This window comes from Sebastes fasciatus, chromosome 11, assembly GCF_043250625.1.
Source record: "Sebastes fasciatus isolate fSebFas1 chromosome 11, fSebFas1.pri, whole genome shotgun sequence".
Classification (NCBI taxonomy): domain Eukaryota; kingdom Metazoa; phylum Chordata; class Actinopteri; order Perciformes; family Sebastidae; genus Sebastes; species Sebastes fasciatus.
In genome coordinates, this window is record NC_133805.1 from 19824383 (window position 1) to 20040752 (window position 216370).

The 216370-nt window shown below is 40.6% G+C and overlaps 7 protein-coding genes and 1 long non-coding RNA gene across 12 annotated transcripts in view; 4 read left to right on the plus strand and 4 right to left on the minus strand.

The window, feature by feature from the left end:
* LOC141777282 (tubulin beta-2A chain) overlaps positions 1-3728 on the minus strand; it is a 6239-nt gene extending 2511 nt beyond the window's left edge. The window contains exons 1-3 of the mRNA XM_074651406.1: positions 3507-3728; positions 2967-3075; positions 983-1093 (exon numbers count right to left, since the gene is read on the minus strand). Of these exons, the coding sequence (XP_074507507.1) occupies positions 983-1093; positions 2967-3075; positions 3507-3563 (277 nt within the window). The 5' untranslated portion in view covers positions 3564-3728. The remainder of the gene's footprint in view (positions 1-982; positions 1094-2966; positions 3076-3506) is intronic.
* Positions 3729-10212: 6484 nt separating this feature from the next.
* On the minus strand, positions 10213-51772 carry LOC141777290 (solute carrier family 22 member 23-like). The gene is made up of 10 exons (XM_074651419.1): positions 50984-51772; positions 42416-42519; positions 41481-41635; positions 26018-26186; positions 23236-23363; positions 20547-20649; positions 19597-19832; positions 17446-17478; positions 15573-15696; positions 10213-14821 (listed from the first exon to the last, which is right to left on the minus strand). Exons 1-10 carry the CDS (start codon positions 51443-51445, stop codon positions 13288-13290), a joined length of 3048 nt encoding a protein of 1015 aa, XP_074507520.1. The 5' UTR covers positions 51446-51772; the 3' UTR covers positions 10213-13287.
* On the plus strand, positions 51681-56690 carry LOC141777295 (uncharacterized). Its single transcript, XR_012595884.1, has 3 exons — positions 51681-51817; positions 54264-54348; positions 55695-56690. It is a non-coding gene; the product is annotated as an uncharacterized LOC141777295 (long non-coding RNA).
* A 5233-nt stretch (positions 56691-61923) lies between these two features.
* Positions 61924-83850, plus strand: dspa (desmoplakin a). 2 transcript variants are annotated; one of them, XM_074651415.1, is made up of 24 exons: positions 61924-62359; positions 64103-64187; positions 64329-64447; positions 64734-64866; positions 68212-68337; positions 68487-68546; positions 68635-68802; positions 68936-69040; positions 69125-69220; positions 69306-69431; positions 69882-70034; positions 70788-70942; positions 71282-71408; positions 71563-71737; positions 71828-72072; positions 72309-72490; positions 72675-72813; positions 74083-74276; positions 74415-74577; positions 75726-75809; positions 75929-76036; positions 76290-76388; positions 77078-78892; positions 80113-83850. In XM_074651415.1, exons 1-24 carry the CDS (start codon positions 62097-62099, stop codon positions 83308-83310), a joined length of 8118 nt encoding a protein of 2705 aa, XP_074507516.1. In that variant the 5' UTR covers positions 61924-62096; the 3' UTR covers positions 83311-83850. The 2 variants fall into 2 exon arrangements, with proteins under 2 accessions (XP_074507516.1, XP_074507517.1); XM_074651416.1 differs by having other exon boundaries at positions 77078-77575.
* Positions 83851-86891: 3041 nt separating this feature from the next.
* Positions 86892-126563, plus strand: LOC141777284 (tensin-3-like). 2 transcript variants are annotated; one of them, XM_074651409.1, is made up of 27 exons: positions 86893-87208; positions 95310-95477; positions 95702-95752; positions 95968-96090; positions 97707-97771; positions 98799-98882; positions 100173-100285; positions 100754-100814; positions 100996-101071; positions 101158-101287; positions 101547-101612; positions 102749-102850; positions 107902-109116; positions 113949-114109; positions 114200-114332; positions 114468-114551; positions 117678-117810; positions 118793-119352; positions 119454-119540; positions 119643-119774; positions 121633-121728; positions 123216-123293; positions 123469-123546; positions 123714-123882; positions 124195-124263; positions 124470-124499; positions 124631-126563. In XM_074651409.1, exons 2-27 carry the CDS (start codon positions 95328-95330, stop codon positions 124773-124775), a joined length of 4191 nt encoding a protein of 1396 aa, XP_074507510.1. In that variant the 5' UTR covers positions 86893-87208; positions 95310-95327; the 3' UTR covers positions 124776-126563. The 2 variants fall into 2 exon arrangements, with proteins under 2 accessions (XP_074507511.1, XP_074507510.1); XM_074651410.1 differs by lacking the exon at positions 95702-95752 and having other exon boundaries at positions 86892-87208.
* Positions 126564-138578: 12015 nt separating this feature from the next.
* Positions 138579-144457, plus strand: LOC141777292 (insulin-like growth factor-binding protein 3). 2 transcript variants are annotated; one of them, XM_074651426.1, is made up of 4 exons: positions 138579-139049; positions 140303-140556; positions 141285-141404; positions 143442-144457. In XM_074651426.1, the coding sequence occupies exons 1-4, from the start codon at positions 138671-138673 to the stop codon at positions 143565-143567; spliced, it is 879 nt and encodes a 292-aa protein (XP_074507527.1). In that variant the 5' UTR covers positions 138579-138670; the 3' UTR covers positions 143568-144457. The 2 variants fall into 2 exon arrangements, with proteins under 2 accessions (XP_074507527.1, XP_074507528.1); XM_074651427.1 differs by having other exon boundaries at positions 140306-140556.
* Positions 144458-144478: 21 nt separating this feature from the next.
* Positions 144479-146656, minus strand: LOC141777293 (insulin-like growth factor-binding protein 1). Its single transcript, XM_074651428.1, has 4 exons — positions 146232-146656; positions 145963-146099; positions 145631-145768; positions 144479-145487 (listed from the first exon to the last, which is right to left on the minus strand). Exons 1-4 carry the CDS (start codon positions 146575-146577, stop codon positions 145362-145364), a joined length of 747 nt encoding a protein of 248 aa, XP_074507529.1. The 5' UTR covers positions 146578-146656; the 3' UTR covers positions 144479-145361.
* A 6498-nt stretch (positions 146657-153154) lies between these two features.
* LOC141777289 (adenylate cyclase type 1-like) lies at positions 153155-205042 on the minus strand. Of its 2 annotated transcripts, none has more exons than XM_074651417.1 (20): positions 202165-205042; positions 194674-194823; positions 194259-194377; positions 183029-183140; positions 171255-171382; positions 167442-167600; positions 167013-167154; positions 165540-165695; positions 162020-162217; positions 161840-161937; positions 161615-161699; positions 160244-160333; positions 159826-160088; positions 159001-159127; positions 156789-156950; positions 156551-156697; positions 156365-156463; positions 156129-156243; positions 155896-156020; positions 153155-154809 (listed from the first exon to the last, which is right to left on the minus strand). In XM_074651417.1, exons 1-20 carry the CDS (start codon positions 202774-202776, stop codon positions 154381-154383), a joined length of 3516 nt encoding a protein of 1171 aa, XP_074507518.1. In that variant the 5' UTR covers positions 202777-205042; the 3' UTR covers positions 153155-154380. The 2 variants fall into 2 exon arrangements, with proteins under 2 accessions (XP_074507518.1, XP_074507519.1); XM_074651418.1 differs by having other exon boundaries at positions 156834-156950; positions 202165-205041.
* Positions 205043-216370: the final 11328 nt, after the last annotated feature.

Sequence of the window (216370 nt, forward strand, 5' to 3'; positions counted from 1 at the left end):
CTGGAGCCACCATGGAAAACAAGATTTTTTTTCTGAGACTAATGGTTCCTAAGTTAAAGAGCCAAAACATAAAGTACATTGTTATAGCACCACCATCTGGTCAAATTGCACCACATTCGACACTCCCTTGGGTCTTGAGCAATACATTCAATTGTGAAGTCGGTCGGATGAGCGGTTCTCGAGGTATTTGAATGACATACAGAAAGACAGACAGAGCGAGATTCCTGGCTTTAAAGTTAGATGTTGCCATGCTGGCATTAGGAACAGTTGTGCATTGAGCTAAATACTAAGTACAGCCTGACAAAGCTGCTATAGCACAGCTGTAGACTCTTACTGTTAACAAACTGGCAAACCCAATGTTGATGTTCTATATGTGCCTGAATATACTGATCTATAACGCATTAATAAATCATGTATTAGCCATTAATAAAGCCATTTGTTACAACACATTCATGAGAACCTTTGTAAAGTATTCCTTGTGAGAAACAGGCAAACATACCATAAGTTATTTATTATGAATGAGAAAATCTGAAAATGAAACGTGTAATCTTTAGTGAATGTGCATTAGTTCATTAGCTCTTTTAAAATCTAGAAATGGTAAATGATATTTCTGGCGAGCTATAATTCTATAATGGAGAGTCATCCTGTGGGCGAGTTTATTGGCCCGTGTATCCCCACTTATGAGCAGCACTGCAGCATCATCTCCTTGTAGATTTCTTTTTCGCTGAGTCACCACGAGAGCTGTCTCAGTCTGACTCAGCTGCACATTGACAATGCATCACACTACTGGCACATCGCTGAGAGGCTGCAGAAGCTTCGTACTGGAAATATACATTGCTGTACAGCGCTGTCAGGTGAAACCAAGCACAGCTTGACAGGATGTGACAGCATCATTCTGACACACACACACACACACACACACATATTGTACATGCAGTTGGTTCAGGGTGAGTGGTGACATTGGGATTTATTGTCCACTCACCAAACACAAAGTTGTCAGGCCTGAATAGCTGTCCAAATGGGCCGGAGCGAACCGAATCCATGGTTCCTGGCTCCAGGTCGACCAGAATGGCACGAGGGACGTATTTGCTGCCTTTGGACGAAAAAAGAGCAGAGGATAGAGGGACAGAGAGAGGTAATGGATGGGAGGGTGGAGTAAGATATCGACACAGTGTGCATGATTGTAGTGAACCATGGGGAAGATACTGATCTAAAGGGATATTAATAGAACAATGCTGTTTGCTAATGTAATCTTTTAGGTAAACAGCCTTTTGTTTAAAGATCAGCCTGTCGATCAAGCTGGATATTTAAAAACCGTATGGTGCCTCTTATTGTTTTTTTCCTTGCACTTTGTTCCTCCCTCTTCCTCTGTAACCCTTCTACAAGCAAACTGCTGCAGCATGCTGCACTGCCTATTCTAGACCACTGGGGCTCACAAAATGCTGAGCTCTGCAGAGTGCATTCAAACAACGATGCAGTCTTCCTACCCAGCCCTCTTTTTTCTCTCGTCTTGCCTGGGCACGTCTTAATGTTGCTTGCTTCTGTAAACATCTGGCAGTCTATTCTCTTAACTTTTAAGGGGAAATTAATTTTTTGGGATGCTCAGTCAATACATGCACTGTACTTCGCCAGTGACACCAACAGACTTAATAAACTGATTAAGAAGGCCGGCTCCGTAATTGGCTACAAACCGGATTACTTTTGACGTTGTGGTGGAGAGGAGGACACTGAACAAACTGTTATCCATCATGGATAACCCTGTTCACCGTCTCCACCATACTGGACAGACAGCAGAGCTCTTTCTCTAACAGACTGATTTAGCTTCTCTGTCGCAAGGACCGATACAGGAAATCTTTCCTGCCCAAAGCAATAAGTCTCTACAACACCTCACCTCTGTCTAATGGAGAACTCTCAGCTCTGTTTTAGTCCTGTAATAATCTTGCACATGTGGAATTTGCTCATTGGTTTACTACCTCATTTCATTTCATTTTAAACTTGCACACTTTGCTAATGTATATATAGTACGTTATTGTTATTCTATGTTCATATCTTATATTTTCTAAGCTAGTTGTAGTAGTCTGGTATATTTATAGTGTATTATAATATATTCTTTACATTGTGTATACTATAAATATTATCTCTAGTGTTGATATGTATATTTACTGTTCCTCTATCTATCTATCTATCTATCTATCTATCTATCTATCTATCTATCTATCTATCTATACACATTCAATACTGACCCGCTACAGTAGGTGACATTGATGCCAGCATGCAACATGGAAAGAAAAGATCAATAATGCTTGCCACTAGGAAATAGGTTAGTGGTAGACATGCAGTAAATAGTGAATATGCTGTTTAGGCCTATGCCACTCCTGCAGGCCTTTTTAATTTCTGCAAAGCAGATGTGTGAACTCAATCACATGGATTGTGATCTGCACTGACTTGTCCTTCTCTGACAGCATCGGTTCACAGACTGAATCACCAGACACAGCAAATGAGCTGCGTGTTTACTGAACCTCGTTGTTTGACTGTTCATTGCACAGCAGCTGTGCGGGAATGACACGCAATGCATGTGGAATGACCTTCAACATGCCACGCCAACAAAATCAGACAATGAGATGAGACCAAGGCACACAGTGGGCTCGGGGTCAGCTATACAGAGACTGCAGATACCTGTGCTCCCTATAGAGAGAGAGAGAAGGAGGGAGAGAGAGACAGAGAGGGAGAGAGAGAGATATTTTAGCAGATTCACTGTCCTAATTCTCCCCTGCACTCACAGTGGGACCTACTTTTTCCCTTGCAGCTAAATTAGTGACATTCAAATGAGGTGCTGCTGGTAGCATAAAGGCATGCACGAATAATAAGCAATGGAAAGCTCTATGTAAAGGTAAATTATTCAGATGCAAACGTGGTTTATTTAAAACAAACTTTCACACTTTTTTTTTTTTTTTCTTTTTTTTTACCTGATGCCTCATTGTAGTAGACATTTATCCTCTCCAGCTGCAGGTCACTGTCACCTTGGTAACTACCGGTGGGATCGATGCCATGCTCATCACTTATAACCTCCCAGAACTATGATGGGACAAACATAATCATATGAACTTCAGTTTTTTGGGGACATTTAGCAACATAACAACGTGTGCTGTCATGAATTATTTGAGTAATTGCACATCTGTTTGGTGACAAAACGCAGCAGAGGCTGAACCACACCCAGCACATATATAAACAGTTATCAATCTATCTTAAAGAAAAGAATATATATATATATATATTTTTTTTTAATATATATATATATATATTTTTATACATACACACATATATATATATATATATATATATATATACCCAAGAGATGCTAAACTAATTATTTGAATGACTCAACTCTATAAATGATTCAACAACAAAAGTCCCTATAATAAAACATGGCACGTTCCTTATTAAAATTAAAACAATTAGGCCTATATACGTTATTTGTTCTTCTTCCTAAATTAAATGATTCATACCTTCGCCCCAATCTGATTCCCACACTGTCCAGCCTGGAGGTGAACTATCTCCCTCATGATGCAGCTGCGGATGCGGTGTCCTGTCTCGACTTCACCTCAGCGTCCAGTCTTCAGTCTCTTGTGTCGCTGTGTTTCTCTACAAAATCTGCACTTGCCTCATTTCTAGGGCGAGTGTTGAGCCGGCGAGATAGATAAACGTGCTGCTGGTCAGATGACGTCACACCGCGGCGCAGCATCACAATGTGCCCGTCAGCCAATAGGAGCGCTCCAGTTTGATGCAGTGGGCTAGAAGAGGATCATGCCGCATCATCCTCCTGACATCACCCTGTCCTATGCAGGGGAAATGTTGGCCTTTTTTTCTTTTTTTTTTTCGCTGGACTTAGGTGGTTTTCTCTGCCAGGAAATGAATTAGTGTAATACTGAAGGCTGCAGTTCTACACCTGCTGATTAAATTATAGGACTGTGTGAATACAATGTTCAGGAGAAGCTATAAAAAAACATGTTGTTTCAAACTCCAGATGGAAAAAAATAATGTAATATTCTGATTAGGCATTTTAATCCAGATGAAATGACTCATGTTGTAGTTTGAATAATGCAGATGTTCCTATGAGTTCAGAAAATGCTACAGCCGCAGGGCCGCATTAACTCGCTTGGAGACCCTGCAGGGGGCAAAAATGAACTGAGCCCCCATGACTCAACCCATTCCAACAGCACAGAATTACATGATGTACGCATTTTTTTCCTGCTGTGTCACGTTCAACGTCACAGGTTAGTAAATAGTGAAAATGTTGTTCATGTGAAAAAAAGTAAGAATATCATAATAAAGTATGCCTTAAATTGTCATTAAAATGTCATTAAAATATAGTGTAGTGCCATAAAAAAATCACATTATGGAATGCCATGAAAAAAGTCTTAGTATTATATTAGTAGTAGCACTAGTACTAGTGCCATAAAAAATGCCTTAAAAATTTTATAAAACATCACAGTATATTATGCCATAAAAAGTCATAGTATAGTATGCCAGAAAAATGGCATAACAAGTCATAGTATAGTATGTCAACAAAAATATCATAGTATCATATGCAATAACATTGTCATTAAAAAATATAAAAAATGTCATTGTATATTATATCATAACAATGTCATAAAAATGTCATTAAAAAGTCATAGTATTGTATGTTATCAAGTCATAAAAAATGCCACAAAATATCATAGTATGCCATACAAATATCAGACAAATATCACAAAAATATAAAAGTATAGTCTGACATAACATTTTCATAAAAATATCAGTATAGTATGTCATAAAGTCATTAAAAATATAATGAAAGTATCATAAAAAGAAAACCACAAATATAATAGTATAGAATATCATTGATAAGTCAGAAAAATGATCCTAGGATAGTATGCCCTACAAATGTTGTAACAAATATCATAAAAAATATAGTATGCCATAAACATGCAGTATAGTATGTCACAAAAAATGTCATAAAAAATGTCATGAAAATATTATAGTACCGTTTGCCATAACATTGTAATAAAAATATCACAGGATATTATGCCATAACAAATGTCATAAAATAGTCATAGTATAGTATGTCATGAAAGCCATAAAAATATCATAGTACAGTATGCCATAAAAATCTCATTAAAAACCTCATACTATATTATGCCATAAAATCTTCATAAAAAGTCATAGTATATTATGTCATAAAAATTATGTGACAAATGTAGTATACTATGCCATACAAATAACAAATTATCCGTTTTTCATAAAAAGTAAATAGTATAGTATGTCATATAAAATGTATAAATATAGTATAAAAAATATAGCATAGTATGTCATAACAAGTCTTAAGAAAATCATAGTATAATATGGCATACAAAAAAGTCATAAAAAGTCATTAAAAATGTAAAAAAGATATCATGTATAATATGTCATAAAAGTCATAGCATATGCCAGCATATGAAGGTCGCACAGGAAAGTATACTGTATGACTTATCTTTTTTTAGACATACTATGGCTTTTTTTTATCATATACTATGTTTTTTTGACATACCATACTGACTTTTTTCAACATACTATACTATGTGTTTTTTATGATTTTTTTTTACATAATATACCATTACTTTTTTGAACATAGCCCACTGTACTATGACGTTTTTCGACATACTATGACTTTTTTTTACTTTTAAGACATACTACACTGACTTTTTTTCGGTATACTATGGCTTTTACTTTACATACTATACTGACTATTTTCCACACACTGTATTGTGACTTTTTTGACATACTATGACTGTTTTAAATTTCTTTCGACATGCTATATTATGACTTTTTAATTTTTTCGACAAACTATAATATGACCTTTAGTTTTTGTTTTTTTTCCGACATGCTATGACTTTTTGATTTCTTCAACATACTATACTATTTAAAAAAAAAAATTCGACATGCTATACAATTACTTTTTCAACAAACTATAGGATTTTTTTATTTTTTCGATATACTATACTATGACTTTTTTTCACATACTATACTATGACTTTTTTAGATTTTTTCGACATGCTTTTCTATGACTGAAAAAAAAAATTCAACATACTATACATTAATCTTTTTAATTTTTTTGACATACAATACTGTGAGTTTTTTCGACATACTATGCTTCAACTTTTTTTTTTTTCTCGACATACTATACTATGACTTTTTTGCATTTTTTCAACATACTATAGTTTGACTTTTTTTGCATTTTTTCGATATAGTATACTATGATTTTTTTCAACATACTATTATACTATGACTTTTCTTCGACATACTATACTACTACATTTTCATTTTTTCGACCTACTATGCTATGACTTTTTATATTTTCAAGTGTAGTGCCACCAAAATCACTTCACACATAAATGGTCTCTTCCTGGTTGTACTACAGCACATAGGTTGGAAAAATGTGTTTTTGTAAAATTTGGGCGATTTTCATTGGGAAAAATAATCAACTATTTCAGTCTCATGCAGTATAGTACCATCAGATTCAGTTCAACCACCAGGGGTCTCTTATTGTTTACGGTTGTACTACAATACTCATTTTGGAAAAATGTGATTTTGTATCATTTTGGTGAATTTTTAATGGGAAAAATATGAATATTAACCAGGAAGTGACCACTGATGTGTGAAGTGATATCGGTATCATTACACTGTATAACGTCTCTTTTCGGCGTTGCACTTTGTAGACGGCCCCTGTGCACTAGTCTCACAGCCGGCCGCACATAGAGAACAATGTTATGTTTTTAGTTCGGAGGATGGCTCATTTTGATGAAAATTAGGTTGATGTCTACCTTAGTACGGTTAGAAAGGGCCGATGTTTGTGTTTTAACAACATTTCACTTATAAGTTATTGATCCATGAAGTTCAAATCTGAATTACATTTAGTGGCTGCTGGTGGAAATTCTTCTAAGTAGGGCTGTGCCACATCCAATCAATTTCAGCAAACATCCCGGTATGATTTAATGCAAAAAAGTGAAGGTATCAAAAACACATTACTACTTTGCAGTTAAATAGTCAATAATTATTTAATTCCAACAGGAGCAGTAAAGAATGCTTAGAAAAACACAACAGTATAACATGTACTCAGTGGTGGAAAGTAACTAAGTACATTTACTCAAGTACTGTACCTAAGTACAATTTTGAGGTACTTGTACTTTACTTGAGTATTTCCATGTTCTGATACTTTCTACTTCTACTCCATTACATCTCAGAGGGAAATATTGTACTTTTTACTCCACTACATTGATTTAATAGCTTAAGTTACTTTACAGATTCAGATTATTAATAAAAAATATAATCAACGAATAAATTATGTATTATTATAGATTAAACTACCCAGCAGTATATAAAGTCTTTAAAATGAGCTCCACCTTTACCAGCTGCAACATTAAAGTGATGAACACATTAATGCATTAATAAGTATAATCCAATAATGTACATTATCCTGCATAATATGTACTTTTATGTTTGGTACTTTAAGTATATTCATATGCTAATATTCCTGCACTTTTACTTTTACGGATTTTGAATGCAGGACCCTTACTTGTAACAGAATATTTCTACATGTTAGTATTGCTACTTTTACTGTAGTACAAGATCTGAGTACTTCCACCACTGCATGCACTACAATACAATAATAAACATGTAATACAATACTAATGTAATATAACAATATAACATGTAATAGAATTTTTTACATAATGTGATGCTATTGACCTTGCTTTGTTTGGTAAACCAATAGTGAGGTAAAGATCATGGAAAGTAAACATGAAGTGTAATTAGGAAAACTGCTGTTAAGTCCTGAAGCTATTCACCTGAATGTACAGAAACATGGATTCAAGTGCTCTGAGGTGTAGAGATAGTAAACTCCAGCAACACTTCTGCTTCAAAACTCTCTCACCTTACTCAAAAGGCACAACCACAACACACCCACAGATATAAGATATCACACATACAGAATATCCAACATACAGAATACAGATATAACAAATTCAAGTTCGGTAAAGTTGGAAATTCTCGGAGAATATCTTTCCAACTTTACCGGACTTGAATTTGTTGCTGAGTTTTATCTGCACAGCATCCACACTGTGGCAGCTGTCACATGTTTTGGCGTAGAGATGGGCTTTAATGTGTTGTTATGTGAGTTCACTTATTTGGCAAATGTGTACAGCTTTAGCTAGTGTGAAGTCAGTTGCTTTAGGCAGTGCACGTCTGACACTGTCAATACCAAATCTACAAACCAGTCTGTCTGGAATGAGCTCATCTTGTAATCTCCCGGTGGCTGACAGAGTAAATGCACATTAGATAACACAAAGGATCCTGTTTTCTTGCAGTGGCCTTTCTAAAACGAGCAAAGTTATTATAGTCTCTTATGATCAAGGAGTTGATAAACTAGTGTGCTAACTTAGTTGAAAAGCTGTCTACCTCCACTTTAATGATTGAACCACAGCGGGTACTGTACGTATATGGGGTCACACCTGCATAAGACTTGCAGTTTGTATACACATATTTGTTTTTCCTCCTTTTAGGAGCACACTTGTGGTTTGTAAAATAAAAATTTGACATGCTTGTGCAGCACCTGTATGGAGCTCCCAGCGTCCAGTATTGTGACTGAAAACCCGCTATTTTTTTTCTTTTCCTGCTTCGGTGTTACCTTTTTTTTTTTTTACCGTTCCTACCGGCTCCGACGAGGTGTCCGAGGAGAGTGTCACACCAGGAGATGTCCCACTTCTGACACCATGTTGTTTCATTGACTGGGACTCATGATAAATGTTCAATTCACGTTTATTTAAATGAACGTCAGGAGTCAACCAGGAGGACAATTTGAGAACATGGTTGACTAACAACTTAATGCGAGATCACGTTTTACAAATATCACGAGACTCACGCCGGGTACGGCAACTCTCTTGGGTCAAAACAGTATAACAGTACCTCTGTCGACAACTACGATAAAGTTAGTTTCCGACTGTTAAAAGTGGAGGGATCCAACACTGCCTTCTGAAAAAGCTGGGGGGGGGGGAATGTCCCCTGTGTCCCTCACGTAAATTACGTCATAGTGAACGTGGTTAACATTAACGTTATACCTGCTAAACATGCATGTTACAGTAGCATAGTCATGAGCAGGGAATGAAATTAGCACCTGCCATCTGCCAAATACAGGCTAAATGTTGGTTGTGGCAGGTAAAACTTTCAGGTCACCTGCCACCATGGCAGATAAGTTTTCCTTATCTTAAGAAATAATTAGGTTTAAAAAGCAATTCCTAAATTAAAAAGAGTCAGTGATTAAGGTTACATGATCCATATTTCTACTGTCTGTTACCACTGACTCAGTGTTTACTAGGGGTGGACGAAAATATTGAGTATTGCAATGTTGTGTTTTGTGATACTGTATTCATTCTCAAAAACCCTGTATTGAATTCTAATTAATAGTTTACATGCAAAGATTAACTCAGGAAATAATTTCCTTTATTTTTAAAGATATGCAAATGCAAATCCTACTATTCCGATTGTATAAAAAAAGTATAAAAAAAGTTTTCCTAAAATTAGATTTTTTAAAAATCGCAATATATCACCTTACTAAAAGTTTCGCAATATATCGCAATACATTGAATCGTAACCCCTGTATACGTATCTTATCGCCAGATTCTGGCCAATACATAGCCCTAGTGTTTACGATTCTAAAACGTTCTACATAGATTTCAGAAGTGGCAGACAAATCAATTGTGTGGCTAGTAGAAATGTTCAGTGACCTGCCACAGTGGCACGTGAGGGAAAAACTTAATTTTAGACCCCGATTATGAGCATTTTAGCAAGCTGGCGTTAGCATTTAGTTCATTCCTGTGCCTAAATATTCAGCATGTCAATGGACTCTCTTAGCCTTGTTAATTAATCATATCACCACAAAGTATGGCACACAGAGGATGCCCCTGGGGGTTCTGGGGCATTTGCTCGCTCTGCTCGGTTAATCCATACTTTGAAACCATGCTGGATGACTAAGTGTAATAGAAAACAGTCATGCGCTCCCTGTTTTTTGTTCTTTAAAAGTGATTTATTTGTTTATAGATACAAGCCAACAGAAAAAAAGATAACTGTTGTTTTGCCTGGGATCTACTTTTAATAAAAATCCAGGAAATGTTATAAATCAAGCACTCACTGATATCCATGGTTGATCAATAAATAGTGGTTTATTTTAACAACAGGTATGGCTTATATACAAGTGCATTTTATGTCTGTTAAAACAAAACAAAATGAAACCAAACAATCAGAAATTATAAATGGTACAATCCATGGTTTTTACATTCATTCATATCTTCCATCAGGAGATTCTGAGTCGCACAGTTGAGAGAAGCAAAACCTGAAATGTGTACACTGGGGACTTCATGTCTCTGAGAGTTTAATCTAAGTTCAAAACTATTAATCAGTCCATGATACGATCTATGATCCTTCATCTTAGCGACATTGGGCGTTTCCACACATTTACTATTTACAAAGGCATAACCCATTCTTCTTTTTTTTGCTTTTCCGATTACTGTCTCCTATAGTCCACCCTATCGCTGGTGCTAACATTGCTTTGGATTGACTGATTTTAACTTTAATTTTACTCCCAATAAATCACTCCCATCGGCACCGTGAAATAGCTGCATGGGAGTTGTGAAAATGGAAGCAACAGATCTTAGAGAAGGTTGTACACTGGTTGTATTGTGCTGTGTCACTGTCGTTAAACTGGTGTTGCATGAGGTTTTGGCAATAGACAGTTCAATTTCTGCAATACGCACACTGAGACAGAGAGACCAACAATCACAGACAACGACGACTCAGAGTAATGTGAAGCCACTGACCACTGCAGTCAACTCACTTTTTACTGCAGATGCCAAGAATTCCTTAGTAAATCCAGTGTCAACACCCTCTTCCACACGGTAATTACATTTGGGTCTATTGCAAAAGTGAATGTGTTACTAGTGATTTCAAAACCCCACTCCATTTTCCCTTTTTTTTTTTTTTTTTTCCTATCAAGACGCCAAGCTCCACCGAATTTGACATCACATGATTGCAGGGCATTGTGCTTTGAGGCTTAGCAGCATGGCATGTTAGACATTACATGTTCATATGAATCTTGGAAGTTTGCTGACTTGGTGATCTATTAAAAGATCAATGAATCAATCAGAAAAAAAGGAGCTTTCATACTTTGATTCAAGCTGCATCTGAGGAGAAAAAAAACCCACAAGCTGGTTTGCTCAATCATTCAGATACCTAAAGATATGTAGCGCCTTTGTCAGTGCACATTAGACTTAGATGAGTAAAGTACCTGTAAGGTTCTTCATACGTGTACCACAAGATGAATAACACAAGTCTGGTGTTGTCTTTGACACCTGAATGACACCTTAATAGATCACCAATACTCCCTGGATCAATGTAATATGACATATCGTGAGAGAGTTTTATCACATTTGAAATGACAAGACATCATTCAGTTGGCTCTTAAGTTTTACAATAAAGTGTAATTATTATTATTATTTATCATTATTATTGTTGTAAACAGTAGTCTATCCGTAATCATACATCTTTCTCCAACAAATATTACAACCTCCAAAGCATGAAGTGTGTAACTACAAACTGTCAAGTTACACACAAGTCAAGTAGAACGCTGTCCACAGATGGACACAGACTTTGGAAGAGAAAGTGCCTCCTTAAGCAAGAGTTTGTCAATTTAAGAAGATTATGAATAGGTTAATCTACCTGTAAATAAGGATTTGACCTGTGTTTTTAAAATGTCTTTTTGAATTGCATTGAATCCTATTGCGTTTTTTTTTTTTTTTTTTTAAAAGGTAAACTTAGTTGTGCATGTGAATGTATGAACACATTGACACACATGAACTATGTTAATGCCGGAACATGATTTGGAAAACACACTGAAGGTTAGGGATGCTGTGACAGTCGGAAATCACGTTGAACATTTTTGTCATCCATTGGTTCATTTCAAAAATAGCTTTTGTGTCTTTTTAAGGTTTGCTTTTAAGGTTTTGTTTCGCTGACACGTTCACAATTATTTTCATGCTTTGTCCCAACTGCAAAGAATAAGGTGGCGCCACACTGAGGTGCCACAAATACTGTAATAATGTAGTATAGCTTTGTACAATAAGGGCACGCCATTGGAGATTATTCAAAATAATACTTTGAATTTTTTAAAAAAGAAGACTGAATCAAGCTCAACAACTAATTATGCATTTACTTACAATATCACATTTACAAATAAAAGCGTTTGCATACTATAAATTCCATTGACTGAAACGATTGGAAAAATAAAAGTTTCTTCAGACCGACAAAATATGGGTCATTCTTTTCTCCAATATCGCTGTTCACACAATGAACCACATGTTGATGAAAGCTGTTTTCGCAATCTCAATCTCATCTCTCAGTTCTAATTTATCAAATGGTGTTGTAGCTTTCAGTCTTTAATTAATTTGATGAACAATTTACTTCTTTTGTATATATGAACTTTGGAAAAGGGTTCATCCGATTCACTTTAATCCACATACAGTCTATGGCAGGGGGACTGCACTAAACAGTATTTCCCCCAAACAGGCAAATACTGTATTTATACTAATTTTTGGCACTATGTCTACATTTAATTTTGGTCAGAGTAGTTTTTGGCGTTTTATTTAGAAAAAAATCACTCCAATTTGGATTGTTTACCTCTGTAACGGCAAAAAAACGGTGTTGTAACATTCAGATTCTTCTTGTCCATACAGGTAAGGCGATATTTTTATACAAATATGTTAGACGGACATTTCATTTGAGCAAAAAGTACCAGTGATTTGATTTTTTTTGTTTGTTTTTAGCATCATAGTATTTCTCACCAGTCCTCTCAGTGATTGTGGGGTTTAGTTGCGAGTCTCTTTAAAATGACAGACAGTGATTTCCCATTCATTTACATCAAAGTAGTTTAAAGGCTGGTGATTTCCAGTGACATTCAAAAAGGAGCCTCTGGCACTGCCTCTGGCACTCTCTCACTTGCGTGGTCTCATTTATTGGCTAAATGCAGGAAGGGGTGGGGGACATCGAGAACCATACAGCATCTCTGTAAGACAACTCCAGGTGGGGACAATCTTCAGTCAGTGCCTGAAGACTGAGTTCGTACCCCCCCCCCCCTCCTCAACTCCCTTCTCGGTCATTCATGTGGCGTGGTGGGCTGCTTCCTCGTGCACCTGTAAAGCTTCTTCTCCTGGCTGCAACACTGGATCATAACGACGCCGCGCCGTTGACAGTGTTGTTTTCTGTGCTGGCGCTGTCCCTGATGGAGAGAACGCCAGAGTCTATGGGGGAGGAGACGGTGCAGTCCACTAGAGAGGAGGGTGTTGCTTCTGTAGAGCCTGAATCCGTGGTGGAAGTTGGCGCTGAATCTACGGCGAGGGAAGCAGCTGAATCCTGCGTGGGCTGAACAGTCAGAGTGGGAGATTCTGGAGTGGAGGTGTGCACAATGTCTGTGACGGGGAGAATGGTAGGAATCTGTGGGGTGTTGACAGTATCTGGGACGGGGGGAGTGGAGGAGGCCGCTGAGGGCGTATTGCCTGAGTCAATGGGTGGAGGGGAAACAACGACGGGGCTAGGGGGAATAGGGGAACGGGGAGGTATATCATTGACACAGGGAGTGGTAGGGTCTAACTGTGGCGGTTGGGGGTCTATGAACGGAGGTATAGGGGAGTCTCTAGGGGAAGGAGTAGATGTAGATTCGTCTACTATTTCTAACTTGATGGGAATGTCAGAGTGTGCGCTAATGGAGGGTGGAAGGTCAGTGGAAATGTTGCCATCGGTTATCGGAACAGGAGAGGGAGTAGGGGATGGAGGGAGGCTGTCATGCGCAGATGGAGTAGGGGAGTCTGCTAAAGGGTTCTGAACGGCCTCTAGCAAAGGCGGGTCGAATTTCGGAGTATTACATTCGGTCTCGTTTTCCAACGGGTTGGGGGATTCTAACGTGGAGCTAGGCGGGGGTTCGATGATGGGTGTGGTGCAGATCAATAAGGAGGCAGGCACGGTTTGAGGGACGGGGGGAGTGGAACGGTCAAATGAAGGGGAAGGGGTAGCGGCTGACTCTTTTGTGGGGGAAGGACCGACGTCATTCATTGCAGGAACGGCAGAACCCGTCAGTGGGTCGACAGAATCCAGGACTATTTCTTGAAGTTCTTGGGCGTCGGCTAAAAGTGGGTCGGTGATGCCTGGGAGTTTGTGTAAAGGAGTGGAAGACAGCAGGTGCTCTTTACTGGCGTGTATGGCGCCGTCTTTACCCAGGGTTGTGATGGGGGTTGTGGATAAAGAGTGACCTTTGGGGTCTTTAGGATCAGGCTTGCCGGGGTGCACCTCCATGAACGTGGGAGCGGACATATCTCCGACCGACGGAGCGGTCAAATCGACAGCCGAAGAGGCGGTGGAGTCCATGGCGGACATCGCGGTGGCGGCCGCTTCGTGGAGCGGCGTGTCGTGCACCCTGGTGTAGTCCCTGCTGCTCTCGGATTGAGCCAGCAAGAGGCGCTGCTCTCCGGGTTTCCTCGGGGGGAGGAGAGGTTGACGGGTGTAGCACTCGCCGTCGGCCAGGGTCTCGGGGAGGGGTTGGTAGCGCGTCTCTGGCAGCAGGAGAATGCAGATGATGCAGATGAGAGTGCAGCAGGCAAAGATAATGTGGTGGAGAAAGTAGCCCTTCTGATTGTGGAGCTCCATGATGGGCGCAGTCAGCATGCCGAAGCCGGCGCTGGCTAGGACCAGGCCCAGCCCCCCACCCCTAAGAGGAGATGGAAAATGTTATCACATGGTAGGATTTATGCTCACACATACATAAAAACCTCATAACCTTGTATAAGCCAGCCGAAGGGGATGACGGTTTACTACAATTAAAGTAAATCATGATCTACCTGTTCTATCTATCACCTAATTAATTTACATCAAAGGGATGGTCTTTATTTCCCTTCATTCTTCTGTTGATTTATTACTGCCATTTTAGCAAACAGCAGCAGAGAGTGCTGCGGCAACACCAAACGCCCTCCTCTACATGCAGTCCCATCCCTCTCCCGTAATTGCCTTAGCTCACCACCAGAGGTCGCCCCTGGAGCACTGTCAGCAGAACAACACCCCTTACATAACCCCAGATAATGAACATCCAGTGCTGTGTCATATATTCTCAAGGGGGCTGGCTAATTTTTTACAAGATGTGGATTACATTTGACACTGAACCGTGAGAGTCTGTTCAATGATTTCATACCCTCCTTTAACAGGAGGTGAAGCAGCGAATCCATCTGCAGGAACATGTGATGCTATATGGACATCAACCACTGTGTGAACTGAATCATAAACTAATCAGGACATTAAAACAGGTGTAGAAAGAACACTTCAAATTTCTACAACACAAAATAGAGCAAATATGAACAATGTCATTGAAAACACAGCTGTTTCACTCCTCAAGAGTAAAAGCACATTTTCCACATTACACTGTCCTCCCTCTGATGGTACAAGTGCCAGTGTTTCAGTGGGCTTACCTGATCACAGTGGGTGTGATCTCAGCACAGAAGAAGATGCTCAGGTTGCTGACTGCGTGGGAGGAGAACATGCCGATGATGGAGAAGGCCATGGAGAAGTTCTTATTCAGCTTACTTGTGTAATCTGTGGTGTTTAAAAGATGATATTGCAGCATTTCAGCATTATTTAACAACATACAGAGAAGAGACAGTGGGTTGCTGGGAAATCAAATGTTGAAAATTAGGGAAATATGGAGGCAAAGAAAGGTCATAATTTGAATTTTTAGAAGCAACTTTAAAACTAATTCTGAAATTCAACCACTACTGAATACTTAATGTTAAAATTGGAATACCACTGAATGTATATCATTCAAATATTTTCTAGTCCTATTTTATTTCTATGAGTAAAATATTTCAATGCTACAAATCCAATGATATTTAAATTTCAACATTAAGTATTCGGTAGTGGTTATATTTAAAAAATAGGTATTCAGTTGCATATCAAATTCTAATTATTGTGGCATTTCTTTGCTTCCGTAGAATACCACATACTGTATTGGTGCCTTCAAATGAAACTTGTGAGCTTGTGTTTACAACATGGGAAGCCTTGTACACATTATGCTTGGCGTTTAAGTGGTTGAGTCGTGAGAACACTGCTGCTAAGCAACGGCAGTATTAACGTTCCTGTCAGCATCTACAAGTTAGCAGGTGGGTAACATAATGCAGGAAAATGCAAAGGCATAATGACAGAGGAAAAAGATGAGGCCGTTGGGAATATCAACATTTTCCTCAGACATATTATAAAATTACGAAGAAAATAATATACGACTAAAATTACAATATATTAACTTATTATGCACCAAAAAATTAACTTCCAAGGCCTCCGCCATTTCTGACGTCAACAAACACGTCACAACTCGTGAACTCAGAACCTTTCCACTTACGAGGTCGTGAATACCACAAGACGGGGGCGTTCATATGGACTCTTCTCGTGAACACGGTAAACACGACCCCATTTGAAGGCACCGTATCACCTCAGTTAAAGAGGATATTCTAATATATATATATATATATATATATATATATATATATATATATATATAAAATCTGATTCAGCAAATGAATGTAGAATAAATGTGTCTATTATTCCTCAACCACAAGAGTTACTGAATCTGGATCACGGACGACTATAAGGCAGGTCTTTTATAGCATTTCAGTGTGTATCATTTCAGCTAATTTCAAACCGTGCATTTAGAAAACCTAGAGGAAAAGTGCCAATAAACTTGGGTCAAATAAAATGTTACAGCTTCCCAACGCTAATGTTTATTTTGATGAGTTATTGAGGACTTGGCTTGCTTACAAAAAGTCTATTTAGACCAAAGATGGTTTGAATACAGTGTTTTTTTTTTATGAATAAGACATGTTTGAAGATGGCATAAAGAGGATCAGAGGAGACTGCTCTGTGATCAGCTCTCGCTTCCCACAGGGGGATTAGTGAGGAGAGAATAAAGAGATTGATAAACAGAGGAGAGCAGTGAAGGAAGGCTGGTTGTGAGATTCACAGCTCTATAACAAAGAGGCTCACCCTCTTCAACACAAATAAGTGAAAAGCTAGCCATAATTACATCTAGGACTTCATTATGTGTCTCTGCAGGGCTTGTATACGCCTAATGAAATACTGCAGGATGTCTGTATGCAGCACATTTCCCTAAAACCTCATCAAGATAATGCAGCAACCTAAGTGATGAGTGGTGTGAGACAATTCAATTCACACTCTGAAAGAATGTGAAGCTGATAAAACATCTAGGCAAGATAGTGGAGCAGTCAATTATTGATCGGTTTATCTACCCAACGCGAATACAAGACTTCAGAAGAATGGAAATGAAGAGATTACCTATATGCAGATGGTCACTGTACTTCCCCAGCACTAGAGGAGAATGAGAGAGATTAACAGATATGTATCAGTGAGAGACATAAAAAGCAGAACAATCATCACGTGCGACACAGTCAATAAATTAAATCGGGAGTCAAGCATTAAAAACAAAAACATTGAGCAAAGCTTGTCAACACACACTGTTACAACATTCAAAAGGGGAACATGACACATGAGCTTAACCTTGATGTGTTGACTCAAGTTAAACATTACGGCTCGCTCGGTTGTAACTGAATAAACGGACTTGTGCCCGGTTTTGATCACCTGGAGCACTTTTTGGTACACATTGACTAAAATGTCAGTTTGTAATCATGTTTCGACTACTCCATGAGAAACACCTAAAGGACACCAAGCTCTTACAAAGTGCACCCACCACACTGAGTGTTCACAATATCAACATGCATCGTTGAATAGAAAATGTAATCAAAATAACATACTAAGGGGTCAAATTGGTATTTAATGCAACGAAATGTAAAACGGAAATTATTATAACTTATTCTACTACTTTTTAATTAGCAGGATTTTGTAAGATACTATGGATTATGATCATATCATCATAACATGATTGCACTGAATGTCAATAAACACTACAGGTGAATCATTGTCCAGCTCTAACAGGACATTGGCCGATCACCTCTGTTATGATAGAGGATCCTGTCTGACTGTGCGCAAAACCTTCCAACCAATCTTTATATTCCATGTATTCATTTAATTGTTTAACAGTCAATTAAAGTACTTTCAATACTGTCCGATATAAGCTTTAAAAATGTGCCCACAAATGTATTGTTTACCTTTTTAAAAAGAATAAACAATTCCCTAAAACAGTTGTTTTCAGCAAACATTTCACAGGAATGGCACCGTTTTCTGCCATGAATGTTTACATACTTAGGGAGTATTTCCAGCAGCAGGACGTGTATGTGGACTCAAAACATCAGTACCCATGTTCATTGTAATGAAGGAACATGTCACCCAGTGCAAAATTACTACTAAGGCAACTATGGCACAGAGGAATAAGAATAAGATACATGTGGTTTTTGCGTACACAGACAATTGGTGTTTCTCAAAGTCAAGGAAGGATCCTTCAAATGAATTTCAAGGATGCTACGTCATCGAATCCCGACGAAGAACTGCTCCAAGGATGGTTTTGGTGAGTTTTTATTTTGTTTGAATAAAGTGTGTTTTACAATCTGCGAGGTAAAATTACCGTGTTTTTCCAAATGGAGTCTGGTGGCTTTGAGGAGGAGTATATGATTTTTATGTTTTGTACGTTAATAAATTATGATTGTCCAAATCCGTGTTGATTTTATTTCTTTTTAATAGTCCTACATTGTTTGAATCTGTTTATATAGTTTTGAGGAATGCAATATTGTAATATACTGAATTGTTCTAAATAAAGTTTGGAAAAGAAAATACCACGTCCATTTCTTCCGCACACTGGCACACTTGCTAGACTGTTCCAATAGGTTTGTTCGAGATGGAAGCCTGGAAAGTAGACAAGATCAGGCGGCAGCAGCAGTGGGCGGTGACTAAAAGCTGTGGTCAAGTCGGACAGTTTCCAGCCGACACATCCATGGTTTCCGGCAGCCTTCAAAAAATGTACAGGATGTCACAGGAATAATTACATCCTGTTAGATTCGATCTATAGGCTACTTGTAGTTGTCAGAGCAAGTCGGGATCAAGTCAGACACAAATCTAACCGGCATGCATTGGCCGCGCTGGCCTGGCTCATCTCGAACGAGCCTAAAGTGTGCTCTCCGAATGCTAAGAAGGAGTCTTGCCTAGCCTCTGTAGGACCCAACTTGGAAGGATCCGTCCAACCAAAGAAGCATCCTTGACTTGAGAAACACCCAATATTCGGTAGCAGGATCAGTTCATTGTTGGTTTATTAATGGGATTTGTTGGCAATAAGAAACATATAGAATAGTACCAGCCTTATCATTTAATTCTTCTTTAAAAGGTTAATGTAACCAAGAACCCAAACATGTTATGTCCTATAATTTAAATCCAGAGTTTCTTTAAATTGAGTAGTACTGCCACAGATATTGAAAGCCAATAAACAACATCACTTTGGTATCATCCTAAGTGGACATTGGTTCCTCATAAAGCACTCACAATTGAGCAGGCCGAGCTGCAGCAGTGACGCCAGGGCAGTGATGATCATAAACATGAGAAGGCCGCCCCGCCGGCCCATCAGGCCCACCGCCGGGCACAGCGCCAAGCAGGAAGCCACCGCAATGCCTGCCATGGTGTAATAATCTGCATAGAAGTTGTGGAACATGGTCGTCTCCTGAGCTTCAGGGTCCATCATGCTGCGGGCAAAGCAGTGGTGGATCCCATAGCCTGTCAGCCTGGATAAAGAACATACACAGGGCTAGGTTAGGGGATACTAGTAGTAAAGTATGCACAACAGGAGAGAAGAACAAGAAGAAAAGAAACAAGAAGAAGGAAGGGACAAAATGGTAAACACAAGGGGAGAAGATAATATAGGTCCAAGCAAATCTAAAAGATGAGGGATAATTCAAGGTTTATTACATTTTCTTTCAGAGAAACTGCACACAGGTAAACACTGATTTATTGACACACACACACACACACACAAATACAAGAGCAAACACTCACACACCCTTTTTCTCCTGGTTGTCTAATGTTTCATAAGGACACAGCAGCTCATGTAAAATTTATGCCGACTTGGGGAGTTAGGGATACCGTGCACTGAAGCAGAGCTAAAGCTGGGTCAGCCCAGCTAGAAAAAGAGGTCTCAGATGGAGAGCAGAGGAGGGATCCCACCGGAGATGAAAAGAGAGAGCAGCACAAATATGGAAGGGCAAAAGCATTGAGGGCTGCTGATCAATGCCGTATCGAGCCTCCAGGTTAATAGTGCCATCTCGACTGCACAAAATGGCGCGTCTGACTGGCATTGCCTCGCCCCACACCAACATACAAGCACACGCACGCTTTCCCTTTTTTTCTCTCTCTGGTTTTTTCAGATCCTCCCACACACTCATAAGTACCTTGATAGATAAATGTTCAAACGGTTTCTAAGTACCAATACGAACACTTACGAGTTGACGCAGAGCACCACAATGTTCTTCCACAGGTTTCTCGTCCCGACCATTTTCACAATACACGTCTTCTTGGATTTCTTTTGAAGAGCTCTCTGCAGTTCTGGAAACAAGCAAAAACATGTTAATCTTAGAGCCCGACCAATATCTGACTTTTGATATAAGAGCATAGAGCAATATATGAGCATAAAAGTTATTTCAAAAGTTTGAGTCCAGCAATGCAAAGGGTGGTCATTTTGAATAGTGCAATGGTCTGTTTCTGCTTCAAATGCATTATTATTGTTCTCTATTCTTTATTATTCCTATGTTGTAGCATCACTATATATAATTATTTATGTATAACAAAATATAACTTGTGTTTTTTTATTGTGAGTATAGATTTTTCCCCACAATATATAGTTTATGTTGTGGTTTATGAATTAATACTGCTACGTTTTCTATCCAAGGCAGTAACAGTAAACATAAGATGACAACAAATCATGAGCAATAAACTTCATTGGAAATTATACATTTTTAAACAGTAATTTAAATAACATACATAATACCACAGAAATATCTTACACATGTATTTAGAAAAACAAGGGTTAAAAATTATGGAGGAGGAAACCTGCCAAAATGAAAAATGAATAAATAATATAAACAGACACGTGCGAGCATATAGCCGATCTAAGCATTCTGACCCTATGACACATGTTGAATGACAGCCCCCTCATTTGCATAATGAGGCAGAAATGCATAAAGAAATGTATGAAAAAAAGAATAAAGAAATAAATACATTTGGGGAGATAAATGGGGTGGGAAATGCAACGGGAAAATCATAGAGAAATAATTAATAAATAAATTTTGAATGAATAAGAAATAAATGCAAAAAATAATTAAATAAATTTAAGTGAATGAATATAAATAAATAAATAAATATATAAAAGGGAAAATTAAAAAGAGTCGATAGATACAGGAATTAATACAAAGGTAAATGAATAAAGAAGCAAAGTAAAACAGAAATATCAATTTATGTCACATTTTGTCAATTAATTAATGCCTACATTTATTTTTAATATTAATTTTGGAACATTTAATTGCATATTTATTTATTCATTTATCTAGTCATTTATTTATACATTTTTAATTTCAGCAGGTTCCGTCCTCCATAAAAAAAAAACTTAAAAATGCAGCCGATGAAATATTAATGTAGTCTGATTTCTGTTTGCATATCAGCCGGCATATACTGATTCCAATATATCGGTAATAAACCAATATTATCAGCCAACATGATCCGCCTGCTTATATATCCATCAGACTCTAGTTAATATCATCATGTCGAATTGAGTTCTCAGGTCGAAGGAAAGTTCGACAGCAGTCTGGCTTCTCTAAAGACACAAACAAAGACGCCCCTGATTCATTGCAACCACAGAAAATTCCACATGTATTTTTAATGAGCAGGTTTCATCCTACGTGACCAGCCTCCCGCTGCTGTGTGAGACAGGTATGACGATGTTCTCAGAAAACAGGAACGGGTCATAAGAAGGCAACACCTTCAAACCGCAGGTGAAGTGTGACAGGGCAAACGGTGGATGTTTTGGTATCAGGCTGCGGGTTGCCACAGAAACACACCTCTGCTTTGCGGTACTGTATGTTCATGTTGACTCAGGCATGTGACAGCATTCCACACCGCCGCCTCAAGGTTATCTCGAGCTGTACCACTCAGGCTTTCCAGTGATCCCATGGCCATGCTACAAACCTCTGAGTAAGACTTTCCCCTACTGAGATCTACGCAAAGATGACCTAATCAGTACTAGTTACACATGTATCTGTCATGTCTGAGTGCTTGACAAAGTTACTCAGCTGCTCTGATATAGAGGCAGTTAGTACATTCAGTGCCCAAACATTGTGTTTTTGTGCTGAGCAGTTAAAAGTGAGAAATATTACTGGAAGACTCGGGGACAGCCAGTTACTATAAAAACAAGAGTGGATAAATTAATGTCTATGGCAAGGTACTTTTCTCAATGCTGCGTCAGCACACAGTCTTTGAGTTTTAAAAAAGTGCAGTCAATTTCACACTGAGTGGTTCCTCTTTGAGCTTTTTCCCAGCAGTGGCACTGCTTCTTTTTCTAAATGGATTGATAAATACAGTACAGTGAGCAGTGCCAGAACAAAAATGGAAAAAGTATACTACAGTAAATGGTGTCCTTTTAGTTTAATACAAATGCAATCTGATATGACATTTAACGACAACACAATTCACTCTGCTCTTTGCCTCTGGCACGACAAGTACAGACGCAGTTTAACCCAGGGTCAAAGTTCATGACCTGCGTCCGTCTGTCGTCTCCGTACACCACCCACCCACCCACGCTATAACGACATGAATGTGCGTTCTAGAGTGTCTTAATGTAATGTTCAACACCGACTGCTACCTCCGGAGTGGTCTGTTACTATGGTAACCAGGCAGGAAGCAGATATAACCTTGTCAATCTGTCTTATTTAGGAAAGCACAGTTTAGGATAGTAGCACACACCCAGCGATTTGAAAAGGGATACAAAAAAAAACTTGGAAGATGACATTGCAGCAAATATATAAAAGACATAATAACTACTTTAGCATTAAAAAACATACAGTAAATCACATGATCAAAATGTAAAAATCACACTTTTAATGCAAATTTCTTCAAAATTAGTGTTGATGTATGCCTTACCTGTGAGGATGTTATCGGTGTCGAGCTCCATGTTCACTCGGTTTTTCTTTGCTATGTGTCCCATGATCCACTTGGAGCGGCTGTACTGCTGAGTGGCCAGCAGCCAACGCAGTGACTCAGGGAAGATCCTGTCAAAAAGACAGGGGATGTCCTCGTTAATAAGAGGCAAAAAAAAAAAAAGACAAGTCACGACAAAATGAATCCGCCTTTTAAAACGCTGACTGAAATCGATCTAAAAAGCGAGGAATGAATGTCTGTCTGTCTGTCTGTCTGTAAGTCTTTATGTCTGTCTTTCAGTGGGTCTTTGCGTCTGTCTTTCTTTCTTTCTGACAGTCTTTATGTCAGTCTTTATGCATGTCTGTCTTTCTGTCTGTCTTTCAGTATGTCTTTCCATGTCTTTATGTCTGTCTTTCTGCATGTCTTTCTGTCTGTCTTTCTGTATGTCTTTCTGTCTGTCTTTCAGTATGTCTTTCCATGTCTTTATGTCTGTCTTTCTGCATGTCTTTCTGTCTGTCTTTCTGTATGTCTTTCTGTCTGTCTTTCAGTATGTCTTTCCATGTCTTTATGTCTGTCTTTCTGCATGTCTTTCTGTCTGTCTTTCTGTATGTCTTTATGTCTGTCTTTCTGTATGTCTTTATGTATGTCTTTCTGTCGGTCTTTCTGTATGTCTTTATGTCTTTTTCTGTCTGTCAATCTGTATGTCTTTATGTCTGTCTTTCCGTCTCTTTATGTATTTCTTTTTGTATGTCTGTCTGTCTGTCTGTCTTTCGGTCTGTCTTTCGGTCTGTTCATCACATATCTCGTAACTTATGAACCGTAACTCTCAAAAACAAAATTATTTTTTTCCTGGATTTCATGGGTCCAGACGAATTTATCAACGAGCCACGTCCATTTGCGTCTAGAACTTTCCACCATTTTGAATGGTGTCCAAATCTGTTGTTTTGCTACTCCTCCCACAGATTTTGAGACAATCTATAAAGGAAACTATAAAAACTTTAAAGGAAGGAATCTCTGTCTGTCTGACTATGTTTGGACTGTATGTATGAATGACTGTCCTTCGCATGTCTCGAAAACGCTGCAAGCAGAACGTTTGGGGGCCAAGCCATCGGCCGGTCCCCGATGGGCAAACGCTCCGAACGGGCACTGCACTCATCTCTCTCAATCAGGGTTAAAAGTATCAAATCTTGTTTGTATCCTGAACAGGAAATCCAGCTTCACACGCAAACACTCACATACCAGTTACAGGTGGCAGGGCCTCAAATTAGCCCAACCAGATGTCATTACTGGGGGAACAACAAATAAACACACGGCTGCCAGCCATTGTTATCCCGTCCCTGCTTTCATTTGTTATGCTCTATTATCCGGTAGTTGTATTGAGTTATGTTGCGGTGCGCACATTCCTGTGAGCGGTCAGGTTTCCCCTCGCAGATGTGTTGAAGACAGTCAGCAAAAAACGATGCCACATTTGCCTCCGTTGTTGGTTGCACTTCTCTGGAGCAGATGTCTCTACCCAAGTAAAAGTGCAGGATTAATGATCTTACACTGGCATGGCTTTAAGTTGTTTTCCCAAATCAGCAAACTTGGATCACCTGCAGTGTTCAGCCAAATCAGCTGTATTTCTATTTTTGCAGAGTCAGCCACTTTGTCAGTGATGGGTCCAATTTGTGCCCATAAACGTTGTCTGGCTTAATCAAGAAAGTCAACACGGGTCCGTACTTTCCCAGAATCCTCTTGTGAAGCTTGACTCAAGCTTGCTGATGCATTTGTGTATCTCAGTAGTGTGTGCTATGTGGACAGCTCTATCGCATGTGTAGAAGGAGGCTACGGTGTTTGCCAATAAAAGCTTGCTCTGCACCTTGCAGATTGAGTTCACTGTCCAATGTCCAGTATTATCTGTGAGAAATATCAGTTTTACAACCTGCTCTACTGTATGTCCTTGACTTCTGTAAGTCTTTTTCAGCCAGCAAGGCCACGATCGCATAACAGCAGACCGTTACAAAAGCCCTTCCACAGCGTAGCCGCCCGTCTGCTGAGCTATTGCTTGTTTTCACTCATTCATCAGGATAACAGCGACTACCCTGGTGTATGCCTCAGGTTACTGACTCCTGCTCTGTATCATTGTGGAAACCCCCATCTATCTGCTCTGCTCTCTGTGTCCTACATTGATTCAATTGCATCATATCACCAGTATTGATGTTTGATCAGATTAGTGCTTTGGAGTCCTTTTGATGGTTTCTGAGTGGAAACACTCTTTATTCTTCAGGCACAACATTGAAGAAAGCCAAGGCCTTTGATACCCTGTGATAAAATCTATACTCTTGGATTTTCTTCTGCTGGCTTTCTACACATCAGCAGCGCTGTGGAGCGTTGGGCATCACAGTAGAATAAATGGAGGTGAACACACAAGTATTTATTACCTGGGCTTTAGCAAAAGAAGACTGCAGTAACTGTAGAGGTCACTGCAAATGGGTTAATGAAAAGACATTAAATTTAATTCAGCTGGGAACTCACTGGTGAAAAATGTCAATGGAGGGAAGACTTTCTCCTTCTTTGTTTGAACCATGTAAATCTGCCAAAGCATATACTGTATGGCTTAACCAGGTTTTTTTGACACTATTGAAACACCGCTGAATCTAGCACATGTAGAATATGCTTGCAGATGGCAACACATATTTCTATCTCATGTAGAAATTTAAACTGAAAACACATTTTAAACTTCAACAGAATAATAAAAGATGTGTCGGCGCCAAAGTGCAGCAGATGCTCGGGTTCATTTCCTTACCAGATGTAGGACAGCATCAGCAGGAGGGGGCAGATGATGACGGCTTGGAGAACCTGCCAGTCGCGACAGAGGTATGCCACGCCGGGCATCAGCAGCTGACCACCCAACACCACAAAACTGGCCACCATGGTCATGGAAAAACGCCATCCTGGCAGGCACAGCTCAATCCCTGGCAGAGAGAACAAAGAGGAGAGAAAAAGAAAGAGAGAGCACAAGTGTTATTGGGTTTTCTGCAACAGACAAAGACCAAAATGGGCATGTACCGCAACGAGGCAAATACCCCGTTTTAAGATTTCTTGACAATATGACACCAGCTTTACATCCATCTTAAGTTCAAACTTTACTTTAAGATTTACGTATCCCTAAATTAAAACAGATTGCTCCTTACAAAACAGTTCTTAGGTAGAAATTAGTTGTTATCAGTATTGTAATATACTAATGACATTTTTTTGACGTGTTTATATGGAATATGGTCGGCATATCTGACCCAATGATGTAAACTAGGAAGATTTAAAATTACATTTCACAAAAATAACACAACGTACAAATTACAAAATGTTATGCCAATGATATTAGCTAGGTCAGCACAATTGTATATTTCCCACTCATTCTACTACAAAATCTGAAACATCAATTTTTTTGGGGGGCTCTGGGAAGCCTTTTACAAAAAAAACTAATATTTTCACATTTAGAGCTACAGCGCGTGATTTAAATAAAGGCGATAAATCACCATGTACAGTTGTTGTTCAGAGACAGCAGACAGGCCGAGACAGTAGGGCTGCTGTGAGAGTGAACTAACTAGAAAGAGGTTCCTTGTACTCAATCCTCCTCTATCAGAATGGCACTGATTCATTCACCCAGCCATTAGCATGCACACCACACTGGCAGCCAGCAACCACAGACAGGCCAGCCCTTTAGTTACTGCAGTGGAGAGGATGGCTTCACATCAAACCGTAGAACAGCGAACAACGCTGTAATGCTGCTATTCTCGTAATGCCCTGATCTTTTGTCCTGCTTCATTCACCCCTTTTTGTTATACTTCGCTATTTTTTTTTCTAATGGGTCTTTTCTGCGGCCCAAGAATGTGAACAGTCCCCACATGGGCCTTTCAAGGTGACAGGGCCAGCATAATACAGTGGGTGTCGGCGGACCCGCTTCATTCCAGTGGAAAAGACCGGAATTTCAATTAGGACTTGCCCCCTTCTGAGGACATGAATAATGTTCTCTGTTCACAGACACTATCGCAGCTGGAATGACAAAGCCAATGAGCTGAGAGCAGGGCGATGGGTGCAAGACCTGCTGAGTTTGAACCAACTAACCTCGAGACCCCTTCTCTGCGCCCTGCCGGGAGAAAAAGTGACGGTTCACTGGTTTACGGACCGCATGGGATTTGAATTCTTCGGTTATGCATAAGGCGTCATGTGCACTGAACAGGCCACTGCATTGTGACCGGAAAAGTACATCCTATGGTGAGTTATGGAAAAGTGCTCGCACGCACAGACATATGACCCTTACCCTAACTCTATCATTAACATAAAAGATATTAAAATAAATGTGAATATATATAAAATATGGCACATGTTCTGTAGATGGTGCTGCAGAATGAGGACCAGAAAGGAAAGGAGTCCTGAGCGCCTTACTCCTGCTGACCCTAATCCTCCACAACCCACTAGATCAGCATTCCCACAATGCCCTGCTGCAGCCTGTATTCTACTGACATAAATCTACCACTAACTAATCTGATGACGCATACAAGAAACTCACCGAAGATGCTCGCTGAGGATCTCTGGGGTGACAAAACAAGTGGGACATACAAGCTTTTTAAAAATAGACCCATTTGAATGCATATGGGCACATGCTGTACAAAGTGGAAATGACATCATCAATGATCAAGCCAATTAATAATTATGATAATCCCCCAAAGAGGCTTTGGCTGCTTTGCTGACAAAACAAGAATATGAATCACACTCTGGTACACGCCACAGTAGCTCACTAGCCTTCTGTCAAGTACACAGCTCAGTCAAGGAGGCCCATTGTTTTACAAGTGAAAGAGATTGGTTGACCACTAAATGCACTCAGTGCAGCCACTCCCTGTATCCACAGGCTAATGTCATGACCTTCTACTGGTCACATGAGGTCCACATGGCCCAGTGCCATGATTTCACTGCCTAATCCTGGCAACTCGATCTGTTAAGTATATCATAATGATAAGGAGACTCTGAGGCATTTCTCCGCATTGAAAGATAACAGAGGTTTGTTTGCTGGGAATCATTTTTATGGCATAACTATGACTTATTCTCAAGTCTAGAGCTGCAAAGCCTTCAAGCAGGTGTCAAAGGTGGGAAGTAAAAATGCAGCTGTATTGCAGTTACCGTCCCGCAGCTGTGTTCCCTCTTCTCCATCAACTTATTTTACCTCTACTGCTGTGAGTTCTTGTGCCTCAGGGTGAACGGTACCAGATGGTTCCAGACCTCATGTCTCTGATTGGTTCAGCTATTGACATAAGTCTAGCTTTGTGCTCATTAACCGCTGTTTCCTCCAGTTGGACAAGGATATTGAATGAAGGCTGGGACACGGTCTTGAGCTATGGGGGTATGACAAATGCGCAGTGTAACTGGAGCTGGGATGTTGGAGGGTTACTGCAGACGGCGCTAGAAATAAACGGATGATGTCCGCTCAGGTGCTCTTTGGGTGCGCTCGGCCTGACAGAATCTTTTGGGTACGCTCGAATGGACAGCCGATATACAATAGAATGTTTTCAAACAGAAAGCATGTGTTTATGGTCTTTTATCAAAGATCTTTTCAATAATTGCAGAATTGTAATTCTCACCCTTGAAGTAGACTATCATTGACACCCTCCCTGCGGACACCTCAGTGAAACGAATCAATCATTCTCATGTTCTATGATCGTGTGCCAGGTAGTGAGCTTTTAGGCAAGTGCAGACCACATTTTACTGCGCTTGTGTTGTACCCCAATGATATCACAATATGGCGTCGTGACATCTCATCTTTTAAGCAGTGGGCTACCTCCGGGTCTGAGAAGTGAAGCCGATGCTGAAGTGCCTTAAACTTGCATTCTTTATAAAGGCCAGCAGGGGGCAACTCCTCTGGTTGCAAAAAGAAGTCTGATTTGAATAGAAGTTATACCTCAGTTAACATTATAAACGTGAGTTTATGGTCTCAATCGCTAGTTTCAAGTCTTCTTCACTACAGCATGATGTTCACTTAGTAAATTATGGTCCCATTAAGAGTCAAATAGGCTATAAAGAAGGGTATGCTTTAAGGCGTGGCTACCTCATGATTGACAGGTCGCTACCACGGAGTTGTCCGGACTTGATGTTGTCCGTCTTTTCATCGTCGAACTTTAACCCTTTCACAGTGTGTCTTCAGTTCATGAAAGTTAATTGTAACATTTTGGTCGCCTAACAATGTCTTATTCAGCGTTCGGTTGTACTTTGCTCCACCCTCTCATGTCACTTCTGGTTGCAAAAAAACAATACGGCGACGGCCAAAATGCCAAACTCGAGGCTTCAAAATGGCAGTCCACAAACCAATGGGTGACGTCGCGGTGACTACGTCCACTTCTTATATACGGTCTATGCTTTTAAGCCTCCTTGCAGTCGGAGAAACAATCGACTAATCAAAGCTTTGTCGGTGGAATTTAAAAAAGTGACGTCATCGTCCTACATAGCCAGCTACCTAGCCACACCCATTAAGAATAGTGACATAACATTGCAGCCTACCATCCACAATCTCCCATGGGTGTGCAATTGGGAGATCTGGTGATTGTAATGCCCAATGATTCACATTATTTTCATAATTTTCAGACTCATGAAACCCTGTACAGAAGCATTTGTTATCTTTCTCCACAAACATATTCAGGCATTTCATTTGTCACAGCTTTCCTGATACTGTAGATGCTAATGGTCTTTTCTTCCACATAATAATGTACTATAAGCTCAAAAGGCCTGGTTCACTTTCACACAGTATTCATGTGGGTGGTCTGCATGGGGCTCATCCAGACTTCACTGGGTAGGTCTGCAGCTTTATCAATATATTGTTAGAGCTCCACAGCTTCAAAGCTGTGGTCACAGATGGAAACGCTGGGCGAGACCAAACTCGATTCAGGCATGTGCAAAGCTGCTGATGAGTTTTTGGAGTGCTTCCTGAGAGTGACGGGCCAGTGCAGCATTGTCAGCAAACAGCACTTCCCTGATTAGGAGGACCCAATGAACCTTGGTGTGGAGTTACTGCAGATCGAAGAGGTTTTTTGTGTGAAGGCAAATTGCATCCTCAGTGGAACATAGTGACCACAGAGGAGAAGAAATCAAACAGTGTGGGGGCGAGTGCACAGCACTGTTTAACCCACAGTTAAATTCGAGATTAAATGAAAAACGCCTCTTTAACCCTTTTAAATCACCTCACGTAACCTAGTACCAACTAATTTCAACCAAAATATCATGACATCCATCCATCAATCAATCTGCAACTTTTAGCGACAAGGGCAGTCCTCGGTAGCTCTGTATCATGCTACATTTTAAGCCTGCCTAATTTTTAGCGGTCCAATCAAATGCGAAGGATTTGATTTAAATCCCTCTTGTGACCGTACACCGCTCAAATATTCCATTTCACTGGGAAATACTCACAGTAGAGAAGCTAAATACACTTCCATTCACTAGGACTTTAACTGGGACAGTCAAATAGGTACCCTTCACATTTTAATAGAACATAAACATCCAAAAAGCTATGGTAGAAAGCCAAGAAGGTAGATCATTGAGATTCTGTGTACATATGGGTAAGAACAAACTGCAGTTTATTTACATTTACTCTGGCAAATAACTTCCAAAGAACGCTCCAAAGGGAGATTCCACAGTATAGTTTTTCTCATTATATAGGGTGTTAGCACACAAATATCCTGAGGTCTCCTTTCTTCTGACCACTGAAAAGGGGCTATTGACTAAGAATAAGGCCATACTCATTGATTAGTCCCTTATCTGGAAGTGCAAAGAATGCAAACTAGCCACAGGCACTTTCCTCTGATCTGTGTGTGTGCTGAAATTCTCAGCAATCAACCCACCACCAGGAGAGTATTTTCCTTTGTTTGTGTGTGTGTGAGTGTCCTAACTATCCCACCATTTCACACAGAAAGATCAGCACAAAATCAAGCTATTGGCTCTTTGGGAGATACAGAACAGAGTGACTGATATACAGCTTGCACTCTGACACAAATATTAGACTGGAATTGCCCCAACACAACAGACTCATCAGCCTGACTAAAGAAGAACTGAAACGGCATGCGTTTTACACTCATCGATATAAAGTGCAAAGGTTGCACAAGCTGATTCTGACAACCACGATAGCGTGAGGTTATGTCATGCAACAAAAGGTTAGAAATTAGACCACTAGGTCATCTAGTGTGCCTTTAAACAAGGAAGCGGTCTCCTAAAATGAAGACATGGAAAGAAAAACAGATGTAAGATGTACATGTAGCCTAACGTGTTAGGGGAGGAAGTCTGTTGAACAACCAACAATGCAAACTCGGCACAAAAGGGAACTTTAACCCTGCTTAGAGGGGAAAACAGAGTCTGCACCTTGACCCATTTATCCGGACACAGCTGGAGCGGACTGTGTGGGAGGATGAGGACGGGTCAACCGGTGTATCCTGGAAAATACCTTTCTTTGGCTAAAAATGTCACACCCTGCCTCTCTGTATACCTGCATCATCCTTTTCCAGCATTTCTTAACATTCAGAATGAATAGAAAGTCGCCGTAGTAAGGTCCATCTGATGGCAGCACAGTATCTCTGCAGTGGTGTGAGGTAGACCTGCTGCTGCTGTCCTCAGGGAGCCAGAGCCGTGTGATGGGAAATGAAAAGCTTCTCTCTTCAGAGATTGAGCGATATCCATCGGTGGCATACGCACAAACGGTTTAAACACAGAGCGCAAGACAGGTGAGGTGAGGAGAGGAAGGCAAGCAAACAAAGCATGTCGTCTGTCAGTATGTACCAACAAACAGGAGTCCGACATTGCCACAAAGGGAGCCATTTACACAGATAAACACACATAGAGCTTCCATCTTTCTGTGCTTCCCTCTAGCGCAGAGAGATTAATGCCTGTGATACCAGGAGGGCACCACAGAGGAAAAAAGAAGCACCTCATTACAGGAAACTCAGGAACAGCGAAGAGGCCTGGCCTGGCTGACCTGACAAAACACAGCAAAGTACTGCAGCAGGAAGCATCACAGATCATCCTGTCTGGACAGAGGAGCATTACTCTACTGTCATAAGGATGGAAACATGCACACAGACAGCTGGGGAACTAGGGGTGGGAATCACCAGAGGCGCCCAACGACGCGATACTTTAGTCACGATACGATCTTATTGCGATTTTAAACATTTTGCGATATGCTTAGTATTGCGATAAGATATATTGCGATATTTTGCAATTTATTACCTTTTTTCAACTGGAAATTATGCAGTTTGTCAACATCTGTTTTCTCTAATAAGATCATCATCATCATCTATTGGGGACACACGTGACTATAAAATCTCATGGAGGACAGATCAGAAGAAAGGATATAAGGGTGTTGTCATATTACCAAACACTTGGTCTGGCATGCTGAATATGATTCCTAAAAAGAGGAAATGCTCAAATGCCCTTTCTGTGCTCTATTTCTGTAACATTTTCACTGACACACATTTTTAAAAACAGCTGAGTATGGCACAGAAGTTCTTTTATAGTTGCATGCTTTATATAATGTATCACATATGACCACAACCTCTCTCTACATGGTCCATACATTCACACACTGCTTCCTTGCCACTACACCACTACATCTCAGGCTGTGCCGGAGGGGTTGCAGGCTCAGGGACAGTCCGTGTCAAGCTCAATCGGATTTGTTCTGAAGTATCACATGAGCAGAGCAAAACCGACGGACTGAAATGCATATTATTGTTGCAATAAATGATTAAAACCTTGAAGAGAGTGTCGTTACTGAAGTAAGGTAATAATAACTAAAATACTTACACGAAGGGCAGTCAAATTATAACTTTAACACACTTCACAAAATCTTTAATAGTCTACAAACTGTGTTGGAAAAGATCAGCAGAGTGCTAGAATGCCATTCATCTTCATATCACATGTACTTCCCTGGGTTTCAAGTAAAATGTAGTCTTCTGTATGCATGTGCGATCACTACTCATACTAGCCCAGTTTGTGTACAAAAGGAGTGACAGCACCGCCTACACAATCAATACAGCCTGAGTGTCTGGGTGTGTCAGCAGCAATTTACCTTATTGACATGAATACAAGACTTTTTTTCCCCCCTTAGAAATTACACTTGCTATAATGAGATCATATAACATGGACTAGACGTAAATGTGATACATTTATCAATCATTCTTTGTCTGTCTCTCTCGTGCTTATTTCGTCCATTTCTCTCTCATTGACTTCCATCTTCTTTCCCAGACATGACAAGTTTCCATTAGCAGCGACCTGAATTATTAAAGAGCACCTATTACGCTTATTTTCAGGTGCATACTTGTTTTTGGGGTTTCTACTAGAACATGTTTACATGCTTTAATGTTCAAAAAACATTTTATTTTTCTCATACTGGCGGTGCTGCAGCACCTCTTTTCACCCTCAGTCTGAAACGCTGTGTTTGAGCTCCTGCCCCCTCACCCCTCCCGAAAAGCCCAGTCTGCTCTGATTGGTCAGCTGGCCCACTCTGTTGTGATTGGTCAACCGAACCAAACTCTTCGGGCGTGTTTGAGGGCGTGCCGCACTAGTCGCTAGGCAGGTATTATGCAAATGTGTTACTTTGTGACATCACCACTTTGCGGAAGGAAAGGCGGGACTTCAAGGACGGCATTATAACTTTGCAGACCTTTTACATACACACTAAATAAAAGGGAAAAAGCACAAATCATCTTTAATAAAATCCAACCCTCTTAGGACAACACTAATAATGTATGCAGTGTGCATTTTAGTCAGGGCTCAATACAAATCTACAGAACAAAATCAGCTTGGAAAACAAGGTCATTTTAGTGCAGAATGGCTCCATTATTGGCATTTTGTGGAGCATAGCGACAGGTGAGGTTTTTCAAATGAATTTTAAATTGACGTGGACACTTTATTTTTTAAATCTTGATGACTTGAGAAACCAAATCATAAGATATTGGAACTATCCATTGGCTAGTTTAAGTAACACCTCAGACATCATGAATGTGTAATATATGAAGAGAAAGGGAATCAAACCTAAAAAGAATACCCCGTCCCTTATCAAAATTAAGTGAGTGACAACAATTTGAGCTGGCCATTTCTCCAAACCATTAGCTTGAGTTTGTCCCAGGACATCCTCCATTAAAACTAACTTTTTCCTTGTAGATCATCACACAGAGAGCAGTCATGAGCATGTATGTCAAAGGTGACTAACAGGGAAGTTATAAACCTCTGTATGCTGCATGACCCACGACAATAACAGAATCATGTGGTCCGTCTGTCTACTTTCTGCATCTAGTCTACTGTATCTCACTCTACAAGGCCTCTCTCACTCACACACACACACGCCCATGACATGTATAGGCTTGCCTCTTCTACTTCAGACAAGAAAAGAGAGCAAGAACTCCACTTGAGATGAGTTTATAGACATTTGCTCTTTACTGCAAGGCCATTATACAGACTTCTCAAAGTAAACATCCTGCCTCTTATTGACATTTCATAGTTGCTTTCGGGAAATTAAAAGGTGTGAGATGAAAACCATTACGCTCAAGGACACACACACACACACACATTTAAGCTGGCATTTTGGTAGAGAAACGTCACATTAGTCCACAAGTCTTTCACCAAGTTATAGCTACAGTAGGCTATGTGTACATTTGTCGCTGTAATGGAAAACTGATATTTGGTGTGAATAAATACTTCTTGGAAAAAATGTATGTCTAAAAAAAGCATCTGATTTTAGCCCCACATAGCTGACGTGGATGCATGATATAGCTGCGCAAACAAAAAAAGCGAGCTCTGGCCCACTGCCCCAGAACACAATCACCTCGTCTCAAGCTGATCACAAAATCATCTCTTACTAACACCCGTGCAGTGCAGCCAGCTAGCATGACTCAGCTAACTGATGTGCAGCGTGTGTTTGCATGTGAGGGGTTACCAGGCGAGGGATGGGGCTGGGAGGGGGGTGGGTGGTGAGGTTGTTTACTGTGAAAACACATTAGTGAGCAGCACCATGATGCTGAACTATAGGCACTATGAGCCTGGTGCTGTGATGCTAAAAAGGCTAGCGCACACTGATGGAGCACTAGGGTATAAATAGCAGCGCTGCATCAGATGACTTTCTATAGCTATGGGCTTTGCTATTCTGCTGTTATACTTTGGAACCAACATACTATAGATGAATGTATGCACTGGCCTAGTTTATACATGAAAGGGCTTAACGTTAACGTACAGAAACACTTCACTCTCAAGTTGCGGTGGTGGTGTAATTGTATCTTGCCTCTTAAGCCGCCTTCACATGATAAGAGATTTGCTCTACAGTCAGCGCGAGGTAGGGCGCAGAGACTTAAAGAGGCAGCAGGTAAAATATCTCCCCAAAAAGAGCGCAAGGAACGCCATTTACTGTTTCTAGGCAACAACAACAGTTGCAGCTGTTCTCATTGGTTGGGCTTTGAAATGTCAGCGGCAGTCGAGGTCAAAGTTGAAATAATTTGAACTTTAAGCGCAGTGCTACGTCGCGATTATGTGTGTTGCGCCACGCCGAGGGTAGCTCTTCCGCTAAGTCAGGCGACACTGCTCTCCCCATAGGGAAACAATGGCAAAGCCAGCGCAGAGCGGTTTTACTGCTGATCGTGTGTAGACGGCTTGAACCTGCAGTAGGCAGAATGTATTTGGCATCATTGGGCAAAAATGCTTGGTATTTCATTAACTGATCTCAACATGACTCTTGGGTCATAAACTTTCTTATTTTACAGGTAAACAGTACACTACAAGATGTTTCTGACAACATTTGAGGCGAGAAATAGGCATTGCAGTTACAGAATATTTATTCATATTTGATCAGCGCTGCCTAGTTTGACCGTTTGATCAGAGTTTGCGAGTGAATGAAAGCTGCTCAGAGACGGCAGGCTCCAGCTCGGCTCTTATTGGTTGTTTTTCTCCGGTCTGTGAAATCTTGCATATGCCGTTAGGCGCACCGGAGGACACCAGAGGACACAGAGTTTATTTTTTTTCAGATTACCTGTCTCATATGCACTACTGTCAGGATATAGTGACCGTTTTATAAAATAACTTTTTTAAATCATAGTTGCTCCATTTCTACCCACTGCAGCTTTAAGTCTAGCACTCTTCAGAATCAGAGGTGAAAAATCTTGCGTTCTCCATCCTTTGTGCAGTCTCAACATTCCCCTCAGTCTTTACGTTACACTTCTTTTCTACTTGTGTTAGTCACTAGTCGCCATTCTCTCCCTTTGTCTGAAACCACCTGGCCACCAATTCCCCTTTTTTCTCTCTCTTTGAGGCAGTTAGCGTTTAAGTGTCACATCATATCAGCCATGTTGGGTCCTGCAGCGGGCTTTACTTCGACAGGTCATCCTGGCGGAACTGATTGCAGCCTCGTACAAATTGCTCTACACTCTTAAAAAGAAGCTTGCCCATATCCTGAAAACGCAATGTATTAACTCAATTGATACTTCAAGGTCACAATACGGTCATATACAGGGGGGCCAGGAAGATGTGTCTTCTAACTACTGCATTACCATATTCACAAGGATTGCAATCATTGGATTTGCTATTTTCTAGATTCAAATTGCAGCATAAGATGGCGCCCAGCCTTCAAGATCCATGAACTAAGACTTAATTGCACATGGATTGATGAGAAAGGGGGGATTAGTATAATGTCTCCAGTGCAAACACAGCCGAAGCTGGGATTTGGCTCCGACTTTCCTTTGTAAGCAGACTCAAACAAAGCAAGCCACAAAGGAGGGTCATGTGGTTTACAATGCTACATGCAAAAATGTCATATGACTGACGCAGTGTCAGGACTATAATGAATAATGGCTTAGCATGTGGCCAACTGTCATGAAACGTTCCCTAAACAGAACACCTTGAAATAAAAAAAAAATTTGATTTTCTCCAGTAATGTGTTATTGAACGACTGTACTCGTCCTCTCGGAGCAGCTCTCGTGGGGTTGTGTCAATACAGAGTGGATGCAGGGTAAATATCATGTGACAGAGGCCATGCATGATCAGAAATAAGGGCGGCGGTATAGCAACACAAAACCTATACAAATATGCAAAGCTCAAACTAACAACTGTCCAGCTAAGCTTTGCTCAAATTGAGGTCAGTATGTAGTACTTCAGCAAGCTATTCATAAACAGAAGTATAATTTCCAAATAATCATAAGGACATGGTTGATTAGTAAAAAATACTGAAACAGTATATGTGGGGAAAATAGTTTGATTATTACTGATGAATAAGTAGCCAACTGCAACGGGGAACCCCGCAACAACTGTAAGGAGGAATCATATTTGACTGATATGACATTTGACAGTTCACGACAAGATGTTTCTGAAAACATTTGAGGAGAAAAATAGGCATTACAGTGACAGAATATTAATTCATATTTGATCAGCACTCCCTAGTTTGACCGTTTGCGAGTGATTGACAGCTGCCTCCGTTGAATGAACAGCCAATAGGAATGCTCTCTCTCTCTCCGAAATGACCTGTGATTGGCCAAAGTCTTCCGTTTAAAGCCTGAAAACAGAGCCACGAGGAGATGCAGAAGTCTAGTTATCTCTCAGAGAACTTGAGTTACAATATGCTGAAAGGTTATTATAGGACTTTTGCACAATGATGCCAAAAACATTCTGCCTACTGCAGGTTTAAATGAGGAACTGGTAGCCTGAGTTATAATCATCTGTTTCAGCCTGAAGCAAGGAGCCATGGAGTACTTGTGTTTGCTGTTTATGCAAATGGATCAACATGGGTTATCTAACCAGACTCTATACAATCCTGGTCATGGTGGTAAATGCTGGGTTTGTCAGGGCGAACAAGGTTCGATAAATAAATACTAACTCTAGAGTTGCTTTCCTGTAAAATCAGAAACTTTAAACCTACTATTTTAGATATTCTTGGCAAATTCTAAGCCATTGTGCAACCGCACAGGTACCTGGATATGATTGCAGAGGGTAAGGTGTTGCATTAACCTGAATAAAAGAGAAGAATGCCTATAAAAAATTAAAGCGGTTTGTTCGTGACCACTTGACTTACATTGCAATCACTGTATTGTTTTGTAGATTGCAGACTGTTCAGTCGAATGGCAAATGCAAAGAATGTTAAAAAAATAGGATAGAGAATGGTAGAGCAAGAGGGAGGGAGGGAGGGAGGGAAAGTAGACGCTGAGAAAGGAAGAGGAATAACATAAGGGGAAAAAACATACATTTTGACTCTGACTCTCTAGACACAAATGTAGTTTATTTGCAATGCAGCCTTGCTAAACCATCAGATATATTCAAAGCAGGGCTGTCCTTGAACAAAGAAATTCTTCAAATATTCAAATATTGTTTCCTTTTATCAGTCAGAATGGTCAGATACTGCTCAGCTGCTCTGGCATTCAACCGTTAAAGAGGCACATGATTTAAGTTTCCAAATGGCTATTTAATTCTGCCTTTATATAACAGCAACTTGCATTGTTCACTGCACCACTATTCAGAACAGATGTCAGATGAATCTTATCTTTTACGATGGCCAACACATTAAACTGTCACATACAGCAAGATGGAACAATACAGAGTAGACATATAAACTAAGAAAGAACTGCAGTATCGAGTCTGAATTCTACCATTTTGCAGTGGACCTTTTAAAACGAGGACATACCCATTTACAACTTCAACCAATTAATGATTTTTCTCTTGTCCTATTCTTTCCTTTGATTAATGTCATCTCAGACTAAAGCTGAATACTAACAATACAAGAAATAGGCATACTGTATATAAGCTTGTAGAGTAGAGATGTAGAGAAATAATCAGCCCACCACCTCTCATTCGGTTCCAACCACCAGGTTTACTGAACCATAAACTGCGGGCTAATGTGAAGACAAAGGATGCAGATGTCAAGTTCATTTAAAATTGATAGGACACCATACTGTACAGCTTAACTCCACCCGTTTTCCCTCCCTCTGTCCCACCCTCTTCCCTTTGTCCCGCGAGCAGACCTAACGGTCCTATTTTGAGAGTGCGCCGAAGCTTTTCAAGGTATACAGTGTGGAGTAAATTAGAATGACAAGGACACTAAGGGCCCCTTCCTTCATCATCTCGCCCTTGCTCCCTCTCTCTCATCTTCCCCTTCCCTCCACGCTGGTCAATTACTGCGGCCAAAGAGGCTTTTAAGGATCCATCGCGGAGACCAGAGTGTGCATCAGCTGCTCGGCCAATTATCAGGACGCTATCGAAAAGTCTCTGTCTCCCAACGCTACGAACTGATTATTTAAAACCTTTACTATGCAGAGAGAAGGTCACATCAATGGAGAGAGAAAATTACAGTCTCTTCCTGCAGTGATGGGTGAAACTATATTGAAGACAAGTTACAACACCACCCCAAATCCCTTCTGCCATTATCAGATTATTGATTAGCAGTAACAAGGATTCAAATCTCTGGAAAAGACATATGCTAGGAAACCTAAATGGAAATTAAAAAGTTCACTTCAAGGGTAAGGAGGCTGGTATTGGCTGTTGTTCTGTAATGAGAATTTATCCCGACAACGACATTCAATTTAATAAATGTTAGGAGGTCACTGCAACACAATTACTCTTCTTTCAGCAGCATGCTACCCTCATCTAGAGAAGAGAATTAAAGTAGAATAGGCTTTTGATGAGGCGTATCTGGTGGGAAAGAGGACAGCATCAGTGGGAGGATACTAATGATAAAGAGTGGGCGATATCATTAATATTTCAAAAATGATCATAGCATTATCACAATACTAATATGTTACAGTACGTAAAGGACCAGTGCGTAACATTTAGGGAGATCTATTGGCAGAAATGGAATATAATATTAATAAGTATGTTTTCTTTATTCTATAATCACCTGATAATAAGAATTATTGTGTTTTTGTTACCTAAGAATGAGCCGTTTATATCTACATAGGGAGCGGGTCCTCTCCACAGAGTCAGCCATGTTGCACCACTATGTTTCTACAGTAGCCCAGAAGGGACAAACCATACTCTGTTATCGTATCCTGCTTGGGCCGGAATCGATAACGTTACTCGCTCTCGTCGCCGCCGCTCTCTCCCTCTTGCTTCACCACTCACTTTCCACGAACACATTGGCTCTGCTCCGATTGGCTCTAGAGAGGGCCATTCGCGTTTTTGCGTCGGCCACAGTAGCTCTTCAACGTGCTTGGCACGCGGGAGAGGCTTCAGTTGGTTGTAATCTCAACTCAGTGCTAGTTACCGCCAGATCCTACACACTGGACCTTTAAAGTAATAATCTTGAAGATTTTCATTTCAATAACTGTATGTTAAGTCACTATCTATTACTTAATGAGGTAACACAATGGTGATTGAGCCTATGGCACACTGATGAAAGTATTGCAATATTTAGACATTTTCAGTATTACAAATTGGTTGTCTGTGGCGACATTCGTGGAACAAATGCTGAATTAAGTTACTGCTAATACATACCGAACATTTTCTACTGCTGTAGCTTCACATTATAAGCATTTAACTGGCGAAACACAAGTTGGATTTTATTATGACGTAGGCACAGGACATGCAACATGTTTGTCAGTGAGCTTGACTTGATTAAAATAGAACATATTTTGACCTTTAGGAGGTATGATGTTTTGATATGAGATATTTTCAGTGATGATGATGAAATATTTACTCAGCCCTAACAAGGAAAACCGTTCCTCAACAACTTGCAGTGCAAGAAAAGCTGCTCCTACTTAGATATTAACATGGAGCCAAGTCCCAAACAAACCAGTTTGGCCTACGGGTAAATTATAAGTATTGCTGCTACTGCTGCATTCTGTTCAGTGCGTAAATGAAATGCAAGGATTGTCTACAAACTTGAACCAAAGCCGAAACTAAGGTTTCAAGTGCTACCTCAAGCAAAATGCGTCAGCACAAATATTCTATGTTCACAGTAAACACAGATAAGTACTCATATTTCAACGGGCAGTTTGCCAAACCCCTCCCAGGAACAGAGATTGTCCAATAATAGCTTACAACCATAACAGGTCGACGGTCACTGGCTAGAAATGTGAATCCATGCTTTCCTTTACTTCTGTGTTAAATCTAAGACCAATTGTTTCAAAAATTGCTCAAAATTTTGAGTTGTAAATTTGATAAACTGCATTTGTGCTGTGCTAGCTTGACAGGCGTAGCAGAAATAACAAAAACTGAACAGGGCTTAGTAACGGGTTAGTTAGCACAGAGCTTGTAGTAGAGAGATAAAGACTTACTGAGGACGTAAAGAGAAAGGGTTATCCCCGCCAGGCAGAAGCCCTCAAAGAAGCGCAGGGTGCTGAACATGGGGACGTTGACCGAGAAGGCCACAGTCAGACCAAACACCAGCATGAACAGCACCGATATGATCAGCACCGGGTGGCGGCCAAACCTGCGGAGCAAGGTAAAAATTATTAAAAGGACTAAGGACACCTTCAATGTGGAAAAAAGAGTTTCTGATATTACACCCCATACACTGTAGCTATATAAAGATGGACGACATGACAGCTCCCCATAAGTGAAGCCAAAACATCTTGATCGCCCCCCTGGTGGCTGGCTGCAGTATATGTCATAAGTCCCGCCCCCTCAATGTTAGTGGATGGGACATGGGCCAAACTAAAAAGTCAAAGTACACCTCTAATAAAGTTTTCCCAAATATGCTTTCTGTCATTTTAGGTAGTTCTTATCAGGCTGATGTATGTTGGTTTTAATTAGTTATTTGATGCTATGATTGGTGACGTCATGATTGACAGCTGTGATTGATAGCTGCTCTGAGTGGTAGTAGTCGCGGAGCCAGAGGCTCGGGTATTGTACGAGAGAGGAGATGTAACTTTAACTTTCCATAAACGTCACAAGTCTGTGTAATAGAACATGTGTCAATCTCATCATAAATGTATTTATAGAGATATTATGATTAGTTGTGTGTCTTTCTAATCAAACAGCTACCGTGGTGCTAATGTAGCAGCTAGGTGGCTCGCGCTAACAAGCTACGGCCGTGCTCGGCTCGTGATTGGCTCAGGAGGATGTGTGGGCGGGACCTCGATGCAGACTCTGGCTCCAAATGGCGTCAAAATATCAAGAGGGCAGCTCCCGTATCCGGGATATTATAGCTTCACTTTTGTACAGTGAGACGAAGTTTGTTGTGCAAAAAACGTTGTTTTGAAAATCTTACCAGTCAGCAAGGATCCCAAACGTCAGGTATCCAAAGATGGATCCCACCAACAGAGAAAACTTGGCGATGTGGACTTTCCATGCTGAGTCACACACCAGACTCCACTGTAGAAACAAATAAACGCAAGCATTAGTTACAAGAAATCTGTGCTGGGTTCAAAATGGAAGTGAAAGCAACAACTGTGTTTTTTGAGGATGAGACATTTTTATGGATTGACCCTGACCCTACACTGAGTCTGTCTGATTCATGGGGCATTATCACCACTCAAAACACACTGACATTTGAGAAGGGTACATTCTGTAACAGGGCTTCCTGGTGAACATTGACATGATATCCCTCCAACTACTACCTTTCTTTTGTTAATCATTCCACACATTATTTTACACAGACACAGTGCAAGCATGTATTTATTGCGTAAAGGTCCCATATCATGCTAATTTTCAGGTTTATACTTGTATTTTCCGATTTTACTAGAACATGTTTACATGCTGTAATGTTAAAAAAATCCTTTATTTTCCTCACACACTCTCTGAAACCTTAGTATGAAACCAATAGTACGTGAATTGCATACTATTTCTAGTGCAATATTACAGTCCTTTAAAACTATTAGTCTTTAGGCCCAATTGTACCCAAAAATAGCACATCTCTAAACAGACTTGATATTTTAGAATTTCTCTAATGTACTAACGACTCTCTTGGTTAATAGCTAATTTAGCAGAAAAAAATTAGTGGTCTTGAGAATCGTGACTCCACTAGTGAATGCATGTTTATGCAAAGCCCACACCGTGTATTTGCCTTACAGTGCCAAAACCAAAAAACGTTGGAGAAGCTCTTTTGTCCTCTGCAAATCAACATCAGGGATGAAATCATCTCTTATTTATGCCAATCATTTCCTCAGTCAGAAATCACTCGATGTACATAAGCGGATACTTCTTATTTTGCTGTTTATTCATGCCTCCTCTATATTGTGTCGAAATGATGCACATTATTACAGTCAACTCTGCGTGTCCTTCGCTGACTAGGGATTCCTAGAGCGCAAACAATGCAGTGTGTGCCTGTTTTTGCATGAATCACGCACGCCCTGATTTCTTTTCTCCCCACAATAATTGTGACCTTGTACACAAAGCAATGATCGCAGAGGTGTAGGAAGAAACTCAACACCTAAACAAATCTACCCGAACTTGCAACTTTGACTACCATTGACATTATTATTTAACGATCCTAGTAGAGTAATTGATCCTGAGAGGAACAGAAGATGAATTTCAGAGGGGAGGTGGATATTAGGGGTCTTTTTGGCAACATATGCTGCCCAGCTGTCTGTGTCGACAGAAGCAGGAAGGAGCGCACAGGGGCGTGGTGGCCATAGCAGTTGCAGTTCTGCCTCAATCCTGCTTAATCTATTCACCAAACCACTACAAAGAATATGGGAACATATATTGCCGTGTCATGAAAAATCATTTCATGTAGCAGCTCAACCTCGTCTTGAAATACAAAGTGTGGTTTGTTCTTACATTTTTCTCTGAGGGGCTCTAACCTCTCATAACCTCCACCATAGTGACCTGCTCAGAATGGAACGCTCCAGGATTACCCAGCCGGCCATCACATGATCCCGGCATGCCACTCATTCACAGTCTCAGTATCGATGTCAGCAGAGAAAAAGACAGAGGGAGGCAAACAAGTTCCTGTTGCACAATCACTGCACAATCAAGTATGTTTTAAAAAACTGAAGTTGCCCTTCAACGGGACTGTGACAAACCGGCACATGCTGTACAGTGGAATCAAAGTCTGTGATTAAACAGGCTGCACGGCCGGATGACAAGTTTGGTGACTGTGCAGAACAGATATCTGCGGGCGACCACAGACAGATGAGCAATGTTGAAAAACGCCAACACATCCCGAGTCACATACCGGAGACAAAGCAGCAAGTGTGAAGTGCTGTTGAAATGTGCAGCGAAATGGGCAGATTTTGATGGTATCATTAATGTGTTTTATTTCAGGATCTGCCAATTCACATGTAACCAAGATTCTCTCTCAAGGCCAACACTCTGACCGAGCTCACACAAAATCATTAATGGGCCTCCACACTGCAAGTAGCACAAGTGGTAAAAAAAGACTTTCAGCTATAGCAGAGCAAAGAAATCCCAGAAAATGTGCAATTCAGTCGAAGCAAAGAGTCCTTGCAGCTTGTCTGCTATGCCCCTATTATTTCTGTCAGTTGCTCCCCTGCTATTCGTCTTGCTCATTTGGGAGTAATAATGAGAAGCCAGTGTGTAGAGCTGGGTTATACGCATTATAAATCTAATAGCTGACAGAAAATGCAGAACAATGAAGGGCCAAAAGAGAATCAGTTGAAATCCCCAGGGTGTCTGTTGACCTCTCTCAAATGACCGGCCACCAATGATCGGTCTACACCAGCGAGTCTCATTAGCTCAGATGAAGACGCTCTCGACTACAGCTGCACAATTCTGCACTCGTTGAACTACAGAGCGGTGGGGGGGTGGAGGGAGGTTTCAAAGGAGGGGGAGCAGGCGAGGGTGGGAGGGAGATGGAGGAAAGCACAGGAGGAGGGAGGAATAAAGATGTAGAAACAGAACATACAAAGAGATGGAGAGAAAACGCAGAGAATAAAAGGAAAGTATGGGTAAGGATAACAGGCTAAAGAGAGAGGGATAGAGATGATTTAAAAAGCAGTTGTGAGGAGCAAACACATGGAGAGACTGCTGCATAGTTACTGCCTAGCAACAGACCATCGCCGTGGTTATCACTCTTTTCTGCTTCCAAGTGCAAGTTTTAGCACCACTGCCGCACAAAAGGGTGGAAATCCTGTAATGTCGTTGCGCCATGGGCGAAGGGTAAAACAGAATAACAGAAGAGAGAGCAAAAAGACTAATCCACGCTCTCTTTCCATGGCAGATTTGCGGTTAGAGGAAGTAAACTAGGAAACAATAGACATTGGTGATGTAGCCTGAGGGAGTCTGAGAGCAAGTTTACATTATGTAGGTGTAGCCAGGTTACAAATAACTGTCATACTACTGTAGCATCCGGACTGAAAAACACTAACATGTTTGGCAAGTTAGCTGATGGCAGTTGTGTTTTCGTGCGATCAACAGTGACAGATGGTGAAAGCACAAACCTTTTCCTGTCAATCTATTATTCATTGTCTCCTTTTGTTGAGAGTAAGAGCCATAAGAACACATATCTGTCGCCAAAGAGACCTGATATGTATCAACAACCCACCAACACTCCTACAAGCTGAATTCCATCACACAACCCTAAATTCGAGGGTCAGAGGCCCCATAATGTTCACCCCTCCCTGTTCAAAAGACTTATCAGAAACAAGCCCGCAACACACACACACACACACACACAGAGCCTCAACAGAGCTTTATCTTTGGGTCGCACAAGCGTCTTCCCTCCCAGCTGACGCTTTGAGTGGCTGTCATTGTGTGCTGACTGGGTATCTGCAGTGGGGTCATCGCCTTTCGACAGCTGAGACTGTTTCAAAAGTGTCCCACACTGATCCGGGGTCTGTGGAAGGAGCCAACCAGCTGGGTAAACAGTATGAAGGGACACAGAGCAGAGAGGCCTGCATGGGTGTTCGTACAGTATCATCTTTCAGATCTATGGGTGTGCAACCTCCAGCACAGTGATATGGGGTGTGGGTGTACCCACCAGTGTGTGCTTTTCCTTATCACTGTCATACAATTCTCTAACCTACAAGAAAAATAATACAAAACTGACACTGACATACTGAAGTACTGAAACAACCGCTTGATTAATCACTCAACTAGGGCTGCAACTATTGCTTTCATTATCGATTGCCCATTATTTTTTTTGATCATTCAATAACTTGTTGGGTCTATAAAATGTAACAAAATAATTGTTAAATAATTAATCAAATGTATATCCCTCTTTCTCAAAGCCCAGTGTAACATCTTCAAATGTCTTGATTTGTCCAACCAAATGGTCTAAAAACCAAAAGATATTCAGTTTACTGTCACATATGACAAAGAAAAGTCTTCACAATTTAGAAGCTGTAACTACAGAATATAGGCTTTTTACATTAAAGGAACAGCGTGTATTTTGGGGGGATCTACTAGCAGAAATGGAATATTATATTCAGAACTAAGTCTTCATTAGTGTGTAGTCACCTGAAACTAAGAATCGTGTTTTTGTTATCTTAGATTGCACCCTTCATATCTACATAGGGAGTGGGTCCTCTTCACGGAGTCCGCCATGTTTCTACAGTAGCCCAGAACGGACAAACCAAACACTGGCTCTAGAGAGAGCCTTTCACATTTGTTACATTACCTGAAGGCCACTGTAGTTCTCCAACACGCTTGTTAAACTGCGGTAACATAAGCCGCAGAGTGTAAAACCGTGGTACTGCCAGCCACAGTCTGACTTCCGTTGCTCTTAAAGTGGTGATATGGTAAGGATGGCCTCTGAGCGAGGCGAATGGCGTTACCACGGTTTTGCACTCTGTGGCTTTACTGTTGATCAACTAATTGATTAAATCAACTGATCGTTTCAACTCCAACAAGCAACAGATAATTAATTGGCAACAATTTTGATAATGGATTCAACCTTTTGGTCATTTATTAAGCAAAACTGACGGATACTGGCTGTTTCCAGCTTGTAAAATATGAGGATTTGCTGCTTTTCTCAGATTTATCATCTTGATTTAAAATGGAATATCTTATGGGTTTTAGACTGTTCATCAGACAAATTGCTGTGTTCAAGATGAAAAATAGCTTAAATGCGCGACCGTGTCGTAGTTTTGTACCAGCCAGATCACCATTCTACGGTGAAGTTTTACAAAAGAACTAGATTAGGGCTTCAACTAACAGTTATTTTCATTGTCGATTAATCTGTTGATTATTTTCTCAATTAAATCGATCAGTTGCTTAATGAATAAAATGTCAGAAAATGGTGAAAAAAAGTTTCCCAAAGCCTCAAATGTCTTGTTTTGTCCACAACTCAAAGATATTCAGTTTACTATCATAGAGGAGTAAAGAAACCAGAAAATATTCCCATTTAAGAAGCTGGAATCAGAGAATTTTGACTTTTATCTCCTAAAAAAATGACTCAAACCGATTAATCGATTATCAAAGTAGTTGGCAATTAATCTGGTAGATGGCAACTAATCAATTTAATTGTTGCAGCTCTAAAGTAGATGTTAAAATAGTCACCAATCCCTAGATGGCAAGTGTCTCTGATTGATAGCCTATACAAGAACCAAACTTTCACAGGGAATCAGCGTAGAGGTTAATCTTTGCTTCGAAGCGGTTCTCAGGCCACTATTTGTGCAGCTGAATGGGAGCTGAGTAGTATAGGCTGCAGAGAGACTCTATCTGTCTCTGAGTAATGATACATTCTCATTTCTAAGGCTCAGTCCAATTAAGACGGACCCCGAGGAGAGCTTTGACTCAATTAGTATGGGTCTCCACATTAACCACTCTGGATCCTTCATCACCACCTCAACCTCCTCCGCCTCCATCAAAGCCGTCTTTCTGTGACACGCTGAGAAGAAGTAGAAAAGTGCTACTGAAACCTTTGTGGCACAAATACATCTACATGTATTTGCATGTTTTCCTCATGCGATATGAAGGTATAACATGGGGTTAGAATGGGTTGGTACATGTTGACAGAGACACTAGCGCAGCCATTACGTCTGTGTTGGCACCCTGCTGCTCTTTCTTTTTGGGGATCGAGTGTCACAGATAGCTGAACCCAGTTATGTGCAGTTATGCCTATGCAATCCAAACACAGATAGAAATGCCAAGTTATCATTTCCTGCTCGCTGTAGTGTCACATCCTAGTTTCTGTGCTTCTACTGCTGGTGGTGGAGATAAAGGGGGCCTTGGAAGAGTGAGGGACAGGTTGTCGAAAGAGACGAAACCAAAGATTCGTCCTCATGCCGTCTGATTCAATTTCTCCTGACGATGACTTTGTCAGGACTGCACGGGTCAGGGAAGACGAGACACTTTCACCAACTGCTCCGGCCCGTCACTGATCTGCAGTGGTGGTAGTGTCAACATGACATTCTCCGTATGCGTGCAACGGCAACACAAATGTTCGTATCTACAGGTTAACACCAGCATGAGGGGAGAGCCGGTGGTGTTTTTTGTACAAAATCCTTCATATATCAGAAACTTCTTTTACCCATGGGAGTACTGACATTTTTTGATTGCTAGTAATATGGTTCCACCCAATCGATTCCCCTTACATATGACTTCATATTCAGCTGGTTGGGAGTATTTTCTATCCATAAAAACAGTTTATCATCCTGGCTTTAGCTCATGCAACCCCACCCCCCTAAATGACCCTGCGGACAGTAAATGAAATCAAGACTTAAACAGTCCTCCCCGGCTCCCTTATGGCTGAATTGAAATGCCACAGTTGAATTTTATTTGCTTTATTTAAACGGGGACATTATCAGTGATAAGCAGATGAGCTGTTGGCATCACAGTGGTGCCACAGCCCCCTCCTACAGCACAGAGACGCTTCAAAGCCCGGCTCCAGATCTAACTCTTCCTGATAAGCGTTTTGATTATGATATGCATGCCAAACTCTTCAGAGGTGCAGATTAAAATGCAATTTACTGTTCTCTACAAGGGCTTGCATCAACAGTTTAGACTTTTTCTCAACAAAAGCGAGTGTTAAACATTAATATCTATTTATTCCTTCTAGGGCTGTCAAAGTTAACGCGATAATAATGCAAATTAGCCAAGAACGGCACTAATTTCTTTAAGGTACTTTGCGATTTTTTGGTTGTAGCGAGCTCAGTTTTAAAGCTAGAGTGAAGATCCTGGCATCATATGATACTACAAAGCCTAAGGAATCCATTGGTACCCACCATGTCACACTACAGTGCTGCTTGTCGTGAAGGAGGCTAAATAACGTTCTAAAGTTACACTCAATTTTGGCGAGGAACAACTGGCATGGCCATTATCAAAGAGGTCCCTTGACCTCTGACCTCAAGATATGTGAATGAAAATGGGTTCTTTGGGTACCTACGAGTCTCCCCTTTACAGACATGCCCACGTTATGATAATCACATGCAGTTTGGGGCAAGTCATAGTCAAGTCGGCACACTGACCCACTAACAGCTAATGTTGCCTGATTTGAGCATATTTTTTATGCTAAATGTACCTGTGAGGTTTTCTGGACAATATTTGTCATCGTTTTGTGTTGTTAATTGATTTACAATAATAAATATATACATACATTTGCATAAAGCAGCATATTTGCCCACTCCCATGTTGATAAGAGTATCAAATACTTAACAAATCTCCCTTTAAGATACATATTGAACAGACAGAAAATGTGCGATTTATCGCGATTAACTATGGACAATCATGTGATTAATTGCAATTAAACATTTTAATCTATTGACAGCCCTAATTCTTTCTCTTTCTAAAGTCTTAATTATCTACTCCTCTGTGATAAGAGTCTTTTCTCTGCCGATTTAATCACATTATCCCGTCAATATTGATGTCAAGTTTACTCAGAGAGCCCTCTGGATCTAGTTTCATGCTTTTCAAAAAAAAAACTTGATATCTTGATATAAGCAGGACGCATCCACAATGTGAGAAGAGCTGATGTGCGTAATGAGAGAGAGAAAAACCCTTCCTCCTCAAGCTGGCAGACTAACTATGATGACTGCAGGCCTATGCTGTCTCCTCAGCCTGGGCCTGTGCAGATAGGAATATCTGCAACACAATGGTGATGTGTGATAGGAGGTAAAGACATCAGAGACACACTAAAAAGTGCCCAGAATGAACATATCACTGGTGTTTGGTTAAGGCAGCAGATTGGGAGCACGGGTGATGTTTGGCCAGGGATGGTTGCATTATTCTAGAGAGCGCACTAATGACCTTTGCTCCAAATCAAAAGGCTCCACGTCTATTATGTCCATTACGGCACACCGGCAAATTCCACCAGCAGTTGTGTGCCAATGTGCCAATGGTGGCATCTCTCTTGATAGGTCACACTTTGTGTCAGCTGTTAGGTATGACTCACTGACTGTCAGCAATAAGGTGCATGCCCTCACATATACAACACTTTTGAGGTGAGCCAAATCTGTGAATCTCTACAGAACAGACATGACTCAGTGCTAGACAGCCCACTGTGGAGAAATGCACTCCTTTTTTTTGGATGCACTAATGGAGGCGAGAAGCTGTCATACATAATTTTTCATTAACATGACATGCTGCTGATTTATTTATTCTATTTGTCTTATCTTTTATTTTTTTGTATTCTTTGTTAGATATGTGAAATGCATGGCGTCTCTCTTTCTTTGAAATTCTGACTAAACATTTCATTGTATAATAGAATTATTAATAGTGTTAGTCTGTCTGTATGTGTATATATATGTTTATATGTAAAATTCAATACAAAATATTGTTTAAAAAAAAAAAAAAACATGACTGCTGCTGCTTGGGTGTTGATAAGTGCCACAATTTCTCCCTCTTACTAAATCGATCCTATAATAGGATTAGGGCAGATAGGGTATCACACATGCATAATAATAACATGATGGAAATGATGTGCACCCTCTCTTACCTTGGTAACCACGTTCTGCACAAGTCCTGAGTGCAGCTCAAATGTCCACTCTTTGCACTGACACTGCATGTAGTTCCTGCTGGTGTCATTGTGGCTGTTGCCGGTGGAACTTCCATTGTAAGCTGATCGTGCGCCTCCGCTGCCGCTGCTGTTTGGGGGACCGTTTAACAGCGAGGAATGGCCCGCAGCAGGAGCAGTCTGATTAGTCAGGTTTGCCAGAGGCTGGATGCAGGTGTTGTTCGGCTGGGCGAGGAGGAAATTGTCCGAGTACTGGCTGAATCCGATGAATAACGCCGGGATCCATGTCAGCACGATCAGCTGTTTCTGGTACTTCCCGAATCCCCCGAGAAACGGCAGCACGGAGCCGTCGATGCGTGTCAGCAGGTTGGCCGACGTGGTTTCTGGGGACACGAAGCCGTTCTCCGGTTGATGGTCGTCCGTGTCGAGCTGCACCACGGCCATCGCGGTTCCTGTCGTGTAATGCAAAGCCGGTGTGGTTTTGCAGAGCTGCTGCTGCTACAAACCCCCCTTGTCGACTCCACAATGCGTCAATGCCCCCAGCTCCGCCGGTGAAAGCCGTGCGCAGTCAATCACTGGAATGGAAATAAGACGCACCTCTTTATTATCAGGAAGCACTTGCCCTCCGTCTGCCAACCTAAATCCCTTTGCGGGTTATGACTGACTGACACAAAAGGCAGTGAATTAAATGAAAAAACGACGAGGAATACTATTTCATGATCATTTCCTGTCGTCTCATTCATCATCGGTGTGTGTCTCTGTTGTCGGTCAGCTGTGGCAGCTATAGGAAGGAAGTGCTTCCTGAGGGAGCCACAGGTAACACACCTGCCCATAAAGGCTCATCACAGTGCTGTTGTTGACTCTACCCCAACATGGCCACTTGTTAACACTGGGAACCACTTTGGAAGGAAAATGTTCATTCTCTGTGCAGCTGTAGAGCTAGAAAATTAACAGTTCCTTATATAAAAAATAAAAAAAAATCAGTTAAAAAGACACCAGTAGTAGTAGTACTTTTGTTTGTATATTTGTATAAATGAACACACTGTTCTCATAGTATAGACTGTCCCCTTACCAAAAACAAGTTTATTCAAGTGTGTTATTTTCGTTTAACCTTAAAATAAGAGAGAATAGGCTACTTTCATATTACTTTTTATGTATCAGAGGTATACTCAACTAAAGTATACATAAGTGTACTTAGCTCATACTGACAAGTATACAGGAAAGTCTAAGTATACTTGGCTCATACTGATAAGTGTACAGAAAAGTCTAAGTATACTTGGCTCATACTGATAAGTGTGCAGAAAAGTCTAAGTATACTTGGCTTATACAAAAAAGTCTAGGTATACCTGGTTTATAGACCTACTTGTACTTAATCTTTTGATCGAAATGAAAAGTATAATTAAGTATTCTTGCCTTATAGGCCTACAGAAAAGAATACATGGCTGCTGGAAATTAAAAGTTCCTTATAACAATTAATTTTATTTTTTTTCAGTAAAAAGACACCAGTAGTATTAGTACCTTTGTTTGTATATTTGTATACATGAACACACTGTGTTCTCATAGTATAGGCTGTCCCTTACCAAAAAGAAGTTGATTCAAGTGTGTTATTTTCTTTTAACCTTAAGATAAGAGAGTATATAGGCTACTTTCAGTTTACTTTTTATATACTTATTAGAGGTATACTCAACTAAAGTATACATAAGTGTACTTAGCTCATACTGACAAGTATACAGAAAAGTATAAGTATACTTGGCTTATGCTGATAAGTATACAGAAACGTTTAAGTATACTTGGCTCATACTGACAAGTATACAGGAAAGTCCAAGTATACTTGGCTCATACTGACAAGTATACAGAAAAGTCTTAGTATACCTGGCTTATACTGACAAGTATACAGAAAAGTCTAAGTATACCTGGCCTATAGACCTACTTGTACTTAATCTTTTGATCGGTATAAGTATATTATACTTAAGAAAAGTATAATTAAGTATTCTTGCCTTAAAGGCCTGAAGAAAAGAATACTTGGCTTGTAGTTGTGCTTACTTTTTGATAGAGTAGCACATTAAAGTGTGTTTTGCAACCATGTTATGTGTTTATTATTTAATAACAGAATAAAATCAAAACCAGCCCATAGCAACCGTTGTTCTTACATATTTCTTTATTAGATAATAACAATTAGAAACATTTTGCAAAAAAAAGGTCACATTATTTTGGGTTGTCTTAAGTGACATTGCCCCAAATATTGTAGCTGGAAGATAGATAAGTAATGAATAAATATATATAGCCTATATAAATGCAAAGATTTTAAATGCACAGATGTCCTATCCACGGGGGGTAGGAGGAGGAGGAGGAGGAGAAGGAAGAGGAACTAGCTCTGTCCCCGCCCAGCTCTGTAGCAGACAATAAAAACATAACACTTCTACTTTAGCGGCTAGCAGAAGTGGATAATAAAAAAAGATTATTACTCTTCATATAACTTGTAATCACAGATGTGAGCAGAAGTCTCTAATACAGGAGACAATGACTTATGTCGGTTGTTTGGGGACAATAATGTATGTACAGTGTGGAAGCAGTATTTAAAGGGGTATGGTTTTGACAGAGTATCAACATTGTATTTTGGCTTTTCATCCATAGTTTGAGTGATTGAGAGAGATAAAAGCAAATCAATCATTTGTCTCGTCGTAGATTGCATGCTTTATTGTGTTCTAGGTTTTAGATTGTTTGGTGAAGGCGACTGATGAGAGTCAGAGTCAACAGTAGTCATTCCTACTTCCTTATGATTCTTTAGTCTGGTGACAGCGTTGTAATGTAACTAAGTGCATATACTCAAGTACAATTTTGAGGTACTTGTACTTGTGTATTTCCATTTTATGCTACTTTATATTTCTATTCCACTACCTTTTGGAGGCAAATGTTGCGCTTTGTACTTCACTACATTTATTTTAAAGCTTTACTTACTAGCTACTTTGCAGATTCAGATTATTAATACAAAATATAAATCAACTAATGAATTATGATATTATATTAAAGGTTAAGCTACCCAGCAATCATTAAAATTAGCTCCACCTTTACCAACTGCAACATTAAAGTGATGTACTAATGCATCAATAATTATAATACAGTAATATATATGTGATTCAGCATAATGAGTACTTTTACTTTTGTTTTTTAGTATATTTTCACTCTAATACTTTTTTACTTTTACTTTTGAATTCAGGACTTGTGGTACACTGTGGTAATACAGCCCTATTCTCATTCCCAGGACGTTAAATACAGAGGCTTTTGAGCAACAAACACAAGGCTTTCATCCAGGAGACAGCTGTTCATGTCTCGTGAATTCCTGCGCAGTAAGTTTCTCTTTCATTTTCCAATCAGCTGTTCGTTCATGTCTAGCGTTCACAACGTTCCGTGTCATTTTCACTCTACAAACGTAGTAGTATTAAGCCCAACCATGTATTTCTTTCCTAAACCTAACTATAGTGGTTTTGTTGCCTAATCCTAAAGTGACGCAAAGGGTTACTATAGCGGTTTTGATGTCAAAAATAAAGTGAACCCAAGGGGTGTGAAAAAGTGGCGGTGGGTGACAAGTTGGGATGAGAACGTGTTGGGTGTTACTACATTTACTTAAAGGTGCAGTGTGTAGGACCTGGTGGCATCTAGCGATGTGGCGCATAAAAGCGTGTAGGAGATCTACCTTGGCCGACACACAAAATTTGAAAATACAAAAGTCCCTATCATTCGTTCTGGGCTACTAAACATGGTGGCCGTGAAGAAGACCTGCTCCCTATGTAAAAATAAACGACTCTTATTTTCAAGTGATTATACACCAATGAAAACATACCTATTAATATTATATTATATTTCTGCCAATAGGTCGCCCTAAATGCTACACACTGTTCCTTTAAAGGGACATAATGTAAGAATCAGAAATTGCTTGTTAACAGCGATGACTGTGGCCGTTAAGTCAACGAAAGTCAACATCCTGTTGCTCGCGCTCACGCTTGTGCTCGCTCTACATAGACATGAACGAGCATCGGTCAAAACAGTGAGGTGACACACGTCAGCTAAAACCACAATATCACTATATATTTCACCTGCTTGGCAGTAATGTTAGCTGACCAGACGAAGGTCTCTCCATGAATCAATGCTGATACTGTGTTGTCCTGCTTCAGACTCCCGATTTCTGCAGTGTGTAGTGTGCGCGCATGCACGTGAGAGGTGGAGCGAGTGAGAACGAGCGCGTTGTGTGAGTGAAGGCAAGCAGGCAGGCAGAGGAGCAGAGCAGCATCGACTCCGGCTCTGGAGACCAAAGCTCCTCTGTGTCTTCTGGCCGCGGTCAGGGGTTGGACCAGGAAGAGTTAACACTGTTTTGCAAGACGGGCTTCACTAGATATAACTTTGCGGTTTTGGTGCTTCCGTGTAGTTTGTGTTGGAACAGCGTAGCCACACGCGAGCGCGCATGGGACACCAACCCAATTTATACATGTAAGAAGTTACAAACAGTCCCTTTAAGTAAAAGATCCTTCTTCAATCTCTGGTGGAAAATCTAATCAATTACTTAGTTTATAATGAGCCAACAGGTCTGATATAAAGGTTAGTAAGTCATTAATAATGAGGTTCTTCTACTATAATAATTTATCAAGTCTGGAGTTGTAAATAAGAATTGGTGGTTAATAAATGCATTTTGTTCCAGATGATCTCCAGCAGCTGAGTGGTTGAACTAAACATCGAGAGGTCTTGCTAATGAACTGAAGAACTAAAAAGACAAGTTATGCTTGAGATGGACAAACACCTGCCAACTGATTTTATCACAACCTGGCAACCCAAAGCTTTTCCTTATTAATCTATAAAGCATTAATAAATGATGTACTACCTATCAATAAAGCCATAACTTATAAATCCTTTATAAAGTGTGCCCTAATAGAAAGGGGGTCCAATATTGTTTATTTATTTATGGCAACACATCAGATGCTGTTTTGCACATTTCAATTAACAAATTCGATTTGATCAGTATTAAATACGATTATTAATTATCTTATTATTTAACAATATCTTGCCCTCATTTTACTGAAATTCCACCACTTTTTTTGCAAGAAATATAATTAAAATTAATATATTATTGTGAATACAATAAGACACTTGGTCGCAGAACTAAACTTTAAACTTAATTATCGTCACACATTAATTCTTTTTTTTTATGATTATCGCTGTAATTTGACCTGAACACAGATGTATTGAATTATGAATATGATTATTTTGTGTTGTAATACTCATTGTGAATGATTTAAGGAAGCCTCACAGGACAAACAGAACGATATTTAGTCAGGTTGGATTTACACCCACTAGCTTGATTGCCTATATTTATCTGACCATGTGATGAGCAGACGCCTACTTCATACACAAAACATGTGTTCAGCAATGCTTCACCCTCCTGGCCATGATGTGATATTACATACTTTTTTTTGTTCACACAAAGTGTTGAATCATGCACATCTAATTTATATCAGTTTCTCAAAGATCTGCAGTGAAGATGTTATTTTTTGGGGGGGTTTTTTAGTAGTTGAAACTGCAATTCTTCTTTTTTTTAATGATTATTTTATACCCCACAATTGTGACTCATTCATGTGACATTTGACATACATGTGAATTATTATTATTATTATTATTATTATTATTATTATTATTATTATTATTATTATTATTATTATATTATTATTATATTATTATTATTATTATTATTATTTGTATTATTATTATTATTATTATTATTATTATTATTATTATTATTATTATTATTATTGCTGCGTGCATAGCAAACATGTTAGGATGTGGGCCCCTGAAAGTCCTGCAGTGTCGTGCTGTGTCTTGTTACACACTGATGACCCCTGCAGGCAGATTGGAGCAACAGCACTGCTTTCTTGTCACTGCAGCATTTGCAGCCTTTTTCTTTTATCTGGTAACAATCATGCAACATAATCTGTTTTGTATTTTTTTTTCTCTAATTTGTGAAGTTTAATTTTCGTTTACTGTTGAAAGCATGTTTCATATTTTCACAAAATTAAGGATAGGATATATTATGTGTTAAATGAAGCTGTTAATTATATAAGAATTAATTTACCTTTCATTGTGCTGTGCAGCAGCTAATGAATTATAAATTACTTTTCTTCTTTTGCTCGCTGTTCTATTGTCTGAAAGGTAACAATTAAAAAAAAAAAACATTGATGACCGGACCTATTTATTCTGAATCCTTTACAAATCTGTCATTCAGATAATGCTTTCTGTTGCAGTGTGTGGAGTAAATATGGCATGGCTGCAGGCCAACAGAAACCAGTCGACCGTTGTACCGTCTCACTATCTCACTGTGTGTTTGTTATCATTCAAACCTGCTTGTCCCTCCCTAGCAACTAATTCAGGTGTGTCCAGGACTCGTCCCAGGCGTTGCTATGCGTGACCTCAAATGTGCATTTGTCTGTCTGACTGTGTCTCATAAACCGGCTGGTTACACATGAGTTATAAAACTGAACAAAAAAAATTCCAGAGGTGTGTCTGAGCTTTCACTCTGCAGTGAAATCTGATCTGCTGTGAAAAGGCAACTATACTTTTCCTTTTCAGATAACACTGTATTAATATAAGATTTATAGATTTAGACTGTATCATAACGTATTGTGATTTTAAAAAAGCGTATCCTCCCACAGACAATGTAAACATACATGAATATCCTTTTAATGCACTTTGGCTTCAAAGTCCAAGAGATAGACTAGTGAACTAGTTTGATTTATTACTTAGGGGTTAAGATCAATTTAGCAAAACAATAAATTCATGGGCAGTGTACACGTAGTGTGGACTGTGCACAACCACACAAAGATACACACACACTTCAGTTAATATATCAGCAGATAAGCAAATATTATAGAAGAAAAGGCGGTTAACACAAAGGTTTTTTAGCTCCAAATTATTGAGAAACAGCCTCTGATGTCGACTTGTTTCCCATAAGGCCATGGTCCTAATATTTGGGGGGATTTGGGAGGGTTTAATGGACTGAGAAAGAGTTTACATTCTACAATTACAAATGTATTCTTCCAAATTGTTGGGCAATTTAAGGCTGATTCTGGTATTTTCTTTTATATTGAGTCGCTTCATATACAGTATATAGATTAAAATAAAGTATTCTTCACCAGGATGACACACCTTTGAAACAGTATTTAGATAGTCATAATAAAAACATGAAAAAAAAAAAGATCAGAAAAGACTTTGTTGGTCAAGTCAAACATTTCTTAAAGGCTGGGGTTTCTGGACTCATGTCATGACCTCAGTATTTATAAATTCCCGGCTAATGCACCCTCTTTTTTTTTTTTTTTTTGCCAAATTCCTCTTTATTTAGTTAATGTGAGACCTTGGTCCTATCAGTGTTCCCGTAAAGCAGCACTGAGGACATGTCTCTTTTTCAGTATTGTTCTATGAATCTATGAGGCAGTGGAAAGTGCGTATGTTAACAAGCTTCCGGGGAAACTCAGATCACAGCGTTAATAAGCGAGACAATGTCAATTATCTACGTAATTTAATAAACCAGCTGTCAGGCTTGTTTACTCAGCGAATGATGTCAATGTCAGTGTCTGGAAATGATATCATATGTGTGTCTACGAGTGTCAGCAGGTCTCACAGTCAGTGTGAATCATAATGGGAGAGAGTAAACCTGGTGTTACCTTTGCATTCTTTGGATTAATCATGTTTTCCTTACGTCAGACGAGTATCTGTTTAGTTTTATATTCCAGATGTCTGTTTGGTGTGGTGTGGGGTGACACATATGAGTGACAAATTCCCCTTTGTAACAAATCTCCTCTTCACAACCAGGAAGTACGGCAGTGGCCCACACTGTTTTTCAGTGCGGAAAGCAAACATCGAGTTAAATATTTACTCCTGAGCTGAAGAGACAGTCAGCAAAGCTTTTACTTTCTCCTCAAAAGGCTCTGTGTACGTCAGAATGGACAATGCAGACAGAAAGTGTAGGTGAAATAGAGACATAAAGGCGGATATGCCAGAGGGAGGCTCCACCTCACTGTGACCGTTGTGACACTTAAATCTCCCAGGAAGATTCATATCTTGCCAAAGAAAACAAATGTGCAAATGCTGTGGAAATTGCACCACAAGAAGTTTTAATAAGGCCAAACCCTTTCTGTCGAAGTCATTATAGTTAATGGCATGCCTCCAATTATTCTTCACTATCTCATTATACCGAAAGGTTCACTGTCCTACTGTTCAGTCCGTCTCGCTTGGCACCACAGCGGTTATTTAGACTGAAGTTTGGAAAATTTTGCAGGCTCAGTCTTGCAGTGTGTTTTGTTTGTAGGACGTGTATTAAGAGTGGAAACACGTAAAGCAAACCCACCTGAGCTTAGTGGGAAAGAAATGCAGGGTGTGTCTCTTTAGGTGTGGTGTGTACATGGCGTTTGACGCTGGTCTTTCAAGCAATTGTCATTATAATAGATGAGGCAGTCATCATAGGTTTGAAAGTTAAAATAATTACTGTGTGAGGTATACTGTTAACTATCAAGCACGGACAAGTCATGATACGTTTTTCAAATACGTGCTGTTAAAACATTTCAATGTGAAAAAGACGCGGATAGTAATGCTTGAATGACAAATTCCAGGTTAGGGCGTTGGTTTCCTCCCTCTCCTCCTATCTCTCTCTCTGTTCTCACACTGCTACGTGATGTAGTGTAGTTGTGTGTGTTCAGTGACTAAAGCTCAGGGTTAAAACACCAGAGGGCACAATATGTCTGTCAGCATAGTCTCCCTCATAAAGACTTTATTATGACATAATTCATAAAGACATAAAACATTGTCATTTTTGTATCTGTATTTTTATGTCTTTTCCACTTTTCTCATATAACAGACAATCAGATAAAATCACACTCAAGTTAACCGTTCAGACTTAAACTGACTTTTTTTCTTCACCCACACACTTTTTTTAAAGACTGCCAGACACTGACACAAGATATGTGTATCCCGACTCTCTTTCACTTTTCAAAGCTCTGGCACGCCTTCCTGTAATGTGCTGTGTGTGCAGAGGAATGGAGAGATAATAGAGAAGTGAGGACAAAGTAACAGAAATTAAATGGAAATGTAACAATATATAAACTTGGTTGTCAGCTTCAAGCAGCTACGCAAAACACTAAACTCTCAAATTGACTCCTTTTGACCTCAAGAATGTTGAACCCAGGATGACACATTCTTTGCGCAACCACTATCTCAACTCGCTCTACTGGGGATTAACCATGTTGGCTGCTGTCTTCCTTAATTACTTTCAACTTTATATATATCATTATCACTTGCCAGAGTTTAAATGAGCCCACATTGATCCTGAAGCTGTAACAGAGGGAAATAGGAGCAAGCAAATGCATTGGGAACTCAAATCTAAGAAGAAATCACATCATGATTTTTAGAATAATTATTCAGAGGGTGTATAAGTGAGGTTCATGGAGTCCTTTGCAAAATTAAAAAAATTGATTTTTTTTATTATTATGACAGGGAAAAAGCACAGTGATCAATATCACAGTGAATGTGTTAGTGTTAGCCAAAAGACTAATTTCCAACTATTGTCCCTTTGCCAGATGTTAAATGATTCATTAAAACAAAAATGAAGCAAAAATCAGACCAGTCAAGTTAGATGTTATTCCAAACACTAAAAATCTATTTATTTCAATTGTAGATTTCACAAAATATGAGTTACACCATACAATATAACGAATCCAGCTGGTCTCAAATTGATCACAGAGATGATTAAATGTCTCTGACATTATACACCATCTGTATACATTTATTTTGAAGATGGCAGACAGTTGCCTTTGTTTGTAACAAGATAGTAACCACGAATAGTGGCAAAGTAGCCTATCCAACTTTAAGTCACGTTAAGTCAATAAAATAACAATAAAATACTTAAATACAATAAAATAAGTGATTAATAAAATAGCAATAAAATAGAATACAAGTTTACTACTTAAATACAATAAAATAAGTGATTAATAAAATAACAATAAAATAGAAAAAAAATATTCAACTGAAATAGAATAAAAATAAGGGACTAGTAAAATAACAATAAGATAGAATTTCATTTTCAACTTAAATACAATAAAATAGCAATAAAATACAATTCAATTTTACAACTTAAAAACAATAAAATAAGCTACTAATAAAATAACAATAAAATATGTGATTAATAAAATAACAATAAAATAGAATAAAAGTATTCAACTCAAATAGAATAAAATTAAAGGACTAGTAAAATAACAATAAAATAGAATATAATTTTCAACTTAAATACAATAAAATAAGTGACTAATAAAATAACAATAAAATAGAATACAATTTTACAACTTAAATACAATAAAATAAGTGATTAGTAAAACAACAATAAAATGGAATACAATTTTACAACTTAAATACAATAAAATAAGTCATTAATAAAACAACAACAATAAAATAGAATACAATTTTACAATTTAAATACAATAAAATAAGTGATTAGTAAAACAACAATAAAATGGAATACAATTTTACAACTTAAATACAATAAAATAAGTCATTAATAAAACAACAACAATAAAATAGAATACAATTTTTACAACTTAAATACAATACAAAAGGTGATTAATAAAACAACAATTAAATAGAATAAAATGTTAAATACAATACTATAAGTGAATAAAAATAATTCGTCAACTAGGACTTTGTCTATTAGGCTACATGAAGTTAAACACATGTTGTAATCCATAATAATTCTGTGGGGAAACAACGTTTGAAATGATTGCAACATAACTTTTTCAGCAGAATGAAAATGACAGCCCAGCAGTAATAACATTCCCACCCAGTGCTAGTGGGTGCAGGAGTGTTTCGTAAACACAGAAAGGTGTGGTTTCAGTCCAAAAGAAGCCAGCTTCCGTCTATTCACAGCAGACCATTATCTGCGCAACAGTCAGGAGAGACGGGGAGGGGAAAAGGAAAGGAGCAGATCTGTCCTCTGTCTGGTCTGGACAGCAGAGCAACAAAACAACTTCAAACTTTATATTAAAACATTAAAAACAACAACTCAGCCAACATGAGTATGTACGGCTCCAGCTCGAGACTGGCCACGCTGGGCCAGAGAAGTAATTCGCGACAGGATTTGGCGAGTCCAAGTTTTAGAAACGACGTGTTCGTCGGTGGAAACGGCTTCCAGGGAGATTACCAAGGTGGAGACGTCGGAGGCGGTGGTGGTGGTGGTGGAGGATACACCTACACCAACTCTTACTCCAGGAGCTCCATGCACGGCGGGGGGGCATCTAAAGGACAGATCAGCAAAGGTGGTGGAGGTACAATGAAGTAAGTGATCACCTGTTGCTTTGGAAATGAGTTATACGCACGAAGATGTGATTAAATAAGCCATTAAATGTACAAAAATACAAATTTATAAGAGTTCGGTTGTTCTTTAACTAACAAAATGCAAACTACAAACTACTAATTCATGCAGATTCTTGAGAACCATGTCCTCTGTGTCCATTCAAAGCCATGAAACCCATTTGGGAAAAGCAAACACTCACATCCAACCCCCCAGCATCAACACAGAAAACAGTTTTTAGAGCTAGTCACATGTCAAAGACAATTTTTGGAACAGTAATGCAGAACAGCACTTTAATATGGACATAAATGCACTTTTCTCTGCTACTAAACACGACTGCAAATTGGGTGTATGACTGCAAATGGTAGGAAATTGTGTCTGAAATGTTTACTTATTTTATTGTTATTTTTAGGTATGTTAATTTTAATACTTATTTATTCTATCCTTTTTAATGCACTGACGGGAGCTGCTGGGAGAGAAACAATATTTCGTTTTCTTCTTTGTATGCAAATACTCAGTGAAATGACAATAAAGTCAATCTTGAATCATTAGTCACCAAGCAGGTTCCCTCCAGGCCATTCACTGCTGCTGGCTCACCACAGACTGGTTATTAATGAATGCTGTAGGCCAAAGAGATAATTGTACCTAAAGGAACACAAAGTCTACTGGTTTTCTACCAGTCCAAACTCATCCCAGGGATTGACATCTTTGCTGCAAACATCATTTTCTAATGCGTTTACGTGTGTTTCATTATGCAATCCTATAGTTGAATCACTCCTGATTGGTTTTTCCAAAATATTCTGAGGAAATACGTGGACACACCCCTTACAATCATTCATGACGTCAGTGTCTAATGTTGTAACAGTGAAGTCAGAAGTGTAAAAACAGGATGTGTGTGTGGGGGAGTTGTTTAAGCTCTTTAAAGACAGAAAGTCAAGAATTGGTCAATTTTTTTTGTATTGGTGACCCTTTGGTGACCTACAAGCTATGGGCAGACTAAAAACAATTAATGAGTTTGTGTTGGATTAAAAAAGGATTATTCCCTCAGCAGAAACTGCTTTGTTCTTTCTTCAATTTTCACACATTATTGTTGTTGCCATGCCATGTTGTTCATTACGAATGTTGGATCTGATATTTTACGTTTTCATTTCCAAGTTCCGTGAAATTGAATGATCATTTACAAGCATTTATACCAATCTAGTAAGCTTTTAACTATAGTAACAGTATATGTCTTTGAAACAGTGCTTATTAAAAGATTAGAAACAAACAAAGCTAGCTCTACATACATATAAAGTAGAATTAAGTAAGGCTGGGTAATGTGATGATATATATCGTCAAAACAATATAAAAATGTCTATTGTATCTATTTTCTATATCGTTTCTATTGTTCCTTTTACACTCAAGTTCTTAAAATGAGAAAACACTCAATACTTTTCATTTGTCAAGTATTTATTTCACACAGGAGTATACAAAAATAGTCAAACAATATAGACTGTTATTTATTGAATTACCAGAAAACATGCTATATCGTTTTTGCTATATATTGTTAACGAGATATGTAATTACCTATATATTGTGATGGAGGATTTCTGTCATATCATCTAGCCCTAGATTTAAGTTCTTAAAACACATAGTACACTGTATTTTCTTTTTTTAATTATGCTTTTCACATTGATATCATTAATTACAAGCTCTGAAAATGTATTTTTTTCCCCCCTCATGTGTAGTGTGCAGGCCATCCATCAGGAAGCGATGTTCCTGACAGGCCAGTGCCAGGAATACCTGCAGAGAGCAAAGATGATTCTCCAGGGTGTAAGTGTAGCACGCAGATTACACCGAACACAGCTGATCTCAAGTGTTTGTCTTCACTCCTAGTGCTAATTAGAATAATGTCAACCTCAATATTATAGTGTTTTCTGCTCATGCATCAACACGATGATGATTTTTTTATAGGGGGGTTCAGCTGTGGAGGCAGAGCAGCTGTTGATCATGGCTGCAGGAACCATGGAGCAGATGACGTTGTGTGGCAGAGAGCTGCAGCAAATGCGTATCCCTAATGACGTGTTCAGAAGGTAAGACAGGATGCCGTGTGTGGGTGTTTGCTGTTTGTCTTTGCATGTTTGCATGTGTTCATTCACGACTGTGTATTCTGCCTAAAGGTTAATGAGTTGATATGGTAGTATTTAAGGTCGTAGAGAGTAGCATCTGAATTTAATTTTGTAGTTGAATCAAACCGTATAAAGACAAAGTAATCCTGAGGAGTTATATTTGCCCCTCAGCTGTATTTGCCCAGCTGAGCTCTTTGATGTGGAGCCATCAGTGTGGAAGATTCACAAAGTGTATACCTTTTTTGTACAGCTTAGAACAGTTCCACCACATGCATGGCATTCTCCAACAGCAGCTAGGCTTAGGCAGTGTGCCCCCGAGCGCGGGTTCCCTCGATGGGGGGAGGATCTATAATGACGCCATGGCCTGGATCGGCCAACAGAAGGTGAGCTCTTCATAAGTCAGAGACATTTAAGGACATGATACAAATAAACACATCAAATATGGGCAATATGGTTGAAATCAATTTCCTTTTTCCTTCATCAATAGTCAAGTTTATTTGCATAGCATGTTTAAAAACAATTGGTGTAGAGCAAAGTGAACACCGAGTAAAATATCACCAACAAAAGCAACAAAATAACAATAGGTTGCAATGGAAAAATACAAGGCAATATTATAATATGTGTCCAAATCTAAAACAGAATGAAACTTGTAAGAGCAATTTATAAAAAATTAAAGTTTATGAAATACTAAAACATTAAAACCACCAAGAGCAAAGGCCACTGAAATATAATCATAGTCCATAAAATAATCAAATGTATGTGTAATTCAATGATCTGTGTTCCACTGTTATGTACACATACATTTTCTTTTGAATGACAATGTATTTGTAATTTGTACAATCAATTAAATGACGATACAGAATCGTTGCCAGCATCAGTAAAGGCCGTGTCTAGAAGGTAACCTGCAAAATGCGAAATCTGATCTGAAATCTGCAAAAACCTGCAAATATATACATATATATATATATATATTATAATAGATAGATTTTGTGCAAGTTTCCCAACTTGCGGGTTACCTTCTAGACCCGACCCATCAGTACACTCGTCTGATGCATTCTGTGACTGCATCATCACCAAATGTCTTGCTAAAACTCAAATGCCCAACAGTTTTCTAACCTGTTTGAGCAGTGCGAATAGTTGCACCTGCATGTGTGTGCATGCCTGTGTTTCTGGGTGGATTAGTGTGCACTGTTTTTTTTTATGTGAAGGGTGGAGGAGGGAGGGAGGGAGGGGGATGCACTTACCCTATCACTTATTCTGACCTCCCGTAACTGAAACCATCTGGACACACTGCCAAAACCTGATCCGTGAGTCAAAGAGGCTGCGGGGGGGGGGGGGGGGGGGGGGGGCAGTGAAGAAGGATTGAAACAAAGAAGAGGAAAGAGCTCTGCCATTTGAGAAATAGACGGTGAGAGAGAGAGAGAGAGAGGAAGGCAGAAAGAAAGAAAGAAAGAGAGAGAGAGAGCGGGAGGCAGATAAAGAAGCTGTGGGAGCAAAAAAGAAAAGTAGAAGTAAAAGAGTGTGAAATCTGACACTCTCCACTGAGTCAGTTGTTGTGGGACAGGGCAGTTCAGCAGGACTGTAACATGCTCATGGGAAAACGCCCTTCTAGTCTCTACCTCACCAACCCTCCCACCCAACCAAAAACACACCCTGTCAATCTGTCACCACCACTTCAAGCCTCACCCTTTATATAATAGATCATCACCCATTTTCCCTCCGTCATCAGATGTAGAAACATTTCTTTTCTGTCTCAGTATTGAGTTATTACCTCTTTTTTTTTAAACTCCCAAACTGTGAACATATGATGACCTACTGCAGTGTCTCTATGTACGTATGTAGGTCATGCTTTTAGCCGTTGCACCTACAGTCCAACATATAACTTTGTTAACCATTCTATTCAGGCCATTAGCTTTACTGCTGATAGTCTCGTAACAGCCAAGCAGTGTGTAGCTTCATGAAGGAAAAGGGAGTGGTTAGAGAACAAAAGCCTTGAGAGAGAGAAAAAATGTGAGTAAAGGACCGGCTGAGGTCGGTTTGCTGGCAGAGCTCTTATCAAAGCTGAGGGCTGCTAACAAGAGAGGAATAGTTGGGATAGTTTCCTGCTTAGCAACGGGCTTAATGATTATATGCTGACACCTAGAGGACAAAGAGGGCAAAGACAGATTTATGGTCAAGGGAATTTATAGCAGGTATCTGTTGAGATTTAGAATAACGTTGCCTTAAAGAATAAAGAAGGCTCATTGTGTATTTTTCTTGCAGTTAAAGTAAAACCATGAAAAGACTAAAACAAGGAGCTGATTTTATTTACAACTATTGCCTGTATGGCTAAAGCAGATAAAGTTATTTCTCTGTGCTCCAGAGCTTCATTGTTGCCCAAAAACTATTAAAACACATCGATGAGCCAAACCGTTGCACTGGGTGGCATGTTCCTTCATTACAATGAACATGGCCACTGGTTTATTTTGAGTCAATTCCACACACACTGTCCTGCTGTTGTGAATACTCAATAGAGCACCAAATGTGTATTAATTCGCCTTTGAAAATAGTCCCCAACAAATGCACAATTTGTGTTTCATTTATTTTTTTCATTCAACTTTTATTTATACTCAAGATCACTGAGGGGTGACCCTCATTTACAATGACATTGAGTCAATAATAAAACAAAGAAAAGGAAAACAAAACAACAACAATGAGATATACAAATAGAGATGATACAATATCATTATAAAAATATATTAAAGCCATTAAATCTTTTTGATTAGGAAAAATAATTTGATAGAGGTGTAAAATAAAGTTAAGTATATAAAAAAGAAGAATCTTGTAATTACGATAGATAATTTGACAGATTAAAATGTAAATTAAAACACAGTTATGTAAAACAAGTAGAAGTTGGGAGATTTTAGAACAAATTTCTAAAATGTCCAAGGGGTATAAGTGAATTGATTTGAATGAGTTGCTGTATTTTCTTCCAGGAGTCAGTTGCACTTAAATTAAAACCAATTTTTCCAAGTTCCAGATTGAGTAGCATTTGCTGAAAACAGCAGGTGTTTTAGAAAATTACTGAGCTCTTCAAAAAAAATTAGATAATGTATTTATGACCTATTTTTAAAGATTTACGTCTTCAGTAGGAATGAATGGCCTCAGGGTAGAGCCACACAGACAGGTTAGGGAGGTCAGACAGCATTGAGAGACAGATTATGCTTTGTTGGTTTTTCATGAATTTGTTGATAATAAAACATAAGGAATAATGCCAGACTTATTCTTTAAAATGTGTATATACATTTGGCTGCAACTAAAGATTATTTCCATTATCAATTTGGTTTATAAAATCTTATAAAATATTGAAAAATGTCCATCCAGTTTCTCAAAGTCCAAGGTGATTTAAATGTTTTATTTTGTCAGTCCAAAAACCCAAAGGTATTCAGTTAAATATGATATAAAACAGAGAACAGCAGGAAATCTCCATATTGTAGAGGCTGAAAACAGCATTTGATGAAAAATTACTTTAACAATTAATCGTTTTTAAATATAGTTGGCAATTAATTTTCTGTCGATCGACTAATCGTTGCGGCTCTATATATACAGTATATATTAACCATTATACAGTAATGTTCCACAAAATGTTATTTATTTTGCTTCAATTGAGATTGATTTTGACATTGAAATTGTGTGCAGCAGTTATTGCATTTTTAAAAGGTAATAAACTGTGATTCTGTATCTTGTAGCGCATGATTGAGACGGCTCAGTGGGGAGACGACTCTGAAACCATAGAAAAGCAAATCATAAGCCACAGCAGAAGCCACAGCTCCATCCAGAGGAGCCAGGAAGTAGACCGCGCCCGAGATGAGCTGGTAAGTGGTTTCCCTGTTTTGAAGCTCTTCTTTAGATCCTTTAGATCTCTTGTCTGTTACGGAGGATGATCATCCATGCATCATGTGCACAAAGGTTTTGTAAATCTTATTTAAAACTGAGCAAAATAACATAATCTCTTTTTTTGTAGAACATGAGGGGCGACAAGTACAACCTGGCCATGCTGGAACAAGAATGGGAAAGCCTGCAGGTAGAACCAAACTCTTTCACAAATATGTCAAAATCAGCAGCACTTTTGTTTGTAGTATATTCATAAATTTACCTTGTGTCTGTCTCAGAAAATGTCCCACAGCCGCGTGCAGCAGCTGCGCGATCTTCAGGGCATCATCGATGAGATATCCCGAGCCATCATGTGGGTGAATGAGAGAGAAGAGGAAGAGCTGATGTTTGACTGGGGAGACAAGAACATCGACCAGTACATCCCCAGGAAGCAAGAGAGCTACTCTGTAAGGCTTCTTTTCTCCTGGTTGGATGTTTCTGACTGACTTAAACCTTTAATATTTGATATGTTTTTATTTCCTATACCATTATAATCTTAGTGAAGTATGTTGGCTCACTTACTTCCTGTTCTCCTGCCAGGGGCTGATGTGGGACCTGGAGGAGAAAGAGAAAGAGCTAAACAAGCTGAAAGTGAAAGCAGACGGACTTGTGAACAACAACCACCCTGCATCTGATAAGATTGAAGTACGTTTTTTTCTGGGTGTTTTCCTCTCCTTAACAGCTGATTATTTGTTGATGTTGTACTGATGACTCTGTGTGCGCCCACAGGCCTACATGGACACCTTACAGACCCAGTGGAGCTGGCTTCTCCAGATCACTAAGTGTATCCACATTCATCTGAAGGAGAACGCTGCCTACAGCCAAGTAAGTGCTCAGTCCTGTTGATGAAAATAGTGTCCTGTGTGTTTTCATGTGAACGCTGATCAAAGATTTTTGCTGCCACATTCAGTTTTTCAAGGAGGCCAACGAGACCTACGCAAAGCTGCAGAAGGAGCATGAGACTATCCGAAGCAAGTTCACATGCGACAAGCAGACCCCGCTGGAAAGCCTCACTGAACTCCTGAGAAACCTGGAGGTATCATTATACTATACGTATTTCCCTGCAGGTGTGGAGCATGAAACATGCTTAAAAAACGATTTGCTGCGCCTGGGTTAGCTCAGTTGGTAGAGCGGGCGTCCATGTATTAAGGCTTGGTCCTGACCGCGGCGGCCCGGGTTCGAATCCGGCCTGTGGCCCTTTCCGCATCCACTCTCTCTCTCTCCCCCCTTTCAAGACTCTATCCACTGTCCTGTCATAAAAATGGAAAATGCCCCCAAAAAAATAACTTTAAAAAAAAACAAAAAAAAAACTATTTGCTCTGTCTAGTGACCTGTTTTTTTAACAATTTGCATGTCTGGTGAACTGGTTCGGCCAGTTTTATTTAAGAGACTAAATGGAATGTCGTGTGCTTTTGAACTCTGAATGGTAGTTGCAGTGTACAGTGGTTCAGTTAATAACACAGATCTGATTTTTGCACGTTCACAGAGAGAGAGGGAGCGAGTCATGGAGAATAAGAGGCAGGTCCAGAGTCTGGTCAGCAAATCTAAGGCCATTGTCAGGCTGAAACCTCGCAACCCTGAGGAGAAGAGCAGCAGCCCCGTCATCGTTGAGGCCATATGTGACTTTAAACAAGACCAGGTGGGATATATGCTCTCTCTCACACACACACACACACACACACACACACACACACACACACACAAACACATTCACACACCTTAGACTGTATATAAGAAGTAGACGTAGTCACTGTGACATCAGTCATTGGTTTGTGGGCTGCCGTTTTGAAACCTTGAGTCCGGCATTTTTGGCCGTCGCCATCATGTTTTTTTGCAACCAGAAGTGACATGTGAGGGTGGAGCTAAGTACAACCGAATGCTGAATGAGACATTTTTAGGCGTCCAAAATGTTACTTTCAAGAACTGAAAACACACTGTGAAAGGGTTAAAGCTGTAAGACAAAAACATGGACAACTCCCAGACCGGACAACGCCGTGGTAGTGACCTGTCGATCACAAGGTAGCCACGTCCTAAAACATACCCTGCTTTATGGTCTATTTGACTCTAAATTGGACCATAATTTACTAAATGAACATTATGCTGTATTGAAGAAGACTTGAAACTAGCGATTGAGACCATAAACTCATGTTTACAATGTTATATATGTAATAAATCAAGTTGGAAGTAGGGTCATTCTCTCATAGACTTCTATACAATCAGATGTCTTTTTGCAACCAGAGGAGTCGCCCCCTTAGAAAGAATGCAAGTTTAAGGCACTTTCACACTGGCTTCACTTTTCAGAATTGGACGTAGCCCACTAACACACACAGAGTATGAAGTGGAATATTACAAGTATGATTCAGCGTTTTCTCTGTTCTGTTTTGTGCTTCAGATAGGGATTTTAAAAGGGAACGATGGCATCCTTAAGGATAACTCGCAGCGCAGCAAGTGGCTCGTGACGGGACCTGGAGGTCTGGACATGTTGGTCCCCTCTGTGTGTCTGCTGATCCCCCCGCCAAACCCGCTCAGCATCGGCCTCGCCAACAAGTAAGAACCATTCAGTCAGTGTAGACCAATGTAGGTCTGTGAAAAACCCTGCACAGATGGTCAGGGCAGTTAAAAAAAGGTATCGACTCAAGGGGATTTATAGTGTAACAAATATATTGGATGCATCACATTTTCCGGAGCTAGATAGAAAAACAGCCGTCCTTTTGGGATGGTAATAAATATTTTTTATTCTAAAAGTTTTTCTAAGCATAAGAGGTAAAAAAATAACCATAACCCACAAAGGAGCAAGTAATCATCCTGTTAAAATGAAAATATTTTGATAAATATAACATGTTTATCATGTAGTGTCTGCATATTAATGGCTTGTGCTGTTCCTAGGAATGAGCAGTATTATGAAGCCATCATGAGCATCTGGAATCAGCTCTACATCAACATCAAGAGTCTCATCTCGTGGCAGTACTGCCTCAAAGACATGAACTACATCAGCTCCCTCACTGTCAGCATGGTAAGACGTCACAAAGAGTTTTACTGTTACAATAACTTACTGTTTTCATACCAAGTAAAGCTGAACTAAATTCAGTTTCCGTCTTATCGAAAACAATTTATCTGACGCCTCTCGTGTCTTTTGCTTAACCTGACCGCTCTCCGTTGCCTCTCAGCTGTCTAAGATGCGTCCAGATGAGTACCGCAGTATCATCCAAAGACTGGAGACTCACTACCGAGAGTTCCTGAGTAACAGCAAAGGGTCTGAGGTGTTTGGGGAAGAGGATAAGAAAACGATCAAGAACCACTTTGATAAAACCCAGAAGCACATTGAAACACTGATTATCCACAGTGAGTATAAAAGGTCTTATTCCTAAATTGTCAGTCCACAAAATGTTTCAGTTTTTTCCACTATAAATGTATATTGTCTATATTTTGCAGCAGGTGAAGAAGGGGTGAAGGTTGAACCCTCAAAGCCCCCCACGTTCGACAAGATCGCCCCCGTGGTCAAACCCCAGCCTCCCCCTCCCCAACCCAGCTCCACCCTCAGCCTCAGCCTGCTCCATAGTCTGCAAGAGATTCGACGCAGGCTGGAGCTGGCCGAGTCCGGTCTCACCAGTCACCTCCACGTTCACCTGGGGGACAACAGTGTGCACGAGTGCTCTGTGCACATCCAGCAGCTGGAGGTGTGTAACTTTATCCTTTATCGTTCTGTCTAATTAAAAGTGAGGTTCCTCTTTGGTAAAAAAAAAACCATTTCAAAATTGGCAAAATATAACTGTAAATATACCCTCTGTGTACAGCTTACCACAAGAAAATTACGAGTGAATCTCTTAAACAAAATATTAATTTCCTGTTTCAAGCACAGTGTGAAACAGCTGATTATGCTAAATGTAATGTATTATGACATATTGACATCCAGAGTGTGAACCAAGACCTGGACTCCATTCATGATGAGTACCTGCGACTGAGAGCAAAGATTCTAAAGCAGCTGGCTGGGATACCTGCAGACTCCGAGCAAGCCAAGTTCCTCCGCTCTGAACTGGAAATCATCAACCAGAAACTGGGAGGCCTGCAGGGTCTCTACCCGGCCTACCATCAAAGGTACGTTAATTTAGGCTATTCACATCACCTTTATATTTATCCCACAATGATTGAGAAATTTCTGCACAAAATAAAGTAAGTACCGGGACCAGAACTTGTTGCAACATACAGCTTTACTGATTACAAAGTCAAATCACTGTTTTCCTCATTAAATGTGCATTTAATGTCTTTGCGTGTTTACCAGGCTGTCGGCTCTTAAGGGGTTGCTCCAGAGCCTTCTTCAGGCTGAAGATATCATTAAAGTCCACGAGACCCGGCTGACGGAGAAGGAGACCACCTCTCTGGACCTTATAGAGGTGGAAAACTATCGGAGCACACTAAAGGTTTGACACACTTTTTATATTTAGTTTGAACTGCAAGACTTATACAAATTAATTAGTAGCACTAAATCATCGTTGTCCTCTGTGGGACATGAGGCCACAACCAGTTATACACCATCTCCTATTTTATATTGCAATATCACTATATGTTGTGATATACTACTACTTGAACAAGGAAGTTCATTCTTGACCTTAGAAACCGTATGTGTGACCGTATAACATGAACACAAAAGGTCCACTTACTAGCTTTTTTCTGAGCTTTCAACCACATTTCACAGTCTTTACGTCTCTTCAGTCCTCAGTGACTGGATGGGTTATTATGATCCCCACTCTTGTATGCAACAACTTGTTGGCATATGCTGAGGATTCACACTTGGGTCACATGACAAAACCAAGTGGTGTGAATGTAACAAAGTACATTTACTAAGTATTGTAGTATGAGTATTGTACTTGAGTACACATTTGTGGTAAATGAGTATTTCCATGTTATATCACTTTATACTTGTACTCCACTACAATTCAGTTAAAAATAAAGGTAATGATAATAATCCAACAAATGATAACACTCACATGGGCCATTTTTCTGCATTTCTGAGTACTTTTACTTTTGATAGTTTCAGTACATTTTGTGTACTTTTATTTATTTAGGACCTACTATGCTCATTTCAAGGTACATTCTTGTATTTTGGGTTTCTACTAGAACATGTTTACATGCTTTAATGTTCAAAAAACACATTTATTTTTCTCTTTAAGACTGGCTTGTGAGAAAAATATGGTGCACATTTGCAAAGGTAGTTCTCAAGCTGTGGTTGATATATTCTATTGAGCCTGCAGGTGACATAGGAAAGGGAGCCAAATCTGAATGGCTTATCAAATCACATGTTTTCTGATCTAGGCAACCCACAAAATACTGACTGGGTTGTCTTATTTCACAGTTTGTGGCTTGGTAGGCACTCCAGATACCCAAATATATGTGCACAAGCACTGAAAAGTGAGTTTTTTATGATATGTCACCTTTTAAGTAACATTTTAAATGCAGGAATTTAACTTGTAATGGAGCATTTTAATATTACAGTATTGCTATATGCAGTAGGATCTGAATACTTCTTCCACCACTGACAAAACCGTAGCCAATCTCTGACGAAGACCAATCATATCATGTATAAATTCTTGTCATAGCACCCACCTCTTTATGTGAATAAGACTCTAATAGGATATATGTTTATAGTTGAAATGTAAAATTTGAATCTATTTTTTGATTGTCTATTAAAGCAAATGAAGAGTGATCTGGAGCAGAAAAGAGACTTGCTGACGGCCATGGAGTCTGACCTGGCTAAAGCAGTGCACTGTAATGGTCAAATCTCCGAGTCTTTCCACAAGTGTGACGTGGACTTGTCCAAGTACTCAGACCTGGTGGGTCAGATGTCTGACCGCTGGCGCCGCATTCAAACTCAGATCGACAGCAGGTATGATAGTTTGTACATGTACACACATTCCCTCAATACCTGTGAATATTTCTCCACATCCTCCGTCCGTCATTGCTGGTAACAACTCTAAAAACATCCTTTCATCCCTTCCTCTCCCTCCCACTCTTTCCTCCTCAGAGTGTGGGACTTGGAGAAGCAGGAAAAACAGCTGAATCATTACCAGCAGAGCAGCACTCAGCTGGATCAGTGGATCAACAATGCCAGGAATCGCCAGGACACGCTTCAGTCGGTCAAGCTCAGTGACATCCAGACTCTGATGGACCACCTCAACCAACAGAAGGCATGTCTTTCCATGTTTACATCAACATATTGTAATCAATAATAATAGTTGAACTGATTTTATTTTTAATTGGAAATACTGACAGCCATGAGCATTGGTGTAGGTGTGTGGATTTTATAAATTAAACAGCAGCATAAGTGGAAAGTGTGCAAAAATATGTGTACATGATTCGACTTACTAGCCCTTGAGACCAAGAAAATTAATTTGTTGAGTAACCGCTTATAATATTATCAACATTCTTGTCTAATATTATAATAATATTAAAATTATTATCTAATATTATAATAATATTATTAAAATTCTTGTCTAATATTATTGTATCATTAAAATTCTCATCTAATATTGTAATAATAGCAATGAAATTCTTATACAATATTATAATAATAACATTCAAATTCTTGTTTAATATTAATATATCATTACAATTCTTGTCTAATATTATAATAATACAATTAAAATTATATTATAATATAATAATAATATTATTAAAATGATTGTCTAATATTATAATAATATCATCAAAATTCTTATCTAATGTAATAATGTTATAAAAAACCATCTCTAATATAATAATATCATTAAAATTCATGTGTAATATTATAATAATATCATTAAAATGATTATCTAATGTTATAATAATATTAAAATTCTTGTCTAATATAATAATATAATTAAAATTCTATTCTAATATTATAATAATATTATTCAAATTCTTGTTTAATATTATAATAATATCATCAAAAGTATTATCTAATGTAATAATATTATTCAAATTCTTGTCTAATATTGTAATAATATTATTAAAATTCTTGTCTAGTATTACAATAATATCATTAAAACTCTTGTCTAATATTATAACAATATCATTACATTTCTTGTATAATATAATAAAATTATTAAAAGTATTGTCTAATATCATAATAATATCATTAAAATTATTGTCTAATATTATTATAACATCATTAAATGTGTTGTCTAATATTATAATAATATTATTAAAATTACTGTGTAATATTATAATAGTATTATTAAAATTATTGTCTTATATAATAATAGTATCATTAAAATTCTTAATGGATATCTTAGAAGAAGCGCAGACTGGTCAGGGTCTTCAGTGAATTTAATGCCCCCTTTTTCTGACTCTACAGGCACTACACACTGAAATTAAAGGAAAGAAGGAGAAAGTCGAGGTTGTGCATAGAAATGCTGACACCTGTGCTACCTCCATAAAGGTAGGTAGTTAATTAATGTGCACCGTTTTCTTTCATTTTTTATACATGTTATGAAGCTGATTAGCCCCGGCAACTACAATACAAAATAATGAAGTCCGTATTGTGTTGTGTGTTTTCAGGACTATGAGCTGCAGCTGGCTTCCTACAGTTCAGGCCTGGAGACTCTGCTCAATATTCCCATCAAGAGAACAATGCTTCAGTCCCCCGCTTCTGTGGTCAGACAAGAGGTATGACGACCGTCTCTCCATTGAGTCACACTAAACCAATTATTAATACACATGTTAGTTATTACACATTCAATTAATTATTATATGTTAATCTTGTGTTTGTTAATTATAAATTAAACAATTTATATTATGACCTCATGTAATACAACAGGTTTAAAGGTTAATCCCTTAATTGCATCCGTCTCACTGGTATGTAATTTAACACATAAACGTTTGACATCAGTATTAATCCAATGATTTTAACTCCCATCAGTCGGCTGACCTCCAGTCCCGCTACATTGAGCTACTCACCCGCTCCAGCGACTATTACAAGTTCCTTGGGGAGCTGCTGAAGAACATGGAAGAGCTGAAGGTTAGTATTGCATTTTTAAGATGGCGTTTAAAGGAACAGTGTGTAACTTTTCGTGGGATCTATTAGCTGAAATTGAATATAATATTCATAACTATGTTTTCATTAATGTATAATCACCTGAAACTAAGAATTGTTGTGTTTTCATTAGCTTAGAATGAGCTTTTCATATCTACATAGGGGGCCGGTCCTCTTCACAGAGTCCGCCATGTTGCTCCACCATGTTTCTAGTGCAGAACGGACAAACCAAACACTGGCTCTAGACAGAGCCTTTCATGTTTTTACGTTACCTGAAGGCCACCGTAGTTCTCTGACATGCTTGTGAAACTGCTGTAACGTGAGCCGCAGACTGGAAAACTGCGGTACCGCCAGCCGCGGTCTGACTTATGTTGCTCCTAAAGTAGTGTTATTCCAGTAAGGATGGCCTCTGAGCAAGGCGAATGGCATTACCACGGTTTTGCATGTTACCACAGTATTGGAAAGGGAGAAGTGAGCAGAGGGGTACTCAGTTGGTACTCAGTTGGTTGCAATTTGCAAGTACACCACTAGATGCTGCCAAATCCTTTAAGACATCATTGTTTCTGTGAGTCAATAATATTGTGTAAAATAAATAGTATGATAAAACAATGTTGTTTAACAATATGAAAGTAGGTGACTAAGGCTCTTTCTGTTTTTGTCAATGCTCTCTTCAGATCAGGAACACCAAGATTGAGATGTTGGAGGAGGAACTGAGACGTCTGAAGGAGGACATCCAGGATCGCAACCAGAAAAACAAGTCTCTGGAGGATGCTTTGGCCCGCTACAAACTGGATCTCACTCAGTCACAAGACCAACTCATTTCTATGGAGGAAGTGAAGAGAGTCTCAGTGATGAAAGTCAATACCACCATGGAGAACCTGGATAGCACAAACAGCCAGCTTCAGGATCTTAACGACCAGCTGACCCGCATTAAATACCAGCTGGATGAAGAAAAGAGGAAGAGAAGGTTGGCAGAGGAACGCTACACCAGCCAGCAGGAAGAGTACGAGGCGGCGGTTCGCCGCAGACAGAAAGAACTGGAAGAACTCAACTGGGCCAAGATTGACTTGGAAAAGTCTGTGAAGGACAAGGAACGTGAACTGGAGAGGATGAAGATACTGCTGGACGAGGAGGCGGCGCGTCGGCGAAGCGCTGAATCAGATAGCTCAAAGGTAAGAACACAGTGTAGCCAGGAGGTTAATCAACTTAAGCAGACATACGAGACACAGATCCACGTCACCAAGACGTCAATCCTGAAAGCCTCACAACAGAAAGAAGAAGACACGACGGAGCTTAGGCTGCAAGTTGACAGACTCACGTCTGAGAAGAGAGATCTGGAGGAGGAGCTGAGGAGACTGAGGCAGTCCATCGCTCACACAGAGGAGCAGAAGAGCAGAGCAGAGCAGGAGGCCAGCCAGCAGAGGTCCTCGGTGGTGCAAGAGACGAGGATACGCAGCGAGTTGGAGGTTCAGCTGAGAACCCTCATGCAGCAGGGAGGAGAGGATGAGCTCAAACTAAAGGAGTCCATCAAAAGCAATCAGGAGAAGTCCAGACAAATCAGCATGCTGACGTTTAACCTGGAGGAGGAGGGGAAGAAGAGGAGAGCTCTGGAATTAGAAATCAGTCATCTGAAACAGGCTGAGGCCGACCTGAAGGCAAAGAACACCTCCCATCTGGAGTCCATTAACAAGCTCAAAGTGTCTGAGCAGGAGATCCGCATCACCCGAGTAGAGCTGGAGAAGCAGACCAGTGAGAAAGCCAAGGCCGAGCAGAGCTCTACCCGGCTGCAGAGCCGTATCCGGGAACTCCAGTGCTCTCTGGATGGAGCGGGAGCCGAGCTGGAGAAGCAGAAGAAGGCAACCCAGGAGGAGTTCACACGTAGAAAGAGGATGGAGGCAGAGCTGGAGAGGATGACGCATACTTGCAGAGAGCACACCACCACGATTAGCACAATGAAATCCATCCAGGTAGAAACTTCCAACTATGAGAGGAAGTTCGAGCAGGATCGCAGCGCCCTCCAGGATGCTCTGGACAAGAGTCTGAGGGAGCACAAAGTCACCAAGCAGGAATTGGCAGCCGTCACGGCCGAGCTGAGGGCGCTCAAACAGAAGCTCCAGCAGGAGCAGGCTCGAAGCCACGAGCTCAACCAACGCAACGAGAGTCTGTACAAGACCATCGAGGAGAAGAGCCGCCAGCTCTACGAGTACACCGCCGAGATCGAAAAGCTGAAGACTCTGACGCAGAACCTGACGAAGGAGAGGCTGAGGTTGGAGGAGGAGCTGAGGACGGTCAGGCAGGAGAGAGACGACATGAAGTTTAACAAAAACGCTACTGATGGAGAGACTGCCACTCAGATCTCAGCCCTGCATGTGCAGCTTCAGAGTAGCACCAAGAGGACCACGGAGCTCCAGGTTCTCATCAATGACCTAACCAAGGAGAGAGAAAAGCTCAAAGTGGAAATAGACAAATTCCAAAAGCAATCGATTGAGGTATTTTTGATTGCATTGAAGGATCAACCCCACATAATTCACCTAATTTTTTCCCTGATTTTGCATGAATGGCTATAGGTGCATTAGGACTGAGCATGATTTCAAAGTGGTCCTGTTATATTAGTTCATTATTTTATGAGTTTTGCATGAAATTCACTTACAAATGGTTTTGCTCAGACTTGCATGTTGTTCACCCTTTTAACTTTCATATTGTATGACTGAACTTAACTCATACAATAATAACAATCACTTAATTATTAACTACATACTAATTGATGTAATATATACTGTATAATGTAGGGCTGTCAATCGATGCAAATATTTAATCGCGATTAATCGCACATTTTTTATCTGTTCAAAATGTATCTTAAAGGGAGATTTGTCAAGTATTTAATACTATACTAATACTATCAACATGGGAGTGGGCAAATATGCTTGTTTTATTCAAATGTATGTATATATTTATTACTGGAAAATCAATTAACAACACAAAAAATTACAAATATTTTCCAGAAACCCTCACAGGTACTGCATTTAGCATAAAACATATGCTCAAATCATAACAAACTCAAGCCCAACAGGCAACAACAGCTGTCAGTGTGTCTGTGTGCTGACTTGACTATGACTTGCCTAAAACTGCATGTGATTATCATAAAGTGGGCATGTCTGTAAAGGGGAGACTCGTGGGTACCCATAGAACCCATTTTCATTCACATATCTTGAGGTCAGAGGTCAGAGGTGAAGGGACCCATTTGAAAATGGCCAGTTTTTCTCGTCAAAACTTAGTGTAAGTTTGGGGTGTTATTTAATCTCCTACGCGACAAGCTAGACGTCGCGAATATGACATGGTTGGTACCAATCGATTCCTTAGGTTTTCTAGTTTCATATGATACCAGTATATTATACTAAAAATCGCAAGTTGCGTTAATGCGTTAAAGAAATTAGGCGTTTAAAACAAATTTGCTTTGACAGCCCTAATATAATGTACATGTACTTTCTAATCATTCAGTGGCCTATGACATCACACATCATATAGATATTGATGAAAAATTTTATATATTGATTAGCTCTTACAACATGCAGTTAAGGAAAGCCACGTGTAATTAATTCAGTCGAGTTGAAGCTCTTTGCATAATCTGCTTTTTGCTCTGTGCATCACTTATTGGCATTTCTTTACAGACTTAATAATGTGTTTTCTTTTTTTTTCTTTCTCTCCCCAGACGTCCATGATGGTGCATAGTTCCCAAACCCAATACAGCGAGCTGGTACTAGAGAGGGACAGTCTGATGTCCAAGCTCAAACTTCTGGAGCAGGACAAGACCCGTCATCAGCGCATAGAAGAGGAGCTCACCCGCATCAAGCTCACGCTAGACACCGAGCTCCGCAACAAGCAGCGTCTGCAGGATGAAAAGAACGTCATCGTCAAGGATTTCAACTACATGAAAAGCCAGTATGAGCTGAGAGAGAGCCATATCAGGCAGTTTGAATCGGATAGAGACAAGGCTGATCGGGACAGGCTCTCCCTGAAGAGTGACATCGAGAGGCTTATGAGGGAGCTGAAGACTGTCGAGGAGAGGTACAAGAGCCGTCTGTTGATCTCTGAGAAGGAGGCGTCGGACCTGGCTCTCAAGAGAGACGCTCTGGAGAGAGAGATAAAGAGGCTGCAGCAGAGACCCAGCACTCTGGGCAAGCAGACCCAGACAGATGAGAAGGTCCCGACAGTGGATCCATCCAAGCTGGTATTTGACGGCGTGCGCCGCAAAGTCACAGCCCACCAGCTTTGTGACTGCGGCATAATCAGCAAAACCACGCTAGACCAGCTCCTGAAGGGGAAAAAGAGCGTGGATGAGGTCGCTGTGGACATCCAGCTCAGTCTAAAGGGTACCGGCATCATTGCTGGCATGACGACAGACTCTCAAGGGAAAATGCCGTTCACTAAAGCGAAAACCAACAAGCTCCTCACCCCAGAGAGCGCCCTCATGCTCCTGGAAGCTCAAGCTGCAACGGGCTACATAGTGGACCCCGCGTTTAATGAAAGGATGCCCGTGGATACTGCCTGCTCACGAGGGATCATAGACACAGATGACAGAGACACCTTGGTGACAGCTGAAGCAGCCAGCACAGGCTTCAAAGATCCATACACTGGCAAAATGTTGTCCGTGGGTCAGGCTTGCAAACAAGGCCGCGTAGACAAAGACACGGCCGTCCGCTTGCTCCAGGCTCAGGAGTCCGTTGGAGGCATATTGGACCCTGTTCTGAGTGTGTTCCTTCCCAAAGATCTGGCCTTGGATCGCAATCTTATCGATGAGGAGCTCTACAGGGCTTTGGACAAAAAACCCACCTGCTACCTGGAGCCAGCGACTGGAGAGAAGATCAGCTACAATGACCTGAGGAAGAAGTGTACGGTGGAACCTGTTTCTGGCTTGCTCCTGCTCCGTGGTCAAGAGAAGCCCAAGACAGTGCCGGGTCTCCGCGGTGAAGTCTCCGTCATAGATCTCGTTGATGCTGGACTGCTGGATAAAACTGACATGGCAAAGCTCACAACAGAGGAAATCCAAAAAAAGCTAAAGAACTATCTCTACGGCTCCACCTGCATCGCAGGGATCTACGACGAGGCCAACGACCGAGTAATGCCCTTCTATAATGCAATGAAGGAAGGCCTGCTCATGAGAGGGACCACCCTGGAGCTTCTTGAGGCCCAAGCTGCTTCTGGCTTCATTGTTGATCCAGTCAACAATGTGTTCTTGACAGTAGAAGAGGCTGCAAAGAGAGGCCTGATAGGAAACGAGTTTAAGAACAAGCTGCTGTCTGCAGAGAAGGCGGTAACTGGATACAGAGACCCATCCACAGGAAAGACAATCTCCCTCTTCCAGGCCATTGAGAAAGATCTTATTGAGAAAGGACATGGAATCCGTCTTCTTGAGGCCCAAATTGCTAGCGGCGGTATTATTGACCCCAAACAGAGCCACCGCATTGACGTCGCTATTGCCTATAAAAGGGGATATTTTGATGAGGAGATGAATGAGATCCTAACTTACGAAGGAGATGACACAAAAGGGTTCTTTGACCCTAATACTAAGGAGAACCTGACATATCTTCAACTTAAGGACAGGTGCATGACAGACAGCAAGACAGGCCTCATACTCCTGCCGCTGAAAGACAAGAAGAAGCCCCAGAAGGTGCAGGAGAGCCGCACCAATGTCCTCCGCAAGAGGCGGGTTGTGATCGTTGACCCAGACACTGGGCTGGAGATGTCAGTGAGGGAGGCCTATCACAAGGAGCTAATCGACTACGACACGTTCCTGGACTTGTCGGAGCAGGAGTGCGAGTGGGAGGAAATAACTATAAAAGGGTCTGACGGCTCCTCACGTTTGGTGATAGTGGACAGGAAAACAGGAACCCAGTATGACATCGCGGACTGCCTGGAACGCGGTGTCGTTGAGCAGAAGTCTTTGGATCAGTATCGTGCCGGAACGCTAACCCTGACCCAGTTTGCAGACCAAATTACCAGCAGAACCAGCAGTGGCGAGATGACCATCTCAGCCCTCAATGTTGACGACATGGTCACCTGCAGCAGTCCCACCCAGGCGGCGCCATCCTCTCCTACCGTTCGTAAACGCTTCAACAGTATCTCTATCACTGTTTCTCCCCCTGAGCTGTTCGACGACCAGAGCCCCGTGGCGGCTATATTCGACACCGAGACTTTGGAGAAAATCACCTTGTCTGAAGGGCTCAGAAGAGGCATAGTTGACACCATTACAGCACAGAGGCTGCTGGAAGCCCAGGCATGCACGGGCGGTATTATCAACCCCGCCACTGGCGAGAGACTGTCGCTGCAGGATGCCGTCCATCAGAGCATCATTGACGACAGCATGAGCGCCAAGCTGAGGCCTGCCCAGAAAGCCTACCTTGGGTTTGAAGACGTGAAGACTAAAAGAAAGATGTCCGCAGCCGAGGCGGTGAAGGAGGCGTGGTTGCCCTACGAAGCTGGCCAGAGATTCTTGGAGTTCCAGTACCTGACAGGAGGCCTGATAGAGCCCGGAAGTGGACGCCGCATCACCATCGAAGAAGCCATCCGCAGAGGTTGGCTGGATGGTCAGGGGGCCCAGAAGCTTCAAGATACACGGAACCAACAGAAGAATCTGACCTGTCCCAAGACAAAGCTGAAGATCTCCTACAAGGAAGCCATGGACAGCTGCATGGAGGAGACAAGCAACGGTATGAAGATGCTGCCGGCCACCTCGATGTCCACCAAGGGGATCAGCAGCCCTTACAATGTCTCTAATCCCGGATCTCGCTCTGGGTCCAGGGCCGGTTCCCTTGTCGGCTCCAGGAGTGGGTCTCGTAGAGGCAGTGTGGATTACTCTTCCACTTACAGCTATAGCTTCTCCTCCAGCAGCACCAACACTCAATCTTAATACACAACATAGAAAATAGAATGAAACTAGACTAGTTAATACCAGCAGTTTTTATAACAGTTTGCTTTTCTAAATGCTTTTCTGATTATGAAATTTGGGGAGGTTTGTTTAAATACTAATGCTGAATTCATTTAAGTGTTTTGATTGTTTGCAATTTTTGGTGATTTGGTGTTTCAATATTAAACTTAATGCATAGTATAATTATTATTCTCAAGCACAATGAATATATTTGTCATAGCTCATTTTAATATATGGCTTTTTTTTTTTTAATTTAACAATTTGTTATTTCAAAATATGCTTGTTCACCTCAGCTTCAGCGTGCACTAAGAATTAAGTTTGCTTTTTTTATTTGTTGTTTTTTTGCAACTTGACTTATGTATGTGTTCATTTATTTTTTGAAAAAAAAAAAAAATTGTTAATTGCAAATACTGAGGTTTGGCTTAAAATACTGACTTGACAATGTAATGATCATCTATGAAAATTCCTTGCCACTAAAATGGTATTCTCACGTGATTGAAAATAAAGTTGTCATAACAATTTAGATTTATTCGTTTGCTCATTCATTCATTTACTAGCTGGATAACTGTATTGCGCATTAAAAGCTTTAACAGTTCACTGTGTGAGGAGAAAGCAGTACCCATTGTAACCTATGGATGGCGCTAATTGTCATGCTAAAACTGTAATGACAAGCCTGTTTTCCCTCTTAACACACCATAGGTGGGAAACAAAACTGTGCACTTTACAGTATAATGTTAGCAGGAATGTAATGTTGGAAATATTAACGGACTGAAAGGTAATTTCACCAGCGATGCATGGGTGTTATTTTTTTAAATTTGATAATCATGGTCCCTATATACCTATATATACTGTATATATATGAACAAACATTGGTATTAATAATAATAATAATAATAATAATAACTTTATTTATATTATTATGTTACAAAGTGCTTCACAAACAAGGACAAATCAAAGAAAATTGGAGCAAACAGATACAAGATCACAGTCAGCAAATAAAAATAACACATAAAACATCAAAAGTAAAAGTAATGAATAAAAGCACACATCAAGAACTGATAAAATAAGCAACAGATAAGATATTTTTTTTAAAGACAATCGGTAAAAGTGAGTCCAGTGACCAAGCATTATGAGCAAGTAAGTTTATTACAACAGATAAACCTAATGAATATGATAATCTCAAATAAAAAATGAAATTATTTATGAAGTCATTATACTTTGATAGTACATTTGGCTCAAACAGGTTAAACCCACTTCTATTATTGCTAACATATAAACTGAATGTACCCCCTAAATATTGGTCATTATACCACTGAACCACAGAGTAAAACAATTTGACATATTCACACAGAGTTTTGAACATGAACATGAAGGGCATTAAAGCCCTGTGAGGCAAATTTGTAATTTTGGGCTACATGAATACAACCGACTTGAGAATCAGAAATACTTTATTGATCCCAGGAGGGAAATTAGGACGTTACAATTGTTCTTATATATAGGTATAAAGAAATGCAAATGTAAATAAATCCGATTTTATTGTCACACATTGCATTGCACACAGTGACATTTAATCTCTGCATTTAACCCATCCTAGTATTAGGAACAGTGAGCAGCCACTAGCTGTCCGGGGAGCAGTTTGGCTTGCTCAAGGGTACCTCTAGCAAAGTTACAGCTACCAGTCCTACTTCATCATATACATACAGGTACATACATGGAATTTGACCTCTGCATTAAACCCATCCTTAGAAGCAGTAAGAAAAATATAAATTTATATAATATAAGAAAAATAGAAATAAAGGAGTAAAATGTAAATTATGCACATGCTACAGCCTATAACACAATATATGTAGAGTACTATAAATAAATATTGATATGAGAAATATAAGAACTATGTGCATCAAAAACATAAAATTTATAACCACAGTGTGAATAAGTAAATAAGAATAGAAAATGCAGAGAAGTGGGGTCTATTAAGTGTGTTAAATGTAGTATTAGTAGTAGTGTACTGTTGAATTATTGTACAAATTATTGTACAGTTAAGTTAAGAGTAATTATTTTACAGATAACTTGACTTTGACACATACACATATAAATCTTTGTTTTAGGTGATGGACTATAGCAAACCTTTTCATGTCAAGGTGCCCTAAACTGACACAAATTAGACCAGATTTTCCCCAAGGTCTCCCGTCTGATATGATTTTTGCTTTTAGATGTTTTATTACAGAGTGTGTATGAAACCCATGACCAAAACAGTCTGTCATTGTTCTACTTATGGATGGAATAATAGTGAAAATAAATGATTCCCTTATTTAGAATACTCAGAATCACAGCACTGAAGCAAATAACAAAAGGGTGGGAAAAAACTAAACCCCCCAGATTTTGTGTAATTCAAGAAGTAAAAGTTATGGAAAAGAGAACTCACAAAATAAGGAATATGAAGGATGTTTTTGAGAAGAGATGGAATCTAACAGAAGGAAAAATATAGTTACATGGGTTAACACGCATGCACATATACATATGCTTGGAGGTGACCTGACGTGAAGGAGGATGCATGTGTGTGCCCATGTAAATGATATTACTATATATTTGCGCTCCTTCTCCCTCCCCCCCTTTTTATTTTCTATTAACTAATTTGTTGATTTAATTTATTAGTACTCTCGTATTTTTGTATTATTATTTTTATTTTTTTTGTTATGTGTTTTTGTTTTTGTTTTTTTTTTAAAAATTTTTTAACTCTATTCTTTCTTTTTAACATTGTCATTATTATTATTATTATTATTATTATTATTTATTTTCTTAATTTTATTTCAATTTTGAAAGTTGAGGTTTGGTTTTTTTCTAGTGCACTTAATGAGTTTGTCTATAAGCTCATCTACTTAAAAATGGGTTTATAAACTATTGCAATTACAAACTGTAAATTGCATTATTGAAAACAACCTTGAAAAAAAGGGAAAAAAGAAAGTATAAAAAAAGAAAAGAAATGATTCCCCTTTTTGCTGGGGGGTCCCTGGACCTCACTTTGAAAAAACAAAACAAAAAAAAACATCAATAACAAATAACAAAAATAACAAACTATTCTTATTACTATACTTGCTTATTAAATGTCTTATAATTGTATATTTTATGATATAATGTTTATTTATATTTATTTTTATGTTTATGACTTATTTTGTATATTGTATATTGGTAGAAATAAAAAAGAATTATTCCTATTTTATTCTAACGTTTTTATCTATTCTTTTGTTATTATACTGTTTGACTTGCACCAACAAAACCAAAGCAAATTCCTAGTGTATACCTCTTACACCTGGCAATAAACACCATTCTGATTCTGATTCTGATAGACCTTATTAGCTGCCTATATTTCAGTTACTCCACATACATGTGAGGGGTTGATGGGGGGGTCCTGTGGAGGAGGAGTGGGTGGAGGGCTGGAGGAAGTCTCCGTCTGCGTGTGAGGAGTGAGGGTGAGAACAAATGGAGACAGGCGGGGGAGGAGGAGGAGGAGGAGGAAGGGAGGAAGAGGGAGGGAACTATGGAGACAGCCCTAGCGGCGCAGTGGGAGGACTATCCCATGCCAGGACTTGTGGCCGGACTGGAGGAGAGGAAGTGTGCTGAAGGGGGCTGAGCAGCAGCAACAGCAGCAGATCAGGAACCGAGCAAAAGACTTCCATTTTATCAGAAAAAAGGCCGAGGAGGTCCAGAGAGTGCATTCCAGCAGAGCAAAATGAGCCTCTCAGTGCGCACTAAGCCTACAGTATGACTGAGCTGAGGGCTCTCTGATTCGGACTCTTTCTCTCTCTCTCTGCAGCTCTTGGTGACAAAGGAGGAAAAAAAAGAAAAGAAGAAGAATCAAAGTACTCGCTTTCAGTTTGAAAAGGTAAGTCTGAACTTTTCCTTTTTCCTTTTTCTAGCAGGGATTGTTTTTAAACTACTTAGAAAGCAGGATTAGACTTCCACACAATGCTACTCTTCTCTTTAGCTCTTTGCTCAGTCACATTTCATTGACTTTGCTTCTGTATTTAAAGTGCAAAATGCTCCCTCTGTATTTACTTTGGCTCCGAGTCCCACTAAAACCAGCAGTGTGTGTGTGTGTGTGTGTGTGTGTGAATGTGTGTTTGTGCTCCAGCAGCACTCTGAAGAAGGGACTCATTCAAGCTGACCTCCAGCACTGATCTTGTGATTTCTTTTTTTCAATGTGAAAGAGTCTTTGAATTGACCTCCCCCTAAAAGCTTGGCTTGAACTTCTTTGGGTCCCTTTTTTTAGCTTTAAATGTCTTCCTTTAATGAACTGTGTTTTTTTTTGCAATGGCTATAATTTGGGGTTCCTCGCTGTTGTGGGCTCTGGAGACCTTTTTCTAATGTGAACCATATGGGGCCCATTCTTGTGGAGGACTTGCACACCAGCAGTATAGAGCTCCAAAAGGACGTGACTGTTTTGGACTCCTCAGTCTGGTGGATAAAATGATGGAGACAAATCAGAACGAGATGAGGCTTCTTTTCTTTTGAGCTCCAGCTGCTGCGTGGTATTTGTGGCCCCAGGGCTATATCTCAGGCAGCCATTTGTTGATGACATGTACACGCTTCCTTACATCACAGCAAGCCTCTTCACCTGAATATCCCTCCCCTCCCTTTGCTTGGAAATCAGACACACACACCTGCATTTACACCCCTTCTTCTTCTTCAAGCGCAACATGCAGGTTTGTCCTGAACATTTTTGCAGGCTAAACTCTTTCAAGATTAGCTTTAATTACAGACCCAGCGAGACAGGAGAAACATTTTTTTTGAACTGGCAATTATAGCTTTTGTTGGCGGTTCTATTTTGAGGTCGTTTTAAAGAACAATATCTTGCCCCCCCACCCCCTCCTCAAGGCGAAAGAAATGTGACAGAAACCCAAAGTGTCAAGTGGTGGGTAATTACAAAGGGCTGGCAGGGCGACAGATGAATGGGCATCCTGATGGTGTGGTTTGGACAGGTGGGTTGGCACCAGGAGTTGGTGTTGTGTACTGTAAGCAGAACACTGTGTGATCTAACCCTGGGGAGGGAGGAACAGCGGGGACGGAGCGCCCCGGGGCATTTCACTTTGTCACAGCGGTGCCACGGCCACTTGGCTGGCATGTGTAAGCCATTAGACCTGGAGAAGGAAGGAGAATAGAGGCAATAAAGGGGGAAAGAAAAGGAGAGATGGAGGGAATGAGAGCGAGCGAGAGTGGGAATCCATTTTGGAACGCATTCCACTATGACCTTGGGATGGAAAGCGGTAATTAGGGAGTACTTTAGGAGCCTTAAGGGTGCACACATTTGCTCAAGGCGGTCGTTTTTTTTATTCCCCTTCAACATATCTCATGAAAATGTGGCACAAATACACGTTAGAGTTCCAGGGTTACTAAATAAACGTACAAAAAAACATCTTTTTTCTCTCATGGTTTTTGTTTATTTCAGTTCTTCAGCAGTGAATGGGTGTCAAAAGCCACAGCGTAAACACACACAGCCCCCTTGACAGGAAAAAGGCCAGAACAAACTGTGGCCTTGTCCCTCTCCGGGCCCTTCAAACCCAGCCTGTTATGTCACTGTGTGGACATGTTATCCCGCAGTATGAGGCGCGCGCTCGTGCCAATTGTGAATACAAGGCGGTTTGGAACAGCGATGGTATCAAGGTTATTAGATGTGAATGCTAAATACCAACTACAGCCAGAGGATAACATTCAAGAAGCAAAATCTGTTCTGGTTGTGCAACTCCTGTCATCTGATGGAGCGGTAAAACAGGCATGAATAGGGATTTTCATGTGCTGCAATCAAAGAAGGAATGAAGCTACATTTTATACAAAAAAAACAAAGACATTTCCATCCAGAAGTCCCCCCCGACCCCGCAGGCAGCCAGACTTCCTGAAGCATTTATGGCACTTTAGGTGTTGCTCAGGTTTGCAGACAAACAGCTCAGGAGATCATTAATCTGTCCAGAGTCTCCCATAGAGACTGTATGTGTAGCTGCCTTTTCCATACAGAGCCAGCTCCTTCATGCTGGGCTGGATGAGCTTTATCACCCCACTTTTTGAATTGGACCTCTAACCGTCGGTCTGTAGCAGAGAAAGTTAGTGTCGAGTTGGGGTTTGGTTGCTCTTTTTTTTCCTCTACTATTAGTGAGGAATATCAGTGCACCCATTTTTCATTTCAGACACATCATTTCAGTTTAATGGGCCTATAAAAAATATCACAAAAATGGAGGCCGTTGCCAATCATAAACTAGAAGCTGGAGCCAACAGAAGTTGATTTCAGAGTGTGAATAGGGGGGGAGGGGGGACGCCTTGATGGCTTTCATATGTGTGCAGGCGTGTTTGTGGATATTTTAGTATTCTTTAATTAACAACACTTTGCATCTCTTACTAATTTGCAACCTAGCCATTTAAATATGGATTAAGTAGATTGAAGTAGGGCTGTCCCGATTGCCATATTTTGGGCTTCGAAACTTCGGAGGGGAGAAATATTCGATGGTATTCGAAGCTTCGCGGAGCAGCGCGGAGTAGCAGGCTGACTTGTTTTTCTGTCTGTCCGACTCCATCTCCCCCGTTTCAGTGCCGCTGCTACACTACTGTACACACCAGCACTTCTACACACAACAAGATATCCATCTGAGAATAACTAATAATAATGAATGATGAATATGGATAATGTTGTGGGATTATTCCTTATTTCATGGGTTATTTTGTGATTTATACGTTATTATTACATACTTAATATATATATATAACATTTGAAAAAAAAAGAAAAGAAAAACGAAGCTTTCGAATCGTGATTTGGAGGTGGAATACCATTTGGGTCAGTCCTAGATTTAAGTTTAAATCTTGTAAAACTAGACTTAAGTTTGGTTGTTGCAGCTTCTCTAATATAAGGATGGAAATAGGGCTGCAACTAATGACTATTTTCATTGTCGAGTAATCTGTCGATTCTTTTCTTGATGAATTGATTAGTTGTTATAGTTATAATGCTATAAAACGTTGATGTGTTCCCCAAAGCCCAAGATGACGTCCTCAAATGTCTTGTTTTCTCAAAGATATTCAGTTTACTGTCATAGAGGAGAAAAGAAACCAGAAAATATTCACATTTAAGAAGCTGGAATCAGAGATTTTTGATTTTTGTTTTTCTTTCAAAAATTACTCAAACCAATTAATCGATTACCAAAAATGGTTGGTGATTTAATTTAATGGTTGACAACTAATTGATTCATTGTTGCAGCTCTACTTGTTGGCTTTGAGACATTTGGTGGGCGTTGATAGAAACTTGTGATGAGAATTTGTCATTATTTTTGACATTTTACAAACTAAACATTGAATCAAAAAAAGCATTGATACATTGATTGATAACAAAATAAAAGTTGCAGCCCAAATGTCAATAATTTAATTTTAACTTCTTTCTTCCATGGTCATTGTGTTGATATCCCCATCTCATCACTATCTTTAAAAGTATATGCTTCTTCCTTTACCTTAAACTTTTTTTCTTTCCCACATTTAACCAATACTCTGTATGCTGTATTCCCTCCTCCACTGGTTTGTAGAAATATGTAAAAGCAATCTGCAGGATGATGGCCACACTGAGATCGCTAATGGAAAATACAGTCGGGGCCAAGAGATATGTAGCAACCAGCTTAATCACACAAACAAACTTTTTGAGCGACCGGATTCGGTTGCTGTGGCTCAACCCTAGGCTCGGCTCGGGAGAGTCTTTTATTATTTGTGACAGACAAGCATGCAGAGTTTTTGCCAACTGTTGTCGCCACAGTGGACTCAGAAATGAAAACAACTGATGAGGTCACTGTTCACATGACGAGGCCGTGATTTAACCCTTAGGGTCTGACTGACTGATGTCTGGCTTTTGAGACAGTTCATGTCCTATTACATGATGCTGTCGTCGTTCATCTCGTGGTCCACCTGCTCCTACTGAATGGAAGATTCCATGTACGGTGTGGACCAGGTGAGGGTGCGGCTCCTGAAATAGAAACAGCTCTTTAATATGCCTTTCTACTCTGCATTTCTTTTATGCATACATGGAATGTTTGATTAATTTATTTCCAGCGTTGCTCCGGGTAATTGAAAGAGAGGCATTTTGGAGCCGGTCCCGAGTGATGGTCATGCATGTGTGAACGTGGCTGACAGCATGCACGCAGCCCAGTCAAGCTCTTACCTGCAGGGGTTGGAGCTGGGGGAGCCAGACACACCCTAATCCCCCAACATCCTGACCTCAGTAAACCTGTTGCAGCTTGTTCACAGTAGACCTGGCAACCCGTTTTTTCTCCAATCTCCCGGCCTGCCCCGCTCCCTCTACCAGCCTCGCTCTCCCAGTGCCATGGGTGGGCTCGGGATTTGAGTTCCTTGGCACTGCTTATTCTGCCTTTGTGAGCTAATGCTGCGCCTCAAACCAGGAACAAAAGCAGTCAGTGCAAATTAAAGACCAATTATCTTTAGTGCGTGCTAGGGCAAGTCGCTCATGTTCGCTTGAATGACGAGTGGGAGAAGTGCGAGGTCTAGGAGGAAAAGGATGCTGGTTACTGCACTGTCTCGCATGAATGCTCCCTGAGAAATTAATAAATTGATATTTAGGAAATTATGATTTATTTTATAATGTCATATCAGCTACTTTTGTGCATTTTTATGGGTTTTATTTGAATTGGTTGAAACCTTTATTTCTCTTGGTTTAGGTACTTTGAAATGACCCATGTTATCAGTGATTTAGTTTGACTTTTTAAGCTCTCTTTCCGAGAGTTAGATGAGAAGATTGATAACACTGTCATGTCTGTCCATTAAATATGAAGCTACCGCAAGCAGCCGCTTACCTTAATTTAGCATAAAGACTGGAAATCGAAGGCCCAAGGAAGAGCGCTGGGCTTTGAAGCAAATTTTACGTAGTGGCCAAACGGTGGAATTACAACTTCTGTGTCCGTCATGTGATGCCATTGGGCCCAAAAATACTTTTTCCCATCAGACTTACATTGGGAAACGCCTGTAAATCAGCGGATCATTTATTTTTTTAGGTAAATCAAACCAGTATGAACACTTGAATGGCCCTGATTTAAATCCCAAAGTTGTAAAATGCACTAATAGCCGAATCCAGAGTTACTTCCCTTCCTCTGTTCATGTGAATGAGCCCCAGACCGAGGCTGGACCGCGGGCTGGGAGGTGGAGTTAAAGGAAACGCTACTACGCCTGCTCTATGGGCCCAATGGATGCGGCAGATCGTGGGAAGATCGGGGTACTTTTATACTCGGAAGTCAAGCTTTTTTTTGCTTCATTCGCCACTGAGCAACTCTCATAGGAATGAACAGGAGCCCCGCCTCCAATGCTGTATCCAGTTCTCTTTATACATCCATGACTACAGCACGTCCAAAAAGGAAAGTGTGAAAAAGCACATGTTGTGGTTTTAGGGAGTGGTTATATGTCTATTTTTTTTGCGTACGCAAGTAAGTTGGAAGTTACTGCGCTCAGCTAAGAAAGAATCCAAAACATAACTCCCTGTGTCGTTTTTTACACTTTGGTTTTGTACGTATGAAATGTGTGAGATATTGTAGGCAGATTTTGACCCTGTTCACACCTGGCATTGGAATACGTCTCCAGTGACCACTTGTGATCGTCTGAACAGGGCCTTTGTTAATAATATGGACAGAGCCAGGCTAGCTGTTTGCAGTCAGTCGTGTCTAGAAGGTAACCCGCAAATTGCAAAAACTTGCAAAAACTCTCACGAGTCTCCCTGCTCGACGACCTATCCATTCAACCATTCAAGGTCAACACCTAACCCTGACCATCTCGCGAGAGTTTCGCGATTTGCACGTTACCTTCTTGGACACAACCTTTCCAGTCTTTATGCTAAAATAACGTAACGTTAACTTTGCCGCACATACATGAGGATGATATACATTTGTAATCCAACTCTCAGCAAAGAAAGCGAATAAGCGTATTTCCCAAAATGTAAAACTTTAATGTTAAAATTCCTTTAAAACAGATCTTCACACACCAAATTAATTAAGTAAAATTTTTTCACATTCCTGGAGGTTAAGTGTTAGTTAGATATCCTTCCCATCTCTAGTTGGCACAGTACTTTGACACTTTCAAAACATCACTAAGCCTTCTTCCCATGCCCCTGCCCTGGAGAGACACAGAGCCTAAGTACTGGCCGACCTGTTCATTAATTTCCCATTAGTCAACAGTTTTTCCCTCAGAGTCTCAGGGGAAATAGACTAACCCCACCATTAGTAACAATCCCCGAGGACCTCTTTCCCCCCCGCTCCCACCACCTCCACCAACACACACACACTCAATAAACACCCAGCCCCGTTTCCCCGAGTGATGACCTCTTCATACACATGGCCTCTTTCATTCCGCTCTGAGGGTTGGTTTAAGCCGCGGCTACACTGTCCGGGTTTATGGCTCCCTCTCTGGCCCCCTTCAAAGTGTCGAGCTGTAGCCTGCAGTCATTGCAGACTTAATTGACGGACGCATTCCTGACTGTGGATCGTTTAATCACAACAAACAATTGGAGTCATTCAAGAAGAATGATGATGATCTTTGGCAGCTTTAGGAATGTGTTTCTGTTTGTGTGAAATCTGAAACCTTTATCAAGCTCTACTTATCAGTTATCTCTTATAAATGCTACGCACAAGTATAGATCAGTTATTGTTTTTTAAGTTATCGACATACAGCCTAATTCAACTCTCTCAAAAAGTAGGATTTGGTTTGGTTTGCTTTATTAGCAATTTTTAAAATACAATAATGAGTACAGATAAAAAGAAAAAAGTAAAAGTAGAGTAAAAAATGTAGTATATAAAATAAAAATGACAATAGAAATAAAAATAGGAACTATACAAGAGCCTTTAAACTCAAAACTACAAGGCGAGCAGTACACATACAGTACCCACAGTGATGAACTTCAACTAATAGTGTAGTACTGTCTTAAAGCTTCAGTAGGCAACACGTTTTTGGCATCATTGGGCAAAAATTCCATAATAACCTTTCAGCATATTGTAAGTCAAGTGATCTGAGAGATAGAGAGATTTCTTAAAGCCTGAAAACAGAGCCATGAGGAGGTGCAGAAGTCTAGTTTCTCAGAACACTTGAATTACAATATGCTGAAAGGTTATTATAGAGTAACACATTCTGCCTACTGCAGGTTTAATTCTCTAGATCCTAAAATGACAACTTTAAATTGCTTGTTGTGTCCGACCAAAAACCTGAATTTATCAATTTGACAATCATAAAAACAGAGAGAAGCAACAAATCCTCACAATTTATAAGCTGGAAACAGCAACAAACATATTTGAGGTGTTAGTTTGTTTAATTTATTGATTAATCAACTAGTAATAGTAACAGTGTTAGCACTAGTGATGGCTGCAGCAGCAACACTTTGCTTTTCTCCGGCTGACAACCAGCACAGAGCGTACAGAGATGACTAGATAAGAGAATAAGGGATGAGTCTGTGGATGTGTGGGGTGAGATGGGCTCTCTCCAGACCACCACTGCAGGAAGTGCACGGCCATGAGGTCACAGGGACATGCCATCACTCAGGGATTTACAGCAACTGGTTCTAACCGGAATTGTTTGAACGTTTTTTTTGTCTTTGTCACTGACATTGGGTGCTAGATTGCTGGCATTCAATCTTTTGATGCCACTGCACTGTATCTCCTTTTGCAGTAGAGATAAGCGGCACTCATCTCTCACAGATGTTAAAAAGCCCTTCATATAATGTTTCCTTTCAGCCAGTACAGTGTTTGTGACTCACAATGTCGGCCGTTTCTGTGCAAACAAGACACCCTCTGTCACACAATCTGGAATTGAGGTCAGACTCTAAAGATATCCGTGGCAAACTTGGACACAATGACTAAAGCTGAGGACTTTGACCACCAAATATTGACTTATGAGCAAAGTCACCTGCTCTAAAATGGTGTGAGGTTATTGAAGCGCCCGTCTGAGCCACCTGTGTCTCTGCTTTTCAACAGGAAGTCCCAAGATTCAGGATGGAGGAGGGATACGAACTCGACCTGACGTACATCACAGAGCGCATCATCGCCGTGTCCTTCCCCCGGGGGTGCACGGAGGAGATCTACTCTCACAACTTGAAGGATGTCACGCGGATGCTCAAGTCCAAGCACGCGGATAATTACCTGGTCAGTGCTCGCCGTCCGCTGCTGCTCGCTGTCTCACCTTGAAATGTGTCAAAGAGCAAACAGTATTGATGTCAGGGCTGATGGGCTTTCATGGGATATTGACCTGAGAGTATTGATCTCAGAGTGCATAGTGCATCTTTCACTCATTTTTAGGGTTAAAGCAGGATGCAATAATCTCAGAGACAACATTTGAAGTCATTGGCTTTGTTGTATGTTCTCTTTAGATTATCAACCTGTCGGAGAAAAGACATGATCTCACTAAAATGAACCCTAAGGTACGTTTATGTGACATTGTGTCATCTACATAAATTAAAATCCTAGCAGGATGAGTATATCAATGTTTAGAAAAAACTATTCATTTCAATGGCAAAAATAGATCTTCTGTTCATCCTCATTGATCAGCTCTGTCTAACCAGCTACAGTAAACAGCATGATATTGATTGGTATAGAGCGCTGCTGTGTGTGTTTACAGTGAGTGATGTGCTTTCAGACTCTAGATACGGGCTGGCCGGACATGCACGCTCCACCTCTGGATAAGATCTGTACCATCTGTAAGGCCATGGAGAGCTGGCTCAATGCTGACCCCCTTCATGTGGTGGTTATACACTGCAGGGTGAGCATCGAATCATTTAGCAATTTCTACAGACTACATTGTAATTATTGTGTCATTACACATTTCTGAAGTGTTTTTTTTTTGTTAAAACCCCTGAAAACGAAATAAGTATTTTAAGTATTTCTCATGAGATAATATTCTGATTAAAATTGCTAAATCCTGGTTGGTGGATGTAAATATGTGTCTGCCTTTTTTCTAAATTAGCCATGTCCACTTCACAGATACAGAGATGCAGATTTGTGTCATGTGAAATAATAATAAGGTGTGGACTCGAGTCACATGACTTGGACTCGAGTCACAAATTTGATGATTTTAGACTGGACTTGACAAAATCAAAAAAGACTTGCAACTCAACTTGGACTTTAGCAGCAATGATTTATGACTTCTCTTGGACTTGAGCCTTTTGAATTGAAAATACTTGATACCTTCCCCCAAGCCCAAAGATTAAAAAAAATATGTTTTTTAAAATGTGTGCCACGAATCAATTAATTTCCCTCCATTTCCTGAATCAGCTATCGTTAACGCTGTTCATTCCCAGCAAATCGACACATAAACCTGCAGTAGGCAGAATGTTTTTGACATCATTTGGGCAAAAATTCCATAATAAACTTTCAGCATATTGTAATTCAAGTGTTCTGAGGGAAAACTAGACGTGTGCACCTCCTCATGGCTCTGTTTTTAGGATTTAAAAAATATAGCCCGTGACGGGGGACTTTGGCCAATCACAGGTCATTTCAGAGAGAGAGCGTTCCTATTGGCTGTGCTCCGGCTGTGCTCCGGCTGGTGGGCGGTGCTTGGTATTTCCTCAATTTATCTCAACATGGCTGCCAGGTCAAACTTTCTCATTTTACAGCTAAACAGTACACTACAAGATGTTTCTGAAAAGATTTAATGTGAGAAATAGGCATTACAGTAACAGAATATTGATTCATATTTGATCAGTGCTGCCTAGTTTGACCGTTTGATCAGAGTTTGTGAGTGATTGACAGCTGCTCAGAGACGGTAGGCTCCAGCTCAGCTCTGATTGGTTGTTTTCCTCCGGTCTGTGAAATCTGGCAGATGCCATTAGGAGCACGGGAGGACACAGAGGCACAGATTTTTTCAGATTACCTGTCTCGTGCACTACTGTCAGGATATAGTGTCCGTTTTATAGAAATATATTTGTTTTAATCAAATTTGCTCCAATTCCACCCACTGCAGCTGTAACTCCCCAGATCCACTCGACCATGAAGAACTAATGTTACGTTATTAAGCGCCAGTTGGAGAAAATGATACCAAAGATGATTTTGTTCATGTACAACAACTACACAGGGGTCTACGAAACGTGAATTGTAGTATGCAGAACGTGCGGGTTGAAATTTACAGTCGGAGACGCAGAAGAGCGCATTATGAAATGTTTAGGACTTGAAACTCAAAATTTAGGACTTGGGACTTGAGTGCAAAGACTTGAGACTTACTTTTGACTTAAAAAACGATGACCTGTTCCCACCTTTGAAAATATCCCAAAATGTTCTAACATTGGCAGAAAATAGTGTGTTTATGTAGGACCCCCTTTAAAGCTGAGTAAAGTGCTGTGTGTGCAGTGAATCACCTCCTGGCCTCTCTTGTTTCTTCAGGGCGGCAAGGGTCGAATCGGTGTCGTCATTTCATCCTTTGTGCATTTCACCGACGTGTCAGCCAGGTAACTCCTACTATGTGTAAAAATTTTCTTGTTAGGTTACTATAAATGTCCTTGTACTCAGGATTTATCATAATATCACTCACTGTTTTTGGCAGCGAATAATGTCAACAACAAGCCACAACGGGTCATGTAAAGTCATTCTGTAGACCACGAGAAATGTCAGTGCCTGACCACGGCTGATTTATTTACCTGCTACAATTGAGTGTCAAGCTGATTCAGAGAGTGAGTCAAAGTAAAGTTCAAATTCAAAGGAAAACCACACAATTTAAGCCATGAATCACCTCGTATTGAATTGCATGAATCAACTTGGAAACATGTGAGTTACCGTAATAGCTTCTGGCCACAGTGTCAGTTTCTTGAAATCTATTCATCGGGAAGAAAACTGATTCTAATTTTCTAACCAATGTCATTGTCCAAAGAGCCCTAAAGTAAAGAAACGCAGTAAACATTAGGAGAGACCACCTGGTGTTATGCTCCTATGTAGATCCTTTCTGCACACCGCAGTCAGTGTGGCATGAGCACACATCCTCGGCCTTCGATTTAGCTTCCCTTAGTATCCCGCTAAGGAAGACCGGGCGAATGTGAAAGACAGAGGGCAAAAAGAGGTAGAGGAAGAGATAGGAAAACAATGAGGCAGATTTACAATGGAATAGATTCAGAGGGGGGGAGCAGAAGGCCGACGAGAGAGAAACAGAGCAGTGGTGAAAAGGCTCCAGCGCCTGTTGGTTTTAGGTCTGTCTGAATAGCAGAGCTGTGCACACACTCTGTCCTCCTCTCCCCCTCCATGTTTACTTAATGCTGCCATTCTCTTCCTCTCTGCTGGAATCCCCTGTCTCTCCGCTAACTTTCCCTCTTGGCCATTATGCATGTGTATGCATGTGTGTGTGTGTGTGTGTGTGTGTGTGTGTGTGTTGTCCTAATTTAAGTTAGGGTTAACACCATTTAATTATAGAGCAACAGAGTGTAATCTCTCTCTGGAGTCATAATTGCCTAAAGTGTTTAATGCACCTCACTGTCTCCCTCAAAGTGCTGATCAGGCGTTGGACCGCTTTGCCATGAGGAAATACTACGATGATAAGGTCTCAGCTCTGATGACACCTTCGCAGAAACGGTAAGACCCAAAATTTGAACAACGCCCTTTGAATAGCAACATGTGTCTATGCGTGTGTTGTTTGAGTTGTGCTTTGTTGACCCACATCCAAACACATTGATGTCCCACCTGATTCAATACAAAACTTTGCATGATCCTGGTGCTGTTTGTCTATTGTGGATCATTGTAATGTGAATTGGACACCATGGTGACTCCTAACCCCATGTATCACTGAATCATCATCGCTCCAATTTGTTTTGTTCCAGTTCCCCAGTTATGTGAGGTAAACATGGCGTGATGAGACCATATTAGTATGGCTGGGTATTCCAGTGCAGAGTTGATACCTGAGTTTTGGTACCAAAATCAAGATAATGCTTTTTGCATTACTTTGCTATGAGGAATATGAACTTGTTTTTCTGCAAAACACTTTTTGTTCATTTAACAAAAGAAGCCAAACTTCTCAAATGTTAAATGTTGTCTTAGAGGAATAGTTTGACATTTTGGGAAATAAGCTTATTCGCTTTCATGCTGCGAGCCAGATGAGAAGCTCAATACCACTCTCATTAGTAGGGCTGTGTATTGGCAAGAATCTGGCGATACGATACGTATCATGATACAGGGGTTACGATTCAATATATTGCGATACTGTTAGAAAGGCGATATATTGTAATAGTTTGAATCTATTTTTAGGGAAAAGAACACACTATCATCTGCATAAAATCTGAGTAAAAAAAGTTTGCTTATATTCAACACAAAGAGTGGTATCGATCTTTTCACCGAACTCTATAGTGAATAGGAATATTTTCCAAAATGTTGAATTATCGTTAAGTCTGAGAAAGTAACCCTGATGATGTCATAGTGATGTCACCAGGGTCATCTCAGTTTGGGCTTGTAGATTACAGTTTTTTAATTTTTATGAAAAGCCTGAGTAACAAACTAGAAGCTTTAGCATGAAAGAAGTGGACATTTGCCAGGCAGGGAGGGTCTAACGAAAATACGTCATCAATCAAATTGCATTATGGGAAGTGAAGGATCCAGCGTCTGTGGAGCTTGACCCATACTAGGGATTAAAAGCCTGTATATCTCGGCCTGTGCTGCACTAGTTATGAACTGTATTTTTGCTTTGGAGTTTAACACAAGCAGACTCAAATTTGCTAAATTGTGGTCGTTAAATATCCGATTAAAAAAAAGTAAACAAGTGACACATTTTGGACTGGGCTAAAAAACATACCTTTGGATACCCTCGAATGTTTGGCATGTTTTTGGTCCTGTGTATTTATATTAACATCCACCTCTGTGCTTTCCTGTCAGGTATGTTTGGATCCTCAACAGTCTTCTAAGTGGCTCCATGAAGATCAACGCCTCGCCCTTGTTCCTGCACTGCGTCATCCTTCACGGCATCCCAAACTTCGACGCCACTGGAGGTTAAAACTCATATTGTTTACCACTATACACAGCTGCTGCAGCTCCCAATGAAAACACAGTCGCTGCCACCACGACAGCATAAAAGAGCCCAGACACGACCACATCAGAGTCGGCGCAGTAAACAAGATGGAGACTTATCTGTGCTTTATATCTTTCTCTTTTTCCAACATGCACAGACAGATAGAGACACTAACATAAACAGAGCTGGAGAGAAGAACCTCTTTATGGGTTCCCAGGGAATTCACAGCCATGTTTGCATGTAAATTGCTGTTTTTCCTAATTTCACCGACAACAACAGAGGTCTTCGTCACATTGTGGTGCTGAAATCCCTTTCTCACAACAACAGATTATCACACTTGCTGTGAACAAAACAATCTGAGAAGCTACTCATGAATATCTGACCTAACAGGCATCTTAAGGTGCTATCAATGCACTTGTAACTATTATTTATCTTTGTTTCTTTTCAGTCTGTCGTCCGTACATCAAGGTTTACCAGGGAATGCAAACAGTGTATTCATCTGGAATCTAGTAAGTAGCTTTCACATGTGGTACAGTCATTTGTTTACTTCAAAGAATAGTGGAATACATCAAAGAAATCTTCTGTTTTACTCACTTTAATGCTGATTTGAATGCCGCTTTCTGTAAATATCTGCGATTGCTTCCAAACTGTGGCTCACTTTGACTCACTTCGCTGTTGTTTTTGTTCCAGTCACATTGGTCCAGGCCACAGAGACCGAGTATGCATCACCCTGGAGCCTGCCCAGCTTCTAAAGGGAGACATCATGGTATGAAAATAATAGAAAACAAGATGCCTGACAGAGTTTATGACATCAGTATTGATTGTAGCAATCACAATTTCTTTTTTTCTCAGATTAAATGCTATCACAAGAGTGACGTAACTTCGGAACGTGAAGTCATTTTCCGGCTGCAGTTCCACACGGGAGCAGTGCAGGGCTACAACCTGATGTTTGAGAAAGAGGACATGGAGACTGCCAACAAAGGTATAAAAAAAACAACAACCCTGAGAGCAGGTCTCAACGTGCTGCCGCTAGTTTTTACGACTCCTCCTGCTGCTCCACGCAGCATCTGCAGGGCTCAGTCTGGACTTAATTTAGACTGTTGGCACTTTGAGACCAATAATCTTGTTTTCCCAAACATGTTACGTGTAGCCTACTGACTGAGAGAATCCTTTTCCCAGACATTCATCCTTCCTCTCCTGAATGGCCGCACTAATGGCATTCCTGTGTGCTTACATTCCAGATCCCAGATTTGCAGATTATGGTAAAGTGGAGCTGGTGTTCTCAGAGGGACCGGAGAAGATCCCAGGTAGATTCATAACTCTTACTCTAGTTGGAAAAGCAGACACAGAGCTTTCTCCATTTTTCCCTTCCTTCATGTTGTCCCGTGCTCCGTACCTCCCCCTCTGCCCCCTGGTGAGAGGGGATGAGGAATGCTGCGGAGGGGAAATGTAGTGTGAAGTGTGTGCTGACAGAGAGGTAAAGAAGCACAGCATGTGCTGCCCCAGAGCCCCGCAGGAGTAAAACTTATGTTGTGTGGGTCTGTGTGTGTGCAGCATGTGTTGTGCATACTCTGTTTGCTCGAGTGTTTATCATAGGGCTGCCCACTCTCATGACTTATTTCTAAGGAACTTATGAGCACATCTCTGGTAAACACAAGATTTAAAGTGGTGCTTTTCTGTGATTCTTTGTGGAGAAACTCAGTTTTACAGATCTGTCGATTGAATCAAGTCTTTTTTCCAGTCTTTATGCTAAGCTCAGCTACCTGTCTGCTGGCTGTAGCCTCATACTTGGCATACTGACATGTGAATGGTATTGAACTTCTCTGCAAGAAAGCAAATAAGAGTATTTCCCAAAATATTAAACGATTCCTTTCGGGCTTATGTATGCATTAACAGATTTGTCTACACATTTACAAATCTCAATACACTTGCAAATGTTAAAACAGATTTGGATTTTTTTTTTTACACATTTACAAATGAGATTACACACACACGGATTCTGAATACACATTTGCAGATCTCTGTACGCATTTAGAGATTATTTTTTCACATTTACAAATCTGATTATGCACACAAGGATTGAAACACAGTTACGCAGCTCTCCACACACATTTGCAAATAGACCTGCTAAAATAATGGCCCCATAGAAATATTTTATTTATTATTTTTTGTGTTTAAGTAGTAAGATTTGTCGATTATTTAATATCTTCAGGAATGGGTGATATGAAGTCAACATGTATGATCGCACAGCACCAAAGTGATACAATTCCACTGAAAGTTTATGATATCAAACTATTGCCTAACCCTAAATATAGTATGTACACAAAATCCTTTTTTCCATGACAGACAATGATGAATAGTATTTTATGCTTCTTTCTGTGTTGTGAAGAAAAAAACAAACACCTAGATACAGTATCAACAATGTTGTTATTTTTGGGTCCAGGTGCCGACAGGTGGCAAAACGGGGCAGATGTTATTGTGGACTACAACACAGCAGATCCTCTAATCCGCTGGGACTCCTACCAGAACATCTGTGATGGTGAAGGTACAGTTACAATGCTGCATTAGTCACTACATGACTCACAAGGCTTTATAACAAAATGTCAGTGGCTGTTTTATGAATGGAAGAAGTATGCATAGGGTGTTATTTAGACATTAAATGGAGTTTCCCCCTCCCTTGCTGTTACGTTTCCAGCATTCAGTGTGTTTCACAAACACACACACACACGCTCTCTTTTCCTCTCAGTGAATTAACACAGCGTGACAGGTCCTCTGCTCCATGTTGCTGAGGGGCTGCAGTGTGATTGCATTAACATGCACACTCAGTCACCACTAACTTGGTTTATGTTGCAAGTAATGGGAGTTATTGCTCATGAGTGGGACTTAAAACCCAGGCAGGCCCTGTGGAGACTTTTATTATGGCGAGGAAAGGACAGGAAGCTGAAAAGTACCTCTAGGTTGCAGTATGTTTGGCACGACGAGCCGTGTTGCTCCTGTGTGAAGGATAGGGAGGAGTGTTGTTGTATGTAGGGAATGCTGGCTTCAGAGGAGGAGCAATTAGTTCTCAAGAGTTTTCTATTTTGTTGGTTCATCAAATGAATAGGCATGCTTTAACCATCCCACACACACACACATATACACACTCTCACTAGCACAGACACACACACACATAGACTCACACTCAGAGCCACCCTGTCGGGGCGTCCCGTCCCAGCTGCGGTTGTTGCTCGCCACTCAACCACAGGATTCACAACAACCTCCCAGAATAGAGCGACGCGGTGGTAGCATTAAAACACAGATCCACCCTTTCCCAGTATTCATTGACTGTTTTTATAAGCGAAGTTCAGCTTGATGAAAATGAGCTGCCTTTTTTATATTTTCATTTAAAATACCCCAACACGTCCATATATCATTTTATGCGCACACACTCTGGGATTGCAATGGAAAGACTCAAATTTAAGAATTCATCAAAGCAAAGCAGAGGCATTAACAAAGGAGCATTTTTTTTTTTCTTTTCCCTTGATTCCAAAGCATTCATGTGGGATATTTACAGCCTCGTTTTCTCGTGTAAACACTACATCTGAGACGGGAGACTGGGAGCTTTGTTGGAATTCTGCATCTACTTACCAGCAGTCTTCTGGCGGGCCCAGTTTGACTCTGAGAGGCTGTCACTCAGGAGGAGGAAGTCTAAAAATCATTTGCCACTATAGTGCTAAGGTTGTGAAAAGAAAACCTCATTTACTTCAATGGCTTTTGGTCAATCACCGGTGAGAGTGTGTGCTTTTCCCCACGTGTGAATGAAGAGCTGGATTTTAAAAGATTGTTTTTCCAGAACTTTGTTGACTTAAGTTTACTCTCAAAGTAGGCTTTTGTCTTTGTGTAGCTTGGCTGACAGCTGGCTGAAGAAATGAATATCTGATAGTGAATACAAAGGGGAGACACTACAGCTGAATATAGGGTTAAAAATTGTAATTGATAGATTTCACCATGAAACTTCCCAAGTTGATTACTTACTTCAAGACATTGAAATCTAATCAGTTCATCCTTGAGTCCAAGTGGACATTTGTGCCAAATTTGCAGAAATTTCCTCAAGGCGTTCTCAGGCTTCTCAAAGAATCGGTTCATGTGTGCGGGAATTGACTTCTCAGCCTGGGCAGGAAGGCCCGCCCAAAGCCAGATGATTGACAGTTTGGCACTTCCAGGAATAGCAAAAGCAAAAGGGAAAAGAGTAGGAAAAATATAGGGATAAAAAGAAAAAAATATAAAAATAAATAAATTAAAATGATTAATTATTATTTAAATTAAAAATATACAGGAAAAATAGTTATTTATGCAATATATACATAAATATATATTTAGAAAAATAAATGAACAAATAAATGTGAAGAATAAATAGAAATCCTTACAATTATTATTTTATGTTTTGTCATTTGTCTTTATATTTCCACATTTATTTATTCTTCTATTTTTCTCTTTATATTTCCACATTTTTCTATTTATTTGTTTGTTTATTTATTTATTCTTTTATTTTATTTATTCCTCTTTATATTTCTACATTTATTTTTTTATTCTTTAACAAATTTATTCTTTATTATGGCACTCCTATGACTCCATACAGACAAAAATAGACGAAGTGTAGTAAAATAAACACCTAATTTTGTATTTTGGATGGTTTCGTTCCACTAATCTGAAAGAAGACATGCTATGGAGATAAGATGTTATGGAAGCAAAATTGATCAGTGCATGAAAAACGATGTAGTGTCTCACCTTAAAATGAGTGGTGCTGAATGGTAATGGTAAATTTATATTTGCTGCTTACCTCTAGCAGTATGTTGCCATGCAGATAGTTTGTGATATCTGTTTCTCAGATTTCTGCTGCCACCTCAATACAATGTAGGTGGATGGAATTTAATTTGTTGGACTCACAGCACTGTAAAATGATTTTTTTTACAAAAAAATCAACACTAACATCTCTTTTCAGAAAAGGTATGGATAAGGACTGGATAAGTTTTCGTATTGACTATTTTTGCAAGTTGCGGGTTACCTTTTAGACACAACTCGTACTTGAAAATATCAATTTAAGAAAGGATGCAAAATAGTATCAAAGTTGCAAAAAGAGGGAAAACAACAAAGTCCATGGATTATGTTTTTTCTGCAAGGAAATGTTGCTGTTGACATTTTTAAAATTTCAATGTTTATTTACCTTCATGGTATTAAAGTAGAGGCAGAATTCTCAGTGATGGATATCTCAAAACTGTCTGTATGACAAGATACCACTAGGGGTGTGTGAGAAAATGAAAAACACAATTGAATTTAACCCCTCCATAATGGAGTTTCCCCTCCGTATGTACAGCGTGTCCTGTACAAATTGTACACAGGACTATAAGAGATATATTTCCCAGTCTACACATTGGAGGCACATGTAGAAGCCTGGGCGGAAGAAAACGTGGATGATGATCATCATTATGCTTTCGACTCACGGTTTTGGCATTCAGGAGGTGCGGGATGATGGTAGTAACTGGGAAGGAATGGGAAGGGTTGGGTAATTGCATATCCATACACAGCCAGACCTCCTCCTGCGATACGAGAGCAGCAGCTTGAGGAACGCTTCTGGTTTTCGCCGCTCTCTGCACTGTAATTGGTGGATTATTCAGGGACTGACCATACCACAACAACCGACATGATGAATGCTAGATATAAACTGATTTTCTTAAGCAAAGAACATACTTGGTTAACCATCCATGGGTTTGTTAATGTCAGTGTAATCCCTGATAGGTAAAACAGTTTTTATAAAACAATTGTTGAAGCCCATAATTGAGTTTAGGGCACATCTGTTTCTTGCCGGTATTGTTCACGAGAGGCAATTGCATGACACACAAAGAGCGAGAGAACAACAACGTGGCTTCTGCTTTTCAGAGCTCCAAGTAGAAGGCAAGGATTGCTCTAATTAAAAAGTGTCTTTTTACCGAGTAAAAAAAGTCTGGAGCTGCAGGAATGTTGTTTTCTTTCTCTGATCCTCTCCGGGCCGCCCTCTCTTTCTTTCTTTCCCTCTTTTTTCCCCCTTTCCTCCCCAGTGGGGTAGTCCCCTAATGCAGGGCAAGAGGTCGGGTTACTCCTTTCCTCCAGCCCGCCTCCAAACCCGAAGTCCCGCCTCACTTGTTTACATTCCTCTGCCCTTATTTGGAGATCTCAAGGTCCCCCCCCCCTTGTGTGGAGTGCAAACACTCTCACCTTCTCAGCAGAGAAAGAAAGCAGGGGCCAACTTCATCGTATTCTGACTTGATTTAACCCTAACCATTATCTGTTGGTTAAAAGCCATGTCCGCTCTTGTGTGTCCGCGTCGCCTCTTCTCCTCTGCTGCAAGTATTGTTCTCCCGGAGGCTATGATTGTCTTGTGTGCTTACCTGGTAGTGGCAGCGAAGGTAAGAGATTTTTCTTCTTGAGACAGATGGGGTGGCCATGAGGGGGGGGAAGAAAAGGGAGGCAGGGTGATGACACAGAGAGAGAAAGATGGCCAGCATTGAGGGACAGTGGGAAACATCTGTCTTGAAACCAATGCACCTTGCCAAAGGTTAATGTCACAAGAGGGATTTGTTGGACCTGCATGGAGGCCTGAGCCGAGGCCGGATGCAGGTTCAACTAGTGTGTTTGTGCGAGCCAAGGGGGGGGCAAGCCATACATACAGGAGCTTTTGGAGAGGAGGAGGAGGGGGAGCTTTTATCATGCGTGTCTGGTATTCAGATCCTCCAGTCATGGTTTGACTGAAAGGCAAGTACTTAAGGCGGCAGATTGAGGGAGAAGCGTAGGGGTCGTGTTCCAGCTCTCTTTTGTTGAGGAGAAAAGTGAAAACAGCAAAGTTTTACTTACTTGGCAACGCCGCTCACACGCACTTCTTTCTCCAGCCCTCATTTTGAGTAAGTCTTGATTTTCGTTGTTTTCTTTTTGTGATGGATTTGACTCCTTTCACTTGTGAGGATTAAGGAGGTTGTTTGGACATATGCTGGGGGGTCAAGGGGCAGGCGAGAGGGAGTTGGGTGGCTTAATCGCAGCAGGGTGAGGAATGCAGAGGTCAGACTAGGGAGATACACAGCCGTCTGACTTTTGTAAGCGACATCCATCCATTATATAACCCGAGCATGAGGAGCACCTTTGTCTGCCGCGCACGCTGCATACACTAGCACCTCGGCGGTTCACCTTGTGGACAGGTGGGAGTTGTTATTTGCAAGATGAGTGGAATATCTTTGCTTGAGATGAACTAGAATATGAAAAAGATGACGGATTTGTTTCTGACACATCTAATGAAGGTGATCTGTTGATTCACATGTTTTTTTTCCTTTCTCAATGTATTCATGTCCCAGTTATTTGTAGTCTGCTCTGTATTGTCTGGTGTGTCGTCTTTGTCAGGTGAGGTGTGATTGTGAGTTTTGTCCGTAACAGATTTTGAATGATGGAGGTTATGGTGGGATGATGCATGTTAACAGAGTGTTTTGGGTTTTGTGTTCGTCTGCGTCTGAGTCTCTGCTGCTGTCTGTGTGTGTCCTCTCTGTGCCCATACCGGCTGACCGTATGAAGCGCTGCATCTCTTCTATTTTGCAGCGCCACGCTCTCAAGGCCTAACCCAGGACAAGGCAGCTAACAAGAGGAGCCCCGGCGGAGGAGAGGCGACGCTGGGCAGAGGGGCCCGCACCACCTCCTCCACCTCCAGCCCTGACCACAGCGACCACGCCCTCTCTGTCAGCAGTGACTCAGGCCTGTCTAGCACGTCTCTGTGGGCGGACAGACCCACACCTGTCCCCTCCACCACCACCACCACCACCACTACCACCACCACCACCGCCACCATCAGGCCTAACCAGGGCCCCAGCCAGCAGGAAAAGGTCCAGCTGAAGCGCCTTTTAAGTGGCTTCGGTCTTGAGGACCCCTCACTGGGGGAGATGGGTGATCAAGTCCCCAGAGTGGTCATCCAGCAGGTAGTCCCGGCACAAGTGCACATCAACGGAGACCCCAGACCCCGAGAGAGGGAAACGGACATCCTGGATGATGAGGTCATCACAGGTCACGACCTGCACAGCGTGGACAGTTTAGGGACCTTGTCGTCTTCCTGCCACCAGAGCAGCCAGAACTCCCTGCTGTCGGACGGCTTCGGGAGTCCCGGAGGAGAGGAGCAGCAGCAGAGCCAAATCCAGCACCACCTCCACCACCACCCTGCACCTCCACCCATGGAGGAGTATGAGAGAGCCTATGCTGAGGCGAGAAGGGGCTGTGTAAACTCCAGGAGCAACTCTGTGGCCTCCGCTAATCCCAGCGGGGCCCCCGTGCCCAAGCAGCACGTCTACAGACAGGGCAGCTACTCCACGCAGTCCTGGGTTCGCCAGCAGCAGATGGTCGCCGCACAACAGTTCATCTACATGCCAGATGATGGAAACGATACAGAGAGATACACAGGGAACAAGCAAGGGGGCGGTTCGACCAAAGCACAGAGCAACGCTGAACCACAGGGCCCCACCAGGGACGACGCTCTGAGGAACACGGCGCCGCACAAGGAACAGGCAACGATGAACAATAACAACAACAACACACGCGACGAGGAGTTCAAGTCTCTCACGATGGACATCGACAACTCCATCGACCAGCTCAACCAGCTCATAATGGATCTGGATCCCACATTCATGCCGGTTTCAAGCAACAGCAGCTCCATCAAGAGGAACGGCGGGACGCACGTGAACGGCTCGGTCTCCAAATGCCCGAACGGCATCAATCTCAGATTGGGCGATAATAACGCAGCAACCCTGAAAAACACACAGCAGACAGGTAAGACAGTCAGACAGTCTGGGTGTGGTGGTGGTGATGATGTGGTGCGGTCTGGAAGTGTGAAAGAAATGTGTGATTATGAAACCAGAGAAGATGTTTTGCTATAAATATCTAATAAACATAATTAAGCAACTTTAATTAAGATGTTGGGACTATTTCAAAACAAGAGTAGTTCAGCTTTTCTTCTCCCTTCACTACAGAGTTAACTCAACAAAGCGCTCCTCCTCTCCCTCTTCCACCTGGCGTGTTTTAGTGGCAGAAATAGCGGGGTGGTTGCCAGGTTTTCAGATGTTTTCAGTATGAATCTGAAGAAAGAGCGCCGTCCAGACTTGCCTGTGTAGCTATCTGACTAGAGGATCAGCACCTTACATGAAGAGAGAGGGAGAGAGCAGCTGTCATCGACCTCTCTGAACATCGCCGTCTCTCTGTGTTTGATTATAGACATTGCGTACTGGGGAATACAGCTATTTACAAAATCAAAGTCCACAGACCTTCCCACTGCTTATTGTTGTGTGTAAAAGAAGCATTACGTAAAACACACACACCATTTCTTTCATTTCATGTTAGTCATCTCTAATAGACACTCTCTCATATGTTCCTGTAAAATGTCTCCTTTTGACTGTTGTTGTTAGGTTTGCTGTGCAGACGGAGGTTATGCAACATACTCTAGAGTAGATATCCACCAAAGTTATTTCCACTTTGTTCAAGTTGAAACTGATCCCAGGAGGATAATCAAGGATGGCTGGGAAGTCTATGATCTTAAAACACTGCAGAATAATTCACAGGATGTGTTTCAGTAACTGTATGTGTGCTTCTAAATCAGCAGTTTCAATAATAGTGTATAAATGGTCCCCACACTTTTTTGAAAAAGTCCTTTTTGCCCTAAAGGAGCAATACGTAGGACTGACAGCTGCCGTTTAAAATCGGTACAGCAGTCCAAATTCAAAACATTGGAGCCATGGCCCGCTCCCTCCTGCAGTGTGACTGATAGCAGTTAGCTCACGTTTTTGCAATTTCAGGGTTACCTTCTAGACACGACCAAGTACTGTCTCAAACACTCGCTGCCTTGATAACCCAGCTGCACACGGACCACAGAGAGATGTACCGAGGCTTTTCAGGTCGGGTAGAATCTAACGTTAGCGTTATCTCTGTTGATCCAGTTTGTTTGATTACCTCCATGGCTGCTGAAGGCTGTGTTTACATGCCAATTTGTTTGTGGCAACAAGGTGTCGAAATGGGCAGCGGACGGGATCACACCGGCCAAAACAAAAATGACGTTCCTGACCGGAATGGAAATTTCAAAGGAGAACATTACTGGTTGTAGCACTGTTGTCGGAGAAGCCAGTATTTCAGTTTAGCATGTTTCCTTAATCTATGATGACATATCAATGTCATTTTATGATTAATTACAGTTAATATATTACATACTGGTCCTTTAAGGATATAGGTTATTTTTTTCCATTGAGAGACATTGAGACATTTCTTTCATCCATTGACCTATTCGAGGTCCGTTAACATTTTTCCAGGAGAGTTCAGTTTGACGTCTTGCTTGTAGTAAAGCAGCGCATATCAAGAAGAATTAGTTTACTTCTCTGTGTATGTGGGGTACATTCCCAAAATAGAAACCTTTGGGTCAAGGGGGAACTTTAGAGATAAAATCTCATCAAACTCACTTATTATAGCACAGTCCCAAAGACAGTGGACTAAAGTCCCCCTTTCCTGACTACACTTGATGCATGTATCTGGATTATTGCTATCAAATTTCTGTAATTTAACTGGAGTAACATAAGTACACATCAGCCAGTTATGTTGTATAACTTGTTATTAGTATAACAGATTGTGTTTGTGCCTTAAGACAAGCATCCTGCCATTCATCAAGTGTAGTCTCCACTCGCAAATCCTCCCTCCAAGCATTTAACCTTGGCTCACAAGATTCAGTGCAGCCAGAGACCAATAGGTCATATCTTATAGAAACTTTACCTTTGCCATAGCAGAGGTTGAAATAACATCTTAATCTTGATCTGTAGGTATTTAAAGAAGTGTTTTTTTTGGAATGTTGTGCCTTCTTGACAGTTCCTCAAATGACATGAGCGCTCCATCATTAGGTTTAAAGACATATTGTGTATGTGTGCTTCTACAGGTTATTCATTTTGGTACTATTGACTTGAGAATATTCATTCTAGGTGCTATTTTTCTTTCTTTAGCTGAGAACTAGTGAGGCAAAGAAAATGCAGAGAGCTGTCTGGGTGTTAGCGGCGCACACGTGTGGTTGCAGGGGGGCACGAGTTGGGGAGGCCTGAGGAATTTCCAAGGGAGGAACAAGTGAGGCCGGAGGCAATGTTTTTTCCATTCGAATCCAAAGGCATACCTGTCTGTGCATATCAACTACACGGAAGCGTCATTCCAAGAAACAAACGCAGAAAGCTATCGCTTGCAAACAACCTGTAGGAAGTAATGTAGGCTTTTATCTGTTAGCACTGGTGACAGGAATGGAGTCATTCAGCCCAGCTGTGTTATAACATGAAGTTGGAGCAAAAGTTGTTTACCCTAAAGCAAGGCTGATTTTATGAATGATTCATTTGGACTGTTGAAAGCGATTCAAGCATTAATGGGGCTTTTTGTGTTAAATTGTGCATCTAGTATCCATGTAACTAGACCAGTCATGCTTTACCTGCTGGTGCTCGTCACATCGTTGCACCAAGTCTCCGTGTTGTCCTTGTTTTTACTGTGAAGAAATAGAGAAGATGGAGATTGGAGGAGGAATGTTGCAGTATGTGTGTTGCGTCCAACGGACACAAGGTGACAAAAACTCAGGAAGGTTGAGGGTGCTCTCCGCCTGAGGCTAAAGTATAGCAAAACGTGCAGGAGAAATTTGGCACATTGCAAAATTCTTCATATTCTTATATCTCCAGTAACTTCATGGCTTCCAGGAGGCAGTAACATTTTAATTCGATTTGTATTATATATTATATTACTTAACAATTACCATGCATTTGATCAAACAACATTATAGCACAAGGCCTATAAATACAATGTGTTTGCTTATGTTAATATCAGTATTCACTCAATGAATTATTGTGCTTTTATTATGATGTTAGATAAAATCCCAGTATAAGATTCCTCTTAAGTAGGGATGTGCAATATGGATAAAATCTTCTATTACAGTATATGTACTTTTAATCAATTATATACAAATGTATTTGTATTAGAGGTGTAAGAAAATATTGAATATCGCAATTTTATGTTTTGTGATACTGTATCGATTCTCCAAAACACTATCATTTTCTAAATAATAGTTTACTTGTAATGATGAACTCATTCAATACTTAATTTAATTTGCAAAGAGATACGCCCTCTCAGTGTATTAGCCCTCTGGACTGTGATAAATACAAATGCAGGTCCCACTGGTCTGATTGCATAAAAAAAAAATACTTTTTTTACTCAGATAAAAGACTCTCAGATGCTACTGACAGTTTTCCTAAAATTAGATTTATAAAAATTGCAATATATTGCTTTGCTTACAGTATTGCAATAAATCGCAATATATAGAATCGTAACCCCTGTATTGTGATACGTATCGTATCGCCAGATTCTTGCCAACACACAGCCCTAATTTGTATAGCACCATATCATACAAAAGCAGTTTAGAGTGCTTTACATAAACACAAAAACAAGGCAACACATAAAGCAGCAAAAATTTACAAATAAAGAGAGGCATCCATACATGCATACATACACATAAAAATACATATACACTCATGCAAGCATACTGTACAAATACACTGTGTTTATTTAAGTAAATGCTCGAGTGTAAAGAAAGGTCTTTAGTTTGGTTCTAAAAGTATAACGTTTTTGTCACCTTATCATGGTAAAGTACATTTATAGACAATTCAAGTGAGAAATAATTTATAGCTAAGGAGTCAAACACATTGATGCAAAAGTGCTGCAAAGACAAGATTGCCTTAAAGCCGTCATGTTCATTTACGACCTGATACAACCTTGAAGGAGAGCCACCTCAGTGGAAATAGCCAGATCTCTATTGCCTCACAATACTGTATTTGTCCTCATGTTGCCCAACCCTGCTCTTGAGGGTATATTAAGTTACAGGAATGATGGCACTGATAGTGAGTCACTGGAGAGAAAGAGAGTCCACCATTCACATCCATGCTCGCCTGTCTCCACGACTATTCCTCACACCTCTTATGTAAAACACTTGTACACCGATGAGACATAATAAATAACTCGTGATGCATGCATGTAGTGGCAAACACTGACAAGTATGTTATGACACTCTCTGTGTCATCCATGCTCGCCGCCCAAGACAAAGTGAGTAATGATCCCCGGCATTAGCACTTGTGCATCATTAGCATTCTTCAGGGCTGAGAGGTCGGAGCTCGCTGGGAGGGCTCAAATTAACACCCTGGTGCTGAGTGGCAGAGTAGTCACAACATTGACACTCCCCCCAACACACACACACACAGACACACTCCACACCCTCCAGCCAGACCCCTGGCATCCCCCAGCTGTCCTCTCTAAACATGACTGCAGGCACAACTCCCACGAGCTTAGCAGTGTGGTGCTGTCACTAAATTCAAATGTCATCAATCCCAAACTTTATAGAGAGTATAGCCATTAAAGTCATTTTACAAAAGTACCTTGACAAGAGAAAGATGTGTTGGAAAAAAACACTTTCCTAAAAGGTACCAAAGGTTATTGTTATTTCTCCTTTCAGCGTTTCATTAAATGTACTTTACTTCCTTGAAATCAGTGATGCCTGTATATCTGTTAACATGTAATGACCTGCTTGCTGCTGTCTACCTGTGTGTATCCAGCTGTCCAGTCCACTGAGGGGCGGGTGGGTGTCCTGCGGAGTCTGAGTCGCCAAGGAAGTGATGTCACGGATCATCCAGGCTTCTGTAACTCAGGGTGGGGTGTGACGGAGGAGTACAGAGGACAGCGGACATACTCCCCCTGTGTGCCACCACAGACCCAGGTAAAATACAGCATGTGCGCACACAGTGTATAATGGCGCTTCTATTCTGTACGGTTGATTCATGTTCATGTGTTTGTTGTTTTCTTACAGCACCCATTGTTGTACAGGACTGACAGCGCTGACTACAGGGCCCAGGGCCCAGACATGGACAGCGGGGTCGAAGCCGGGAGTGACATGACTCCTCCCACCCCCGCTTTCCCCATCTCTCCGCCAACACCTTATGGTAAGCATGTATCCTGTGTCATTGTCACTAGGTTTCTTTTTGTTCTGAGCATTTGATTTTGCATATGCTTGTGACCCGCTTTGTTTGTTAGGTTTAATTAAATGTTCTCGTCCTTGTTTCCTCTTGTGTTTTCAGTGAAAAGTATGTCGGAGTTGAGTCACCTCAGGCAAACACCGTCTCCCAGCATGCAGTCTTATGGAGGCTACAGAACAGACCATGGTAGGTTTGAATCTCCTTCAAAATGCAAACTGAACGCCTCATATGAATCTGTTATGGAGGGAAGAAAGTGGTCTTTCTCTGTGAACTCAAAAGCAGTGTTTAAGAATAGACACTGGGAAACAGAGCAGTGGTATAGGAAACAATACTCCATATAATTTGGCGGTATATATTTAAAAAGCAGAAATGTCATCTCATTGTGAACTAAAAATATGACCTTTTTCTCAGCCTATGGATTTGAGGCACCGTATTATAGGATGTTAAACAGTTAACCAAGCTGCTGTGGAAAGAAAAAAAAACAAACATTAAGACTGTTTTCTTTGTAAAAACACTCTTAAAGAGGACCTTTTGTGCTTATTTTCAAGTGCATACTTGTATTTTGGGTTTCTACTAGAACATGTTTACATGCTTTAATTAGAAAAAATTGCTTCATTTTTGTCATACCGGCTGTGCTGCAGCACCTCTTTTCACCCTCTGTCTGAAATGCTCCGTTTGAGCTCCTGGCCCGCCCTCCTGAAATACCCAATCTGCTCTGATTGATCAACCAAATCAAACTCTTCAGACTAGGGATGTGACGGTGAGGAAATTTTCCCACCGGTTAATAAACTTGCGACAACACCGGTGTTACCAATTACACCAGACATTCTACAAGAAAAGATGATGGTCATTATGTGTAGCGCGCTAACTTTGATCTTTAACATCAGGTGGCTGTGTGTCTGGCCTCTCCGGTAGAGCTTTCGCTGCGGGGGCGCAGTATTCCACCCTGCTCTGCTCCGCTGCGCACACTGGCTGTGAATGCTCCGTCCTCCTCACTGCGACTGCCTCATTAACATTATGGTTCCCTTATAGCATTGGGTTTAAATCTGAAATATTGCCAAATAGGCGCTTTTGCTTTTCACTTCGACACCAAATCCTCCGCCATCGTCTTGTCTGTCAAGAGTGTGTAAATCTGACTCCTGCTTCTCTGTGCTGAGACTCTGTACAGAGCAGACACATTCACTTTCGGTTTATAGTGTCTGTCGTCCGACTATGTATTGATAACATGGCGCTGATACGCGAAAATTAGCTAAATGGGTTTTATTTCTGTAAGAAAGGCAAAACAACGGTGTATATAATATAATCGGTGTATACCTGACCACTGTGTAACACCGACTACCGTGGCAAGCCTTCTTCAGACTGAGCTCCAGCTCCGCTCTAACTAGCTTTGTTGGAGGGCGTGCCAAACTAGCCGTTAGGCAGGTATTATGCAAATGTGTTACTTGGTGACATCACCACATTACGGAAGAAAAGGCGGGATTTCAAGCAAGGCGTTTCAGGCAGTTTAGGAGCAGTGTTTCTGTGGGGGAGAGAAACAATGTTTTGGTGTGGACTTTGTAACTTTGCAGATCTTTTACATGCACAAAAAAACTATATAACACTAAAATAAAGGGAAAAAGCACAAAAGCGTAATAGGTCCTCTTTAACATTTCCCCTAAAAGACACTCAGTGAGTGGAAGGTAATTGCAAGTCTTTTATGTCAGCCCTGTGACGGCATGTTTGGATCCACTATCTCATTAGAACGGAGCTATTTCAGGTCCATCTTGCTTTACCTCATAATGCCGACATTGTTGTTTGTGGAGTTTTAGCGGTTTTGAGACAAAGACGTCTCATAAATGTGAAAGCAGGGAGATTCCTAACCGGTCTCTGCCCTTCATGTTTGTTTTTTTAGAGAATGTCTGTGTGGTCATGGTCTGAAGAGATTTTTTTAGACATAACAGTGTTGTTCTTCAGATTAAAACAGAGCTTTTTTTGTTTCTTTTTGTGTGGAAGTTTTTTTTTTGTGGTGTTTATCTGAGGTGGAACACACCCTGGCTCTCGGAGTTATGCATTCATAGCATTTTGTAGCATCAGCATCTGTGCACTTATTTATGCAACTATCACAGAAAACGGATGTATAGTATATGTTGCCCCAAGCTGTTTAAATTAAGTTAGCTGTGTTTTATTTGGCATGTTTTTGGATCAGTGATTGTACATGTCAGGAACTACCCACCCACACACATATGGATCTCATGGTCTTGTTTCCATAGTGATCTACAGTATGTCTAAAGGTCGTAGGGCCTGGGAGCAGATCTGTGCCCCTGCTGTTTCCTCTTACTACCTCAGAATCGCCACATTCAGTCTTGCTGCCACATCTCCATGGTTACTGTGGGTCAGGAGGTGTGACACAAAACTACTTTATTTCCCCCATGAAAGTGTCCTCTGTGTACAGAGAAGGGGAATAGGGACAAGAAGAAACCATCAACTCTTTCAGCTTTGCACCTCTCGTTCGTATAAAAGTAACCCAGAGAGATTACCATGTCAGTGGCTCCAGGCTGTGACTGATTGAAATAAAAGCTTTTAGATAATTATATCAGCGGGCTTTTAATTTCTAGCTGCAGTGCAGTCTGATTTATTGACTCCGTGGTTTGTGGCAGGAGTAATTGGTGATTGGTTTTATGTAGATTGATGGCCGGGTTCAAGGCCATGTGGACAGTTTTCATTTCATTTCAACTCCAATATTGATTGTTTGTTACTGGAAACAACCCAGAGCTCTTTCCGGGGGTTTTGTTGCACAGTCCTGCAACTAACAATTATTTTCATTATTGATTAATCTGACGATCATTTTCTAGGTTGATTGATTAATTGTTTGGTCTATAAAATGTCAGACAATAGTGAATAATGTCCAACCCAGTTCCTCAAAGTCCAAGGTGATGTCTTTAAATGTGTGTGTGTGTATGTTTTGTCAGATATTCAGTTTAATATGATATAATACAGAAGAGGCTGAAAACAGTATCTTTGCATGAAATATTACTTAATTGATATATCGATTATGAAAATAGTTGCCGATTATTTTTCAGTAGATCGACTAATCGATTAGTCCACTAATCATTGCAGTTTTACTTTCTTTTTTTTTTTGCTTTTTAAGCTTGTTTTGGGTGAATTTTCTCTAAGTAATTCTTGTATTGCTATGTTTTAGATTAAATGTATTTGTATTTACTTTCATTTAATTCAACCTTTAAAACAAAACCAGCGCCCGACTGTTAATGTGACCAATAAATGTGCTTGAATTAAATATAATATATCCAGATTTGTTCTCTTGCTCTCACACAGAACCCCGGGGATATCCAGAGATGATCAGTCATGTTGGAGTCGACAGTTTACCAGACTCCTCCATCAACTGCCACAGGACGCTAAGTGCTACACACTCTGCTTCTATTGTCGGGACCCATCAGTGGACAGACAGGTACAGATCGGTCCTATCCACAACCTTAATGCCCAGACACACCAACCCGACATCAGAAAACTAGCGGTGATGAAGGCCGACTTTTGCATCGCCTCACATCGCCTCTGTCTTGGATGACAAGTTGCAGTTGAACACACTGCAAAGACTACAGCCTACAGCCAGTTAGCACGTACGTTCTGCGCCTGTGTGAGATGAAAAAACTCTCCATACCAGCAGGTAGCGGTAGTCTGTATTTGTCGTTCCAAAAGGGAAACTGGAAGACTGAGGACTGCGAATATACAAGCCGATTTTATGATACGTACATGAAACAAAGCGGCGTTTGCCGACCATTTTCACACCACTCTCGCTCACCACTTAGTTTCATTCCAGATGGCCATGTCGTTGTGAAAATATCCGTGTATTGGAATGATCACATGTGTTGAAGATGAAAAATGAGAAGAGCCTTCTGTGTTTTTTATCTGGACTTTACTCGTTGGCTTGCTTTCCTCACTTCCATTTCTCTTCTCGAGCACTGATTCGTTTAAGCTGAACAGCCAATCAGAGTGATTTCTCTCACCCACGAGCTCCGCCGCCGATTCAACATGCTGAATCGGCCGGAAAAACCTCAGACTAGAGCCGACGGTGCGGGACACACCACAAAAACTAGGCCGACAGACGCTCACCAACGGCCCCAAACTGTCCGACGGCCGAACGTCGGCTTGGTGTGTCAGGGCCTTTATAGACTGGTGTTGGTTTCCAGTGGGACCGAGAGTATTAGCTGCACTTTTATATTAAATACTAAAGTAAAGTCTACAAGTCCTCTGCTTCAGTGCTAACCTCAGTGATATAAACAATGAGGTCGTTAAGGTCATTAGTGGATGGAAATATGCATTAATTAGCAATTTTTTTTTCACAGCTTTTCTGGAAATTTGGTTAAAACGCATTCTACATTTGAATGGTAACTTGACTAATGTTTATTCTTTATTTTTTCTGTTAACCTAAGTTCGTCCACGAACCAGTCCTGGCCAGAGCATCCCGTCCTGAGCCGCCACTCGTCTCTGAGCAGCTACCCCTCCACCAGACAACCACCGCCGCACTCCATTTCAGTGGAATACGGCCACCACTCCCCTCCCCTGCACCACCCCCACATCCACCCCGCCCCAAACGCCCACAGCTCTCCCCGCAGCAGCCAGCGAAGCCGCATGGCTCGCTACGTTCTCAGCCGCAGTCCGGCTCAAAGCTTTGAAGAGCAGGATGACTCGGGCCTCGGCTATGGCACGGACTGTCCCAGCGCCGTCTCTAATCGGCTTGGAAACGGAGGCATGGACAGGGAACTTTTGCCCTCCGTGGATGGGCCGAATCAGTTGCAGCTGCCCCAGATGCTGCCCCCACTTCTGCCTGAGAAGAAGAGGGCGTCAGACGGGGAGCATTCGCTGGGAACGGCGTCTCCAGCCCTCAGCGGGTTCTCGAGTCCCCACAGTGGGAGCTCCCTGAGTATTCCCTTCCCCAACGTTTTGCCAGACCTCTCGGCTCAGACGCTGAGCACAGCCTCACCTCTGCCAGGTAAGCTACAGTCCCCTTATGAAGCCTCATTGGTGTCACATGGCTTGATAGCCCCCACACAGATGGATACTGATAATTTGGCTTATAATTGTGTTTTCCAGATGTACTGGCCAGCAAGCAGGTTACTGTAAAATTTGTGCAGGACACATCAAAATTCTGGTACAAGCCAGATATCTCAAGGGATCAAGGTAGGCTCCCAGTGTCCACTTTTGTGCCAAAGTAATAAAAGAAAGGGAACGTTTTCACAGAACTATAGAGCCGTCTCACAATTTATGTTTCTCTCCCCTCAGCCATTTCAGTCTTGAAGGACAAAGAGCCCGGTTGCTTCATTGTGCGGGACAGCCATTCCTTCAGAGGGGCTTATGGGCTGGCAATGAAGGTGGCGACTCCCCCACCCTCAGTTCTCCAACAGACCAAGAAAGGTAACAAACCTTTTGATTTAATTGGAGGATTTAAGCTAATTTGGTTTTAAAGAGGACCTATTATGTTTTTTTGCGTTAGTGTGTTATATATATTTTTTGTGCATGTAAAAGGTCTGCAAAGTTAGAAAGCCCAAAGTCCACGCCAAAGGGAGTTACCCTCCCCCACAGAAACACTGCTCCCGAACTGCCTTGCTTAAAGTCCTGCCTTTTCTTCCGTAATGTGGTGATGTCACCACGTAACACATTTGCATAATACCTGCCTAGCAGCTAGTTTTACGTGCCTTCTAACAAAGCTAGTTAGAGTGGAGCCGGAGCAGAGTCTGAAGAGTTTGGTTCAGCTTACCAATCACAACAGAGTGGGCCAGCTGTATTGTCCTTTTTTCGGTTGTTGAGGTAGTAGTGTTTGTTGCACATTATTGGGTGATGAGAAGGGGACAACCGATTGTTATTGCAAAACAAACGACCATTAATCCAAGGCCCCCAAACAGAAGCACATGGCTAATTATTATGCAGAAGGAACAAAGGATTTCATTGGTCAAACATATATTTCCGCAGGCAGAAATCTGCTGAAGTTTAGGTCCATCCGAATATTTTTGCAGGGGTGTGTAAGCAATCATAAGAACCAACAAAATCTGTTTTTATAGATATCCGAGTGAATTTTTTGGATGAAAATCTGCTCGGTGTGAAACGTCTTTTAGTCTGCAGAAAGAAAAAAAAAACTAAAAGTGTATCTCTCAAAAAGTCACTCTTTCCGTTATCATAGTGAAGATATCCGAGATTGGTCCAGTAGTACAGATTTCCTGGGAATCATCCATCACACGATCCCACACAAAGCCATCTACAGTTACAGCCCACTGTACTCCACTGTCTCCATGCTGGAACATGAGAGTGTGTTTGTGTGTGTGAGAGCTCCTCGTCACGATGAAGCCAAACAGACCCCTTTTTGCCTGATAGTCTTAGATGTACAGCTAATGTTTCAGCCCTTAACAAAGGATGTGCCGGGTCCGTAAGCCAGCTCGGATCCCGGGTGCTTCTCCTGGGAAGCTGTCTGCCCCACATAACTCTGTCTGATATGGATGTAACACCCAGGGGACTGGGGTCAAAACAGGCTGCTTGGGTTATTTTTGTTTAGCGTATTCAGGAAACACAGGGAGGAAAGAAAACAAAGTCTCTAGAGGAATCTGGCCAAAACATTCTCTGGCCGTGTTTCAACATGAAAACAAAAGGCTGATTGAGCGATGATAGAGATTCACACATCACTTTTTCTCATTCAGAAAAAGGGCCAGAAGACTTTAAATCACACACAGCGTGTATCAGAAGGGCTATTTATCTATCGATGCTCTCCATGCTCCAGCCCCACCACAGCGTTCAACCGTCTCGTTTTATCTCCCACTCACACCTGTCCCTTTGTTTGCCTTCACCCCTACGCTGTCCAACGACACCTGTGGTGACATCATGACACGGTTCTTCTCCACACTCTCAGCTCAGGGCATTGTGGGCTTCTTATAAGTGTGAAACCCAACCCACCTTAAGGAGCGGGCCTTTCTCCGAGCCTTTGTGTGGAGACATTCCTCGAATAGACTCCCCCCTGCCCCCCTCAGAGGCTCTTCTGTTGAATCATAATCCCATTAATCTCTGGAGAGATTGAATGTAGCAATTTAATATGTTTTTACGCAACTCTTCAAGGCTGGGAAAATTACGTGTTGTACTGAGATAAACGCTCGGAGCTGTTATTTAGGTCAGAGTAAATCTAGGGTGTCAGATAGAGGGCACTTTTGCTAAAAACAGACCACAGACTATTGTGAGGAATTAATGATCTCTCTCTGTATCTTCTATCGGTCCTTTTTTTCTCTTACAGGAGGCGATCTATCCAATGAATTAGTACGCCACTTCCTGATTGAGTGTACACAGAAAGGAGTGCGGTTGAAGGGTTGCCCCAATGAGCCCTATTTTGGTGAGTACCTAGTCTGTTAATTCACAGCTGGTGAACAACAGTGACACCTCCTGGCTGTTGGGCTACATTGCACAAAGTGAAAAACTTCACACACCATACTGCCCTCTACTGGTTTGTGGTGCATTGTACCACTGTCTGCTGATGGGTAATTTTGTCTGCAGCATAACATGACATACTGTGCCTATCAATACCTTTACTGCCATACTATTTAGTATGCCAGAAAAAGATTTAGTATGTCCTAATACATAGTATGTCAAATGCAGTATGCCAAAAATACCAGGATGTCCTACTGCATCCTGTCGCATTTTGCAGTTTGCAAGCCAGCATGCTTTTCTGGCTATTTTAACCAATAGTCTTTTGTGACAAAATAGTATGTCCCAATTGTATACATACTGCATGCAATAGTACATACTTTGTAAGGGCAGCTGCAGTATGTACTAAAAGTATGTAATTTGGAACACACCCATAGAAATTGCACCTTGCATGTTATCCACAGCCTGCTGTTCCATGTATTCATCTGTCCTTTTTAACCAGAATAATGGTATTTTCCTCTAGTAGTTGCAAGCTCGTATGCTTTTATTGTTAATATCTTTGCATTATATGTTCCTTTCTTTCTTTTATTGATGTACAGTATATAATTATGTGCAGTATGTGACAGTTGCAAATAAATTATGCAATGTAAACAGTCAGAAATGTTATGCACTCTTGCAGTAAAGTATTAAAGCTGCAGTTGGTAACTTTGAGCAAATATGATAAAAAGTTATTTCTATAAAACTGTCACTTTATCCTGACAGTAGTGCATGAGACAGGTAAAAATTGTTTTCCTTTGCCTCTTCCTGTGTTCCTAATGGCATTTGCAAGATTCTACAGCGCCTGAATGAAAACAACCAATGAGTTTCTACAGCAGCTGTCAATCACTGCTCGTAAAAAACTCATTAACTCGTCAAACGCTCAAACTAGGTAGCGCTGATCAAATATGAATCAATATTGTGTTACTGTAATGCCTATTTCTCGCCTCAAATGAAACATATTTTAGTGTACTGTTTAGCTGTAAAATTAGAAAGTTTGCTAAATGGTACTCTAAAAGATGTTTCTGAAAACATTTTAGGCAAGAAATAGGCATTTCAGTAACAGAATATTGATTCATATTTGATCAGCGCTGCCTAGTTTGACCGTTTGGTCGGAGTTTGGCGAGCAGTGATTGACAGCTGCGTTAGAGACTGCTCAGCTCTGATTGGTTGTTTTCCTTCGGGCACGTTGAAGTCTTGCAAAAGACCACACGAGAGGAGGCAGAGGACCATGATTTTTTTTCACAGATTACCTGTCTCATGCACTACTGTCAGGATAAAGTGACAGTTTTATAAAAAATAACTTTACATCATATTTGCTCAAAGTTACCGACTGCAGCTTTAAAGTCAAGAAATTGATGTAGCAACAAAGCATCAAATCTCACCATAATATTGTTTTGATATCTTGTTGTTTTACAGGAAGCTTAACTGCTCTGGTGTGCCAACATTCAATCACCCCCTTGGCCCTGCCCTGCAAACTCATCATACCTGACAGAGGTAAACGTTCAACACACAGTCACACAGACCTCATTTTATGGTCAGAAGAGCAACTAAACATGATTTAGGTTTTTAGGCTTTCTGTCTGCTTAGCTGTCTGGCCATTTGGTAATTTTTTTTGCTTATGAAGCTGTTGTGGTTTTCACCAAAGAATCTCTTGCTTTTCTTTTCATAGATCCTCTTGAAGATGTTGCGGAGAGTACGTCACAATCAGTCACCAACTCTGCGGCTGAGCTGCTAAAACAGGGTGCAGGTAATGAGGCGTCTAAGGTCACTTACTTTGAATAGACATTATGACAAAGCAATGATGGCACTGTACATAAACACCACCGACAAAATGTTCCTCGTCCTGTTATTATGGACTTTGTCGCTGAATACACTGAATAAAGTGTAATAATTTAACTGTGTGTGTTCCTGCAGCCTGTAACGTGTGGTACCTGGGCTCCGTGGAGATGGAGTCTCTAACAGGCGTCCAGGCGGTGCAGAAAGCCACCAGCATGTCCCTGAGCTCCAACCCTCCACCGACCTCCACTGTAGTTCACTTCAAGGTGTCCTCCCAGGGAATCACTCTCACTGACAACCAGAGGAAGTGAGTACCACACAGGCATATTCACACAGTAATAGAATAGGTGTAAAACAGACACTGCTATTCAAATAAACGTAGCAGGATGGTCAGAACGGCCAGAATGCATTGCACGGCTGCTCACATAGAAAATGAGTGGGAAGTGTGTTCTGTTGTCACCATAACAACAATTACCATTTTCTTTTGTACTAGTGAAATGACCAAAGAAAACAGTTCAATATCCGTTCTACTCCTATTCTATTTCTATGTGTTCACACAACACACACATGCAGAGACCTTTTTCTCATAATAATCCCCCCCTTCTCTGTCTCCTGTTAGGTTGTTCTTCAGGAGGCATTACAATGTCAATACGGTCATATTTTGCGCATTGGACCCTCAAGATAGAAAGTGAGTATTGCTGATTTAAAGTTGAAACACATGAGTGCTGGTCTATTATTAGGCAAATCTGTTATTATTACAACCAGCTGTGGTATGTCAAAAACAAGGGCAGGAAATGACAACAAACTTCTTTTTTTTGCATCACTGATAGTTTTGAAAGTGCAGTTGGAAAGTTCCACTAAGCCAATAACAATCCTCCTTTTTACTGCTCGCAGGTGGAAAAAAGATGTCTGCCCTTCAGCAAAGTAAGTAAATGATTATTATTTTTTACATCGCCACAACCAGAGCAGCATTAACGCAGTTCTTTTTAAAGGAACGTGGTCAGTTCGAGGCAGATGACGCTTCTCCTATTAAGTGTTTTTCTCCACCTCTGCAGGATCTTTGGCTTTGTGGCGAGGAAAACTGGCACTTCCACGGACAACGTGTGTCACCTGTTTGCAGAGCACGACCCCGAGCAGCCGGCGAGCGCCATCGTCAACTTTGTTTCCAGGGTGATGATCGGCTCGCAGAAGAGTAAGTAGGCCTGCTTCGGGACTGAGCTGATCAACTGGACAGACTTTTACTGAGAGTAGAAACAAGAAATAAAGACTGAACAGAGGACTGAAGATGGTGACGTTAACCCTGGATATTAACTGGATATTACGTACATAATGATCACTTACCAGCACCAGGACATTTAATTACATCTTTCAATAGGAACATACACCGATCTGCCATAACATTAAGACCACTGACAGGTGAAGTGCATACCATTGATTATCTCGTTACCATGGCACCTGGCAGTGGGTGGGATATATTAGGCAGCAAGTCAACATTTTGAACTTTGTGTTGGAAGCAGAAAAAATTGTCAAGCATAAGGATGTGGGCCGAATAAGGACCTACCAAAAGCGGTCCAAGGAAGGAAAACCTGGAATGCTGGTTCCGATAGAAAGGTGTCAGAACACACAGTGCATCGCAGTTTGTTGCGTATGGGGCTGCGTTATGGCTTATCGGTGTATAAATCCCTTCGATGCTGTTATTTTTCTTTCCTGTAAAATGAACTGTAAAGTAAGAATACAACAAAATCATAAGAAAACGTGTATCCATTGCAACTGTAATGTCTTATACAGTTAGATATATTAACTTTCATAACACAAAGGCTGCTTTTCTTATTCGTGCATAGCATTTTTTTAATGGACAAATCAAGAAAACTACCATATTGCATGTAATCTTTTTTTTAATATTTAACCAAAACAAACTTCAATTAAGCTATTAACATTCTGTAAAGTTGTAGCCAATATAGAAGCACCTCTGTGCTGCATCTGTCCATCATGCAGTATTTTGTTGTGGAGTTTAAAATGTGGGAAAGCAGTGCAGCAGATATGTATAAGTTGGACTTTGGGGACAGGCTACGTGTCATACAGGATTATCCTATTTTATCTATGCAATGTAAATTTTTATTTTTTTAAAACCACGTCGGCTTCTCTGAATCTGTTAAATAATTTTCTTCTTAAGATGTATGTGAATATGACCACTTTTAAAGCTGACATTTTAATGAAAGTGTGTGTGTGTGTGTGTGTGTGTGTGTGTGTGTGTGTGTGTGTGTGTGTGTGTTGCAATGAGAGAAACCATAGAAGAATATTTTAATTAAACCCTAATATATATATACATATATATATATTGATTTGACATGAGCTGGTTAAAAACACATCAGTATTTTGCGTAGAAGATAGTACAAGTGGCATTACACTCACAGCTGCCAATGGATTTTACTTTATTTCGCCTTCTTCTGGTGGCTCGTTGCCACTAACGGCACGGCTGTGTTTCCGTATCAAAAATATATCAGTATCCTCGATTTTGTACATTTCATTTGAATTAAAAAAAAAAACGACGTAAGCTGCTATATGGAGCGAAGAACTGCTGCAATTGTGTCAGTGTTTTAAAAGTTCTTAGAAGAAATAAAAGCGCTCAGTGCTGGAATTGCACAAATAAATTTAGGATTTGACATCTGTTAGCCATCTGTCAGTCACATATACAATATACTTGATCTGGGACCAAGATAAAGCTGTTTATTCACCCAGATGAGTGCTTGTTGACCATAAAACGTTTTGTGGTGGGACCTACGGCCACAATACAGCTCTATTGGTATTCTTACATTGATTATGTACACATTTGTTATCTTGTTATCTATTATTATTATTATTGTACCTCATACTTATCTCATACATTACTGTGCCTCTGTGTATAACATGCTACATGTGAACAGTTTATTTGTATATTGATACTGGATTGTTTGATGTGTTCTGTAAATAAACAACATGAAACATATATTTAATGTTGGTGAGCCGTTAACCCCTGAAAGGAGAATACGTAGCCATCGACATAAAGCCAGGACCAGTTGCCAGGCAACAGGCGGAGACTACGATGGCACCGACAAACAGCGATTTATCTGCGATTTGCATTTTCGTTTTTTGCAAGAATTAACCAAATAGGATACAATGTCTTAATAGGTCTTTCTCACAGCAGACATTTTGAATTGTCACAGGAGGAAAAGCCACGGTTGTGTCTAGAAGGTAACCCGCAAATTGCGAAAACGTGCAAAAACTCTCATGAGACTCGCTGCCTGACGACCTATCCTAACCATAACCATCTCGCGAGAGTTTCCCAAATTGAGGTTTACCTTCTAGACATGACCAAAAGCAAAGGTGTTACCATGGATGTATAGTAAGACCTACACCCATGGGTGTTACTAATAACACTAACGATGGCTCTGTTCTATTTCAAAAGTTCCAATTTCCAAGAGTGACGCGCACCAAAGCAGTCGTTTATTCTAATGAGTCTGCATGTGACGTAGGAAGGGGAGCCAAATCTGAATGGCTTTTTGAATCCCATGTTTTCTGATCAAGACAGCCCACAAAAAACTAACTGGGTTGTCTTATTTCACAGTTTGTGGGTTGGTAGGCACTCCAGAAACCCAAATGTATGTGCAAAAGTTTTTCATGATATGTCCCCTTTAAAGTGTTGTGCATCATTTTGTATAGTTGGCTTACATTTCCGTGAAAGTCAAGATCATATTTGGTGACTTCATTTGGGTCTCCACTAGAATTTTAAATAAAGTTCTGGGGGTTTGAAGTTTGAGCTGCACACCATGCGTTGGTAAGGACTGACCCACTGGTATGCTGCTATTGAAGGGGTCAAGCACACTGCTGAATCAAAGACACCCTGCACATGGTCTTGCCTCTCTCAAGTCAATGAGCCACAGCCGCTGGAGTACTAGCCACATGGGAGGATTTGTAAAGTAAGTAGATCACAACACTGCCCAGGGGCCAGTAATGAGGAAACTGCTGGAAACATATATAAAAAACAAATAGCTTCAGTTCAATTTGCAGCCAGCAGAGGACGCTAGCAACACAACACTTTTGAACCTGAACATGTGGAGTCAAGCGGAGTGGTTTTTGTGACGTGGCTTATTTCCCTCAGTCAAAATTAACTTTCTATAGCCGTAGCTTAAAGATGAAACCGTAAAGGTGACGAGCCTAAGTGGATCACCATCATTTACACGAGTACTGTTCATACTGTGTGTCTCATTCTCAGTACATCGGCACGCACACACGTCCACTGTCTCATTTATGAAGTGCAGTAAAAGAGGATTTTGCCTTCACACAAGCCCGGACAGGTTGCTCTAATGGTGCTGAGAGGGAATAAAATTGCATAGCCTCGCCAAAGAGGGAGGATAGTTGTAATGGAGTAGACCCTCCCTCCTCTCCACCACCCCCCTCCTCACTACTGTCCCTCTGCAGGTGGTGAAAGTGAAGAATTCCCGGGGAGGGCAGGAAGGAAGCGAAGGCCCAGGTGTGGCGGCTGCAGAGGGCCCAGAGCCCAGTCTTCCTCTGTTATTTAGTGCAGAGTGGCCTTGAAATAAAAGAAGCTGGGGAAAGTCCAGAAAACCGAGTCACATTATTAGACCGCAGAGGAACAGGAGACAATATTTCACACAGGTAATAACAGTGTGTGTGTGAGCATGAGACAGCTATGCAGCCCTAACTTGATACTGCAATAATTCCCCATCAAACTTGATTTATATGTCTTAATATTTACTATTACCAAGCTGATTAATGATATAGGAGAATGTGCTTTAAAAGAAAAACAGACAAGAAATTGCCCGACATGCAGAGTTTGGCTTATTTTCCAACCATTAACCTTGCACATGGAGACCGCTGATGAACCTCAGTAATATAATCACCGCTATTGTGTTGACATTCCTGACCTGAGCGAGGACCCGTAACCGACACTGATTAAGCCTGTCACATACAGTATGCTTGTCTTAACAAACAGCTTTCCAATAAACTTAGCAGATTTACACCAGTTCTCTTCTAGCAGGCCGAAGCCAATCCGGTTTCACTTCGCAGACAATGCGGAGGTGAAAGGCCGTGTTTATTGAGGCTGACGGAGCTCATTCTCATACCTCGAGCACCCCCGGCTCTGCAGCATTTTTACGGCCACTTAATTAGAGAGGCATGGCTCATCTCGTTTCTCTGAAGCGGAATAAAGGTTGGGGAGCAAAAATAGAAAGTGCATTCTGGCATGGCTGCACAATTTGAGGCCCCCTCAATTTTGTTTTCAGCAGACGCCGAAACCTCAAAACGCACTGTGAGATTAATTGTGGGCTTTCATATCAGACCACGTAATAGTTCAGGTCAGGACGAGATGATGCCCAACGCCATCAGTGGATCATGAGTTGTTAATGAGTAGCGCGGTTATATTTTGTCTCAGAATCATTTCAAAATGTTTGTAAAGTGTCAAAGCTGCACATTTATGTGGCGTACACAGTTTGTGATGTATAGCTGTCGCGACTAAAGGGTGACCCATTAACTGGAGGGTTGAAGGCTACAGAGCTCACGAGTGCCTAGGTGACTCCCAGTCTACTCCTAGATATATGTCACTGACTGTGGCTATCGGGGGGGTCTCAGTAAGCCATAAAGTCATGCTCACTGAACTGTAAAAGAACAAGCAGTGAGGTCAAGTGTTGCCTTTGTGAAGTGAATTTGAGCTCAAGTAGAGGCAGATGTGGTTGATTGTCACACGTTTTACTTAAATGTGAATCCCTCAAAACCTGTATCCTTAATAGTTTGCCTTTCAATGTGTAATGGAAGTGTCAGGTAAGAATGGAGTGACCTTACTCTCCTTAAGCTTATTCTGTTCAAAAGATATGGACTGTCAAATACGTCTTGTGCACTTGTGAAAACCATCCCCATCGTGAGATTGGTGGTCACACACTATGGGGTTGGTTGTCCTATGTTGTCCTCCCCTCTAAGGGAGGGGAGGACAATGACTGGAGCTAATGACTGTGACACCCAACCCCGTTCTCCCCTACTCCTTCATCAATACCACCACTGGTCATGCACCAACTGTGTGTGTTAATTTGAATAGATTTTAAAGTGGATGTTATTTAACACTGTTCATTTTATAAAAGTGGATATTGATACAATATTTTTTTAATTCAAGAGATAGAAGCTTTGCAGTAGGTTTTTGTCAACTTTGCATACTTACACTTGCAGGTAGTTGGTGTCAATCATAACTCATGGTACAACTGACGAGTTGGTGGGAGCAGTGGCCAGGGCTGTCAGCCTCACACCAATTCTTAATGCTTTTTGTATGTTTATTTTCCTCCTAAACACAAATATGTGGATCAAATTTAGCTGAGCTATTCTACAATCTTTCCTCCTCCTCCCTGACAACAGCAGAAGTAGTAGTACAAGTACTCCTTTGCCAGTTTATTTTTACTTATGAGTAGTTTCTTGTTGGGTGTACACTTTACCTTGTGCCCCTCATTTACCTAAATGTTTCCTCTCCAATGGCTTATCCTAATTCACATAGACCAACAAAATCAAATACATATCATTTCACAAAAGAGATTAAACAACAAAAGGAAAATGTAAAGGAATCATGCAAAATATGGCTTAAATAAACATACTTGCATACGGATACTATAGAGCGTAAATTAGATTAGCTGGGTGGACCTGTCAGAAACAGTTAACTTTTTCTTTTCTCTTCATTTCAGCATCAAACCGCATCTCGCAGCCACAGACCACCATCACTTATAAAATAAATGGAGCATTGTGGGGCCTGCATCTGCAAGGGATATTCCCTCCTCTGCCAGCTATAATTTTGCCTTTGTTTACGATGAGTAATGGTGTGTTTGGTGTCAGTTAGAAAATGATTGTGCAAGAATAAATAACATGTACTTGTCCGTTTCATTTGTATTTAAACCCGTTGACGGCATTGTTGTGGATCACAAACACTCAAAGAAAAAAATGATGAATGAAGCACTAGTGGAAAAAGTACGAGCTCAATCAGAAACAGCTTTATTGACAGGACATGTTGACATTAAAGTCATGCTTTCCACATATAATAACAAGACTCAGTGACAGAGTGATAGAGCAAAACATGAGAATCAATGTGTTTTGCACATGTGAGGAACTGTGCACGCATGTTTGAATACATGTTCAAAAGTCTATACGAGACAGAGAAATACAGACATAGGAAGTGATACTGTCTGGGGGGGATTCGGGGCCCAAAGTGAGCGGCGCCACTCTCAGCCCACTTCCGAGCACTCTGCAATCCGTCAGGCTGAGTGCTGAGAGCTCCTCTCTCTCCGTCCTCCACTTCGCTCAGGCCTAATTACAGCCTTGGACTGCCTCGGGGGCCAAGCCTCCAGAAATGGGGACCATGACAGCTCCACGAACAGACCACTCCGGAAAAATAATTAACCGACCCTGGAATTAGATGAAAGGTGGCCTTTGCCCCTTTTTGGGCTCTTGATTTTGTCCCCCGTTCAAACCACATCTAATAATCGGATAACTGTCGAAGCTCTGTATGGGTGCCAGTCAGAGCATAATCAAAGGGGGAAAAGATGATCATATTAATCATAATAAAAGAGACTGTTGCGTCCAATTCATCTATGATGAGAGTCTGCTCGAAAAGCTCTCAGACAGGGAGGGCAATTATACAAGAGACGATCATGAGACTATGGGGGAAAAATGTGATCTATGGCAGCCTCATTCCTAAACAGTCCCACCCATTCCCCTTTTACTCCAACACACCTACATACAATATATACCCACATACACACACGCACGGACACACTGGACCCCCACTGCCATCCCAAATTCCATGTAAGAATGGGGAAAGAGTTGACACACACACACACATCCTTCTCCTGGTTTAACCCAGACATGTTCTGCAGACCTCCAGCTGATTAAACTATGTGCTTTTCAATCTGTGAGCTTTGGCCCTCACTGCAGATTCTTTTGCTGTTCCCTGACACACTAGTAACACCATCCCCTCCATCGCTGCACTGAACGCAGACAAAATCACTCTAACAGAGCCAGAAGCTATACCGAAAAGAAGCATTATTACATATGACATACATTAAAATAATGAATAATAATGAAAGGAATGCTAATAAGGGCATTCTGCTCATACCGCAGTAATGCATACTATATTTCTTCTCCCTGCCCGTGATTAACTATTCACATCTAAAAGGAACATCACATCACCTTCCCTTTGGTTAAAGGTACAGTGGGTATGATTTGGCGGCCTCTAGTGGTGAGGTTACAGATTGCAACCAACTGAGTACCCCTCCACCCACTCCACCCTTTCAAGACTGTGGTAATGTGGCCATCAGACGCCATCCTTACCATAATAACACTACTTCAGGAACACAGTTTTGCACTCTGGCTCACGTTACAGTTTCACAAGAACTACGGTGGCCTTCAAAAAATGTAAAAGGCTCTCTTTAGGGCCAATATTTGGTTTGTCCGTTCTGGGCTAAACAACAGGTTTTCATCTCAGCTCGTCGTATAACACTTTGTCAGACCCCTCGGCATCACTTTTCAGTTGCATTAAACACGTTTGAATTAAACAAAAACACTTGCTTAGGTTTAGGCAACAAAACAACTTAGTTAGGTTTAGGAAAAAAACACATGGTTGGGCTTAAAATGACTATGTTTAAATGAACAGTATGTAAAAATTAGGGGGATCTATTAGTAGAAATGGAATATAATATGAATACGTAGGCTATGTTTTCATTAGTGTATGATCACCTGAAAATCTGAATCGTGTTTTTATTACCTTAGAATGAGCTGTTAATATCTAGATAGGGAGCAGGTCCTCTTCACAGAGTCCACCATGTTGCACCGCCATGTTTTAACAGTAGCCCATAACGGACAAACCAAACGTTTCTCGCTGCTGTTGCAGCCGCTCTCTCTCTCTCTCTCTCTCTCTCTCTCTTGCTTCACCACTCACTTCCCACATACACACACACACTCTACGCACTGGCTCTGCTCCAAATGGCTCTAGAGAGGGATATTTGTGTATTCGCGTCGGCCACCGTAGCTCTCCTAAACGCTTAGCACATGGGAGAAGCTTCCGTTGGTTGCAATCTCTTCACCTCACCGCTAGATACTGCCAGATCCTACACACTGCACCTTTAAATGACACTCGTGAACAGGGTACATGAACGAACAGCTGATTGTAACGTGAAAGCGAAACTTAATGCACGGAACACAAACAGCGGTCTCCTGGATGAAAGCCTTGTGTTTATTGGACCCATCTATTTCCCCTCTTACCCGCCCTATGTGTGTTTTTGCTCTTTAAACTATGTCACCACACTCCCGGCGCTAATATTAATATTGCCGCGGATGGGTTTACATTGTAGTTAATGGAAAGTCCGATGCATCTCATACCAACGCTAAAGGGTGCCTTGTGCGTCGGTATTGAAAGCCAACAGCCGTGACAAAGCGCCGGTATTTGACGCCCTGGGAATGAGAACGGGCTAGTAGAAATATGGCGGAGCAACTTGGCAGACTCCGTGAAGAGGACCCGCTCCCTATGTAGATATGAAGGGCTCATTCTAATAACGAAAACACAACTTAGTTAGGTCCTAAGAGGAGTTAGGTACTTAGGTGATTACACACTAATGAAAACATAGTTATGAATATTGTATTTTGTTTCCGCTAATAGATCCCCTGAAATGTTACACACTGTTCCTTTAAAGGATCAGTTCACCCAACACACAAAAACATATTTTTAAGCAGTAATATCACTTGTAAATGACATGTTGCTTTTTTTAAATTATATACTTTTTAATAATTGAAGTTGCAGTTTTATAATACTAAATATAGGGATAAAGATATAATAATGAAAGCATGCATTATGAAAACAACTGCTCAATGGTGATGCAGAGCAGCAACCTATGGCTTAAAAGATTTAAGATGAAACTGGGAATATGTGTGACATCCAGAAGCTAGTTTATATTTAACCAAGGGCCTCAGTGCTATAAGCTCCAGTGAGCTACAGCACATCTCCTGGAGCCAAAGCAAGACCACTCTCATAGCTTCAAGCGAGTGTGTCTGATTTGTCCAAATCACCTTAAAACAGTGGAAAATTGCTCCGGATTAGGATTTGACAAGCAGTTTTGCGGTTGGCCGGTGCGCCCTTTGACAGCAGGTTATGTTAAACACATGTACAGTAATATCCTGTGTGTGCAAAAGCAAATTCTTCACACTCCCTCTTTATTGAGTGGCTGCTCTGCGGGACGACATTCCTCCGGTACATTGCTCCCTGTGCCCGACTCTCTCCTCTGCTATGCTGAATATGCACAGGTGGCTGAGAGACCCCCTTCCACAGAGCTCTGAGCGGAGGAGAGGGAGGAAAATCAGCAGGCTTTTTTTTTCAGCTTATGAAACAAATGTTTGGCATTCCACTGAGCAGTGCTCTGCTGTAGACCTGTCTGTTAACAGGCGGCAGTACGCCAGGGCTTGTTGGCAAGTGATTTGACATTGGCTTCCAAGCAGAGAGGAACTGTACACCTCGCCTCTCCTGCTGTTATTCTTTAGAGGTATTTTTGTGCCGTATTCCCTCTCTCATCTGTAACCGATTAATAGTGGACCTAAAAACGCTACAGATGTAATTACTCAGGAATTTTCTCACTCACGTGTGTGGTATGTGTTCTTATTTTAAGATCTGCTTTGTAGAAATGACAAATGACTAGAACAGGCCCAACTATGTCACACGTCCTAACAACAAGTTCAGAGACCACTAACTGCTTTACTGTATGTGTGTGAGGAACAGGTAGGCCTATAACTGAGGTGCAGTCTAAAACACTGAATACCATATGGGCAGGTCAACTTGAGTTATGTTCGGCTGGTGGATTTTCTCCATGTTTTGAACAAAATTGATTGTGTAGACTTATATTTTGACTTTCATCTGGCCTACATGGAACCATCTCTGTCCAATTTATAAAACCCTGTAAGAGTACAGTTTAATTTGTTTCTGCAAATGCCAAAATTTGAGTTAATTAAACTTTATCATATAAGCTACATGCAAGAATAGATAAGGGACATGTAGAATGTCTCACAGTTAATAAGAGCATTAGCAATATTATATATGATGTATACATTCATATTAATGTCTCTGGTGAACACCTAAATCAGTCATACATTGTCAATAACCCTTTAACACCAAACTATCTGCTGCTTCTGTTATAGATTATAATTTACAGTCTTCAATGTATTTTCTTTTTAATTATGTACATATCATCTGTCACTGTCAATATAAATCCTACTCACTGCACATATAGATATCTATAAATGTACATACTGTATATAATCATCCAGTCCATGCATATCCATTCAGTATTTATTTCTTTGCACTATTTGTATTGTTTACAGCTACAGAACACTTGACTTGACATTACTTTGTTGTTATTGTTCTATTTCTGTGTTAATATGTTTAGAGAGATGCATAAAACCGGAGTCAAATTCCTTGTATGTATGTATGTACTTGGCAAATAAAGCTGATTCTGATATTTTGTACAGTGGTGGGATAAGTAAACTGTGTGGACAAGTTTGAAAAGTCACACACTTTAATAGACTACTCTATCAAAAAGTAAGCAGTAAGCCAAGTATACCTTCCTGTAGGCCTATAGGGCAAGAATACTTAATTATACTTTTCGTAAGTATATCTCGGTCAAAAGATTAAGTACAAGTAGGCCTATATACTTAGACTTTTCTGCATACTTGTCAGTATAAGCCAAGGGTATCATTATACAGATTGACCCCTTTCAGTGTTATATTGTTATAGCCTACATTATAATATACTGATACATTAAAGGTCCAATATTGTAAAAGTACGATTTTCATGTCTTTTATATTATAAAGCAGGTTTAAATGCTTTATAAATACTGTGAAAGTATCGAAGCGCTCAATATACAGAGAAATACACACAGCCCGTATTCGGAAATTGTGCGTTTGAAACAAGCCGTTTGGATTTCTGTCCATTTGTGATGTCACAAATATACAATATTTAGACAATTACACAGTTTTAAACGTAACCATCGTAATGTGTCCCAGTTTATTTCCTGGTTGCAGTGTATGTTAATGACATCAGCTGACAGGAAGTAAACATGGATCCAAACTGTTGCCAGGCAATGCAATTCCGTTGCAATTCCATTGAAATGCACTAAAACGGAGCGTTTCAGACAGAGGGTTAATACAGGTATATTCATAATAAAGATAATTTTTTTTTTTTAACATTACAGCATGTAAACGTGTTCTAGTAGAAACACAAAATACAAGTGTGAACCTGAAAATGATAATGATATGGGACCTCTAATGTGTAGGCAGCATTTTGATATTCTAGATGGCCAAGTTACAGAATTGCATATACTGTTGGGTTGTTTCATCTATAAAAATGCATAATATTTAATAAGATAACCATTTGTTTTGTATGTAAAGTATTATTCTGCAGGGTAACTAGTAAATATAATTCTCAAATAAATGTAATGGAGTAAAAAGGTACAATATTTGCCTCTGAAATGTAGGGGAATAAAATGGAAAGCAAAGTGGGCACTCAAGAACACAATTACACGGACTCGTAGCGTGCATGAGACCAGGTAGTGGCGGAAGTGTTTTAAATAATACAATTTTGGCGAAAATGCGTGTGTTTGGGAAGTAGTGAGCATATGACTGGATAAACGAGACATGAGATTATACTGCACGAGTTGTGTGAGAGTTTGTTAACGGAAGTTATGATATAGTTTTGCTCTTGTTAAACCTGGACCCTATTTACTTCAGTTCATCAAGGATATATGGTGCCTTCAAATGCGATCGTGTTTACGCTCCCCTCTTGTCGTATTCACGACCTCGTAAGTGTAGCAGTGGTGTTCTCACGACTTAAGCACTTGAACGCCACACATTGGTCTAGACCAGGGGTCAGCAACCTTTACTATCAAAGAGCCATTTTAAGAAAAAAATAAATAAATAAAATCTGTCTGGAGTCATTATATTACGAGAATAAAGTCATAACTTTATGAAAATAAAGTCGTTATATTATGATTATTACGTTTATGAGAAAAGAAGAAAATAACATGTAAAATTACTACTTTATAATATTATGACTTTATTCTCGAAATCTCACATTTATATTTTTTCCTCAATGTGGCCGTAATACTCCGTCATACCGTCGTACCATAGACCTACAACAATGATAAATAAAAATGAAAATGTAAACAAAAAAACAGTTATTCATTTCCACAGATCTTTTTAAAAATCCACAGGGAGCCATTGGAAAGGGGTTAAAGAGCCGCAGGTTGCAGACCCTGGTCTAGACTCTACACGACTTTCCATGTTGAAACACGTTTCATTTAAAGGCACCATAACTCTTTTTCGTCCGTTTTCGGATTTCTCCGTTCATTATGGAGGCAGGCGTTTCCTTCAAGATTTCAAGGTAACACGCAGTGAGTAATTGATATAAACATGGTCATTTTAAGGGTAAAATATTCATTGTGCTACATAGTAACATTCCACCACCCCTGATTTTGTATCAATCATTAATATGTTGTTGGACTGTCGTAGCCATAGACTCTTTACGTTATGGTTAGCTTATACTTAAAAGCTTGAAGTAATCATATTATGCATGGATTGGTCACAGTTTATGCGCTTAAAGCATATACAGGTCATGCAGGGCCATGTGCAGCAGCTTCTTGCACACACACACACACACACATGCAAACACACACTCATGTTACACTTGTGTGCAGTAACACTCAACACACACACACACACAACCAAAGTGAAAACATATAGCAGATGAAGGGATTTAAGCCTCTTAAAGCTGCAGTGGGTAGAAATGAAGCAAATATGATTAAAAAAAGTTATTTTTTATAAAACGCTATATCCTGACAGTAGTGCATGAGACAGGTAATCTGAAAAAAAAAGCATGTGCCTCTGTGTCCTCCAGGTGCTCATAACGGCATCTGCAAGATTTCACAGACTGGAGAAAAAACAACCAATCAGAGCCGAGCTGGAGTCTTGCCGTCTCTTAGCAGCTGTCAATCACTCGCAAACTCCGATCAAACGGTCAAACTAGGCAGCGCGGATCAAATATGAATCAATATTCTGTTACTGGAATGCCTATCTCTCGCCTCAAATGTTTTCAGAAACATCTTGTAGTGTACTGTTTAACTGTAAAATGAGAAAGTTTATGACTCGGCAGCCATGTTGAGATCAGTTGAGGAAATACTAAGCACCGCCCACCAGCCTGGAGCACAGCCAATAGGAACGCTCCCTCTCTCTGAAATGACTTGTGATTGGCCAAAGTCTCCCCTGACGGGCTATAGATTACTTAAAGCCTGAAAATAGAGCCATGAGGAAGTTGCAGAAGTCCAGTTTTCTCTCAGGACACTTAAATTACAATATGCTGAAAGGTTATTATGGAATTTTTGCCCATCAATGATGCCAAAAATATTCTGCCTATACTGCAGGTTTAAGTCCACTGCAAGTGTCAGTGAATCACTGAGAAGTTATAGAGCTGCAGCAGAGTTGAGAAAGCTGTACACACACATACACTATTGGCGCCCCCTATGAGTGAATGTGTGCATGGCAGATGCTTGGACTCCTAGTGTATGGGCTCTTCAAATTGAGAGTTGATACACATTAAAACTGTGTATTCTCTTGGCGGATTATTTCCTTTAAATGTGTGTCTAATATCCCCACACCATTATATATTGAAATGTATTCAGGCTATTCAACTAAATCCCTCAGCTAAAGGCAAAAGGGTTGCATTTTTTTTTTTATAAAATAAAATAATAAATGTTAAAGAGCCATCCGGTATTTATATAATGTTATATTCCCCTGCATGGTCTGCACTTGCTCTGATCTGATGGTATAACGGAGCCGAGGCAATTCATCAGTAGACCACAAGCTATTCGGGGGGTGTGACTACAGTCACTGGGGTCTATATATATTGAGATGTTTTGTCCGGTGGCTTTATGTGAATGAGAAGGGAAAAAGTCACCACCACCACAGTGAGGATCAGACAGACTGCTTCCTCACTTTGACACCATCTGATCCCCCCCTCACTCAGACGCAACACAATGGATCCCTGTTTTCGCGCACTTTGCATGACTTTTGTTGTTCTGGCATCGTTCACGGTCAGGAGGTCAGGTGCGATCGGACCTGTTATCAGATGCGATCCGTGTGACGTCGGAGCGCGTCTCCTGTGCAAACCTTTGCCCAAAGACTGCGCCGAGAAGGTCCGCGAGCCGGGCTGCGGATGCTGCATGACCTGCGCGCTGAGCTTCGGCCAGCCGTGCGGCGTGTACTCCGGGAGATGTGGCTCCGGACTGAGCTGTCAGCATCAGCCCGGAGAGACCAGACCTCTGCAGGCTCTGCTGGAGGGACGGGGGGTCTGTGCAAACGCGACTAACAGAAGACTCACAGCCAGACCGACTCCTCCTGTCAATGAACTGCCAGGTAAGTGTTTGTGTGCGTAATTTCACATGTCTCCATTTGGTTTATTGACATTTAAGAACGTCTTAAAATATGCATTATAATGTGAAATAAGTGTACAAACGTATTGTATTTGTTGCCACCCCATTGAATCTGCAAGCTTTTAATCATATCATAAAGGAAGATAAGAAGCAGATGAGTAGTTATAGAGAATTTATGTAATTTTTGGTCAGTTTACAAATCCTAATCTCACTTCACTTGTACAAACTTGTATTTGTTGCCCAACCATTGAACCTACAAGCTTGTAATCATAAAGGAAGATAAGAAGCAGATAGTTTTTGTAATTTTTGGGTCAGTTTACAAGTGCTAATCTCACTTCCATGACAGACAGTGAGAGTAGAAAACCACCTCTTCATTCATGCAAAGAGAAGGCGGAGGCAGATTGAAGCACAAAAAGAAAGATTTTGAAGCCTTAGTAAGAATTTGACAGTGCAAAAGAGAGGTGCAACTCAATATCAGGAAGGTGTGAAGATCTAAACTATCTCTTAATCAGACTAAATGTTGACTCTCATGTTAGAGGTATAGCTTGCAAGGAAGATATGAAGCAGATGAGTAGTTACACACAGTGAGAGTAGAAAACCATCTCTTCATTCATGCAAAGAGAAGGTAGAGGATGAGGCAGGTTGAAGGAGCACAAAAAGAAAGATTTTTTGATAATATAATGTGAAATAACTGTACAAACTTGTATTTGTTGCCACAAGCTACAAGCTTTTAATCATAAAGGAAGATAAGAAGCAGATGAGTAGAGAATTGATGTCATTTTTGGTCAGTTTACAAGTGTTAATCTTACTTCCATGACATACAGTGAGAGTAGTAAACCATCTCTTCGTTCATGCAAAAGAGAAGGTGGAGGATGAGACAGGTTGAAGCACAAAAAGAAAGATTTTTTGAGCCTTAGTAAGAATTTGAGAGAGGTGCAACTCATTATGAGGAAGGTGTGAAGATGTAAACCTCTCTTAATCAGACTAAACTCTCAGGTTAGAGGTATAGCTTGCATTCTTAAAGGAAGGTAGAAACACATTTGTAAATTAAGTGGTGGTCATTTTTGCATATTTCTGTTCATTTCCTGCCAATTGAAAAGATGCATATCATCTCAGGAAATATTGACCCCTCAAGTTGACCTCCATCTCAATCAATACATCTTACCATTAAAAACACTACCTTAAATGGAAGATCATGTTCTTTTTTTGTGTGATTAAACACATGTTGTTCTTTAGCAGAGATTATTGAGACTCAGGAGGAGGAGAAGAATTCCACCGGGTCGGGCCTTCAGACCTCACAGTACATCACCCACAGACCCGCGGGACCCCCGAGACCTCCTCCTCACCCCTTTCTCCCCTCTGCCAAGTCGGAGGTCCTCAGACGGGAGCAGCAGAAGAGAACCCAGAGCTTTAAAATGGAGGAGCTCCCGGGACCACTCATCACAGACCAACAAAACTTCTCTCTAGAGACCAAACAGGAGCCCGAGTATGTAAGTACCACAACCAAACTTTTTTTTCCTGTCTTCAGAGCACACTGGAGGAATGTTTTTCTCCTCTTCCTCTGTGTTTTGGTGTTTTTCTCCCCCCCTGCGGGTGATGAAATGTTTTTGGTAGCGGCGGTGCTGATGGTTGGCAGGCACCAGGCGCAGTAGAATGGCATGGCAGCGAGCGGGTACGATGGCCCTGCGGCTGACCTGGGTCAGGCGGTTGTTTGGCCACAAGGCGTCCGCGTGCCGGGTGCACTGGGAGCCAGCGAATGATGGATTGGCCTATGCGAGTGCCTGTTGGGAAGCCCTGCTGCTATTTTGATCTTCTCTTTGGCCAGAGAAGTGAGCGCACACTAGTAATGGGCTTTGACTGGCTGCTTTGATTAGTGACTGGAGCACTTGGACTTGAGGACAAGCCTTTTTGGCTCCCTCTTTGAGCTCTCCGAAAATTCACTTTATCCCCCGTCCTTTGTGCGAAGTGTAAGAGTTCTAAGCAGCTTTGGCAAACTGCTAAGCCACTACAAGACGGCCAGAAGAATTGATTTCTCATTCGCCACCTCTTTCATATTGCGGCGACCATTGTTTAGGTATTACGGCGGAGCAGTGTGTGATGCAGCGTGAGTCAGCTTTGTTAACATAAAAAAAAAAAGTCAAAATCACACTGCAAAATGATATATTAGCTTGTGCTAATGGCATCAGCTGCTAACTGCTTATGTGTTCCTCATCTGTAGGGTCCCTGTCGGAGAGAGATCGAGAGCATCCTCAGCGGCCTCAAGGTCACAGACATTCTTAACCCCAGAGGTTTCCGCATACCAAACTGTGACAAAAAGGGCTTCTATAAGAAAAAGCAGGTAAAAAAGCACATCATCATTTCATATTGACTGTATGCTAAAAAAATATAGATTCATGCATCAATTTCATGAGAGGCTACACATTATTTAAAGGTACAGTGTGTAGGATTCGGTGGCATCTAGTGGTGTGGTTGCAGATTGCAACCAACCGAGTACCCCTCCGCTCATGCAGTTTCACAAGCGTGTCGGAGAACTACGATGGCCTTTAGGTAACGTAAAGACGCGAAAGACTCTATATCTAGAGCCAGTGTTTGGTTTGTCCGTTCTGGGCTACTGTAGAAACATGGCGAAGCAACATGGTGGACTCCGTGAAGAGAACCCGCTCCCTTTGGAGATTTTGGAGATCGAATACATGACAATGCTTCGAAGCTTCATTTTGGAATATTATATTCCATTTCTGCTAATAGATCCCCTGAAATGTTACACACGGTTCCTTTAAATATCTACTTGATAAAATACGTACAATTTGTTTACAACTTTGAAAGGCTGTAAAAAGGAAACCCACATTTCCTTTTTTACATGCTGCATTAATAAAGATCCAACGCTGAAGTCTGGTGACTCAAGCTTTAGGTCTCCTGCAGCCCAATTACAGATGTGTAGCTGTCCTCCTGTATTCATTGGTAGTCATTAGAGCCTCATCATTGCACCACCACACCAGTGAGGTAGACCCGAGCCACTGGCTCTGGAGACGGGAACCACAGGGGCCAAACCCCAGTGGGGTTGACGGCTGGGACGACGGCCGTTTAACGGGAACCCTCCCAGGGAGACAGACGTCAAGGTGGCCGCCGGCACCCGACGCGCTCCCCCCATAATTGCTGGACTTTTGAGAGGCGTGCACCGAAATAGAGCTGCAGCCGTCCCCACGCTCACGTGGTTCACCCACGATCGGGTTGTAATAAATGAGCGGTTCTGACGCATTCATATGGAGGCACTTAGGGCTCCTGCGCCGCTGCATCGCCGAGGCAGCTCTTCTTATAACACAGCGGTCCCTCCTGCTTAATGGAAGTGTTCTCCTCGACCCGCAATCATCTCATAACCAGCCTCACAACGCCAGGCTCATTGTCTTTGTTTATGTAGAGTGGACCTAGTGTACCGCTGCTGAGCCCTGAGGGGCTGAAGGAGGGGCAGGCATTTCAATGTTGGTCAGTTTAATTTGGACGTTTGCATGATTTTAAGCAGAAAACGTCTCTTATTACTGCCCTTAATAACAGTAAATGTCTTTGTAGAGGGACAAAAACAGGACAGATTTAACGCCGGAAGCAGATGCACTTTTTCAATAAACTGTGCATAAAATTTAAATATCTGTACTCAAATTTAAAACCCCTTATCATACATATTTTGTACACAAAATGCAGTGAGGATAACATCATCGCCCCCTACACTTTCTGTGCAACAGTGATCTGATAAGCGAGTCCTACTTCAGCTCAGATCAGCCTCTCCGTTGAAATATTGAACTAAATAGGGACATCTTCCATCCTGATCAGCTCTGTGCAGCAGCACACAGTTGCTTCACCCCCTTGAAATGAACGGCTGCATGTTTTACTAGAGCGGAGGTTGACCTTTAGTAAAATTGGCAGTAAAATAACAGCCCTTGGGTAGCTCCACAGACTCTGTAAGTCATTTGTAGTACCCATAATTTGGAGCTGTGGGGTATAATCAGCAACAGATGATTCGTACTGGCCACCAGCTTCTGAAAATAGATCTCGGTTCTCAGTTGTTCACAAACGGGACTAAAGCAAATATTTTACCAGGTTTCTGTTTACCTTTAAAGGTCTCTATATGTGTATGTAACAGGAGGTAGACCATAAAAGCGGCTCAAAATACCACAGCGCGTTGGATAACCAAGGCTGCGTCGACTCAGCACAATCTGACCATTAATGCCTCTTAACTATCGCTGTTCTACTTCATTGAGTAAAGTGGCTTCTCATAATGCTGCATATTCAACTGGGTTTACACATTTAGCTCCAAACCCCCCCATCCTCCACCCTCCTTATTTCTCCTCCCTTTCCTTCACCTTGTCCCTTCCTTCACTTTCAGTGCCGTCCATCCAAAGGCAGAAAGCGAGGCTTCTGTTGGTGTGTGGACAAATACGGGCAGCCCCTGCCAGGTTTTGATGGGAAGGAGCGAGGAGACGCCCAGTACTACAACTCTGAGAGCCAATAGGAGCGGAGCGGGACGGAGGGAGGGAGGGTGGGGGAGTGAGAAGCAAGAAGGAGAATTGTAAACAAATGGAGACACTGAGGATATTGGGAGAGAGGTCAAGAGATGGCTCGGCCGATAAATGGATGTTTGCTATTTCTATCTGTTGCCTGTGGGACCTTTTTTTCTGAGGCAGAGCAGAGGGGAACAGAGGAAGGAGTACCAGGAGGAAAAACAAGCCTGTTTTCACAGATACTTTTCTGCGATGGATGGATTCTTCATAAGCTTTTTTTGTCTGTGGGACATCTTCTGAGAAGAAGAATTGATCTCAGAAGCGTTATTCCGATTATAAAACACAGACATTTGTCACAAACATTGATGAGAGTGCTCTTCATTTACGCACAATAAGTGGCATCGTGTACATGCTTGTGATGTGTAATCATAATGATTTGTTATAAAGACATTGTGTGTGGTTAAGACAACCATATGTATATATGAATATCTTCAGAGTAAGCATGCAGTGCCTTACTATGAATTCCATATTTTCCAGTTGCTCCTCAGGGAGTCGGACTGGACTGTGCAGCTCAAACACTACAGTGCGTATAAAGTTTTTTTTTTTAATGCTGGATCTGAAGCCACAACAAGAGGGACGTTTCCTTTAATCTGTACTGTGGTTCTTACTGTTTTGTTGTCACATTGCATAAGCTGAATTCTTTGGGATAAAGGCCACAAACTGTTATCTCCGATCTCTGTGTAGCCAGTGATCATCTTCATCACTTGCCTTTAAGTAAATAAGCTGTTTGCATGTACAATGCAACCCTCAGAGGTCTATTTTTACTTAATAAAGGCAGTATAAAAGTATCCAGGCACTTCATTTTCATTTTTACATTGAGACTTTTTTTGGGCGGTTAAAAAAAAGCACATTAAAACATGACTCCGTTGTGATGAAATACCATTTTAATAGGATTCACATCCACAGAATTACAAGAATATATACTGTACATTGGTTCACACAAAATAGCAGCATCCCTGGCAAATTTACAAACACTTTTGGTCCACTGCACATGCAGACAAAAGCAGAAACACATGAGTGAATCATAATAAATACTTGCTATAGAATAGGTTGAAAAAAAGAAAAATAAAAGTCCCTAAAGGTGTAGCTGACAAGAGCCCTCAGAAATTCTCTGCTAAACCTGGGGACCTGCAGAGACCAGTAGAGGTAGACAAATGCAGAAGGACCCATCCCAAACCTCACGCTGGCTTGGATGAGCCCTGATATGTTTGTGCTTTGGCCACCGTGCACATACTTGCGGCACTTTAAGTATTTCCCCCAATACCCATTGAGGAAACGCCAATGGAGATACATTCAGACAATGTCAACACGTTGGATGAATGAGCGGCTGTGTTGTTTCGTGCCGTGCACAGCTCCAGTTCTGAATGAATTAGAAAAAAAAACTGATCCTGAAGACTCTGAAATGGGCTTGGCAGAGCTGTGGACCCTGTGGTTGTGAGCAATGGAGTTATTTAGTCAGAAACACAAATGTATACAGTGTTGCCCTATTTACAATCGGGGAAAAAAATGGGCAAACATATAAAAAATCTAAAAATGACAAATGGTTAATGCTAGTAAGAATAAATAAGTCTTGATACATACATCATGTAAATAAAACGAGAGGAAATTTCCCCCTTCTGGAATACATTTTTGTGTGAATGAGTTGTGTTTTTTAGGAAAGGAAGTCAGTTCATCAAGTAGATTTACACTTAATGAGTCATGTTTGATTGTGTCTATGTGTGTATGTGAGTGAGTCCATCCATCCTTCAGTGAGTGACTTCTTGATGACACTCTGAGTCACCGAACAGGTCGCTCGATCCCGGGAGCTTCTTCCCGTTCCAGGAAGAAACACACCAGCAGCGAGCGGGCGGTCCAACCAGAGATGACTCACACTGAGAGAGAGAAACAGAGATGGGGGAAACCGCATGAATAACTCATCCATAGCTTTAAGGATGAATCTCTTTTAACAGGTGGAGTTCATAGGTTTAGGATGAATCTCTTTTAACAGGTGGAGTTTGTGTTGTTTCATTCTCACCTGCTTGGTCTGGTAGAAGCCGTGCTTGTCGCAGTTGGGGAGGTAGAAAGTTGTGAACCTCTCTCCAAGGCTCTGCTGAGAGCTGGATATCATGTCCAGCGCTGCATTCAGTTCAATGTGACAGGGACCCTGTGTGTACTGTAAAAGAAAGACAACAGTCAGAAACACAAATGCACCATATATTCACTGCGTAAAAAAAGTGATATGAATCCCAATTATCTCTCTTAACAATCCACAGCTCCTCAAAACCAAGTGCTCCCTCTAGTGGAATGAAGACAGACTACTGAATCATCTTCACTCTTGAGTCGGGTTGATGTTTTTTTTTTGCTCACCTGTTGTGCCAGTTTGTTGCGGATGGAGTTGAACTTGGCCTTGATGCTCTCTTGGCCCTCGGTAGTGTCCTCGGGGTCCAAAGGAAGGTTGAGGCCCAACAGGTAGTGCAGGGAGCCGTGGTCAGGGATTGCTTCCTCTGTAGAAAATAAGTTTCAGAAATGTTAGTTTTTTAATGTTGCTTTGAGGTCACATTGTGACATTTTAAGATCTTAAAAGTAGCAAATACTGACACATGAAAAAGAGAGAACCATGAAACTTTTGAGACTACCTTGGCCCTGTTCCTCAGTGCAGACCCCCTGTCCTCTGGTCAGAGCATGGAGCGGCCTGGCCTCGCCGGGCCTGGGTGTGCAGCGGAGACCCTCCTCACAGTGTGCCGTGTGAACCCCACAGGACGCTCCTCTCTCCAGAGCGCAGGCCATGCAGCAGCCACATCCAGGCTCCCTCAGCACCTGCCTGCAGTCCGCCGGGACGGCGGGACAGCCGTTGAGTTTCTCTTGCGTACAGGCGGCACAGCGGATGGGCTCCGGTCCCACCACCGGGGACGACCCGGCCGAGGTCAAGACGGCCAGAGTCACTGCTGCCACCAACGTCAGCTTCTCATGTAATCCAGACATCTTCAGATAAATACGCTCTTCTTTTTCAGCCTCTGCAAACTGCTCAGTTTGACTGTACTTTTCCTTCTAAAGCTATTTCTCCGAACCAGCAGTATTTATATGGACATCTGGCCTCCAGAGGCGTTAATGATTGACATGCCGGCCGCAGGAATAAAATAGCTTTGACAAAGCCGCTTGAAACGGTGGATGACCCTGCTCGACGTGCGTAGATCCAGGTTCACGAGGTCTCATGTCAATATTGACTTTTGGAACATAAAGTGATTGTACATCAAAACAACCCTGTTTTTGGACAAGCAAATTACTGATCTTTGTGTTTTACTTTTTGAGGTTATGAAAACAATCAACTGCTGTTTAAAGAAAGTAGTAATGGATAACATCCACAAGGAGTTCTAGGCTATGAGATAATGACTGGTGGTTATAAAAACCCTGTTGTTGTTGCTGACAAATTGTGCTTTGACACCGTTTTCACACTAAAACCCTATTTGTCCCTGTAGTCTCTTTGGTGAAGGTTCCTGTTATCAGGCAGACAGATAAACAAGATCATTCCCATTTGGCATTGCGTAACCCTGACATTATGGATCGCTCTGCTAGAATCACAACATGTTTGTCTGAAGAAAGACGGTGGTAGTTACTGTTGTTCCCTTGGTGTAGTATTTGTCATAGTGTGGCAAATGCCAGATACCTCGACTTACTCTACGTGTAATATATGTACACACCAACACCACTCATGCTGTGTACTCTATATGACCTTTTCATTTTGTCATTTGTGTTTTTAAACAGAGAACTGATATGTAACACTACCCACTAAATCAAAATGTGTCGTGCTGAACTACAAAAATATTCTCCATGCACTGTAATGATGCTTTTAAAGACCAGTATTATTTTTTATTATTACAGCATAAGTTCCTATAATAAACTCCAGCATGTATATGTAGATGAGATGATGGAGATGAATATTGAGCTGCGACCCTTCATGCACAGTCATTTAGAGTTTTTGGATTTAAATAACATAAACAATGAAATATTTAGGAATTTACTTCACTACTTCCATTTTGTGCTACTTTATACTGCACTTTTTACCACATTACATTTATTTGACTTACTTAGCAGAATAACATTGTACACACAAAACCAATGAGCTCATAAAAATACACCTTTATATAAAATATATAGGTTATAGGTATATACTGTAGGTTAAATACCCAACAGTATATAAAGGAGTTAGAATTACCACCCTTTGTCCAACTAATACATTAAAATACTGTAAATGCATCAATACAAATAATAAAGTAATACAATATACTGTACTCACAAGGGGGCATTTGTCTGCATAATATCTTTACTTTTGGTAATTGTACATTTTGCTTTTACTAAAGTGCTTTCTCTTAAGTAAACATTTTAATGCTGGATGTTTAACTGGAGTATTTTAATTTTTTTTACATATTTGTTGGTATTCCTTTTACTTAAAGGTGCAGTGTGTATGATTTGGTGATATCTAGTGGTGAGGTTGCAGATTGCAAACAAACTTCTCCCGTGTGCCAACCGTGTAGGAGAACTATGGCGGCCAAAGTGAAAAAGTGAAAAAGCAAATATGCGAATGGTCCTCTCTACAGCCAGTGTTTGGTTTGTCCGTTCTGGGCTACTGTAGAAACATGGCGGCCAGCTCCATGAAGAGGATTCACTCTGTATGAAGATATAAACGGCTCATTCAAAGCTAACAAAACATAACGATTCTTATCATCAGGTGATTATACTCTAAAGAAAAACATACTTATTAATATTATATTCCATTTCTGCTAATAGATCCCCCAAAATGTTGCACACTGTTCCTTTAAATAAAGATGTGAATATAGAAACACCTTTGGTCTCTCTTCTTCTTTGCTTTTACTTGTCATTTTATATCATTAGACAGATATCAAGTCTGTGTTGTATATGTTTTCCCAATTTCTATTTATATTATTTCTAACGAGAGACACACATACCAAAACTTAAAATGAAAAAAGACAGCAGGAAAAAAAAAAAAATTTATTGAATACTCAGAAAACTACAACAAAATCATTATATTGACACTAACAGAACACATGTTTCTCATCATGCGGCCAACACTTGTCAGTACGTCATATTATTGTACCTTAGCTACTTTTTGTTTATTTACTGATGACAAAAAAGAAAAGATGACTGGCACATGGACTTTAATCTCTGGCAGTTCCAACCCGTAACATGACATTCTAGCTGTGACGCGTGTGTCCTACATTCAGTTTTCACAAACAAGGTCACCGACTGACATGCCCTACATGTTTCACCTTATGAGGCCCATGAGGAGCATTACTCAACCACCAGTTGGTGATTCGTTGCCTCTTCGATGTTGACCATCAGGTCCACCAGCCACTCAGGAAATGGCTTCTCCTTGGAACATTTTTTGAGGACATTGGTGAAAAAACATTATAATATGTATTTTTTAAAAAGTTAAAACATCTTTACTTAAAATGAACACTCACAGGCAGAGACATCTTGTCCATTTTACTGTTTTTCTTCTTCTGCACTGACGGTTTAGGTGCTTTCATTTGAACCTTGGAGACCTTAAAACAATAGAGCGTCATCTCTTTATCACATGTCTTAATATTTAATCTGAATGTGCCAAAAAATACTCACCTTTATTCTCAGCTCACCGCTAGTGGACATCTTCTTGTATCCTAACCTTGTCTGCCGAGGTGGAGTAGCTCCATCATTTAAATCCACCGAATGTGAGCTCCAATCTGTCTCGGTGAAATTCGCCGTTTCCTCCTGATGATTGTGGTTAGATTGGATTTGAAGAAAACTCTCTCGGCTGAAGGAGCGAGACAGTCGCCGAGGCCTCAGAACCCTCAGTGGAGCATCATCATCTTCATCTTCTTCGCTCTTGTCTTCTGCCATTACCTCCTTTGTCTCCACATCCTCCTCCTCCTCCTCCTCTCCTTCTCCTGTTTCACCCCCTTCTTTTTCATCTTCCCTCTCTGACTCTTCTCGTATGGGCTCCAGATGAATCTTCTGCTCCCCCCATTAACATTCAACATGTTATTTTTAAAATACAGAGCAGAATTAACACAAAAGGCCCATTTAAGATTGAATTTTAGGATTTTTTAAAACGTATTTAATTTATGAAGGTAAAAGACTTACATTTTGCTGCTGAAGTTCCATGTAGCAGGATGACTGAGCTGTTCTGATCCTGAAGTTTCAGCTTGTCATTAGTTAGTTGATTATTGGAATCAGGTGTGGGAGCTTAATTACAGACAGAGGGCAGGGGGGAGTGGACGTCCTTATCGACACACGAGCCCAAGGTTCTATCAAATAAAATCAGTTTGTTATATATGTAATAAATACCTACTTAAAAGCAGATTTTGTTGGTTAGGATCTTTGTGTTTTTGTTTGTATTATCATTAGAGCTGTCAAAGATGAAGATAGGTGAAGATACTGGCATATGAAACTAGGAAACCAAAGGAGTCATAATAGCTTGTCACTAAATAATGCTCCATATGTACGCAAAATTTTGGCGAGGAAAAACTGTCATGGCCATTTTCAAAGGGGTCCCTTGACCTCTGACCTCAAGATATGTGAATGAAAATGGGTTCTATGGGTACCTACGAGTCTCCCCTTTACAGACATGCCCACTTTATGATAATCACATGCAGTTTGGGGCAAGTCATAGTCAAGTCAGCACACAGACACACTGACAGCTGTTGTTGCCTGTTGGGCTGCAGTTTGCCATGTTATGATTTCAACATATTTGTTTATACTAAATGCAGTACCTGTGAGGGTTTCTGGACAATATTTGTCATTGTTTTGTATTGTTAATTGATTTACAATAATAAATATATACATACATTTTCATAAAGCAAGCATATTTGCCCACTCCCATGTTGATAAGAGTATTAAATACTTGATAAATCTCCCTTTAAGGTACATTTTGAACAGATAAAAAAAGGTGTGATTAATTTGTGATTCACTATGGACAATCATGCGATTAATTGCGATTAGAAAAAAATTGACAGTGTGAAACAAAATAAAAACTAAACTAAAACACTTAATATAAGCATAAGTTTTTGTTTGTTTACAAGAAAACATCTTTCCGCTAATAAGTGAATAGTGAAGTGAATATTTAATTGGGTCAAAATTCAATTGTTGACACTCCACAACCTCATTTACTCATGTTGACCCATTTTAGCCCCTATGACACGAGGGGGAGTGTTATTTGTGAACCGTCATTCACCTTGATTTCCCTTCATTGCTTCATAATGTCAACTCCAGCTTGGAGTCCGGGAATGTGTACCATGACGTTGACAACAACATCTGCACTTTATAGCTATTTTCTGTCAAGTAGGAACTCCTCCGGGATACATCAATATTACATTTTAGCGCAATTTATGAATCACTACTCAGAATTTGTTACTTTTCTTTCCAAAGCAAAATAATCCCAACTCTGTACTGTACTGAAAATGGTTGAGCAAGCCAGGCGTTTGTTGACTCAACTGTTACACTGAGTGAACCTGAGATAAATTCAACGCTAGGAAAACACTTTTGGCCCCCGCTCAGTGTTTGGGAAATGGTGACATTCATCTGGCTGCGGGTTGTGGAAGTCCACAACTTGGCATAATAAACCTGTCATTGTCTGCCATATTTTGCTGCGTAGAGTGAAAGTTGTTATTTTAAAAGCCATAAACGAAGGTGTGAGAAATTAAATTTTATAGAGTGGAACTAACAGGGAAAACGGCCCTCTAAAAAGTTATATTTGATCGTGTGCTGTGCCGCATGCTGCATTCGAGGTCTGGGGGACAAAGTGCAAATATTGTGTTTTAGATTGAATCCTCATATGGCTCATCCTAAAAATCAACAAAAAGATCTTCATTCACACCCTCAACCATAATCCCATACTTGTTTTAGCCAACATTTTGTACATCTTTTGACATTCATAGTCATACTCATTTGATATTTTATACACCAATATTGTCTTTATTACAAAATATTCAATAACCCAACTTTACACTGTACAAGATACAACATAGTTTACAGCTTTTTGGCTATTTACAAAAAGTATGATCTGCATATCAAAGTGAATATATCTAAAAAGGCAGGTTGCAATCACTGTAAGCTTATTGAGTAAGGCAAAAACTTGAAACATGATGTATTTACACTTTTGCAGATCAAGTGAAAGTTCGACGCTGATAAAGATATAGGCTACAAAGATATCTGAAGTGCCTCGCATTTCTGAGACTGTATCTGAGAGACATGCTAAAGCTTTTTTTTTTGTTGAGGAAAACTCAAAATGTAGCTTAAATATAGCGAAAAAAGCTGGAGTAATGTATGCCTGAAAGACGACGGTAGCCAGACACTGCACCAAAGTTTCTGAGAAAATGTGTCAATGTACATGGAGCATTTGAAAGGCTAAAGGACTAGGTCGTGCATTTGTAGAGGTCGTGTGCTTATTGTATGTGCTTAAGCAAATGTATGTGCTCTCTTCCTGGATATCTACATATATGTTTGCACCATATACAGTATAGGGGTGTTATTGGTCCTGGGATGTTGATCGTACTTTGTGGCCGCTCCAGTTTTGGCAATAACTTGTTTCCATAGCAGCACACATCCAACTCGACACACTTTTCCTCTGTTCCTTTCATTGAACTTTACTCAGTGTCCAAGTCACCACTGTCTGTGTGTAGACTTAACACACGCCACATTATATTAAAGGGATAGTTTGGGTGTTTTTAAGTGTACTTATCCATAGCCAGTCAGTCAGTCAGTGTATTACCTAGAGTAAATGACGGTTCAGAGAAACAGACAGAGTTACCACACGGAAGCAAAACAATGTACTGCTGTGGACGAGGCCGGCAGCAAAACGTATTTTAGCCACCTAAAAAAAATCAATATCAGTTTAAATGTTCGCTATATTTAAAATATTTTCACCGGTTTACCCTGCTGTGAGACAGCTATACAGTCTATGTGAAGCCATTGTCTATGCTCTTGCAAGAGCAACCAGACTCCATTGAAAAAAACTGTAATTTTACCTTGCAAAACACGGGAGCTGCTGGTCTACCGCTGCCTCGATTGGTTAGTTTGTTTGTGGTATTGAGTGATTTTGTTAAGTTCGGATTCACCGAAGTTACACATTAGCACAAATTCAAAGTTACACAATAGCACAAACGAACTAACCGATCGAGGCAAGCAATTTCTGTGTTCTTCAAGGTAAAATTGCAGTTTTTTTCAATGGAGTCTGGTGGCTTTGGCAAGAGCATAGATGGATACAACGGCTTCAGTTCCCCATTGGAAAGGGCTGTCTGACGGCAAGGTAAAGCGGTGAAAAATATTCTAAATATAGCGTACACTGGGGTGGCTGTGGTTCGGAGATGGAGCGGGTCATCCACCAATCGGAAGGTTGGTGGTTTGATCCCCTGCTCCTCCAGTCCACATGTGGAAGTGTCGAATTGCAAGATACTTAACCTCAAATTGCTCCAGAAGGCAGTGCCATCGGTGTGTGAATGAGTATTTAGATTAGATCCTGATGGGCCGGTTGGCATCTTGCATGGCAGCCTCTGCCATCAGTATATGAGTGTGTGTGTGTGTGAATGGGTGAATGCTGACAAGTAGCAAGCGCTTGGAATGGTCGGAAGACTAGAAAGGTGCTATACTGTATAAATGCAAGTCCATTTACCATTTACTTAAACTGATGTTGATTTTTTTTTGGTGGGCATACTTATTAGGTGTCTAAAATATGTTTTGCTGGCCCCGTCCCGTTGCTTTGCTTCTGTGCGGTAACTACTGTCAGCTTCTCCAAGCTGGGGGCGCGCCAAACATCATCTACTGTAGGTAATACACTGACTATGGATAACTACAACCCACTTCAAAACACCCAAACTATCCCTTTAAACTATTGTGAATCAGGGCAAATAACATCAGATATTCAGGAAACCTTATTCCCTCAAAAAGACACTTTTATAAGTCTGTTGATGACGTTTGTAAAAGCCCCATATGCCAAATATGTTCAACCTACTGCAACCTTTTCTCTTGTATCTTGTATGTTGAGGCAATGTAACCAGTAAAACTAAAGATCTATGGAAAGCTCAATACTTTGGTTTTCTTTCAACAGGAGTACCGTTACTATGGCTGTGTCAACTCTTAAAAAGTCATGCACTATTAACTGTAAATATGTCTCAAAAAAAGCCTATTTCATCCAGTGAGCTCTGAGTATAAAAAAAGTATTTTGTGCTGTTTCATTACAATTCAGAATTAACCACACATGCATACACCCACTCACAAGTACACACATGCATGCTTACACACACCAAAAAAAGAAACAACACCGTTTTAAACTGTAAATAATGCAATGTATCCTTGGCATAATCGGAAAGACAGTGCAAAAGCAATAGCATGATCAGTCTTTTTTCTGGATATCAATGCACATATCCCTTATACGTGGAATATGTGCTACATAGAAAACAAAGATGCACGTTATACCTGGATCTGAGGGAACCCAGGAACACCACAAATCTAATCATCTGGTATAGAGATGTTAAAAAGAGGATTTGAAGTTCCGGGTATCTTTCTTCACTCCATGTTTGTCTTCCAAGAGCAGTTAAAAATCCCTAAGTGAGTATGATTGTCCGCATCACCACGTCATTTCTCCCGAAGTTCATATCCTGAATGAGCATATTCTGGGTTGTGCCAGTAGCTCAGGATTTATAGGAAACACCTGGACAGCCCTGTCTTCTCCAGGCATCCAACCAGGCTTTTCTTTTCCTTTTTTCAGTGAACTTTGTAGTCTTGTCTCTCTTCCTACACTGCTACTTCTGCAACACCGGCTTCAATCTGAATCTGCGTCACCTCTAAGTCCTCCTCGTCCTCCTCGCCCACCGCGGGCACGCAGGACGAGGGCAGGCATGGCGCTTGGCTGTTGCTGCAGTTGGCGGTGTTCATCTGAATGTTGCTGCCCATGCTGGCGTGAGCGGTCAGGCTGGCGGCGGAGGAGACGCTGCCGAAGTTGGTCCCGCCCAGGTTGGTCGGGACGCTCGTCTTGCCACAGGAGTGGATCCGGCGCGCCAGGCTGGCCGAACGCATAACCGAAGAAGTGACAACGGTGCCCACGCCCTGGACCTTGCCCTCCAGGAAGTAGGTCAGCATCTCACCTTTGCCCTTGACGCTGACTTTGCCGCGGCACACCAGGTCATAGTTGGTGTTCAGCAGGCGATAGACCTCTTCGGTAACCTAGTATTATAAAAACAAGGAAACAAACATAAACTACTGTAGGAAAACACTCAGTTCTCTCTTGGGGTTCAACAAAGTTAAATCTAATATCAAAATAAAACATAATGTGTATATTTATTTTGGGGCTGGGCGATATATTGATATTATATTGATATCGTGATAGGAGACTAGATTTTGGATATCGTAATATCCAAAATCCAAAATCTCATTGTGTAAAAACACATGTTTTATTGCATCAAATACATCAAACTTGGGCTCCTGATTCATGTTGGTCTACTTAGACATATATATGTTTTTTTATTAGTTTTGTGTTTTTATATAAATTTCACCTTTACAACTGTAATTATTATTTTTTTTTTATCCAGTTTTCCCTATAAGCATTGTGTGTAAACCAAACTTTTCTTATAATTAAGGGACTGTTTTTAAGATTCAGAAATGCTTGTTAACAGCGACACCTGTGGCCGTTAAGTCAACGAAAGTCAGCGTCGGGTTCACACTTGCTCGCTCTAAATAGACATGAACGAGCATTGCTCAAAACAGTGAGGTGACACACGTCAGCTAAAACCACAATATCACTCTATATTTCACCTGCTTGGCAGTAATGTTAGCTGACCAGACGAAGATCTCTCCATGAATCACTGCTGATCCTAGTGTTGGCTTTTCCTGCTTCAGCCTCCGGGTCTGAAGCAGGAAGAGAAACGTTATCGTCTCCAACCAGGTGCTGGTGTCTCCCTCCGGCCGCGGTTGGAGACAATAACGTTTCTCGCTGCGGAGTCCCGTCACTTCACAAGGCACGGAAAAACTCTGTTGGTCTGGAGGAGCTGCAGCAGTTATTTCTACACAAACGTCCACGTTCACTAGATATTCTCAGAGCTAAACTAACTCTTCTGCAGTGTGTAGTGTGCGCGCATGCACGTGAGGTGGCGCGAGCTGAGTGCAGCCAGAGGAGCAGAGTACAGCAGAGACTCCGGCCACACGCGAGCACGCATATGCAAGCGCGCATGGGAAACCGACCCGGGTGATTTATACGTGTAAGAAGTTATAAACAGTCCCTTTAAATATTGTAATCTAAGGTGCGTTGGATACCTGTATCTTCCCCGGTACTCCGGTGCTGTCCATCCTGCTTGCCACATTGACTGTGTTCCCCCAGATGTCATACTGAGGTCGCCGCGCCCCGATCACCCCCGCAACCACTGGACCCACATTGATACCTGCACAAACACAAGAACACGGTAAACAAATACAAAATACTGTCCAACTGAGATTTCTCTTAGTCACACTATGACTGTGTTAAGAGTTTAATACAAGGTTGGACGTACCCACTCTCAACACAAACTCATTGTACGACTGATAGTTGATTTCATCCAAAACGTCAAACATCTCAATGGCGTAGTCTGCTATTGTGCTCAGATGGTCGTAAACAGATTTTTTGGCCTAAAGTGGAGAAGTACACAGAAGCAGTTAGTATCGATGCATGAAATGATCCCTCATATTGTCTTCATTATAATGTACTACATCCATTTATACTTGTGCAAGCGAAAAAATGACATGGCACCTTGGTACCGATGGTTGGGACGAGGCCCACAGCTGCCATGTATGTGCTGCCAATGGTTTTGATCTTTTCTATGTCTTTGTAGCACTCCTTATCCATGAGCTGCAACACATACGTTCAAATAAACACACAATGCAACACAAATCTCCCAGATGTCCAATGTCGAGGAACAAAAAATCGGCATCCCACCTCATCAAAGTCAGCGATGATCTCGTTCAGTAGTCGCAGGCACTCCACTCCCATGTTGTTGCCGTCAAGCTCGATGTAGAAATCGTTGAAGTTCGGGATCGAGGCAAACAGGACGCCGACTTGTGCGTAGGACTGGTAGTATAAATCCTGATGCATAAAAAAAAGAATACAGTATAGCAGTATAAAATAACATCCTGTGAAGTCTTCTGATTCATGTTTTGTTTGTCTGTTTATCTACCTGTTTGTCTGTTTGTCTGTCTGCCTGTCTATTAGCGAGGCTCACCATGTTCCTGGGGTTGGACAAGAGGAAGTGTTGAGCCACGTGTGCGGGCAGAAGGTTGAAGAGGATCCTCCTGTTGTCCAGCTTGACCTTCTCCATGCCGTCTCTATCCTCTTCCGCCTGACAGCAAAGGTAGCAAACACACAAAAATATACAGCCATGAGGATTGTTGCTTGTTCCATGTTTTCACCACATGGGGTCAGTAAAAGACCTTACAACATGGACTGTATGAGTCATATTTAGGTACATTACATGACTAATGCTGCTAGTTAAATGATTAGATGGCTTAAAATTCAGCTTTTGCAATCCCACTATGCAAAATAGTGGGGTTTTTTACACGCTTGGCACCAAATGAAAACAAGCTTCTTACCCTCGTTTTTGCCAAAGTACAGACAGATGGCAGCCTATAAATACAAATCCTCCATACAGACCACAATGGTTTACATATTTCAAAGTTGAAATGGCAGCATTTCTACAGCACACTTCTATTAAAACCAGTGGTGGAATGTAACTAAGTACATTTACTCAAGTACTGTACTTAAGTAGAATTATGAGGTACTTGTACTTTACTTGAGTATTTACAGTTTATGTTACTTTATACTTTTACTCCACTCAGATTATTAATAGAAAATATTAAAAAAAAAATCAACTAATACATTATGATGTATTATCACAGGTTAAGTTACCCTGCAGTATATAAAGTACTTCAGCATGTCATACTAGCTCGTCACGAAGGAGGTTCAATAACGCTCCAAACTAACACAAAATTTTGGCGAGGAAAAACTGGCATGGCCATTTTCAAAGGGGTCCCTTGACCTCTGACCTCAAGATATGTGAATGAAAATGGGTTCTATGGGTACCCACGAGTCTCCTCTTAACAGACATGCCCACTTTATGATAATCACATGCAGTTTGGGGCAAGTCATAGTCAAGTCAGCACACTGACTTCTTCTCTCTCTCTCTCTCTCTCTCTCTCTCTCTCTCTCTCTCTCTCTCTCTCTCTCTCTATCTATCTATCCCCCCAACCGGTCTCGGCAGATGACCTCCCACCCAGAGCCTGCTCCAGGTTTCTTCCCACTAAACGGGGAGTTTTTCCTGGCCACAGCGCGCTTGGTGGATCTTGTTGGGTCTCTAAACTATGGTGTACGGTCTAAGACCTGCTCTATATATAAAGTGTCTCGAGATAACTTCTGTTATGATTTGACGCTATATAAAAATAAATTGAATTGAATTGAATTGAAATTGAATCGACAGCTGTTGTTGCCTGTTGGGCTTGAGTTTGCCATGTTATGATTTAAGCATATTTGTTATGCAAATTGCAGTACCTGTGATGGACAATATTTGTAATTTGTTTGTGTTGTTAATCGATTTCCAGTAATAAATATATACTGTACATACATTTGCATAAAGCAAATATATTTGCCCACTCCCATGTTGATAAGAGTATTAAATACTTGACAAATCTCCCTTTAAGGTACATTTTGAACAGATAAAAATGTGTGATTAACTAACTTTAATCGATTGACAGCCCTAATTAAAACCAGTGGTGGAATGTAACTAAGTACATTTACTCAAGGACTGTACTTAAGTACAATTATGAGGTACTTGTACTTTACTTGAGTATTTACATTTTGTGTAACTTTACACTTCTACTTAACCAAATATTGTACTTTTTACTCCACTACATTTATTTGACAGCTTTAGTAACTAGTTACTTTGCATGTTCATTATTAGTATAAAATAAAATAAATATAAATAAACTAATACTTTATGATATATTATCACAGGTTAAGTAACCCAGCAGTATATAAAGTACTTAAACTTAGCTCCGCATTCACCAGCTGCAACATTTAAGTGACGAATGTATGCATCACTAGTTATAATTCAATAATATAATATATATTATGCCAAAATAGGCCATTCTGCATAATGAGTACTTCTAATTTTGACACTTTAAGTATATTTTGATGCTTGTTCTTTAACTTAAGTATGACTTTGAATGCAGGACTTTTATTTGTAACAAAGTATTTTTACACTGTAGTACTGCTACTTTTACTTAAGTAAAAGGTCTTAATATGTCTTCCACCACTGATTAAAACATATATCATAGTAATGAGATGTAAGCCTCTCAACATCCACTCTGGACACACTGATACACACACTTCCTGACCTGCACAGCCCATAGGAAGTCCAAGCGTAGTTTGAGGTCCAGCTGCCTGGAGTGGAGGGCCAGGGCACTGACGAAGAGCAACAGAGACAGGATGGGCTCGTAACCCCGGATGTGGAGGGACCCCCCACTGTGGAAGAGACCAACACACATTACAAGTCAGCGCTGGACTGGACCACACAGAAAACTACATATGAGGGTTGAATGGACCCCCCACAGTGTCTGGAGAAATCGTGAGTTAAGTTTTATTAAATAAATATATATTTTATTTACATCAAAATAAAATATTAAATTAAAGAAAACATATAAATGAAATGTTGGACCATACAATATTATATTACTTACTGAAACACAACTGCATCTAAACAAAATTAGCTTTTCAAAAGAGATCTTTATCTTAATAACCTTCACAAATTCAACATAATCACTTTTCAGGCGCATATTTCTGATCTGAGCTCCAATAAAATTGGCCGGGGCCCCTCGGTACTGGGTTGAGACAGCTAACACGCTCCCATCATCCAGCCCACATTGTCCTTTCAGGTTTCTGATTTGGAACTAATGAGCACATGTGCTGCTTCAAAGGGTGGAAAATGAAAGAGTGTGTGTGGGCTGCAGACAAGCAAAGACTCCTCCACACACACATATATACATCCCAGCACATAAATGTTCTCCCAAACTCCTGGTTATCTGCCCCTTCTCCAGATTAAACACAAAAAAACAGCCAATCGTTGCCTCGTGTATCTTCAGGAAATGACAAAACAAGCAGTGTTTTTGCATGATTTATGCGCGTCTGGTGTCTGTGGTCATGTTGTGCCGTGAACCTCTCACCCCGCAGACTTCCGAAAGCCACTGAGCTCCAACACGGTGACATACAGCACCCCCAGAAGGAGCATTAGCACCATCTTTGGCAGCCAGGAGACCCGCAGGAAAAGTGCCAGGGTGAGTGTGCCCACCACACAGGACAGAAAGGCGTAGCGGGCGCCGTCGCAAGGCAGCTCCGCCATGGTGTGGTTGGTGCCGCTGTCCAAATCAATGATGACGATGGAGCTGTTGGTGTTGGCACTACCCCACAACCAGGGCATACAGCCCACCTGACAGAGGCAAACAAGAAAATACATATGCATAAAGATGATAGGAAGGGAACTACAATTACTGCCCAAAACATGTCGACATTTTTCTCACTGGTTGGCAGTAGGGTGGGTCATTTTTGGTGGATTACATTTTTACTGTTGCCTTTCCCACTTACCACGCAGGCCTGGGCCACAGCGTAGATTAAGAGCACTATGAGAATACAGAGAGCAGTGCGAATCTGAATGGTCAGGCACCCTGGAAAACACTGAGAGAAAAAAACAAAGAATAGTTAGAAGAAGGAGACGGACACCATGATGAACATTTATAGTAATATAAATAAAAAAAAAACACATTTATATTGTACATATATGATACTATATATGTGAAGGGGACATATCATGCTCATTTTCAGGTTCATACTTGTATTTGGGGTTTCTACTAGAACATGTTTACATACTGTCTGTCTATATTCACCTCCTGTCTGAAATGCTCTGTTTTAGCGCCTGTCTCTTTAACCACTCACTTAGGTTTAGGAAAAACGTCATGTTTGGCCTTAAAATAAGTACGTAAACTAAGTATAATATGTACGGAAACAACGTAACATAAGTACGGAAAACACGTCACAAACGTCACTAACTTACAAAACAAAACACTGGTCTCCTGGTGGAAAGTCGTGTGTTTGCTGGACTCACCCACCTCCCCTCCCCTCCCACCCTCCTGCCAGAAACGGTCTTTCTCACTTTTTATTCTACGTCACTAGCTCTGAGCGGAGCATATTCCTGCAGATGCATTTACATTGCAGTCAGTACAGACTACATGGCATACAAATGACACGTCAAAATCAATAACGGTGTTCTTATTACACACATTTGCTTGCATGTTTTTGGGTTATTCACATGCCTTTTTGTGCGACTGGGCTGGTATATTCTAATGAGCCTGCATGTGACATAGGAAGGGGAGCCAAATCTGAATGGCTTGTTGAATCACATGTTTTCTGATCTAGACAGCCCACAAAAAACTGACTGGGTTGTCTTGTTTCACAGTTTGTGGGTTGGTAGGCACTCCAGATAGCCAAATGTATGTGCACAAGCACTGAAAAAAGTCAGTTTTTCATGATATGTCCCCTTTAATATACGGCAAGGCTACAATGGGACAATGTGTGTTAGTAGCTGTAAGAATAATACACGGGAAAAGGACTTTAAATCATCTGATTGGAGTAGCATGAGGTAAATAATGTGAGTAAGAACAGAGAGAGAAAGAGAGGGAGGACATGAACCTGTAAAAAACGTTCAAACTGATGTGGTCAGGAGCTTTGAGGACGACTATCAACCTCAACAAAAGCTGAAATTAAAAGACTAGCCATCTGCATTTAAATACAGCACAGGGGCTTAGAAAGTAATCTGGAAGCCAATGAATACTGAATCGTTATTACATGGCTTTATGAAATACATTTATTTCTCTTTAGTCAGCAAAAATGTTAATGTGTGAGTAAAAAAAGTGAACGAGGAAAGGAAGACAAGAGGGATAAGAAAGCAGGTGTATTTACCTGTACTCTAGTGATATGCAGGTACATGATACAAGCTACTAGGAAACAGATGCAGAAGACGAGAAGGACAAGTACCACTGTGCCCCTGAGTGGGAAAAAGAGGAGAGAAGAAGAAGAAGGGGTTAGGGGTTAGTTAATAAAGAGAAAAGACCTGAGAGATAAATGGAGAGAGAAAAAGCACTAGAGAGAAGAAGAAGGGACAACAGCAGAATCTGTTGTACATACTGTGGTATGATGAGAAGATAGACAAGGCCAAACAAGGCAGCTAGGATCAGAGAGAGGACCACCGCGCTGGTGAAGTACTCATCAGGAACCTGGTGGTACTATGAGAACAGATAAGAGTAAGTAACAAAATTCATTCATGTACAGGTGTAGTGTGTGTCTGCAGTGTCTAAAGTCCCTCACCCTCTGCTCGCGCTCAGAGCACTTATACATGAGTGTGAGGAAGTTGAGATCCGCCGTGTCCGACTCGGTCTGGCGGGCCTCGATCAGACGGCCGATGTAGCGGTTGACCCGGGTTCTGGGGCTGCTCTGGACCACATTAGCCTGGTTTGTGTTGGTGCGATTCCTCAGCTTCTGTGGAGCCGTCCGCATGGCCCTCCGCTAGTGGAGATAAAAAAAAAAAAACTTAAATATCTTCACCGAAAATGTCGAACTTGGAAAAACAACAGTGTGATAAATAGGCTGCAGTGCAGCGCCCTGTATTCTCTGCACTACTGGAGTATTATCATATTAGGAACAAGGGCGAATAAGAGTCAACAATAAACACGGGCAGCTGATTATACTTTCAGATTAGGACATTGCCTTCACACTTAACTTCATTACCGAATGCACCCCGCTGTGTCTAAATGTCTTCGGCAGCCAAAGTGAGCAGCTTTGCAAAACATTGGGCATTGGAGCAAAGCCAGAGAGTTAACATGGCGGAGTGGATGTGTGTGTGTGTGTGTGTGTGTGTGTAGGTTGGTGTGTGTGTACATGTAAGTGATCACGTTGGATGACTTGTGTAGCTCAGTGGTCCAGTAGGGGAGCAAAGGGTGAGCATGAGTGTTCATGAGTTCATGACATCAATGTGTACAACTCACTCACTTCCTTGTTTTCCTCTTTTTCTTTCAGTCCTTCTTCCTTACGTCCTTCTTTCCCGCCCTGTTTACATCTATTCTTTCCTTCCCTGCATCAGTATATTATTTCTTCCTTCCTTCCTTGCTTTATATTCTTCCTTACTTCCTTCTTTCCTTCCCTGCTTCCATACATCGTTCCTTACTACCTTCCTTGCTTCCGCATGTTCTTCCCTACTTCCATCTTTCCTTACCCCCTTTTTTCCTTCCTTGGTTACCTATTCTTCCTTAGTTCCCCTCCTTTCTCCCTGCCTCCTTCCTTCCCTGATTCTGTATGTTCTTCCTTACTCCCTCTTTCCTTCCCTGCTCCTGTCTATATTTCCTTTCTCTCTTCTTTCCTTTTCTGCATAAGTCTATTCTACCTTTCTTCCTGCTTTTCTTTCTCTTCATCCTTACCTCCTGCTTTACTTCCTCGCTTCATATTTTCTTCCTTACTTCCTTTAGTCGTCCCTCCTTCTATCTAGTCTTTCTTCTTCCTTTACCTACCTCTCCATTTCCCCCACCTTATTTCTCTGTGCCTCCCTCACGCTCTCGTTTTGTTATTCATGCGGCAGCAGCACAGTGACCTGCTGATGCCGACTTCTCCTTATATTCCATATTGTAGCACAGGACACATCATGTCTGCTGCACCAAAAATCCTATTCATTCATCCCTTGTCCCTCATATTGCTCCCCTCCGTGCCTTGAATGCATATGTCATTTCACACAATTCAAGTGTGTGTGGCCTGAATGCAGAATCACCATTCAGTAGAAGGTGCATGTATGACTTAACCTGCCACCACTTTTCCATTTGTCTTTCGTTTTATACTAATGTGCCTTCTGTCTGCGGTGTGAGGATGTTGTCATTACTACTAATGTAGATCTGAGAGGAGACAGTGAGAGGTAGAGATCTACTGGATGCAGCCACAAGATGATGCTTATAGTCAAACTACTATTCTTGTGTAGACATTGTTGGGGGGAAGTGAGTCCCCACATTTGATGATATGATCAGTTGTTTGTCACCACAACAAGAAAAATAAATAGCCAACACACACGCACATACAAACAAACAAACACACACACACACACCTGAAAATCTGGATTAAAACAGCTGGTGCAAGAATTGTACAGCTGCCAAGCTACAGGATTTCTTTTTGGGCACACAAGGTCAAGTAAGCTCTTTGACATTTGGCCAGATTGCCAGTGTCACTGACAGTATGTGCGTGGGGGACGTGGTGCGTTGGTCGCTGGCAGGAGCGACATGCTGAGGTCATTATAGATGATAGGATCATCGCTTACCATCACTCCCTATCTTCTTACGACAAAGTATACATCCTGTGAAAGCCATATATTTATATACTGACTCAAATGTACAGTTGCTAGAGCAAGTCTTTAAGACTTTTAATTACCACAAATTATTTTCTCCTTAACTGTGGTTTGTTAATTCAGCTAATTCATAGCACATTCAGTGTAAGCATGGATCTAGGATAGTGACTTCTATGAAGGGGAATATTGGGCGTCATGATTTCCATGTCACCAACAGAGTCAACTCTAAGAGAGTCAATTCAGATAAGGGCTCTAACTAATGATTATTTTCATTATAGATTAATCCAGTGGCTCTTAACCTGGGGTCGGGACCCACCAAGGGAGTCGCAAGAGCATTTCTGGGGGTCACCAAATGTTTGTGGAGAAATAAATAAAATAACATACTAAAAATAAAACAACACATTTTAGATTGTGGAATGTTTTTTACATTACATCGCCTGTGTGGGTGATATAATTTGCCTCAGAATAGATTTTATTGAGTGTTTGTGAGAGTCAAAGTGGGCGTGCACATGAGTGTCTGACGGGGGATTTCCTGCAGATCAGGGGGAGAGAAAAAGTCACAAAACATATAAAAAAATCCACAGTGCCTGGAGCACATTGGACAATGCCTAGGTGCTAGCTGTTCAAATTAAACAAAAGTTAACAAAAGGGGGGGGTCGCGACTCGAAAAGGTTGAGAAACACTGGATTAATTTGCCAATTATTTCCTTGATTCATGATTTTATCTATAAAATAGTGACAACCGCAATTTCCTAAAGCACAAGGTGACACCTGCAAACTGCTTGCAACAAAACCCCCAAAATATACAGTTAACTATAACATAAAACAAATAAAACTGATTAATGGATTATCAAAATAGATTCCTTTTCCGTCAATAAACTAATAAATGAATCGTTTCAGCTCTAATTCCGAGTCTACAGCAAAGATCTGTTGAAGATGGCTAGAAGGAACTGGCTGTGCGACAAATATCACTACAAGAGTGCAATGTCCAATGTTCAAAGAGGTGACAGAGAACATTTGTGTAAAAGCGTTGGAGTCTCTCTTGCACATGCTAATATCTACTGTATGTCCAAGAAAGCTACTAAATCATGAAGGAATCCATGAACACGCATTGTTGCTCCTCGAATGTTTGTCCCCTTGGATGACCCACAACTCCTATCTGTTGGAATACTGTTCTGTAGAGCTTAAGATCGTGTCTTAACAAATTTACATTGTGGAACAGCCAAATCCTGGTGTTGAAATGTCGTGGCATGACCTGAAGTGAGGCTTTTTACAAGACACCCAGGAGTATAAATGAAATAAAAATGTTTAATATAAAGAATAGCTTTAAATGTATCTTAATTGCTGTACAGTTATACAGAAAGCATTTACCTGAAAGATATTGTTAATAAAGTAGTTTTCACCACTTACTCTACACATTCAGAATGTATCTATTTTTCTGTCTATTTACGTATATCACAGAACGAACAAACACAGAAACGTCAACACAGACACTGAGAGTTTATACCTTATCACCGTCCTCGCAGTTCATGACATTGGAGAAGGGAATCTCAGCCTTGAACATCTTCCTGCAGTGCATAAGCTGCACTAGTAAGTAGCACACAGTTTTGAACTTCATCTTTTTGGCGGGCTTTATATCCGAAAGAATCAATCCTGGGAATATCTGTCACCAGATAAGAGACGGGAACAAGGATTTAGTCATGATACCCCACACAGTGATATATATTATGTAAGGGTCTATAAATCATGCACAGGCACTGGACAGTACGCACGTGCACACATGCTCATGCACTCACACGCATGCAATCATTATAATCAGGCTCAGGAATTTCACTAGAACGTGGTTAAGATAAGGTAGGTCAATCCCTTAGGTGGTTTTAATAGTTTTAGCACTTTGCTGCCCTCATTTTTATTATAAAGCTATTTCTGATAAAGATTAAAGAGTTAGAGGAAATGTCATTTGTAGTAAGACGTATATGTTTAGTTCGATGCACAGCGTTGAAGGCGTGTCCCTAAACAGGAGAAATTAAAGGCACAATAACAGAGTGAGTAGCAGCCTATCCAAACACAGCTTAGTCAGGGCACATCTTTCTCTGAGCCATGTCTTTGATGAAGTCTAACGATCAGCTTTATTAAGAGGATTAGCAAAGTCTCCCGCATACCGAAGAAAAATACACGCAACTGGGATGTTACAGGTTCATATAAGAACCCGGATAACCTATGTGCAAGCCTCATATTGCATAACATAAAACCTGCTGCAAGGAATAAGGAGGAGAAGAGAGAAAGGAGGAGAGGAGAGGAGAGGAGAGGATAGGAGAGATGTAAGAGGAAAGGAGAGGTAGAAGGAAAGGACAGGTGGAAGGAAAGGAGAGGTAGGAGGAGAGGAGAGGTAGGAAGGAGAGTAGAGGTGAGGAGAGGTAGGAGGAGAGGAAGGAAGAGAGGAGAGGTAGGAATAGAGGAGAATAATAATACAGAACCAAGACTGAAATTCCCTCTCCAGCTGCTTGTGGCACATCTGTTGGCGAGGTGCATGTTTATGCGTATGCACTGACACACACACATATTATCTCTGTTAGTTTGCAGGACTCTGCAGATTTGAGATGATAGATTCAATTCCTTACAAGCTGGAAGTGAGATCGGCTCAACAACAAATGTGTGATAGCTCCATCATATGATGCTTTAGTCAACACTATGTTTCTATTCGAAGGTTTTACTGTAGATATTTGCATAGAGGTAAAGACAGGTCAGTCTGCTTCTTTAACCCTGGCCTACTCTGACTTACCACATAAGTCCATTAATACTGATTAGCATATACATCCTGCAGAAGCTTTGCTAATGTGTACACACTGTCTGGGTAATAAAGGGTTCAACTAAGGCCAACGTCTTATAGGAAGTGTAATCTCAACATGCAACTGTCATCATTTTCCTCTGCTACATGCTAAATATACACATTCATCAGCACAGGATTACAATACGATACCTTCCGTCGGTGAGATGGCACTATAAAGAAGGTTTCAATTTCATGTTTTTGGAGGAAGGCGTGCCTTTCGTGACCGTTTCCAGGCTCCACCTCATAATCTCCATTTAGGCACTCCAGCGTAGATTTGGTGATGTGGACTTTCCTGTGGAGCGGAGGCAGAGATGGGACGTAATGATACACAACACAAGTAGTCTCATGGGAACAAACAGTGCTAAGCAGATCATCTGCAGAAGAGTGTTACAGGAGACTGTGAAAATAAGGACTGAAATCCTGCTCCTAAGACTTTTTTAAAATGCTGCAAAAGCACTAGCATTAAGACTGACTCTTGATTAATAAATATACAGGACAATATCAGAAATGTTCACATAATTAGTGAGCATGTACAGTGTCCATAGCGTTTGAGGCTCATGTAAAATGTCCAGTACTGACCCAGGTAGTCCTCCAGCCTCCATCACATTGGCTAGGGTCACATCATTTGACCACACGTCATATTGCCATTTCCTGAGGCCCAGCACGCCACACAGCACCCGACCTGTATGCAAGCCCACGCGCATGTTTAGGTTGACCTCTGTGGCCTCTGCTACCGACCTGCAGGGACAGAACACATGTAGTGTTGGAGTGAGGTCGGTTAAGGTCATGTCCAGTGGTGTAGTGGAGGGTATACGCAGCTATGCAGAGTATACCCACCTCTTTTTGTGGCGGTTTACAGTATACCCCCCCTATCAGCAAAAAAAGTCATTGACCCTTATAGGGTTGAGCCATCTGCCTCAACCTAATCTGGGTGTAGAGCCTGGTTCTGCCCAAGGTTTCTACCCGTTAAAGGGGAGTTTTTTCTCGCCACTGTCGCACCAAATGCATGCTCATGGGGGATCTCTTGTTGGGTCTCTAAATTATAGAGTATGGTGTAGAACTGTAGAAAAGCGTCTTGAGATAACCTCCGTTATGATTTGACGCTATATAAAAAAATTGAATTGAATTGAATATATAGGAAGAGTATACCCATTTCATCCTCGGTAACCTAGCCCTGTCTACCTAATAGTACACCCACCTTATTAACGACTACTACAACACTGGTCATTTTCTATATTTATATTTATATCTATATCTATAATTAGTCAGAGCATAAAAAGGCAGCAGCAGAATATGTACAAAAATAACACAATGTGACATTAACAATGAAGAAAAGGAGATAAATCAGCAGCTGCAGCAGAGAAGAAGCTGCAGGTGTGTCTGAAATGCTAACAGAGTATCTCCAGCCGTGACTTCTGCGATCACTGATGAACCTTTACCTTCAGTTAGCTGTGTGAGAACTTTCTGTTGTTTCGAGTGGACTGGTCAAACAGTATTTTTTTAGAAGTCGTTCAGACTGGACCGGTGAGTACATGACAACAACAACACACACTGAACTCTGTAGACGACAACGTCAACTAGCAACGTAATTGCGTGTGCGCGTGCTACGTGGTGTAGTCTCTCCTTTGCTGTGTGTGTGTGTGTGTGGACACTATTATATTATTTACATGTCCACTTTGTCTGTTTTTTGTTTTGTTTTATTCTACTGTTGATAGCTGTTTTTTATTTATTGTTGATCATTTTTGTTTAATTGTGGGATTTTTGTCTCCTTTCTCGTTAAGTGCACTTTCATAGACTAAGCTACTGGAGTTACCCTGCACTATACTCATTTTTAACAGTCTCTTCTGCACTATACTCATTTTTAACAGTCTCTTCTGCACTATACTCATTTATAACAGTCTCTTCTGCACTATACTCATTTTTAACAGTCTCTTCTGCACTATACTCATTTATAACAGTCTCTTCTGCACTATATTCACTTTTTTTAATAGTCGTGTATCACAGCTGTTACCCTGCACTATATTCAGTTTTAACAGTTTTCTTCATCTCCTTGTATTTTTTGTAACTTTTTTACTGCCTTTTTACTAACATGTTTTGCACTATAGAACTGTGATGCCGGAAACTTGAATTTCCCTCGGGATCAATAAAGTAACTATCTATCTATCTATCTATCTATCTAATGCTTGTCAGGGTACTCTGAGGAAAGCAGCTGTATATTATGTAATTGATAATCAGTTGTATTGCACAGACTGTAGAGTGCTCATCTGTTGGTTTGGTTTTGGTGGTTTGATGTTGATCCACTTGTGTTTACGTTGACATTTAATCTATTCTGTCCTCTATTTTGTAGCCTCTCATCTCTTTAGTATCATATATCATCACCATCCTCCCCCACTTAAATGCGTTTAATGTAACGCAGTAACGTACACAAGTAGCTACTTTTACTTTTAAATTTTAAATTTCTTTAAAGTAACAGTACTTTTACTTGAGTACAATAATCCAGTACATTATTTATTGTTGATCATTTTCGTTTAATTGTGGGATTTTTGTCTCTTTTCTGGTTAAGTGCACTTCCATAGACTAATCTACTGGAGTTACCCTGCACTATATTCATTTTTAACAGTCTCTTCTGCACTATACTCATTTTTAACAGTCTCTTCTGCACTATACTCATTTATAACAGTCTCTTCTGCACTATATTCACTTTTTTTAATAGTCGTGTATCACAGCTGTTACCCTGCACTATATTCAGTTTTAACAGTTTTCTTCATCTCCTTGTATTTTTTATATCTGGTATGTTTTTTTGTACTTTGTACTTTGCACTACTAACTTTTTTACTGCCTTTTTACTAACATGTTTTGCACTATGGAACTGTGATGCTGGAAACTTGAATTTCCCTCAGCATCAATAAAGTAACTATCTCTCTATCTATCTATCTATCTATCTATCTATCTATCTATCTATCTATCTATCTATCTAATGCTTGTCAGGGTACTCTGAGGAAGGCAGCTGTATATTATGTAATTGATAATCAGTTGTATTGCACAGACTGTAGAGTGCTCATCTGTTGGTTTGGTTTTGGTGGTTTGATGTTGATCCACTTATGTTGATCCATCTATTCTGTCCTCTATTGTGTAGCCTCTCATCTCTTTAGTATCATATATCATCACCCTCCTCCCCCACTTAAATGCGTTTAATGTAACGCAGTAACGTACACAAGTAGCTACTTTTACTTTTAAATTTCTTTAAAGTAACAGTACTTTTACTTGAGTACAATATTCCAGTACTCGTTCTACCTTTAAAACAATGCATTACTGTACATAAGCACTGCAGAGTTATTGAATAAGACTTATGCATATAACACATGCACAGAGGATTGTGTGTCAGTACAGCCAGAAAAGCATGCTGGCTTGCATACTGCAAAATGCAACCTGATATAGCAGGATATTCTGGTATTTTTGGCATACTGCATTTGACATATTGGGACATACTAAATCTTCTTCTGGCATACTCAATAGTATGGTAGTATGGGTATTGGAAAGCACAGTTAATGAGAAACAGGTGTGAGAGGATGTTGTCTGTCATAAGCTGAAACATTTATACATAATATTGAAAAGTTCTCAAGCATGTTTTAAAGGTGACCCTATAGGCAAGACCACCACTCTTGTCATTGTATGTTTAAGCACAAACCGTAAATTTACTATTAAAAGCATTCTTTATGCGTAATGATTGAGGTCAGATACAGGCGAGGAATATAAAACTGTAACTACAAGCATTCTTTGTAAATAGATGTGGCAATCTGTCAAGAAGTGGCGGGGAACAAACACTGCTCTACTTTGCTCGAAATAGACTAAAGAACAAAAAGACTGAGCATTTAAATTTAATCAGTGTTGAGGTAAAAGTCTAATCTTAATTAACAGGCTTCTAGTCAAGTCATGAACGTTTCTGATTTAATCTTCTCAGTCTCTCACTTCCTTTTGGTCTTTTCCCCCACTTCTAAACTATGCAGGGTATGCGAGGACAACAAGCTCTTTCAAGCTCAATAAAAAAGCTGATTTTCTTTCTCCATTACAGCCTTTTTTTTCTCCTCTCAGCCAACTGTAGTTCTGCTCACTCAGATGTTCAGTGTTAGAATTCACTCACAGCACACATGGCTGATCAGGCTGCAGTTTGCTCTACTTGAAGGAAATCTCTCAGCATGGACTCGGTTAAAAAGAGAGTTTAGAATGGAATAAAGATTAAAGGAAAGATTTCTTCAGCTTCTACCGCTCCTATTAGACAGACAATGGATGGACAGATGATGATTTAATTTGTGTACACTAATAGAATAATACTTTATAATGTCACGATTATAAATTCATGTAATACTAAATACAATTAAATATGAACACTCACGTTATGGTGTCGATCATGTCCAGACCCATCTCTACGCAGCAGTGGGCGTGGTCAGTCTTAGGTTGGGTCAGTCCGGAAACACAGTAGTAACAATCCCCCAGGATCTTAATCCTGCGACAGTGGTTCTCCTGCCAATCAAAAAAAAAAAAAAGATTATGATTCCACATCTTCCTCAGTGGGCTACCGCCGGTTCTGAAAAGTGAAGCCAATGCAGAAGTGCCTTCAACTTGCATTCTTTCTAATATCCAGCAGGGGGCGACTCCTCTGGTTGCAAAAAGAAGTCTGATTATATTGCAGTCTATGAGAAAATGACCCTACTTCTCACTTGATTTATTACCTCAGTAAACATTGTAAACATGAGTTTATGGTCTCAGTCGCTAGTTTCAAGTTTTCTTCAATACAGCATGATGTTCATTTAGTAAATTATGGTCCCATTTAGAGTCAAATAGACCATAAAGCAGGGTATGTTTTAGGACGTGGCTACCTTGTGATTGACAGGTCTCTACCACTGTGTTGTCGTGTCTGGGAGTTGTCCGTGTTTTCGTCTTACAACTATTACCCTTTCACAGTGTGTTTTCAGTTCATGAAAGTTAATTATAACCTTTTTGGTTGCCTAAAAATGTCTTATTAAGCGATCGGTTGCACTTAGCTCTACCCTCTCGTGTCACTTGTGGTTGCAAAAAACCAAGGTGGCGACAGCCATAGTGGCAAACTTGAGGATTCCAAATGGCAGTCCACTAACCAATGGGTGAATACGTCCACTTCTTATATACAGTCTATGGTCTTCCTCCAAGAAGGATTAGCCAATCAGTAACAAACTCATCTTCACCTCTAGCCCTAGCAAATACAGCCTTTAATCATCATGCTCAGCTCAGTTAGTATTAAAGACATTGTAACAGAGTACCAAAAGGCATCAATGTTTCAGTTTAATCAAAGTTGCACCCGTGGTGTGTGAGAGCAGTGGTGTTTGAGTTAAAGCATTCTGACATTTAATTATAGTTTATCCATTACACTGATCCATATCCACCAGTGTAATTTGTAAGTGTAGCTTCAAGCTATCCGTCGCTACAAAGTTCCAAGGTCGATTGAGTTTATGGTGCAGGAGTTATTATGGCCTTTCAAAATTACCTCTTATACTGTATTTATTCTTCTTCATCATAACACTGTAATGTTTAAAATATATCAAAATATTTCATCCCTCAACATTTTAGCTATTAAGAAGAATGCTTTCTTCAGCAGGCAGATAGCTTTGCTAAAGCTCATTTATAATATCTTATATCTTATCTATATATTTTTATATATTTATATTTATTTATTCATATTTCACAGGGGGTAATGTGCTGGACTATTTCTTGGCCGGAAGCATAGACTGTATATAAGAAGTTGGCCATGTTGCCATGTTTTTTTTCTGCAACCAGAAGTGACACGAGAGGGTGGAGCTAAGTACAACCGAACGCTGAATAAGACATTTTTAGGCGATCAAAATGTTACAATTAACTTTCATGAACTGAAAACACACTGTGAAATGGTTAAAGTTGTAAGAGGGGGTTAAATTTGTAAGTCAAAAACACGGACAACTCCCAGACCGGACAACGCAGTGGTAGCGACCTGTCAATCACAAGGTAGCCACGCCCTAAAGCATACCCTGTTATATAGTCTATTTGACTCTAAATGGGACCATCATTTACTAAATGAACATCATGCTGTATTGAAGAAGACTTGAAACTAGCGATTGAGACCAAAAACTCATGTTTTACAATGTTTACTGAGGTAATAAATCAAGTGAGAAGTAGGCTCATTTTCTCATAGACTTCTATGCAATCAGACTTCTTTTTGCAACCAGAGGAGTCGCCCCCTGCAAGTGCAAGTTTAAGGCACTTCTGCATTGGCCTCACTTTTCAGACTGGGAGATTGCCAACTGGCTGGGAGCAGGAAGTCCCTCTTTCTTCTTGTTAAAGCCAGCATATCAGTATGGCTAGGAAGTGGGGCTTAATGGATAAACTGTTGATAGAAATAGCCTGATATTATTGGATTGGATTAGTGTTTTATGCCGGCGTGGTTGTTTGACAACATACATATAAAGACATGCCACTGGCAACACCTGCTGTAGTCCAAAATTAACAATCACAGAGACAGTTTAGGGCAACAGAGTTACAACCCAAAGACTTCATGTATAGGAGAAATTAATAAATATAGGATCACAATCTGAGAGACGGAGGCAGTCAGTAAAAGAAAAAAAAGGCAGTTATACAACAACAGTTAGACAACATGTATGACGATGCTGTGGATCTCAACATGGACTGATATTTGTGCTGCATGTTCATTATCCCATGCAAACTCTCGAGACTTTGAACTCAACACTGAAATGGTTCCCACAATGCAGCGCTAAATCAAAGGATCAGTCTCACTTTAGGGAATAAGGTGAGTCACTCTCTCACTCTTTAGGGACAATAAGCAGCGGCATGAAAAGGCGGCTTACAAATACAACCCATTATTAGAGGATATGAGCAACAGACAGAGATTTTACCAGGGAGACCGGGTTACTATGGACGCCTTCTCATAACCCTTTATTGTTTCCATGGAGGTAATGGGATCACTGGCCATGCATGTGAGGAGCACTAAGACTCATAATTATGCACATCGGTGGGCACAAGACAAGACAGATGCTCTATTTTTAACATGCGAGCCATGTGAGTTTCAGGAAAGAGAAATGGCTAGGGCTTGTTAGCGGCGACTATTTGCCTCATGTAGCTTTACATGATGTGGTCATGCTTTCTGAGTGCTCAGTGGCATGGAGGCGCATGTGCTGTTCATGTAAAATAGAATCATAGACACAAAGGTACAAAAGAAAAAAGCCCTCAGCATCAGTGAAATGAGGAAATACAGAGACTGTTTGAGCAGCTCTCTCTAGTTTTTCTGTGAAAAACATTTTCTGTTAAAATATTGTCCTGAATATTGAATAAAAGATTTAAATAATAACTATTGATCTCAAATGAGGATTCAAAATTATTTGAGATACAATAATTAGGTGCTTACATAATCACCAAAGGATAGTGTGTCAGTGTCAAGTTTTTCCTCGCTGAGGCGTGAATATTACGCGCGTGTATAAAGGTGCAGTACTGTAGCAGGGGGCAACAAAAGAGGTTTAGGCAACAAAACCACCTAGTTAGGTATAGGAAAAACGTCATGGTTGGCCTTAAAATAAGTACGTAAACTAAGTATAATACGTACGGAAACAATATGACATAAGTACGGAAAATCGAGCTGGTGACGGGAGACTTTGGCCAATCACAGGTCATTTCGGAGAGAGAGCGTTCCTATTGGCTGTTCCTATAGGCTGTGCTCCAGGCTGATGGGCGGTGCTTGGTAATTCCTCAACTGATCTCAACATGGCTGCCGGGTCACAAACTTTTTCATTTTACGCTACAAGATGTTTCTGAAAACATTTGAAGCGAGAAATAGGCATTACACTAACAGAATATTGATTCATATTTGATCAGCGCTGCCTAGTTTGACCGTTTGGTCGGAGTTCACGAGTGATTTACAGCTTGCTCTCATAGACACCAGCTTGGCTCTGATTGGTTGTTTTCATCCGGTTGGTGAAATCTTGCAAATGCCATTAGGAGCACCCGGAGGACACAGAGGCACATGATTTCTTTTAGATTACCTGCCGCATGCAGTACTGTCTGGATATAGTGACCGTTTTATAAAAATAACGTTTTTGAATCATATATGCTCCAATTTTACCCACTGCTGCTTTACGTGTCATCTTATCTTTTCTTAAAATACAAAATTACAAGCATATATGGTCAGTGAAATGAGCCCAGTACTAAGTTTTTTGAGATTTACTTCAATCCATCATACTCAAGATGACGTTAGTCCACTCTATGTACACAGCTCTAAGCAATATGAGTCCCATAGGTCATTAGGCTATTTGCTGTACTTTAAAATGTAAATTAGGTGTCCTCTAAACCGGATCTTAATCTATTTACTTGATGACACTTGTTGTTATCCTCTCCAGGTGTCTCTCATTTTCGTTTGACAATATTGTAACAAAGCCAATGAGGTCTATTTGGGGTTACTCAGGTCATGGAGGAGCAGTAACAGATGGGGCTATACTGTAACCAGGCATGGTTGAAGCTACAGGAAGCCGGGGAAAGCCCTGGTACTTACAGAGTCTCCTACTCTGTACTTTTCCTGTGCTAAGCTGCACTGTGAGGGCTTAGGGGCTGATTCAGTCCCAAGCAGGATTACCAACGTCATATGACTGAAGCATTGTGGGCAATCTGGGTGGTCAAGATGGGTACAGTGTATTAGGGACAGGTAGAGTTTGACACCTATTCACAATTTCCATTAGAAAGGAAGAATAATTTCCTTTAAGATGACTATTTTTGATAATTTATTGTGTTCAGTAAGGTGAGAATATATTTATTACCAGGCACCTTACGTACAGTATACCCTCATGCTTGCAGAGATGCAAATGAGCAAACACTTCAGTGCGCACAGACAAAGAGAGGGAGACAAAAAGGGACACGGAGACAGGGAAGGGGAGCATTCAGTAAATGATTATGAAGGAAACGATGAGCCAGCTGAGAGTAGCCGCAGTTCATTTCCTACAAGTCCCCGAAGGAGAGAGCGGTACACACCGTGCTTTGTCTTCCACACAAAGACAAAGATCAGTGCTGTGTACACATTATTGATGGGGCTAAAGATTAGGGTTTCCACTATAGCTTTGCTGGGTTGAAAGGACACGAGACAGAAGGTGTGTTTGCATCTCTGAATCTGCCCTTTTCCTGCTTTTGAACATGCAGATTTATAGCACAGAGTTGAAACACTTTTCTTAATTCTAATTACAAGCAATCACACTATTTTATGCATTTTATATCATTCAACAACATTTTCCAATCTACCTTGGCTTGAATTATTTCATGTCAACAGTTCATCAATATAGGCAGACAATGATTCATTGCAAGGGCCCTCTCTGTTGGGCAAAATCTTTAAGAGTGCTCTCAACATTTCACCTGCACCACCGTCTCTGCCTGCACGCACAAGCAGTAACTGGATATTTCCCATTTTGTCACCCAGCTCCTTTATTGATTTGAGCTAATATGCAATAATTTATGTGCAACAACAAATGAATAATATATCAACACTTCCTCCACCCACCACAAACCGGTGGGTTGCAGCGAGCGGGTGTTGGAGATCTGTTAGGTAAACATATTAATATAGATTCATTTAACAGATATGACGGATACAACAAACAACGAATGTTCAGCGGTCCCACAGTGTTTTATTTTCAAAGATGGCACTTCTTTTCTGAACATTTGATTGGAACTGGCGACAAGAAGCACTGTTTTCTCGGAACGATTAAAAGATTTAAAACTGGTTAAAATATATTTGGGCTGCTGTTAACATACTTTAGGATAGTGGTTCAATAATTCCTCCAAAATACCACATTAAGACACCAAGACCTTGAGGAACACCACAGAAAAAGCCATGCCGTGATTTGGTATAAATAACCTTTGACATTTGGAGATTTCTGCAAGAATTGCATTTTTCGGTGATTGGATGGCGATCACTTCTGTTCTGGAAACTGCTCAGAAACCCCATTATTGTCAATCTACCTAGGAAAGCTATCCATCCTCTGAATGCACTAGGTCTCTAGTTTATGGGTCTAAAGTTTTATGAGGCTGTGATTATCATAGAGGTCACAACACAACAGGTTTTATACAATGAGATCAAGTTTCAAAAAATGGTCTCACTACAATGAAATGGCTACTATGGGGACTTACATCATCACACATGAATACAATTTGGCTCATTGGATCCAGAGTTTCAGCTTTACAGTGATCTATGCAATTCCAAGACTGTTTAGGGACCCCAGTATGCAGAAATATTCAAAAATACCATTTTAGAATAGGCGAAAATAACACATTTATACTGCATGCAAAAAACTGCATGTGATTATCATAAAGTGTCTGCAAAGGGGAGACTCCTGGGTACCCATAGAACCCATTTTCATTCACATATCTTGAGGTCAGAGGTCAAGGGACCACTTTGAAAATGGCCATGCCAGTTTCTCCTCGCCAAAATGTGTCCCAAATTTGGAGCGTTATTTAGCCTCCTTCGTGACAGCTAGTATGACTCCTTAGGTTTTCTAGTTTCATATGATACCAGTAGCTTCACTCTAGCTCTAAAACTGAACCTTCTACAAGTCAGGATGTCTTGGCATCTGCTGCTTCAGTTTTGACCATCCTTCCACCAATTTATATTTGCTCACCGCAATGGCAACCATCATCATGATTTTTCTTTTTCTTGAAACAGAAGCATTTTTTTTTCTCTCGTACTCCTCCATCAAGATCTCAAGCTGGCTTGTTTGGCTTGGGTTTTGCTTCAGTCCACAGTTTTTAGCACACAGGCGTCTGAGGGAAACTGCAGGACTTGACAGTGATCCTTGCACCTGCTCATGAGACAAACCCAAACAGGGTTATTTGAGCTGTGTTTACACCCAGACTTTAGATTCTGGCAGGCAGCTGTCACAGTGTGGGCAGTGAACAGTCCATGTGCCTAATTTAAGAATATTACATTTTTATTAGCATCCTGAGCAGTTGTAGGCTATTTGTTAGATTTTTCTTGGCGTAGAATTTTGCATTATATAAACCTGCAGATGTACAAATGATCACAACTACAAAGTAGTTGGAGCGGGGTTTTTTAAGTTAACTTTTTTTGCAGAAGTGTACTTTCCTTGGGAATATAATTGTTTTCAGTTCAGTTTCTTCCGCTGTTTTGGGAATCTTTAGTTTCTCACAAAGAGATTACAATTGAAATTGCACCATCTCACGACTTACTCACGACTAGAGGAGTCTTTACTTTGTCAGTTCTGTTTGTGTTTAAGAACGGGATAATAGTTCTGATTGTCAGATATGCTTGGGTCTCTTCAAAATAGTGGAAAAAAGTAAACTTGGGATACAAACATGGCAATGAATGATGTGAACTGCACGCATTGCACATGTGATGCAGGCTATTCTGTAAGCCTTCACACTCATATGTGTGTGTGAATGAAAAGGAAACTCTGACTTGTCGAGGAAGTAAGAGGCAGTAGATGGATACATCATCGAGCCATCCTAAATATGGAAACACGAGAGAGGAAGAGAGCGCGGAGAACCACGGGGCATAAAAGACACAGTTGAGGGAAGTAGGCTGCTGCATGTCAATCAAAAAGCTGAGAAACAAGGAGCGGAGGAGTCTTAAAGCTGTGATGCAGGGAGGTGTTGCGAGAGGAGAGAAAAGAGAGACGAGAAAATGAAAAGCTTTGTGAAACTCTGCCATGGAAACAGCGACGGCACGCGCGCGCATACACTCGCATGCACAAAAAGCACATCCAGTCCAGAGCTATTAATGTTATATAGCATCACACAACAACAATAAATTAATCACAGAGTCCCTCTCACAACAGAAGCTGTTGTTTCGGGTGGCGGACAGACTGTTGGAAACGCAGCCAGGGAGAGGAAGTGTTTATAGAGTGACCAGTTGGTGTGTTAATTTACATTCTTGTTATCCCACTTCGAAATAAATTTCCTTCTTCTATTACTTTCTTTAAAAGACTAATATTTAAAAACTGGCAGATTAAACGCCATGTTTCTGCTTACAGTCAAGTTCAAACCACTTCTACTGTAAACTCCAGTGCCAGTGTGCTGTTATATTTTCACTATTTCATCAAAAACCCAGTAGTTGATACCGTTTCAAAGCTTTCCTGAGATGTCTGCGCCCCTCGTCTTCGGTCTCAGCGGTACAGTCGGCAGATTCTCAGCCCGGTGGTGAAGAGTTATAATTACTCCCAGCTTGTGTTCTTGTGGGTGGTGGGAATCAAATGGCAAATACTGGTCAGTGTGAGTGGGTTTACTGTAAATATCAATTTCCAAGCTATACCCCCTTACTTATTTTGGCACAGTCCAAGACGGTTGTTTTTTTATGCCTCCTAATGTAAATTTGATGCTGCTGTCCACTGAGTTGCTGAGCTTCTAAAAATCGTACCAGGTGTTATCAACATTGAAACCAAAAGCTACTGTAGGTACAGTGAAACAATTCACTCTCCACCTCCTCCGTATCGATATTTGCAATAACGGTAGGCAGCTGTAAATTATCAGCTTGCTTTTACTGGTTGGGAATGCTCTTATACTTGTGGTAGGTTGTGATGAGGCAAAGATTGATAAGGGCATACACTTCATAAATATTGTTACGACCAAATTTAAAATCCAAACCATGACCAGTGACCTGCGTTTTTTGCTTTATTCCATCTATTACTGACTGTTAGCTTACCAGGTTAATACAACACATTGGTGGGTAGACTGTCTTTCCCTCTGGGCATTGCATATTTGCTTGTAGGGCTGACCCGAATGCTTCAAAACTTAAAAAAAAATATATATATATAAGTATGTTATAATAATGTATAAATCCCCAAATATAATTTTATTTATATATATATAATTATTATGAGTTATTTTCTGATGGATATCGCTGTTTGTTGTGTGTAGAGGTGCGTGTGAGTACAGTAGTGTGGCAGCGGTGTTGTCCCGGGCACTGAAACGGTGGAGATGGAGACAGACAGACAGACAGAAGAACATGTCTGCCTGCTGAAAACCTTTTGAATATTACTCACCAAAGATTCAAAGCCCAAAAAATGGTATTTGGGACAGCACTAAACACATCCCCAAAGACCCCCATGTTAAAATGCCTGACTTAACAGCCGAAATGAACATGTTTACAGCCTTTGGTACAGACATATAATATTTGCAGGCGAGTATTTCACATTTTTGTGTCATTTATTTGTTGCGCCCCGCCGTGTGTGTAAAGGCCTTTAGGCTGTGTCGTCACTGCCAAGATGGCAGCGGACGGAGCCACCCACTTTGAGCTTCACAACGGCTCTTCAGAAACCTATGAGTGACGTCATGGAGACTATGTCCATATTTTATACAGTCTATGCACATGACATTAAAATGCGCAAGACTATTGGCACAGTCAGAGAGAGAGCAAATTTCTCAGAGTTGCACTAATCAATATTTTCACATTAAAAAACAGGACTCTGAATAAATGCTAATGTTGCTCCATGTCTGCTGGACGTGTAACTAACTGTTTAGTTTGTTTAAACACAACTTTATAAAGAGATAACATGTCAGTGTTTTGTTTACAGCTTGTTCTCTGCTGCATACAACTGAGAATATAGGAGGAGGAGAAAGATTTTGATAGTTTACATTGAGGTTGAGTGAATCATAGCCTGTCTCTTTGGCACAGGATGCAGTAAACAGAAATAGTACATTCCTTTTGTGAGCATCAGTAATGATTGATATGGAGATGAGGTTGAAAAGTGGCAAACTGTTCCTAAACGCTCAAACACAAAAATGTCTATTTTTATCTAATGCCTAAGATTAAGTGTGAAACGTGATGATGTGTCATATTCAGAAGTTTGTTAGCTACCTGAGGTTAAAAGGCTTATCTTCATTTATGTAAAAACAAATTGGCTGGATCGCTTGAGGAGAGGAGAGGAGAGGAGAGGAAAGGAGAGGAGAGGAGAGGAGAGGAGATGAAGGGAGAATAGAGGAGAGGAGAGGAAGGGAGAAGAGAGGAGAGGAGGGGAGAGGAGATGAAGGGAGAAGAGAGGAGAGGAAGGGAGAGGAGATGAAGGGAGAAGACAGGAGAGGAAGGGAGAGGAAGGGAGAGGAAAGGAGAGAGGAGGAGAGGATAGGTGAGGAGAGGAGATAAAGAGAGAGGAAAGGAGAGGACAGGAGAGGAGAGGAGAGGACAGGAGATGAGGGGAGAGGAGAGGAAGGGAGAAGAGAAGAGAGGAGAGGAGAGGAGAGAGGAGGAGAGGAGATAAAGAGAGAGGAAAGGAGAGGACAGGAGAGGAGGGGAGAGGAGAGGAAGGGAGAAGAGAAGAGAGGAGGGGAGAGGATATGAAGGAAGGGAGAAGAGAGGAGAGGAGAGGAGATGAAGGGAGAAGAGAGGAGAGGAGATGACGGGAGAGGAGATGAAGGGAGAAGAGAGGAGAGGAAAGGAGAGAGGATGAGAGGATGAGAGGAGAGGAGAGGAGAGGAGAGGATACTTTGTCCACTACAGCAACACTTTAGGAGTACACTGCGTTCCTGGCCCACTTCCCATGCAGCTTGACAAGTCCAAAGAGTGGACAGGTGGTGTGGGGATGGTGCTGGAATGGTATCATGAGATGATGCCCAGTGGCCATGTGGCATCGCCCGCTCTTCGTATGGAACGAGAAGAGTCTGCGTGCCCACAGTGACCACGGCTATGAGTCACTGGCACTGCCACTTCCTGCCAGAGTGGATCAGAATGAGTGGGGCTTTGGGTCAGGGCAAGGCTAGAACATTTGATGACAAGCTTCATGGCCGGGGTCAGCCGCTCAGTGTAACATGATACTCCCAGCTATAGCAGCCAAGCGGAGATCAGACCAATCTAGTGCTTTTTAACTCAAAGAACGAGACGGCTCCAATCACAACAGCAAGAAAATTGCCGTAGCTCCAAGATTGCATTTCTTCTGGCCAAACTAAAAGTGAAAATGTATCATTGAAGCTAAATGAATTGTAGCATCTTCGAAATGAAGGGGGAAAAAAAGCTTGAATTAAAGTGCATTGACTTGTTGACATGACATGACTTCTAAATGAGAGTGTGTGTGTATTATAATGCATGGAATCATCTTGTTTTGGCTATTAGCATCTCAGGGTAAAATGCAACTTTCAGTAGCATAAAGACAGACTGCAGCTGTCATGCAAAACAGCCAGAGCCAGGTAAAGCAACCGATCCAAGACTAATTGGAAAGGCAATGACAATTATTTGACAATAACAAGTCAAATGAGAGACGCTCTCTTTTTAGTCGGTTCTAATTTTGTGCGTGTAAACAAACAAAGTTAAATATAGAAGCCCCCAACGCGGCCAAGTAAAACCTTCTATGAAAGCAAAAAAAGGGTTAGTTGTAATCCTGTGGATTATTGGATTTGACAAGGGCATGTGCCTAGTGTAAGTAATAGAGGCCAGATTACATGTAGATAAGGATGTGGCAGGGTGATCTGCAGGGGCTCAACCTTCTCTCACCAAACAAATATGTGTCAGCCAAATTCACAGTGTCTGAGAAGAAGCGATGTCGTACCTTTTTCTGGAGACGTGTTTGATTCTGATTAGCACAATTTCAAAGTAAAAGCACGTCAAGGTACATGTGGTATTTTGATTAAAAGTATTTTCTAACACCATCACTGATAGCATCCCATTTGAGAGCGGCTAGATTAAACCGCAGCGGTCAAATTCACAGCAAAAGTTGAGCGGATTTTCAGCACTGAAATCACAAAAGAGTGATATATTGACAGATGGGAGAGCTGAAATCGTTTCTACATGCAAACCAAGAGAGAGATTGGGACAAGTGAGTGTTGTCCCTTCATTCAGTTCGTTCACGCGACGAGTGACAAGTGGAGACGAGGTTTAGCCCCGGGTAAATCTGGCCTAGATTAAAGAGGTCTGTCAACTCTTTCCTCAAATGAAGGGCTGGATAATCATATTAAGCATCATATGGGCTTCCAGTATTCACAGTGATATCATACAAAGCTGGTACAATAGTGGCATGTGCCAGCAGCCTGTGGCCAAAGCAGCACACACATCCTTCGCCATGTCAAAGTTTGGACAAAGTGTACACACAGAGAGGAAAAGAGCAGCTTCTCATGCCAACAGTGGCTGTAATTGAGGGATATGTGTTCAAGGAGAGGAACCAGACTCACCGTGGCAAGCTCATCAAACTTTCCAAACAGCTCATTTAGCAGTTTAACCAGTTCCTGGGCTGTGCACTGGGAGGACAGGATGGTGAAGCCGACTATATCTGCAAACAGGATGCTGCGACAGAGAGAGAGAAAAATAAGCGTTTCAGTCACTGCAGGTTATTTATAGCAGCATGTATGAAAGAATAAAAAAAGAAAAAAAAAGATTATTGGGTGCCTCATCAGATTAGCTCTCAGGAATTTGCTTTAAATGACATTTAGGAAGCCTGAGCCAAAGTCAATTTGAACATTGTCTTTGGATTTTACAGCAAACTAATCAAACATTCAAATTAATGACCTGCAGCAGCAAAAAAAAAAAAAAAAGAGAGAGAGAGAGAGAGAGAGCGTGCTCCACGTTCTCTAACTGACTGGCAGTGCAGTCAAGCAGAGCGACTCAAAATAGAAGCGAGAGCATTCTCATGGGGATCAAGGTGGAGAGATGTCCTGTTAGGAGCTGGTGAACAGCCATTCTGGGATATATTGCAACCATCAAGGCGCTGTCACCCCTCCAGGTGAACTTGTATTCCCTTTCGACAGTTGGTACATCAGACTGAGAGTGCTTGAGGTTTAAAGTTGAACCGAAATTTTAAAAGAAGTCTAAGAATTCAGCACATTGTGGTGTTTGTTTTGACTTTTGCATATATATATATATATATATATCTTTTATTTAACCAGGTGAAAGTCTCATTGAGATTAAAGGGCCAGTGTTGGCATTTAAGGGGATCTATTAGCAGAAATGGAATATATGTTTTCATTAGTGTATAATTACCTGAACCTAAGAATTGTTGTGTTTCGTTAGCTTAGAATGAGCCTTTTATAACTACATAGGGAGCGGGTCCTCTTCGCAGAGTCCGCCATGTTGCACTGCCATGTTTCAACAGAACGGACAAACCAAACACTGGCTCTAGAGAGGGCCTCTCTCGTTTTTACATTACATGAAGGCCACCGTAGTTCTCCAACATGCTTGTGAAACTGCGGTAACGTGAGCCGCAGAGTGCAAAACCGTGGTACCACCAGCCACCGTCTGACTTCTGTTGCTCCTAAAGTAGTGTTATTATGGTAAGGATAGCCTCTGAGCGAGATGAACGGCGTTCCCACAGTTTTGAACTCGGCGGCTCACGTTACCGCAGGGAGGAGTGAGCGGAAGGGTACTCAGTTGGTTGCAATCTGCAACCACACCACTAGCTGTTGCCAAAGCCCACACACTGTACCTTTAAAATCTCTTTTTTAACATAAACATTATTACAACAATAAACACAAACAATACAAGCAGACAAATAAAACTGTCACACACTACAAGTGAATGAGCCCAATATCCAGTTAATATGCAATACAAAAACAAAACAGTTATAATGCATAAAACAGTTTTAAAACGATTTTAGTGAAGAATTTAAAGGTGCAGTGTGTAGGATTTGGCATCTAGCGGTGAGGTTGCAGATTGCAACCAACTGAATTTTCTCCTGTGTGCCAAGCATATAGGAGCCGATGCGAAAAAGTGAAAGCTCAAATGGCCCTATCTAGAGCCAATGTTTGTTTTGTCCGTTCTGGGCTACTGTAGAAACATGGCAGCTGGCTCCGTGAAGAGGACCCCGCTCCTTATGTAGCTATCAACTGCTCATTCTAAGGTAACGAAAACACAACTCTTATTTTCAGGTGATTATACACTAAAGAAATCATATTTATTATTATATTGTATTTCCACTAATACAGTAGATCCCGCTAAATGCTACACACTGTTCCTTTAAGAGCAATCACATTGACCCAAGTGCTATTTTCACGATCCTTTAAAATGGACCTAAATTCCCCCGTAGTAATCAGCTCTGACAGTTTCATGTCCTTCTTTACATTATTCCAGAAAGAAGAGGCATCGTAAAAGCTTTTTATACCTAGTTCTGTTCTAACCTTGGGGACCAATATTTGTAGAATATTTTGAGAGTGCAGGCCATAATGATTATTTTTTTTATTTTATTTTTTTAACAAATGTATGTACACAGAAAAGAAAGAACCAGCCTAAGGAGAGATTGATGTGGTCAGAATTGCATTGACCAAAAAGAAGAAATGTTAAGATTAAATTACTTTTCTGCTGTGATAGCACCTCCTACATTAATGTTCTCCAGGTGGCATGAATTCTTGGTTCCAACTGAAGAGTTGGCGTAATGCAATTGGTCCACTATCTGCGTAGGCGGGCACTAAAAATGGTTATTAATATCTCTACAGTTCCAACAGCCACACAAGCAGTTAACCAGCTGGGGGGCTAATGTTGTTAGCCGCCTCTTTTTGCTGTTAGTCCCATCTGTGATTTGAGCACTCCGTATGTTACCCAGTGACTCTGCATGTTCGTTACTGCGTGTCCTCATCCAAACTGCTGAGGTGACCTAGCTGCTGTGACTTTTCACAGTCTAGTTATCTGGGGTCACCACAACTGGACAATGAAATGAACATTGAAAGAGAAATGACAGCTAACGCCAGCTAGACCCCCTCCTTTATATAATGCAGGACAAACACAGCCCTGAGTGTGTGAGAGCTGCTGATGAAATAATATGAACCCAAAACTAACGTCTAGTGGGAACCAGTGCTATAACGTTAGAAAGTTCTAGGGTTTTTTCATATACATGAGCTCGACTAGGTTTGACTTGGCACGACATTTGCATCTTTATTACAACAGGGCTACCTGCTTGAAGGTATGTGTGTGTAGTGGTCAAAGGAGCAGCTGTAACAGTGGATAAACACATTTTATTTCCTACATTTTTCACAATAAAAGTCCCCAGTTATTTTTGCTGCTTGTTCTCTTCCTCTCTGCAGTACTAGTAGACTTGTTTTATTAAGAATAGCCGCTAACGAAGCTCCTCTAATTCGGAGAAACATTTAATTTCCTATAGATTCTTCACAATAAAAGTCCCCCATTATATTATTATTTAAAAGCTTTTATTACTATGATAAGGGGGGCCGTCGAGGGTTGGCCGCGGCCGGCGAGACATCACCGCAACCTGCTTGGAGGCGGGTCGGGCACACTTTGGCCCTACTCAAGGCCTATAGAAAGGAGGCTGGGTCACGCGTCAAATCTCCGGGGGTATAACACATGCGCAGTAAAATCTCGCCTGCACTCGCCGAAGTTGAGCCAATCGCAACGCACGACCGCAGCTTCAGTTACACTGCGCATGTGTCATACCCCACACCCCAAGACCCATGTCCGCCCGTGACCAAGCCTCCTTTCCATAGGCCTTGGCCCGACTCCGGAGATGGTCCATCTCAGGCGTGGCATAGCTCGGCCAATGGAAAAACCCTATTAGGCTTCCACTTCCTGGGTTGGAAGCCAGTTAGCCTATAGCTTGCTTACTTTCTGAGTGAAATACTGAACTGAATAGCATGATGGGTCAGATATCTGTAATTATTAACGGTATATAAGCGCCAAGGGGAAAAAAGGTCTTGTATCAACATTGGTAGACTACAGGGCAACGCTGGCCCTCAAGTGTCAGCCCCTGCATCAGAGCAGAGCAGGAAGGAGTGCTGGGTGGCAGTGGTGGGTGTGAAGGGGATTAGTCACCAAACTCTGACTGTTCTGTCCAACTTGCATGTCTGCGGCTCCCGCACTGACGGCAGACTGTTCCCTGCATGTGGGCTGGTGTTTTCACAATGTGACAGAGTGTTGGATCTCAAACGGGGAGCCGCTAAATGTCATTTTGTTGTCTCACAGATGTCACCGTTAACGAGGGGAAATTGATTCAATTGGTGTGAATGTTTTAATTGCCAACCATCTGTGGCGGACAAATATTTGAAATGTTAAATACTGTGCTAGCGTAAACACTTCAATTCACCGAAAACTCTGAAATGATATTTCGTATCAGTGGACAAAAGATCGTGCAGACGCAGTCGATGCATCTTTAACGTGTGTAGTGAACAATACAGCAAAGAGCTGGATAAACAGCAGATTGATTTTGACGGCCAGTTATTTAATCCCTCAAATTGACGCATCAGATCTGTTTCAAACTGTCTTGAATGAGCCTTCTTAAAATTTAAACTGCTGATTATAATTTGCACCCAAATGTCTCCAGCCTTCTGTCATTCCCTTCAAAGAACTGACATGTTAACTCACATAAGCTAATTGTAAAATGAATCATCATTTCACAGTCCCACCACCACTGTAGTAATCATTCATAAACCAGCTGCAAATCCAACCATCTTCTCAAGAGGAAATATTTTCTTTGGCAGTTGTGTGAAGAGAGGAAGGTTGGAAACTGCACTATGAAATGTTATATTTGGAGCCGATCACGTGTGCCTTTAGATAGACTGCTGGCTATTAAGAGTAGAGGATTCATTTTGCTTGTGAGGGAACAATGCTAATTATTTCAGAGCTCTGCTTTTAAAAATAGCACAGCAGCACTACAACGTCTGCCCGGAGTAGCTCATAGTGCATCTCTCTCTGATGTGATGATACTACACAGGCAAGATAGTGGCCTTCCACACACATTTTAGGATGATCCCTAGAGCTTGCTAACAGACTCCTGCAGTGTGACACATGTCTCAGTTCATGCCTGGGTCATGATATCTGCATGGAGGCAGCAGACTGTGGTGTTTCTGCAATTCTCATGATGACTACATGCCTTCAATTCAAGCGCTCTTTTGTAAGACAGTATTGTATAAATTGTCTCTCCACATTCTTTAATGCTGTCACGTCCACATCCCTTAAAAAAAGCAATACTGGAATCACGGCCCTCATTTGCTCAGCCAATACTGGACTGGAAGTTGATAAATGCGTTATGTGGTAACACAAGTGAAACGTACGCAATTGCAGTCCAACTACAGGCTGCTACTGCTTTCCTAAAGTAGTTTTGTTGTGTATATGGAGGAGGATTGAGGCAGACATTTTCATGCAGGCAAACAAAAGTTTTGGGACTTTTCTGGAAGGAAAAGTACGACTGAGGCTCCTACGTGTGGCTGTGCATGAAGCATAAACCAGCCATGACGTGCTGCAGAGAGCATCCCATTTACTGCAGCTATTTGTTATTAGTGCAAGATGTTCTTGGCTGTTTTTACCTCATGTAAACCTCAAGGGGTGGGGATCACCAGAGGTTCCCATGATGCAATATTATCACAATACTTAAATCACGATACGATCTTATTACGATTTTAAACATTTTGTGATGGGCTGAGTATTGCGATTTAGATATATTACGATATGTTGTGATTTATTACCTTTTTTCAACTGCAAAATTATGCAGTTTGTCAACATCTGTTTTATATAATAAGATACAGTTTTGATTCTGTTCATGTCAGAGTTTTCATTCACGTATATTGAGGACAGAGTTCAAGGGACCCTTTTGAAAATGGCCATATCAGTTTTTCCTCACCAAAATGTAGCGTAACACTGGAGTGTTATTTAGTGTTCTTCCCAACAAGCTAACATGATTGGTACAACCTCTGAAAGACAGAGTAGCAGCCGGATTATTAAGAGTTTATATAATAAAAATCTGTACTTGACGTCCGTGTATTAATACAATATTGCCACGCAAAATATCGCAATACTATGCTGTATTGATTTTTTCCTCAAACCCCTATAAAACATATATAAATGTAAATCAGCTTTTATTGTCACACATTGTTTTTTGTACACAGCACACAGTGAAATTTACTCTCTGCATTTAACCCATCCTAGTAGGAGCGGTGGGCAGTTACTATATAGCGCCCAGGGAGCAGTTTTGGGGGTCTGGTGCCTTGTGCAAGGGCACCCCGACAGTGCCCAGGAGGTGAACTGGCACCTTTCCACCTACCAGTCCACAGTCCATACTCAGCACGTGCGGGGACTCGAACCGGCGGCCCTCCAGTTCCAAAGCCAGGTTCCCTAACATGCATTTCATTGTCTCCACTTTGATGTGAAGCATGCATGGCGCATATGGGGACTGTGTTCCATTCAAAGTTCAGATCTGATCTCTCAATCCCTGGTTTACAGAGATACAGAAATCTGCTGTTGTGTTATTATGGTGGCAAATACTGTAAACACGCATTAGTGAAAAGTTTTGCAACCTGCATGTAATATGGGTCAAATGATGCTGGTAAATTCAATATGAGACACAAAGGTTATGTTAGTAACTGCTTGTTCAGCTCATAAAAATGTTTATGATTAAATACCAACATGAGCAACTTGTCCCAGTCAGCACATCATAAAGGCACATAAATCCAGGGATATATATTAAATAGGAGAACACATAAGCTTACTTGGTATAGTATAGCATCCATGTGCGCGAGAACAGGCAATCTAAATCATAAAGACAAATATAAAATACGGGGTGTGTGCTGAGCATGCAGTTGATACCACAAACGTCTGGGGCATATTTTTAACTACACTGCATTACTTTTAATATAAGCTATATGTCTGCATAACGTGATTCTATTTAAACACCCATGTGCAAAATGTACACATATGAACTGTAAGTGTTGCCAGAGATATTTGACATAGAACTTGCAGATGCATTAAGAATATTTTTCATTGAGTAATCTCATACCTCGAAGGCACCGAGAAGCAGAGGGATCGCAGACTGGGAGCTTCTGTATCTGATTTTGAATGTCAAAACAAACACTGCAGCACTCTTGGCAACAGCTATAAGTTAGTCCAGCCATTGCCTTCACCAAAACTACTGTACTGGACTGCACTGTATTCTCTGCTCAAGGTCAAAATCCTCATCCCCAATTCCAGGTTCTGGCTCAGTATACTATCATCCACAGCAGGCAAATCACAACAACTCAAATGATTAAGCGATGCAATACAAACAGGATTTTTCTTGTGGTAACTACAACTTGTCTAATAATATTGTCTAATTCCACCTCCCTCACACCCTCATCCATTATTTTCTCTCCAATGGCACATATTCGCAGAAAGTTATTCCCTCAATTATCTCCTATTTCCCCCTGTGGGAGGCATGTAGCTATTTTGGCAGATTGTTATTTCAATTTAATCACGTAGCGGAAGACACAAGCCAACTCACGGGTTAACTTTGGATGGGCCCCTCTGGAGCTGCAGTGTGTGGGCAGTGTATGTGCTGACGTCGGGCCAATAAAGGGGCCAACACAGACGAGCATGCAAGATGCTTACAACTAATTTTAGAAGGATAAACTGTAAATTCTTTGTGATAGTGAGTGAGCATCTTCAAACATTACAAAACTAAGCAAACAAGCAGTTCATCTTGGAAATAGAATAACATCATTTTGTTTTTCCTCTAATTTTTAAGAATTATGAAACGCAAACTTAAGCGATGTAATAAAAGTCTCTAAAAAGCTTCCTGGTTTATGTGTTAATGGAGCAACGTTACATTTGTTTTGTAAAGTGAATGCCTTTATTGTTGGGAATTTGTCTTTAACTGTCATTTTGTACGTATTTACTGTATGTGTGGGTGTGGAATGGACATTGAGGGAAATGCTTGTGAATGAAAAAAAAAAAGAGTGGTGAAGATTAGGACTGCAATTAACGATTATATTCATTGTCGATTAATTTGTTGATTATTTTCTTGATTAATTGATAAGTTGTTTGGTCTATAAAATGTCAGAAAATGGTGAAAAATGTCGATCAGTGTTTCCCAAAGCCCAAAATGACGTCCTGAAATGTCTTGTTTTGTCCACAACTCAAAGATATTCAGTTAATTGTGATAGAGGAGTAAAGAAACCAGAAAATATTTAAGAAGCTGGAATCAGAGAAATTTTGTTTCTTTTCTAAAAAGATTACTCAAACCGATTAATCGATTATCAAAATACTTGGCTATTGACAACTAATTGATTAATTGGTTAATAGTTGCAGCTAAAGTTCACCAAAGTTAAACTCCATGTGAATGCGAAGATGTTAATTTGCTCGCGTAGAATGGAAGTGAACGGGAGGCGAATGTTAATTTTGCACATATGCGACCGTGCCTTTAAAGCTGAAGTAGGCGAGATTGGAGCAAATATGATTTAAAAAAGTGATTTACTATAAAACGGTCGCTATATCGTGACAGTAGTACATGAAACAGGTAACCTGAAAAAAATGATGTGCCTCCGTTTGCTCCAGTGTCCTCCAGTGCTCCTAACAGCATCTGCAAGATTTCACAGACCGGAGGAAAACAAGCAGTAAGAGCTGATCTGAGGTCTGCTGTCCATTGCTGTCTATGAGAGCTGGCTGTCAATCACTCGCGAACTCCGACCAAACGGTCAAACTAGGCAACGCTGATCAAATATGAATCAATATTATGTTACATTAATGCCTATTTCTCACCTCAAATGTTTTCAGAATCATCTTGTAGTGCACGGTTTAGCTGTAAAATGAGAAAGTTTGTGACGCCGCCACCATTGTGAAATCTGGTGAAGAAACGTCAAGTTCCGGTCACATGACCAGAGCACAGCCAATAGGAACGCTCTCTCAATGAAATGACCTGTGATTGGTCAAAGTCTCCCGTCACGGGCTAGATTATTTAAAGCCTGAAAACAGAGCCATGAGGAGGTGCAGAAGTCTAGTTATCTCTCAGAACACTTGAATTACAATATGCTGAAAGGTTATTATGGAATTTTTGCCCAATGATGCCAAATATATACTGCCTACTGCCACTTTAAGGGGGTGCTAAATTATCAAGTGATAAGTCTGAAAGCTCTTTGATTAAAAGAGCGATGTCATATACACAGTGCATGCTCATAATTCATCACTGTTTTCAATATATATATATATATTATAAATAATAAAAATGCAATTTATTAGACGTGACTTGATAAACTAACAACAATTCAAGATTAATTACTGTGTTAACTGATATGACATATGTATATATATATATATAAATTTGTCATATCAGTTACTGTATTACATCCCCTCAAAATAATGAAAGTTGATGTCAATATGGGCCATAATATCCCACATATATTGCTAAATAAACTCCAGGTTTCTTACTTTGGAGTCATATTCTTTTTTTTCGTGAGTGATTACTACAATATCCCCATGGCTGGATTTTAATCAGATCAAATACTGCCCACAGTCTCAGAACATAATGAAGAAAACTCTGAGTACATTGTGCACCACACTGTTTACTTTCTAATTACAGTCCACCCAAATCACATAAATCATGTCCGCATCCAGCCTAGATCGCTCTCAAAGGGTGGCGCTATCTGAAGGAGTTCAAGGCACAAAAGCAATCAGCAGAGCTCCGCTGAGATGTGTCCATATTTAACCGCCGTGCGTACACACGGCGTTATGCAACAAGAATTTAGTCTCCATTGCATTTAATCCCCTGTAGCAACTTAATCCTGGGGCTAAGCAAACTCTCCTCCTCAAGCATCCCTACTGCTCTGAGAACACAGAGGAGAGGAGGAAGAGGAGATAAGAGAAGGAAACAAGGAAATGTTGGAGCACGATAAAGGAGATTTAAGAGTACATTAATAGTGGGTGATGAAAAGGAAAATGGAAATATCTTATAAATTGTTCAGAATGGAGCAGTGAACGTCATGTTTTCAAATGCGCTGTTTACCGACAAAGGGCTAAAAGGTCAATCTCAGCTAACTAAAGCTGCAGGGGTCAGGAGGTAAAGTGCAAATTTGCACTGGTGACTAAGAGCAGTTACGCAAGTACTGTACTTGAGTACAATTCTGAGGTATGCTTGTAGTTGATACCTGAGTATTTCCACTTAATGCACTTAATTCTACTCCACTACATTTATCTGAAAGCTGTAGTTATTTTGCAGGTCAAGATTTTACTAGGGCTGCAACTAACAATTATTTTCATTGTCGATTAATCTGTTGGTTATTTTCTTCAATTCATCAATTAGTTGTTTGGTCTATAAAATGTCAGAAAATGGTGATAAATGTCGATCTGTGTTTCCCAAAGCCCAAGATGACATCCTCAAATGTCTTGTTTTGTCCACAACTCAAAGATATTCAGTTTACTGTCATAACGGAGTAAAAAAAAAAAGAAAATATTCACATTTAAGACGCTGGAATCAGAGAATTTATACTTTTTTTTTTGTTAAATTGCTCAAACCAATTAATTGATCATCAAAATAGTAGTAACTACCCAATTGTATATAAAGTAGTCAGATTAGCTCCCTCTTTACTGGCTACGACATTAAACTTAGGGATGCACTGATACTGATACTGGAGCGGGTATCGGGACGATACCCACTCAAACAGCTGGATCGGGTATCGTGACAATGGGGCCGATCTATTCAATTCAGTTCTATGTTTATATACTATACAGTATACATACTGGAATTTGAATTCCTGTGTAAATTTTGACCATTTGTTGTTGCATTAAAAGGGTTTACACTTGAGTTGCAATTCCTGTTAATTTTGGTGTTACATTTATTATTTTAATAATAAATAACAATTCAGTAAATTTATATCTATGAATTTATTCGTCGCATTTTGTTTTACAGTCAAGCGTGATGTTGCCTTACACATAACAGAATGATCCCACTCACTTCCACACAGTAGTGAGTACACAGCTTGTTAATTAAACGCTGGTATTAGATCGGATCTGAAGATTTATTTGTCATTCGTCGCGGTTAACAGTTGGGATTCCACAGCCATCAACTTGGAGCAAAAAGTATCGATCATAAGAGGGAAAGCATCTCTCCCAAACTGTTGGGAGCTTGGCAACTGTGCGGGACGTTGCATAAGTGCCAGAGGAATCTCCTCCTCACTAAGCATTGCTTAATCTGCCTTTCTCTAGTCCCCAGTAGGAACGCTACCCCTAAAAGCCTTGTTTCCCCTGCTGACTGCTGGGATACATTGGCATATGCACCACTGGCATATTAGCCATAACGCAGCAAAAAATATGACCAGATTTGTGTTAGTTCCTTGTTGCCCACAAATTATTTTCCTATCATTATCAGGACTGATAATAAACAAGCGAGTAAGGGGCGAACCCTTTATACTCACTGGGAAGAATTAAATATTTCAGTTTTGCAGCCTCGGGCGGTGTTAATGTTTTAGGACACTGTTGGGTCACATCACACTACATTGTGTAGCCCTCAGTGTTCTCTCCAAAGGACACGTTTGGTCACGTTATTCAGTCCCTTTTAGGGTGCACCATAATGCATTGAGACAGCGTTTATTCCACTATTTCAGCTGGAATATAGTGTCTCCAAATACCACTGTTAAAAGTGGTAATAGTTAAGGCAATTCAAGAGGGATTTAATCACCACTGGGATTTGTCTGGAGCTGTGTTGTGCTGATGTGAGGATCCTACCTGACATTGTCATGGCGCTGGATGTAGATTTTGTGAAAGATCCTTTCTGGGGGCTTCAGGAAATCCTCTTTCATCTCCATAGCTACGTTCCTGGGCAACAGACTCATTAGCAGGCGCTCCTGAGCGTGTGTGTGTGTGTGTGTGTGTGTGTGTGTGAAAGAGAGAGGGAGAGAGAGAGAACAGATAAAGTAAGTTTAAATATACATTTATACAGTCAAAGTTATCATAGGACAAAGTGTTGGTAGCGATAAGAAATGTGCCAGACAAAAAGGCATGAAATCTAACAGAAATGAATAATGTGTCGAAATGACTCACGGCACAAGAGGGAGAGAGAGAGAGAGAGGGGAAAAATAAGAAAAAAACAGACGCACATCTAATTTTACCCCTAGTTTCAGCAGTGTACAGGTGCCTGTACCTGTTTCTCGTTCTCGTCCTCCATGCGGAGTCGCTCTTCAATGCAGTTGCGAGCCTGCAGGAAGGCCTTCCTCTGGGCTCGCTCTGTCAGGATGCGCACAAACAGCCCTGACAGGTTGACACTGGTGAACAGCACTGTGTTGGCAACCAACTGCAAAAAGAAGAAAAAATAAACAGCTTTAATTCTTTGGTACAGTTGTTAAAGACACATACAGTATTAGGAAATCATTAGGAGATGCTGTGAATGAAGACTGTTAATGTATTTTGTACATGTGTGACGTGAAGAATGATGAAAGAAACGTGAATTTCTATTTTCATGTAGAGAAAATAATCACATCTAAAAGGAGACATATCATGAAAAACTCACTTTTTTCAGTGCTTGTGTTCATACATTTGGGTATCTGGAGTGCCTACCAACACACAAACTGAAAATATGAGAAAATATGCTGGCTCTACACACTGTTTTTCCTCGCTGTCTCTCTCAGACTGCGGCTGAGCGGCTTTCGTTCTTCAGAGGCAGAACATGAAATTAGCAAAATAAAATGACAAAAACAACCTGCGATGTACTCAACCAATTGCCGATAGCCGATATATTCGTCCAATTGCCCAACCCTGATCCTTTGCAAAGGTGCACCATATTTTTCTCGCAAGCCAATCAGAGCAGACTGGGCTTTTTCAGAAGCGGGTCTTAAAGAGACTAGCGCTAAAACCGAGCGTTTCAGACAGAGGATGAATACAGTTATATTCAGATAGTATGAGAAAAATAATGTGAACATGATCTAGTAGAAACCCAAAACACAAGTATGAACCTGAAAATGACCACGATAGGCCCCCTTTAAATATGTAATTTGATTGTTTTTCTGTGTTTGTACGTTTGTCTGTGTGTATTGACACACAGTACATTCTTATATGTATGTATTTAGTAAAATATATGCACATACGCTTATGTACAATTGCGAATTGAAGCGTGTCCCTACTTTTGAGGTCTTGAAACTGGAGATTAGGTACCCCAAATAGGCCCTTCAGAGGTTAAAGTAGAATTAAATCAGTCTTTTTATTTCCTCATAGGTATTTTTGTATGCTTTTGTGTGGCCTCATTACCTTGTGTATCTTTTTATATTTTTTTTTTATATTTATTTGTATTTCTTAATGTCATTATTTGTGTGATTAATTGTGTTTTAGTGACTTTCTTTTCCTATCTATTGTGTGTGCATCTGTTGATTTGGCTGACAAGCTGCTGCATACAATTACCCTCGCAGGGATGAATAAAGTTGTATTCATTTGAATAATAATCTATCCCATTATTAACTATCCCATTTGGAGTATACACTGTACTGTATGTGACATCCTCCTATATGAGAGATGGGTGAGAGGGTAGTGATGGGGCCTAACATTTCTCTATTTCGGGGTCTGTGACATTAAAGCGTTTGAGAATCACTGCTCTGGCTCATCCATCACAGTAGATGCACAGCAGCATGACTGCTTCAACCTTGTGCAGGACACAAAGGAAAGAGAGTTTTTTTTGTACTTAACTTGAGGTCAGCTGGCTTTGACTTTGTATACAAACCAAACAATGTGCTATATCCACCTCTAGAGTGTACACTAGCAAGCTGTTACCCTGGGCAGTGATTATATATTCATAAGAATAAAGCAATTAATATCTCCGGTCATTCATCACGAGTGTTTCCTACAGCGAGAGTCAATGATGGAGCATATTTGACCTCAAGAAAATCCATAACAAATTACTTTACGCTTCACACTGTCAAAGTTTCATATGATATACTGTACACACAAGCTCTCAAATTTAACAAACTTGTATTGCCACAGACAGGCATGTTTCCCAGTCCAATGAATAATGGATTTCCTTGAAAAGACTGTTTTTGGCAGCAGCAGTCTGTCTTTGTGCTTTGGCAGCAGAGCTGGCAAGCATCGACATGTCCAAACGATGCTCAAGTTACTTTACAGCCTCGAGTAAGTAAATGTGGACATCTGAGATGAGTGGCGTAAAACACTCATCTGCCTTATCTGTGTGGTGATAACTAGGGATGGGACCATATAGGGTTTTATATCGCAGATCGCAATAAACAGCGATCACAATAAGTTGGTGGCGGGGAATTTCTATTATCGGGATAATCGTGAATATTGTCATGAGTGACTTGAAAAAGCTGTTTAGCTTGCTATCATGATAAAGAAGTGAAAAATACAGCCTGATTTAAAAAACTAATTATCATGTATCATCCTTTATTTACGCAGGGGGACCTTATGATTTATGATTACATTATTTAAAAAAAAGATGTGTCCTTTCTGTGACGCAATACAAATATTTGTTTCTTGACAAAATGTAAGATAAAGGGATTACAGTATATTTTAGTGCCATTTTAGGAGTTTTAAGCATATATAATATAATATTGTAAAACTATTTTGGACAGGATAAATGTGAAATGAAATTTTCATATCGTCCCATGCCTAGTGATAACCCCAATTTGCCTTCAGATGGCAATATCTGATCTTAGTGCGCTATACTCACACTTGCAGCTATTTTACTGTCAGTAAAGTACAGTTGCTCGTTTTCCTTGTTTATAGCAGTCACTATAGTTATATGGTGTGAATGTGCTTTGGGATTTAAGGTAATAGTTGTTCAGTGTCCAGTGTAAGCTTTATCTAAACATGCAAGGTTGTAAACTAATGTTATATAGCATGTTATTACTCCCAACTCTTTGATGCATCAATAAGATATGGCACTAAAAAGAGTGTATATTATAGACAGACACAATTTTAAACATGTTCAGTGGAGCAGTGGTTCCAAACCTTTTTTCTCAATGGACCCTTTTCTATCATTGAGTAAACTGACGACCCCTGACTAGGCGACATATTTTAAGGATATTTCATATTATATTCAATGCATAACAATAGCAGTATAGAATAACTGATAAACTGTACAATTAACCCGAATAGTGAACGCAATAACTGCAGGAAGAGCAGATTATTTTCTGTGAATATTGCATCAGAGATGAGTTTTCCTGTTATTTTTAGGAACTTTTAATTTTTAACAATCATACATACTTAATAGGCTTCTTCTTTTTTTTTTACAAATTCAGTGTTTCCTTCTCCCTGACGCTTGGCCATTGTTCTATCAGCTCTTTGGTTGTTTTAACAGCGTATTTTTCTAATGCAGGACGAGGCTGTTTAGCAGGGAGGGGAGACTCTATGAATATTGCTTGGGTTCAGGTTTTGACCGTGCCCTTATCCTGTTTATATAATAATCCAAACTTTAAAAAGTAACAATTTCATTTAGATTTCTTCACAGAAATGAATGAAATCCGGAGATATCGGTCAACTGTATGTATTTTTTTAAAAGTTGTCTTACACCCCTTAGAATCAGGAAGGCCTGGTGACCCCTAATGGTGGTCGGGAGCCCCAGATTGGGAACCAGTACAGTAGATAGCAAGACAACTGAAGATAAGGGACTAGTAATAACCTATTTTTCAAGTAATATTCCATGCTTGCTTCAGTGCTAAGATATTTCAGGTAGACTGAGCCATGAAAGCAGACTGTAGGCTGAGTGCCTGGGACCTAGGTGGGTGGCTGGTGCAAGCCTGGGCCGAGCGAGGTCATGCCACACAGCTCAGCTCTAAGCTTAATGGATTAGCTATCTCTGGTAGTACAGCTAACCCTGTCCTTCACATGGCAATGCAGGTATCTCATAGCCTACATACAGGAAAACAATCTCCTCTGCAAATACGCTGTCATCATCCAAGGGCGCGATGAACTGATCGCATCTCAATTTCATTTCTGCACAATCTTCCATGTCATATACAGTATATGCTGCACGGGGAGGCAGACAGACATGTTCCACTACACCCCTGGAGGGTTTGACTGATGTGACATATCTCCTTTCCTCACACCTGATGACAGTCAGAAATGTGAGTGTGTTTCATTTGTGATAGAGAAAAAGGTACAAAGATATAAATGCGCAGAGAGCGGTGTACCAATTTCTATTTCGGCTCGGAAATGACATGAATGACGGTGCCCTCTTTTTCCATAACTGAAGCATATAGTGTGGTGAAAGTGTGTGGTGTGTGTGTGTGTGCCCCTCTGTTTGCCCTACTTCTGGTGCTAGCAGGATGTCACTCTGGTTCTTCATTCCCAGCCAGGCTCCTTTGGGCATGAATCACATCCCCAGGGAAACAGTCATGCAGACTGCTTTGCTCATTCATTTTTTTCCCTCTCTGCTTGTTTTCTTTTTAGGGGGCTACAGGTATGCATCACCACTGCTATGGCCAATACAATACTTCACCATGACTGAACCTCTGCATAAATATGTAGACTTACTTACAGGTAGGGCTGCCCCCTCTTTGTCGTTTATTTAGACTATAACAGGTCGTTTTGGTCCTATATATATCGCTTTGATATCTTTGTAAACTGAATACTTTTGAGGTTTGGACATTTAAGATGTCATTTGGGAAATTATGAGAGGCATTTTTCTAACATTTTATGGACCAAATAATGACTCAGAAAACAATATATAGTAAAAATAATTGTTAGTTTCAGACTAGTTGATATTATGGCTGCCACCTCTTAGTCGATTAGTCGACTAATTGGTTGTTTTGGTCTTAGTCGACTAAGATTTCTTTAGTCGACTAGTAATTGTTTATGCTTTTTTTCACGCTGAATGTCTTATTTCCAAGAAACTTGTGAGCACATCTCTGGTAAACACAAGATTTAAAGTGGTGCTTTTGTGTGATTCTTTGTGGAGAAACTCAGTTTTACAGATATGTCGATTAAATCAACTAATCCATTAATCGACAAAAGTGTTGGTCGACTAAGAATTTCTTTGGTCGAGAACAGTCCTACTAGCTATTTGTTTTGACTGTAGACGTGTTTGAAGTTAAACTATAGAGGTCTATAGCAGGGAGGCGAATCCTCTGTGAAATACATCTAAATATTTAAAACAGCCTCTGTAAAAGTCAATATTTGGTCCACCATCTTGAAACAACACCTCCTTCTTTTTGAGGAGGTGCAAAAATATGTTGATAACTACTGACTTAGAGTAAAGTGACACTGGCTAATTTGTATAGAGAGGCGAAGTCCCGCCTCTTCCGGTGGACCACCATGGGACCTTATTTCAGAAAAAATAGGAACGGTAGTCAACGGCAATTTGTTGATTTAAAAGATAATTTTGCAAGTCAAGAAAGTCGCAGTTTGTTGTAAAACTGTTGAAGTATAAGACTGTGAAAATACATAATTAGAAAGACGACACACCCAAAAGTGGCGTATAAGTGACGTCTCTCTCGCTGAAGCTATACGATGGCTGTGTGTTTCGTCCTGGGATGAACTCACACCAGCGATGGGTTTCGCTTCTTCTTTCTCATTCTGGGTTAAACAACTAATCGATTAATCGAGAAAATAATCAACATATTAATTTTTAATGACGTATATTGTGCGAGACGAGAAATGAAGTTCACTGAGCGGTTTCACACAAAACTAAATGATACCATGACAAAGCTGTGACTTTCTTGACTTGCAAAAAATTACCTTTTAAATTGACAAACATCATAATGTGAGATTAATGCCGCAATTCCAATGGGGGTCAAAAAATTACTTCCAGTACATATTTCTTTCCAAAATAATGTCCCGTGGGGTCCACCGGAAGGGGCGGGACTTCACCTCTCTATATCCCCAGAGGGAAATGTAAACCAAATCGTTTAAATCAACTAATCGAATCGAGTCGACTAAGAATTTCTGATATTGTAGTATATTTAGGGAGGGGGGCGAGTAAAAAAAGTGACCAAGCAGAAATTCACACCATTCATGTGTTTGTCCACCAGACTTCCGGAAGTCCAACCACAGGGAGCTGTCTGTGGTGCTGAACCCAGTGTGTTCCACTGCATGGGCCTATACAGTATACTTAATGTACTATAGATGCAGCTATTATGAGCCTATTAATGGTATAAAAAACAACAACAACAACTTAACGTGCAGCACATGTATTGTCTTGTTGCTAAATAATAATTAATGTGCTGCTAAAGACATGAAAATCCAGAGGACAGATGGTAATTTTGTAATGGGTAATGTATGAATAATTCTGATGTGTTTTGTTTTGTTTTTTTGTCTGATGGCTCTTACTTGTCTGTCTGTCTACGGTAATAGTATGTCTATTGTATGTGTACTTTTTCTCAAACTGAGCTGCCTATGGATGCAAAATGAATTCCAGTGAAAACTGACAAAGTTGTATCGTATCATATCGTATCATATCGAGATTCATACCACAATTCCATTGGGGTTAAAAAAAATTACTACCATACATATTTTTTCCCAAAATAATGTCCCATGGGGTCCACCGGAAGGGGCGGGACTTCCCCGCTCTATTATCCCCAGAGGGAAATGTAAATCAAATCGATTAAATCAACTAATCGAATCGAGTCGACTAAGAATTTCTAATATTGTAGTATATTTAGGGAGAGGGCATAAAAAAAGTGACCAAGCAGAAATTCACTATTCATGTGTTTGTCCACCAGACTCTTTAAGATCAAGATCTAAAACACTTCTTCATGGGATGTCACTTATTGATCCTGTTGCTAATGTGTTGAGATGAGGCATTGTTGTCATCCTTGTCCTTTTTGATATATTTACTGTATTGTTATTGTCATTATTATATATATATTGTCCTAATTGTTTGTTATCACTATTATGTAGTCATATTATTTCTTTATATTTATCGTGTCTCTAGGTGGAGGCTTCAGATAAGCCCATTGGGTTTTTGGCCTCTTCCTGCACTGTATATTATTCATTTTTTTATTTTATTTTTGTAATGTTGTAAAGTCTTAAATTGTGAAAAAAAACAAATAAGCAAATAAACAAGAATAACACTTTTTGTCAAATTTGATCAAAAGCAAAATCACCATCAAGTCTAACCACATGGGAGCTGTCCATGGTGCTGAACCCCATGTGTGTTCACTGCATGGGCCAAAATTATTATTATTATGAGCCTATTAATGGTAACAGACAACAACAAAATTACCATACATATTTTTTCCCAAAATAATGTCCCACGGGGTCCACCAGAAGGGGCGGGACTTCACCTCTCTATTATCATTATCATTATTATTAGTGTAGTATATTTAGGGAGGGGGCGAGAAAAAAAAGTGACCAAGCATAAAAATCCCACCATTCATGTGTTTGCCCACCAGACTTTTTAAGATCAAGATCTAAGAAAATTCTTCTTCATGGGGGATGTCACTTATTGATCCTGCAGGCTGTGTTGACATGAGGCATTGTTGTAAACAAGAATAACACTTTTTGTCAAATTTGATCAAAAGCAAAATCCCATCAAGTCCAACCACATGGGAGCTGTCCATGATGCTGAACCCAGTGTGTTTCACTGCATGGGCCTATAGATGCAGCTATTATGATTATTATTATGAGCCTATTAATGGTAAAAACAACAACAACAACAACTTAAACGTGCAGCACACATGTATAGCCTACGTACCGTCCTCCAGAGTTTCTGCGTCTTCGCCGTGACAGAAGTGGCGGTCACAATCAAGTGCGAGACGGACACCATTACTCCAAACACGACCGCCAGCAGCGTCCGCACAGGTAGCAGCGCGTAGGCGACGAAGGTGACCAGGATGAGCTGCCACACGCCCTGCTCCGGAGACGTCGGCGGCTCAATGCCCATCGCGCCCAGCGAGAAGGGGCAGCAGAGGAAGGAGAAGGTGAAGCCGAAGAGCAGCGCCAGGTTGACGATCTGCTGCAGCTGAGTCACCTGCAGGTACTTGACGTTAGTTACGATGAAGAGGGACACGAAGACGACGCAGTGCACCGGATGGGACCCCTTGGAGATAGTGATGCTGCTGGGGCCGGACAGCAGCTCCACCACGGCCAGCGTGGAGGACATGAAGATGAGCACCGCCAGGGCTTTGAGGGTGGACGTCTGCTCCAATTTCAGGTTGTAGTTGTGGAAGAGAGACTCGAGCTCCTTGCAGTCGAACTCGTCCTCGCAGGCGATGGTTGTCAAAGGGACGCCGGTCGGACAGTGACTTCTCTTCCGCCTGGTTTTGACTTTCTGAAACGGTATTTCCTCCATGTCAGTGCCATTCATAAACTGAATACCTGCTCTCACGGCTCGGGGGGGGGGGTCAAACGTGGAGTAACCGGATCACCACCACCACAAAAACCGACAACAGACACCAGGAGACCCGAAAAAGACGCGCGGCACAGCAGGCGTCCCAGAGATATAACCGGAGACTGGTGGCCGGTGGCCACAGACGCGCGCTCTCCAAACACTATCCACAGGTTGAATGGTGTTTTTCGGAGAGATCGGACACCAAAGAAAGCTTCATATTCCTCTTGGTCTCTGTTCTGTTTTTGCACACAAAAAAAATCTTCTTTAGCTTTCGTTTGCGCGCCACATGAAGAAGAGCAAGCAAGCAGCAAGCGCACACGACGTCTAGTTCTCAGATGGGTAAAAGCTTTTTTTTTTTTTTGTGCGAGAGGCTCAGATAGGATCACGCCTGCGCATTATGAGGTGAAGATAAGACAGGTTCTCAGCTACTCAACACACACACACAGTCAAGACACAGATTTGACTGCTTGCAGCTCCCCTCTACCAAGTGTGACACACAACATACATCATCCATAATGTCATTTCTTCTTCCTCCTCCTACACATGTTTCCATCATTTAAGCCTGCATGTGCAATCTAATTTTTGGAAACATATATTGATTCATTTCCTGTCTCCCCTCACTCAACAACATAAGGAGGAGAGAGAAAAAAAAAAGATGCACAGTTAATACTCCTGTATATATCAGTGTTTTCAGACCACGATTCATGAATTTCTCACTGTGTTCAGCTGGCACACACACATGGGGATAAAATGCATGCCATTCATAAAAAAAAAAAGATGCACAGTTAATACTGTACTCCCTGTGTATATCAGTGTTTTCAGAACACGATTCATGAATTTCTCACTACGGTGTTCGGCTGGCACACACATGTGATAATAACATGCATGCCATTCATCATAGGATGTCTGTGTGTTGCCAGTCCTCACCATCAGCACCCTCTTGGCATTCAGGGGGGGGGGTGGTGGTGGTGTCTCGTTCATTATACCAGGGGAAGATTAGTCATCCGTCACAGGCCGTGTCGTTGCCATGACCCCGTCGGTGCCAGGGATGGGTGGAAAGAAAGTGACAGATGGATGGCCCATGCCAAAGTCCAGCACTCTCTACTCTCCCATGCTATATACCAGGACACTCAGACGCCTCCCTACTCTCTCTCTCTCTCTCTCTTAGCTTTCACTGATCTCACTCAGCAGAATGAGTGTATACAGTCTGACAGGTAAACAGAGACAGAAATGGATGGGGTGTATAGTGGAAAGAGAACCAGACAGAGAAGTAAAGTATCTGGCAGCAAATTCAGAGACAAAAAAAGAAGCAGCTCTCAATAGAAGACCAGTCTGGCCACAGAGAGGCATCATGAGAAAAGTAAGACATATGAGAGCTGTCAATCAATTCAAATATTTAATCACGATTAATCTCATGATTGTCCATAGTTAATCGTGATTAATCGCAGATTAATCACACATTTTTTTTATCTGTACAAAATGTACCTTAAAGGAAGATTTGTCAAGTAGTTAATACTCTCATGGCAGTGGACAAATATGCTGCTTTATGCAAATGTTTGTATATATTTATTATTGGAAATCAATTAACAACACAGAACAATGACAAATATTGTCCAGAAACCCTCACAGGTACTGCATTTAGAATAACAAATATGCTAAGTCATAAAAAGGCAAACTCAAGCCAGACAGGCAACAACAGCTGTCAGTGTGTCAATGTGCTGACTTGACTACTACTTGCCCAAAACTGCAGGTGATTATCATAAAGTGGGCATGTCTGTTAAGGGGAGACTCGTGGATAGAACCCATTTTCATTCACATATCTGGAGGTCAGAGGTCAAGGGACCCCTTTGAAAATGGCCATGACAGTTTTTCCTTGCCAAAAGTTAGCGTAAGTTTGGAGCGTTATTTATCCTCCTTCGTGACAAGCTATTGTGACATGGTTGGTACCAATGGATTCTTTAGGTTTTTATAGTTTCAAATGATGCCAGTATCTTCCCGCTACAACCTCCAAAAGATCGATATTGCAAATCACGTTAATGCGCTTAAAAAAATGAATGGCGTTAACGCGTTACTATCGCATCAACTTTGGCAGCCCTAATTCAAACACATCTGAGCACAAAAAGCTTGAGTGAGTCGATGTTGTATTAGAGCCGAAACGATTAATAGATTATTCGATTAGCAAACATTGACAGAAAATGAATCTGTGTTATCGAGCAAAAACGTCCCCGAGCTTGTCAAATGTGAGGACTCACTGCTTTTTTCTGTCTGATATCAATATAAACTGAATACTTTTGGAGTTTGGACTTTTAACATGTCACTTGGGAAATTATGAGAGGCAGACATTTTATAGACCAGAGATAGAAATATTATATAACATTAGTTATCAAAAGAAGATCACATAGAATAGCCTAAATGTGTGTGTGATTTGGTTAAAGAGACAGTTCAGATGCAGTAGTTTTGGGGAATTTTATTGTTTTCCCCACTTTCCCAGAGTCAGAAACTAATGAATGCCTTAGGACAGACCTTTGTTATGTATTTGGTGTTGTCTGAAATTATGTCAAACAGCAATATTAAGCTATTTTGGCTCAACTGTTGAGGGATATAGCATAATCATGATCCCATACACATCCAGGGTTGAGCGAAACTAAGCAAGTAGGGGGACGCCTTTTCTAAGCTGGAGGCTTAGAGGGGAGGCCCACAGTATCAGACCTTGAGAACTGTTGTTATAGACCAAACAAAGACTCAAAAGAATAATCTACCAATCTATAATGAAAAAAATTGTCAGTTCCTGACCTAGTTGATATCAACCCTGACATCAAACTTGCAAAATGCTTGCCATGTCACACTAAATGATTTGTCAGGACATTGTTGTGTGCCCTCAACTTCCACTCTTGTCTGCCTGCCAGTCTCACGCCTCTGTGTTACCCATCCCTGCTCCTCTGAGAGGAAGATGTGGGACACAGGATGTAGGACGCAGTGCTTTTAGGCTGATATTCTGTCTTATCTACAAGGTTTTTACCCTTGTCACCTTCCACTGCCGGCACACAAACACCGATACAGTAGTTGGCATGTCAGTGACAGGGACACTGTAACAAGCCTGAGGTGATATATGCAAATGAAACAAAACAGTGTCATCATTTATAGTCTGTGCGGACCAGAGTTTAATTAATCCGCCACTGATTTTCCATCATCGCCCTGATCAATATTTCAATATTCCTTGTGCACCAGGCAGCTCCTAAATTAATCTCAATAATGAGCGCTGCTGTTTTTTTTGTTGTTTTTTTTCAATTTTGTAAGACATCTCACATTCCTTTGATGCAAATGTCAAACTGTGCATTCAAACAAGATGAAAAGCTGACATTCAGATTGCCATTTATGTATCTGCACATGCAGGTTTGTGCTTTTTGTTTGACTGCGGTTGATTGACAGGCCGGTTTGTGTGAAGGTGTGCGGTATTTCCAGGAGGACCTCTCTCGGCCTGTTTGTGGCCAGGAGGAACATTGGCGGGGGGGGGATGAGAGCAGAGGCATCGTAACGGTATAAAAGTGTTATTCCCTCTGCTTTTGATGGCTTCAGGTGTAAGTGCACGGTCACACTCTGCTAGCCCTCATCTTCTGAGAACAAAGAGAGGTCTTGTGGGAGTTCACGCCACGACGCTGCGCTCCAAGGGCGTCGGACAAGGAGACAGCAGCCTGCTCCCCGCTGCTGCGTGCCTCTCTACTTAAAAAAACTGCTTCCTCTACGTCTGTCTGTCTATTTCTGTCTCTTGCTCTTTCATTACACATAAAAAAAAGCCTCTCAGACTGAAGACTTGAAAAAGCTGAGCATCCGAAATGGTGTAAAAACAGATGATTATGTATCTGACATATTTACATCGCAAAATCGTTATTTGAATAACAGCTTGATGACTCAACAGCTTGAGCTCTCTTGGAGCAATTAAAATCTTCTGCGCCACATGTCAGTTGTATAGCTTCTTTCCAGAAGCTGATCTATATAGCACATAAAAAGATCTTTGCCTGCTACCAAATTTGTTTCATGTTGGGGCCTTTTGGTCACGTCTCAAATGTCGATTGAGCAGTGAGAAATGTCTCTTTCCCTCTTATTCTCAATTCTCCAACCAGCAGCAGGATGTTTCTGCATCTGGAAACAGATAGCTCACACACACACACACACACACACACACACACACACACACACACACACACACACACACACACACCACTGGTTTCATCCAGGAGGGGGACAATAGGATAAAAAGCAGAGCATATCTAAATACTGCTTTCCACTCGCTGTCATCAAGTGATCATCTGTAATGATAGCCCAGCAGCCGGCAAGTCCCACCAGTGTCCAGATGTGGCTGAGGCATCGCTGGTCTCATAATCTCAGACACATTGGCTCAACACCAGCAAATGAAACAGCCAAGCCAGACCCAAGAGGGACCGGCAGTGCATGTTGTGAATTAGCTAATGTCAGCCTTAATTAAAACGTGCTAAAAAACAAAACACCTTTTTTCCACGATTGTCAGTCAGGTGTGCTGCTCCTGGTTTACCTCAGAGAAATGTCGGGGAAGGAGAAGAAAACTACAAAAGATGGAGTGAGACTATGAGCTTTATTTATATGCATTAGATGTTACGTTGGTGATGAATCTTATTTCTTTTCCTTTACTTACGAAGTAGAATAGAAAGTATAAATCAAACATGGCCGCGAGTCAGCTATTTTTCACATAAACTTAAAAGAAATGAGTCCAAAATCCAACCTGGAGCTGGAGCCTGCAGAACTCCATTTGTCAGGGCTGAAAACATAATGCACACATAATTACCAAATCAAAACTGGACTCGGGGAGAAAAAATCCACAAGCTTATCCTTCATTCTGCACCGAGAATGATTTGTCCCCTCTACGAAACACGTCGACAGTCACAACAGATAAGTGATTCAAACATCATCCGTCTGTTGTCAGTTCAGTGTCAACAAGGTCATTGAACAGGTTTAAAGACCTCACACAACAAGATCTTGATTTTTGCAGCTGTTTGTAAGTCAAATAATTCTTTGTTACAGATTATTTTTCGGATGCATTACACATGGTAGAAAGATGATGATACATAACGTTAACTAAGGCTGTCGCGATATACCGGTAATGACCGTGATAACCATGATTTTAAAATATTGATATCATGACAATAATGCACATAATAAATGTAAATTATCCAGTGCCTCTTAAATAATTTTTTATATACAGTTATGGTTGCAGACTCTCTCTCCACCTCCCTACACACACCACTCGTATTTTGAGTGTAATTCATTTGTCAAAAAAGAGACAAAACGCACACTAAACAAAGTTAAAGATGAATTTGGCTGATGGCATTATTATTATTATTATTTTCAAATTTTTGTGTTGTATGTAGAAATAAACAACAGTGTCTGTAATAACTAGAGATATGCAGTGTGTGCTGTTTTAAAATGTGGGATCGTCACTGTTTCCTAAATGAATCTCGATTTTGGAATCAATGCACTGAGATTATTTCCGGGGTCAACGGATGATTTGTAAATTGTACATTTTTATTCTTATTTTATTCTCACGTTTTATCTATTCTTTTGTTATTATACTGTTTGTCTTGCACCAATAAAGCCAAAGAAAATTCCTAGTGTATACCTCTTACACCTGGCAATAAACACCATTCTGATTCTGATTCTGATTCTTTATGGAATGTGCAAAAATGTGGATTAACAAAAAAATTACATCATCCAGGTTCTGATTTTAGACGTCTTTTCCTTCCTACATATTTTTCAATCTTTTTTTCCTCTTAAGTATGGCTGCCCCCTTTTAGTCGTTCAGTTGACTAATTAGTTGTTTTGGTCTTAATCGACTAAGATTTCTTTAGTTGATTAGTAATTTTTTCAGCTTTTGTCATGCTGAATGACTTATTTCCAAGAAACTTATGAGCACATCTCTGGTAAACACAAGATATAAAGTGGTGCTTTTGTGTGATTCTTTGTGGAGAAACTCAGTTTTACAGCTCTGTTGACTAAAACAATTAATCGATTAGTCGACAAAACATGTGTTAGTCAACTAAGAATTTCTTTGGTCGAGGATTGCCCTATTTCTAATAATATGTTCATTTTATTTATTGTTTTATTATTTTTGCAGGGACAGCGCACAATTAAAATACATAGAGGTTAAATGGATAGAGGTCTATGAGGAGGCGAGCATGTTTTTAGTGCATGTGAGCGTGCCCCCACTGGCTAGCTCACGGCCGCCGCTCTGCACTGGTACTCATACAGTGGTTACAGCAGTTAACGCCATCCCGACCAACGCTGGCGTTGCGGAAGTGTAGCACCCACCCTCCGGTTCAGCCACGAGTTAACACTATTAGCTCTGTCTGCAGCGTTGCCTTTGTTTTCACTGTTAGCGCTTTTAGCACAGTGAGCTACAAGCTGCTGGTTCAGCCGTCACCATGTTGAGAGCCGTGCCGAGGCAACAGAAATGCTCCCAATCTTGCATTTAGCGCCTTTAAAACAGCCTCTGTAAAAGTAAATACAAAAGTAAAAAACACCTCCTTCCTTTTGAGGAGGTGCAATGCAAAAAGGTTGATAACCACTGACTTAGAATTTATATATCTTGAGAGGGGAAATGTAAATCAAACCTAGGTAAGAATTGTTAGAAATAACACTTTAAGTATTACCATCAAAATGTAATCCTGATGCAGCACCTACCTTCCGATTTTCTCACATGACAGCTTGCTGATTGCAACCTTTCGCTTATCAACCTACACATCTGAGGGACTCGTTCAGCATCTCCTCCATTACAGACAACACCGCCCTCCTAATCTACCACTCACATCAGCAATGCTAATAAGCCCGACAGCTAAAGTATATACTGTTTATGGATGGACAGATTTATTATAACTGCAGACTATGATGGAAAAGGGATTTTGTAAAGAAAGTGACTCAGGATTTATTCCTCTTTTATAAGGTGTGGATGCTTTCTGTCCGACAACTGATACAGACACATACAGGGCTATGCTATTTGAAGATATTGCACTGTAGACCTGAATTCAAAGGAGCAGGCTACTGCTGCAGAGTAGAACCTCCAACAACACTAAAATAAAAAAATTAAGAAGCAAGGTCAGAAGCTTGTTTATAATAACAAGAAGTAACAACTGTGTCTGTTTGGCATGTGTCTGTGTGCGAGCTTAGGATGGATCAATAGCCATCAGGTGCATGAGATTCAAGTGCAGCACCCTCCCCATTGTGAAATCCTCTTAAAGCTCCTGATAGTTCAAGTAATCTGGGAGAGGCAATGTGTGAGCGTGTGTCTGTGTGTGTGCCTGTGTGTGTGTTTGCGTCCAGTCCATGTGCCTTGTCCCCTCCCACAAAGGCTGTCTTCCAAAGTATCACGTGCCCCACTGAATTTGAGAGCTCGAAGTGTTCCCTGTGCAGAGAGACAGAAAGAAAGAGAGACAAACAGACCGACAAAAAGACAAAACAACTACAACTAGCTATAGGCCATGAAATCAGCTCTACTAGAACATTAAACCTGGCTGTGAAGTAAAAGAAGAGTACTATCAAATACAAATTTAAACTTAAAGGGAATTATGATTTATTACAATTTAGGCCTTATTTTTGTAGTTTTGGCCAACCATCCTATCGTTCTGATAACATTGTACTCAACAAAGTAATAGAGTGCTCCAGGGATGTCGTATTTTTGTAAGCCAACCAGGAAATTAGCATCATCCTGGTTCCTTCGACAAAAAGCCAATGGGATTTTTCCATCGGGTTTTGGATTATTGCAGAAAATAAGCTCTGTGGCAAACACACGTTTATGATACTTACACATTTTGTTCAGCAAGATAATCTCCACAAATGAGTAAGTGCAAACGCCAGAGGTAAAAAGCTAACGTTAGGCTATAAACAAACACTGCGGACGAGTCGGTGTGATGATGCTTAGCAGTCTCATTTGGCCACTTGTTAGCAACCGTCTTTTTTAAGACACATAAAGGCTTCAAAATTCACAAGTGGGATATTTACTGACATATTTTATATCGTGGAATAAAACGTTAAAATCTCTTAAGCTTGTGTTAACCACAGACCTTATTTCAGGCATCTGACTAAAAACTCATTCAAAAAGTTCATTTACTTTGAGATGAGCGAACCGGAAATGCTAAAATGCTAACTCATTTCCGGGTTTTTGGACTCATCCCTGTAGCACTCTCTATTGCTGAGATCTGGAAACATGGTGACATCACTGCAAAAGTCCAGTGGGGCAAGAAACACAAGCTCAGACAGCCAACACATCAGCCAAAAGTGAGCTCTCCCTAAATTATGGTAATGATCCCTACTTATATAGGAAAACTGTGTGCGTGCACAAGTACGTATAGTGTATGTTTGGTTAATCATTTTTACCATTTATCTTTGCTTTCTCTTCCAAATAAATTTGTCTTACTTGGGAGATTGTTTAAAAAACTCTACAATCTGATTGCTCGTGTTTCTGACTTTATAGTGACGTAGATCTCGGCAATTTACTCGGTGAGTGGAAATAGCTTTGGGGAATAGTCAGTGTGTGTCATAGCAAAGCCTATCTCAAGTGAAGAGAAATGAGAAAGAGAGAAGTAAGAGAGAGATGGTGGCAGATATGAGAGCTATAGAAAAGCTGGAGATGGCCGTCCTGCTGGTTAATAGACACCTATAGCTTACAGTGAATATTGAGTGGGTCAGATGAGGTCAGTTAAAGAGTACTGATGTAGGAAACAAGCAAAAAACAGAGCAGGCTGATAACGGGTGAGACTCAACAACACTTGTTGGAAAGGCCCGATGTTGAATAGGAACTGGATATTGAATTTCAAAGACACAAACAAGATTGAGCAGGCTGGGAAGGGGAGAGCTTCCTCTTATAGTGCTGCTGTTCTCATAGGAGCCTAATACTTCTCCGGTGATCAATAACCAGGAGAAAGTGGCCGCTGGCCTTGATTCTAATTAGTGCAGGGTTAGAGCAGATTAGCTCGCACCTGAGCCCCTATCTGAGCCTTTCTCCAACAACAGCTCCCTCCCAACCAGCTATACCTACAAGCACCAGCATCAGCATAATTCAGGGATATGTCGTGGGTGGAAGGGAGAGACACCTCAGTCGCTGTATGAAACCTTTTTCTCACATTGCGTTTATTGCTCATCTCACTGTGGGAATATGAAGGCTTTCATTGTCCACAGGACCAAAAATAAAGCAATGCAAAATACATTGTAGGGTGGGGACAGGTGGGTGTTTCAAAGAGGGGTATATGGGGAGGATCGCTACTTTTAAATAACGATGGTTCTCATGGTAACGGAGCGATTAGCCGTAAACCTTTGGTATCACCGCCAAGTCTGCTAAACACAAAGAGTTCAGGGAAAGGTTAGGAAGAGGAGACCATGAGGAGATTAGGATGTATTGCCAGAGCTGTGTGTGTGTGTGTGTGTTTGCATGCATGTGAGACAAGTCCCCGTCTCCATGCCAGTGTTGTGAATTGACAGTTGCTATAAATAGAAAATACCTAAGCCTCTCTCGTTCTGTTTTCCCTCTAAACCATAAAGCCAAATTAAATATTGTAAGCTTATTTTAAAATGCAATTTATTTTGGAAGCTCATCAATTGATTGAAGCATCTCTTTAACATATTTATGGTTTGGTTATATTCTGTAATAGAAGAAGAAGAATACCAAAGTGAAAGACACAAATTGAATCCATTATCTGATAAATTGATGTGAAATACTCTCCTCACACATCCGGGGGATTTAAATCCAGAAGAACCATAAATTCTGACTGAATGTTGACTATAGTATTGTATCTATTATGCCTATGTTCTAGTGCGCTCAAACAACTGTAAATGGTCTGGTGGCATTTGGCATTTATACACATGACATGTTTTGTACAGTCTTTAAGTGGGCCTGTTGTTGCTTAGAAAGATCATGGATATAGAATTGAGATGCCAATTGATTGTATCAGATTGTATCAGATTTTTGTATCATATTTTTTTTTCTGTTAAAACATTTAAGACAAGCGTTAAACTTGTGGACATTTTTTGGAAATGTCCAGATACATTGTCAATCAATTATCCCACCTTTTACTGTGACTCTGCAGGTGACATTAAGAAATCTGGTTTGAGAAAAATAAAATCTAACTCATTTGGGTTTAAGTCTTACCCAAATGTGAAAGCCACTAGCCATGTACTCCTGTACAAGAGTCGCATAAATAGTAATAAAGCATTTAATTGATTAATAACTAATCGGATTAATATTTAATCTATAAATTATTTTTAGAATTAAATATTAATCTTAATATTATTATTTTTTATTGCCCATTAAAATGTCAAATAATGAATTACTTTGTAATCAATTAAATGCTTCATTACTATTTATGTGACTCTTCTGATCCTCCGTATACAACAATCTAAACCATAACATATGTTATAATATGTACATATAATAACAGATAGTAACTATAAATTGAAAAACAAAGTATTAAAAAAGAGGAGGAAGGGAGATTTGTTTTATTATTAATAATAACAATAACAATAAAAATAATATAAATAAGAAATATAAAAATATAATACAAAATAAAATAAATAAGAAAAATAAAAAATATAATAAATTACAAATTAAAAACATTTTGACATGTGCTTTCCATGCCAAAGACACATTTTGATCTCGCTAGCAAAACCAAATCATCAGCATACAGAAAAAGTGAACAATCAAGTGCGGATTTCATATCACTTATATAAATTAGTAAGAATAAGGGTCCTAAGATTGATACCTGTGGAACGCCACATATGCCATTAATAATGTATCCACATACTGAATATGATTACTTAAGTATGATTTAAATCAACTAACTATAGGTTATATGTACATATAATAACAGATAGTAACTGTAAATTCAAAAACAAAGAATTCAAAAACAAGGGAGGAGAATTTATTTTAATAATAATTAAAATAATAAAAAATAATAATAATAACAATGACAATACAATTAATAAGAAATGTAAAAAATAATACAAATTAAATAAATAAATGAGAAATATAAAAAAGAAAAACATATTATAAATTACAAATTAAAAACATTTTAACATGTGCTTTCCATTCCAAAGACACATTTTGATCTCGCTAGCAAAACCAAATCTTCAGCATACAGAAAAAGTTAACAATCAAGTGTGTATTTCATATCTCTTACATATATAAATTAGGAAGAATACGGGTCCTGAGATTGATACCAACACATGTGCCATTGATATTGTATCTACATATCGAATATGATTACTATATTATAGGTTATCACACCGCAAATAGCTTCTAATTAAATAATTTACTGTATCTAATGAAAATAGACAAATTAATAACATGTGTTTTATGGCATGTGATGCCTGTAGCTTGCTACGTATCCATTTAAATGCAGCTGGGTTTTTTTGCTGCGGTCGTTAGCTTCCCACATTTTCAAATAGTTGATGGGTAACATTTAAACAAACCTCCTCAGCTTGAAAACAGAGATACTGTACACCTAAAATGGCCGAATGAGCCGTGCCTAATTGGCCTTAATGGACATCGACAGGCTCTGCGTAGCCGTAAAGCTGCAGTAGTGTATCTGTGTAATGTTCATGGCTCCTCACCGAGCCTGACCTGGTTTGGTCTGACACTTCTGCCGGTCTGCATACAGAAAGAAAAATCACACCGGTACACACACACACACAGCACAAACAAACACACACTCATCCAGCTGGCCATCAAATACCACTCTCAGCTTTTTCCAAACCGAGACTCCAACAAAATAAGTCAATCACAGACACACACACACACACACACACACACACATTAAAACCAATATATGCCTACACACAGAGAGATGCCGTCTCCCGGTCAATCTACCGCCTCATTCAAAGAGACAGAGGGATATTTGTAGAGCTGCCACCAATGATGATGAGTCTATTAACCTGAAGGCTTTTGGGTCATACAAGAAACCTTTCCACTTTCCACCGCATTCATGGATGAGCTGCAGGACGTGGGAGCAGAGTTGTCAGCTCTCTTGCAGACCTCAGCTCCAGAAATGACTGTATCAGACGGCTGAGATTTCTCTTAAGTGACCCTCCATGTACTTTTTCTCCCAATGACAAATGGGACTTGGCCTTACCTCTCCTTGACGGGGGAGCAGCGGTAATAGAGGAGGAAATGAGGAAATCTAATCATGGCAATGATGATGATGATGATATACATTAACAGTTGGAGATACTTTATGGACAGGTGGAAGGATTTGATTTGGATGCTAATTGTTGAGCAAAGAAAGCGATGGTGAGGTGGTGAGACGACACAGTGGAGGCAGAATAAAACTGGAGAGGATATAGTGCTGCACATGTGCTGTTTCACCAATGTGGACCGACTGTGATGTTTTGTGGTGCTGCAATGCTGTGTGGACGAAAAATGTTATAATGAAAGTGCTGAAACTACAGTGGGCATGAAATGAGCCAACCCTTAGTGACTCCCCTGAGATACTAAAGATGGATTACGTACCTGTGTGTGTGTGCGTGTGTGTGTGTGTGTGCTACTCTCCTTATCTCTCTTGAGATAATTCCTTTACGACTATCATTACATTATCATAACACTGTCTAATGACCATAACCTTCCACGGCTAATTTGAATGACTCCTACTAGCCCTCTGTCTCTTTCGTTTCCACTGGGTGACTTAACCATGTTAGTCCAGTCAATCAATGAAGATGAATTTCAGGAGCTGGATTTTTTTTTTTCTCTAGATACACTATAGGCCACAATGTTTCCAAACCTGGGGACTGGGACCCCCACATGGAGTCGCAAGATAAATCTGAGGGGACGCGAGATGATTAACAGGACAAGCAGAAAGCCGCTCTTTTTTTTTTTTAGCCTCTCCTGTGATCTTTGCCTTTTACTTTATGAATTGCGTTTTCACTTAGCCACCATAGTTCTCCTACACACTTGTCACACGAGAGAAATTTCCGCTGGTTGCAATCTGCAACCTTACTGCTAGATGCCTCCAAATCCTACACACTGCACCTTTAAGGACTATATTCTAATAAAACAAAGAAAAAAAAGTTACTCTTTGGTTAAAGGAATACTTCACACACAAAATTTCCTTTCTATATATCAGTTACTCACCCAGTGTTACCTTGAATTGTTCAATAAAACTTTTTTTTTCTTGCATGCCTCCACGATGAATCAAAAAACAGAAAAGTCTTGATGAATTGAAGTAAATCGGGGCCGCGTTTAATAGCAAATCTATGTAAAACATCAGTTTACAAAACTCACACAACTCGTGCGGTATAATCCAAGTCTCGTTTATTTAAGATTACTATTTAAAACACTTCAAACTCGCATGGACGAGTAGCGCGCGCGCACAAGTGTGAGACTGTTTTTGCGTGTTTTTAAATTGTAAGATGTTTATATATGTTTAAATGTGTGTTTGGGTAGTAGTGAGCATACAACTGGATAAATGAGACTCAGATTATACTGCACGAGTTGTGTGCGGGTTTGTTAACAGATGTTTTGATATAGTTTTGCTGTTTATCTAAACCTATAGCCTCCATT

Excerpts from the sequence above, each read along its gene's own strand:
- LOC141777290 (XM_074651419.1), bottom strand. The coding sequence starts at position 51,445 with ATGGCCGTGGTGCAGCTCGACACGGACGACCATCAACCGGAGAACGGC. Across the intron at positions 26,187-41,480 it reads CCTTTCTCTTTACGTCCTCA|GGATTGAGCTGTGCCTGCCA; the intron begins GTAAGTCTTTAT and ends TCTCTCTGCCAG. Across the intron at positions 23,364-26,017 it reads CTGATGCTGTCCTACATCTG|GATCTTCCCTGAGTCACTGC; the intron begins GTAAGGAAATGA and ends TCTTTTTGACAG.
- dspa (XM_074651415.1), top strand. The coding sequence starts at position 62,097 with ATGAGTATGTACGGCTCCAGCTCGAGACTGGCCACGCTGGGCCAGAGA. Across the intron at positions 62,360-64,102 it reads GGTGGTGGAGGTACAATGAA|TGTGCAGGCCATCCATCAGG; the intron begins GTAAGTGATCAC and ends CCTCATGTGTAG. Across the intron at positions 74,277-74,414 it reads CAAACTCAGATCGACAGCAG|AGTGTGGGACTTGGAGAAGC; the intron begins GTATGATAGTTT and ends TTTCCTCCTCAG.
- LOC141777284 (XM_074651409.1), top strand. The coding sequence starts at position 95,328 with ATGGAGGAGGGATACGAACTCGACCTGACGTACATCACAGAGCGCATC. Across the intron at positions 114,552-117,677 it reads AGGCTACAGAACAGACCATG|AACCCCGGGGATATCCAGAG; the intron begins GTAGGTTTGAAT and ends GCTCTCACACAG. Across the intron at positions 117,811-118,792 it reads ACCCATCAGTGGACAGACAG|TTCGTCCACGAACCAGTCCT; the intron begins GTACAGATCGGT and ends TGTTAACCTAAG.
- LOC141777292 (XM_074651426.1), top strand. The coding sequence starts at position 138,671 with ATGGATCCCTGTTTTCGCGCACTTTGCATGACTTTTGTTGTTCTGGCA. Across the intron at positions 140,557-141,284 it reads CCAAACAGGAGCCCGAGTAT|GGTCCCTGTCGGAGAGAGAT; the intron begins GTAAGTACCACA and ends CCTCATCTGTAG. Across the intron at positions 141,405-143,441 it reads GCTTCTATAAGAAAAAGCAG|TGCCGTCCATCCAAAGGCAG; the intron begins GTAAAAAAGCAC and ends CTTCACTTTCAG.
- LOC141777293 (XM_074651428.1), bottom strand. The coding sequence starts at position 146,577 with ATGTCTGGATTACATGAGAAGCTGACGTTGGTGGCAGCAGTGACTCTG. Across the intron at positions 146,100-146,231 it reads CACTGAGGAACAGGGCCAAG|AGGAAGCAATCCCTGACCAC; the intron begins GTAGTCTCAAAA and ends TATTTTCTACAG. Across the intron at positions 145,488-145,630 it reads GCTTCTACCAGACCAAGCAG|TGTGAGTCATCTCTGGTTGG; the intron begins GTGAGAATGAAA and ends TCTCTCTCTCAG.
- LOC141777289 (XM_074651417.1), bottom strand. The coding sequence starts at position 202,776 with ATGAATGGCACTGACATGGAGGAAATACCGTTTCAGAAAGTCAAAACC. Across the intron at positions 167,601-171,254 it reads GACATGATCGACACCATAAC|GTCGGTAGCAGAGGCCACAG; the intron begins GTGAGTGTTCAT and ends CTGTCCCTGCAG. Across the intron at positions 159,128-159,825 it reads GGCTTTCGGAAGTCTGCGGG|TGGGGGGTCCCTCCACATCC; the intron begins GTGAGAGGTTCA and ends TCTCTTCCACAG.